We start from the raw sequence: 243793 nt of genomic DNA, 5'->3' as shown, positions 1-243793 counted from the left end.
CGTAAGGGAGGGGATAAAAGAGGGAGTGAAAGAAGAGAGGTGTCGTAGTGGAGGGCTCCGGAATAATTTCGACCACCTGGGGATCTTTAACGTGCACTGACATCAAACAGCACACCATTCGCATGTGCAAAACTTTTTCGCACCTCCTTCGCGGCTGGTGCCGTGGTTCCTTGCACCGAAGCGGCACCAAGGCTGCACCCAAATCAATTGCGGACGGCGGTGCAGAGGGCGCTGGGAATCGAGGGCTTTGGTGCAGTGTACCATGAACCGGTGCAGTTGACTACAGGTGAATTCGTACAAATTGCAATGGCGGCGTCCACATGTTTGTTGTTTTCGCCGATAGTTGTTCGTTTGTGAGCCCTACAAAGCTTATCTCCTGCTCCTGATTCGGCGTTTAGCCGTTTTTGTGTGAACATGGAGACCGCGAGGAATGTGAGACACGATCGAACGTTCGGTCAAGTGGTGATCGGACCGCCTGGATCGGGTAAGAGCACATACTGCAAAGCAATGCGAGAGCTGTGTACCGCAATTGGACGCCAAGTGGCTGTCGTGAACTTGGATCCGGCAAACGACCTGCTGCCGTACGAGGCAGCCGTGAACATAAGTGACCTTATTGAACTTCGTGACGTGATGGACTCTCTCAAACTGGGACCCAACGGCGGCCTCGTTTACTGCATGGAGTACCTGGAGACCAACCTAGCATGGCTTTGCGGGCAGCTGGCGAAAGTGCGCGGCTGCTACCTCTTTATTGACTGTCCTGGCCAGGTATGCGGCGTGCAGTGCTGCGTTGACTGAGCTTTACGCGATTTCAGTGCATAACTTTGGTGACGACGTGCAGGTGGAGCTCTACACGCACCACTCAAGCGTACGCAACGTTGTGTGTCAGCTGCAAGCTCTGGGCTACCGCCTCTCGGCCACCCACCTTGTCGATTCTCACTATTGCAGCGACCCGGGAAAGTTCATATCCGTCTTGCTTACGTCGTTATCTACTATGATGCACCGTGAGAACCGTTGTATTTTTTTTTCTCCTTCCAGCGTTTTTGAATAACTGCATCACAATGAATAAAAAACGCAACAGCCTTCATTAGTGGCTTAACTTACAATACATGCATAATGCAGTGGAGCTGCCACACATCAACGTGCTGTCAAAGGTGGACCTGGTGGAGAAGTATGGGAAGCTTCACTTCGGTTTAGACTTTTACATGGAGGTCATGGACCTGTCTTTCCTGGCCGATGTCCTCTCTGTAAGTTGAATGCAAACCTGGGTGATCACTCAATACTTTTTAAAGCAAGGTGCAGCGCATATTAATGCCCCCCAATGCACTCATTCAAGAGGACTATGTGGCACATAGTTGCCTAGGCTATGTATGAGGCACTGTGAGGCACTCGGGCACCGTAGTGGAGGGCTCTGATTAATTTCGACCACCTGGGGTTCTTTAACTTGCATTGACACTGCACAGTACACGGGCCTCTAGCATTTCACCTCCGTCAAAATGCAACTGCTGCAGCCGGGATCGAAGCTGCGTCTTTCCAGTCTGCAGCTGAGCATTATAACCATTGAGCCACCGTGGTGACTGCAAGAGCTTTTCATACAAATTTTATCAGATCTAACCAGTGAAGGGGCTGCATACGAGCTACATTATTTGGAAACCTCCTGTTTGTCAGGATCTCAAAGACATGATCATCAAATTATATGCAATGCGGAAAATTTTCTGGGTGGCGGCTGCCACCCCACGCCTCCTTTTGGCGTTGTCACTGGCTTGAGCATTTGATTTACAAATAATTAATGCATAAATGGTTTTATTCAGAGCTGTGCTTGTTCAGTAAATATGTTATCCAAATTACTGAAAGGAATGGAAGTTAAGACGATTCAACTGTACGACTTCCTAAAGATGGGTGTCATATTAGCGTTGCAATGTTGCACTGGGCTGAGCAAGAGGACAACGGGGCATCACATAGGCCTGTGTGTTAACTGCAGCAATGGAATTGCCACTTAACATTCTTGGTAGCCAGAACACACTTTTTCGTGATATTTATGCATGGATCTGTGTCGGTGACCTTATGTGCAGTGGAGTAATCTACTTAATGAAGTAACTTGCCTAAGGGGGGTAATGACAGTGAGTGGTGCTACACTAGCATACGACATTTGGCAAGGAAGTGCATGGAGCCTCTCGGTATAGTGGAGCAATGCATCAAAACGCATGATTGCACTGCTTAATCCAAAGGTACTACCATGCCCCGTCTGGTGTATATGATTAATTTCCTCTTTTGATTACGTAATACCTAGTTAACAGCAAGCTAGCTGTGGCATCCATGCCATGGATAGAAAATTCGTTTAAAACCGAATTTTGGAAATGGAGATAGGCATATATTTTTGAGTTCATACCAAAAAGTACAATCTCTAGTCATAATTTGCCACATGGGCACCTTTTGTATGTCTGCACAGTGTGTGTACATGATCTGTGTGAACATGCAGGAGGATCCATTTCTCAAGAAGTACAAGAAACTCAACGAAGCCCTGGCTGGAGTCATTGAAGATTACAGCCTTGTATCCTTCCTGCCACTCAATGTGCAGGTCAGCAATTTACCAGCTGGGAATACTGTAGCACTGTCTTCAGCAATGCAGCGTAGGTTGCCGATGAAATGCTGTAAAGCTTCAGCAAATGTCCAATTCAACTGGAAGAGTCTTGTGCCCAAACAGTACTTTTGTTTGGCCTAGTTGGTTCATAGCTCGAGTTGATACTAAGGACGATGCAAAAGAGGCAGGAGGAACATGGAAGGCACAAGAAAATGACGGGACAGGCGCCAACGTACAACTGAGGTTTAATCGCCCTAATCATCCCATTTTTATGATGCAACCAAGCCATATCACAGAAGCCTTTCACAAAACCATAAAAACTGCCTATATCTATCAGCATACACATTCTTGGCACAACGGCTGATGTGCAAAAAGACCATTCAGAGAGCACACCACTCGAGGCAGAAAAAAGCCAATTATCGAACAAAGCCCCATGATTATCCAAATGCACCAACACAAAATAATCTTGGGACTAGTCCGTTAATTTGCTTTTTTCTACCGAGTAGTGTGCTCTCTTGTGCTGAATGTTTTTTTCGCCCTACAGCAGGCACGCCAAGGATCTGTGTGTTGATAGTTGTTGCCAGTTTTTGTTTTCATGACGGGGTTCTGTGGTATGGCTCTGTTGCATCATAAAAACAGGATCGTTTTGGTGATTAAACCTCAGTTGCAAGCTGGTGTCTGTCTTGTTTCCATGTACCTTCCTTGTCCCAGTCTCTTTTTCACCGGCTGTAGAATGAACTCTTAACAGTGCCCAGCTTTTGTTAGCAAAATTTAGGTTTCAGGGTTTGAAATGTATCATTTTTATTTGGCTGCTCCACCTATCTGAAGCGCAGATTTGTTGACACCACCACAGTTTTTCTCGCAAAACCTAACACCTTCACGTAGTGACTATTACTCATGAACATAACCTTCAAGGTCATGAAACATTAGAGAGCAGCACAAAAGAACGGCACAGAAAACAGCAGAAACAGAAGCACAAGACGGGCGCTTTTGCGCTGCTCTCTAATGTTTCAAGTATGAACCAACTAGCCCAAACTCAGATTTTAGTCTTCAAGGTCAGCCAAGTATTCTGTAGGCAGTTGATTCACTTCCGGTGCAGAATCGTTCCAAATCACCCAGTGGGATCTGGTGTTTTCTATTGCCCCACAGGAAAAGGAGTCCATGTGGAGTGTGCTAAAGGCTTGTGATAGGAGCAATGGCTACATCTTCAACCAGTCCGAAGAGCAGCACATGATGAACCTCTCCATGGGTTCAGACATCCAGTCTCAAGACACCATTGCCCGACTGCGTGAACGGTTGGAGACATCTGGAACTGCACTTATAGTCGAGGATGAAGAAGAAATGGATGAAGTAGACTGAGAAGTGCTTCCAGAAGTTTATTGTACATAAAACAGATTTAAAGCATTACAAATAAAGCAGCTTGTATTTCTCTTTTTACCATTAATGTAAAGATAATGTGATGCACAATAATAAAAAAAGTTCATGATGCTGGTGAGTAATTTTACGATCCCTGTAACCAGCACGTAATAACTGACACACAGTTCAGTGAGTTACACTAAAGACAAACTGATGCAGTGGCTGGCCATACTGCCGCTTTTCAGTGTGTAGTTAAATCTGTTTAGCTACACAATCAGGTGAAGGGGCAGCAAAGCAAAAGCTTGTCCCTGTAAAGTTAGACTGAACAAAAAAAATAACCTGCTGCTTATGAAAAGCAGGGAAAAGAGCTACTAATGCCACAGAACTTATAAACAAGGTCAGTGACAAGTCAGGCCATCAAAATGAAAGTAGTACTGGCACAGTTACTGGCTACACACTCTTTATTTAAATTTTCTTACATGATATTACTTTTATGTTGCTCTCATAATGTGAAACCAGGAAGAGCATATCATATTGATCAAAGAAAAAGAAAAGTACAATTTGTAAGCGTAACACTTTTCTCGTGCTTCTGCTCGTTGCTTGCTTGTGTGCATTTAATGCAACCTGTAGCAGCCTCATGGCAAGATTCACAAGAGCACAACTTCTTTTGGCTAAACAATGAGCAGGAGTGATGAAGATGGGCAAGTACATACAGCAACAAAAAAGTAGTATATAAGTAGTAGGAGTCGTTCCTATGCAGAGTCGGTGGCTTTGTAATGTTCATCATCCATGGTCGTGAAGATATGGCCTTCATTGGCAAGAAACTCTACAACTTCCCTGCAAAGTTAAAAAGAAAAAGACTGTTGACTTACGTAGTTCAGCCGAATGCAAACTAGGTGCGCTAGCATTTTGGTTTCATTTCGGTCCCAGTGTTCGCATCAATTGTTCACGGACAGAAGTTGTTTGGACAGCGATAATGAGTTAATGCTGACATATGCAGACTTAATCATTCTTTACTTGACATTCATAGATCCCTGGAAGCCCTCGTACTACTCCTGGCGCAGTGGTGTAGCGGTTAAGTGGTAGCCGCTCCCCTGCAATGGCAGGGGCTGCCACTGATGGGGCTCGTGAGAGCTCGGTTGCGATTCCCAAGCAACCTGTTGCGACAAATCATGAATGGAACTGCCACTTGCAGAGGTGGGCAGTGGCAAGTGGGCAACCTGCCACAAGGCAGGCTTCAGACACACAGCAGCTAAGCGCAGGGGATAGCCACTAAAGTACTGACATCTAGACACAGGACTTCTTAAAAGAAAAAAAAAACATCAAAGTCTTTGTATGGTTGTGTTCCTTGTTTGCACGAGGCCTTTCAAAAAGGTTTAGCAAGCAAAGGAAACGGCCGGGCCTCCTTTTATGACTCGATGAACAATGTGCTGCAAGATTTCTCCCATCGAAGGCGCAACGAAGTGAAACCTGAATATAATGATTTCGGACATTACAAATTATTGGCTATATCGAACTTTCTGCAATTACTTTTAACAAACATGCAATTTCTAATTTATATATCGAACACCAGACAGACATATCAAATCCCCCAGCGCTAAGTGATGCCTGATCGGATAGCAGGCCGCGGTACACAAGTGACTGGTGCTAGGGCGTCAAGCGTTCGCGCTTTTTTCTCGCACAAGTGTTCTTACCTCGCCTTCAATAGTGCTATGGAAAGTACAGCAGCATGAATGGTTATAGCCTTGCAGTAACCATCCTATGCAGGCATGTGCAAATAGCGCTTTTTTTTTTGTTCGAAGCGAATTCGTTACGAATAGTAATTTTCTTTGAATAGTTTTGAGGCAAACATTTCGAATACTTCTGGCTCACAAAAATAAAAAGGGTTGAACAGCACAATAAGCATTTTCAAAATCGTGAATTTTTCTAACATACAAGGCCATTACATAGACAAAAAAAAATTCATTAAAGCTTTGTCACACCGTATTTGCGGGGTGTGAGACCTATCTGTGAGATATCCAGACTCCTGGCCTTAATTGCAATTGCGACTCTATGGATGCCTGCATGGCGTACAGTGATGGTGATATTGTGGCATAATCCTTTGTATCGGGCGGTCACAAAACTTAGTCCTAGCTGGATTATTATTGAGAAAAAAAGGAAACACACGAGCACGCACGCACACTCACAAAAGAGAGACGACACAGGTGCAGCGCAACCATGTTTGTGTCTGTTCTGTATTACAATTGATCCCGGATACATTGCATTACTGCCTATATCGAATAGTTGTAAAATTCCCTTAGGAATCCCATGCAAAAGTATTGCAAATCTGTTTGCGCTTATCGAACTTCCGTCCACCCCATATTTGATATATTAAACTCCGTGCCATGTCGCGCCCTCGCAAGTGCGCTTCTCCCAATATGCCCCACCCTGGAAGTTGGCTTCTCCCATTGCTGCTCACTCCTGCAAATGGTCTTCTCATAACGGAGTTCATGATCTTCCCGAAATATCATCTCGTGCACGGCGCTGGCCTTGGACACCGTGCGGAGCTGCACAAGTAAGAGTCACGGGATGAGAACGTTGTGTGGTGTGAATGGAAATGGGAATGGCTGGGAAGAGAGAAACCGTGCTGGCCGCAGGCCCACAGGTGCCTGATTTCTGCATGCTGGCTGGCTGACTCTGGTGGCGTAGCCAAAATGAGCGATGTCAGCTAGCTGTCGCCAACGTTTTGGCCATTTTGGCTGTCGCTGCTGTCGGTGCTGCTTGGGCATGTGACCAGTGTGGTACAGTGCGGTGGTCACTCTTTTCACTTTGTTTGCGAGGCCAGTGTGAGTTCACTTGTGCGGTGCCGTGCATTTTCTTTTCGCTTTGTTGCGTGATCAGCAGGCATGAACGCGAAAAAAAGCAAGTCTGGACTTCGCAACAAAAGCAGATATAATTCGGCGTTGGAGGCCGGCAAGAAAAAGTTGTTGGTCGCCAATGGGTTCGGAATTCCTCGCAACACGCCGAGTACAATCCTGAAAAATAACGCCGACGTGAAGCTGAAGGCAGCGCAATCCAGCCGCCCTGGAGTATGTTGTATGCGTGCTCCGACCTAGGACAAGGCCGAGAAAGCTTTGTACGCCTGGTTTTTAGAGACACATGGCAGGAGCATCCCTATCGACGGCTCGATGCTCATGAAGAAAGCGAAATGGTTTGCTGTAGCCTTCGGAGAAGAGATCTTCACTGGTGGCACTGGTTGGCAGCAGCGTTTTAAGAGTCGCTACAGGATCGTTGGAAAGACCCTCTCGGGTGAGAGCGAGGCAACCTGCAGCATTGACACGGAGAAGTGGCTGTCCGATGAGTGGCCAGAGATTTGCGATAGCTTTTCGCCGTCACAAATTTTCGACGACGCAGACGAGACAGCATTGTTTTGGCAAATGATGCTAAATAAGACTCTGCACCTGAAGGACAGTGCATGTCATGATGGAAAGAACAGCAAACTGCGCGTCTCGATTTTGTACGCTGCAAATGTGGATGGGTCATGCAAACTGCAGCCACTGGTCATCGGCAAAAGCAGGTCACCACGCTGTTTCAAAAACATGAAAGGCCTCCCAGTTCAATACGCATTTAATAAGAAGGTCTTTTCACCAAGTGGCTCCCAATGTGAGATGCCGAACTGGAGAAGTCGGACCACAAGGTTTGTCTTCTCGACAACTGTTCTGCCCATCATGTCGTATGCCAGTTGAAGCAGATCACCATCAAATTTCTGCCGCCAAATACAAAGGTAAATCTTCAACCTCTCGATCAGGGCATAGTGAAAACGTTTCAAGGTTGGTTACAAACAGCGACTGGTGCGAAGGCTCCTAATCAACCTTCGGGTGAGAATCGAACTCAAAATGGACCTCCTCAGAGTCGTACAGATGCTGGCTGGTGCCTGGAATGACATGAAGCAAAGCATAATAGTGAACTGCTTTCGCAAAGCAGGGTTTGTGCTGGCTTAAAGACGACAGGTGTCTAGGCACAGAAGACGACGGCGCTGGATGCCCTGGACAGCGAGTTTCACGACCTCTCAGCGTTCGCAGGCGCCGTCCCAGATGGTGTAACAGCACAAGATTTTTGTCAGTGCTGACAACGATGCGCAAGCCATTGCGGATCGTGCTGATGCTGAGATTGTGGCTGACATCATAGATACCGAGGAAGCGCACCTGAGCAGTGGCGAAGGTTCAGACGAAAAGACCCAGCAACCATGCACTGCGGCTGAACTTGCATCCACATTCGTCGCTGTAGTGACGCAATGGAAGGCACTGGACTTTCTCATTTGGATACCATCAACAAGGTTGAGGACAGCTTAATGAACTTTATGGTGCAGAAGAAGAGGCAAGCTAAGCTCACAGACTCTTTTCTTGCGAAACAAAGTGCGGTGGTCGCGGAGCTGTGCTTTCGTTTTTTGTGGACTTTGGAGGAGCAAATCGGTAATTTCCCACTTGCCACGATCCCAGGGAAATTGTCCGAGATGTGTGTAATTTTGAAATAAGCATCTAATAGGTGTATTTTGTATTTTGATTGATCGATATATCAACTTTTTCGCAATCCCCTTCGAGTTCGATATATCCCGGATTAACAAGACCGCCCCTGCATCCGACTATCAATGGAGCACCGTTGGTTGCCCCACACACCATCTGCTTCCACTGCAAGTCGGTGCGTTCAACAGCTTCAAGCACCAAGACGATGTCTACTCCTGTAGCGGTGCCTTTCAACAGGACAATGTTTAAGCTCTGCTGCTTATAGCATGTAGACTACCAACGACATTGAGCAACCTTGCTTCAGGCCTCTCTACACCATGAGTGGCTCGGAGTGTGCGTCGGCAAAGGACACCACAACCGTGCTGTTGCTGTAGAGCTGGCAGAGCAGTCTGGTCCACTCTGTTGGCATCCCGATGGAGCAGTGGCTCATGAGAGACAATATCATAAGCGCTGCGGACATCCATGAAGCACACCGACAGACCCTGTGACTCTTTGCTTGCGATTTCGACGCACAGCGTCGACACGAAACTGTTGTCGTCGAGATGATGCCCCCGCCGGAATTCATTGTGCAGCTCCATTACCAGCCCCTCCACCTCAGCTCATGCAACTATCCATCTCTTTAACTATCCACCTCAGCTCATGCAACTATCCATCTCTTTAACTACTTGTGCAAACATGCGATACAGTACACTGGAGACAGTATGGGGCCGGTAGTCCATGATGCAACTCCGATCACAGCCCTTTTTTGGGACGAGGCATACCCTGCTCTGTAACCAGACCATGGGAATAGGGTTGCCGGCAATTATGTCGGTAAAGAGAAGCCAGCTGCTCCCACGCCTCTCCAAGGCACTTCACCAGGCCTGGGGGGATGACGTCCAAGCCCCGTGCAGAGCTGATTCCCAAACAATGGTATGTTTCAGTGCCATCTGGGTCACTGACCAAGCCAGGCAGGACATTGAGACATGCCTCCGTTGAGGCATCGGATTCTTCCAGCCTAATAGGGTGCTCATATATCTCATGTAGATGCTCCTTGAGGTGCTTTTTCATGTCCGTGACTGCTATACCTGTGTTTGTGTCCCATAGTACCTGCAGTGGTGGCTTCCGGTCTAAGGATGTCACTCAAAACCTGAGTTTGCATGGACCATTGTGTCCCACCCTTGTGAGCTCCTGTAGTTCGTGACTGTATTTTGCCATTTTCACCTGAACAAGGAGTTTCATCTCTCTCTTGTGAAAGAGGTAGTCCTCCCAGGCCAGGTGGCAATCTTCAGTGGAAAGATATTTAACCGCGCTGCAGTGTAGTCGGTTTGCTCTGTGCTGTGCCTTGAGGGCAGTTTTCACCTCATCATCCCACCACTTCATGCGACGCTTTCCTCCTCAGGAAATTTTGCGTACTTCGTGATGGTGCAATATACGCCGCAACTCTTCCACGTACACTGTGTATGCGGTAGCCTCCATATATTCCGTGCTGTTTTCGAAGGCTTCATATGCAGCCACTGGGAGGTACCGTGACACTGGACAACAGTTCTGTGTTACTGGTGTGCATTGTTTAGAGGCTGCTAGTGGCAGGTGGACGCGTGTGTGGTCACTTCTGACGCTGCAGCAACCGGCCTCATCGAAGTGCACATTAATAACGTGGGCTGACAGTCGGGACGACACAAGCGCACAGTCAATAGTCGACTTGCTATTCCGAGCACTCCATGTGAACTGACCCTCGCTTTCAGACAAGTTCGCGATTTGTAGGCTGTGACTATGGGCCCAGTTGAGCAAGATGTCACTATTGTGATCTTGGTAGCCATCAAGCGACTAAATGTGCACACTGAAATCAGTCACCCAAGAGCACCATCTCTCTTTTTGGCACCCATTTTTGTACATCTTTGGACAAGCACTGAGTCTTCTGGTCATTCCCATCGTGTTGTCCGCTTGCAGCAGCAAGGTACACCACGCCGACAATGGGAATGCCCAGCATGCTGCCGACAACCCACATGTGATCACAACAAATGCCTGTCAATCTTTCCCACTCGGAGTCATTTCGCCAAAGCATGCCCACGCTGCCTCCTCTCCGAGACCCAAGTTGACGGTTACTTCCAGCCTAAGCTAATTCTAGCGTTCGTGAACTGGGGGGTGTTCTAGGTCGCGCAGGCGAGTATCGACAACCGTGAACAGGGCGAAGGCTTCTTGGTGTAGAGTCTGATTTACAGTTTATTCCACTTTTAACGATGCCAGATATAATGATATATCACAATGATCAACTTCTTTAGATTTATCAATTTTCACACTGCCTCTATGTAAAAATAGACCATATATGGTGATAAAATTATCAGCGAAATAAAGATACGATAGGATTCTGGCAACCTGGAAGGTGTTCACCATGAAAATTTCTCTGAAAGTTTGATAAAAACTAGAATACTTTGAAATGCTTGATGTAAAATCTCCACAAACAGACCGGCGTGGCGAAATCCGTGAGGGGGCATCGCGTAAGGCCTTGGGAACCAAGAGCTATGACCGCCACAATTGCTGGAGGGAGAAAGGAACAGCTTCGCTTGGCCATCGCCCCCGCAACACTTTCTCACACGAACATAGTTTCCGCTGTTTCCGCCCATCTGTGCGTTCGTGAACTGAGCAAAAATGGCAGCGCCAAAGTGCAAGGTGATATCTCTGAACCCACTCCCCACTTTTGTCGTTGAGAATTTACTTTTTATTAAAAGCGTTTGCTTTTCTTAGCGTGTTCCTCTGTTTCGCGCTATCCACAGCTCAGACCCTGGCAGCGCGTCGAGATGGTGTGCGCCGATAATATCACGGCATGTTTATCTTTTGATGGGAGACTGAGGGTGGGGGGGTGGGGCCTCGCCTGGCGAACTTGGCAGTGCACCAAGATGATGTGCACCCTTGACAGCAGCACCAGTCGCGGTGGCTATATGCATGGGGGAATATGTGGGTGCGTTCATTTTGCTTTTTTTTTGTCAGTCCAGTTATAACGATAATTGGTTATAATGATCAGATTTTTCATTTTCCTCAATATTGTTATGGGTGGATTGGACTGTAGCTCCTCCCACTTTGCCTCCTTTCGTGTGCTATGGAGATTCAGGAAGCCTATATTAATTCCGACAGGGTGCTGATGCGGGCAGCGTTGGGTGGGGCCACCGGTGCCTTAATGGGGAAGTCACTGGGCCAGCATCAAATAGTGTCTTACTAGTTCCCCCACAGCGCCGTACATTGCTGGTATGGTGATTTGAGGGCCCTACATGGGGACTGGTGGAGCACCCCAGTGCAGGGGGGGGTGGGGACTGCAGTTGGCAGCTGCTGTGCATGCTGGCATTGACATATAGGTGCTGCTCTTCTGGTGTAATCGAGCTCCTTGGCTCCGTCTGTGTCACTGGCAGCGTCAAGGCCTGCAGCAGTTGTCGCTGTCAGAGGCGTTTCTTTTTGTTGTCTTAGTGAGGGTGCTGATCTAAAAAAGATCCTATGATCTCGCTCATTTTGCCCGCAACAAACTGAGCACCCTGAGGGGTATAGCGAAGGCCATTGTCGAACATGGTGGAAGTCCAGCCCTTGCCAACGTCGAGGAAGCGATGGTGATTTCGTTTGAACCATCTTTTGAGTTGTGCATTAGCTGTCATCATGGCTGCATCCATCTCTCCTCCCCGGGTGGTAACATCCAGTATAGAGCACACACTGAGGCCTGCTGGTCGATCCACCCTGGCAGATTCCAGTGACTGTGTGACAAGGTCTGACTTTTGTCGAAGAGCCTCCGTAAGGCCTATATGTGCTACATAGCGGCACGGGATATGCTGAGTATGGTGCCCATGGCAATTAACGAGTTCCACTGCCTTTCTGATTGATGCATGCTTGGCGCATAATAACCCAATTGCTTTGGGCTCATCGACAGTTTCCCGCAAGGCTGTTTACAGTTTGCTCACGTTCTCATCGCCAACGAGGATTGCTTCCCGTATCACATCCGGTGCAGGGCAGCGCATCTTTTTGCTCTTCTGTTTGTTTGGGAGCCTACGGCGCAGCGTGGTGGCCTGGTGGCGTGATCTTGGACAGTTGCATGCGATGTCTTCCCAACTCCCTGCGTATCGACCTTTGACCCCACAGAGCGCGATCATTGTGCTGAGCCCATCAGACAGCTCATAGTTGCTGATGGCCTCTGTAGTGATTGCACACACTTTGTGGGTGGCTGAACTAATGCACCCAGCGCCACCCCGCGTCAGGCGTTTGAAAGGGGCACCCACCATGTGCCTTGTGCTAGCCTCCTCTCGCACTTGGCCGTCGCGTTTGATTAGCGAATTTTATGCGCAGAAGAGCAGCTGCAGCACCTGCAGTCAGCTCAGACTCATTCCGCAGAAGTCAGAGAAGCCAGTCGTCCTCTTATTAGAGAGATTTAGCATAGTGCAATCCGCTTCCACGGGGAGCCACTGCACATGCGCAGGCCAGCTGTTTGCATGCCTGCACCGTCGGGACCAATCAGTAAGTGCGCACTGGCGGCATGCGGAAGCAGATCATGCTATGCTAAATCCATGCCGGTTACGGCCCATGCGCACTGTGAGTAGCGCTGCCGCAGACATCTGGCACGTACTGATCTGGGTGCCATGCGAGCATGCGCAGACCGGCTCCGGGATACATGTGGGAGCACAGGCACGCGGTATGGAGTCTAGGCTTTGGTAGTGCGGCGTGGTGTCATCCCGGAGGAAATGCATTGTAACGAAACCACACAAAGCAAGGGTTCCAGAAATATTCGTTTGTGATGAATACTTCGAATTTTGAATGCATCTCTATTTGACCGAATATTTTAAATTATATATTTGCACAGGCCTAATCTTGTGCCTATGTTAGTTGTCATGAAGACGGTGAAAACGGCGATAGCTTTCGCTCTGAGGTATCGCTTTCCCAAGACACGGCTGTAATACGGGGAAGCCACACTAGCTGGCGCCTTTAACCTGCCGCTGTTGCGCGCTTGAGGTGCTGTGACGGAAAGTCAATCTAACTGGCGCTCGTTTTTTACATTTTTGCAGCCTTTGGAATTGCCACGGGCACCTTAGAAAGGTCTCTTTGTTTCTTGAGTAAGGGTCGCCTGTTTCCGCCTCTTTAATGACTAAATTGTGCTGCTCTTACGTCTGCTTCTGATGAAATTTTGTACTGTAGAATCTCGCTGATACGAACACGGTTTATAAAAATTTCACAACGATACGAATTCGTAAAATTCCCCGGCCGAAGTGCATTGTGCACAACGTGTGGAATTCCGGATGTTCCGAACTCTCTCCCGTGCCACATCAGATGATACGAACGCGCGAGCCGCAATCGCACCCTCGAGCACTAAGCGCTGCCCGCACATTGCCGATGTCGCGATCACATCGCCAGTGAATGGCGGTGCACAGCCCTCACATTGCCGAAATCGCGATCGCTAATCGCGCGGTACGCACCGCAAGCAGTGAGCATCGGTGCGCAGTCCTCACATTGCCGAAATCGCGATCGCTTATTGTGCGGTACGCACCGCGAGTAGCGTGGCCGCACGGCTGTGAATAAATCGCGTCAGCCGTGAAGAGATCTACGTGCATGCATTTTCTATGCTTCAGCGTGAATTTTGTTCGTTTGGGTGATATAAAATTTCGGATTTATACGAATTTTCGCGACCCCATGAGGTTCGTATCAACCAAGGTTCTACTGTATTGTGAATTTCAGCTATATCAAACTAAACTACCTACAATTTTATAACGAGCTTTGACTGCATATGCCACAGATCTCATAACTTTATACGGTCGTCTGTCTCGGAACATATTTCTGGTAATAAGAATTTACTTTCTCAGACCTACATTGTACACATATGCTAATGTTTAATTTCGTTTTGGGAGAAAAAATGTACCTTATTGATGTCTTATTGAGTGACTTCAACTTGGAGCAAATTTCATCAAAGCTGATCCCAAAGTTTGTGGTGCATTCACGGATTGCTTCATACACCTGCAAGGTGAAAAACCAGTGTTATGCACATTGCCAAAGCAACTGGCATCAGAAGCCTCAAACTGCCCAAAGCATGCTGCCCTAACTCCGCAAGGTTGTGACAAAAAATTTGGCTCAAACTGACAACTGTTGTTCTGTTCAGTCCCATCTCTGCTCCTCTCTCTCTCTCTCCTGCTCAAGGGCAGAAGTCACCTATGGCAGCTGAATAATTCACAACTAAATTTTTTCTCGTGTCGTTTCAGTTTTGGTTTCAGTCTTGAAAGTTGAACGGCAGCTGAGATATACAAAACGCATTCAGGTCAAATGAGGTACGCAGAAACCGTGATATAACTGCTGCTTATTAATTTTTGTGTCATTCCAACCTTTGAGCAGGCTTGCATAACAGTTGATGTGAATTAAAACAATGAAAGCAGTGACCAAGTGACTATACTGCAGTTTTTGTACGGCTCATGTGACCTGAATGCATCTTGTACATCACAGCTGTCGCTTGGCTGTTGAAATCAAAACCGAAACAGCATGAGAGAAAAAATTTCAATTATGTATAAGTTATTTACCTCTTGTTGGTGCAATCTACGTGGCTGACTACATTTTTTTCTGATGTGCTGCATTATCATTCTAACCAGAGGAAACAAATACAATTTGGTGTGTCGCTCAGCCCAAAGCCACTCTAAAGGAAAAGAAAGTGCAGGCTATCACAGTTGCATACCTACACTTGTAAAGCTTGAAGAGCTTTGCCTTGACTGACCGAAATGAGCCGCCAATGCGGTTAAGGTACGGAGTTCTGATATGTGCATTCTTTGCCAAAAGTCACAAGGCAATGGGGTTTGCTCTCAGCTGCATAATGGGGCAGGTACGGCACTCCTAAAGACGAAAATGCACTGGAAGGTGAGGACAAGGGTTCTCCTTACCTTACACAGATTGATGCGTAAGAAATGCCACAAATGCCCTGCTACACGGCTATGAAACAAACCCCGTTGTCTGGTTACTTCATGCAAAGACTGTACATGTTATTGTTGAGGTGCCTTCAATGTGTTGAGTAAACACCAAAAGCAGACGGCAAAGACTTTTTTGATGGCACTATACACACTGATTCTGACCCTGTGCAGCATTTGTTTACCTCCTTGAGCTTCGCGGCACCTTTGTCAAAAAATATCTTAATTGAAAGAAGCCTGCGAGATGATTTCAACTGCTTTAACAGGTGCACGCTTAGGTAAGTCAATGTACACTGATAAAAAAAAAAAAAGTCACTTGCCAGTTTCTGCTGCTGATTCAAGCCAAGGTTGCTGGCAGCACCCCCGAGGAATGCACTGCTGCTAGTGTCCATTGCCTCATGTTTCGCTGATGTGGGAGTAAACTTCTGCTGAGAAAAAGGCATGCAGGGCCATGAATTAAGAACACAATACAAAAAAGGAAAGGGACTCCCTGATTTTTCTACTGCCCATGATGCAAGATGCAAAGTGGCACTGCAACTGCATAGGCAGGATGATTTTTGTGCGCTACGCTTTCTCTGACCCGTATTTTTTTTCTGCTTTCAGCTGATCATGCAGAAAACACCTGCAACGTCCAGCAGTCCTTTAATCTGTAAAACATTTCACCTTTTGCAGCACGTGGTGATCACAAGTTAAGGCTTGTGGCATGAAATGACATCAAACTCGCAACAGGTGTGTCACTGTTTCACTCTGAAGTGCCAGGCTACCAGAAAAATAGAAAGAATCATCCATCGCTCTGCACAAACTAGGGCCACAACATGTTCCACCTCAAAATTACACCGTGCGCATCATTTCTTGTACATCCTAATTTAGGCTGCCTTTGCCTGCACATCATGCCTGTTTACCAAACTGTCCATTAAAGGTAACGGCTAGACTGATCGACCGGGTCTGCATTGCCAAAACAGATGCAGGGGCCCTGGACTAGGGGCTCTACCCACCAAGCTTGCTAAGACCTCCGTTGAACAGTAAAAGATTTTCATTCATTCATTCATTCATTCATTCATTCATTCATTCATTCAAAGAAGTGGCATGCACGGTCAGGAAATAAAGAAAAAAATGTAATGCATCACAGATCTTCACACAGGAAGAAAAGCACACAGCTGCTACACTGACAGCCAAAGTTTTTAAAAAGAAAGACAATTTGAAGTCTTAAGTCTTAACCAAGCACAGTACAGTAGAATCTCAAGGATATGTCATGATGAATTCGCAAAATTTTACGAACACGCTAGCCGCAACCACACCCTCAAGCACTAAGTGCTGCCTGCACATCGCTAATGGCACAATCGCCAGTGCTGTGGTACAGTAACGAGTATAAGAGATCAGCACAAGTGACTGACGACCGCAGTGGCAGAATCACGCCGATAGAAAGAGTGCAGAGCCGTTGAGGCCGGCACAAAGCAACCTTTGTCAACCGTGCCGCTTCCCAAGTGTCTGTGAGCCACTGTGTTGATTCAGGCATTGGCCGGCTATGCGTCTGTTGAACTCCCCCTAGACTGAAAATCAGGAACGGCCTGGCACTCTCGTTATTTTCATGTTTGTGAACCGCAGCGCTGCATGTTGCCATTCCGCTACTCCGGCAGTCTGTCACTTGCGCCAATCTTTTTTACTCACTGCTGTACACATCGCAAGCAGCGAGTGGTGTTGCGCAGGCATAAATAAATCCCATCAGCCGTAAATAGATCTTTGCGAATAAATTTCCCTGCACTTCTGCACATGAATTTTATTAATTCTGGATGATACGAACATTTTTCGCGACCCTGTCAGATTCGTATCATGGAGATTCTAAAAACAGTGCTGCCACTGCCCAGCTACGATTTGGTCCAATTTCTGAAGCATCAAAAAACACACTTTGCAGCAGCGTTATAGAGCAATTTGGAGCAGTTTGGAGCAGCTGCGCACTATTTTTGTGGTGCACTGCCTATGAAACAGCCATTTTTAAAGCATAATTAAACTAAACAAATCAAACTATGGCTAACATAGTAGTTAGTAATAATAATAATAATAATATAATGAGTTTATTTTTCCTATTTTACAAGGAAAGGAGCAGCCATGAAAAAGCAGCTTTGGAGAGCAACTTGACGGGGCGACTGCCCCCTTACTGACGGCATTTGGCAGCACAGGATAAATCAACCGATTGAATTATTTACGTCAATAAATAAAAATTGAAAGGAATTTAAGTCAAAGCACAAAAAAAAATCAAGGTAAATCATGTAAAAAGCACTGAGGAAGACATGGTCAAACTGTTGATAAAAACATTTGACAGATTTGTTGTACAGGAATAACTGTAAAATCTTTTCCATTATTGTGTGAGTGTTGAATAAGTAGAAGAGGAAGCCTGTTGCGAAGCATCTGCTTGCCATAGTTTGTGGCAGCCAGTAATATGCCAATGTTCTGGGTTTTGCCACTAATAATGTCAGTGTGTTGTCCTTCTTGGTGATGCCTTGTCTATGGACCTCCTTCACCCCGCGACGTCAGGAAGATGCGGTGGCGCTGATGTTAGCAGCGACTTTCGCATGGTAGGCAAAACAGGTTTCGCTTGCCCGTGCCTACCGCAGCTGCCGCAGCTACCGGCGGCTGATTCAAGCCTGTGCACTGCAGAAGCAGCATGTATTGACCAGCTGCGTCACTGCTGGATCCGCGTAGTAACATAAAAATATTAAATTAGCCTCGATAGGTTTCTCGCGCATAAATGCCGCATTCGGAAACTGGCTAACAGGCATTGGGCCACGGTAGTAAAGCGCGAAGTCTGGGAGTCGATAGGCACTGCCACTCAATGCACTTAATAGCATGCAAGTTACTGCGTTCATTCACCTGAACTTCAGGATAGTAGGCTGATAATTGCTCAAGGAAAAAAAAAGACATGCAGCTGCACACGCACTTATCACCTTGAGCCGGAGTGCACGGGGCGCCGACAGGTTCGCTCGCCCCCAAGGAATGCGTTTTTTTGTTAATAGCACACCATATTTTAATGGCGCGTTTTATGACATTTAATATTTACTTGAAACTGTTTCTTGATATGAAGACTTAATTATTTCATTCGAGTAGAAAGGTCTGGTAAGTTGTGTCAATCTTGCGCGGTCGCGTTGGTGTGCTTAGAATAGCGTACCTTAAGTGTGCTAAACGCCATATGCTTTTTCATTGCATCATGAATGTGTCATGTTTCATGAGGTAGTACATGATCGCGAAGCTTGTTTGGAAAGAAGCAGCCGCAGGCGTGCTACTAACAGACACGTGGCGAGAGAGAGGGGACGCGGCAATGAAAAGTGTTTTCGTTATTCATGCATGCGATACGTAACTAAACTTGATGCAAATATCAAATTCCTACGCTAGTTTAATTGCTTTTATTTATAGCTATACCTGGTGCAGTTCTGGGTAATTATAATTAACACCGTCGTCAAGTCCCCCCGAGGTCTCAAATAATTGAGTACATACATAGTGCACAGTTTTTTTATGCCAGCATGTACATAAAGCCCTGTTCTGTACGATGACGCGATTAGTTCTTTTTCTATATGATCAATACGTGTGCATGCATAGTTACATGAAAACGTTTCATACAAGAAATAACTAACACAGTACTGCACGTGTAGGGAAAAAAATCGAGAGATTTATTACACTCCTCAACGTCTCAGGAATAGTTTGCGACAAATGAAATCATTTGATTTTCATGCGAATTACGAAGGTGAGTGATCCAGTCGCAGAAAATGTGAGAGGTCACAAAACGAACCTTAAAGTTCATTCCCTCGTTTATGGCATCTTCGCTTTCGCTTTGGTCAAAGAAATGCGGCACTGAAATCAAAGAAATTACCTCACAATTTTTGACGACCACACTTCTAAAAAGCGTAATTTATAAATTTGTACTCAATATTTTGCTATAATTTTTCGTCACGAAACTAGACTTTAGGGCTTAGGAAAGAAAATAATTCTAGAAATCAAAAATTTTCACCAAATCGACTAGCTTAACAAGAGGACAAGTCGGCCTGGCTGGTGCGTGGTCATGCGGCTAAAAATAGCACTAAGCGAGACAGGAGATCAGGGACACGACGCTGTCCCCACTTTTCGCACAGCGCGACATGTACGTATGTCAGCAGACGATGAGCGCATGTCTGCTCCGACGAAACAAGGCCAGCGCTTCCCCTCACTATTGTCCTAGTGCAGAGTGCTAAACTAGTGCAGTGACATTAGTGCAGAGTGTCAAAACTTGTTTTATTCAATGCCTAGCGCATAAATAAACGGCAGGAACGCTTTCTACATGTTTACTACTAACCATATATACAATACAGTGGCAAACTATTTCTCTTTGTAGGCCGCACGTGGCCAACGCGAGCTCGTGTACTTCAACAAATTACTAAGTTCGAAGCATCGACCATTGCTATAATTCGCAGAAACTGGAAACGAGCCTACAAGCCTTGAAAACCCGCGCTCAACACCTATCCGCGACGCCACTCCCCGACCTTTTGCCTACCACGAGCTCGCTAGCGACTGCAGCGCCACCTCGTTTGTTTACAAACATGCAGGAGGTCTATATAGTAGGGAAAGCCTGTAGTTATACAAAGATGTCATTTTGACGATTTTTAGCTGCTTAAATAATGACCCTGTGTGCACGAGGAAAGGAGCTTTAGAAGTAGAACGTTCTTGCGGGCTAGTTGGTTCATTGCAGAGAAAAGGTTAGAACTGCGCGAATTAGACACGACAGGAGAACAGGAACAGGGTGTTGTCGTGTTTGTTCCTGTTCTCCTGTTGTGTCTAATTCACGCAGATCTAACCTTTTTTCTGAGCTTTAAAAATTAGTCTGATGGCTTTTTTTTGGAGTATTAACTTAGTGATAATTTCTCCAGTTGCGGTTGCCCACACTAGCGAGCAATAGTTTAAAATAGAGGAAAAGAGTGCATTGTATAGCAGAATATTAATTGAGGGGAAATACTGAAATATGTGGACGTATGGAACCTATAGTGCATGAGAGCTTTGTGACTAAGTATTCTACATGTGCATCCCATGTCATAATCTCTGAAAAATAGACGCCTAGCGTTTTGACATATTTGTTGCTGTTGGCTTCTCTGACCATTATTTGGAGCTGTTTTAAACAAGAAGTAAATACAAAATATTATTTATACCAGTGATTCTCAAGTATCCACCCAATCAATGATACAATGAGCTTCTACAAATACCATGATGCACTTTATTAGCAATGACAACAAATAGCCTAGCTTTTTGTTATGGTTTACCAAAAGGCATTGTCCAGCCTTCACATGTTTTGCAGCTGTTCGTTTACGTCTGCAAGCTTTTTGATGTCTGCAAGGCTTATATTTGCTTCAGCCAATAGTATGTGGCTGGATTCAACGTCCACGTTTCTTCCAGCCACTCCTGCTTTGATAAGGCTCTGCGCTCGCCCCAGCATACCTTTCTTCATTGCGTCGCCACAAGCAGCGGATAGCAATGGGGGCACAATTTCACTCAACAGGTGCTGATAGGGCACTTTTCTGTCACAAACAGCACAATTCAACATTGCACAACGCACAACGGGAGCCAATAGAGCCACTGTGCACACCAGAGCCAACACTGCCTTGGCCAAAACAAGGTGACAAAATTGTTCACATGAACTTCATGGAGAGAGCAAAGCTGTCGCTTCTTGATGTGAAGGCTAGCAGCACCGTTTCAGCGGCAGCACTCAGCCTCTTTTTACTAAAACAGCTCCATAGGATATTTGCATTTGGTAGCGATAGGTGACGCCAGACGCATCTCCAGTGAATACCATATATACTCGTATATAAGCTGCCCTCGTGTATAGCCCGCATCCCCCACTTTTGGGCGCAAAAAAGAAAAAGAAAAACTAAAACGTGCCAAAAACGTGCCCAGTCTCGCAGAGTGCTACAAGATGGCACAAGTTAGTTTTTTCCACACCGCATCCATTATCATCACTGTTGCACAACACGACGTTTCTGCGGATTTCTGTTTAAGGTTTTCACGGTGCCTTGCCCAGCGCCATTTTGCTCTTTGTTATCCGGTGCTTCGTTCAGAAGAGTATGGACTGCTTGTGGATTCTTTGTGTTGCGTGTGCCGTCGTGTGGCAGGCTGCGTGATTTTGAATGCTAACAAAAGGCAACGAGCAAGCGCGGACTGCCCTACACTGCAGGCTTCAAACTTTAAGTGGCAAAACACGCTGAGGAACACGGTAAACAGGAGGCCAAGCGCAAGTTTGATGTTGACGAAAAGTGTATTCACTGCTGGTGTATGCAAATGCAAGACCTTGCTGAGACTACCCAAACGCGGAAGGCTTTCCGTAGAAAACAGTGCAAATTCCCAAAACTTGAAGAGGACCTCATCAAGTATGTTTGCACTACTAGGAGCAACGGCTTCGCGGTGTCTCAAAAATTATCCGCATGAAAGCAATCGCTATCGCTCAGCATATGAACATTAGACCTGCACACTTTAAACGCAGTCAAGGGTGGCTTCAATGTTTTATGAAATGGCACCAACTCTTCATACGCCATCGAACGACGTGCCAGAAGCTGCCAGCCGAATACGAGGACCAAATAATGAAGTTTCATCACTCTGTCAACACACTTCAGCGGGGGCATGAGTACAACCTCTCACAGATAGGCTATGCTGATAAGACCCATTGCATCACTGCTGATGGAAGGAGTTCCACCCTACGTTGCCTTTAAGAGAAAGACTCTGCCAAGAGAAGTTCAAGTTCCCCTGGGGTATCGCAGTCCAGGTGCAAGAAAAAGGTTGGATGTCCGACGAATTGGTCATGCATTGGTTGAAAACAGTGTGGCAGAACCGACCAGGAGGACTACTATGCCGCAAAGCCCTTCTCGTGCTCGACAGCTTTACAGTGCACCTTACAGACTGAGTGAAGACTCGGCTGGCAGACTACCGAACAGACTTGGTCGTAATTCCTGGTGGCCTGGTAAGCGTGCTACAACTGCTCGATATTTGCGTCAACCGGCCATTCAAGACGGAATTTCGGCGCTGCTACTGTGAGTGGATGACCGCGGGCAACCACAGAGCAACTCCGACGGGGCAGCTGAAGCGCGCGTCCCTCCAGCAAGTGTGCGCTTGGATTCTGCACGCGTGGTGTTCGTCGTCAGCGAACACCATCTGAAAGAGTTTTAGAGTCATGGGGCTGTCAAACGCCATGGACGGCACAGAGGAAGACCAACTTTGGGAGCACGCCAATGAGGCGAGCCCGTGCGACGGTGATTAGCGCGAAAGTGGTGATGAATGGTGAAATAAAATGTTCGTATCTGTCGCCAGCGCTTTAAGGGGGGAAGATGGGATTAAAGGTAAACTTTTCTATTTTTTTACTTAGAGAAATGAAATTTGGCAGACTGACTTGAAATAACATCAGTCAGATTTAAAGTTTCACACTGACATCTTCAGTAGATTCCATTTTAACACTGTTTACATGTTGTTCACATGTTGATTGCGCGTGGAAAGCTTAGCATGACAACAAAACAAGCTACAGGTCTGTAAATGCTTTTAATATTTGTTAATAAGAAGTGTGGTGTAAATGAAGACTAATTTCTTTTTTCATTCCTCTGCTCTTTTTTTAAAGCTCACAATATGCACCTTCTCTTTATGTGTAGAATGTATCATGCTCTAACTATGATGTAATAAAAACATATGAGCCTGAATAGTAAATCTGAGACTGTCTCGATGCAAGCCACATTTCAGTGATTACAACAAAACAAATGGAGTAAAAATCCATGCACCCACTGCTGTGCCATTCTTTCCACAAGCAAGGTATTAAGCTCAAAACGTTTCGAGAAAACAAGCCTGAAAGTTCTAAACTAGCACACACTGTCTATGCATAGATACCGACAAATATATTTATTTGGAGCGCTTAAGAGTTTACTTTTGGGTGAAATATTCCAGTACAACATAGAAGGAGTGTTGTAGATACCAAAAGTGTACTTTTCAAAAATCGATTTTTTTCGTGATTTTTGCAATCTGATCCCCACATCACCCCTTAATTATCTAACACAGTAGTCGCAGTGGCACCACAGTGTGTTAATATGTAGCTATGGGCCTGATTTGTGCATAACCTACACCTCAGAAAATATGAAAAAAAAAGTGCAGCTCATTCACAAGTATAAAAGGTAGGTTCCACTATGACTTAAATCAATCCAGAGCTAATTCATAGTCTCTACTTCGGCTGCTCTGACCCCTTTAGAGGCCTGGTATCACTGTCATTTATTTATTTACTTATTTACAAATACTGCTGTTTCTTGTTAGAGACATAGCAGAGGTGGGTTACAAAGCATGATACAACAATGTCAAGTAACATGGGTAGGCAGTTCTAGCTTAAACTGACTAGTTGGCAGTGAACGCAAAGAGCCATCTAAGTTATTCCACAATTCAACAGTGTGTGGAAAAACGAAAACTTAAAACAATTTATGGACGGGATGAAAGGAACTATGGTCAGTGGGTGAGTCCGTCGGGTAACTTGGGCAGCAGGAGTGATCAGTGAGGTTGTGGGTTTCTCAGTAGGCACAGGCCACTACCCACCGCGAGTTCGAGCTTCGCGCGAGCCAAGGGCCCCGATCAGCCGTCACCACACGCACCCTGGGGCACCGCTGCGGCGGCGCTCAACCTCTGCAGAGAGGAGAGCGGCTCGCCGCAAGAAACAGGCCTCCAAGTTCACAAAGGAGACGTTTATTGACGCCGTCCTCCAGCGGTACATACACACACTCAACAGTCACCCCGTCCCGGGGCGCGCTCAGAGCAAGGCTCCGGTGCGCGCTCGGGGCAACAAGAGAAATGCGCGCCGCTAGCACGCCGCTGCAGGAGATTGTCCCCGCGGCAGTGCTGTGATCTCTCTCGTGTCGGCCGTTGGGCCGTTTGCGAGAGAGAGTGGGCAGTCAACGCAAGGTGCGCCTGTCAGAGGTCGTTGGACCCCTGGACAGGCTCGAGCCGCGGCGGATCGAGGACCCACGCTGGCGAGCTCGAGTATGAACTGGTCCGAACGGCAGAGGCCGGCCCGGACGAACAGTAACGTACGCACCTTACGCTGTCTCGGAGGGGTCTCTCTCTCTGGGCCCCGCTCGGACGGTCGCGCGCCGCGCGACCACCCCAAACGGGTCCCGAATTCCCGCCAAAAGTCACCAATGGCAAAGGCCCTTGGGAAGCCGGGGGCGGAGCTGCGGCCGAATGACAGCGATTAGCCCCCAGCCGTCTCTCCGCCGCCCGAGGCGGGAGAAAGGGAAAGAGAGCGACGCAGGATGCCGCGCAGACGCCACGGCGGGAATCTAGCAGGCTTCCCACATCCTCCTCTCCTTAAATGCCCTCCTACCCATCGGCGTAAGCGTGCGGCAAAATAAAAAAAAATAAAAAATTAATCCATATAAAACTACCACACTTCAGTTCGAGCCATAACTCAAACGACAAAAAAATCAGAACAGAAAACAAACAACACTCGCAACACAAAACTAACTACACTGTACACTGTACACAAGGCCAGCTGACAGGTGGCCTGCAGCCTCATAATGTTCGGTGGCGCGGCCCATTGGGCCTGTCGGCGGCCAACTCACGCTTTTGCTGCCTTCAGGGTCCCTGTGGACGATTTATTGACGGCGGTCCCATGTCCTCCACAAGGTCATCAAAGTTGAGCATGACGACGTCGACGACACTCGACGATCCCGAAGAGGACCCGCAGCCCGACACCTCCTCGCCTAGAGTTTCCGATCCCGGTGGACCACTTGCCTGGCCGCCGCTAGGCGCCGGCACTCCGGGGGCCAACAGCGCGGCGAACGCCGGGCTGGCCTCCCTCTCAGCGTTGCCTTTGATCTTGGGAACACGCACATGATCCCAGGCACGCACCGGCACTGAAGCGGACATTCATCAGTGACAACGACCCGCTTGTCGGAATCGTCCCGAGGCGCCGTGGCAGGGGTCAAAGGACACACAGACGCACTCTTCACGCTCCCCATAGCCACACAAAAAACCATGCCGCGAGACACTCGCTCCTTAACGAGCAAACCACTCCCCAGCCGGAAGGGGAGACTTTCGCCGACCCCTCCGCGAACCAGCCGGTCCCATGTTCGCGAGGCAGGCCGCACCCGTGGGGTCAGAACGTAAATGAAAACAAGGCGCTCTGTATAAAAGAAGGCCATCTCTGCGCTAAAGTGCAATCGCGAGTAGGTTGAACTTTACATATGTACAAGTCTGGTTTAAGAAACTGAACGCCAATGCAAACGTATATTACATATGTACAGATCTCGGAACACTAGAAGAAACAACGAATAAACTGGAAACAAAAACATGCTACAGACTGACTAAAACAAACAAACGACTAAATAACTGCACAAGGCTGGAACTGAGCATGCGGCAAACAAAAAAAAAAGAAACCGCCGTGCTTCACCTGGAGTAGGGCCCGACGAGAAAGCTCGCCAGCTAGCTGAGGCTGCGTGCCTTCGGTTGCGGAAGAGTCCGCCATCCGGCATCAATCACATCGGTGACCGTCGCCTCAGATTGTACCGGTGCTCGGTATGGTTGCGTTCCGCAGCACCAGTTGTGCCTTTGCGTTTGCTTGTGATACCAATGGGTACCGACGCAAACTCGTCAGACCGTGACGCATAGGCCTTCAGGTCTGCGATGTGGGCACGGCTGGTTTTCCCCATAAGGGGATCCTCCAGCAGGTACGCGAGCGGCGACCAGACTCTGACCACTCGGTACGGACCAAGCCACTTAGGAGCGAGCAAGGCTGAGAACCCCTTGCTCGCATCACTAAGAACGTGGTTGCGCTTCAGGACAAGATCGCCCGCCTGAAACGTCAGGCTGCGGTGCTTGCGGTCATACTGAGCCTTCTGTTGGGCTCTGGCTGCCGCCAAACTCTGCCTTGCTCTGTTGAGAGCCCGACCAAGCCGGTCCCGAAGCGTCGACGCATAAGCAGAGCAGTCTGCCCGCGTCTGCTCATCCCCGAGCTGGCTCTGCACGACGTTTGACATCGGATTCGCCAGCTCCCTCTCGAAATTGAGGAAGGCGGGAGAGAAACCAGTTGAGCGATTCTGAGCTGTTCGAATGGCGAACACAAATTCGCACAAATGGTCTGCCCAGTCCTTTTGACACTCGGCAAAGACCGCCAGCATTGGCTTGAGCGTTCGGTTGATTCGCTCGGTCAAGTTGGACTGGGGATGGTAGGGTGAAGTGGTGTAGTGCTCAATTCCGAGGGAACGGCACGTGTTACCGAACACCCGAGCGGTGAAATAGGACGCATTGTCCATGATCAGTCTTTCCGGAAAGCCGAACCGACAGAACACTTCCTGGAGTTTATCCAGCACCGCTCGTGCTGACACTTTCCGAAGCGGGTACAACTCGACCCATTTGGAAAAATGGTCAGCTACTACCATCAGGTGAACGAACCCCTGCTTACTCCTGGGGAAAGGCCCCATCAGATCGCAGGTGGCCATCTGCCACGGACGCACACTGTCAATTGGTTTCATCATTCCGGGCGGCTTGACAGACATGGCAGGAACGGCAATAGCGGAAAATGTCACGCTTCATGCCGGGCCACGTCACCGATTGACTCAGTTTTGCAAAAACTTTGGAGCCACTCAGGTGACCGGCCAGTGGTTCGTCATGAGAAAATCGCAACAGTGCGCCTCTCAGAATTTTGGGGATAACCACCTTGAACGGGTTAATGGACTCATCATCGGTGGCTATGTATTTCAGCACGAGCCCGTCATGGTCCAGCAAATATGAATCCCCCGGGGCTCGCCGCGACACACGCTGGCTTTTACCCCCTGCGCCCGCTACAATACAAGTAGCGTCCCGGCGCTCCGTCTCCCTGAGACCGTCGCTCATTTCGCAACACATGGGGTCATTTTGCTGGGCTTTCAGCAGCTCTTTCCAGCTGAAAACGATTCCAGTTACCCCAGAGGGAGGCCTGGTCTCGTCCCCCTTCAGGTTTGCAGGCAAAATTTCCGCTCGCGACGGCGTCTCCGAGGCGCTCACGCGGAGCTCTGCCTTTCGCCCGCTTTGCGAAGCGCTGCTTGCCTGGTTAGCGGAATGGGTTAGCCCGTTTGCGGGCTCCCCCTCCTTGCCGCCCGGCGGTTCGTCCGCTTTTTCGCCCGCTCCGCCTGCTGGCGTCAAGGCGCCGATGGCGAGTGGGGCACGGGATAGCGCGTCAGCTACCACGTTCGTGCTTACCTTTCGATACTGCACCGAAAAGTCGTAATGCTGTATCAGGAGAGCCCAGCGCGCCAGCCGACCCGCAGGCTCGCGGAGCCGCATCAGCCAACTGAGCGCACTGTGGTCTGTCTGCACCACGAATTGCGTTCCGTCAAGGTACACGTCGAATTTCCGCAGTGCAAACACAATAGCGAGGCACTCCTTCTCGGTCACGGAATAATTCCTCTTCGAGGGCAGTAAGGAGCGGCTGGCAAAGGCCAGCGGCTGCAGCACGCCATCGAAATCCTGTAGGAGAACTGCTCCTAAACCCAGATCGCTCGCATCAGTCTGGACTACGAACTGTCTGGTCAGGTCGGGTAGCCTGAGCTGCGCTGTCTCGGCAATGGCACTAGACAGGAGGCGAAATGATCGCTCTTGCTCGGGCCCCCATCGCCACGCGGCAGTCTTTCCCAAGAGCTTGGTCAAGGGTGCCTGCACGCGGGCACAGGACGGGATGAACGACCGATAGAAATTGGCTATTCCCAGAAAACGGCGGAGGCCGCGTACGTCCTTGGGCACGGGAAACTCGAGTATGGCTCGGAGTTTGTCCGCATCGGGCTCAATGGAGCCCTCACCCAGCGTGAACCCTAGCAACTGAACTCGGGTCCGCGCTATTTGGGCTTTCGCAGGATTCAAAGTCATCCCAGCAGCCCGTACCCTCGCGAGCACGTCGGCAATGTGGCCTAAGTGCTCATCGAAGGTTCGTGAATAAATCACGATATCGTCCAGGTAGCACATGGCGTGAGACCATTTAGCTTCCCCTAGGACGCGGTCCATGAGCCTCTGAAAAGTCGCAGGACCATTGCAGAGACCGAAGGGCATGCGAGTGAACTCAAACAGCCCTCTGTGGCACGTGAACGCGGTCTTAGACCGGTCAGCGTCCGCCATCTGGACCTGCAGGTAACCTTTGGAGGCATCTAGCGTGGAAAAGTACCGCGCACTGCCCAGGTTTCCTACGATTGAGCTGATCGTCGGGAGCGGATAGGCATCCTTTCGAGTCAGCGCATTCAGACGGCGATAATCCACACACAACCGGTGGCTGCCATCTTTCTTAGGCACCAACACAACCGGAGACGCCCAGGCGCTGGACGAGCGACGGATAATGTCCGCCGACAGCATCTCATCCAGCAACCCATCGATCAGCTGCCTTTTCGCAAGGCTGACGGGTCTGGGGTTAAACTTCAAAGGAAGCGCATCTCGGGTATGGATCTTGTGGCTCACTAAATTAGTACAGCCAGGTTGATCCGTGAAGAGCTCATCGTACTGACACAACAGTGCTGTCAAACGAGCCTTCTGAGTGTCATCCAACGTTACCGCAAAGGCGGCCAGCGGATGTGGTGCCTGGTCGTGCCGCGCCACTCGGTCCCAAAGGGGAGCGTGAACGACGGAACGCTCGACACAAGGGCTTGGCCCTGGTCGCTGAGCGTGGCACTCTCCGAACGCCTTCACTGCGCAGGCAGTTATTGACGCCGGTGGGCAGATGAACGGCTTCAGCTGGGAAAATGGTCCGTCGCGATAGCCGCCATTCGCAATGTCCACCACGATCCCGGTTTTCAGGAGAAAGTCCCTTCCGAGAATCACGGGCACACTGAGGCCGGGGAGGTGGATGAAACGCGTGCGTCTCGTCCGCTCTCCCCACCTGACAGTCAGCCTCGCGGCGCCAGCCGAATGGGCTACGCCTTTCGCAAGGTTGAATGTCGTACGGCAGTCCCGCAAGCGCACCGAGTGCTTTTGCAAGTGGGACAACACCTCTTCACCGAACAAGGAGGCAGTGGCTCCCGTATCCAGTAACGCCAAAAATTCGCGGCCAGCAATGGTGACCGGAATAAACGGCGCGTGCGCATTAGCAAGGCAGCTTGCTCTGTACGCTGAGGGGATTAGCAAGGATTGGGCCGGTCGTCCCTTTACGACCGACCCGCGCCGCCATTTCCCTGCCTCAAAGGAGGCCTGGTTACGGGGCATTCTCTCGCTAAGTGCCCCGTCTCTTGACAGCGGAAACAGCGCGCACCGCCGCGAGCTTGGTCGCGGAACAATGGCGCCTCTCCCTGCCTGGTTCCGCCCGTTGCACGGCCAAAAGGCCGGCTGATTCGGGTTTCCCCCTCCGCTGTGCGTCGGGGCGCTTGGCGTCCCTCGGCAGGCGATCCAGAAAATGGTGCAGCGCAGGCTGTCCGTCTCCTGTAGGATTAGGGATCGAGAGCTCGTTCGCTCAACTCCCATACTTCGTTTTGCCCGCTAATGGCTGCAGAGGCAGCGTGTGCGGGTGGTCGCCGGTTGGGTAGGGGCATGGCCCCTCTCCATGCACAGCGTGGCTCGAGGGCCTCGCTTGCCGGCGGTGGCGGACGATAGGCGCGCGCGGCGAGAATGTCGCCTTGAATGCGCTTTGCCTCGGCGGCCAGCTCCTCAAAATCTCGGAACCGGCCTCCGCACAGGTATGCCGAAAAAGTCGGATGTGTCTGCCTGATCGTCCTTTCCACACGTTCCTCGTTCGAGGCTCTGGGCTCGGCGATTGAGAAAAGGTCCTCCATCGCACGTACGTACTCCAGGAGTGACTCATCCGGAGCCTGTGTACGGAGCTCCAACTCTCGCCGCATCCTACGCTCATAGTCAGCGGGCAGGAATTCGCGCAAGAATGCTGCACGGAACTCCTCGAGAAGTCGCTGCCCGGTGGCCGGAAAGCCGATGCCACCTAGCTGCGGTGTCAGTCAGTGCTGCGGGGATGATGTGTGCAAGCACAACCTGATCAGTGAGACCCATAGCTCTCCGGTAATAGGTGAGGGACTCAAGGAAATCCCGGGCACTGAGGAGGTCATCATACCCGCGGTATGTTGGCATGGGCAACTTGACCGCGGGGTGAGACACCTTCGGCGCGGCCAAAAGCGTCTCAGCCGCTCCTGACAGCGACTGAATCATCTGGGTAGCACTTCTTAGCAGCGACTGCGCCCCGGCCTCAGAGGAGGCTTGGGCGGGCTGCACGAACGCAGGAGGCAAGGCGCCCAGTTCGATGAGCGGCGCAGTTTCCACAGGGAGCCGGGCCAGCGCCTCACCGTTCCCAGAGCAGAATTGACTGCTCGCGGGGCACGGCTGCTGCTGTGCAGGACGGCCGGTTGCGGCAGCGTCGCACGCACCGCTTTCGCACGGGGTGCAAAGCACGCACAGCGGAGGCATGTGATTGATGGGTGCACCGCGGGGTGCTCCCGATACAGCTCCAATGGGAGCTGCGTGATCGACGTTGGGGGTTGTACTGCCGTATGCCCCAATGGGGGCCGCGGCCAACCACGGAGTTTGGCTATTTGAAGAAACAGCAGCCAACGGATCAAAGGACGCTACGACTCCTAAGGGAGCCGACACGTAGCTGCCGAGTGCCCCGATGGGGGTGGCAGACATGGTGCGCAAGCGTGATCGTCAAGGCGACCTGCTCGGCAAATGTGCTATCAAAGGCTAAGAGCCAGTGACTTAGCACGTTGGGCGCCAGTTGTGGGTTTCTCAGTAGGCACAGGCCACTACCCACCGCGGGTTCGAGCTTCGCGCGAGCCAAGGGCCCCGATCAGCCGTCACCACACGCACCCTGGGGCACCGCTGCGGCGGCGTTCAACCTCTGCAGAGAGGAGAGCGGCTCGCCGCAAGAAACAGGCCTCCAAGTTCACAAAGGAGACGTTTATTGACGCCGTCCTCCAGCGGTACATACACACACTCAACAGTCACCCCGTCACGGGGCGCGCTCAGAGCAAGGCTCCGGTGCGCGCTCGGGGCAACAAGAGAAATGCGCGCCGCTAGCACGCCACTGCAGGAGATTGTCCCCGCGGCAGTGCTGTGATCTCTCTCGTGTCGGCCGTTGGGCCGTTTGCGAGAGAGAGTGGGCAGTCAACGCAAGTTGCGCCTGTCAGAGGTCGTTGGACCCCTGGACAGGCTCGAGCCGCGGCGGATCGAGGACCCATGCTGGCGAGCTCGAGTATGAACTGGTCCGAACGGCAGAGGCCGGCCCGGACGAACAGTAACGTACGCACCTTACGCTGTCTCGGAGGGGTCTCTCTCTCTGGGCCCCGCTCGGACGGTCGCGCGCCGCGCAACCACCCCAAACGGGTCCCGAATTCCCGCCAAAAGTCACCAATGGCAAAGGCCCTTGGGAAGCCGGGGGCGGAGCTGCGGCCGAATGACAGCGATTAGCCACCAGCCGTCTCTCCGCCGCCCGAGGCGGGAGAAAGGGAAAGAGAGCGACGCGGAATGCCACGCAGACGCCACGGCGGGAATTTAGCAGGCTTCCCACAAGGTAGGCTCCTGAATGTTGGTCGATCCATGTACGATTTTGTGCAGCATGATTAGACGGTCACACGTGTGTCGATACAACAATGGTTCAAGTGAAAAAGCGTGTGTATGAGAAGATGATGAAAACCCACGGTCATAGCGGCTGTAGATATATATACCAGACTGCTTTTCTTTGGACAGACTAATTTGGAGATAGCGCTTACGAAATGAGGTGACCCCACTACAGACACATACTCGAGAAGAGGTCTAATTAGTGTTTTGTAAAAGCTATTAACTTGCATTGCTTAGTGCTGCCTTTTTTAGAGTACGTTTTAGGCATCCAAGTCACAAATTGGCTTGTTACGACCATATGAAGACATCGTACTCCAATCAATGCAAGGGGTATTGAAATCACCAGCAAGGATCAGTTTACATTTACGAAGCTTGTGTTTTATTATGTAATCACAACAGTCGGGACAATTATTTTTTATACAGTTTGGAGGCTGGTACAAAACGCCAATAGCCACCACAAGGCCACCCATAACTAATTTTGCACCAAACCGACTCAGTGTCAGATAGACCCAGCAACAGTATGAAATCAATGCCTTTCTTTATTAACAAAGCCACTCCCCCCACTACCAAAAGACCTGTCACATCATAAGACAGAGTAATTAGGAGGCATGAACTTGCCTTCCCTAACCGAGTTGTTTAACCAGGTATCAGTGACGCAAATCAATGATGGTTGATAACATTCAATTAGCCAATTAAAGTGACCTAACTTGTTCATTAGGCTGCATGCATTTGCATTTTGCATTCAGAAGTGTAAGGCTGTGCTCATTATGAAGCCACTCTACTTCTGGTAGGTGTGTTACCTATAATTTTAACAACAGACTTACTGATGTCATCCCATGAGTAATGGACGTTGTTTGCTATCAGAGTGTCGAAGCTCAGTCGCACCTTGTTTGCATCTTCCTGATCTCAACTGAATTGTCCCACAGCACAGTATCTGTCGACCCGAAAAGAAAAATCTTCACTGACATAGGTTTTTTACCCCCTAAGTTTATAAGCACTCTTTTGTATCAGGATCTCTGCTCTGAAATCAAGCAACTTCAGAATGACAGGCCTAACTTTGTCCATTTTTCTTTTTGTTCTCCTAACCTGTGACAGCGCTCAACATAGTCGCATTCAGTGTTCAAGTCAGTTTAAAACAGCTACATCACGGAGTCAAAAAGTAGCTCAGGGGTTTCAGCCGAAGTCTCAGGCAGGCAATGAATTATTAAGTTGTTCCAACGTGATCAGTTTTCTAAGTCCTAATTATTTCTGTCAAGTTGCTTGATTGCTTTCCTGAGGGCGGCGACTTTCTTCTAAGTATTTACGCACTGATAAACATTATCGGTGGCTGACACCCAACTTTCAATTTTAGATATCCTAGCGCTTTCTTCTAAGTATTTACGCACTGATAAACATTATCGGTGGCTGACACCCAACTTTCAATTTTAGATATCCTATCCTTGAATGAATCAATTTTTGCTGTCAGCTTTCCTATATCTTTGCTTAGTCGTGTTTGCCCTGCTAGTTCCGCCAGCATTTGTTTCGTTTCTGTATCTGGGCCAGGGTTTGTCTCGAAGTCACCACACAGTGTCAACAAGGCTTTCAAGGAATGCAGCAAGGAGAAAATGGCACAGAAAAAGCGCTCTGGGTCCGGCAGCAGTAGCAAACAATGATCGTCACTTCTGAAGCAATGTACACTGTGCTTGCTGCTTGCCTGCAAGACAAAGTAAGCAAATTTGAGACAGCCATTGGCCATGCCGCTACCGGACCCACTGAAGAGCAGACGCTGGGAGTCAGGATTTATATCTTGCCGTGGCCACGTAGATGTCACTGACATTGCCCGCCATGCGCTCCTTGTCAAGTTGGGCGTTGACCGGGATTGATGAAGATCGTCGTCATCAACAGGCTGATTCCTATGTGACGCGAAATCACACGCAGCACTGAATATGGAATCTGCGTTCAGTTGTACTCGGTTGCCACGCAGTTGACACACGGAAACGGCATAGTCCTCCGGGTAATGATCATCGATGCAAGCAGCAATCTGCAAGACGAAGTAAGCAAATTTGAGACAGCCGTTGGCCATGCCGCTACCGGGCCCACTGAAGAGAAGACGTCGGAAATCGGGATTTATATCTTGCTGTGACTATGCAGATTCTGCTGACGTTGCTCGCCACGCGCTCCTTGGCAAGTGGGGCATTGACCGGGATTGATGAAAATCGTCGTCATCGACGGGCTGATTCCCATGTGATGCAAAATCACACGTAGCATCGAATATGGAATCTGCGTTCAGCTGTACTCGATCGCCACGCTTGACACACGGAAATGGCATAGTCCTCCAGGTAGTGAAGGACTATGCCTATCATTGCCCACAACATTCATTTTGGAGCTGTTTGGAGCAATTTAGCACAATTTTTTTGGCTATATGTATTAGGATGGAGCAGCAAATCTCATTTAGAGCAAATTGGAGCAATTGGAGAGTGACAGCCCTGAAAGAAGAAATGTGGGGTTAAACGTCCTGAAGCGACCTGTGGGCTATGAGGGATGCCGTAGTGGAGGGCTCCAGAGTAATAAAGGCCTCTTGGGGCTCTCCAACGTGGACTTATATCACACAGTGCATGGGCGCCTATTGCATTTTGCGTCCATCAAAATGCAGCAGTCATGGTCCGGATTGACCTCGGGTCCTTAGGCTTGGTAGCCGAGCGCCCTAACCACTGAGCCACTGGTGCAGGTGAATCGTGATTCTACTATATTAACATGGCACTGGAACACCATGAAAGAAACATAAGCAGTCTTTTTTCTCAGTTGCAATTCATTCAGATCATCCTGGTGGCCTGTGTTAAGTGTACATGACTGATGCTTTTTTTTTTTTCATGAAGAATTCAATTGTAAGAGTAAAAATCATTCAGTTGGTCATTTTTATGTGTACTACTTCCAAGCTATGGTACATTACATCTCCTTTCTTATTCTCTTTGAATATGCTAGTGTTCTTTTGTCTGGAGTGCATACACAAGAGAAGGCAGCAGAACAACAAACCACACGTGAAAAAATCATGCAAGTGTACCGCTCGGAGAGCCATGTTGGCGTGCACCACTTCAGCAAGATGGAGGGTCAACTCGTTTAGGTCAGTCACGGGGAAGACCTTAAAGGCCTTGAGCTGGCGCTTGCCCTCGACGGAGCGTACGGGACCAACCACACGAACGTAGCTGCCCTCGACCAGGTGGCTCATGACACGCATCTGCTCCTGCAGAAAGGAGGTGAACACAGTACACAACTATTTTAAGTACAAAACATTTAAAGGGACTCGAATGGTTATGGTGCAGTTAAAGATGCTTGTTTTTAAAGGGACACTGCGGACAACGCAATCAAATCCGATAGTTCGGCATTTTGTGGCTTTGATGCCGCTTGTCGAGCAGCGAAAGGTGCATTTATTGCTAAGAAATTTGGATTCGAAGTTGAAAAACTTTTTACCACCGCTACGAATCAAACTTGTGACTGTCTGACGATGAAAAAGGAGAAGAGTGACGTAAAGGGGCAGGAACGGAAACGAGGACTACATGACTGCTGGCGGCGAGCACTGCGTTCTGTTAGGACTGGGGCATCTCAGTCTGTTGCCACTGTTCAGAAGAGGTAAGCGACAAAACGGAAAGGCGACGGTGAGTCAACGAAACATTTATGTACAGTAAAACAAGGGCATTACATTATCGGCACTATGGCCGAGAGCACAACGGCTCACACAAAGGGACACGGCGATGCGTCGGGAGAGCGGCTCTCTCGCTTGATGTCTCCGTATGCTTGTCTGCTGTTCCCGTCCGGCGCGACTCAGTTTATATAGCCTCCGGTGACCGTTGGAGCAGCCAGCCGTTCAAGCGCTCCAATCAGGTCACTGCACTGGTCACAGTTCGAATTTGGCGAATGGACGAGAGGAGCTCGGCTGTTTGAAGTTTGCGACCGGGATAGGGCTGCCGTCGAAGGGTCGCTTGCGGATTGAGCCAGCGCTTAATAGTGGGGAGAGGGAAAGGATTCCGTCAAGCAAGCCTGGATGAATCATGCTGCAAGCCGCGATGTGCCCGAGAGTCCGGGCTTGCATTGCGCAATGGCGGGCGCACGGCGCTCGCTTCCACGGATGCCAGTGGAATGCGTGCTCGGGCACAACAGCTCCCGCCTACCAGCAGCCGAAATGAAAACTATTGCCGGCCAGACGCTGAAAGTCTATCAGCCGTCGTCACTTAGTTTATGTTTGCACCAAAATTACGATGGATCCCGTTCCAGATTCTGACAATGAAGTTCTCGCGGCCTGCATTCAGCGACCTCTACCCCAAACAGTGCGCGATGCTTTTGAGGGCTTGGGCGACAAGTTTGGCAAGAAAGTCTTAGCGCCGAGGACTTGGCAGCATCGCTGCCACCGCCGAGCCACCGTTACAACAGATGTGTAGCGAGTGGTATGTGCGGGCATATTTAAATTCTGTAATAATAGTCCTCATAGGGGCTGGTTATGCAGCCCAGAGTCTCGTTACATTGACGAAGTGGACCCGCCAACCGGTGCATTTGCTAACGTGGAGGTGCGTTGAACATTGGCTCTACACCGCTCTTTTTCCTTGTCGCAGTTGCGTGCCGCTGCACGAACTTCGTTCAAGGAGCACTCAGAGAGGCACTTGGAGGTCCTCTGCTGCTCCGCCCTTGTAAACAGAGGCGCATAACGAAACCATGTGGGCATGCAGAATGCACAGCCGCAAAGCACCCCAAAACACACTGAAACTCAGCTGGCCGCCTGTTGCGTCACCAACTGCAGGTTTTCTTTTGACTTCCAACATTCAGGTTGTCTTTTTTCAGTTTTCCTCGTGTGATAAAAGTGCGCTGGAGGTATCAAAACAAAACTTATATACTTCAATGTCGGTCAAACATGCAACTTTCATGCATGTTTGTCGTCCTCAGAGATCTGTGAAGTATGTTCTCCTATTTCATCATCGCGCTTGTACTTGCGAGATTGGCCTGTGGCGGCAATGCCTATATTTTAGTTCTTGCTCTTTTATACTTTACAAGAGCTTTGTTTTTAGAAATAGTGGTGTTTTTGTGTTTAGGAGCTGGTATTCTATCTATACAAGCCAACTTCAAGTTCACCTCAGTGCCCCTTTAAAGTGTTCAGTCCTGCAACTCTTGGGTTAAAAATGGTGTGAAACAATTTCAGAAAGGATCCAATCATAGTGGCAATCAGTAACACATGCAATGTTGAAAGCAACGACGAGTAAGGATGTTGGCAAAATTTAGGAACAAAAAACAAACGGGGTATCAGCTGCAAGAAAATAGTAGTACTATTGCATTGACCACACATGTCTTCAGCACTGCTGCATTACTTCTACACTAATCTGCACAAGTTTAAATGCTGTTTGACACAGACATGCTTACAAAAGAACTGATCTGTGCCAGCATGAGACGAAAGCTGCTCAGCTCCACAAATCCACTTGTCAATGCAATGACGAGTGGATTCCTTTTTGCCAAAGGATGTTCTAGAGAGTGCACAACCACACACACAAAAAAATAAACACCCTCTAAAAAAAAATGCATTTCATATAACGGGGGCGGTACAGCACCAAAAAACTTAATTGCAGATTATCGGTTCATCTTGTTTTACGTCATTTGCAGTGCCAAGCTAAAATTAGAATTCAACTAACTACTGATACCATGCCTGACTCTACCAGCATGAAGCAAGATCTTTTCACTTCCACCACAAGAGCTCACTTTGTGGTCCCCTTATTACACCAAAATATGGCAATGAAAAATAGTGGCACGTTATAGGTAGTACATTATGCTGCTCACTTTTATAGCCCAATATAATTATATATCTGGGCAAAAGACAGCCAGGTGATCATGAGCAGACTGTGAAAACTGAAGCAGAGGGCTGCTTTTGTGATGCTTGCCCAAAGCCTTCACTATGCCATGCTGTGATGCAAAACCAACCTATGCAATGTCATTTTTCTGCTTCTGTTTGTGTACTGTGAACAGTGACAGGGCGCTAGTCTAGCCAGACATAGGAACTGTAACAGTAAAAAATAAGAATTTATAGTAGGTAATTTTTATTAATGGCAAGTGAAGCAGTAGATCATAAAATGTGTGCCTGCCATCACCCCAGCCTGCAAACAAAGATTGGCATGCACGTGCAATTACGACTTGCCTCCTCTTGAGCAAAAATCAATCCCTCAATGGGGGGCCCTGTCCGGTCATCCAAGGTGAAGTTGACCCGAGTGCTCTGCTGGTCAACGCTTAGTACAAGGCCCACAAGTGACACCTGCCGCAGAGCAGAAACAAAAATCACAAGAAATGCAGCTACTGCAGTACCATTGGGGTTGTGACGTGGGCAAACACTTTTACACTAAGTAATGAAAATGACAGCCACAATGATACAGAAAATGCTGTTCAGAACACACTTACATACTGCACCTCAAGTGATCCAATAGTCAGTGTGTCCTGGCCCATCATGTGGATCTGAGCTATTGTGCATGGCACCACATTGTCATGACGAGTAGCCTTGAATAAAATGGGGGAAACAAAAGACACCTGTTCACATCAAAAGTAAATGCCACAAACGCAGCAGTAAATATTGATCTGTTGCCGGCAATCAAAGTAAGAGAACCGGCTGCTTGACAAAATGATAACACAGCAGTTGTGCCAACAGTGACTACAAATGCTCACTGTAGCAAGTGAAAGAAGAGCGCTTACTATGCGCACCACCTTTTACGATTAGCTGAGAAATTCAGAAATAAGAGTCATCTAATTTTTTGCTCCTCTTGGTGGCTACGCCCTAGAAGTAGCAAAGATGACAGAACTGTAGTCACCTCCACAGTTTCGAAAGGTTAGCTGACATGCTATTTGCTAAAGCAAACTTGGGAAAGTGACTTTCATACTATACTCCGTTTCATACATCAGGTGCAATGCTGTCAAAGCTAGCGCACTTGTTTGCACTGCCAGCATCCGTGACCATAAAGTAGTGCGTTCCTTGTGGTGATCGAAACATAGTGAATCCTTTTTCTGCAGGCTTACTACTTGACACATTTGTCATGAACTTGATCAAATGGACTCTTATTGCTGACGTCACGCTGTACCTTTCTCGTGCCTTAGACCACTCGGCCAAAGAACAAGCGCGGAGTAACACGCCTCCCTTTATTTTCCCGTCGGACTACTACCGTACCTTTCACAGCGTTGCACCTGATGTATGAAATGGAGTATAGTGGCTATATGCTCATGTAATGATTCTCATTATATGTGATAAACTATGGTTGTTTTGCTGGTTAGACCTCTGCGATAGCTAACACACTGGATGAAGATACAAACAATATGACAAAAAAAAAGTTCTTAAAATTCGTTTGTGCAACAGGGACAGAAATTTTGCATTCTGAGACTGATCACTCTGTGGTATGCTACAGACCTGAAAAGGCCATGCCACATACTTTTAGCTGAAATGCAGGTCAAATTGCTAGTTCTGGAAAAAATACAGATGTGTAGACTGCCGAGAAAATAACTACACCAGCTGCTGCAAGTGCATAGACACCGTTTATCAGGAAAATTTTAGGTAGCAGGAATTCACTGACATGTTAGAAATGCAAACCGCAGCAGTATTCTTTTCCATACCCTTCCGGAAACGCATGATGCAGTTAAAGTTGGATCTCTAGTTATGATTGAGACCTTCGCGCGTATGACTGCCGCAACGCATTTATTTTATTTATTTATTCATTGTATGGGCAATACATTCTATTGCCCGTGGGGCAGGACAAAAGAAGATAGACTCCTGACGAGGCGCTGGCCCCACGGGGCAAAACAGCAGCGGTTTTGAGATCTTATCTGTGCAACATTAAACAAAAAAAAAAAAACAACAAGAAACCATATTTAAGCTACTTAAACGCGTCAAGGAAACCACAGGCTGGCGCCAGCCATTCCGTCATGGGTGAATGCTTATGCTGGTGCACCGTTTTCCTGTCCCCTCTCGCTAGCAGCGGTGAGCGGCCAGGGTCGCTCCATAGTATCAAACACTGCGCACATGCCTATGAGCAAAATTGAGACTAGTCTGCTCTCCCAGCTGAGAAAGGCACGCTCCGTTCGACACTCACGAACTTGCGTTGTGGAGTGTCCTGAGAGTCCGGTGGCATAAAACCTCCACCTGCGAAGCATGCGAATGCAAACAGTTTGCGTTAATCACAACAGATGCATTACTGCTCAACAAAATAACTTGAGCTGGCGTGATTCGACCATAGCTTACCATCGCCCCACGCTGCCATTACCGCGAGAAAGCACAAACACGGTCACCAGAAATTAATGACTGAGGGATTACGGTCACCTGAACAGAAAAACGGTGGTAATGTCTAATTAACAAGAAATGCTCGCACTTTGCTAGATAATTCCGCGCACGCCCGCTCTGTCCGGATCTACAAGTTCGAGCGCGCCAGAATGTCCTAAACTGATGGAGACATACAGCCAGCAGAGTCTAGCAGATGCGAATAGCAAATTCCCTTTTTTGCTCCCGGGACAGTTCTGCATCACGTCAAAGCCGACACCAAACAATAATTGTAGCGCATAAAAGACATCAAAATAATTAAAAAATGATACTTATTTGTTAGCTAAAGGACATAAAATTGAGCGAATCTCTCAAAACCACTTACACAAAATAAAAAGTTTTCTTTTTGTCCGCTAGATGACAACACTAGACACTCAATGCAAGCCTATTATGACTTGTGTGCTATTAACTTCTCTACAGCATGATCGCCCATTGAAAAATGGCGCTGTAGGCCGTGTTCGTTCGTGAGTTCTTGTCAACAACTGTAGGCCTTTCCTCGAAGGTGCCGCAGAGACTCGCCCCCGGTGGTCGTGGTGGGCTCGTAGGGCGCCTTCGAGGAAACCCCCCACAATGCCAAAAGTCGTCGAGAACATGCAGCTGGGCTTTGCCGGTTGTCGCACCGCTTTCCGAAGGGTCAGTGCTTCTTCGGACAAACAGCTCTCGAGCAAAACATCAAACCCGAATGTGGGAAGAAAGCTGAGCGTTTCCGGACTCCCGAGAGTAACTTCCTACCGTTATATACTTGATGTGAAGCATTAGAACACTAATAATACCTTGCTTTGTCGCTACTTTTGCGCGCGGTTTTGTGACCGTCAAAGGTCGCGGCCGTCGACCTTTCGCTGTTGCAGTGAGAATGTTTATATATTGTCGGCCTGATGTGCTTCCGTGTTGTGGCTTCCGGATTTGTGCGGCTGCAGCATTCTAGGGCTGTTTACTGTAAAGGCGATAGATTTACCTCTTTATTTGCAATGCGGTGGCGCTTTTTTTTTTTTATCCTGCTTTGTAAGCTTGTTTACATTGCTAACAGAGTACCACGCATGCTGCATGCAGTCAAGTAATGGTAGTAAAACAGCTCGGTGAATTTGTCCTGTTGTTTTTTATTTTTGACTTCTTACTCTCCAAGAGCGTAGCACTTTTCTTCATCTTCTTTTCGGAAATTGGTACATGCAAGATATCAAATCTAGCGCCTCCGAGCATTCCGCCTTTTAATGCGCTCTGTGCAATCATTGGCGTTCAAAATGCAGTCGGCGATACGGAGAAAAATGTAGAAATGGTGACTACTGGCTCTGAGCTGCGCATTGTTTTAAAGCTTCAGGCATCACAGTACAAACAAGTTGAAGTATGCGCAAAGGTTGCCATTATCGTTGCCAGCTTTCTGTTCTCTTGTGATATCGCACTTAACTGCGCATATTATTGTGCTCAACTTTACTCTGTGCCACCCTTACAGATGTTGATGTCGTGATGCCCTTTTGCTAACAGATGTGGTCATTCTTCGTCTGTTGCTTTCTAAGGGGGTGTCTATAAGGTTTAAAGTTGTTGGGCGAGGTGGTGATGGTATCCCATAATTACAGCGCGACGAGCAGGACATGGCAGAAAGGAACATGTGTAGTGTCCCTGTATGTTCATTTCTTCTATCCCGTTCGTTGCACTGCAGTTATGGAATACTGAAAATTTTATTCATCAGAATGAAACTGCACAACATATGCAGTATGCAGCTTAAAACAGTGCAGTGACTGAGAAAATCTCCTCTCTTGCCTTGTTTTCAGTCACTGAGCTTTTATGTGTATAGAGTTACTGGTCCATCAAAAAAAAAAAAATGGTGCTTGTTCACGATAAATGGGTGATAATGGCATTACCCTTTGTATCGGGCAGCAGCTTGCGCCACTTAGCCTATATGTTCCCCCTTGTTAATTTTTTTCTTTTTCCTCCTATTTCGCTTTTAAGATGTCTAGTTTGACTCTTTTTTTCCTCACCAAATTCACCCTTCCCTAGATTTCCTTCACCAATCTTCTAACCTTCCCTTCGTCAGTGTCTCGTTTCTCATCCACTCGCCCGTCCTCCTCATCAAATCCCACCGTTCTCTCCATGTCTGTTGCTGTTCCCTCGGGGAGGGCTGGGCAAAGTTCTGCGCACCTCAGAACCAAGTGCTCTATGCTCTCAGTTTCAGTTCTACAGGCAGAGCACAAAATATCCGCTCTTCATATTTGGGCCCATATGTTTTTGTTGTCAGAGCCTCTGTCCTAGCTTCCAAAAGTAATGAACTGCCCCACGAGTTATCAAATAACCATTCTTTCTTGATGTCCTGTTTTCGTGTCTCATTATACCTAGCGCCGATTTTTCCTGCATTCTTCCTTTCCACATCTTTCTTTCTGTCTCCTTTACCTCCGCTTTCACATTAGTATTTTGCTGAGCCCCATCCCTTACCTGTAGGTACTTCGTTCTTCGCTTTCGGGTTCTCTTCGTCCATTTTGTGTTCACATCTTTGTGCCATGCAGTGTTGCCGGTGGCTGACGTGCAGCGGCAGTGTCCCTGGGCAGGAGCCTCGTGATCAATATGAGGTGCTTTGTTTGGGACTCACGGGTGCGGGCAAGTCAACAGCCCTGGCCACATTGGTGGGGGAGCCCAGTGATTCTCTCGAGCCCACCACAGGCTTCAATATCAAGACACTGCCTGTGAACGACACTGTGCTCAATATCAAGGAACTGGGTGGTAGGTAACATTGCCCTCACTTTTTTTTTGTGTGTGGGATCCCCTTGTTTACACATGATGACAGATGATGTTGCTTGAAAACGATGCTTTTGAGAGTGTCGGCTGAGACATCGTCAGGTGAAAGCACAGCACAACTTAGACGGGATGAAGAAGTAGATAGACACGGCGCTAACTCTCGGTTGATGATCTTTATTGCTGTCACGCAATAAATAGGTGAAAAACGAGCAGGACCAACATGTGGCACTGCATCAAAGATTGACTACGTAGGACAAAAACATTTGTGAATAAAAACAAGCAGGAAATGTGCAAGAAATATAGAAAAAAAAACACTCTCTGTCATCTTAGCTGCTGAGACAGTCTAGTTCTTTTCGTCTGAGCACAGCAGGTTTGATGAACATGAGCGCTCCTTGAAACCACCTCCCAAAGAGAAGTCTTGGCATGCATTGGTTGTCGTGCAAAAACCGCATCCCTGCTTCCAGCCAGACAACCATACCGTACAAGCATAAGAACCAGCGCATGCTGGAAATAGTTGAAGCGTTTGATTCGTCGGTAGCAATACAGGTGCTTTAGCTAACCTTTTGTTGCGCTCGCACAAAAAGAACTGGACTATCTCTGCAACTAGGATGACAAAGTGGTGGTTTTTCTCTAAATTTTTTGCCAGTTTTTTGCATGTTTTTGTCCTATGCAGTCAATCTTTGATGCACTGCCACGTGTTCGTTATGCTCGTTTTTCACTTATTTATTGTGAGACAGCAATAGAGGTCATTAGTCGTGAGTCAGCACAGAGTCTGTCTATTTGTTTCATCCCATCTCAGCCGTGTTGTGCCTTTACGTGATGAACGCGTACCGACTAGCTCAAGAAAGTACCCTTTTGAGACATCGTGTTGTGCATTCTGCCACATGCGAGAGGAAGATGTGAACCTACCAGATGGTCCAGCTAAACTGCAGGAGCAGATCTTCCAGCTGTAATACTGCATGGCTCATGTTGACAGAGTTTATCATAACTGTAGTAGAATGTGACCTCTTGTCATTGGCCATCTTGTTAATATTGAAAAGTGGGTGCTGTGGTCTTTTTCATGTGGAAAAAGGCCTTTTCTTTAATGATGATAGCAAACATGACATCAATGGTGATTGATGTGACTGTTGCTTTTGCCATTGTTGTGCAGGCTCAGTGCGTCCTTTTTGGCAGGAGTACTTCAGGGATGCACATGGAGTGTTGTTCATGCTGGATGCGGCTGGCGGTGAGGCCTCCTTACAGGCAGCCCGGCAGACATTGGCAGAACTGCTGCCCCAGCTGAAAGGGCGCCCGTGTGTTGTGTTGGCCACCCACTCCGATGTGTCAGGCTGCGCTACTCAATCACAGGTGGGGATCTACCCAGCCCGTGCCCTATTATGTTAGAATGCTAAATAAACTGGGGTGAGACGCAGTCACCATTGGAGGTGCCATGGTATCGTCTAATTTCCCACTATGATGCTATGAATGGTTCTTGTAAAACAGCGCAATGGCTCGAAGCCATACAAAGAAGGGACAAAACACAGCAAATGAAGAACTATGTCTGACCAACTCGCCCACCAGTTCATGTTGTACAGCTATGAATGGGTTCTTATCAGTGTTGTAGGCGTTACCGGAAAAAAGTAACTAAATACGTTAATCGTTATGTTAACAACAAAGGAACGCGTTACCGCCCTACGTTACCTACAAAAAAAGGTAACGCGTTATCGTTACCGAAAAAAAGTACTGCACGTTACTTTGCCGTTACTTCATGGATATAAAATTTAAGTTTTCGTCACCTTAACTTACGATAACAAATTTATAAAGCTCACATTTCACATATAACATCTAGCCCAAACAACGATTTTACGCGATATCCTGATTTAACGAGAATAGTTTGCACAAATGTGCAGGAGCTTAGCAATGTTATAGTGGCGTAAAGTTGCCTGTAGAGTTACAAGTGTTGGATTCTAACTCTGTTGCACATGGTGAAGCCATCTTCTGAATGTGGCATTAAACACAAAATGACACTCCATCATCAATTCTAACTTCACAAAGAAAACATCGCTGAACTCTCAACAAATTTATAGTAATTCTGAAAAATGTGATGTTCCAAAATGCTCGGCATGCTTCCACTCTGTAGAGTTGTATGTGTGAGTGGTTTGGGAAGGGGAGGTAGGTGAAGGAAAGTGTGTGAATGCGTGTTCGTGCACGTGTTTCGTGCTTTATGGCTATTGTCTTTTTTTTAGTTGTTTGCGTTGTCAAGGGCAGCTGTTTTCTGGCATGCATGCGAGCCCCAACTAGGGTTGTCGGGAGCAGCTGTACATTTTGTTTATTTACATCACTTTAGGTGCTCTGCGCTTTTTATTTCTAAAAAAAGGGGCGGAGTGCGTCGCAACTGGAACAAAAAGTAACTAGTAACTTGACTCCTCACGTTACCGAAAAATGTTAACGTAAGTATGTTACCCGTTACAGTTCTGAATTGGTAACGAGTATGTTACTAAGTTACCAAAAAAAGTAACGCGTTACCGGTAACGCCGTTACTTGTAACGCGTTACCGACAACACTGGTTCTTATGAGGTGACAAACAGTTGGTGTTCAACACCATGGCTGAACATGTTTTAAAAGTTGGGGGTTGATGGCGGCACACGCGGAGAAAGGATGATGTCCATTTGTAGCCATTAAGGCCAGCCACAGTATTAATGCGAGCAGTGTGCAATAGAGAGCCTTGATATTTTATAGATTTTGATGTTGGCTGTGAGTTCTTGATATATGCAATTGTGCTGGTTACACGAAAACACTGACATGAGGCATAGGAATCGCTATTCATTGTGGCATATAAGCAATTAACAGCTTTCTACAACATCTTCACAAAGCTGTACAGGGCTCTTGTCTACAGCAATGCATGAACATATTGAAGAGCGGTTTATTGTAGGGCTGAAAGGGCTAGCAGCGTAACTGTTGCACAAACTGACCCAGCAGAAGCGGCACCAGAACAGACTTCCAGAGCAAGCTCGAGCTCTCCCATGCGCGCGGCCGCCGGCCGCCGAGGCAGGCCGAACCTCTTCGTCGTCGATGGTGGCGCATTGTCGTTTTCTTCATTGCAATATAATTAACGATACCTGCCACGCTATCTTGTGGCAGAAGCATCAATATAGGTTACATGTAGGTATGTATGTGGTAATGTGGCAGTGAACCATTCCTGCCGTCTGATACTGTCATCACGAAGATTGTGTCTTTTCCCTTTGTCTGGACTATCTATGCAGCATTGCTGCCTTTTAGAACAAAAGCAGAAAATGCTGACATGGTCAGCTCCTTGTGTTAAATGCGTCATGGCGTTGCGAAGTTTTTGTTGACTTGGTTTGTAGCTTTGTCATTGCATGCTGTCATGTAGTAGTAGTGGTGTGACACTTTTTTCAGGCAGCAAATTAAGCATTCAGCAGTTTGGCAGCTTGCTGTCATGTGCTGCGATTAGATTCACGATTGGATTGTGTGAAATGGGCAAGGCAGTAGACTTTTTGCAAAGCTCAGAATAGAGGATGGTAAAGCTATAGTTCATGCTGCCTAATCGGTGCAGTCTCCCTAATAATTATCTTCAGCAGTTATTGGTGTGTTTTTAGAACATGCAGTCCTGCTATGTCAAACTAATGTAAGTGTCCCTTCACCGTTTTCACCAATAGGTGGAGCAACTACTCGAGGGCCTGATGCATGGTCGGAAGTCAGCCGTGCTGTCCTGTTCACGGGGCCAGCGCCAGGAAGTGCTCAAGGCACTCGAAATGCTCACCGGTTACATGACTGCATCCATAAAATAGCACCAAGCCGCCGCAGATGCACTGCATGAAATGCTCAAGGGCAGCGCTTGCCCCCCCACCCCTTTTCCTCAACCAACAGTTTGCAGACAGAAGTGTTCCCCGCCCCGATCATCCCTCCGGCATAGTTGTGTTCTTTACGGTGAAACTTGCTGGTAGTTTGTTTCACGACTTTACCTGTCAGGCACCATGACTTTCACCAGACATTTGGGGCACCAGCCTGCTTTGTGGAGACACTACAGTCATTTTGTGGACAGACCTTGCATGCCTAGTGCTGCCAACACTTCGCATTACATTTGCCTGTCAAAACACATGCAAGTGTTGACAAACCATATGCAATGAGACTAACAGGGTGCACATGGTAAACTATTGTTGAGAAGCTGCTACATCGCACTTGTGGCTGTTGTTACGGTGCACAGACGACATGATTCTGGTGCACCAATAGCCGGTGCTTTGACAGAATCAGCCGTTTATATAGGGTTGAGGATGAGAGCCTTGCGTAGCAGTACTCTTGGCATTTGAGGCACTTTAACACTACTTGCTGCATGGAGATCTCGCCATTGCATTGGACATCTGTGCATTGACAATGATGTGCACGGAACAGGATTTTCCACTTTTAACTCTGTTTTTACCAGACTGACTTGCAGTGAGATTTTTCCTCACATTCCCTTTCCCGAAGTTGTCACCCCAGCTACAACATTAGCTCATCACTTGTGCCTGTTATGAGCTGAATGTGTTTAGAACTCTGAAAGCGAGTCCCTTCCCTGCCAACCTTCGTTTAAATTATTGTATGTCATGTTTCAGTGGAATCACTGGATTTGATTTTCGCTGTGGTCTTTTGTTGCGACAGTTCCATTTAAAATAAGCATAGATGGTTGTGCCAGCAGAACTGGCATTGTGATGTGTGGGCCGGTGTATCTGCCCCCCTGTTTACACCTTGGCCCACGCCAATAGTGTGCGGCAGTGCATTGTTATGAATCAGCAAAAAAAAAAAACAGAAACAATGCATGTCACCTCACTGTAGAAAGGGCGTTTGCATGCCCCAAAACAATTCCATATTTGCAGCCTCCACAACTTCTCAAATGGCATGGTTTGCATTTGGTTGCTCATTGATCTTTGCTGTATGTATTTGTGCTGCTGTACAAATTACGTTTAGCATACATGTACTACTTGTGTGCAAACACGATGTCGCAGCGCACCAAAGATGGCATATATGCATTTTTGTTGCCGACACAAACCAAGCAACGCCATCTGTTTTCCATGCAGTTTTTGCATTCTTGTGCTTTCGAGTTGAAAATTTGCACTGGTTGATGGAACACCCCAGTAGCTTCTGAATTTTTAAGTTCATGCATTTGTGTTAGGGTTTGAGTGGCGATTACAAACCAGAATACTCCTTGGTGAGATGTTCTATGCGATTCCCAGAAATAGGGACTAGCAGTAGACAACTTACCAGTACTGCTGCCTTGTTGCAGCCATGTCTCTGTTCATTGCCAAAGTTGAGGTGCATGAAGCCAAAGTGAATGTGTTATACCCTCAGCACTTGTTAAGAGCTGTCAGTGTTTAAAAAAAAAGAGCAGAATAGTGCGACAGGCGTGGTCAGAGAAGAGACACCAGCTGCATGCAGCCTCTCCTATCGCAGCCGATCTGTGGTAGGGAACTTACTGGCAGAGACATGCTTCCTTTGGTGACATGATTTGTTGCATGTGTTTTGTGCTGGAGATTGTCTGTTGTTCACCGGGCAACACAGTGTTTCAGTGCACACTGATGCTCCTTTCAGCTGCCAAATTTACATTTGCATGTGATGGGGAAAGTGTTGCTTTTCATGTGGTTTTGCCCATTGTGTTCGCATATGTGGCAGTGTTGTGCTAAGAGTAAATACAGCCTTTTTTTTTTCTTCAGCAGTTGCACACCAGAATGCTCATTTGCAATTGCTAAAGCTTAGATGATCACAAATGAAAAGACCTTAGCTTGAGCAGCCTCACCAAGCACAATTTAGCTGTTTTTCTGGCCTCTGTGGCCTTAACTAGGTGAATATATTTACATATGCATATGTATTGTAATGAGATAAATTGCGCCTGGTGCACTTTTCTTGTGCACCTTTGCCTGTGGAATTCCTTTTCAAATTCCAAAAACATTTGCATCGTGGAAAGTTTCACGACAATTAGTTTGATGCAATCTGCAGTCAACTAGTTGTATTGCACAATGAATAAGGAAAGTCTCTTTGAGCATGCACATGCAAGCACAAGCTGTAGTCTGAAAGCTGTAGCCTTTCTTGTTCACTGGAGAAAAGTTCATTTGATTGACAAATCTGTATCTGAGCAAAGGCACCTGCTGCTGCCTTCCTTCAAACCAAAAGTATTTTCTTTCCCAAAGTACTGTGCATTCAGAGACCAGCACATGCTACAGCACAACTGCATCACATTTGCAAGACAATTGGTTTTGGTTGGCTAAATGTTTTGTGGCCAAGGGGTAACTGTGTTGCATGCACTGCACTGCTTTAGAAGGTGGCAAGTTACTACAAATGGCAGTGTCAATTCTAGTCTTTTTTATACTCTACAGCCACAACTGGTCTTTTTGTTGGCTTCTTTTATCAGCGTTCATTTATAGGTTTTTATATCTTTGCATCATTGTGCTGATCTACACTGTAGCCATAACTGAGCTATGCTGCACAAATATTTCATGCTATCTGCACTCGAAAGAAGCAGGTTATTGAGACTTAGCAAAGGCTGGGTCTTACTCATCGCCAGCGAGGCTGCATTTGCATGCTGCTGGAAAAGGTGCTGCCGACATCTCAAATGAAACAGCCTACCATTTTGTAGCAAACCATCATTTAGTTCTTTGTAACAAACTCGGCACAATTGCTGGACAGGAATGTGACCCACATTTGTGGCTTAGTTTGTGAAGGTTTGTAATGAAAGCAAGTGTTAAACTCTTGCAACGCAATTCAGATGACTGAAGATTATACTATGTTGCTTCTTTGAGTGTCTTATGAGAAGCCCAAATCATGTGCGAGGTTTTAACAGTGGCGACATGTTTTTGTGATCTGAAAGGTTACTTTCTAGCCATGGAGCCAGGCTTGGTTTAGTTTGGTAGATATGGCTCCAATATATCTGCATTATAATGAGGCAGCCACAACTTTCAGGTTTCGACTGGTGTTCTCCCCCCTTTTCCCACTTAACTGATGTTAAGCTGTGTGCAGGGAGGCTGTCAGCCACAGCTTACTTTTATGTGGACATTCAGGAGAAAGTTCCTGAATAGCATATTCTGCATTTGTGTCTTTTACAGCCAGGACTTGTACAGAACTCTGTATGTCAGGCGCAATGTGTACTGTGTTCTTTCTTTTGTCCTGCTACACATGAGACTTGTCAGTGTGTTGCATTGAAACAAGGTGTTCCTAGCTTCAGCTGCTGGGATCGTTTTGCATTTCTTCTGGTTTAATTTTGAGTTTTACAGAATTTCCATGCTTCACATCAAATTAAACCAATAAAACTCTGGCCATTACGATGCCCTGCCTATAAGATATTGCACAGAGGGCTTGAAACGCAAAACTCTAGCTATCGGAGGATAAATTGCACTGTTGTATGGCTAGCACTGCCAATAATTTCACTAAAATGAATGCACTTTGAATTTGATTTTGGAGATTTCGTAAATGACTTCCAATGTTCAGCCTTGTTCTGGACAAATTTCTAATCTGAAAACCTAAGGAGGCTGGAGCTGTAGAAATACTCTCAAGATTCTGAGGCACCTGGATGCAAACATAAGTGCTGCGTGTCTTGTCTCTGAGCTGGTTTTCGACCACGAACATCTTCAAACTCTCCTAGCTTGCCATCATCCTGAACACTCAAATGATCAATCAGCAATGCTTTTCTCATGACATCCCATGCAAAACTTAACTTCACCTCTCTTGCTTAGAGTGCCTAAACAACCAAAAGTATAAAATCACCTGCTCCAGTGTGCTACAATTTATTCCATCACCTTTCATTACCAGATTCAGTTTTGGTCACGGAGGGTATCAAGTACATTATGCTTAAGGACCTACATTTTTTGCGGCGGAAAATACAAACCCACAATATTCTGCCAACTTCATTTTTGAAACATGCCTGGCATACTCCAGAGGTACCTTCATTAAAATGTGATTTGGCTGTTGAAATTTAGTGTCTGGCAGTGCTTGGCACTCCCTTCAAGATTGATGCTTAATACGATGGCCTGATGTACTGCACCTGCAGTTGTCACCATGCATCTCTACTAAAGTCTTGGCACCCACCTGGTGCTTGCTTTCACTTTTGCATGGCCTGGCACCGCAACTAGAAGCCCCCAGAATGGATGTAGGGAGCTCTCAAAACTAGGAACGTCTTTTGCCACTACTACTGATGTTTCTTTCAGAAGACCCCAGTATAGAGAATATTGAGACAGAAGAGTTTGGCCACACTGTCACCAGGGCCACATTTTATGAGCTTGCTCGAAGGGATAGGATAGCATGCATGTGAAGACATAAGAAGAACTTCATTTGCTACCAGATCTAGCTTTCAAGAGATTTCAGATTACTCAAGTTCCCATTATTCTGTCATTCCTACCAGTGTCTGCAACCAGAACCTAAAAAAAAAAATGTGGCTGCTAGCACACAATTGCATAAAAGACGCTCAAATCTGAAATTGTCTGCAGAATCGCAGGAAACCAGGAACCCTAGTTATGGTGTTGCCAGGTGCCCAGGCAAGTGAAGCTGGTGACCACAAGCTTGCAAACACCTGGCATACCACACATGTGCGCAATCCACATGACAGGATCTTGGACAAGCCATCAGATGCTTAAATAACCTTGCTCCACCACGACATTCAGCAAGGAGCTATTCTTTTAAGTTGGCCAGCCGCGTTGCATTTTAAATCTACGTTCCAAGCTACATTTCCTATTGTAAATACTGCAGTTTTGGCATAGGACCTTTGCGCAGTTCTGTACCAAGGGTACTTATCGTACTGTGTAGTCACTTGCGCTATCACGGGCTTCCAAGACTACCATTAATTACCATTCAGCCACTTTGTTTGATGTCAGCAACAGGTCAGCCTATATACAAAAGAAGAAGCCTCATATGTTTTTTTTTCTTTTGCTCAGTCGCCTGTATCATCATCTGTTGTGTCGTAGAAGATGTCGGTGAGGTCCGTCGATGTCTCGGCTGGCTTTGGCTGTTGGCGCTTGACGACATAGTCATCCACAGTCACTGGTATCCGCACGCCATCCTTCTCTGCCTCTAACCGGCTGTCGGCCACACACTTCCTGTGGCAGCGAAAAATGTTCACAGTGTCTAGAGCTTTTCGGTGAGAGCCAAATGCTAGTCTACAACAGGTAGAATACAAGCATCGATTGCTAAGGTGTGGAAGTCGTTAAGAGCATCACACACTCAAAAAAAATATATACTAACTACCGATGTGGCATGATACAGTGTGTGCAGTTCCTTAATTCACAACCACACCATGTTGATGTTTGGACTAGCAAGCGCGACTGAGGCTTCTCACAAATCATAGGGCATAATACGACCTCCAGAGTTCTGTGCTGGCCAGCCGTCGCAGACAGAACGGCACACTTGAAGACAAATGTATGCCCAGATTAATCGTGTGTATTATTTCAGCATTATATCTGTGGTATGCATTAGCAAATCAAATTTAGGATGACATACTATTCCTGCATTTATTTCAAAGGGTACCAACAAAACAGCAGGACAAAGTTTACTTTGTGTGAATAATTCGTATGCTCAGTGAGGTAGTCGCTTCAACAGCTTGTTTCATTCTAATGAAAACAAAATTATACAGTTACCAACATTAAAGCTTCAAACCAATGCAGTGCATATTATGGGTCAACAAAAATGACAAGCTGGAACACTAAAAACCCTCAAATTCTGCAGCTACTGCCAGCAGGCAAGTACATATGCTAAACTTTTAACATCTATCCAATTATGATATTCAGATAGCACTTAAGCTCAGCCTGGTTCAATGTCTAGCTTTAAGTGAAGAGTATTGGCAACGCACCTAGTTTCACAAAACAGAGGACCGCAGAAACAAGAGTACCACCGTGAAAAAGTGTCCTCGGTAGACTGTTCTAGTTGAGACCATTGACAAAGTTAAGGTACATGTATGCTTTCAGTGCATCCCAATGCCTTATCACAACATTACGTTGCTGCAGCTGTCACATTCATAACTATTTCGAACAGACAGGCTTTACTCGTGAGGAATGTGGTCCTGGAGAACGGTGGTAACTGCAGCTCTTTACAAATATTTAAATGAAGGAAGTATCCCATTCACTTTGTCTGCTGACCTCCCTCAGCAATCATGCTATGTTGCATGTCTTTCTGATAAAAAGCAAGTTAAGAGTCAAGTCTTCACTCCCAGTCTGAAGGCATATTTAATTACCCTTCTCTGGTAAAGAGGTGTCTCCTGCGAGAAGCCCAAGGTGGACACCCAGTGCCACAAATTGCATCCTCAGATGCAATACAGTCGCCTTGAGCTAGCTATGCAGCAAATTGCTGCAACCAGTGTCTGAACACCCATTTCCCTTGTTTTCCATCATCACTTGCCAAGTGCACATCACTGACCTACGACAATGAGAATTCGTCCCACGCATGACGTACACATTTTCTAAAGAGCTTCCAGGTATGAATGGCCTTATTCAATGCGAGCCACTATACCGTAAAAACCCATATGCGTTTTCTTTCCAGGTTTTAAAATGTCTAATTTCCGCACCGTATTTCGTGCATATCCAAACAATTTGCAGCCCAAATTCGCAGTTCCAGACTTGTTTTCATTCAGCACTGTCGCCATCAGGTTTCCAGCGAGAAGATGCGCTATGTAATATTCTAGTACACTGTAGCTATATAGTGGCAGCATCGGCTGACTGTTTCGATTTTGACGCCATTTCACTATGCTGACCTTGCGACGCCCACGCTATCAGAATCGGGACGATCACACCTCGCATTATGTCCTGTCAATGAAAACAGCGTGCTTTTAAGGGCAAGTAATTGTAGCGGCCGAAAGCACCACAACAAAGCATCAAGCGCTGCTTCATGGACCGGATTAGGTGGGAGAGCATGCAGTTAGTGCCGCCGAACAGCTGAAACTGGCCTTTCCAGGCACGATCTGCAGCTGATCACGGACACTCGCCAGCATTTCAGAGGAACACGCCGGTCACTCATTCAAAAAATGTGGTGATATCAAATGCGCTTAATGGTGCTGAAGACAAGTTTATATGAAAAGATATCTCTGACAAGGAACTCTAAGAAGACGGTACACCCGAAAACAATGATCGCTAAAGTCCACACTCCCAGGACACTTCCATAGTGCAACTACACGCCCCTGTGCATGCGTGTAGGTCGAAGGCAGTCCGCAGATGCCAGAGCCACCCGCACACGCGCCTGAAGTGACGCACCGGTTCAAAATGACTGAACCCGCAAGTCTGAGCTTCGAGACATACGTCAGTGCAACACGGGGGTGCGGGTCACCGCCAGACACATTGGCACATGAAGATTTGAGCCCCTTCCGACACCTGGCACGGGATGGCACAGCACGTACACATTGCGAGTGTCCATCGAGCCACCGAGTCAAGTGCAAAAGGCAGTGCAAATAAATGCTTCGGTGAGCTTTCCTCACATTTTATGCGGATGAAAATTTTTTTTTCTGGTTCTGCCATCCCCAAATTACACTCGATATTATATGCCGGTGTGCATTACATGCGTTTTTACTACACTTTTGCACACTTCAGAATTCCCGAATAAGACCTTCTGGGAACCATCTCATTTTGTTAACATTAAAGCAGTAAACAGAGGCTTGCTAGGACAATTTAACTAGAAACAAACCCACTGAAATCCAAATGGGGTTACGAACATCCTATATTTCTCTGCTGTTCTTGTTTCACGTCTTGTTCAATTTCATAATGGTCACTGCAGTAATAACGCTAGAAAAAAAGTGATTTCAGAAGAGCTGTTTCTATAATATCAGCCTAACAAGTGTGATGAGGTCAGCTAGAATCGTTTTTCACGAAGTAATGTAACCCTGACACCTAACGTACTGATTCCCTGTGCACACCGCTCATTACCACAAGATGAAGAATTTCATCACATGGAAAATCTGTTTTGCTGAATAATGAGTTAGGGTATGCTAGAATACAAAGAAAGATGAGTATAGACTGAACAGTCGTACTGCCAGGCGATGTGAGCACTTCACTTCACTACAGTATTTTTCAATGCTAGAAGGACCCAAGTCGGATGCAGTATGTTAATACGCCTGCAACTAATTGTCACAGCAGCAGAATGGGTGTAAAAAAAGAAAAACAGACGCACCAGCATGTCTCTCACCAGTTTATTCCTTAAGTCACTGCCTTCATCCGTGTCTTCATGAAACTTGCAGCCAGCTAGCACGTCTTAACACTTCTTGCATCACGCGCACCAACAGTGCTATGTGCGCAAAAAAAAAAAAAATGTCCAAAAACATTCAGAGAAGGTTTCACTCGGAAACAGAACAGATGTAGAAAAACTAACTGGAACACGCTAGCCAGGACTTGCACACACAGGCGTGGCATCACATCATCTATAAATAGTTGCTCAGAACTGATGCAAAGGGGAAAAAAAGTAAAAGACTAAAAGAGAATGGTTTGAAAAATCTGCAGTCTCGCCAACACGTGATCATCAATGGACGTTGTGGCCCGCAGCGGTCAACAGCAGTATGGGTCAGGCTGGCCAGACTGACCACCGAAGGTCAAAGTGATGACACCACAGCCTTTGCAGCAAACACTGTGTACCACAAGTATTGAAGAACTGAAATTAAAAGCAGACAACACAGGAGACAGGCGCTGACACAGCAATGAGCGACCGCCACCCACGCTTTTGGGGGACGAGGGGACAATGCCCATGGTGAGCGCAACCCAAGTCCCGAGAAACGAAACATCCATCCCTGAACGGAAACACAATCCCCCGGTGGCTGCACTGGCGACCGCTCTCGAGGCAGTTGGACACCTCTTGAAGCCCCGGCAGCAACAGCGGCGCCTTCAGGTCGTTGTTGTTGTCGTTGCTCGGGGGCAGGCGATCAGGACTCGCCGTTGCCCGAATCGTCGTCATCTTTGTAATGGGGTGGTCCCGTGCTGCGCCGCCCCACCTGCACACCATCACCACGTCCAGCATCTTCTTCTTCGTCCACCTCCTCATCTTCATCGTCATCCTCAAGGTCATCATCGTAGTCGTCATCGTAAAAGTCGGTCATGTCTGCTTCAGCTGATGTCGCTGAGTCATCAGCCACTTTCTGCCTGTGCTTGACACAGTACTCGTCGATGGTTGTTGGCACAGTCACATTGTCACGGTCAGCTTCGAGCCGGGTGGCTGACACTTGCTTCCTGTGGGTGAACAACCAGCAGAAATAATGGGGCAACAAGAGGGAGATTGGGGGAAAGGGGGAGGGGCAGGAGTTTTCGGAGGGAGGAGACAGCAGGGCCATTAGAAACTTCCACACACAGTGAGCATGCCACCTGCCAAGGCACAGCTGAAAACCACATGCTCTAAGCACACAAGAGCCTTTGCAGGATGGCAATGAATGTGTAAACATAGGACGGGAATACTATAGCCCAGACAAAAATGGCAAATTCAACGAGAACGCTAGGTATATGGAAAAAATGAAAGAAAGATTCAAAGCAGCCAATCAAATGAATCAAGAAAAGTGGTTTTGCCTCAGTGACAAATGATGCACTAAAGCAAAGGCTACCTTTGTCTGTAGCTGAGTTGTGGCTTGCTCTAAAAGCCCTTCTCGCCTTCCGAAGAGGTGCTTCTACATCCAAATGGAATTAACTGCGAAACTAGACAATAACAATGCATGCCTGGAACATGTGATAATGAAATACAACCTTTGTCCGTAAAGTTTCGAGACATTTATTTTCTTCTCTAGAAATGATTTCCCAAAACAAATGGTGCGTACGTGTAGCGCCATCTTTTCGGGCCAACCTGAGCTATTTATATTAACTGCATTGGCAGCCGCTAGATCGCACTTTGTGTAGAAAAATACGTTGTGAGTACTCGGCTGCACATTCGACTGTGAGTGAATGTGGAGAGATGGACGTCCACCTTGAACAGCGTGTAAACATAACATTCTGTGTGAAGCTTGGGAAGACAGCCACGCAGACGTACGAGCTCCTTCGTGACGCTTACGGCAACGAGACATTATCGTGGGCACGAGTTTTCAAGCGGTACAAAAGGTTCGTTTCCGGAAGAACGTCGGTGGAAGACTACACAAGGCAGAGGCGCCCTTCAACCTCACGGAATGAAAACAACGTGGCTCGGATCAGGGAAATCGTACAGCAAGACCGCACCATTACAGTCTGCGTGCTATCAGATGCTCTCGACATTAGTAAGACAACATGCCAGCGAATTTTGCGTGAGAACTTGGGGAAACGAAACCTGAATGCCAGACTTGTGCCACACTCCCTCACACAGAACCAGAAGGACACGCAGGCATCAGTGAGCGCTGATTTGCTCTCCGAGGCAGAGCAGGATGCTGCATTCGTCGACAGCATCATTGCTGAAGACGAAATATCATGTTTTCAATACGATCCTCAAACAAAGAGGCAGAGCGCCGAATGGCGGTCCACAAGCTCTCCTGCGTTGAGAAAAGTGCAGCGATAGTAGACCAAAACAAAGACGATGCTGATAGCTTTTTTCGATGCCAGAGGTGTCATATACCACAAGTTCGTCCCACAAGGGCAGACGGTGAGTCAGGAGTTTTATACCCGCGTGCTCCAACACATGCGCGATGCACTGTGACGCCGTCGCCCTGACTTATGGGCATCTGGACAATGGAGTCTTCTCCACGATAACACAAGGCCGCACACTGCTCTCACCGTGACAAAATTCTCGCCAAGCACAGCATTACTGTACTTCCCCATCTTCCATACTCACCTGACCTCTCCACATGCGATTTTTTCCTGTTTCCTCATGTGAAGAGAGCCCTAAAAGGTCGCTGGATGGGGAGCGTGGAGGCCATTCAAGACGCCACGACAAAGGAGCTGACAGCCCTGCCGAAAGAAGCGTTTTCCAACTGTTTCCAAGACCTCAAGAAGCGTTGGAAGCTGTGTATAGACTGCAAGGGAGACTATTTCGAAGGAGTGCTGCACAAATGATTTCAATGTTAAACGGATCTTTTTAATGGAGTCAGTCTCAGAATGTTACGGACAAAGGCTGTATTATAGGCGCAAAACCTCGTGCAGTCCTTAGTTGACCTAGTACTCCTGAATCCAGCAGCTGAAGTATGCTGCTGTCCAGATTCATCAACACAAAGCTTTGCAATGCTAAGATCACCTCAGCACCAGTCGGGCTATTGTAGGGCAGATGCCCTTTTAACGAAATGCATGGGGCTGCAAATGTCACTCATTACATTAGTCAGTTTACTTTCATCATGCCTCTGCACCCCCAGTGTGGCAGGATAAGTGCCTTGATCACCATCATCAGTCCAGCTCTGCCCACTACAGGTCAAAGGCCTCTCCTATTAGCCCTGCCTGGCACCATACATGCTCAAAGAAACCAAACTTCTTTTAGAGGAGGTGTAAATGCTTATTGGAAACAGTCTGCAATTTCTAAATGCGAACCATTTAAAAACCTTTAGTACCCATGTGGGTTTGTTTTGGTTTGGTTTTAGGGGTTTTAACGTCCCAAAGTGACTCAGGCTATGAGGGACGCCGTAGTGAAGGGCTCCGAAAATTTCGACCACCTGGATTTTTTTAACAAGCAATGATATCACACACTGCAATGGCCTCATTTCGCCTCCATCGAAATGCCACTGCCACACCATGTCAGCCTGTGACTGCACAATGTGGCAGGAGAAAGAAATTCCCAAGATGATGGATGTCAGAGGCACAGGTGAAAATGATGTTTGAAGAGAGCAATGAAAAGCAGTCAGTGGAAAGTGATGGCAGAGTGGCACCAGAAGTTGCTATCTGACACGAAGTGCACGGCATAGAGTCATGCTTCAAGGCAACACAGAGCGAAGTCATCATGTCACAATTATTTCATGCCTGCCAAGTAGCCATGAGCAGAATTGGCAGGATGCTAACAGACGTGCTGCTAAAGCACAGGGAGCTGCTGCTGGAGGAGCAGGTTCTTGAGCCCAAATGTTCCCAAGTGGAGCAATGACAATAAATTAATGAGGCTTTAGACTGACAAGTTTTGAATGCTGAAAAAAAAAAAAGAAATTTGTTCTCGTAAAGAGTGGCTGCTGCATTTGCAATACAAGCGGGGTGTGAAGCAGGCGGAAACAGCTCGACAGATGAAAGGCAGCAGTTTGAGCTACTATCGAATCTCGATATAACCCACTTCAGTCAAGAGAAATTTGTGAAGTAATGCATTTTGTCATTTCTCAATATCTGTCTCACTGAAAGCCATGTTTTCTTTTTTGCAATATAACAAAGTAAGTTTATACCACACTTTTGATTTAATGAAGTAACTGCACATCGCATGCCTGTACCTGGAGCCTTCTTGACAATAGGTTAAAATGAAAAATTTAGCCACGACAGACCGCAATGTGTGTGTTGTGTTGGGTTTTATGGCACATAGGCAACTAAGGTTATCATGTGCCAAGCTTTCTGCTTGGTGCAGAAAAGTTTTCTGCAGAATTTTATCATACCAGTTGTCGGGTGAGTTGGTGTTCATGGTGATCCATAACAGTGCGACAGACGGGAGAGAGAAGAAGGGACACAACACAGAGCGCTCTGTGTCCCTTCTTCTCTGTCCCGTCTGTCGCGAGAATTTTATAGAAATGTGACAAATCGTCAGTGGTGTAGAGGGCCTAAAAGGTTAGTTTGTACTACCTAGTGACGACAAAGGATAGTAATTTCAGAGATTGCTACTAATAAAAGGTTTAAAAAGGGTGGGGTAATCTCAGCGGCCATCCTAGACGGCAAGGATCTCGAGACTCCCAACCAATCAAATAAAAACCTCAGCCACCTTCTCAGGAGCGAGAAAAGTGGGTGAGGTGTATAGGGAAGCACGCGTAAAGTTTGCCCCCACTACACCAGCAGAGCGCATTGAGTCAGCAACGTCTCGACTGGTATGTGTGTTGCTCGCACCGCTGGCGCTCTCTCTTTCATTGTGTGCACACGTCGTACTGCTCGCAGATGAATAAAAGAGGCGTTGCCGCTCATTGTGAGTCATGGCTGGAATTCTGCAGGATTCAAACAGTGGAGAAACTTGTTGTGTCGGGTGCTGTCACAATAGTTCCCCGAACTCCAAAGGCCAGAAGCTGCCGGTGAAATTCTGCCGATTTCCTGGACATTTTCCACACTCTTGGATGAAAATTTTTAATATTAGAAAATTGTCAGGTACTGTTATGGAAATACTGAAGGTAATGGTCCATCCTTCCAAAGTATCCCAAAATCTTTTGGATTTTTTCTATAGCTCGCACTGAGCAGCTAAAGGAGCAATAAAGAGGAATATGAACTCTTATTTTTACCACGGGAACTCGATCTACACGTTTCAAGCATTCCTAGAAACTTCGAGTTATTGTCCTGTGCGGCCGATTTCCCCAATTTAAATCGCATTAAACGTGCTGGCTCCCGCCCTTTTTTCGAACTCAACGCTGAAGGTAGGAGGAGTCAACTAATGCGTGGAGTGCCTTTCAGCCAGTCCCGTGGCAGCTTGCTGCTCTGCCATCGGCGGAGAGATGCGTCAATCAAAGAGTTCACGCATATTTTTATTTCTGTGGGCCTAATTTGCGGCTATGTTGTCTGCAATGTGAATTATTTATTCACAGAAACCTAAAAAACAAAATAAAAGAACACGAATCCACCATGGGACTGGCTGAAAAGCGCTCCACGCAAATCTATTTTTTTTCCAGTAAAGCCCTCCGCCGGTCAGGTAATGGAAAACATTTGGGAGACTGACATCAACTGTGTTATGCAGACGCATGTGAGACAAGTTCAGTGACCGCCTCAGTGTACTGACCTGTGACGCCAGGCTCATTTTCCAAATTTATTAGTCTAAAAAATTTCTAAAAAAAAAAGGTTAAGTCAAAATGTTTCCTTGCATATGAATGAGCATTTGCATATGAGCGATGGATCTGCAAATTGTTTTGGGGATGCAAGTGCATTGTAATTGGCATTAAAATAAATATACCAACCACTTATCTCAATGATAACGATTAACCAAACAAGCATTTTTTCTGTTAACCATGAGAGAACAGGTGGCAGGCGCATTTCGTGCGTGTTTTCATTTTTCCCTCCAGCCTCACGTATTGCCTCAAGGGCACGTCATTATTTTATCCTCAAATTTTATGTTCAAAAGAAAGATTATTTCCATGAGAATTCAGCGAAAAACTAACTAGTACCTAACTATTTGGTCAACAAAACTGCATGCACCGAACTGCTCACCCATCCAACAAAATGAAGCATTTTGCGAAAATGAGCATGCCAAAAAGAAATGCTATTTTTGTAAATGATGTCATTTACTTGCGACACACATTTTGCCGTTATGGTAATGCGTATTCATCAACAATCTGCTCCACGGAGGTGGACATGATTCACTAGCAGTTTCAAGTTTGTGCTGTGAAAAAAAGTTTCACTGTCCACTATTTCTCTGAACCCACATCTTAGAGTGCACATTTTCCTAATCCTGTGAAGCCCGTCAATGCTCAAGCATGAGGGAAAAAGCATGCGACTGCGAAAACATATTTGCAGGCAGGCCAACATGTGCAAAGCATGTGCAAAACTGGCAAGCACGCTACTCGCGCAGCTATTCAATGAGAGGGGTCACTGGTCTGCCCGGTCAATTATGGGGAGTTGGCTGGAGAGGGCGCTTTACAGTGGCGCTTGCAACGGCCCCCTGCGAAGCTGCGGCCCGCATTATAAAATCAAGTGAAGTGCTGGGTATGAATTCACAATTTTTGAAGAAAACCTGCTTTTCTTAAAAAGCTAAAAACAGAAGATATATCAATAATTGCATTATTAGACACATAAGCTTTCCATGATGTTTTCTTGGCAATGCACCGAATATACTGTGCTTGCGCTCTCGCCTTTTTGAAGCCGATCAAGTTCTCGTGTGTTGTGTATCTGCGAAGATTCCCCATGATTTATTTTGTTGTTGTTTTGCCTCCGTATATTCTCGTGTGCACCGCACTTTGTGGTTCTAGCGTACTACTCCTGTGGATTCTAAAATTGATAGGCGTGCAGCAGTAAGAACGCATGCTGTGAACATTTCATTTATTTCATCTATGCGAAGATTTTCTAAAGTTATATTCTCTAAAATGGCTTTTTCTGTAAGCAATGCCCTGTCAGCTAAATCTAGCTTACACCGCCGTGGTTTTGTTGGGATGACTGCTGGCGAGGATGACAGGCAGACAAATCCAAACAGCTCTTCTTCCCGAAGTTGGAGAGCTGTACTATATGGGTTTACCAGAGTTCAGCAAACAAACATTACTACACAGAATAAAATCCTCTAACTGACCTTTTCTTCCCCAAAAAGACGAATATGCACTGAGGTCTCAAACTTGCGTTGTGTTTAGTGACACATGAGCATCTAAGGCTATCATGCGCCAAACACAAGGTATAGAAAATTTTTTTGTGCAGGATTTCAAAAAAAGTAGAACAACAGTGGTGTAAAGGGCCTAAAGAGTTATTTCGTACCACCTAGTGAAGGTAAAGGGAATAAATTTTGTAAATGGCTGATGGTAAAAGCTTTAAAGAAGGTCGGGTAACCTCAGCGGCCATTGTTGGTGAGGCAAGGATGTCGAGGCTCCGAACCAATGAAATGGAAACCTCAGCCTTATTTTCAGGAATGAGAAAGTGGAGGTGTATCAAAGACAAGTAAGATATTCACAGTTTATGAAGAAAACTAGCTTCTTTTAAAAAGTTAAAAACAAAGACATGTCAACAATTGCATTATCACTCAAGAGTAGCACTGGGTGAAACGGAATGCATTCATTACAAAATTGAGTAAAATACTACTTTTTTAGTTTTTTTAGTTTTGAGCATGACAGTAAAATATGGTTTAGTGTGAGCTCGTCTCCACATCTTTTACAAAGAGCTTTGTCTTGACTTGTCAGTTGGAAGCTATGTGTCAGGTGTGTGTGTCCTATCAGGGGACGACATAAAATTACTGCTATAAAATGTTCCTGGTGTGTACAGATCTTCCATTCCCCAAGGGCAGGCTTTACAAAATGCAGTTTGTTGTTTATTTCATCATCCCAAGTTGTCTGCCATATAGCCTTCAAATTACTATGTATTAATTTCATGCAGTCTCTATGGGGCATGCTCACTTTCTTGATTTCATGACTGCGAGCTTCTGCAGCACACAGGTCGGCCCCGTCACAGGCTCACTGCGTGTGGCCTGGACAGATGCCGGATCCTGGTGTGATGCGCCGCGCCCACACACCACATCGACGAAGTTTGTTTTTGCAGTGCAAAACAATGTGTTCATGGTTAGAGCAAATCGCCTTCTTGCTTCCTTGAATGAAATGTTTTCAGAGTGATTATTTCGTTTTCTTTTTTCCAGGACCAACACGCCCTGGAGTAAGCAGCATGGTCTCTCCTTCACAGTTTGCACAGCACAGAGCGGCGTAATATTCACCAGATGGGCGAGCTTTGAAGCGCATTTTGGGCAAGTTCTGTGGCCACAACTACTCTGTGAACCGTAGCCAAACCTCTGGCAATTAAAACATCCGCGCAGGTTGTGTATATATGGTTTTACATTTATTTCCAGGTGGCCCACTTTAATGTTTTCAGGCAATGTGCTAGTGTTGAATGTCAGGATCAGGTGTTTCCTGTCTATTTCCTTGTTATCTTTCCGGATCTTGATTCGGTGAACATCTATTACAAGAATTCAAGCATTTTTTTTTTCTGTGAGGCGGACAAAATCAATTTCTGAGATTACCCCTCGGACGGTGTTTAGAGACTGATGTGAAGTGACAGAGACAGGGATGTCCCTTATGGACACAATGATGGAGAGTCTTGAGTACTGCACAGTGTCATGCAGTTCAAGCAATAGGTCACCACTGGCGATAACTTGCAGCCAAGGCCCAAGGCATCTGTCAAGTACTTTAATACGAGAAACGAGGATAAGATTCTTGCTTGTTTTGGTTCTATTTCACTACGGATCACATGGAATTTGGGGAATGTTGCCTTTCTTTTTTGAAAAAGGTCTCCTGCATTGTTCCGCCCTCTTAAAGAGAACAATCGTGTTTGGAGGGGGGGGGGGAGCCATAAAAAAAATTGTTTTTGGTCACGGTGCCAGCCACCCACCATGGATCCCAACTAGGGGACGGAACAGGAACTTGAAAGCAAGTCCAGCCCAAGCCAGCTGCACACCCTAACTACAACCACATATGGGGCAACTCGGGATAGTTACTCCACACCAGGTTAACCCTACCACCAGGAAAAAAAAGGTAAAACCAAGAAGGGAGGAGAAGAGAGGAAAATTGTTATAAAGAGGATAGGAAAGTGAAAGGTGGAGGGGAGAATAGGAAAAGGAGACTGCCGATTTCCTCTGGTCGGGTCAGGCTGGAGATGGCGTCTATGGGAAGCTGGAGCCAAAGTGGTGTGTTGCCTCCGCCGAGGGGCTTTAAAGGTCCAAACGCTCGGCATCTGCTCAACCACCCAGATCCCCTTTTCCATGAACACGGCGATGCCACGCATGGCTAAGTGTGGGTGCTCGGGTCTGTGGTGGCGCATTGCACACAATCACCCCCCTGTGGGGATGTCCCTGTGGATGTTCGGGGAAACCATGGTGCTTCAATCACCATCACCTGCACGCTGCAGATGCCCCTGCGGGGAGACCGCAATGTGCATGTGCCCTTTTATGCAAAAGTGTTGCCGGTAATCTGCAATCAGTAGAGCAGAACAGAAGTAGAACGTACCTCTGCACCGTCTGTTGTGTACATATGGAACCATAGATGGGTGCACTCCACGACCGGTCATCTGTGTAGTGCGGCAAAGCCTGCCGCCTCTCATTGGCACTGGCACCGCATAGTGTTCGGGACTCGACATATCCTTTTTTTTTTAAATGCGAAAGCATTTCTTGGTTCATGAGTCGCGTCACTGGAAGCTGTGAACAGGTGCTGGGGAGAGAAGTTGTGGACAGAGCATGTCCGCATGAACTGAATAAAGATGCAGTCGTAGTGCCATCATGCGTCACCCGCTGAAACCCCCTCGCAATGTACGGCGCTGGTCCAGCAGATGGCACGTGCGTAGGAGAGATGACGGAGGCGAGATGGCAGATGCGCAGTAAGGGAAATGGTTTCGCATTACTATACCTAAGCAGGCTTCAATGCACCCTTGGAATTTTTTTCTTTTCCTTAGTTATTTCCATCTGGGAAAGTCCATAATGCTCATTTGGACCTTTTTTCCCACAATATGTCACCAAGTAGTTCCTTCTGAACAGCACCATCATCGTCGGGAGCCCAATGGAAGACATCTGGTGGTTCGTGTGCTCGTATCATCTGCCGCAGGTTCTGTAGCTTACTGTATAAAAAGCATTCTGGGCCAGAACATTTTAAAAATCTGTATCACCGCAAAATTTGGATCAACAGTAATCACATCAAGAGATTCTACTGAATATATAAGAAGCCATCTACCAGGAGATTTCAAGAATCTGCAACTTTTGACTGCTGAAACATTGGAAACATAGGTTCAACATTGCAATGTGAGCATGACTCCAATCTTCAACCATTTTGTGTTTTCTTGGAATGGCTGAAGACAAAGCATGGGCTGTGGAAAGCCACTCAGCAGAGAATACAAATTTCAAGCCCACATGTCTCAGTACACCATGGAAGGCTATAAATGCTATTCATTTCAATTAGAATACATGTAGCAATTTCAACAGAAGTACAGGTATTTTTTTCTTCACATAGTTTAGTTCAGAGTAATTTTCTGATGATTTTCAATGGAAACATGAAGCAATGACACGAAGAGCGGCTGCAGAAGTAAAAGAGTACTTTTGTCTTGCAAATTGTAGTCATACCCATATCCGCAGCCAAAGCCTCATCACTGTTTGCTGGGTCATTCTCATCAGCTCCTTCCGATTCTTTAATGACATCCACACTGTCATCTTCATGTGTGTTATTTATAAAACAAATATTCATTAAGAACTAATTGCAAAGGCATAACAAAATAGGTGCAAGTGGCAACGAGGGCTTATCAAGAGAGTGTTTTCAAGCGTATTATTAAAGCAAAATACCGTATATACTCGCGTAATGAACCCACTTTTTTCCAGAAAAGTTGAAAAAGTTTGGGGGGAGGGTTCATTATGCGGAAAAAAAGGTTTCAACAGATTTTTTTGGAAGGGTCGAGATTTCATATACCTCCGTCCGTCCTTCCATCATCAACAAACGCACGCGATCAGACGCGTTCATGCAGCTGGTATTTAGCATCATTCACTTTGACGAGATCAGGCAATTTTGTGGTAGCCGGCAGCGCCGGCCAATCGCGGCGAGATCGCGAACGTGCTTAAGGGGGGAGGGGAATGGTAAATGCACAAGTTATTTTGGCAATAGACAAATTTGTAGTCAAATACTTTCTTTGCTGTGGCAACCTCAGTGCGTGAGACAGTTGCAGTGATCAGTTACCCATTAGTGGTTACAGAAACTAATGTTTTAACTTTGAGTGTTGTGTTGTCACTCTAAGTTGTTTTATCATCGGTCAGCAGAAAACAGAGAAGCAAGCAGACAACAGAAGCATCCTTTTCATTGTTTCATGGCAGCAGAGCAGTTACCGCCCAGTGACGAAATGTATGACAGAAGTAAGCAAGCGCAGGCATAAGCATTTCAACATAGAGTGGCAAGAATGATGTACCGTATTTACATGATCGTAAGTCAACCTATTCTTTAAATTTAAAATCCGAAATGGGGGGGGGGGGGCTTAACTTACAATCGAAATGAAAACATCGCACCATAAGTAAAGGCGAGACAAACGAGATATCAGGCATGCCACAGCGTGGTTGCATTTTTGCTGCGCGGCTCCGTCGCATCGCTCTTGGTGCTGGCCTTGAGCAGCTGCTATGTCAACACGCAAAACTAGCATACCCTGCCCGCGCGCGCGGGTGGCGGCCGATGGCTGCTATCGATAAGCAACAAACTGCCACCCCACACATAGCTGCTGACTGTGGTTGCTGGTAAGTGGCGGCGGCCCGATAATACAATCGCATTCTACGGGAAGCTCAAGCGTACAAGTTTTCTTTTTACTTTCAAATGCGCGCTCGGCGCTCAAGGGAGCGTTGATAGTTGATGGAAGGGCCGCTGTTCCAATCGAGGCGGCACCCCCAGTCGAACAGCAGCGGTGCCGGGGAGTGTCGCTGGCCAACTGAAGAGCCGACGCCATTCACGCGTAGTTTCTCTTTGGCTCTGACGCATTTGACTACTGCCAACCGCGTTTCACAAGCTTTTAATGTAGCACTTCGTCAGTCATCATTTGTGCTCCAGGTCCGACAAGCGACCACCAGAAAAAGAAAAAGCAGTGCAGCGGTGCACAACAGCATAGAATATGCAGTGAGTTATCAGTGGCTCAAACATCGCACATGCCTCATCTGATATGCAATTCACTGCTTCGTTTCTTTGGCTGTGGCAACAAAACAGATATTTAACAATGAGGTCATCTTTCTGCATGCTTCCATTTGCGGCTGATTGATGGGAAAAGTGTACTTATCGGATTCCTTTGCTCATTATGTTCACCAAATGTAGGTAGACGAAGCTCTTTTACCACTGATGCCAGTATTAATGCATCATGTAACTGTTACCCTGTGAGGCTTTTGCTGTACGATGTGGGAGCTGCACTAGCTGCTCTAAACAAGATTTTAGGACTGTGGGGTGTGAGTAACGGCAACATTAATTGAAACATTTTTAACGGGAAGGTAACAATAGAAACAACCTATTTGGTTGTGGTTGTCGAAGTGGAAAGTAGGTGGATGCCAATGAGTAATTACTCCCTTAATACAAATCTACTCAACCTTGGGGGGATTCCCTAAAACGTTTGACCACCACTGTTCCCACTTTGAGTTATTGATCAATTCGCTCTCGCCCTACCATAAGCTGGCCGTCCCGGTTAGCTCAGTTGGTAGAGCGACTGCTTTGGTGAACCGGTGGTCCCAGGTTCGAACCCCGGAGCAGGATGAATTTTTCTAACTACGAAGTTTCTGAGAAAGCTGTATAGCTTTCCTTTGTAGCCGTATGGCTGTGCTCGGATGGATGCCAGTGAACAGAGATGATAAGGTACCCGATGCAGTTTAAAGTTTATAGTGCTAGGGTGACTTTGACAAGTCTTCACTACCTTGGCCGGCTTACTGGAGACGACGACCGAAAAATTCGGACCGCTGATTTATCGGACATGCTTGATTATTCGGACTTTCCTGTGGCACTGCAACATGCCTCATAACACCAATGTGTAAGAGCTCCTGAAATTTTAGATGCACTGCACATGATTGTTCGATTTTTTGGACTCCATTCGCACTCATTGCGGCACAGTCACCAATAGCCAAGCCGCCAAATAATGTGTATAGACTTTTGCAAAAAGGGCTCCCCGGCCATCACCATATTGCTCTTTGGACTGTCGTGCACACTTGACGCTAGCACTGTGGAAGCTGCAGCGAAACCGGTTTGCAAGTCCAAAGAGAAGGCGTTTTGACAATCCAGATGCCCGAAGCAAAGGCCTATAGTGGAACCTCATTAATTGAGATTTAAGGGGGGTTGTAAACATGATCGAATAAAACGGAATCGATACTTTTTGCAGGTCCGCACATCGTGCATTCGCGGTTGCAAGCTGGTACCGTTCTCAGACATCGTCCGCTGGTATAACTTGAAGAGTGATCAAAGTTCACAGTGCAGATTTCTTTCGTTTTGATATGCGAAGATGCAGCAACAAAGTGCACAGGAGGCGTACAGCTTCACGGAGCCGGCAAGAGGAACAAAATGGCACTGTTTTTCATACTGAGGAGTTCGTGCGTGCGACAAAATACACTGCATCCTCAACTGTTTCTACCATAAAATCGTCAAAAGTTGCATTTTGATGACAAGCAATTGCTTAACACCTTCATTATATGCGAGTCACAGCAGAGCGCCTACAATAACATGTATACCGCCAGCTTAGAGATTGGTTTTCAGCTTAGTTGCTAGGCCTAATTACGATGGCCAGTGCCAATGGAACGCTTGTCTCAGCCGTTGGTCGATTCTTTCTTATATCAATTGCTATCTTTGCCTTTCTGTTTAATGCCTTCATGTTTCATGAAGTGGATGGCAGCGTAGCCTTGCTTGATACACTGTCTGTTTGCAAACAATGGCGGCAACATTTGTATTTTGTTGTTTTGGTCTTTTCTGTCTTATAAAAGCTCCGTTATCACTGAAAATAGCGTCGTTAGAAAGTCATCTAGAAATACAGGTCAACTTGAATCTGTCCTCCATACCACATAACAATTATGGACATTTACTCGCTGCCTACATTGAAAATTGGTTTTTTGGGGACAGGAAATGGCAGAGTATGTCTCACATATTGGCGGACAACCGAACCATGCCTGAACCACACCGTAAAAGAAGGGATAAAGGAGGGAGTGAAAGAAGAAAGGAAGAAAGAGGTGCCATGGTGGGCTCTGGAATAATTTCGACCACCTGGGGATCTTTAACGTGCACTGATATTGCACAGTACACGGGCGCCTTTGCATTTCGACTCCATCGAAACGCAGCCGCCACGGTCGGGTTTGAACCCGTGTACTCCAGATCAGTAGCCAAGCGCCCTAACCACTGAGCCACCGCGGTACGTTACATTCCATGCCATCTAGCGCCAATTCCTGAAAGTTACCATGGCCTGTCTTTGATGATGAATTTAACTCTTATGCTTATGGGCCAAGTCCTGTTGAAATCCATCGTTGCCTACAGTAGTCACAATTTGTTTTGTGAAGGTTATGGAATGCATTCTCGGGCTTGTGTGAGCCCAAGACGTTATTTGGACAGCTGCACTGCAGCAGAGAACAGTAAATGTCTCAACTGCAGCCCATAAAAAATAAAGCAGCTGCTTTTACCGCAAAATTTTTATTGTGGTGTCCATAACTGAAGCGGAAGCATGAAGAACGACATCAGTAGAAAAGTAGCAAAAGTCAAGAATCGACCAATGTTTGTGCACAATGGGTGTATGCTAGCTACAAAAACAACTGCACTGCATGCATTCACATCTATCTCCCTTTCCTTACCTGACCTTAGCACAAAATAATTACATCTGCTGTGAAAATATAAAACAAAACAATGACTGGTAAGATTTCCCGGAATTGTCATTGTCAGATTCGTGCACAAGCAAAATACCATTCGCAATGACACAGCTTTTGGAAAAAAGGGCGTCCAATTATATCAGTCATATGCCTATATTTTAGAAAGAACTCAACCATGTTCGATCTCAAAGTGACCAACACAAAAGTAATGCTCCGCTTTTCATGTAGAAAAGACGGCATGAATCACTACACTGCTGGGCATCAAGTGCAAACCATTTAAGACTAGAACTGATAAAGGAAAAAGAAAGCAGAGAGTCCAAATGAACATGCAAAGATTCCCTGCTCTAAAACAAATGTGCCAATGTCATGCCACATCAATAAAGAACCAGGCAAATGTGTCTTGCAAGGAAAGGTGCTGTACGATACTACAACACAAGACTGTGAAGCATAAAAAGATTAAGTACCACATAATTGTAATGTCACTGTCTAAACCGTCCCACCAGAGATGTGACAGCAAAGGCCTCTAGAAAGATGCAAACTGCATTTTTTAAAAGCCTAGGATTTTCCTCACCAGGCTGCGACTTTACAAGGTATAAATAACTGAAATTCTGCCCACAAATGCCAGCACAACATTTTGACCCTGCACAGTGAAAATGCCGGTTTCTCTATACATTTGACATAAGCTCATTTAGAAGCAACAGACTCACCGTATGATGTTCTCATACTCCTTGTCAGCACCCTTAGAGTCTTTCCAGCGGCGGTACATAACGGAAGCATCTACATTGGCTGGAGAGAAAGTGTTGGGCTCGTTCAACAGTGAGATGACGCTGAGTAAGATGGTCCTGGAACATACACAAGACAACTGTGTTACAGTCAAGAAATTTATGATTTAGCAACTTGCTAACTAGCCTCGTTCTGTTAAGCGCTGCATGTGCCTGTGCAAGAGATTTAATTATCTCTTGCAGTATCATTTTCAGTCCCACCACAACCTCAACTGAATCCTAGCCACAGTGGCCACGAGAGAGAGAGAGAGAACAAGTTTTTGAGGAAAGGAAATGACGCAGTATCTGTCTCACATCTTGGTGAACACCCGAGCTGCTCCATAGTGTGTAGGGAAGAAGGTGGGAGTGAAAGAAGAAAGAGGTGCTGTAGCGGAGGGCTCCAGAATAATTTAGACCAACTAGTGATCCTTTACCTGCACTGACATTGCACAGCATACAGGCACCTTTGCATTTCGCCTCCATCAAAACGCGGCCGCTGCAGTTGGGTTTGAACCCAGGAACTCCGGCTCAGTAGCCGAACAATTCGGTGGCAAAATGTTATGATGCCTGCATGTTCCCAGACAACACCAAACATCCTGAGGACGTCCTCAAATGGTCCAAACGTCCTCGGGGCCTCTAAAACATCCTCAATATGTCCTCATAATGTCCCAGATTGGACTGTCCTCAGAACGTTCGCAGAATGATGTTCTCAGGTCATACCAGCGGCTTCGTGGTCCTCAAAATGACATTTTGAGGACATATGTTTGTGAACACGCATGCATGAAAATTATCAGAAAAATAATGCCTGTATATATATATATGTGTGTGTGTGTGTGTGTGTGTGTGTGTGTGTGTGTGTGTGTGTGAAATTTGATTTCTAAGCATTTACTTCCATTAAGTTTTATTTGTGATGCATTACTGCGACGGCGCTCTGAAGTTTTATCCCATTGACAGTATGCATGCAGTTTTTTTCAACGACAGCGCGCTTAGACCGCAAATTGCTGCACGCGGAAACGAGAGAAACCACCGCCTTTAGGTGTCTACCGCGCATGCACGCTGGTTCTAACTGCAGCCCAGAGAACGCTTGCTGCGTGCCAACGACAGAGAAAACAGTTTGAGGTGCGGTTCCGGTAAGGCTCGTGCAACGCCGTATTCAGCCACCCGCATCGCTGCTGGTTCATGTCCTGAGAAAATCGATGAGTTCTGGTCTACTGTAGTTGTGATTGCCGTTTTTTCATGTGACGACGCTATCGCGCACAATTAAAGCTTCTGCAAATCGTTTTCCTTCATGCAAGGCTACGTGTTGTACGCAATGCCGCTAGCTTTTCCTTTGGCGAAGGAGCACGATTTTAGCCCGATCACGGAAAGCGGGCTTGAATCCGGGGGCCCGTCTGTGTGTTGCTGGGTAGGCAAATTACAGTGTTTTTTATTTCAGTAAAAAATGTTCTTTTTCACAAAGTCAATCGTTCAGCAATATTTATTGCCTCTTAACATCGCATCGCACGATCAACATCATCATTACCGTGTGTTGCCGCTTCTCGTTTAAGCCAAGCCAAGCCTGCATCCGCAACGTCGTGATCGATCACTGTGACGGCAAAGCACGCACGCTACTCGCACGTGCGTGTTATTCCGCGATGGATGCCTCTCAGAAAAGTGAGTGACGCCTTTTAGATTTGCACGATGTCAACGGAAAGTCGTGCGCGAAAGTTTCGCCGCACTAGGGAAAGACGGGTTGACGTTAGCCTGCAGCTCCCCACGTGTGCCGAAGCTGGTGCTGATCCATTGTCAGAACAGTGCAGCCAGCTTCAGCGTGATGTGTGTGTGACCGAACGTTTTGTGCCCGATACTGAGGATGTGCCGACCCCAGACCCCACAAGTCAAGATGCTGAAGCTGGGACCTCATCGGTTTTTGTAGATTTAAGCTCCGATCAGGACCTTTGTCCTCAGGTTGACGGCAGGTTTGATTACGAAGCCGATCATGAACGCGCTGACGAGGACGTAGCGACTTTCCGCCACCAGCTTCAAACTTGGGCAGTGGAGTCTAGCTGGGTCGTCGCATGCTGCTGTCACGTCACTTTTGAATGTGCTCCGCAGCCACAAGTGTTCTTCTCTCCCATCATCGGCGAGAGCGCTGCTACAGACACCGAAAAAATCGAATGAACTTTCCGAAATTTCGGAAGGCCAGTACCGCCACTTCGGTGTAGAAGCAGGAATACGGGAAATCCTGGGACAGTGTCGAGACCTGCCGCCGGAACTGAATCTGACTTTTTATATTGATGGCCTACCATTATCGAAAAGTTCTAGAGGCCAGTTTTGGACAATTCTCGGCCGCATAAGCAACCTCAAGCATGCGGCACCATTTGTGAGGAGTGTTTTCTTCGGTGACAGCAAGCCGAGAGATGCAAATGAGTTCCTATACAGCTTTGTTGAAGAGCTAAATGTTCTTTTATCTACAGGAATTGCTGTTGAAGCTTTCACAATACCTGTAAAGCTAAAAGCCATTGTGTGTGATGCGCCTGCAAAGGCATTTGTTTTGTGAGTCAGAAACCACGCGGGCTATTACAGCTGCACGAAGTGCACCGTTAAGGGTGCGTACATTGAAGGAAGAGTCTGTTTTCCAAACATTAGCAGTGAGCTGAGAACTGACTGCAGTTTTAGGCAGAGGTCGCAGGAGCAGTATCATACTGGAATCAGTATTGTAGAGCAGCTGCCAATAGACATTGTGAGGAATGTCCCGCTAGATTATATTCACCTCGTTTGCCTAGGCGTGGTGCACAAATTTCCGTGGCCCGAAAGCTATAAGGCTTGGCAGCAAAGTCCGCATTGAACTGTCAGTGAAAAATGTCAAGGCCGCACCGTTTGTTCCTTGTGAACTTAACCGAAAGCCTCGTAGCCTCACAGATCTGGATCGCTGGAAGGCCACAGAGTTTCGTTTCTTTTTGCTGTATGGGGGACCCGTGCTCCTGTCATCGCTTCTTCCATCACAGATGTATGAGAATTTTCTAGCTTTGCATGTTGCTATTACCATTCTTTCAATGCCTAATGGCACAAAAAGTGAAGTGCAGTATGCAGGGGAGCTTCTGAACCATTTTGTTAAAGGCTTTACAAAGATATATGGCAAGGAGCATGCTTCGCACAATGTGCATGGACTATGCCATCTGGCATCCGATGTTGAGCACCTGGGGCCATTGGATTCATGGAGTGCGTTCCCATTTGAGAACCACATGTTTGCTCTGAAAAGACTGCTCCGAAAACCAGAGCGACCACTTGAGCAGCTCTCTAACAGACTATCACAGCAAGGAGCTGTACTGAAGGAGGCTCAGCAGATGCCAAACTTCCCACTGCTCACTGGACAACATGAGTCTGGGCCCCTTATTGCTCCATGTCAAGGGCCTTAGTTCAAAAAAGTGAAGCTGCCAGGCAGTGTAGTCCTTGCCCCTGGCAAGAGGACAGCTGCTGCATTCTGCAAGATGGATCTATAATTGTCATCGAGAACTTTGCACATCTGCCAACTGGAGCACCTTGCGTTGTAGGAAGAAAGTTCATTCAGCTCGAGGACCTGTACTCCTCTCCATGCCGATCATCAATGCTTGGCATATACAGAGCATCACAACTGTCTAGTCTGCGTGTCTGGCCACTAGAGAATGTTTCATGCAAAGCTTTGAAACTCTTTTTAAAACGCGATGCCATTATTTTTCCCCTCCTTCATTCAGAAATATCAGCATAACTGACTGTATAAACCATGAGTTTATGCCACAGTGGCAGAAGCTGAAGGCTTTTTCTATGGCGGGTGGCATGTTATCTTTTTCCAACTCCAAATGGATGCTTTCAAGCAGTATCTCTCATCATTGCATTTCAACTTGGCCAGTACTATTTATGTGTGCTACAGAATTATCGGCGGGATTTTATTATATTTTACTGAGAGTTTTCTCAGTTTTCTGGTTCATGTCAGTGGGGCATTTGTACACAAAAGACGAGAAATTCTCTATTTATTTTAGGAAATGTGTGAAACAGAAATGTAATGCTTGCTGAGGGGCTAGTTTGTGCATATTTTCGTAAAAGGACCTAGTGCCAAAACAGACAGCATGCAGTAAGAGAGAAGGAACAAGCGCTTGTCTTGTATTGTTTGCTGCCTGTTTTGGTGCGGAGTCCTTTTATGAAAACATAAATGTAAAGAGGAAGGGAGTGAATAGCTTAACGAAATGATCGACTGACCAGTTCACCTATGGCTGTTTTTTTTCCTTTCCTGCGCCTGCGCATTTGTCATTTTTTCCAAGTATTTATTTCGCTCTCGCACTAAATACACTCAGTTGTTAGTCAGCGCTCGAGTTTGTCTGTCTTTCTTGTCCTGTGTGTTTTCTTTTGCACTGTTTTCCCTCTGAATATCTCACCAGCTTGCCCAACAACATACCTTGATATGACTGGATGTTTGTGTGCCTTTTCTTCCCAAATATACACTTTACTTATGTGCAAGTATTTATTATTTGTATGAATTATTTCCTTTTTGGATGCACAACATGCAAAATAATAACATGATTTGCCTGTGCTCCGGTGTTCTACTATGTTTGTTTTGGTTTTGTAAATGTGTGTCCTCATAAATGCATATTCCATCTCTGATTTTCCATCTCTATTTCTGTAGGCACCACAGAAGACAGTCGCAGCTCAGAAGAGCAGTAAAGGAGCCCGTGAAGCACACCGGGATAACACCAAATGGCAGCAAGCAGCTGAGGAATTTAATGAATAAATTATTTGCACAAATTTTTTGCGTTTTTTTATGCAGCTTGACCAGTTATAACCTCCTCAGAATGTACTCAAAACATCAGAAATTGTCCTTTTGAGGCTATTCTGAGGATGTCCTGAGGCCGGACATGAGGACCTTTCTAGTACATTTTGAGGACCATTTGAGGATGTCCTGAGGATAAAGAATGTCCTCAAAAAAACATCCTCAGTAAGTCCTCAGGATATGTCAGTGTTGTCTGGGTTGTGTGATGTCTGTTCACAACCCCAGGTTGTCTCCTGAACCAAAGCATCACCTTACCACGGTGTCCCACTGAGTGCATGAGCAGCTTTAGGACAATCACATACCCCAAATTCTGGCTCTAGATCAGCACCGTGCAGAAGTAACACTGTGAAAAATTTCCAAAAGCCCTGTTCCCAAACTATTATGTGGACTATTACCTCAAACAGACATAAAACTTTTGAGTAAATGCTTTGTTCACTAGAAGTAGCAAACCACCATCTGTCAAACATTGTTTTAAATGATCAAGCCAACAAAAGTGCAACGTATTCTACCTTGCCAGATTCTAAAGCACATCATTTTTTTCTCTTTTATATGAGGAGGAAAACACCTCATATGTGTTACAATAAGGCACGAAATGAAATGCATTACCTACATGCCCATGCTGCTACCAAAACAAAGCTAGTGATGAAAGAAAGAATGCCATATACACAAGGAAAAGCCCAATAAAATACTGTGGGCACCATGAGAGTCGAACTAGCAAGAAGGATAATGAAATGTTGATTTTTGTTTCCCAATACACTGGGACTCCTTTTCACTTCTTGATTTGGGGCAAATTGCGGTCTGCATGAGGCACCAGGGAAATATTAGAACACCTACAGGAAACTTTGCCTTCTTTTTCTTTCGAGTAGTGCGCCATGAGGCATAAGTTGAGAAAGGGGAAAGAATAACTTTGCCTTCTTTCCTACACATTCCTATTCGTGAACCATCACAAGCCTAAACTGAAGCTATGCTGTACCTGTGCACTCAGAATGGCATATGGGCTAAAGAGGGCTCCATAGGGTTCTACGAAATCTCCCAGCTGGACTACAGAAGAAATATCATTCACGATAAAGTAGCCTGTTTCGGCGGTGTGCGTGCGTGCATGTGTGTGTGTGTGAGAGAGAGAGAGAACGTGTGTGCCATAATGTGAACGACTCAACTTTCAAACCATTGGAGAGATGTGAAAAGTTTCAAATAAAATTTGCACCACATGAAAAGAAGTTTTCAACATGCTTGCTACGGGCCCTAATGTTCCCTGTTTCTCCTGGGTTTTACGTGCTTCCTTCAGAGAATAGCTCATATTAAGTGGGGCCCATTACACAGCTGACATTGCGTATAGCGCATGTAACAAAATGACATTTAAGGAAATGGTCCACAGCCTAAATGCATCAGCAGGGCCGAGTGCATGGCATGATTTAGCCTCCTAAGCTAAGAGGTTTCTTTGGAAAAAGAAGAGAAAGAAGAAGCTGTGGCTGCACTGATGCATGCAACATTTCAGTGCCTTGTTCCATGGGTAAAGACAGTGTTCTCGAAATTTCTGAGATGGGAGTGCAATTTTTAAAAAGAACCGTTATGCGACACCTGCCACACGGCAAATTTAATGTCATTCTAACCGAATGTCATTCGATGCATCGAATATCATTTGGTCTCCTTCGGTGCTACACGGTAAAAAATAATTTCATTCTAAAATGATGGCAGTGACGATCAGTAAAAAAAAAAATAGTACAATTGAAAGACATCAGCGCGCATAAAATATGTTTAAAATTGTTATGTGGTGTTTCTAAAGCGGGTGAGAACATTTCTGTACAATATTTCCGGCAATTCTCCAGCACTGTAGCCATAAAAAGCCAAGCCAAGTACAAAGTCAACCACAAATCCGATAAATGCAAACAAACAAAATGGCTGACGGGGCGGCGCGCGGAGCGTGGAAACGACTTCGAAAAGGTGAAGTGCTAAGTTACATCTTTAAGTACCTGCGATTTAAACGAACATAAAACGCCAACCAGCAGGAAACACGCAACCCAAAATGACCGACGGTAGCAGCAAATGCCCTGCTTCACGGTCGGCCGCTGCTGCTGGGACCGAGAGTAACAACTATCCACGACAGCTTCTAGTGTCAAGAGGTTCGCACCAAAATTAATATTTCTTTAGCAGAACTAAATAAATACAATTTCTAACTTTGGCAATTCTACAGCACTGTAGCCATAAAAAGCCAAGCCAAGTACAAAGTCAACCACAAATCCGATAAATGCAAACAAACAAAATGGCTGACGGGGCGGCGCGCGGAGCGTGGAAACGACTTCGAAAAGGTGAAGTGCTCAGTTACATCTTTAAGTACCTGCGATCTAAACGAACATAAAACGCCAAACAGCAAGAAACACGCAACCCAAAATGACCGACGGTAGCAGCAAATGCCCTGCTTCACGGTCGGCCGCTGCTGCTGGGACCGAGAGTAACAACTATCCACGACAGCTTCTAGTGTCAAGAGGTTCGCACCAAAATTAATATTTCTTTAGCAGAACTAAATAAATACAATTTCTAACTTTGGCAGTGCGCATGCTATTTTTTGCGTCGCTTGTTTCTGTAGCGTATCTGGTGTCCAGAGTACACATTCGGTTCGAGATCGAATGCGAATGAGTTCCCCAAACTCATTCGAAGGCGACTGTCATTCGATGGGAATGACATTAAATGCTCCCGTGTAGTAGCAGATTAGTGGCATTAGTTGCGAATGTCATTCGATGGGAATAACATTAAATTTGCTGTGTGGCAGGGGTAACTCGCGCTATTCTTGAAAATGGCACACCAACTCGCCCAAGCATCAGCCCTAATGGGAGTACACCTACAATGCAAGAGGGTTTATTGGTTTATTTCCGCATTTCGAACCTACTAGTTCCACTTTATTTTTTAAGCTTATCACACGGGTAGGTTTTGACCGTAGGCCCTGCACACGCAATATAAATGAGCAAGTCCACTGACTTATCTTTCAGACCATTTCTCAGGTGTGTCTTGGCAAGTTTCACAGCTGAGAAGTCTCTCTCATAGTCTACAGTGTGCAGCGGGAGCACAATTAATTATGAGCCGGAAACAGTGCTTTCATGTCGTTTTCCACAAAAAACACAATGTCTGCTGCTATCAATTTTTGCAAGCGCTCAGATTCAAGCACAAAATTGCCAAAAGCAATCCACTCTTCCAGCATGTCGGGGGCACAGCTTTTCCAGTGCATCAGCAAAACGGAACATTCTGAAAGCATAAATTCGCCACACATGTAGGCGTTGGATACTGAAATCTCGTTAATTTGACCCCTGTTGTGCAATAATGTGTTGTTGTGTTTGGTTTAATGGCACATAGGCAGCTAAAGCCATCATGCGCCAAGCACAAGGTATAGGAAAGTTTACTGCAAAATTTTAGACATGTGAAAAATTATTGGTGGTGTATGCGACATAAAACGCTAGTTTTACTATCTAATGACACCAAAGGAAAGACATTTCAAGAATGGACACTAGTACAAGCTTTAAGAGAAGCCTGGTAACCTATGCAACCATCCTTGCCTGCTCAAGGATATCTAGGCTCCCAACCAATATAATAACGATCTCAGCCTTGTTCTCAGGAATGAGAAATTGGCTGAGGTGTATCAGTGTATCTACAGAAGCTCAGAGTTAGAGTTTTTGAAGAATTCCGGCTTCCTCTAAAAACTAAAAATATATGGCGTACCAACCCATGATCTTCCCCTAAAATCAATGATGGATGAAAACGAATGTATTCTTTGTAAAATGGAGTAAAATATCTCTTCCTCAGTGAAAGTTTTCTGCATGAGATTAATATATGGTTAACTGTAAACTCATCTCCGCACTTCTCACGATCAGGTGTCTTATTTTGTAAGTAGGAAATTGTGTGTGAGGTGTGTGCGTCCAATACGGAGACGGCATAAAATAACTTCGATGAAATGTTCTTAATGTAAGCATGACTTCCATTCTTCTATGATGGGTTTTACTAAGTGTAGCTTATTATTTCTTTTACTGTTCCATTGAGACTGCCATTTATCTCCAATTTTACACTACCAGCTTCATGCCATCTTTGTATGGAATGTTCACTTCATTTCTTTGTTCCGAGCTTTCGCAGCACATGCATCCACCTTCTCATTGCCTGTGATTCCAATATGGCTTGGTACCCAGCAAGATTTTATGTCTTGTCCCTGTGTTGTGGCTCTTCTTACGTTATGAATGATGTCACCAATTAGTGGTGTAACTATTTTTATGGTGAAGTAAGGTGAGTACGCTCAGAGAATCAGTGTAAATGATACTATTCTCAATGTTCTCATTTATAATTTTTTCTACAGACACAAAGACTGCGTAACACTCAGCCATGAAAATGGATGCGCACACAGGCAGCCGTACTATCTTTTCCCAGTTATTTCGAACCACAGCACTTCCAACGTAGTGTGCAGATTTTGATCCATCAGTATAAAATGCTGTGTTTTCTCCGTATTTTTCGTTTAGGGTTAAATATTCTTGTAATATATTCTCATGTGGAGTTTGTTTTTTTCTGAAAATGAGTTAGCAACTATTGGGTAGCATACGTGTTTTGGCATGGAACGAATTTTAAGAATGTATGAGCAAGTGAGCATAGTTCTGTCTTTGAGTGATGGTTTGTTAGTTTCAACATAGACTATTTATGGGCGACGTCCTGCAAGCACCAGTTGAAGGACGTAAACCTAAAGTTGTGCACTGGGTCAAGTCGTTTTAAGTATGATGGCCCTGCTGACCCATACACTATGCAACCATAGTCTAAAATGGAACGTATTACAGAGCGATAAATCTGCAGAAGGCATACCCAATCAGAATCCCAGTGTTTGCGTGAAAGGACTTTCAGTATGTTCAAAGACTGCGATGATTTCATTTCCAGCGCATTTATGCGGGGCAGGAAAGTAAGTTTTTGGTCGAAAGTTATGTCTAGGAATTTGTTTGGTTTATATGTGTTTAACGTCCCAAAGCGACTCAGGCTATGAGGGACGCCGTAGTGAAGGGCTCCGGGAATTTCGACCACCTGGGGTTCTTTAACGTGCACTGAAATCGCACAGTACACGGGTCTCTAGAATGTCGCCTCCATCGAAATTCGACCGCCGCGACCGGGATCGAACCCGCGTCTTTCGGGCCAGCAGCCGAGCGCCATAACCACCCGGCCACCGCTGCAGCCCTAGGAATTTGTGTTCATTCTTAAAAGGTAATTGGGTTTCGTTTATGTGTAGAGTGAGATCTGTCTGTAAGCCTCGTTTGAGTGAAAAAAGTAAGGCCACTGTTTTCTGTAGATGAGAACTGGAAACCATTCTTGTCTGCCCATGTTGTCAGTTTTATTTATTGCAAGCTGTATTTGTCTTTTGCATGTAGATATGTTGGAGTATGTGTATGCTATCTGAAGATCGTCAACACAGACAGAATACATAACAAACTAGGGGATTACTTTTCTAATAGAATTCATTTTTACTATGAAGAGTGTTGTACTTAAGATACATCCTTGAGGCACTTTATTCTCCTGAATAAAGTTCTTTGAAAGGGTTAAGCCTAGGCACACACGGAATGAACGGATGGATAAGAAGTTTTTTAAGCAATTCAACCTTCTACCTCGGGTGCCAAGCTCGGCAAGATCTTGAAGAATCCCGAACCTCCAGGTTGTATCATATGCCTTTTCAAAGTCAAAAAAAGACTGCAAGACTGTTGTTCGTGTATAAAAGCATCTCTGACAGTATTTTCTAGATGAACTAAGTGATCTGTAGTGGAGCATCCCTTTTTAGAACCACACTGACTGATATCACGAAGTTCACAAGATTGAAGGACAAAAGTTATTCTGATATTCAGGACACTTTCAAAAGATTTGGAGAGGCAGCTGGTAAGAGCTAGGGTCTTATAACTGCTGGGGGAGTTTGGTTCTTTCCCGGGTTTAAGAAGTGGTACAGTATGAGCTTTTTTCCAGGCTGTGGATAGTTTCCCCGGTACCTAAATTTTTTTAAAGAATCTTAAAAGTGCCCATACGACAGACTGGGAAAGATGGGCCAGCATTTCATAGTGTATTTGGTCGGGTCATGGAACTGTTTTTTTGCCTGCAGATAGTACTCTACCTATTTCCCGGAGGGTAATTAATGTATTTTATGTCATTAGCACCTCCACTTGTTGGGAGTCTGTTTTTCGGCCATGTTTTTGCATTTTATAAATGACTGGGTGTAATGTAACGAGCTAGAAACTGCAGCGAAATGCTCACCTAGTACTATGTCTACCTGTTCCCTTATATTTGTTTGTGTACCAGGTGTTGTCAAAAGCAGCATTGTGTACGGTGAAAAGCTGCCATATAATTTCTTACCTGTTCCCACATTTTTTTTTATGTGATTTGACTCTTTATGGATGACAAGTAGCTCTGCCATGATGCTTTCTCGGCACTACGACGGAAGTATTGAGCTTTAGCTCTTGCCTTTTTAAAATTTACTAGGCTCTCGTGTGTGGGGGGTACTGGCAAAAAATACCTCAAGCTCTATTTTGTCGTTTTTTTTTGCATCCTTGCAATCTTGTGTCCACCAAACTTTTTGATTTTGTTGTACCATTCCCAAAAACATTGGAATAGCCAAGTGCGCAGCAGCTAAGATACAATCAGTGAACTTTTCATTTATTTTATCGATGTCAATATTATCTAAAACTATTTTTTCTAAACTGGCTTCTGATCTGAAATGTTGCCAGTTAGCTAAAGTAAGCTTCCAGCGTTGCGGTTTTGTCGATCGCTGCCATTTGGGCTGTCTATGACATCCCATTTAAAATCATTAAAAACAGACGGCGAACTAAAAGACAAATCTAAACAGCTCATTTTCCCTGAGGCTGAAGAGCAGTAAGTGGTTTTACCGATGTTCCGCAGGCAAATATTATTGCTCAGACTAAAATCCTCCATAATTTGTCCTCGGGCGTCCATTTTTTCACTCCCCCAGAACGAGGAATGTGCGTTAAAATCGCCAACTACCACATAGGGCTCTGGCAGCTGCTCTAAAAGATCTAATTCATGTATTGTTACTATGAAATGGGGGTCAATATACATGCAACACAATGTTAGTATTTTGTGTGTGAGCAGAGTAGCTGCAACAGCTTCAAATTTAGTCTTCAGTTTAAGCTCACGAGCCGGGACCATTTTTTACTATGATAGCAACGCCACCTGAGAGCCGGCTTGTGTTCTCTCAGTCGCGACGAAATACTTTGTTTCTTGAGTACATTTGTGTTTTTGGGACCTAAGTTTGTTTCTTCAATACATAAGGCCACGGGTGAGAATGTGGCTTAGATGTCTTTTATATCGCTTTAGTTATTAAATAATCCCCCACAATTCCTGTGTATTAGGAATGCCATTATGATTTTTGGGGGATGTATTTTGAAAAATTAGGTCCCTATTTCTTTGGGGCCAGTTATTAGGATTTTTCCTTTTTTTCCGTCAAGAGAGCTCCGCCGCCGCTGCAGTGGAATTGAGCTCAGTGCTACGTCCATTGCCTCGCTAGAGGTTCTGGCACGCTACGGAGAGCCCACGGGTGTACTGTTTGTAGGCCTCTCCCGACTGGGAGAAGCCTTGTGGGCGGCAGACCCAGAGGACGGCGGGCCCTTTTTCAAGAGTGGCAGGGCACCCTTCGCTGCGTCTGCCAGGGGCACGGATGGCCCTGCCTCAGGCTCACTGTGTGTGGGCCTGGGCAGATGCCGAAGCCTGGTGTGGTGCCCCACCCCGTCGCACCACATCGGGAAAAATTGTTTTTGCCGTGAACAAGAAAGTTCCCTGAGTTTGTGCAAATCTTTTCCGTGCTTCCTGGAATGTTACGTTTTCTTTAATTTTGATAGTAACAATTTCCTTTCCTTTCTTCCCGGAGGGGCAAGACCTAGAATACGTGGGGTAGTCCCCTTCACAGTTAACGCACTTTGGCACTGCGTTGCAGACATCGGATTCGTGTTCATTAGATGCATATTTGGCACAGATTTTTGCGGCCACGACAACTCTGCGACCCATGGCCGAACCTTTGCCACTTGAAACACCGGCGAGGATAGGGGATGTATGGTCGGATTGCTATTTTCATGTAACCTACTTCTATGGTATCAGGGAGTTGGCTGGAGGCAAAAGTAAGAAGTAAGTGCTTTGCTAGAATTTCCTTGTGATCTTTTCTGATTTTTATGCACTGTACATCAGTGACATTCCGGTCCTTGAGACCGTCTAGCTAATTTCTGCTTCTGTCAGAGTGAGAAAGTCTTGTTCTGAAATCACGCCTTTGACAGTGTTGAGGGATCTATGTGCACTAATGGAAACAGGTATTTCTCCTAAGGTTACTATGTTTGAGAGCTTGGAATGCTGTGCTTTGTCTATGATCTGGAGGAGTCTATCGACACTGGCCAGCTTCGTCACCTTGTAGCCAAGGCCTAATGATTCTGAGAGATTTAGAAACTGGGAAAGGGGAGATGATTCTGGCTTGTTTTTCAGGTACCTGAGTGTGTGCGACGCGGTATCTGGGGAAGATTTTTTTTTTTTCTTGCAAGAACTACGTAGTGACATCGGTCCGCCCTCGTTTATGAGGGCAATGATTTGTATAAGATAAGGAATCCATAAAAAAAAAAAACATGTTTTTCAGCTGCGGTGGCAGCCACCCACCACAGAGCCCAACAGGGGGACGGGACAGGAAGTTGCAAGCGAATACTGCCCACGTCAGCTGTACACCGCAACTATAACCGAATATGACGAAGCTCAGGGTAGTTCGCCACACAAGGTTAACCCTAGCTGCCAGGAAAAAAGGAAAAACCAAGAAGGGAGGAGGAGACAGGAGAGTTGTAAGAAAGAGATAGGAAAGTGAAAGATGGAGGGGAGGATAGGAAAAGGCGAATGCTGATTTCCCCTGGTCAGGTCAGGCCGGAGGTGCTGTCTACAGGAAGCTGGGGCCAAAGTGGTGTGCTACCTCCGCCGAGGGGCTTAAAGGTCTAAACGCTCGGCATCTGTTCAACCACTAGGATCGATCCCCTTTTCCCTGGACACGGCAATGCCACGCACGGCTAGGCGCGGGTGCTCGGGTCCGTGGTGATGCACTGTTCACCATCATCCCCCTGCGGGGATGTTCCTGCGAATGCTCAGGAACCCGTGGTGTCGCCACTCACCAACGTCTGCACGGCTGCAGACGCCCCCCTGCGGGGTAGTTGGGAAATAAGGATTATTCGGGCTATCAACACTGTCCCGGCCAACACCCATGTAAATCTATGGCATTGGACGCTCGTCAACTCGGATGCACTCCCGACTGGAGGCCTCGTCGCTGTATAGTTGATATACCGAGCGATCATGCTAATATCCTGTATCACGTTAGATGTCACGTCAGAAAGATATCTGCTCTCCTCCTTAGGCAACAGCACGCATGACGACGTTCAGAGGGTCCCGGTGCCAAAAAATTTTGCGGCCGCTTAATTTTAGTTGTCCTCTTCAGAGCTTCACTTTAGACCACGGCGATGGCGACCCGGCCGCGAATTGGCCAGCCAGTCGAGTGGAGTCTTGCACAGTTTGAGACACTGATTGGTGCGTCACCGGTATTTGCATTTTCTCACCAGAAAGCGTCTAGCCATTCTGGCAGGCATGTTTCCCTCAGTTCCGCCAGAGTGATTCTTGTCGTCTTTTATTCAGCCGAAACTGCGTAAATTGTGCGCTCGTCGTGCACTATTCATGGTTAGTGCGATGGCGCCTCTTCATGCATGGCAACCCCGCTTGTGAGGATAGTTAGTTAGTTAGTTATATTGATTTTAATGGCGCAAAAGCAACTTAGGCTATGATGCGCCAAACACACGGTTAGAGCTTTTGTTAAAGGTTACGCTTTTTATATCTAAAGTTTGTATAAAACATTAGCTTCTCTGAGAAATTTAAAAATGCTAGAAAAATCAACCAGTGCTTGATCTCCTAAAAGTAACATGGGGTGTAGTGGGATGTATTCATTGTACAATGTTGTAAAATATTTTTTCCTCAGTTGTTCCAGTTTTTTGCATACAATTAAAATGTGGTTTACCGTGAGTTCATCGCCACACATTTCGCAGAGAGGTTTGCCTTTTTTTGTCAGTAAAAAGTTGTGTGTAAGGTGTGTGTGCCCAATGCGTAGCCGACATAAAATAACTTCAGTAAAACGTTCTTGATGTCTACATGATTTCCATTCTCCTAAAACGGGTTTTATAGTATGTAGTTTGTTGTTTGTTTGTTCGTCCCATGCAATCTGCCACTTATTCCTGAGTTTACTGTGCAGTAATTTAGAAAAATCCCTCTGTGGTATGTTAACTTGTTTTATATGGCCAATTCTAGCTTGTGCTGCGCAAGCATCTGCTCTCTCATTACCTAAAATTCCAACATGGCTAGGGACCCAGCAGAATATAATGTTATGTTTTTGCTTTGTAATTTTAACTATGTTATGTATGATTTTTCCTATTATGGGTTCAGCAGCGTTTGTAGAATGCAGCGCTTTTAGCATACTGAGTGAATCGGTGTAAATGATGCTATTTTTTATGTTTTGTCTTACTATTTGTTCTACAGCTACAAAGATGGCATAACACTCCGCAGTAAATACCGATGCATACTGTGGCAATCGTATCATTTTTTCATTTGTTCCTTGAATTACTGCACTTCCGACATGACTTTCTGTTTTTGAGCCATCAGTGTAAAATTCGGTGTAAGTGTCATATTTTTCTTGTAGTGCAAAGAACTCTTGCAGTATGTGCTCGTGTGGTATTTTCTCTTTGTTTAAGTGTGTCAATGTGAAGTCACACACTGAAGGAAGGCTGTACCATGGTGGTAGATATTCATGTCTTTGTGCAATATTAGGTAGGGCGTCCAGCACTGCTAAGTCTTCACATTTATCTTCAAAGCGCATTATTAGTGGCCTGATAAAATGTGGTTTATTATTGAATAATCTCCTAGATGGGCACTTGGTAACAATGGGATAGCAGAGATGTTTAGGGAGAGAACGGGTTTTTAGGATGTACGTGCATGTTAGTGTGACTCTTCTATCCTCTAGTGTGGGCTCATTAGCTTCAACGTAAAGACTCTTTACCGGGGATGTTCTATAAGCTCCAGTTGATAGGCGCAAACCAAGATTATGAACAGGGTCCAGTCGTTTCAAGTAGGATGTTCTTGCCGAACCATATACCACACACCCGTAGTCCAGCTTGGAGCGCACCAAAGAGCGATATATTTGCAATAGGCATGCTCTATCGGACCCCCACCGTTTTCGCGAGAGTACCTTTAATACATTGAGGGCTTGGGATGCTTTCTTTTTCAGGTTGTTAATGTGTGACAGAAATGTAAGTTTCTTGTCAAAAGTGACGCCTAAAAATTTATGTTCCTGTTTGACTGGCAGTGTGGTTTGATTCAAGCACAGATTGGGATCGACCTGTAGGCCTCGTCGTAATGAGAATAAAACAGCTACTGTTTTTTTAGGGGAGAACTTGAATCCATTTTTCTCTGCCCAAGCAGCCAGTTTATTTAGTGTGATTTGTATTTGTCTCTCGCAGGACAGTATGTTGGAAGAAGTGTATGCTATCTGTATGTCATCTACATAAACTGAATACATTACGGATTTAGGTATTACTTTGGCCAAGGAATTCATTTTTACTATAAAGAGTGTCGTACTTAAAATGCATCCCTGGGGTACGCCATTCTCTTGGGCGAATGTCGTTGATAGAGTTGCTCCCAGACGGACTCTGAATGTGCGGTTAGTCAGGAAGTCGTTCAAGCAGTTCAGCATCCTGCCGCGGATCCCTAGATCTGCTAGGTCATGGAGGATGCCGAACTTCCACGCGGTATCATATGCCTTCTCCAAATCGAAGAAGACACCGATACAGTGCTGTTTGTGGATGAACGCCTCTCGGATGGTGTTTTCTAGGCGGACAAGGTGATCAGTGGTCGAGCATGCTTTCTTAAATCCACATTGATGTAAATCTAAGAGTCGACGAGATTCAAGTGTGAAGGTCAGTCTAATGTTTACTATGCTTTCGAAAGATTTAGCGATGCAGCTGGTGAGGGCTATCGGTCTGTAATTGTTAGGACTTGTTGGTTGTTTTCCGGGTTTCAGAAAAGGTACTATTATTGCTTTCTTCCACTCCTCAGGTATATTCCCAGTTGTCCATATTTTGTTAAAGAAGTTCAACAATGCCTGCACGGCAGCCTCAGAGAGATGGGCGAGCATAGCGTAATGCACATTATCTGGACCTGTTGCTGTCTTTTTACCACAAGATAATGCCCTGATCAATTCCTGGAGTGTGATGGGTTGATTGTAGTCCTCGTGCATACCTGCTGCAAATGGAAGTTTTTGTTTTTCTGCTATTGCTTTGTACTTCTGGAACGTGTTTGTGTAATTGGACGAACTGGAAACTTCAGCAAAATGCTCACCTAGTATGTTGGCCTGTTCTTCTAATGATGTTTGTGTCCCGGGTGTAGTCAACAGAGGAAGTGTGAAAGGGGTATGGTCACTACTGAATCTTCGAACTTTTTCCCACATTTTTTTTGAGGTTATTGAGCTGTTTATAGAGGACACATATTTCTGCCACGAGGATTTCTCGGCATTTCTCCGAACGAATCGCGCTCTGGCCTTGGCCCTCTTAAAGGCAATCAAGTTCTCCGCTGTGGGATACCGACGCAGAGAGCCCCAAGCTTTATTTTGTTGTTTTTTTGCCAATGTGCATTCTTGTGTCCACCATACTTTATGTTTTTTGTGTACGAGTCCTGTTGTTTGTGGTATGGCTAGTGTAGCGGCCGATATTATGCATGTAGTAAATTTTCCATTAATTTCGTCTATGCTGAGATCTTCACAAAATTCTTTTTCTAGTGTGGCACTTGCTGTAAAAAGTGACCAGTCGGCGAGGTGAAGTTTCCAGCGCCGTGGTCTTGTGGGGATGACTGCAGTAGACGATGAGAGGCTGATGATAATAGGTAGGTGATCACTTCCCAGAGGGTCATTTAAAACATCCCATTTAAAATCTGTAAAAAGCGATGGTGATGCGAAAGCTAAATCGAGAAAGCTCATTTTTGCTGAGCTTGGGCAACAATAAGTTGCTTTTCCTGTATTTAAAAGACAGATGTTATTTGAGAGGATAAAATCTTCGATTGTTTGCCCCCTAGAGTCGCAGCGCTCGCTTCCCCAAAAAGGGGAGTGAGCGTTAAAATCCCCAACTACCAGATATGGCTCTGGAAGTTCATCTATCAATTCTTCTAGATCATGGACTGTTAATGTAAAATGTGGAGGAATGTATACGGAACAGATTGTTAGTGTTTTATAGCTGACGATGCTGACTGCAACCGCCTCTAGTTTTGTATTGAGCTTTATTTCTCGAGCAGGGACGCCGCTTTGGACGACAATTGCGACGCCTCCTGAGAGTCGATTTGCCTGCTCGCGATCGCGTCTAAAAGTTTGATAATGTTTCAGGATATGCACATGTTGTGGACCAAGATTGGTCTCCTGAAGACATAAAACTATGGGTAACATTGACCCTAAAATATGTGTTATGTCACTATAATTCCGCATAAGTCCTCTACAATTCCATTGAATTAAAAAAGCCATGCTTGTGTTTTTAAAAGAAAATGAAAGGAGATTTACTTATGAGGTGGGCCCGTTATGAGGGGCCTGTCTTTTTTTCGCTTAAGAGAGCTGTTCCGCCGCTGTAATGGAGGCGGAGTGGGTGTTGTATCCATCACCTCAACAGAGGTGCTGGAGGACCGCGCAGCCGCGGTTGTGTTAGTTTCAGGCCTCTCCCGACGGGGGGAGGTCCTGCGGGATGCCGACCCATGGACCGGCGGTCCCTGCTTTGGCAGTGACAGGGCAGCTTTCGCTGACCCTGCCTGGGGCGTGGATGGCCCTGCCATAGGCTCGGTGGGAGCGGCCTTGGCAGGTGCCGGAGTGCTGTGCGGTGCTACGCCCCTGCGCACCACATCAGCGAAGTTTTGTTTTGCTGTGAAGGAGAATGTGTTTGTAAGCGCAAAACGCCTTCTCGCTTCTTTAAAAGAAATGTTTTCTTTGGTCTTTATGGTGATAATTTCTTTTTCTTTCTTCCAGGACGAACACGCCCTAGAGTATGCAGCATGTTCTCCTTCACAGTTTGGACAGCACAGGGCTGCGTCACATACATCAGACTGGTGATCCTTAGAGGCACATTTTGCGCAAGTTTTACGACCGCGGCAGCTCTGTGAGCCGTGGCCGAACCTTTGGCAGTTGAAACACCTGCGAGGGTTTGGTATGTATGGTCGTACATTGATTTTCAAATATCCCACGTCGATTGTGTTGGGCAGGGTGCTGGTGTTGAACGTCAGGATCATGTGTTTTGTGTCTATTTCCTTGTTGTCCTTCCGGATTTTGATTCGGTGGACATCTATGACGTCTTGGTCGATGAGCCCTTCGAGCATTTCTTTTTCAGTTATGTGAAGAAAATCATTTTCCGATATTACGCCTCGGACAGTGTTTAGTGAGCGATGAGGAGTCACGGAGACCGGGATTTCCCCTATGGACGTTAGGTTGGAGAGCTTAGAATGTTGGACATTGTCACTCAGTTCGAGCAGTAAGTCGCCGCTGGCCATTTTTGACAGCTTATAACCAATGCCTAGGGTTTCAGTCAAGCACTTTGACACAAGGAAGGGGGATATTATTCTTGCCTGTTTATCTTGTTGTTCACTGTGGATCACATGGTATTTGGGGAAAGTTACTTTTCTTTTTTGAAAGAAGTTGTCTGCCTCGTTCCGCCCTCTTTTGAGAGAGCGATCGGGTTTTGAAAGTTGGGGAGCCATAAAAAAAAACTTTGTTTTTCGGTCATGGTGCCAGCCACCCACCACGGAGTCCAACAAGGGGACGGGACAGGAACTTGATAGCAAGTCCTGCCCACGCCAGCTGTACACCTCAACTATAACCAAATATGACGCAACTCAGGGTAGTTGGTCACACAAGGTTAACCCTCGCCGCCAGGGAAAAAGGAAAAACCAAGAAGTGAGTAGGATACAGGAGAGTTGTGAGACAGAGATAGGAAAGTTAAAGATGAAGAGGAGGATAGGAAAAGGCGACTGCCGATTCCCCCCGGTCGGGTCAGGCCGGAGGTGCCGTCTGCAGGAAGCTGGGGCCAAAGTGGTGTGTTGCTTCCGCCAAGGGGCCTTAAGGGTCCAAACGCTCGGCATCGGCTCAACCACCAGGATCCCCTTTTCCCCGGACACGGCGATGCCACGCACGGCGAGGCGCGGGTGCTCGGGTCCGTGGTGATGCACAGTTCACCATCATCCCCTCCCGCTTGTGAGGAGGCTCCACTGCTACCACGTCGCACCAATATATTCGCAAGCAAGATATTTGCTTGACGCTACTTTGGGCAGTGCAGCTGTGTGCAGTGGGCAGAGGCGCAGCATCGGCAAGTCTGCTAGAATAGCATTGGCACATGTAATAACATGGCTCTGCTTAAACGTTTTCCTGCATGCAGCAATAAAGGTGCAGAGATTTCTATCAGTAGCCGCAGCAAACTTAAAACCCTCAGTCTTCACCAAAGGGTAATAAAGAAGTGAGTGGTGGTGCGCAGGGGGTCATAAACGTGGGCAGTCAGCCAGGCTGGTGGGCTTCATAACCACTGCTGCCCAATGCAGGGAGAGCATTGGGTAAGGATGTGCTATTTGTTCACAACAATGCTCAGCCCTATTAAGCTCAGCTTCATAAACAATACACTTTCACAGCACTGCACCCCAAAAGATTGCAAGAGTTGTGCTGCGTAGTATTCTACTGACTGTTGTTTTTGTATTGCTCCTGTGTTTTTCTCTATTACACAGAAAATAACAGCAGGCCATGCACATGCAGGAGATGCATGCATCATAATAGGCAGGGCCACAAAATATGAATTGCATGAGACCATAAGAAGGTTGTTTACGATCCAGGTATTCAAGTCAGTAAAGCATCAGTTTTTGAGACTAAATGGTGCTTGATGGCGTTTGCTTCACATTTTGGCATAAGTTAAAATGCAAGCAATCTTAAATGCAAATGATTCCACGAATACAAAAATGTGCCCGGGAGCTGTTGTCAAAGTTCTTCCAGATCGCCAGAAATGTTCTGATATCAAGGTAAGATGCAGAGGGGTTTGTGAGTATGTGTGTGGAAGTGCTGAAAACACCAACATTATGCTCTTCTAAGTAAAAAATTCTTGCCCCCCCAATAAAGCGCTAGCTGAGACTTGCCTGACATTTTGTGTGGGATTCCAACGCTCGCAGGGCAGCTCCCCACTCTGAGGGTCATCGATGGGTGGATGAAGTATTGAGATGCACAGGTCCCCATTCTGAACAGGTGAAACAACGACATTTGGCACAGGAAAACACAAGTTGCCTTCAATACAATGCTTGAAAACGATGCAGGTGCAAGCACAGTAAATTAAATATCAGATCAAGCAGTGCTCAAGCACTAGTATAACATTTCTCAGTCCAAAAGTAAGTGAACGCATATGAGCAAAAAATAACCATATGAGCTTAAGTGAAAAAAAAAAAAAATTGCTTTGAAAAAAGGAAATGATGCAGTAAATGTCGCGCAGTAAATGTGAAAGAAGAAAGAGGTGCCATAGTGGAGGTCTCCGAAATAATTTCGGACCACCTGGGGATCTTTAACGAGCACTGACATCACACCACATACAAGGCACCTTTCCTGTTTCGCCTTCATCGAAACGCGCCAGCCGCGGTCGGGTTCCAACCCGGGTACTCCGGTGGACATCCGAACCGCGCAGTAAGGGAAGGGATAAAGGAGGGAGTGAAGCAAAGTTATTAAGTGCACAAAGAAATTGCCACATGGGAATCAACACCAGCTAGTCAGAAAACTAGTTTAGCTGGACAGAGCAGGTAAACTGGCTGCCTGATACATGACACTACCGCAATAGAAGCAGACAGCAACTAAAGCAAACATACTGAAAGCATAAAACGAAGTCACCTACAGTTGTGAACAACTCCCATTATTTAATATATATGTAAAGCGAAATGGCAATCCGAACCCAAAACGGGCTCGACAAAATTTTTTCTTGAGCAATGACTGAGAACAAACTTAATACTGCCTGAACGCCTGCACTGACCTAAATTTAATTCTTAACTCGCTGCAAAGGCCATTCAGATGAGGACGGACTAGCAGACCACCAACCAGAAGAAAAAAGAAGTTAATGTGCTCGGCCCCTTAGGACAGACTGGTGGTCTAGTTGGTGGGCTACTTAGCCACAGCAGACGGTGTATTATTCAATTTTCTCAGCGTAAACTCGACGCTTTTTCGTTCGTATAACTTCCATCGACAGAGACTTCGAGGTCAACGAGGCAACTTTCAAGAACGATACAGGCACAAACGTGTAATTTCGGGCGACTTACTTCGTAGACGTTGGGGTGCCAAACTTTGGTGAGGAAGCGCACCGTTGGCGGCGAGTACGGGTAGTCTGGAGGGAACTTCATGTGCGCCTGCAGATGTGAAGACGTTCGCTTTAGTCGCCCTGCGCAGCTAGCAAGGACGCGACCAGTTATGCAGACTGCACCACGCTAGACCCGCAGAGACGCGCAATTACCAGCACCAAACGCAGATACATTAAACAAAGCCTCACAGGCTCCGATGCGTCGCGCGCAAGCATCGTGCTCGGCTACGGCGGCCAGTACGAAAGCCCCGCATCGCCGACTGCTGGGCCCCTCGCAGCTGACAGAAGGAAGGATGCAGCCCAGCGAGGCTTTCGCAAAAGATGCGCTTCCCAAAAATAGAGGCGCGTGATGCGGCGTGGCGTAGGCCTACTGGGCGAGTGCATTTGCTGAGGCAAGAGCTGATGAAGCCCGTTCAAGCTCCGGTCAAGCTCACCTTGAAATATCCACCCTCATAAAGCGTGTCGGGCGGACCGAAGATGGCCACTTCCCATTCGAAGAGATTGTCATCGTTGACCAGTTTTACGCGAAAGCCTTCAACGGGTTCTTCCTGGAGGCTCTTGAATTCTAGACCCAGGGCACGTAGCGCACTACTCGTCGGCTGCTGTGCCATGCTCCTGAGCCTAAGGTCTGCGGCACGAGGAAAAAAAGCACAGGCCGGCAGACCTCCGGATCGCCACCGTTCCTCACAGGAACCACAATGAAAAGCACGAACTTGCTTGCTGCTATGTCAAAACACTACAAAGATGGTCGCTCGTGACGTCAACAACCGGAACAACAGCTGGGAACTTCGAGCAATCGGAGCAATCACGCGCTTAGATGTGACCGGATGTGACAATTATGTGACGCAGAAAAATCTCTTAAATGTAAAAAAAAATCAATCCGCTGAGTAGTTAAATTTTGTTGGGCAGTAAAATTTAAAAAGCGTTTGCGTATTGCTCTACATGAAAAAAAAAACTGTCTTGTTTCAAAGACGTAATCACAACTGATCATAACCGATCACAATCATGATCACAACGATCTTACCATGGTTCTTACCAACGTTACTAGCATAGAGCTACTGTTACTAGAACTAAAACCTACTGAACTAGAGACCTGCACATATGGCACTGCTCCAGCGCGCATTTTCTAGTTCATGCCTTTCGCCGCAGGGGGAGGGCAGCTACGGTCGACGGTTTCAAGTTTAGTAAGGAAAAATCTGCAGTCATGATGAGGGTGGCGAGCATAGAATACAGGAGTTCACGCTAGAGGTAGAGGATAAATAACGATGTTGAGTATCTGACAGAGCATGAAAAATATGTAACGAATAAAGCTAGTAGGAATGCAGCTGTCATGAAAAATAGGGCACTGTGGAAGTATGAAGTGGTAAGGGGGATCTGGAAAGGGGTGATGGTTCCTAGCCTGACTTTCGGTAATGCGGTCCTGTGCATGAGACCAGATGTTCAAGCAAGGTTAGAAATTAAACAATTAACGTGGCGTAGGAAGGCTAGCTTTGGGAGCACATGGCAATACACCAAATCAGGGGGTTCAGGGTGATATGGGATGGGCGAGGGCAGAGAAGCTAGCCGTAACATAGCATTTGAGGAGCGAATGAGAAACATTGGGGGAAAAGCAGTGTTTTCAGAAAAGTTTTCAGATACCTATATATAAGGAATGTTGACACGAAATGGAAAAAGCGAAATATAAAATTGACAAGCAAATATCTGGACAGCAGTAAGGGGGGGGGGGGGGGGCAAATCAGCAGTTATCGGTTAAGAAAAAGGTTAAAGAAACAGAGAGAGCTCTGTGGAAAAAAAAAAAAATATGCTGACGAAATCGGCACTGGGAACATACAGGATCTTTAAGCAGGAAATTGCCAAAGAAAATATCTATGAGAATTGTAGGGGAAGCTCTTTGTTGTTTGAGGCCAGGACGGGAGTTTTGCAGAGTAAGACATACAGTATTGTGCGTTTTTATCGCTGACACTTTCAAAAATTTCCCCGCCTCAACCGCTGGCTCGTTTGCGGTGAAACTGCACACAGGGCTTGCGTATTATGGTAACTTTTGTATCGTAGCAAGTTTGACAATGGTACTTACTTAGTTCAGGTGCACATGATGCGAAAACGTAAGCGTCTACGAGAGATCGGCGAGCCAAAACCCGCAAACGACGCTTTTTCGCTGAAGGGCGGCAGTGGCGCCATCTGTTTTGGGCAGTGGAAACCGTCACTACAAGGCCGCCGAGGCGAGCATTGCAAACAATATTCTTTAAAAGGTAAAGCCTCGTTAAATCATTTGTTCTGATATTTTCCGCTTAATTAGTCGAAAATGTTGTAAGCGCTTCAGTAGAAGCAGACGAAACGACAGGAACGGCATATTCAAAGGGCCCGCGCTCCTTGCAACGCTCGCCTCGGCGACCTAGTCTCGACGCTTTCCGCTGCCCAAAACAGATGGCGCCACTGCCGGTTCTCAGCGAAAAAGCGTCGTATGCGGGTTTTGGCTCGCTGATCTCTCGTAGACGCTTACGTTTTCGCATCATGTGCGCCTGAACTAAGTAAGTACCATTGTCAAACTTGCTACGATACAAAAGTTACCATAATACGCAAGCTCTGTGTGCAGTTTCACCGCAAACGAGCAAGCGGTTGAGGCGGGGAAATTTTTGAAAGTGTCAGCGATAAAAACGCACAATACTGTATGGAGTCAGGTACCACAAGATAGACACGTACAGTGGGCCAATTCTTTAACAGTACCGCGCGAGCGCCGACCAAACTGTTTGTCAGCGCCTTATCGCGGCGCGGAGCGGCGAAGCCAGCGAGAATAATCGCGCGCGCACAAGTTTGCCCACACAGCGATTGTCGTCTGCTAGGCTCTTCCCGCGATGGCGACACAACCCCGGCCGTGTTGTTCTCCTCCCCCCGGTTGATGACAGCGGCGTGATGAAGCAGTAAACGACAGGCTGGGCAAATCTTTGTTAACGTTTTAGGCATGCCGCTAGCTTTTACTCAGCCGCAAAATGCACTACGAAGGCGTCCTTGGTGACAACGCAACTACGGTTGTGCATAAAGTGTGGTCGCCCCGTCGAATGTTTTTTACTCGCTGTCTAGGAGCAAAAAGAATGCCCCCACGCATCCCGGAAGAAACGCGGCTGCGTATTGTTGCACTGGCGACAGCGGAAAAATCTCAAAGGGAAATAGCTAGGGGAAGTTGGTGTTAGGAAGGCATCAGGCCTTCCGTGATGAAGGCCGCATTGGAGACGCACCCAGATGTTTAAACCGGAAGACAACACGAGAGCAAGATATGGCCATCGTTGCTGTAGCTGCTGCGGATCCTTTCATGACGGCGGGCCAGATAAAGGACATTGTCGGCTTGGACACAAGTGACGAGCTTGTGCGAAAACGGCTACGTGAAGCAGGCCTCACGAACAGATGTGCGGCCCAAAAACCATTGCTTTCGGCCACCAGCAAGGCAGAAAGGCTGCGGTTTGCGCACTAGCATCTGCAGTGGACAGTGGACGACTGGGGTAAAGTAGCATTCACTGACGAGTCGACGTTCTGCACTCAGTGGAACCAAAAGCAGAGAGTCTACCGTCCAGCCCTGTCAAGGTATGCAGAGCTCAGTTTGTGTGTGATTGTAAACGATGCCCATGGTGGACCTTCTACTCAGTTTCATGTTACCGTCAAATGCGCAAAAACGCTTACTGCCTTTGCCACAAATGAATTGAGCAGCTTTGTTTCTCCGATGTAGCCTACGTTATGCCTTGAAATTGCACCGGCAATATGGTATTGCATTCAGATATTAAAACTGGCTGTTTTTGTAGGTATGACCCGTGCTACACCCAAGCCGTAAAATCCAGCGGTCGCACGAGTGTCAACGTCTGGGGAGTCGTTACCAAGAGCGGACTAGGGCCCATTTGTCGGATTCCCGGTCGTTTCTGCTCGGAGGCATATATTGAAATTATTGACAACAAACTCCTTCCCCACGTGCTTGATGGACCTTTTAAGGACGGATGTTTTTAATTTCAACAAGACCTTTCTCCTATCCACACTTCCCGGTCTGTGAAAGGCTCACCTAGAGCAAGTTGGTGTCATGACACTGCCATGGCCGCCGCAAGGGGCCGACCTCAACATAATTGAGAATGTGTGGGGAATAATGAAAAGAAACTTGTCAAGAATGGGCCTACACCATGCGACTTCCGACGAGCTCTGGGAAGCCGTCAAGGGGGAATGGGAATTGCTTGAAGCCGACACGGACCTCGATCGTACCAGCTCTATATGAGTCCCTACCTCGACGCATGGCTGGGGTTGTTCAGTCGGATGGAGCGTGCCTGGCTTACTGACCACGCACGAGTGCGCACATGAGCGCTGGAACACACGCGGCAGCCATCACATGGATGATGATGTGCCTCAATAAACAGTGGTTGTGCGTCAACATCCAACGAGGCGTCTTTATTCTTTATCGTAAAACGAAGCATTTGTCCTGTTTTGCTAGTTTTGTTCATGTTTTTCCAGGGTATGCGCAATCATGCGATAAATTCTGGCAAAAAAAATGCAATATAGTTACTCGTGCCCCTGCTATTTCGGTTCGGTAAAGAATATGCGCACTCAGCAAACCGTGAGAGGGGTTGTGTCCCATTAGTGGGAAGAGCCTAGTCGATGACCGTGGCGACGGAAGAAACGTTGTGCGCAATCGGTTATTCTCGCTGGTTTCGTCGCTCTGTGCCGTGATAAGGTGCTGACAAGCAGTTTGGTCGACGCTCGCGCGGTACTGTTAAAGAATTGGCGAGGTGTACATACGTTGTGCGTTGCGTGAGGAGAGGAGGAAGAAACGGCTGAATATATATAATTGGTTTTGGGGGAAAGGAAATGGCGCAGTATCTAGATGTCCCATATATCGTTGCACACCTGAACCGCGCCGTAAGGGAAGGAATAAAGGAGGGAGTGAAAGAAGAAAGAGGTGCCGTAGTGGAAGGCTCCGGAATAATTTCGACCACCTGGGGATCTTTAACGTGCACTGACATCGCACAGCACACGGGCGCCTTAGCGTTTTGCCTCCATAAAAACGCAGACGCCGCGGTCGGTTCCGAACCCGGGAACTCCGGATCAGTAGCTGAGCGTTTGTCATTATTTTACTCCAAGGGTGTATTATTTTTGTCATTTGTTGACGTCTTAATGATGATAATGATGAGTTTCAGCTAGAGGTACAGTTAACTCGAATATTGGGTAGTGTCATGGAGGAAGAAAAAAATCTTTTTTTTTTCCTCCATGGGTAGTGTGCTCACTGCGCCTAGTCTCCGTGGGAAGCCAGCGCTGGAGCTTTCGCGGACATGCAGCGCCGCACTAGCGGATCAGGCGCGCATCTTCCAGGCACACAGACAGACGAAAATGGCATCTGGCGTGTTGCTGCGGCCGATGGGACTGAAGAAAAGAAAAAAAAAACGCCGAGGCCGTAGATACTGCTGCGTTTTCAAATGCCAAAACCAAGAAGGTTTCGACAGCGCTATTTCATTCTACTGTTTCCCTTAAAACCGTATTAGCAAGAGCGACGGCAGCGTTGGATCCAGGCGGTTAGGCGGGCAGGGTATGCGCGGTTGTTTAAAATTTGATTTTACCGCTGAAATAACGGTGCGAATAATTTTCGAATGCATTTATTTGACAGGCCAGACGGTAAACCGTGGCAGCCATTAGCAAACACGAGAATCTGCAACCAGCATTTTGTCGGGAACGCAAGAAAGCAACATGATGCACCACCCCGCCTATGTGCCAACCATATTTCCATCTGCATACCGCCGTACAACTCCTTGCGATCCGTCAGTACCAACTGAGCGATACGAGAGGTAAGGTCGTTTTATTTTTAATGAAAATTTAGCCAATACGCGAGAGCAGTTTATAATTAGTTAAAATGACAAGACTCGACGCGATCGTACGTCTAATGTTTCGAGGTACGAGTGGCGTAAAACAAGGCTCATTCGAATTCTCTGGCTCTTGTTGAATTCTGTTAGAGATGTTTATTGCTGCAAGTGGTGGTGATGCAATTTATGTCGCATTGAGACCAGTGGTTCAACCGCCGCGGTGGCGCAGCGGCTGAGCGCCCGGCGCCGTCACACGGGCATTTCGAGGGCCCTCGAACCGATAGTCTATCGACTCAAAGGCGATCGAGCGCTGCCACACGGGCAGTTTCAATGGCGATCGAGTCAATAGCCTATCGAGTCAACGGAGTAACGCAGAACTCCATCGAGATTTCGAGGGCCTTCGAGCGCTGCCCAAGGTTGCTAGCGTTGCTTCGAGCGGCGCCAAGCGTACTTTCGTTCACGACACATTCACGATGCAAAAACATGAACAAACATTATTCGCATAAAATTTAATGCAAGCAGTCTGTAAAATTATTTTAAAATTATATTAGACTTGTTTTAAGCGCACTAATTTTGGGTTGCTTGCGTACTTAACGTTGACAACATGGCGGCACCCTGGCCGCCCGCTTCACAGCGATAACAGCTTCGTCGCTAATCCCTCAAAGCAATATCGTGTTCTAAGCTGTTGTAATCGCCTTCGATTTGCCCATTCTTACCCTCGCATAAGGTTTCAAGAGACAAATAGCTCTTGTTTTTCAGATATCATGGCGATTTCCCAGGTCTTAAGCCTGACGAAGCAGCGCTCCGACGCAGTTGGATTGGCTGGGTTTTGGCTCGTCTTGTATTAGAGTGGCTACAGCAGTGTCTGCATATGTCCGTCGCGTACGTGCAATTAAAAGGGTTTTGAACGACTTTCGCGTATGCGTGTATTTCAGCATTTAGTATACATTTATCAAATATTTTTGTTATTTTTGCAAAATCTAAAGTAGCGATTCTGGCGCCACACATCCGTGGCGTAAGACACGAGAACCATTTCAATGGCCATTGAGATTTGCCGTGTAGCAGCGGCGAGTTCGGTGGCGATTGAAAATCTCGAAGACCCTCGACTCGAGGGTGATTGAAACTGGCCGTGTGACAGGGGTCGGCAGCCCGCGAGGCTTCCCCCGTTCGGGAGAAGTCCACAACCCCCCTGCCCGCGGGTTCACCGCGCAACTCCAGCCCCTCCACTGAGTCGATGGATACAAGTCAGAGCTCGGCCAGCTCGGCTCTGCCGCAACAGCGGCGGAGCTCTCTTAACCGAAAAAAAAAAAATAAATCACGACAACAGGCGCTCAACAAGGAGGGACCTAAGGCTCTGAATACATCCCCCTAAAAAAATTATGATGGCGTTTCTTATCCACTGGAACTGCCGTGGAATTTTAAATAACTATAGGGATGCAATAGACCTCTTACATTCTCTGTATCCTGTAGCACTGTGCCTTCAGGAGACCAATTTGGGACATTTACACAAAAATATTTATAAAAGTATGAAGTCTTTCCTCATGACCGTGAGCAGGGGAAGAGGTACTCTGGAGGCGTTCCAGACGAATTAGGAAAGGGCGCCATGAGCAGTGAATTAGCAAAACATTGCACAGAGCATGAATGCGCTCCACAGCTTAGCAACGCAATGGTCATCACGTCATATTTTGATCAACGGACCAGGGAGATTGAAGAAGCCTTCAACAATCGACAAAAGAGCGTATATTCGTCAGCATACTTTCGATAGCGTTTCGTGACAGTGAAATTATCTACGTGCGTTGTCCTAATCTTTTACCACGTGTACATCTTATGCGTTTGTCATGCTTCTGCCCTTTCCTTATTGCACGAGCGAGATGTATATATTCGATCAAACGTGGATTAAAAATCTGGTTGTTAGTCAGCGTCGATTCCCGCCTCTCTCTTTGTTTCGTGCTGCGCTGCTCCCGCCACAAGAACATGAAATGTGCTAGAATTTTACACACAAAGGAAATAATTCCAAAAGTCGCCCGATCGCGCCCATATAACAGGAAATAGCAGCGCAATGCAGATGTTATTTCAGTTTATTAGATGCGCTCTTTGCATTTAAATGAATACAAACAGGAGACGCATATGTATGCACCATTTAACACACAATGTACGAATCACTACGACACCAGCAAATAATAATGGCCAAAATTTTTTCTAGCTCCGAGAAATCTGAAAAAAAAAAATGGAGCAATAAAAACATAATATAGGCTGAAAGTTGATGCACCTTAAGCAAACATTCTAAAGGGTAAAAAAGCATATATGCACACGCAAAAGCAAACGCATGTAAAAAGCAACCTGGGTGCCAAAAGAAAAAACGATATGGGCGTACGATGCGCGGCTTCAGGTTACGGATATTCTGCAGGGTGAAACCTCCCTCTGGCTTTGCCTCTCGCACGAGCCTCGGAGTAATCTTGAGCGTGTTATCAAAACAGGAAAAAAAAAATTAATTCTACGAGGCGAAAATAAAAAAACGAGCATGAACCACATACCTTGACGACGTTGCCAACAGAAACCTGGGGATGAAATAAAATGCTGCAACTATACATATGAGTTAAACGCAGCCTTCTGTCCTGCGCCTTCTCACGGCAGAGCGAATGCTCAAACATACGCGTTACATCCTCGTTACACCCCCGTTTTATTTTCTTGTGACTAAGTGTGGAAATAAGACTGCTTGGAGCCGGATGAAAAGGGGGGACGTCTTGAGGTAGGAGCCCTGGCTCGCCACACCCATGGTACAGCAGACCACGCGTGTGGCACAATACGGCGTGGGAGGCGAGATCAAGGTGATCAAGGCACAAGTAATCCGGTGGGGGTGGTTAGGAGTCAGCGACGCGAACACAACACAAACTATACCGCTGCGACAGGACGGCAATTTAGGTAGAGCAGGTTAATCCATGGGCACTCGCAGCAAGAGTTTGGTAGGCTTCCGAAGATCTCTCCCGCCTATGACCGCAGTGGACGGCCAAGGAATAAAACTGAGCTGAACTCTGTCCATTTTGGTAGGAAGGGGTTGAACACTGAGGGCACCTACCCATATTTCGGGCACTCGTACCCTTTCCTCAATGTGATGGTCATGCTGCATAAGTAGCCGGTTCAAAAGGCGACGACCGGACACTTTCCGGGCAAGTCGTAGCTGGCCGCACTTCGCTTTGCGTCAAACGGATGTGTTAAAGGTCCCCTGTGCTTCGCTGCTCAGCCCACGGTCTAAAGTGCAGCAACGAATACATGAAACGTTCCTCGGCTCGAATTATATCCTGAAAGTTTGATGAAACTATGGCATAATTCAGACAGTTCTTGTGATAAAGATTACACAAGAATGCTACTCACTATATTACATCATACAGTAAGGTGCAAGCTTTACTGCCCCGTTGAGCGAAAACTCGACTGCGCGTGTGATGTGCTGGCGTCATGTATGGGAGCCTTTTAGTAGACTAGTCCCAACATTTCAACGATAACACTCGATGGTGCGTACCCATAAAATATGGCGTCTTTATTCAGCCTGGCAAGTGGCGGTTAAATTAATCATTGGCCACGCGAGGTTGTTTCGGCAACCTGGTAAACTACTCCCACCGGTGGCAGCGCCTTACACGGCAGTGGCACACCCATGGGCGCACCACTAAACCGCAGCACCACTGCGCCAGGAGAGGAACGAGGACTTCCAGGTATCATTGAAGACCATTTCTGCATATTGCAAATTGAGCGGCGCGTCACAGCGAAGAATCTCCAACTATCAACCTCGCCGCTCGAGCCACCGCGAACAGGTTTCCGCGCCGCAGCAGCAGGATTCCCTAGCGTTTTCACTTGTGTCCAAAAACCTGATGAGCGAGGTGGATTCGGCCGCTTTTGATGCTGACCAGGGCAGAAAGCAGAGTGTTGAGGCCAATTAATCCAGGAACGATTTTCGCCGCCGGAAAAATTCCATGGCGCCGTTCGAAGTTACATCCCTCGCTTTGGACTGAATTCATTGCTGCTGCTTCCTTTTTCAGTGCGTTCACTGGCCATAAATGGGCACCAGTCTCGCTTCGTCTCACCTCACCTATAAGAAATCGTATAAGTAATAAATTTGCTGTATTTTTGTTAGAATGACGATTCTGCCCCTTCTAGGCTTAAGAGACAGTAATTGCAGTCCTGACAACCAGATGCCGCCACTAGGCTGGGCTTTTTTTTTCTTTTTCTTTTCAAATGATAAGCTTATCATTGCGCGTGTGCATACAGTAAAGTGGGAATGTTCCTGCGTTTAGTGTACTCTCCGTTATGGTGCATAGACAGCGTCGATTCGTTTTTTTTCTAACCATATCTACCTATGTACGCCGCAAGCGGTGCAGTAGTGGCTGGGGCAGAAAAGCGAGGAACAACAGCGGCGCTTCGGTTCTGCTTCACCCAGCGTCAACAGACAACAGGTGGTTTTTTTCTGGCGATTGAATCCGCTTTGCTCGCCCGATTTTTGGATAAGTGTGAATGGGCCCTTAAGAGCTGCGGCAGCAGCTATGCAGAGCCATGCAGAGGTAGAATTGCCAGCTGCAATTCCATCATGTCGCAGCGCACGGCGACTGCGTTCACAAAGTGAGCGGACGGACTTGCGCCTTCTCACAAGCAAGCAGTCATGCGTCTGCAGACTCATTCCAGCACACAATCCGTAGTTGCAGTGCAATCATTACCGGCCTCAGGTTATCTCCAAAAAGCACTGTCCTGTACAAGCTGCAGTTGCTATGCTTTCCGTCCCTTACTAACAAAATGACCATCTGCTCTACAAATCACCAGTCCTGCCCAAACCCATTTCTCGTCTGTACTTTCGAGAGCTAGGTGCACTGCTTCCAATTTAATTTCTTGAGCTTTTTCATTAGCCTATGTGATGCTTCTGCAGCAATAATAGCTAACTCAGGTATATGTGTATATACCACTGTTAGCGACCGGCAGCCTTGCAACCCAACAATAGCCGCATGAAGAGGGAAAACTCAACAGTGTCCAAAACATATTTAAAGAGCTTTTATTCTCTTAGTCTTTTTGTACAGAGCATCAAATATAACTGCAGCACCTTTGAAACAACTAAAATATTCTGGTAAAATAAAAAAAAAAGTTATTTGCACTGAAAAGGTGCCACGCTGCAACAAGTGGGCGGATGAAGTTTGAAGACGGCTTCAATTCACTCTGAATGGTGTGAAGAATCTGCAGATTAACTTGTCAATTCAAACAACTTCATTCCTAGTCTTTCTGTACTTATGGGGGTGTGCAATGAAGAAGACAGAAGAAAAAAAAGTCAATGATGAGCCCTCCAGCTGCCAGCCAATACCCTCTCTGTGAACAGTGTAAGTCAGCTCCTTTAAGTGAATGACACAGCGAAACAACAGGTAGGCGGGCAGGCATCTTCAGGTGGAAATATTTTCAGTGCCAAAACCTGCAAGAAAAAACAAAAACAGAGGGAAAAAAAAGAAAACAGGACTTTAGCTTAAGGTCTCACTCAATGACCTGTCATGTGCTGGCCATTAATTGAACAATTAATTTGCTCTCGCAGGTACCTCTACAACTTGAATAACTACCTAAAAAAAAGTTAAGCGGTCAAAGTGGCAACATCCCTTGCAATGCAACAGGCCTTAAATCAGGACAGAGTAAGTGGAAAAGGACAGTAATGCATCTGGGGTAGTCAGCATGGTGGCCACAATAATGGCTCACCCCTTGCTGTCCAAGCTAAGCAGCTCTCTAGACCAGCTTATACAGCTGGTGAATTAGCATGAAAGCAACCTTGGGAATGAGAAAGCTCCTGCGTCCAGGCGCCAGTGGACGGCCTCCTCCCCTAACACACAATTATGCGCTCACACCCAAAACGAGCCTCTCAACTACCGGACTCTCGTACAGTGTTACAGGCAAAGCTGCATCACATGCCCTCCTCCACACTAGAATCACTCACCCATCCCGACCTCCTGCGAGACCGCCACTCTGGCCACACGAGCCGGTGAACAGCTCAAGCTGATCGACCAGGCCAGGCTCAAGGCGAAGGCTAGAGGGCTCCTGGACCGAGGAGCCCTCCCGGGAAAGCTTGTTTTAACTTTGTTTTCAAATAAGGGTGTGCGAATATTCAAAATTTCAAAAACGAATTGAATATGTTTGATATTTGATTCGTATTCAAGAAATTGATATTCGAGAATTTCCTAATATTCAAAAATTCCCGAATACTCGCCAGTGATCGTATACTGTGCAGACTTTCATAAATTCGAGCGTGGCAAAACCACAATATCTGGGCAAAATAGCTGATGACCGAATTAAAAATTCTAGGAAAAAAATACAGAAGTCCTATTCCCTTACTTCTCCGTCATTTATCACGTGGACTGATCGTATTCCGAGGCCGCTAGGCTTGACCTCATGAGAATTTCAGCAAGTGGGCTTTCCCACATATCACACGTGCTGCGAACAAGATGGCCGACTGCCCGCATCGTACAATCACATCGCGAAATCGCGCTTTTTTAATCCTTCCATAATACCTAACATATTTAATGCCCACACCCGAAGAATGCACCCTGTCGGCTTCATAACTCTCCGAGCGTGACCTCCGCCATCCCGTTTTGTAAACTGCGCTATGCGGGAAAGCCTCCTTGCGGAATGTCGCGGGAGCCTCCTGAAGGGGCGCATCGAGTTGTCACAATAGGGCATGCGATCCTGTAAAAATCTCGCCTATTGCATGGCGCATTGTAACCCGCGCACCTCTTTAGCGGGCGCAACGGCAGGCGTGACAACGATTGGAAGGCCCCTGTTGCTAGGTCAAAAAAAATAGGCCGGCCGCATAGTTTCGGTTTCTGAGCTTAGCCGCTCCCCGCAGCAACTGCAACTGTAGGCCCGCGCATTCGCCGGTAGCCCAATCCCAGCTCCGCGCGGCTTTCGGACGCCAACTGGCACGTCGCAGGTTATTTTTCCTTTTTAGAAACCGTTTCGCCGTTCTGACGCCAGTGTGTGTTCCCCGGCGGCCCTTTGCTTGCATGTGTGTTGTTCTTCTAGCACACTAAAACGGGCGGCTTGTCACGGGCTTGCAGGTGTTAGCGCGATGAAGCCGCCTCATAAAGCCTTACTGGATCTTCGCATTTTCGGCAGGTTGTTATTTTTTCGGGGGGCATGGTTAATTTTATAAACCGAGGCCTTCGGATGAACCGGGCATTTCTTCCGGTACCTTGAATTCCAAATGAATGAGGTTTTACTAGTCATCACGTTATTTCATGTTGCCAGTCTTGTAATTTTATGGATTTTGTTTTGCGTGACCTCATTATAGTTTGAATACTGTTATGCTGTCTAATCAAGTAGTATACATTTCTGTGCATATCATTTTTTTTTTATACGGTACTGAGGCAGTCTAGTTTTGTTTTAGTTGCAAAGACCATAAACTATTCTGAAAAAAAAAAAAGGGGGCAACAACATTTGCTTATCATTTTCTGAAAAAATCTGTTTTGTACTGAAGAGATGATAATAATTGGCTTTTGTGGAAAGGAAATGGCCAATTCTTATTACTGTTATCTCTTCAGTACAAAAAAAATTTTTTCCAGAAAATAATAAAAAAGCAAACGTTGTTGCCTCCCCCCCTTTCAAAATAGTCTATGGTCTTTGCAACTAAAACAAAACTAGACAGCCTCAGTACCGTATGAAGAGAGATTAGATTCGATATTCGAAGCCAATTTTTCTTCACATTCGTATTCGAAAATTTCAATATTCGCACACCCCTAAAAAGAAGTTTATTCTGTCTTACCAAGGCATATAAGTGATGTGAATTGCATGGATGGAGTAGTAGGTTGTGAGAAGGGAAGGCAGCAAGGCATCAAGTGAGAACATGCACTAAGTAGCATAGGTGCTCTACATGCAAAGGCTTTAGGGCTGCATTTCAGCACTAAAAAGTGCCTATTTTCTAAGAAGTTGTGATTTCTACTAGTCTTCTTTTGCAAGCCATGCTCGTGTTTACATCATGGTGTAAGGTCTTGTGACCAATAGTGCAACCATGCCAATGCCGATAGTTATTAGGGCGGGAATGAGCAAACTGCTGCGCCGAACAAATGTAGGATGAATTACCTCGGATACTTGCTGAGAAAACCATTTTCTCTCCTAATTAAGTTGTGGTTTTGGCTAACCCACACATACAACATTCCAGGGGTTGTACTATGCGGTTTTTATTTTAGAGAATGTGGTGAATTTATTGCTGCTTATTTCAGAAAGCTGTTTTCAGTTTATTTCAGTGAATATTTTTGACGGATGCATTCCCGTGAAATAATGTGGTACTCCTGGACGGTCAAACGTCACTAATAGTTTATCTTGCCCTTTTGTCACGCAGAACATTCAATTTACAATTAATGCACAAATGGTTATATTTATAGCTAGAGTCATCAGATATAAACTAAGGAGGAATATGACTGCCAGCAGGTTGGTTGAACGAGAGGACAAGGCTTCATGTAATATGATGGTTTGGTTTTATGGTTTATGGGGGTTTAACGTCCCAAAGTAACTCAGGCTATGAGAGACGCTGTAGTGAAGGGCTCCGGAAATTTCGACCACCTGGGGTTCTTTAACGTGCACTGTCATCGCACAGCACGCGTGCCTCTAGAATTTCGCCTCCATCGAAATTCGACCGCCGCAGCCGGGATCGAACCCGCGTCTTTCGGGCCAGCAGCCGAGCGCCATAACCACTCAGCCACCGCGGCGGCTCATGTAATATGAGTGTTGATGGCAGGGATAGAACTGTCCCTTGACAGACACAGTAGCAAGAATATGACATGAGTTTTGAATGCAATTGCGTGCTCTATGTAGGCCGTCTCGATGGCAACGAAGATCGCGACAATATCTCAATGGCTGCAATGAAGAACATAGCCAAGCCTATCCAAGCCAGCACGTTCGATTGACTCCGTTTAAATCCAAGATTCCTTTCACAGCGGCAAAGAACCGGCTGGCTGTGACAGCAATGCCTGCTCGAGTCTACTTACATTAGGCTGGAACAAAAAAACAACTAACTTTCGGTTGAAAAATGATCTCCACATGCTAGCTTCTATTCTAGCCCGAAAAATCTATCTTTCTTACTCCGCAGAGCCCAAAATATCGGTTGTGAAAAATGTGTACATTCCTACGAGGCGTGTGACAGTTCTTTAGCAAAGTCTGCATTATCGCGAAAGCCCGGATTATTGGAGTCCAAAATATCAGTTAGCTACTGTATCATGGATACTAACTTTTTTTTGGCTAAAATCAAATTTTGAAAATTGAATTCAGTGTACATCCATTTTTTTTTTCTACAGATAATCCATCAATGTAGGCCACCTTCACGTGGAGTATAAGGTCCCTCCTGAAGCAGGCAAGCAATGTTTGCATGTAGAGTGACTGCATATCATCCAAAATGAACATGCCAGCTGCACAGCGTTACCATTAGAGAGGCTTGTTGCTGGGGCTGCCCACCGTCCGAAGATAGTGATTTCTTGTTTCCCACATGACAGAACAACAAAATCACTAGTCTTCCAGACAGGAGGTGCCAGAGAAGAGGATGTGGCCAGAGCTGTTGCGATGACAGAAACCTGGGCATGCCTCTTGCATGCAACAGATTATGGGAACTGAGTCAAGGTACAGCAAGCACACCATGAAAGGTCAAGAGAGACATCCGACTGACATACCTATGCCAGTTTGGCTGCGTTTCTTACCTTAGCATACCCACAACACCAGCCCCCATTAGCCCAGTTCCTTCCATGGCAGCCTTTATCTCCCTGCGAAGACAATATAAAAAGAAAGAAAAGTTGACATTCACAACAAGTTGAATTCCAAAAAAAAAAAAAACTCAGGAACGAGTGCCAAGAGCTCAGCTGTCCTGAACACCTAGCCACAGTTGGGCAATACGCCTTTCTTTGTCGTCGGCGGCAGCTCTACAGCATCCACTTTCACAGCTGTACCACCGAAATAAAGGTTTCAGTAAAAAGTCGTTATGTCTCTACCAAGAAGAAAGCTTTGAAACAAAGAATTGAAAAAATTTCAAATGCGAGGAGACCCCACAGCCGTGTGAAGCAGACAGCTAATTTGCCAGAAGCTAGAAGACATGACCCTAAAAAAAGCTTTTAAGATCGTTAGCTCTTACTCATCACGTTTCGAGATTTCGTGGTGTCTCCTTCCACCCTTAGATCAAAGCGCCAGCTGTGGCTGCAACTAGAAAACGGCGCATCTCGCATTGAGACTTGTAGCGCCATCTACAATAGCACTGTAGAAACAATCAACCTGCCACGTGCCAATGATGATGTCACGGTCCAGTATGATGGATAGAGGTGGAGCTATGCGAGTATGACGTCAGGGGACGAAATGGCGGCATAGTTTCGGTTTCTTGAATTCATGATGGCGGCCATTAAAATTGGTTGTGCCCTCTCATCCCTCTCCCCCCCATTCACCAAACAATATCCTGAAACAGGTAGGAAAACTGTCCCATTACAGGACCGCTATACATGTATACATTCGTTCCGATATATATATTCCGACAACAGGCACCCATCCGGGGACAGTTGTATACCGGATTTGGTAGGCAAATAAAACCCTATTGGTTGTGGTGTAGAAATAAAACCACAATTAAATAATAGGTAAACATTGTATACATGCAATTGCTAATTGAAGCGCTACCGTATCGCACCGCAAGCCGAATTCTAGGCCCACCTTGACCCCCCAAATGAAGCAAATTCCATTTGGGACGTATTTTGAGGGGGTGCAATTTGACAATGGGTAGACGTGCATCATAATTTCTCCGATAGATGGCGCTAGGCAGCAATCGTTTCGCTAGGCGGCGTGTGTGCACGCGTAGCCACACATGGTGGCAATCTACCCCGCCTCTAAGGGTATTAAATTCCGTTTCTCGAAGCAAGCGGCACGTTCTTCTTCGCTTCCTTCATCTAGTAAACCAAACAGCTAACGCTCGTTACTTCGTCTTCCAGATGGTGGCAGCCTTTTTCACTAAGGTCTTAAAGTTCACAACTTAGAGACGCATTTTTGGCGTTTTTGAGCTCACTGTGTACACTTTTCCAGCTGTAGTCGTGGTATATTAGTGGAGCGGGGAGTCCTTCCTTCTTTCGGACTCACCTACTTTATGTAGTCTTGCTTATTATGGGCTAATTTGATGGCGCTGCCTTTGCATCTGCCTCTGGGAGATGTATGGCATAGGTGTGTGCACAATCGATAGCAGGTATGTGGCAAGCTCTTCGACAAAAATGTGAAAATCGCCTCAATCAGAGTGAATGCACACTCCACAGCTCTCTGACAATGCAGTAAAAAAAACTGTTGAATCTACAGAGCATTCTCTGCTATGTTAACATAGGCTCTACAACTGTGACACTGGAGTGTAGCATGTCCACCATCATACCACTGAACTTCAAGGGACTGGAAAAAATGTTTGAATTATCCCAAGTTGTAATTATCGAATGATCCCGAAAAAACTGTCAAGAACTGCTGCATGACGGCAAATTTATTTGGTGAAAGACCGGGCAAAGGATGCATGATTTTGAGATGGAAGAGTGTGGCAATGACTTTCCACTTCTGCATCAATGCACTGATCAATAGCATGCATAGTGTCATCAACATGCTCCAGAATCGTGAAGAACTCCCCCCATCCTTCACATTTAGGCAGACTCCAAATATGTTGCCGCATGCTACCCCCTCTCCACAGACGTGATCAGTATGCCTTCCCATAAGTTTGGCTTTGTTGCCGCTTGTCCGGGAGTGAAAGATGCATTTATTTAAAAAAATTTGAATTCGAAGTTGAAAAAGTTTTTCCCGCCGCTCTGATTCAAACTTGGGGCACTCTTATGATGTCATAGGACGGAGTGACATGAAACGTGATGTAAACGCAGATTCAGTGATTTCTGGCAGCTAGCGGTGCGGTCTAGCAGCAGCCGAAATGAAAGCTACTGCCGCCGCACGTTCAAGGCATCTATCGGGGGTCGCTACCGTCGCTTCATTTACGTTTGCACCGGCGTCTTGCCAGCGTTACGATGAATCCCGTTCCAGAACCCGACGACGAAGTTCTCGCAAAAACTCCGGCCTGCATTTCAGCAATCTCAGCCCCACAGAGCGTGCGATGCTTTTGGGGGAGCATGGTTAGGTTAGGCTCAGACGGGTCGTTTCCCCCTTCGGCCGTGAGCAGCTGTTGCAAATTAAATATCATAACCCCAGTGTGGGGAGCCCCGAGGACAATGTTGGGGCGTCGTGCCCATCAGAGTCTGGCCGGGGCTATGGAGCTAATGGATTGTGATTCCTTGAACAGCGCTGTTGCACGGTGCAGCAGGCGGCGTCGAGGTCTTCCACAGTTGCAAGGGCCAAGTTATTTATTTATATTTTTTGCCACAAAAAACGGATGAGTGCTCAAGGGCGCTCGTGTTTAAAGTTGGCGGCTTGAAAGTAAAGCCGACGTACGACGCTTCAACGGGTTCCGCGCGTTTCTGGAGGTACGGGGTCCACTGGATCGGGTTGTCTCGCCCACTTGCATGCACCTTCAGATGTGTAATGTGAATGGATTAAATTAGTCGAGAGCTCGAAAAGAACAGCTCCGCCCAACTGCCGAAGCTATTGAATGACGTCACAACGGGCACCTCGGCGCGGAGCCGAACTGGTCTGGCCGGGCTGGTGGCGGCTGGCGCACTCGGCGCGAAATAGAGACATGCTAGAAGTCTCTGCCAGTGCGGTCAGAGTGCACCGAAGCCGCCGAACGCGTCGGCGGCGGTCAAGTGCAGTTGGACTATAGAGGGTCTCGCTTTGGCCAATGTGATGTCGCCGTGCAGCACGTGCGCGTGCGCTATGCCGAAGTATAAACGCGCCTTAACAGAGCCCGCGCTTAACCGCTACCCAACGTATTCGGTGGCGGCATCTACGGGAGCCATTGAAACCCTCCTCACACTCACTGAATAAAAAAAAAACCTGTGCCGAGGCTCGGAACCGAAACAGGGCCTTCGTCGTTTGAGGCGAAGACGCTACCACTCCGCCACGACGGATCAAGCTTGAATCATGAATAAGGACACATCTAGTGAATGCACTCTTCCGATGCAGAAGTCTCCGCGCTTTCGCTACACACCGTATTTACTCGAATGTAACGCGACCACGATTATAACGCGAGGGTCGACTTTTCGGGTGTGAAACGGGGGAAAAAAAACTACAATTGTAACGCGAGGGTAGACTTCGGGCGTGCGACAGAAAAACCGAAAGAACCCGAATGTGACGCGAGGAACAGACATGGCACAGTTCTGAGGGTCAAAGACAACTTTATTGAAATAAAAGCCAAACAGGCATTCACATACACCCTCATCCTTATGGCAGTTGTTGCTGTCACTGTCATCATCATAGCTTGACTCTTCTTTGTCACTAGCTGCCTCCCACAGCAGGTCGTCCTCTCTTCCGTCTAGAGCATTTGAAATTGAGCATTTCTTAAATGAGCGGGAGCCCAAATCATGAGGCAGCCCGTACCAGGCTGCTGAAACCCAGTGGGCAAAGGTAGACGCGCTTGGGCATTTCAGCCTACCTGCAGGTGTTGTCCGCTTTCAATCCATTCCCAGTATAATTGTCGCAAGCGATCCTTGAAGGGCTTGTTCATGCAAGCGTCCAGAGGCTGGAGAATGGAGGTCATGCCACCCGGTATAACAACGAGATGCGTTCGGTCACGCTGTAGCTTTTGTTTGACGCCGGGTGTCGGGTGACCTCGGAAAGAGTCCAGAACCAATATTGTTTCCGGATGCAGCAATGCGCTTGGCCTTCGGACCCACACGCTTTGAATCCAATCTATGACAAGATTCGAGTCCATCCAACCTTTTTCGTGACAGCGCACGGTAACGTCTTTTGGTAAAGTTTCCTTCGGGATCGTCTTCCCGCGAAAAATGATGAATGGAGGGAGCTTGCGGCCGTCAGCCAAACATGCCAGCATAACGGTAATCCGATTTTTTTCGTTGCCTGTGCTTCTAAGGCGAACTTCATGCTCACCAGACTTCTACACTGTTCTGGACATACACGGGGGTCTGGTCGGCATTGTCGATATGTCCAAGTGGCATGTTGGTAGAGCGATGAAGATCGACGACGTAGCGCTGGAACTCTCGAAGTTTTGATTCGAAGTCCCCAGGCAGCTTCTGGCAAATAAAAGTCGTGCATCGAAGGGAGAACTCAGCCCTTCGCATAAACTTCAGCACCCAGCCTCGTGATGCCTTAAATTGGTTTTGGGTCAAACCCGTGTCCTGCGCAAGCTCCTGTGCTTTGCACTGAAGCTTTTCAATGCTTACTCCAAGTAGTCCGAACGTTGCTCGCTAATGAACTCTGCAAGGCAACGCTCCAACTCCGGGAATCGGCCTTTCTTGGGCCCCCGAAAGCCTTTTCGCAGGCTGTTGCAGTTAAACAATTCCTCGCGATGTTACCTCCATCCCCTGATCGTCGATTTGTTGATGTCCAGACGACTTGCAGCCTCTGAATTTCCCACTTTCTCAGAGAGCAGAATAGCGTTGCGCTTGAAGCCAGCTGTATACTGAGCGCGTGAGCACGCCATTCCGCTTGAAGACAACTCGACCGTTTGATGGGGATAGGCCTAAGACTCGAAGCACGGAACGCACTGGCAACAAACACGAGAAAGAGCGAACAAAGCGCGCTGCTCCATGCCCTGCTGCCTGTTAGTCACGTGGCCACGTTTTTGCATCAGTTGCAAGGATTAACAGACAGATGGCGATGGGATCGCTCGCTCCTTTGCTGGCGTCTTGGCGGCGATTGCGAGCGCTCGGTGCCTCCGAGATGGCTGTTTTATTTTGCGGTCACGGAGGCCACACAACCTCGCTACAGGTTGCGAGCATTCTTCAAGAGGTGGCGCCCTCTCATCGCGCCAGTGACTCTAGCTGGCGTCGACTCTTCTTGGCTTGTTCTCACTTTCGTTTTTTTTTTCTTTGCATTTGCGATTAGGTTGCCGCTTTGTCCTAATAGTTGTGACCTGTGGTTCGCGTACTGGTTGACCGGCTAGTTGGAGTGCGTGATTTCGAATGACCAGTACGATCAACGCACACATTTGACACATGAAATGATTTTAATAGTGTGTGTTTGGTGCTCTTCATAGCGTTTTTAAACCTAGTATTCGATTGTAACGTGGGAGGTGACATTTCCTTTCTACTTTTGGTAAAAAAACTAGTTACATTCGAGTAAATACGGTATATCCTGGCCTAACAGAGCTAGGACATCAGCAATTTTTCTCAACTGCATTGAACCTTGTCTCCCGTCCCTAATAAGTAAGTAGCTAAGTAGTTTGAAGTTGACTGGCGCAGCCGGGAATGTTCCGCCAGGCGAGCATGCGAAGACACAAGTGCTCTTTGTACAGCGAACTGCATTGTACGATCACCGACCATCGTGCCATCATAGTTTTTCATCGACCGTGGCGATCATCTGACCAGCCTTAACAGGCTCCTTCAAAGGTTAACTAGCACTTGAAGCAGCACTTGGAGTTCCTCTGCTGTTCGGCGCTTGTAAATCGAGGCGCGTCAAAAACTAAACCACGGGGCACGCAAAGTTCACAGACTCGAAGCGCCATACAAATCGAAACTCTCCTGGCCGCCTGTAGCGCCGCCAAGCATCGGTTTTCTTTGCTTCCAACATTCAGGTTGTATTTTGTCTGTCTTCCTTGTGTGATAAAAGTGCACTATCGGTTTTAAAACAAAACTTACTTCTATATAGAACCACGCAACCTTTCTTTGTCAACTTCAGAGATTCGTGACATCCATTTAGGAAGGAAAATTCCTCCAAGGTGGCGTCTCTTGTCCTATGACGTCATCACGCTTGTACTTGCGAGATTGGCCTGTGGCGGCGATACCTGTATTTTGGTTCTTGCTATTTTCTACCTTACAAGAGCTTTGTTTTCAGTAAGAGTGGCGTTTCGTGATCAGGAGCTGGTATTCTATCGATACAAGTCTACTTCAATTTCTCCTCAGTGTCCCTTTAGCAGTGACACTGCTAACTGGTGACGTGGCATTTTAATGGAGATAGCATAAACAATTACCATATGCAAAACCCTAGAGCATATTATACAATCATGAATAGTTCTTAACCTCACACGGAGCTATCGTGTCAGGAGAAATAACAAATGCTCTCTCTACTCTTGTTGTAAACACCAGTGTGTTTTGCAGTTTACCGTTGTAGCTTCCCCTGCCATAGCTGCCTCTTGCCATGCCTCCTCCCCGGTACGGGCGCGGCAGGTCCCTGCAAGCATAAAAGCATACACCGAATTGTATCCTTTGGCAATGGGTTATGACAGAAAATGCCACGGGGCATGTAAGTGTACAGTATGTTGAGCCTAATCCTTGGCAGACTAGAAATGCTTCAAAGGCCCATTTGAAACAAAGGCACATTTTTCTACCCTGCTAATGCACTGGAGAGAGGAAAGCAAGACAAGTGACCCTTGTATTAGCAGACAGAGACATGCTGTGACACCACTCCCAGCAGCACATGCACAGCTCACAGAATGCTTATTTCGCTTTCCAAGAACACACATGCTGGTAAACGTGTGTTTAGGAGCCCCCAACACTGAGAGTTTGCCATGTGCAATCCTGTGCTTGTAATGAGTGTGTGTGCAGGAAAAAGGTTCCACGATGGAGCAGATGGGTGCATTCAAGCTGGCATCTGTCGGGAATTTCAGGAGGAACTTTTGCGCAGGTAAAGGCTGTACCGATGCTGACTCAAAGGATTGTCTGCACTCATCTCTAAGCCACACAGTGCAAGTGCATGTGTGCAGCTGCACTCCAATATTCCAGCTGCTACTATGCCTCCAACTTTGAAGAAAAAGGAAACCACAAAATGCAATACTCCACAGAAACTCTTACCAGTGCTTTCTCTAAACCGACAAAATCTAACATGCATACTCTCCTTTACCATGCAACCTGGCACAAGCCTGGTTTATACTTCAAGGCAGTAGTTCCGAGTCATAAATGTGAATAGTGGGGTTTAACTATTTACATTTGTGTAGGGACCACTGCTTTCAATTATAAACCCAATGCTTGTTACTACTTCAAAGCAGTGGTTCTCAGACGTAAATGAACTGAGGACTACCTGATTGACAGCAAAGGTCAAGCAACTAACTGCCCATGAGTTGAGCTCATTTTGGTGGATTATGAAGAAGACAATTCTTAAAGAAGTGCTTCACTTAGTACATTTCTGCACATTCATACAGTGTTCCATATTTATCTGTCCAGGTTGTAAAAAATTCTCCTGCGCAAACTACTGGCCTATTTGGCCTCAAGCACCGACCACAGGGTAGCTTATGAGTTTGATTTTTTTGATAAATAATTTAACATTGGAAGTTGCTTGGACTGTTAGGAATCAGTGAAAAACTGCAGAAAAACTGAGTGCAGAATTTTTGTTGAGGCGAGTCAAATACCAATCTGAGAGGCTGCGCCCTTTGGTGAACTGCAAGGCAACCAATGTCCCCGCTCGGAGCTGGAGTAGGTATCGCAGTACCCAAGATGGTGCAGTCTGTCAAATCTGCTGCTCCACTCGCCTCTACGAAAATTCTGCATGCAGGCAACTGCAGTTATTCGCAGATTCCGGACAATCTAGGCAAGTTCCGATGTTAAATTACTTATATATAAAAAAAGCACTATCACAAGCTACCCTGCGGTCAATGCTTGAGCCCAAATAGGTCAGCAGTTTGCGCAGGAGAATTTTTTTACAACCCGCACAGACACTATTCACTCGTGGATAACCCGCCCCTGCTTATAATCCGCACCCTCAATGTTGAACACCACGAAAAAAAAATAAAACTTCACATATAACCTGCACGTTTACCTAAAAAAAAAAAGCACTAGAAAGATACATATATTAGGTTGGGGCAACCTAAAAAGATTGAAAAATAATAAGCCCTGATACAACTGCACGCTCAGTGATCATTTTGTTTTCAGAACATTTATTAAAATGACCACCACCCCGTCACTGGTTATCCGATACTCAATCGTCGCCGGTCTCACTGCTGCTATTCGAGGCTTCATCGCCACTATCAAAGACGTAGTCGTCCTCGGAACCATCCAAGCTGTTACTGATGGCACACTTTTTAAAGCTTTTACGCACCAACTCTGCCGGTATCACTTTCTATGCATCCACGATCCACTGGCACAGCAATGAAATATCGGGCCTTCGCACGTGTCCCATTGGTGTGAGGGCGTAAAGGCAGTCGGCCGTCCACTGGGCATACAGCCGCTTCAAGTGTGCCTTGAATGGCTTGTTCAGGCACACGTTGAGTGGCTGTAGCACGGACATCATGCCATCAGGTATTATAACGAGGTCGGTGCCGGTCTCGGTGAGGCGAGCCTTCACCGCATCAGTGCAGTGGCCTCGAAAAGAATCCAGTACGAGCATCGACCAGCATGGCGTGGGGAATAATAAACAGACTATGAATGTGGATCTGGCTATGCCTTTCATTGGCCCCTCATTTGCTTGAGAAGCATCGATGACGATGGCGGACTACACGGGGGAGGCCAGCGCGCACTGCCGTGAAGCCGAACCCCCACCCCCAAAGAAAAATTTCGCAGATAACCCACACACCCACTTTTTAAACGCGCTCTTTCAATATTTGGTGCGGGTTATATACGAGTAAATACGGAACACATGGTAGATGCGCTGCGCCTTTACATCCCACCAATGATCCCATTTTAACAGATTGCCCTCAAAGCACCCAGACTCTAAAAAAGTTGGAGATTCCTGCAACCAGACGAAGACTTTTGGCATCGGGGCTGGCCTATAACTTTTCCTCACAATAGTACTCGATGAGAATAAACACACATGCCTGTCTAGTACCTTTTCACTCAAGCAAGAAATGCAGGGAGCTTCTTTGAATAGGAGCATCAGGGACCCAAGAACCACACAATGAACATGACAGAACTGCAAATGGCCAAACTCCTCCTCCCCGTTGCTTAATGCAAGCGCATTTTCCAAAATCAAGCATTCATTCCACTGCCACTGCCATGCATCCATCCCAGGCGTTGCAAGCAGGTGAAAGCGGTTGGGGTCGTGCCAGGGAAGCTTCATTTCGCTGTGCCTGTCCTCTGCGAAAGGGAGGGCGTAACAGCATACCTGTGCATACCACCAGCACTAAGCGGCGGCGGCGAGTGCCAGGGGCGCGGAGCCGGTTCGTCCGCAAACGGATGAGGCGGAACATGGGGCTCTCCCCAAGGTCCCCGCTTGGGTGCTCGACCCCGGGTAAAGGCATCCAAAGGCTCATCTCGCCAGAAGGCCACATTGCTGCCACCACTCCTTCTGACAGTGGCAGAGGCATTGTTGGAGAAAGGAGGGTGTGGAACAAAAGGAAAACAATAATAATAAATTTTTAAAATCACCCTTCCTTGTAGGGGAAGGGCCGCACTCTTCTCTGTTGTTAAAATATTGCCAGATAAGTTTTCCCATGGTGCATTTGTAAGCCTAAACAAAGCGCAAGAACTATCATCCCGCCAAAGGAAAAAAAAAAAAAGCTCAACGCATCAACTCACCCACGGATTTGTCCCATGGTCATCCCAGCAAGTGACCCACTGCTACCAGAAGCCCCACCTGTGGCACCTTCAGCAAAACCGCCGTACTCCTGGGCAAACTCTGGGTCAAAGTTGTGCGGGTCGTAAGGCTTGTTCAGGCCTTTGATGGGTGCCTGCAGACAAAATTACGTCATCCAAACTTGGTCAGAGGCAAAGAAATGCACAGGGTGGCCAACTTTTGCAGGCCGCACCAAGTTTCGAAGCCACACCAAAGGCACCCAAAGCACAGACTCTCCACAGCTTCCAGTGGAGCTGGAGTGAAGTGTGAAGCGATGGCTTCCAAAACTGTGCTCTTTTCATGTGCTGGCAGCCACACAAGTCTAGAAGCTGTCACCTTATTCCCTGAGGTTACCCTTAGAGTCCCAAGAGAAGGTGTAGACATGCGTCAAAAGGCTTAGTTGGGCCACATGAAAGACTTGTTGCTGTTACCTGTGCTTCACGCACCATCATGAGCAGACCCAAGCCCACTGTACGACAAGAGCCTCTCCCGGAGATCTAGCGTACACGCCTTGTGCCAAAATGCAAATCTTCCTTCCCAACCAGATTTTGAGTTGCCCTCAAACAAGCTGCCCTTTCCTTGTTATCCACCCTATCCCTAATAAATATTGCAAGTGGTCAGTACGAACTGAATAGCAATATGAAAAAAACAAAACAAAGATCTGTTGTTTTAAAAAAATTTCGGAAAAAGATAAATAGGCAAACATTCCTGCCTCTATTTTTCTTTCAAGACAGCTTATGGTTTTGCAACTGAAATAAAACTGATTCAGCACCGTACAAAAAAGGAGCACGAAGTGTAAACTGCTTGATTAAACAGCATAAGAGTATAGAACCTGCAATAAATCATTCCAAATGATTCCTCGTGCCAAGTATGCTCGCTCACCACTCCAATGATGTCACAAATTTGCTTGATGCAGTCCACCACGACAGCAGGTGAGCCAGTGACCTTGACTATGCGCTCGGTGGATCCTGGGCAGCAGCTGCCATGGACTTTGATGTTGGCACCTGTAGACTGCACCACACAAAAGTAGACAGTATTCCGTGAAGAAGGCTAACATTAAAAATTTAGAATCGCAATAATAAAATCATGGTGGATACAACTACGTTAAGTTCCCTGGCCAGACTGCACTATGCTAACGTGCAAAGTTTCGGGTGATTCGAACGATCTACCGCGCCACTACAGATGATAAGAACGTGGGAGAGATGACTGCACCCTTTAAGGACTAAGCGCTGCACCTTCATGGCTGACGCGCGGTCACCAGTCCTGTGGTACGTGCAACCGAGCAGTGAGCGGCAATATGTGGCTGTTAAGTTAGAAGCCAATGGCGTCGGTGGGTCGTTCCCTCCTATCGCGAGGATCTGCCGTCTCCTTGGGAAGTTGAGGGGGTTTACTGAGCGGCGCGACGCCCGCGCGAATTCTTTCGGCTCTAGCGCTGACTCGCTGCGGTGCACTAGCCGCCACCACGTGCAGATGGCTCCTCACCGTCTCGTCTCCTGGTGACCGGCTGTGCACGAGGGGTTAGAACAATTATAACGCGTTGCGCGCTTCGGACGCTGCCCAAGGCCGTGGGAAATGGGGAGTGGGACCACAAACAGCCTTGTCGGGGTCACAAGGGGCCGACAACCTTTTCCCACTGAGGAGGTTCCTTTTACTATCAACGGAGACGGCAAAGCCGATGCGTGGCTGCCTCATTAAACTGTGTATTAAGCTGTGTATGCGAAACTGCGCACCCTGCACATTTGAGGAGGTTTGGGGCTCCACAGAGTCGGGCTCTGGCAAGCCCTGGGCTCCACCCATTTGTATGTGCTGTGCCATTGTACTGCTAACTGATACTGGGCGAGAGCTGGAATAGCAAAGCTCCGCCCAATTATCGAAGGGTTTAAAACCTACTGCAAACAAAGAGCTTAGAGAAGCGCGCCGAGTTTCAGCCTCGGCCGCTTTTAAACAGCCTTTTTCTCGCCTGCGTTGTATTTCGATCCCGTCTTTAAGAAATAAGTTTTGCTGTTAAATTGGAGTTGCTGCCCCAACCGGCAACGTGTTGCCGGACGAGCGGATGAAGACCCGAAGGCTCTTCGTACTGTTAACCGCCGTGTATACGATCATCGGCCAACGTGCCATCGTCACTCACCGCTCGTGATGAGCATCCAACCCGACTAGCCCAATCCGGCCAGTGAGAAGAGGATTGAGGAAAGTTTAACTGTGGCCATAAATCCACCATTACATAATTGAATAAATGCATTTTCCATGCCTTTGCATGTGGGCTTAGATCATTTTGGATTATATAAATTTTGGACTATATGAATATTTTTTTTGTTACCCGGTGAATCATAGTGTCAAGATTCTACTGCAAAATGTTATGAATGCAGCAGATGGAGAAAATACAGTAAAACCTCGTTACAACGAACATGAATATTACAAATCATTGGGTATATCCAAGTGGTCCAAAATATTTTTAACAAATACCTTCATTTCTTACTTTATATATTGAATGGAGTTTTCCATAAAACGGATACAGTCAAATCTCCTTACTACGAACGCCACGTAAACAAATTTTTTAAAAACCCCAGCAAATTGCCATTATTTTCAATTTAAAAATATTTCATAACTACGAATTTCAATATAACACATATTTCAGAATAATGTACGTATTTATTCTCCCCTGCATAATCAAGGAACATCAGTATTACAAATTTGGCTAAAATTAACAGTGTCGCAACCATCATGTGAATCACAAAACGCAGTTTCTGTGTGTAGGCTCCAAGGGCAGTAGCTATCATCAACACCATGTCTAGAGCCAACTGCTAGCACTACCACAAGGCTGTGGTTCAATGTTCAGTAGCCTAGCAGGCCTAGCCGCCTTTTTCTCTTTTCTGTCTTTGTGCTGGGTGCCGTTGGCCACTCGGTCGCTGGCCATTCGGTGGTGTGTGATCTTACTGCGAAGTTTGTGCGTGATTCAATTATGAATGCAGCTGGCAACGGCGCAGCACTAACCTCGGCTGACCTGAAAACCAAGGAGATCATTCAAAGCGTTCGTGATGCCTCCAGTGACGATGACGACCCGAAGTAAGATGACTGCGGGTCACTGAACACTGAAGAGGAGGTCATATCGAACTCTGACGTTTTAGTGCACACGAACAAAGTCCGCACTTTCATCGCACGCTGCAATGACGTACCCAATGAGGTGCTGTGCAAAGCGGAAGGTGTAGAGGCATTCCTAATTGACTGTGTGTGCTGCACACGCCAGCAGAAAATAACTGATTTCTTCAAATAAAACAGCTCTGAAGTGAATGCAACATATTAGAGAGTTTGCTTGTCTGCACACTTGTCTACTGCCAAAGTAGGTCATTTTTGTTCCTAGGTTTGACCACTGGCTTATAACTGCATCAAAATAGAGAACGATTTTTGGCGGTTCCGCGTGATTTCTTATATCGAGATCTGACTGTATAACAAACTGTCGAATGCTAAGCTCTGCCCATTCGGATGGCAGGCGGCCCGCTTTGCCTCACTGCATGGGTGACTGGTGGTGGAGTGGCAAGCGCTTGCGCCACGGTTCACACTTTATCTCGCATTTGCCAACAGTGCCACAGATGACATAGCGGCGAGAATAGCTGGTAGCCAGGCAGTCAGCACCTGTTCGCGCCTCTTGCACCCATCGATAGTGCCCTGAAACCAGCGACAGGGTAGGTTGTTGTGGCTTTTCAGAAGCAATCTTCTGCTCACGTCGACTGGCACAGAGCGGCAGTGGTGAAAATGGCAGTAGCTTTTGTCCTGGCGTCAGTTTCTTTACTAAAGTTGCAAAAAAAAAGCATTTTGAGCCATAAATGGCCATTCAATTTGGCCCTGAGTTGGTCCAAGTACCAATGCAATTAATAGCGAGTTACATAGAACAGTTTGCTGCCTTTCATTTCTGAAATTTTCATGAAGCTAATTTTTTTTTAAGTGCAAAAATTTTTCAAGTTGAGCTCTCACGGCGCAAGTTGAGTCTCTTAATGCCTCTTGACCGCAAAACACGGCACTTATAACCAGATATCGCGTGACATTCGGTGGGTGGTATGCAATAAACAAGATTGCTTTCGCTTTCGAAGTTCGAACAGACCCGCTCTAGTGCGGGGCAGCCAAGAGAAGAAAAAAGAAGGCATACAGTGTGCTGTCTCGCATAGACCACGAGGAGGGAACGACCAGCCGGCATGGCAGGTGTATCACAAGTGCTTTATTTATATCTGAATAAGACTGCGGAGAGCGCGCGCATCATCGAAGCACACGTGATGGTGTGAACGTGCACACCGCTGTGATAACGTGAGACGTGCTGGCAGTGAACATCGCCCGCTCATGCGTAGGTGCATCACTCTCATTAAAGGGACACTGAAGAGAAATTGAAGTTGGCTTGTAACCATAGAATAGCAGCTCCTGATCACAAAAACACCACTCTTCCTGAAAACAAAGCTCTTGTAATGTAGAAAATAGCAAGAACCAAAATACAGGTATCGCCGCCACAGGCCAATCTCGCAAGTACAAGCATGATGACTTCCTAGGACAAGAGGCGCCACCTTGGAGGAATTTTCTTTACTTCATGGACGTCACGAATCTCTGAGGCTTGCAAAGGAAGGTTGCACACCGCACCGCTAGCCGTCAGAAATCACGGAGTCTGCGCTTACGTCACGATTCACGTCACTCCGTTCTGTGACGTCATAAGAGTTGTTGTGGCGTCATAAGAGTTCCCTGAGTTTGAATCAGAGGGGCGGGAAAAACTTTTTCAACTTCGAATCCAAATTTCTTTGAAATAAATGCATCTTTCGCGCCCGGACAAGCGGCAACAAAACCATGAAATGCCGAACTATCAGATTTTGCTACCAAAAAAAAATTGATAGAGTTCTCAGTGTCCCTTTAAGGTGCTTCGCCAGCATAGTGGCTATCTACAGTTGCCGCTGCAGTATTAATGTAGAAATTGCACTGATTAAATAAAATACAACCAAGGCATCATATCGGAAACAACAGGGTATGAGCAATCCGCCGCAGATTGCTTCAACACCGGACCGTTCTGGTGATTTCCAGATCGGCATCTCACAAGCACTTATGCTGGTGCTTACATCTGTCATGGCGCTAACAAGAATGACTGAGTGTGGCAGGTTCACAACGAAAAACTGCCTCATTGGGGCACGTGCCGCCCCGGCAGCGTTTAGAAAATCTTTTTCCTTCGAATATAGACTATTCAACGTTCCCATGATTGCCTGCAGTGCAAACCTCACTTAAGAAGAAGAACTCTATATTTTGTCTGGCCACAGTGTAGAAAATGTAGTTCTCTGCGGTGAAGAGGCGTTAGGACACGACGCAGCTTGCAGCGTGAGAGTTCCAACTTCCAAAAATTCTTTAGTCTTTTTAAACAAAAATTACCTCGATGACAATTTCGGATATGAAAGGCAATAAACTGTTCTATGTAACCCGCTTTTGTTTGTATTTTTACTTGGACCATCTCAGGATGAAATTAACGAGTATTTTTGGCTCAAAACGCACTTTTTACAACATTATGTTTTTTTACTTCGATGAACGCAGTTTCATCACCTGTAACATAGGTTATACAATTAAAACTCAATTTAACGAAGCGAAGAGCAGCCACAAATTATTTCGTTAAATCGGGAAATTCGTAAAATTGAGGAAGGCATTCCTCCAGCCTTTGGACTCAAATTGTAACGTAGCCGCACCCAAAGGCTACTGCGGCTTCGCATTTGCCGACAAACCGCACCTGTGCATTTGAGAAGTCCACGAAAGTGGCCGAAATCACTTGTGCATGAAAGCGCTGTGCGGTGAAATGGATTCAAGGCCAAAGTGGAAAGCACCGCCGACTGCAGAGACCTTTGTTCCATACAGCGGCGCAGCTTGCAGCCACGTCAGAACAAAACCATGGTCGTGACTTCGCCGCCTAGATGTTACTATTCGCACGCTGCCAACAAGCTGTGAGACATCGTGGGGAAATTAACCGAGAAGTCACTTTTTTTTCCCCTCAATTAATTATTCCAGGAAAAACTTAAATCAGTTTTAGCGGTCGTTTGTTTCGTTATTTCGGGCACTTGCCGGGGAACCAAATTGTTAGCAAAATGTTAGATGTTTTCTCAACTTTCTGTATGAAAGTTTTCTTTTTTGGCCTACACAGATGCGAGCGGGCATCGCTGTCACAACCCACTGGCCCTCCGCTGCCATGAATGACACTATCTCCGATTTAAACGGAGGCAATCGGACGGATTGGCTTAGGTAGCTATTTCGTCTTCATCGTTGCCACTCGAGATAATGACAGATTCGTTGTTGCCTTCGAGGTGACCAGCAAAGAATACGCGACTACGTTGAAAACTGGTCAGCAGCAGCGGAGCGCTGACTATGCCACCTGCAGTGCAGGGCAGCTGGGGAGGGGGCGGTCAATTCAGAGGTGCTCGCTTTGGCTCGCAGGTTATCTGTCTCGGTCTTTGCACGGCACGTGCGTTCATTCACGGCAATGACCTACGGCTATGTCGCACTGTACTGTAGTGTGACAAGAGGCGACTGTAGCTCAAATACTATAAAATAAAGCCGTTGTATCTCTTGTTCACATTAGTAATCCATAGGTCAATGAACATCTACACTTTCTTGATACACAGGACCCCAATTTCCCCTTGAGGATTAAACTAGGCAAACAGAAAACAAGCTCATAAGTGCAAAGCCAGGCAGTTTTATCACCCAGCCAGAATCAGAATGCTCACACCCCTCCATTTGTTGAGCCCGTTGAGAAAGCACAAACCTCGCGCAGCTCCTTGATGCGGCAGCCAGCACGTCCAATAATGCACCCGGCATGGCTCTGGTGCATGAGCAGGCGCATTTCACTCTCTGAGCCTCCATTCTGGCCAGTGTGCTGAGCAAACTGCAATGAACATGAATTCAGGTTGCCACTGAGGCATTTCATATGTTTAAACATTAATCAGATAGCATGATATAATTTACTCCAGGGAATGCAAGATCTGTGGTTCCAGTATCAGGCGACCAAGTTATGGAGCAGTCACAGGTACTCACATCGTCCAACTTGGGAATGATGTTGAGCAGGATATCTCCGAGTGTATCCAGGTCAGCCACGATGGAGAGGATCCTGGGGTCGCGAGGGGCCGCACCCGGAGGAAGAGGGCACAAGACACACAAAGGGATGCAAGGACGAGGGCATAGAGGCAAAGAAAAATAAAAGCACAAAAACGCCAAGAAACGCCACCGGGCCGCTTGCTCTCGTTTTTTAAAAAATTAAATGTTCACTCCAAAGGAGCATGCCTGTGGTCCAATTTCTGCTAAGGTTAAACAACTTTCCATGCAATGTCGCAGACAAGTTTTCTGATGAGATAGTGCTGTTCCCTACTCAAACCGATCTCCTGTCTTGAGGCAACAATTACACCCTATTCTAGAAACAACAACGAAGGTGCACTAAAGAGTGTTCTGGAAAACTATTTTTGCTCTTATTTTTGGGGGGGATTTCAATGAATAAATAGTTTCAGTCGTAGACCACATGGCTGCAAATTAAGCCCATGGAAATAAAAATACCCGAGGACTCCTTGCTTTCATGAGACTGCTGCCACAGGGTGATGCAGCGCACCGCCTGCTCCGGCAGAAGCGCAAGCCTCGCATGTTATTATTTCCGTGGGCTTCATTTGCGGCTATGAAGGTATCGTGCAGGTATCGCTCAGCCGCTGATGCTGGTACTGGCTAGTGCGTCAGCAACAGTATATTTGCCGATCAGCACACCAACCGCTGAGTCGCCGAAGCAGTGCCTGGCCGATGTCGCTATTCACGGTACGTCACATTACTAAGCTGTGATGTCACTACTATTCACTGATATCCTTCCCAAGGCTCTACGTCACCAACTATAGTGCTAGCGATGGGTTTCGAGCGTGAGAAAGAGCATTTAGGGACTCTTTGGAGCTGAATTAAAATATATTGTAAGCATTTATTGCATCCAATAGTTCGCCGTGGGTGACCTTACATACAGAAGAAGCCCATAACAAGCTCTTTATAGTGCCAAAATTTGATGTCTCAACCCCTTTAAGCTTAAAATGTTTCCGACAGGGAGTAAACTTCCGCACAGAATTTCTTTATTCGACATTCATATTTCTTCAGTATAAGTGTGCACTGTTGAGGCCTGCATTGTTGAGCTTATTGGTCTAGCCATTCCTACCGTAAATTACACTGCACAACAATTTATTTTGGATCAATGAATAGTCAATGAGGTAATTGGTCAAGCTACTGATGCACACATTTATACTTCACAACTCAATAAAGGTTCTCTTGAAGCTTGGCAACGAATTCTATCACGTTAGAACTTTCTGGCACATGCACATGTACACAAGAAACAGACCTGAAGAAAATAACAAAATGTAAAAGCACATCATTGTTGATTAATGCAACCTTTTAAAGTCCCAATACGCTAAGGAGCGAGTCCCCATTCTCTGCCCTGTTTTGTTAGTAGCTCGGGGCACATGGAAAAAGGATAAGAAGACAACCCAGTGCTATTTAAGTGGTTAGTCTGTCACCCCTTCCCCATCAATTATACAAAAAATGGCAAGCACTGGCACATAATTCCTAGAAGTGAACTTGAAGGAAAACGTCTGGTTATGTAGGCAACACATTTAGTTGCTCAACCAACAAGTGATGCTATGCTTTCACTGTATCTTAAGGGGATTATAAGAAGGCCATCTTTAAATTAAGGTCACTTGTAGTTTAATTTAAACAAAAGCTAAAAGTGGCCTTCCCTTATATTACGGCTGATGAGACTGACAACTGTGGCACCTACACTTTGGTAAAACCCAAATACAACCAGCAATTCTACTTGGATTGTGCCTCAACAGCTGATCTACAATCTCGCCCTGCTGCTGGCAGAGTGCTGGTCTCAGAGGGGGCACTGCGCACTGAAAGCGTGTGTGCGCGCGCGGTCACCAGCTCCCTCTCACAGACAGAGGAGCCAGCGGGCCCACTGGTGGGATAGCGGCGCAAGAAGGGAAACGGATGAGTTCCTACCGTTCTGGGCCGGGGCAGTCTGGCACGGAAATGCTTGCTTTGAACTGCCCCCCGAGGGCAGGGGAGGACAGAGGACAGATCGGCACAGGGGCACGTTCGGCGTGTTTGATTTGCGGGGTCAGAGGGGCGCAACCGAGAGGGGGTGGTCCGCCATGGAGAAACGGGGAGGGAGAGAACACAACACGTTGCAGGGGAAACGGGGGACTCGGCACCTGCTCATGTCTTTTGGTCTCAACGCGTGCGCTACATCTCACTCTCCTCCTCCTCACATGTCTTTCACGAGTGCTCAACCCTCCCTCTCTTCCCCTGGAGAGCCTTCACCACCACCACAACACACTTGGCACAAACACCACAGAGCTGTCACCTAGCCGAGCCCTAAGCTTGTGAGTGAGCAGCCTAGACTGCCACAATGTACACACAAACCCAACCAGCCAGTCCAGATCCACAGCAAGTAGGTAAATATCAGGAAATGGCACACTGGTTGTTTGTTTAAGGTGCTCCACAAAGGGCCGAGCAACATGGCAGATGACATCTCTGTGGGAGTGTGCCTAACTATACATTTGACTGAAATCCCTCCTACAAAAGTCCCTGCACAAAGTATGCATGCAACTTTAGTCAAGGACTGGCAACAACCAAAACACACCATGGTTAATGGCACAAGACGAGGCTAGTCATGTTACTTGAGTGGAGTGCCCAAGCAGGGTACTAAGAGGCCAGACACAAAGACTTTTGGCTAGCGTTATTATTACATTACACCGAACAGCCTTGTACTATGTGGAGCATGGAGAGCAAGTGCAGAAAAATAAATGCATCACAACAGCCAGTCACAGCCTTGCAACACTAAAAGCGTGCTGTTAGGCACTAGGTTAATTCCCTAGCAGCTGCCAAAAGGCTCACAATCAAAATTTTGTAATCTGTTCTCAAGTAAAGGATAAAATCCTGCTATTAAATCTCATACAAGCTTTCTAGCATGCACATTAAACTTTTGCACAATGATGCAGCAAGAACAATTCACATAGCCAAAGGCCTCAACATTGTGCTCAGTACAGTGGCGTTCAAAATAATTCAAATCATAACACAGTGCACTAGTTTTCCAATACCACTGGTTGCTGTCTGGTTGATCTGGTAAGTAATGTTTACAGCTGTAGACTCATGAACGAAACCTGCTCATAGCATAAGCCAATCTGTGAAATTGTGCAGGCACTAAAAACTTTCAAAGTTGTCCTGCAGCCTTGCCAAGCATGCTACTGCCTATTACTGACATCCATCAGAAATGTCATGCACACAACAGAAGCATAAAAAAACATGCAAACCCAGGAGTGAGCACACTACACAAACGTGCCCTGGAGGATTGAGCCCGAGACAAGCCCCCTTTCACTGACTTTTCTGAGTATCATGATGTTACTTCATACCAAAACGACTCCTTTTGTGAAGCGTTAGCTTTCAGAACCACAGACGAGGAAGTACAAGTTTGCTATTTAAAGTGCTGCACTGACAGACATTAATGCAACCAAATTTAGAAAGCAGAAAAATCAGTTACGCTACCCAATAGATTCCTTTAGCAGCAACCTTCTCAAAATTATCTCAGAAAGGATGCATGAAGGCATTCAAGATATTTATCTGCCAGTTCTTAGCAGGTACCAGAAGTTCTACTCATGTCTTGTGCTCACCAAGATGCCATGAGCAGTAACAGCTAGAGATTGAATGAAAATTAAATTACATATTAGTGCAGTGTCCAAAAAAGGCCATGCAGCACATGCAGCCAAGATGCAGATCAACAGGTGAGCTAGCAAAACCAACCAAGGACCAAAGCAGAGGACACTCACCTCTTTCCTCAGGCTGTTAATGTTCGCACCACCCTTGCCAATGATGGCACCGGCATTCTGCAGAAAAGTCATACAAGAGAATCATCAGAGCACCTACTAGTAATGCCTGCATCACACCCATGTTCAAAAGCATTCACACTAAGCAAATGGAACATTTTACTCCAGGGCTGCTAATTCAATAACAAAAAAGCATCCTAGCCAACTCTGAGCATAGTGCTGGTTTTCACAGGATGCATACAAGCAGCGATGATGAATGAGTTTAAACCGCCTAACCAAGCCCCCACAGCTCTTAACAAATCACACATAATAGGGCACGAAGGATACAACAATATGACACCATGTACTATCACATTCAGCATTAAGGAAGAAGGCTTCAAAGAAAATTAAAGAAAAAAAGACTAAAAAACAAGCCATATTCCAAAAAAGCTTAGACATGCACCCCACTATGCACCCAGGGACTGCCACCACAACAGAGTTCTAGGCTATAAACATGCACACACAAGGTTAAAGATCCACTCACTGGCTAACTATGTACATAGAGGAGGAGACCTGACAGTGCAACAACAGCGGCGCATTACCCTGCTCTGGAGCAGAAAGCGGACATCGACAGCACGGCCTCCACCACTGTTGCGGGGCCGCTTGTTCGGAGCCTCATTGTCGGCCCGGCCATCATCACTCGGTTCCCGCTTGATTCCCCCAGTTCCTGTGTTCCAAGATGGAGATCAATTCCACTGACAAGGCACAAAGCAAAACAAGCACTTTGCAAAAGGTATGTGGCTTTACTTTGCACCACAGTACAGCACTGCAACACGCAGGAAAATCATGTGCGCCTACTACTTGGTGCACTTACAACAGAAACAGGTTCTGCAGGGTATATGACTTTCAGGGCCTCACAGCTGCCATGATACAGCAGCAGTGATTAAGATAAAAATATAAGGCTAGCCAAGCAGGAATCACAACATCCACTGATTTATCCACTTTATAAAGAACGGAATATAAAATTAAAAGCTTATTGCTAAGCAATAGATGTCATGCCTGAGGCACTCCAACTCCCAAGTCAGCCTCCAGAGTTAGGCAGTGTGCCCTAGGACTCTCATCCCGGGTATCACAGTTCATAAAAGAAAAAAGTAGAACTGCAATAAACTACGGATGTGCACACACCACAACCTTGTTTCCCATTGTAGCGAGATGTCTCCTGCAAGGACAAGCCTTATGAACACCGCTAAATTCTCGGTGAGAACATGCAGTCGTACAAGCTGCAACGCTCCGTGCTCTGCCGAAATGCTTCTCACATTTAGAATCCACAACTTGTGACATTAAACAAACAAATGGTAGCGTGCTCAGGCATTTCAGCTTTTTTCAAGCTGATTAATGCAAGCCGTACCTCGAACTCCTAGCTCCCAACTCTGCATTATGATAGGAGTGCTTCAAGCTTCTAATCTGCATGCGTTAAAGGTAAAGAGAACTGCCCAATAATTCTGGAAATCAGGACATGTGTCCGCCAGTTGAAAATGAAAGAATTACAGGAAATGAGGGATTTTCAATACATGGCATGTCCTCAACACGCAGCTATGACTTTGTGAAGAATTTCTGAACGTAGGACTGGGAGAAGAAAGCCACAATATGAAACCAAGGCAACCAACATTGTCTGCCAGTTTGAACTATGTTCTGCACCTGTGTGTTCCATAGAAGTTCCCGGTTTTCTCTACAAGATGCCAACTATGACCAGAGCAAATAAAGATGACATGAAACACAAGCCAACAGTTCCATATATGCCAGCCTGGTGCCAATCCAGCCCTTCCACAACTTGACTGAATTCTCAATTGTTGCAGCAAATGAATCTAAGGAAATTAAGTTAAGTATGGACATAAAAAATGCTGTGGATGCAACTGGTAATGCAAAAAAAATACTGCAATAAATAAAAAGCCAGAAGAAAAAGTGATCTGGTAAACATTACCTTAGTGCAACCAGCCACTAATAACTTATTAGTGAAAATTATATATTTCAGATATATAAAATCTAACATAGTATAAACATTTCAGCCCTGTGACAAAATTGGTAGTTATGCTTAAGTCTTCTAAATGGGTGCAGACAAAGTTTTTGGTTGTCCATTTTTTTTCGCCTTGAAAGAGGCCTATGGGTTTGGTTTTTGGGGAAAGGAAATCGCATAGTATCTGTCTCACATATCAGCCCACACCTGAACAGCACGGTAAGGGAAGGGATAAAGGAGGGAGTGAAAGAAGGAAGGAAGAAAGAGGTGCCATAGTGGAGCCCTCCAGTCTGGAATAATTTTGGACCTGGAAACGCCCGACCAGTAGCCGAGCGCCCTAACCACTGAGCCACCGCAGCGGGTCCTATGGGTCTAGAAATCATGAGAATGAGCTTAAACAGCAGTGTGCAGCGTGATTAATTAAACGATTTTGCACCAGACATCATGGTTGACCAGTTAACATGGACTAACGCTTTCCTGACGACGCTAGTGTCGCCACCAAGTACTGGTTGTTCGTGGCTTCGGCGACAGAATATTTGGGGGAAGTACATGTTGATGTCACTTGATGCGGGAGGAAATGTAGAGCAGTTCTTTGGGCAACATTCAAAATCATATTAAGCTATGTTCCATTCAACACCTGTGATCAAACCTTGCTAGAAAGCGTCTCCTTATGCGCATGAAATAGATAGACAGATTTCACAAAGCTCACTGCGCATGCACACATTACCAAAAGAGGTCAAGTGCCATCTTGGTTGTATTCCTTCGCGGCATCATCTGCACGCCAGCCCGGTCGCAAGAGCTTTCCGCTGTTTCAACTATTCTGTTGGGCTAAAGGAAACAGGCGCCGCTGAGGAGTTTCGAGGGGTGCAGTGCTAACTGCAGCAGACGCAGCGCTGAGAAGGTATTCAGTTGCCGCAGGGAGTGGAATTACCACGGCGGCGATGCTGCGCTTGTTACTTGAACCTTTTGTTCAAAATATTGACTGTCAACAATATTGACTGACAAAATACTTGACTGTCAACTCTGCGCATTTTGCAAGCAGAATATTTCTACACATAGTGACACATGCCTTCAGAGTGTGTTTACATTTCTTGCCGCCTCATTTCGCCATGTTACTTTTCGCGGTAACTATCTAGGCATTCACTACAGCCGCGTAACAATACAGTTGCTGCTTTTATTTTTTCACCATGGTCCTTGTTTAAAACTAACCATATGGTAGTTTCTTTTTATTCATATACACATATATAATTATCTTCACGATGTGCTAGGCGGGTTACCAATAGGAAAGCTAAGCACTACCAGCAAGCAATACCGCTTTTCTGAAAAGAGATGTGACAAATGCTTGTTTGTTGCAAAATGAAAAAAGGAGAAGCCAATCTGGAGGTTTTAAGTGTACTAAATTAAGGTTGAGTGGTTTTTAATATTGTGACCAATGAGTTGACTTTTGAACGCATTGTTGCAACACTACAGTAAAATTTCGAATAAGCGATCCCACCCATGCAAGGGCCCCCACCCCTAACCTCATTGTTAATGTCACATTTCCGTGCCATTCCACTCACAAATCCAGCATTGATGCAGAGAAACATCGTGTGGCAACACAAACAGGACTGCTTCTCGTGCGTATGCCAAGCACCACACCACGCCGCCGGCTGGAGTACCACAACTCCCAAAGTGCATCGCAGCGATGGTGGTGTAGCGCCACGGCTGGTGAAATCAGTCTATTGTATTGTTTGTCTGCATTCGACATAATTGAGTCTGAACCCATCCACTGAATAAAGCCAGAACAAAACTCCAAAGTTTGACCGATTTCTTGGAAAACTATACCCAAATTTCATACTGTATAACAGAGTCCAAATTGTTTTCGTGTGGTGGCCACCTTTGTTTGCACGCGCTCGCAAAACCTAGGCTCACAAATGTAAATAAAAGACATTGTGCTTTCATAAGCAGAAAATTGAATGCAATTTGGTTTACTGTTTTTTTTACATTTAAAACACTGAAGATACAAAAACATTAAATTCTTATATTTTTATCAATTTTCAGGTTCTCATAGGAGTGATTCAACTTTTTTTCTAGGTTGTCCAGAAGGCAAAGAAGCCGATAAAAACGTTTCAGAGATAAAAAAACTTAAGGGGTGTCGGCAAAAAAAATTTCTAAATTTGAGAAAATTTGCTTTTTGAGACATATATTCAGCCGTCAATTGCATAGTGAGGTGGTTCTAGTAAATATATAAAAGACATTAAGTTGCACAGTACCATCAATGGCATTTATTAATGAAAGCTTAATCTGAAAAATTTTTTGTTTTAAGCGAGAAAATTTGCAAGCTCAGTCCCTACGTTCAACCTCGGCATTGGTCCGTGTTAGCTCTTCACTTTAGCACAGACGCCAGCATGAAATTTTTTTTTTGACAAAAACAAGCTTGGATAATGTTTTGCACAGTAACGCAATAAGACACCATTTTTCAAAAAGAAATCAAAGATGGTCGAGCACAAAGTCTGCATCAGGTGGCGTGGAATGACCCATTTCGAGATGCACCTGACGCAAGATATCTTGAGAAAAATATAGAGATTAGTAGTAGTGGAAAAATCTGAACAAGAAAATTGTTGGCTTGCTACTAAGCCCACTGTATCGTTAACTATTTTTTGCTGCGCTCGCTAGTTGGCATAAAAAAAGTATCTTATACGTGAAGGGAAGGATGCTATGCTAAATTTGCCTGAAGCGGAGAAATCAGTGCTAGGAAGAGCACACTGAGAAAAAGCTACGCAGTCGCAGTGAACGCAACTGTGTACAAAGCGCCTCGACTCTTTCCTTATCGTGGGAAAACAGTCAATTTCATCCAGGGTGGTGTGTGCAAAAAATTTATTCCCTGCTAAATTAAGAACTCTAGTTACTGCAGCACATTCTAGTGTAGCTAAAAGAGCGCTCTTTTTAATGACAGAGAAAATGCGACATTATTTGTAAAGAAGAAGAAATTTGGAAAATTTTGAGACTCGCACAAAACGTGACAAAAGAATTACATTGTCGGAAAATAACAGAATAGAAAAATCATGAATATAAGTCTTATGGGTTATTATGTTAGAAATGAGCATTTACAGTTTCAGAACTTTCAATGGTAAACTTTAAAATCAGTAAAAAAAATACCGATTCCGCAGTCCAGTGCCAAAGTTGATCCCGGGCTGTCTTTGAGGACACGCCCGGTACTTGAGAGAGGCTCAGGTAGCAGCGCACCTCCTCGGCAACAGGGAAAACTTAAGTTACTGACACGCACCAGTCGATAGATAGTTCGAGGTGGGCGACCCGATCTTCTCTGTCCTAACTTATATCAGGCGAGTGGACATCACCTTTTCACTTATAGCTATCGCTCGCATCTTAAGAAGTCAAGTGCTGATGCTGAGGAATCGCAAGAATATAGCCGTTGCTGAGCGGCACCAGCGCAAGGTGAGGACACCACCTTGGGCGTAATGCTTGTGACCATTTTGCGTTGACAGGCTTCGATGGAAGTTTAAAAATACTCCCTTGTATGGCTGACAAAACTCTATCTGAAACTGAAGTACAGTTCTTTTGCAACATCCTGGACCAAATTTCTTGTTCATAAATGGTCCGGATCATGCAGAATGGGTCATTTTGTGACACTGTTCTAACTGAACGATTTCAACAGGAGCGGTAAGCAATGAGTTAAAAGGGTGGGCATAAGTATATCATGAAAATTCCAGGCGAGACAACTGCCAAGCGACCAGAGCTACGTAGAACACTTAAAGCAGGCAGCAGCAACAACCTGCGACTAATACATTTCATGAGCAGTATCAGTTAATTATACAGGGTCTATTTGTGCATCAGTTAACTACAACGACCATGACGTGCCAAACATAAGATCTTGCACATCTCAGAAAGTTAATCATCTAGTTAAACACAGATGTCCCAAGGGAAGAGCCAGTAAGGTTTAGTATAAGGTAAGAAAGGTAAGGTTGAGTGAAATAGTGAAATGATCAGATCACTCTTAGTGGCAACCTCTTGCACACCACTAGGGCTTTGTTGCACTGAAATCTAGACTTTTGAGCTCAATAAGCTGAGCGTGCAGACCAAGAAGCAAACTCAGTAAGCAGTCCTGGTTCACTGGCACCTCCAAGCAGCTCTGTGGCGACCACTGCACTCACCGTCTCCAGTGCTCTCCATGACTTGTGATCGCTGCGCTACAGGCCGTTCGAAGGCTCACACGACGACCTCCTGCGCAGGCACACAAAAAAGAACCGGCCAAGGCCCCGTTAGTGTGCGACCAGCAGCGGGTAAATACAGCAGCGTGCATGCGCAGGGCCACATTAACGCCAGCGGAAACCGGGGCTCGGGGAAGCATAGCCTCCCCTCCCTCAGGCGGGCCGGAAGAAACGAGCCAGCGACCGACCACCTGTTGTGCAGGCGTCAAAAAGGGCCGAGAGCCGTTGCCCCGGGCGATGGCGGCCAAAACAAAAAGGGCACCCCGCGTTGCCCAGGGATGGCCGCTCAATAAGCAACAGTGCCACAATCGATGTTCGGCCTGCTGCCGCCAGCACGCTCGGGACGGGTGGGGTGGGGGAGGAGAACGCGCTCCTGGTACGAGCAGCAGCAAAACGACCAAGCGCCTGGCAGCAACGGCGCTGCTCATTGGTCTCCCAGGTACCAACCACTGCCCCACGGCGTGACCAATAGAGACCAGCCCGGGTAGTACCACGAGCAGTCTGCGCGGCCAATGGCCAAGCACGCACAAGACCCGGCACCATTTTAAACCGTTCAAAAAACAATTCCAATCTCTAGAAAAGGGGGCGTCCATATTTGCGCGAAGCGGCGAAGAAAAAAAAACAAACGAGGAAACAAAAACTGACAAACCGCGAAGACTTGAGACTGGCACGCAAGCACGCGCTTGGCGTCGAGACGGAGGAGCCTTTCGGCAGCTAGAGGCGAAACGAACGGGACAGAGACCACTGTCATGACAACCAGGCGAAAACTGAAAAATGAAATTCTTGCAGTTGCCAGGCGCAATCCATAGCTTTGCATTCTGACTTTTCTTTTTGCTGAGTTCCCGCAAAGTCGGGGCGAACGGGATATACGCAGCGGACCGCCGAAGAAAGGCCTCCGTTCTCCCGCGCAGTCCCTTCGAAGCCCTATCGAACGGTGCAGGCGCACACTCCCGACTCCACTACAAACCGGAGCCGCGGCGCGAGTCGCTACCCCCCCTCCCCGTGCAGAGAGAGCCTCGCACCACCACTCACCGACGGCTCCGTCGCGATCAGAAACTGGCGTGACGGCGAATCCGCCACGCGCTGTACACAGCAAACGCATTTTGTGCCGCCGGGATGACGACGAGACCGACTGCTCTGCCAGGGGCGACAGAATCGATCCCGCGACTCCTCGCCCGGTAACCGAGACAGGACACGACGGACTACGCTATCATCGGCTAGATTACACGCGATAAAAGGCGCGAGAATTTCGGCTTCTCCACGCTGAAGAAGCGTAAACCACTCAAGGCGTGGCACGAAAGAACCGAGTTTGCCTCCCATCAGCAAAACGGTGAAGAAAGAACGCGCGAAAAGAGTGCACGACCCGTTCGCCGCCGGCACCGCTCGAGGGAGGCGGCGAAAAAAAAAAAAAAAAACACCGCTGGAACCCTTTGCCTCCGCCCTGGATGGGGGTGACACCGCTTCTTCTGCAGGAAAGGCGGGAAAAGAGAGGGAGGGAGAGACGCGTTGCCTCCCGTCTATTCTACGGAGCCCCCTTGCAAACCGCATGCTCAGCCCCCGACGGAAGGGCGCGACATGCCCGGAGGCGATGCGTCCTTTCCCATGGGAAGGGCAAGAGGCGGGCGCCAATCCACGCCACCTTGGTTCATGGAACAATGCAGTAACAACATTGGGCCAAGCCACCTATAAAACGGTCATCTTCACCACACAACTCCATACCGGCTCTTTCCAGCAGCATTAAAACTTATTCTTGACACTGTTTTCAAGCGAGTGGCAGTGCAGCCCAGCCGGTCGGCGACACCCGCACTGCGTTTTTTTAACCTTTACTAGCGTAGCTTCGCTTCGAGCGGTCGTTAGAAGACGGGTATCATCGATACAGGCCAACTTGAGTTTGTTTTTAAGCCTTACACGCAGGCAAACACGTCAACGGGATGCGTGCCAGCGACCTTGATTTACCTCTTTTGCGGGGTGTTTGTAACGAGAGAGACATCCGATCCCCTCCTGTTCAGGAGCAGAAACACTGCACGACACGCAGCACTCACCCTTTACGAAACCAAAAGTCGGCGGAAGCAAAAAAGTTACCCCGCTAACACCAACGTTACTAAACCAGCAGTTGGCTAAAACTGCAGCCTACAAGCTGAGCGTGAAACACCTTTCCTGGACAACACCACGTGACACGCCTCACACGCCAGTATTGCTGAGGAGATAGCGACGCGACGCCAAAGTAGCAGCTGCGGCCTCGTGATGGAAATGTAGTACAGCGCAAATAATGACGAGGACACAAGGAATGTTGGAGACAGACGCCGCGGGAAGCACTGCCGAACAGCATTTGTACGCGTCAAATGCGAAAGGATGTCGTGCGCGCCTTTAAAGAAAAATTCCGGGCCGGGAATGGTCGCAGAGGAAATACTCGTAAAAACCGCGTTCGAGACATCGAAAGGCGGCCACTAGGGAAGCACTCGACAGGAATCTCGGTTTCTGGGGCGGGACCAGACTTGTACGCAGCGCGTTACGAGTATTTGATTACTTGTAATCAATTACATTTTATATTTTTGTAATTAATCGACTTTTTCCGAATTGTAATTATCCGGATAATTAATTTACTTTTGCTGCAACTGATTACTGATAATGTTTTTTTTTCTCCAAAAAAAAAAAAACGGGTTGTACCCTACGGCCCAACGGTACAGTAGGGCGCCGCTTTCAGGGTGAGGACACCGCTCTGGCACCACATTTATAACGAGTGAACGAATTGAAAAGGCAGTAACAACGACGAATTCAGACCGAAAGGAGGGGTCCTGCTTCGAAGGGCGCCGCCATGTTCGTCGCCGCGGGAATGCAGCTTCCTGCTCGCGTCCTTATTGGCCGACGGGAATCGGCGGAATTTTTCCGGCGGCAGAAATCTGGCCTGGACCGATCGGCGCTCCAGTATATAAGTAATGAATTAAAGAGTTGTGCGAATAACCTTTTTTTTTTTCATTGAATGAGGGCGTTCGCGTAAAGCTTGTGATGGAACCGTCAATCCCAGACGCGCGGCACGCGTTCCTTACTTGAGATGTGAGCAGAGCTTTCAGAGTAAGCTGGCTTCCTCCATCGAAACTGCACGGAAAGGAGGCCTCGCGTCCGGTTATGAAGACTTCGAAGGAAATAAATCTTTCAGAGTTTGGGCCTGAACCTGATTTTGAGAACTGCTTTCGCACTAAAAAAGGAGGCGAGAATGCCCTCCGCGCAGCTCACGGACGTTATTTTTTCTGAATAGTACGCGCACCTGCGGGCCAATTCGGCGCGCCTCTCGCTTCCCCAGTGCGCACACAGCTGGCCATCGATACAACAGCTGTCAGAGCGCTTCCACCGCCAGGACGAGGCCTGCAACGTCACCCAAACGAACCCGTGGTGCCCATATATGCATCATGTACGGTCAATGCCAGCGCGTTGCAAGTGAGCGCGACTGCGTACCAAAAAAAAAAAAAAAACTATTGCAAGCATACAGCTAGGCGCTCCCTGCGCATGCGCAGATTGGTTCTCGCGTAACACTGCTGCGGCAGAGCCAATCCTGCTCGACCCAAAGCCGGTTCCTGATGATTGGCTGGTTTTAATGCGGAGGCCCTATATGGCTCGTAAGCAGCGAAACCCCATGTCCACCAAACAGTGGCGTTCCAAAGCCTCATGACGGCATAAGGTACCACGGGACTTTAGCAGTATAGCATGACATAGAAATGGGCGGTCATAGGCAATGAAGCAGACATTAGACGAGACAGTAGTAGTTGGTGATAGATGAGGGTCATTAATGGCAACGATAAAAGCCTTTATGGTAAACTCCTTTAGACCAAAGGACTTCAGGGTAACGGCTCCCAGCTCGTAACCTTTGACGAAATAAAAGACGCAGTATGTGCCTCACTTCTCGGTGGACACCTCAATCGCGCCGTGAAGGAAGGTGGGAGTGAAAGAAGGTGACATGATGAGGTGCCTCGGGAATAATTTCACCCGCCGCGGTGCCTCAGCGGTTAGGGCGCTTGGCTGCTGAGCCGGGTGCGATGCGAGTGCACGTTAAGGATCCCCAGGTGGCCGAAATTATTCTGCAGCTCTCCACTACGGTACCCCATATCACTCCCACCTTCCTTTCCCTCATGGCGTGCCCACCGAAAAGTGACAGTTACTGCGCTAATTTTATTGCCGGAACATTTTCGATCACCTGGGGATCTTATACGTGCACTTTTACCGCACAGCACACGGGTGCCTTTCTGCGATTCGCCACCATCGAAACGCGGCTGCCGCGTCCGGGTACTCCGGCTCTCGAGATTTCAGAGCGATAGCTTCACTAGCCTAGCGGCGCCGATTTCGCCGTGTCTGCACGAATGACCGTGAAGAACAGCTCGGAGGAGCGGAGTTGCGTAAGTAACCACGTCACAAGTGTCTCGCTATGCATGACGAAGCAAGTCAGCCGACGTCCTCGAGAGTGGGCACTCGCATATAGACGTCGGGCCGAGTCTGATCATCCGTTAGTTAGACATTGCCAGCAGGGAGCGCAAACGGGCGGCCGAAACCGACGAAGAGCGGAAACTTCGCCTGGCTCAACGGCGAGCGAAAGATGACAGCGACGGAAGCAGCCGCGGCGGACACGGGCGAGCCGCCAGATGTGAGTTCTCGCAGTGCGGAACGCACAACGAACCGCGCGGCTTCGCTCGCATAACCAGGGTTAGCTGAGCTAAGCAGCAGCCATCTTTTGATCGCACCGACTAAAAATGAATAGTACAGAAAGATACTGTGCACAAGTTATAAAATTAATTTAATGTTTCATTCAGTGCGGCTTGATTAGCACTCACCACCATGACCTAAAAGGGCAGCCACGTGCGTGAGTTTGGGATGGAAGACTCCGCAAGCGTGTATAACAGGTACGCGCCACGCCGCGCGCTCCTGCGTCCGGGGCCGCTCTTCATGTAGAGGGATACAAGGAAGGCAGCCTCAATTGGTCGCCTTTGCAAGCCGAAATCCGACTTTAGGCAGCAACAGAGGTTACACGACCACGTCGAAGCCTGCCTCATGTTTGTTACGCACTCCCCTCCTAGAGAGCGCAGTTCTCTTTTTGTGCCACGGGGAGAATACGCGAGATGAGGCCGCAAGCCCAGGTGCGCAGCGCACACACGCAGAGAGAGTGGCACAGACTACAGCGCACCGAAATTCCGCACTCTGGCCCAAAACTAGCAGGTCACCGCGGGGAATCCAGACGTTTGGAAATTTCGAACTGCCAAGATCAACGGACTACGCTGAGGTTGCGGCTCTGCGGTCGCCTCCACGCAGAAATGCCATCGTCAAGGGACTTTCAATGAAACAGTCGTACTTGTGCGGTGTCCAATAGCCGTGCTACGCGGGCGTTTCAAATGACACGGAACTGAACCTATGCATTCGACCCAACTGCCGGCCCTGCGCTGTTTTGCTGCGACAGCAGTGATATGCTCATTTCTCCAAATCGCGGAAATGCACCGGGGAGCAGGCAAGCCGCAAATTCTGCTGTTTAACTGGTTCGTCCCGGAGACACGTTGGCGGACATGAATTGCATGTCGCAGTCGCCTATGTTGCCCTTGAGTGTCACAGAAGCTAGTTTTTCCGAATACTCACGACCAAGTATGCTAAATGTCTACTGAGATTTCTTGTCAGTGCGGCGACGTGCCAGATTAATGTATCGAGCTTTTGGAATGTCCTAGCCGCGTGAAGCCAACTGAGGGTTGTTCAGTCGCGTGGCCTAGTCTGCACTATTTTTTATTCTCACAAGTTAATTAGTTAAGCCTAATTAGCTAACATTCTAATTTAGTGATTTGAGGAACAAAGTTTCCATGGAAAAGTTGTAGATCGTCTCGAAAAACAGCTTGAAGCGCTGTTTCCATCAAGGCACGATTTCAGTAGCTTTATCTATTGGCCTTAAAAGAAAGCTATCATGTGACCAGCTGCTCGCTCACATATCTGCCCCAATGCGCACGCAAAGGCTCATCGAGGAGAAAAAAATTAGTTTTTTAGGAAAGGAAATGGCGCAGTATGTCTCACACCTCGGCGGACACCTGAACCGCCCCCACCGTACGGGAGATAATGAGGGACTGAGAGGACAGGAAGAAAGGTACCGTAGTGGAGGGCTCCAGAATAATTTCGACCACCTGGGGATCTTTAGTGCACTGACATCGCACAGCACACGGACGCCTTTGCGTTTCGCCTCCATCGAAACGCGGCCGCCGCGGTCGGGTTCGAACCCGGGTACTCCGGATCAGTAGCCGAGCGCCGTGCCCTAACCACTGAGCCACCGCGGCGGGTGACATCGAAGAGCGCACTTGGACTGTGTTGTCTAAGACGCATCTTGGGACGTTGAAGTGGCACCGTTGTCACGTGGGAGCTTTCTTTTTATTGTGCGAGTTATGGATTAAGGCCGATAAAAAAACTACTTTACGCAAACGGTATCTTGGTGCAAACGCTTCAGTCAATTGCTTTTGAGGTAGGCAGTGGCCTAGCTCGGCTACGCCTGGATAATACGCAGCAAGAGGTACGTTTCCCTGGCTGAGCTTGTTGTGGTCACTATGTTTAGCAATGAGAGATAGGCTCCATCTCGGCCACTATGCGCCATCTATTACGCTCGGCAGTCTGGCATCTCCCTTTGGCAAGCTGCTCCTCTCTCTGTTCGGGTGTCTCCGCTGCTCTCTCCGCCTTCTTACGTCCATTCTCTCTGTTGAGTATCCAAGTGCCAGGCGAAAACCTAAGGATCGGAAGAGTTAATTTTCTTTTGTCTACACCGCCGGTTAGCAGCGTCTGGACTCTCCTCTGCATCCATGTCAAACGTTGTGGCACAGCCGCCCATTACATCTCCGCCTTTTAATACGTAATGCTGCGCATGCGACGCGCGGTTCGAGTGACAGAGCGGCGAGGCGGCGACGAAGCGCGGCCGCGGCGAAGCGCCTTCTGCTCCTCTCCGGTTGCCATGGTAACGGCGCATGCGCACAAATGGTCTCTCCCAGCCACCGTGAAATGCTCGACTGGTAGCCCAGTGTAGCTCTCGTTACAAAAACAAAATAAAAGCGAAAGCGAAGCCGCTACGCGACTGGCTGAAAGGAACTCCACGCGTTGGTTGAGTCCTCCTACCTTCAGCGTTGAGTTCGGCCGCACAGGACAATAATTCGAATTTGCTAAGAATGCTCAGAACGTGTAGACCGAGTTCCCGCGGTAAAAAGACGAGTTCAGATTCCTCTTTAGTGCACCTTTAATGAGTCATTCGAGAGCAAAAATACACCAGGAAAATTCCAGCTTCTCCACCCCTCAACGCTATTGCGTTGAGAATGATAAGGGGCTCTCGATGGGCATCGCCTGAATGTCGTGGGAATAACGTGCTGGCCGCTCATGTTTCAGTGCTTTCTACCCGTAGCTGATGCCGTAGTAATCAAATAGGCGCGAACAAGTGTTCCAGCCGAATCACAACACGGGTTGCTTACATTGCAACCAGATTCAGCGTTTCCTTTTACTATTAATGCGACAAAAATAGGGGTTACCTTTTTTCGAAATTCTCGTTGTAGCGTTCGAAGCTCTCTCCTGCGGCTGCATTTACGCAGATCTGACTTGGTCTATAAGGACAGGGCACTTGGGCGACCATTCTCGTACCGCGACTACCCCTGGGCCACGGCTTCTCATGCAAGGTAACGCAACGCGGGGAGAGGTTCATTGTCGGAGCAGTCTCAAGGTCACACGTATTGCCAACGGTCGTGCAACGAGCGGACGATGGAGGGAGGAGGCTCATCTGCGCATGCCAGTCTGTCGTACTGCGCAACGAGAGACGGCGCTCTCATAATCTTCTATTGCAGGAAACCCTATTCGGGGGGATTCATTACCGAGGCATCACGCCTGCTGCTGCGGTTTGTGCTAAACTGGGCACCAATAAAAGAAAAGCACCGGCTCAATACGCGAACACGTCCCGTGACAGCGAGTCAGGCACAGTCGACAAATATAAGCGCGACTGCAGCGCAATCTCGGAATCCGTGGAGAGGGAAGATAGTTTACCGCCGCGGTTTCCTCGTTTTTGTCGCACTGTCTTCGCCCGGCGTGCAGCTCTATAAGGGACTTCAAAGGGTCGGCTGAGGAGCAAATCAGTAGCTACGACGGGACCTATCGTCTGAGCACTGCACAATCATCGCCACTCCAGAGGCGTGTCTGCCTTAAGGGTATGACGCGATAGCGTCATGGTTTAACATATGCACAAATGGTCGCACTCTGCTTTACATTCATAGATCCCTGAGAGTACCTCTCCTGGCGCAGTGGAGCAGCCGTTAAGCGATGCGCCACTGCCCTGCAATGGCAGGTGCTCCCAGTGGTGGGCCTGAGTGATCTTCCCGAGCGACCAATAATTAATTTAACTGCCACCTTCCACGGTGAGCACTTTGCTCACAATACGGTGGGCAGGTTGTGCTCAGCTTTCCAATATAGATGAGATACAGGATCTGCAACCTGCAATGCTTAAAGATCCCCAGCCAAGTCTTTGGGAGACGTGACATTAGTTCAGAAGTTATAGTTGCTAGATACAAGCCTCACAGCATAATTTTGGATGTTTTCGAGCGTGTCATATGTAAGCAAACTGGGGGTCCCTACAGGGCATGCATATTACAGACTTAGTCTAATGCAAGTGAAATACAGGACTTGACATTGGGCTGTGCTTTATTGACGTTACGTTCTAAGAAATTAAGCATTCTGAAGCCTCTGGATGTAATATACTCAACTTGCCTCGTCCAAGTAAGGCGAGATGGGAAATAAATGCAGACACTCCGATCCTTTTTGCAGGGGAACATTATTTACTGAGTAACGGGTTGGAATCAGGGAATGCTTTCGACTGAAAAACACAAATTGGCATTATGTAGAGTTTAAATACATCTGCCATTTAGAACTTTCCACAACATGGTATATGCTACAGTCATCAGAATAAGGCCAAACTTTGCAGGTAAGATCTAAATATTAATATAAATAAGGAAAAGAACGGGTCCCAAACACACCCTTTGGGTACACCTGAGGAGACATTTACATAAACGGAGTGGCAACCATTAATCAAAACTCACAGTATGTGGCTCTGAAGAAACGAATGAAGCTAGCCATCGACGACGGGTTGCGGACCAAGACAACATAACTTTAGACTAACATTTAGAAATCGCTACACGAGGTTGGAAAGCTAGGCTAGTGTGCCTGACTACACTTTACAAAACAAACTGCTAAACAAAATAGCCTGAAAGAAATGAAGAGTGTTGCCGCCTGCAAGCAAAAAACGATGGGTCGACAGCGAACGGGCTCAAATGACCTCACACTGCCCCAGGTGCCACCAAGCTGGGCGTTTTGCGGACACAGCTTCCTGCTGTCACGCGAAACACGTCACGCCAGTGCATGCCACCACGTCCGAGTGAAGCACTGATGCAAGTGAAGCATTTGAGCTTTCCCCTAGCCTCCAGTTGAGGGAGGCGACCTCTTCTTGGCCACGCCAACATTGCCCGAGGTGTGGCGGCGACTGGGTCCCATTTTAACGCCACAGCGTTAAGAAGCTTCTGTCATCGGCGTCTTTGGCCGTGAGCGAAAAATGGCGCATCTGGGTGGACACCTGAACCGCGCCGTAAGGGAAGAAATTTTCCTTCCCTTACGGCGTGGTACAGGTGTCCAGCGAGAATTGTGACACAGGCGTCATTTCCTTTCCTTAAAACCATTTTTCATTTCAATTCCCTTCCCTTACCGCCCGGTTCGGGTGTCCACCGAGATATGCGAGACAGGCGTCCTTTCCTTAAAAAATTTATTTTCATTTTCCTTGCCTTACGGCGCGGTTAGAGTGTCCACCAAGATGTTTCCTTCCCTTAAATTGTCCGGGCAAGGTGTCGCACCGAAGGGCGATGGCGTTCCTGGATTCCTTGGCAATGCTGCAACACGCTGTCGCGTCCTGCTCTTAAAGGCGAAGCTTAAGTCCTCCAAATTTTTGTAGCGATAGCTACACTACACCAGCCACTTCGCGAGGTCAGTGTGGCTGCGCGCTGTGTGTGGCACCACCGGTCCGCCAGCTGTGCGCATGCGCGGAATGACGTCACAGCCCGCAGCTGGTGTGCGCGGCGCGCGCCTCGCCGCTGAGCAGACGCCGTCCGCCTCGTCAGATGTGCACACGCGCGCAGTGACGTCAGAGCACGCAGCTGGTGCGTGCGGCGCGCGCCTGCATTACGCTAGCATTTCGAGCCTTCAGCGTTGCGGCGCCGTGGCCACCATTGCAGCTGCCGGCGGTGCGGTGCGCCGGCGAAACCGAGTGGCGGAGGAGTGGAGAGAGTGAATCCACGTCCAGGGACGAAGATGAAAGGAACGCCCAGCGAAACGCAGCGGCGGAAGACTGACTTTGCGATTCGACTGATCGAGTTCCACTCGGCCAGCTGTAGCTATGGCGTCATTCCAGGTTTAACCAGAGCTAAACCACAGCCATATTGAAATCCTGGGCAACATAGTGCAGGTGGGCAAAGGCTGATTAAGGCATTCACGCGAAGTGGAGGGGAAGCACGCCCAGTAACACACACAAGCACCTGTTACCAAGCGCGCCCTTTCTCCTATTACACGCACGGAAAGCACTTGTACTGCCCTTCGTGAAAAGCGCACAGCATCAGGTCCAGAAAGGAGCACCTATTATGACGACCGTTCGTGAATGGGCCAGTAATTGGCCAGCGCTGTGTCATTGACTGTCAAGTGCGATGGCCCTTCACACCAAGATTGTACAGTATGACGCACATTGATAGGGAACACATGATGAACTGCAAAGCATGATCAATGAGTTCGACAGGCAGAGCAGAGCAGAACGATGAGTAAAAATTAATATGCAGAAAACCAAAGTAATGTTCAACAGTCTAGCAAAGGAACAGCAATTCACAATTGGTAGTGAGGCGCTGGAAGTGGTCCCAGGTAGCACCGAACATTTAAATAATGTTATAAAATTTTATATCGTAAAAAATTCACATATGTTGTGTGTTATATAGAAAACTATTTTAAACGAAGTGTTTAAATGAAACATTATATAATGTTAGATGCATAACTATAGAACAACATTACAAATATATTTCGAGCACCGATCAGAACTTTTCCCACTGTTTTTACTGTAAAGATGTTCAACTAGCAGTACTTTGCAACCACACCTTTTAGATAGTACTCACCATAGATTGCATGCACAGTCCCAATTTGTCAGAAAACTTTGGTCATTATCCCTTTGCCACTATCATTCATGGGACATCCCTCAGTAAAGGGTATATAAAACTTGACGAGTTCCATGATGTGCTTTGTAGTGGAACTGAAGTGTCGCGCTCATTGCTGGTTCTTGCAAAGCGTTGTAAGTTGTGTGCCAGCCCAACTGGCAGGCCTGCATGCTTGTGCAGGGCAACTTCACCATTTTCGAGAATGTTACATCTGTGTTGTTTCCATGATTAATATTTGGGGAAGGTTATTGTAACATTCTTATTTGACATTACAATAACATTAGAAAAAAGGACATTAAGTACACTGAAATAAAATTTGACCATAACAATGTAACATTTTCGTAATATTTTGGTGCTATCTGAGGTACCTTAGGGCAGGTAGTGACCGCTGATCCGGATCATGAGAGGGAAATAACCAGAACAAGAATGGGGTAGAGTGCATATGGCATGTTCTCTCGGATCATGAATGGCAGTTTTCCAATAACCCTCAAGAGAAAAGTATACAACCGCTGTATCTTACCAGTACTCACCTATGGGCAGAAATGGGGAGGGTAACGAAAAGAGTTCAGCTTAAGTTAAGGACAACACAGGGAGCCATGGAAGGAAAAATGATAGGTGTAACTTCAGAGACCGGAAGCGGGCAGAGTGGGGGAGGGAACAAACGCGGGATATTGACATCCTAGTCGAAATCAATAGGAAGAAAGAAATGGGCTTGGGAAGGGCATGTAGTGCGAAAGTACGATAACCGCTGGTTCTTGAGGGCAATGGAGGAGAAGGTTAGGAGATGAGATTAGGAAGTTTGCAGGCATAGGGTGAGTGCAGCTGACAAAGGACAGGGTAAATTGGAGAGACATCGGAGAGGCCTTTGCCCTGCAGTGGGCATAGGCTGATAATGACATGATTAGCACTCATACACTGATTACAGCTCAGGTCACGCATCAAATCGTGCAGGCTAGGCTTTCTTTTGGATGGATGAAAAAAAAAACTGCAATACCATAGCAGCAGTAATGGGCTCGAATACAAATAAGGGGTTCCGCGTAAACAAGGACCATGCTGTACATCCAGCGGCGTTTCAGATCTTGGGCACTGCCAAAGGACCGAGTTTGCAAACCTGCGTCGCGTCACAGCGGCTCGCGAATACTTTGGCGCCGCCATGCTCGCCAATCAGGTGCCGTCGTACCGTAGGTAGCCTTCCCGACGCTGCACGCTTTTAGGGAGGAGGAGAGCACATAACGCCAGGAACACAGCCAAGGCTCACGCGCTTCTGTTGCCCCGGACGACGACCGGACAACAAGTCGCCGCCGCCAGAGGGAGGGCGCGCGCCACGCAACTCAGCGTCGCTGCATGTGTGCGAGGCGAGTCGCATCGAACGACGCCACTTCATACGTGCATATACCAGCCGCCTCCTTTGAACTTTAGCAGGAGGCTGGCGGGCCGCACTAGCGCAACCGTGGCGTCGAAGGCAAAGCGGCTATTTCTGTCTCAACTGCCACGCCGGATTTTTTTTTTTTTTACGAGCGACGTGAAAGAGCGAACTGTAAATTAACTTAGGACCCGCCGCGGTGGCTCAGTGGTTATGGCGCGCTCGGCTACGAGCCGGGGTACCCGGGTTCGAAACCGACCGCGGCGGCAGGGTTTCGATGGAGGCGAAACGCAAAGGCGCCCGTGTGCTGCGCGATGTCAGTGCAGGTTAAAGATCCTCCTAAATTATTCTGGAGACCTCCGCTACGGCACCTCTTTCTTCTCTGCCCCTCCTTTATTCCTTCCCTTACAGACCGGTTTAGGTGTCAGCCGATATGTGAGACGGTTACTGCGGCACATGCTTTCCACACACAAAAAAAAAATTTTCATTTCGTTTTCACAACTTAAGTGGCACCGAAGAGCAGGAGGTGTCTGCAGATAGGAGGGTGTGGTAATTGGTTTTTTTGGGGAAAGGAAACGGCGCAGTATCTGCCTCATATATCCGCGGACACCTGAACCACGCCATAAGGGAAGGGATAAAGGAGGGAGTGAAAGAAAAACAGAATTAGAGGTGCCGTAGTGGAGGGCTCCGGAATAATTTCGACCACCTGGGGATATTTAACCTGCACTGACATCGCACAGCACACGGGCGCCTTAGCGTTTTGCCTCCATCGAAACGCTGTCGCCGCGGTCGGGTTCGAACCCGGGAACTTCGGATCAGTAGCCCAGCGCCCTAATCACTGAGCCAGCGCGGCGGGTGTGGTTCTTTCATTTTTAACGCGACAGCGTTAAGGAGCTCGTGTCGCAGAAAAGCCGGTGTCGTCGGCGTCTTTGGCCGTGAGCGAAAAATGGCGCATCTCGGTGGACACCTGAACCGCGCCGTAAGGGGAGGGATTTTCCTTCCCTTACGGCGTGGTTCGGGTGTCCACCAAGATATGTTTCCTTTCCTTAAATTGTTCCGGCAAGGGGTCGCACCGAAGGACGATGGCGTTCCGTGGATTCCTTGGCAATGATGCAACACGCTGTCGCGTCCTGCTCTTAAAGGCGAAGCTTATGCGTCCTCCAAATTTTTTCACTCTACATCGATGCGAACGCGGTCATCGTGCCCAGAAAAGCTGCAGGGGAGAAAAAGTTCAGGGATGTTCGGGGTAAAGTAAAAAGGAAATGATGGCTCGGAACGGTGTATGCACTTACATTGGTGCACCCAGTTCCCCAAAGGTGTGGGAAGGGTGTAATTAATGTCGCGAATAGGAGTAACGGAATCAACAGGAACGCGTGGTCGTCCGGCGCTCATTTTTAATATCATACATGCCTTCTAAAAACTGACACGCAGCAAGTCCTGGGCCACGGAACGGATAAAAAAAAACGGAGGGGGGGGGGGGGGGGCCTGATGCCAGGAGCTCCAAAGACAGTCTTCCCCATCCGCCTACACAGCACTTCCGGGAGGACGCATATTTAACACTACGCGGGGCGCCATTAAAACGAAGAGCGACTGACAGTGTTAAATGCGAACGCATGCAGCCAAGAGACTGAGTCAGCGAAGTGACATTAAACCTCCGCGTGGGTAACCTGTGCAGAGCACACATCAGAAAGCAATTGCTGCCGCGGTGGCTCAATGGTTATGGTGCTCGGCTGCTGACCCGAAAGAAGCGGGTACGATCCCGGCCGCGGCGGCAAAATCTCTATGGAGGCGAAACTCTAGAGGCCCGTGTACTGTGCGATATCAGTGCACGTTAAAGAACCCCGGTGGTCGAAATTTCCGGAGCCCTTCACTACGGCGTCCCCATAGCCCGAGCCGCTTTGGGACGTTAAACACCCTAAAGCATAAACCAAACGCCCGAAAGCAAGTGCGCAGCCAACGTCGGTACGCGCCCTTAATACCGCGTCTAAGAAAAACAAAAAAATTCCAGCTTCTGATGCCCACATAGGTCACGAAAAAATAGGAAAAGAATTTATAAAATACGGCCACTAAGCTATACTCCATGGTCCCCCAGGTAACACCCTCGTCGGCTCCGCTGTCGTATCCTGTCAAACGCAAAGACGTGCATCTGAAGGTCTAGCAACTCTGCCGAGCCCTCTCTCCTGAAGACAACTCCCTTCGAGCAATGGAAACGCAAATCTCCAGTGTGACCGGGCGGCAGCCGCCGAGGCTGAGCACGTGGAAGAAACGGGGTGCCAGGCTCAAATGCACGGCAGAGGGGGGCAGACAGATCACGTGTGCACTAGGAATAAATTATGAGAATAAAGACATAAAAAACCAGACAGCCTCTACACCACCTAATTAGCCTAGCACTCCGAAGCAAGATTCAACTGTCGCGTGTCAAGAGGCGTCGCGGCTAGAGAGAGCGAAGAGCCCCGGTGCTGCAACTCGCTCTCCCGTGAAGACGGATACTAACCAAGTACGAAAGGTTAACAGTAAAATAAAAAAAGGCAACAGCTTCCACGCGTCGCAATATGAAAGAAAGCGACACCAGGATCGACCGCCGACAATAAAGCGAAAATAAATACAAGACGGAAGGGGCAGCAAGCACGGCCAGTCACGGACAAGAGAAGATTAAAGGCGGATACTGGGTGCATCGTCACCTGTTTCTTTTGTACCACCGTTGGCGTGCACGACAGCGACGAACGGCGAGCCACAGGCGTCGGCAGCGCGATTTTAATCAGCCCGAGAGCGCGCCGGGTTTTTCGCTCGTCGGTCCAAACGCACACGCGCTGCCGCCGCGACGAGCACAGCCTGCCGGCTGGCTGGTAGGTATATCTATCGACCGACGTGGAGGCGGCAGACGCAGGAAGAAAAAAAAAAACGGGGGGGGGGGGAGGGGAAGACAAAAGAAGCGCGAGGCCAGCAGTGCGTTCGGCATAAAACTTCCCCCTCACCCTTTCTCACACACAGCGCGAGCTCGTGTTTCCGCGCTTGGCACGCACGCCGCGAGCCCAGTAAAAATGTCAGCGCATCGATTAATTTCTTCTCTCCCATTCTTTTCCGGGAGTTTCTGGCTTATTTCCCCCTCGCTTTGCGTCCCCCTTTTCGTGTATGCTTTCCTTCTATTAGGAGGAACAGACGATCGCGTGCACACCGCGACTCTTCGCAGGGCGGCTTTCCCACAAAGCGTGCTTCGCTCAAGGAGAAAGCGCAGTCTCAGATATCGTTGGACCACCCAAAAATCCCCCGCTCTTTTCTCGCTTCGCAGACAACCTGAAAAACGGTTGGCTGCCAGCGGTCTGTACGGACATTGGATCGGTGAGTAAGCACGTCGCCGCACATGCGGAGGGCCGGTTAACAGTGAATGGAAGCAACCGGCTTGTATATAATTATTTTCCACATGAACGAAAACACAACGGCCGAACAACGGCCTCGCTCATGAACTCGAGGTCACAGAAGTGGTCTCGGTTCGTAAAAACGGCAGCCGACCACGCGACAAGAGTCCGTTCACATTCGGGCTTGGGTTTCGTTCTACTACGACACCGCCAGATGACCCCTCCATGCACGGAAGATAAATTTTGGCGACCCAGGTGGGTCAACCTGTTGCAAGCGGCCCTACCCGCTCTAATGCGCTTCCCTATCATGAAATGGGAGTGCCGGGTTGCGCGGCTTTTTTCCAAGTGCCGCACCTAACCCGATGCGCGGGCCACCTCAACGGAACATCATCTACGCTAAAAGCGCCCGGCTAGGCCACGCGCACAGCCTACACGGCAGCTGCAAAATACACGAACATATGTAATATGCAAGAGAATGCCGTGAGCGCACGCCCGCCTCGCGCCGGCAGCTAGGCGAGAGCGCTGGCGAAATTGCCCGCTCGAGACGCATCGGGCTACGAAGCCGCCTCGGGAGCAGCCTCGAAGATTGCCGCCCGAGCGCAACGAGTAGAGAACTTCCTTGTTTCTCTTCACTGACGCGTGCAGCAGCGATAGGCGCGAATCTCGACAGATCGCGGAGTGTGCGGGATGGAACGATCCCAAAAGCAGGACCAGCGGCCACCACTCCGACTGATGATCGCCGCTTTGAGAAGCAATTGAAACGATGCGATCGGTGAGGAACTTGCACGTTATACGTCGTGCTGACCGAAAGCGTGCACTCTGCGCTCGCTAAGCGTCCTGTAAATCGGCCTAGGCAGCAAATCGCTGATGAACGCGAGGAGAAAACAAGCAGCGATGCCGACAGGCCCATCACCACCGCCGTGCTAGGCCTAACCGGTAGATCGGGGCAAAAAAACTCACCTAAAGCACGATGCTTTCGACGCAGTTGTAGGGCTTGCGAAGAAAGTCTCGGTGGGCAGTTGCAGGTCGCACTCAGTTGCAGCTAGCACAGCGGCGAAGAAAATACAGGCCACATAAACCGCGGCGGAAGCACAGGCAGAATCAGACGCAAAATGCAGAACGAACAGTCGAGCGAGAGCAAAGCTATCCCAGCATGCCCAGCGGCGGTACGCGTGGCGACATCTGTGGCCTCTGGGCGAAACACCGTTCGATGGCCGCCTGCGGCCAATGTGCGCTGTACGCGTGCCGGCGCGTTCGGTGGGCGTGTGTTATCAACGTGCGAAGCCTGCGGCTGTGCGGCGACGTGGCACCTTGTGGTTTGCTTCGCGCATTGCGTCTTCCCTCGCTGACATTTAGCGCAGCTGTTGTATTCTCCTAACTGAGCCGACGACACGGCGGCGCCAACTGTGGAGCTCGTAGTCATTGCATCGGACTCAGTGCATGAATTTTCTGTAAAATTCTTACCGGGTCAGCACTTAGACCACGGCTGTGGCCTTCTTGTTCGTGGTTCTCGTGACGTGTACGGAAAAATAAAAGATAATGCCCGTGGTGCTTAAGCGGGGACAGAGCAAAAGAAAATAGGGTGGGGGTCCGCTGATAATCGAATCTGTATATTGTAATTTGTTTATGCACTCATATGCATGAGCGCACAAATTACACTGAAATCTATGCTATGTAACGTGAAATCGTAAAAAAAATGACCTAGAGCTGGCTGCGTAACGTAGTACAGCGAGGATACAAGCAATTAGGTACTCTCGAGCGAGTCAGTATACGCACTTGAGCATTGTGAAGCACCGCGAGGCGCACACATAAGCAGGCATTTCCTCTTGGAATTTCGGATTACGACCACTGTATCAACATCGACGCAATAAAACGTGCAAAAGAGTCTCCCACCCGCTTTAAATCTTGCCTTCTAGCCGACTTTTATTAAACTGTTGACTTTTACTGTTGCATATTCGTGTCAACATCGAAATGCAGGAACTGCCAGGAAATGTTTTCAAACATTGCAAATGCTGATCATTAGTATACTTTATAACCAGCCTATTTAAAATAAGTTGCTTCAAAAATCGAACTGTAAAGCAGAAATTTTTTTCATAGCTGCTTTGGCAATGATAAGTATCGCAGGTTGTGTTTTTTAAGATAATTGTAATTTACAGGCGCCAAAAATCACATCATATATACAGCCAGCCTGTGCAAAAAACATATTTACGCATCAGTCGTACATGATAAGCATCCCTCAAGAAACTTGTTTTTTGCCTTATACAAAGATACCGATGTTTCGCTGATGCACAAACTGCCTTTCTTGTTGATATAGAAGGGTTCAGTCAGTTCTCTGGCTTTCATATTGCTATTCCTGGCAAGAATCCAGTGAACTGATTGAAGCATTCTATATCAACAAGAAAGGCAGTTTGTGCATCAGCGAAACATCAATATCTTAGTATAAGGCAGAAAAAGAGTTTTTTGAGCTTATCAAGTACGACTAATACGTGATTATGTTCCTTGCGCAGGTGCTGGCTGACTGTATATATGTATGTGCTGTCTCCAAAATAAACTAGTTGTGAGTGGTGCTCCGTCCCGTTCTCTTCTCTTGTGTGCGTGGTTCTTGGCGCCTTTAAATTACTATGATCAATGACCAACTAGCCCAAGAAGCAGTTCTCTTAAGTTTAGAAGATAGTTTTCAATCAACTATTCAACTCTTTTATGAATTCTTTGTAATCTGCATATCATTTACTGCCATTAACCTGGCATACAACACTGTCCAGTTGTAATTATTATTCAGCATGATGTGAAGAATTGCCATCTTTTTCAGGCAAGCATGTTAGGCATGACCAAGGCATCTTTACTTGGACCAAGGTAATGTAGTTAATAGAGAATGCACTATGTAGTGTAATAAAATGAGCTTAAGGTAATCGTGATGAGATTAAATGATAGGGCCAAGCTTGGTCACGGACCACCAGGGATGAGTATGTTGAGAGTGGAAATACATAACTTTTTTAGCATTGTTGTTGTTATTAATAAAATAACAATGGAAGAAAAAGATGTTGCTAGCCGCGGCATCTGCCAGGCATCTGCCATCGAAACCTGAGCTGCGGCTAGCAGGAATAAAAGGACAGGGAGAGGAAAAGAAATAGGGGGAGCAATAGTAAGAAAGGATCATTTTACTGTACGTTCATATTCGGTACACTAGTACAGCATTTGTAGAATAGAATAAAAATGTCAGGCCAAAATGTGTTTTGCACACCATACATTTTACTTCGAAAACACGGTACAGACACACACACACACGTTGCGATACAAAAAAGTTACATGTGACAACACTTAATTCGATCATTCCCACACTCATTCTAAAGTACCAGTGGCATCCATTCTTAGAATAAAAGGCAAAGCATTTTCTCTCCTACTTGGGTCACAGGTAATTTCCCCAAGTATCGGTTTCAGTCTTTTTTTTTTTTTTTCAGAGGATATGACAGTATGGGCACCTGTACTTTGCCAAAATAATACAGCTCAAATGCAGGAACCGAAGTGTAATGACTGACATTCAGCAAGTGCTCTTGCAGCCCAGCAAGACGGGCTAGTAAGGATTCAAAAACTGGGACGAAATGACTATAGACTACATGCCAGTTGCACGTAAAGGCATCCTGCTATGGTTTCACAGAAAAAAAGACTACAGTGTTAACGCACCAGCAGATGCTTTTACTTTGCATGTGCAACAGGACAAGTATGGAATTTACTGCTGCTTTCAATGGTTTCCAAGAGCACACCAGTTTTTCATAAACGTTGCAGCGTGATCCACAGGTTGCTATACTTCACAGCCTTGTTCCATATATACTGCAATAAAGAACTTTAAGAACTATGACTCGAATTACGAATTTCCATGGTTCCACATCACACCATAAAAGAAAATTAAAATAACAGTTTTGTTTTTTGAACTGAGTTTGCATCACATGTGATGACTATTGAAGAAATGAGTCATCGCAGCAAGAACAGCAGTGTTAGTTTGAGTGTAAACACAATCCAACATGCATGGTGGGACCTGCTGCTTTTGTTGTTGAGTGTAAACATGGCAAACTGACGTTACAGTCTCTATCTCTGTGATCAAAATGTGGCAGCATCTCAATCAACATGCCAGGGCTTCAGCAGTCAGACTTCCTGAACAATGACGAGTCAAAGACGCATGCATGGTCTGGTGATGTGACCATGCTGCCTGATGAGGGCCCAATGTCCAGGGCATGCAGTGCGGAAGACAACTGTAGACTGAGCTCCCGCAGCCTCTGACCAACCACAGCCAGGTCTGGATCAGGGTGGGTCATGGCGAAGAAGGGCGGCATCCCCACTCGCTGCTGGCTAAGGTGCTGGCAGTAGGCAGCCAAAACGGCCTCGAGGTCTTCATCTTCCCCGGGACTGTGGTGCCTGTGCATAATAACAGTGTGCCCTTGACTTTGTTGTCAGTGCAACTATTTTTCTACCGGGGGGAGTGAAACAATGCTACCATTGTCACCTCCACCATCATTTATTTTTCTTGAGGCAGGTGTTACACAGTGGTGTTACAGATTAATAGATGAAATAAACAAATGCACCAACACAAGACCATGATATATAAAAGCACTTCAATCTAACTCACTAAGTGTGACAAATAATCAAAAAGATAGCACCAAAAATGCAAACTTCGTGTGACGGTTTCTTAATTTTTATTTTGTTAATGATATTCTATTTAACCAGGCTGTTATCCTTAAACTCCTTGGAGCTAATAACAAAAACTTGTAATTAATATAAACTTTGCAAACACTTTTAAATTATACAAATCAATTTAATTAAGTAATTAGCATTCAGCAAACAAATTTCTCTAATTTCAAGATGCACTCACACATTACCGAACACAATTAAACTTTTTCATATATATTTATACAGGACGACAGGATCGTGCTGACAAAATTTGCTGACACGTTCTGCGGACTGACGTGACATAACCATATAATGCTTTTGCATTAATGTACACTCCTGGGCTAAGTTTCCTATGAAATCCATTGTAAAAAATATAGCTAATCAGGCTAATATCAGCCCAATACAAAGGGCATGACCAATACCATCCATCTTTTCATCAATGCGCTGAAGGGTAGTGTACTTGCAATGGGAAGTCAGCTCAACAGACGCTTTCTACGAAGATAATTTTCAAACAATACATTTGCTAAAGAAGGGGGAATGTCAAAATTGCTTTCTTTCCAAGGTGTGGGGTATCCTAAAGGGTGGCGAATGTCGTGTAATTAGTGGTCGGCACCCCTGGCACTGGAAGCAAATATCATTCCAGGAAACCAGTTTCCTGGAATAAATTGGGGCTCAGAAGAAGTTTACAGATGCCCTTTGAATGGGGGGAGCCATGCTACCTCATCTGTAAACGAGGGCGAGCTGTTTCTCCCCGTGCACTCTATGTACCGACACTTCTGTCTGCTGTGCCCATCATGGTGGCCCAGTGGCTTTGGTATTATTCAGCTGTTGAGCACAAAGCCAGAGATTCAACTGCCAGTCGAAGGTGAACTGCAAAAGTGCTTGTTGCATTGCAAAGCACATGGAAAACATGAGGTGGCTGAAACTAATCTGGAGTTCTTTGCTTTGGCTTGCCTCATAGCCTAAAGCTAATGTCCGCACAAAAAAAGGAATATATATGTTAGGCACGTACAAATAGTGAATTTCCAGTTCGAAGCGAATTCAAAGCCAATAGTTATTTTGTTCGAATATTTCTGAATCGAAGCAAACAGTTTGTGATTGGAAATTTAGTAGTAAAAAAAAAAGAGGCAATTCATTAGAGCTTAATCGCATATGCCAAAAGACATGGTTTGCAGAATATACTAAGCTGAAATAAAAAGAATGAAACATAATAAAAATAAATGCTTTCAAACTTGCATTAGGCAATGTTGAAACAGCAGCAATCCAAAGTAAACTAAGCATCATAGTCTCAAACCCTTATCATGCGATATTTTACATGCTGTTGATTTTAAGTATAAATTTAAGTTGCTCAGAGATTTAATGGATGCTGAACTTTTATTGGATGCGTCGCATCTGATGCTGCTATTTCTCGCACCTCATTCATGTGGCATAAGGTCACGTGATTGCACTGCACAAGCGTGATCGTGCATTTGTACCGTTGCCGGAGAAGGCTATGGCCCAAGTCGTTTGTATGGTTACACTAAAGTCGAAAGATATCAGCGAAGGCACTGCGCACGTGCCGGAAATGGATGCGGCACGTTGCCGTACACTAATCAGAGGACGTGATACTCGCGAGTTCTGTGATGGGACCTTGTGCAGACCAACCGTGCAGCATAGCATGTTGTGCTGCTCTGGACAGGGGCACATCGTCGGCATTGGCGAGCACGAAGCGCACTGCAGCAATAGCTAGGCCCCCCCCCCCCGTAAAGGAAGGGATAAAGAAGGAGGGAGGGAAAGAAGAAAGAGAAAACTGAAAATTGAAAGTTGGATTTTGAGGAAAGGTGCAGCGCTGTGCAGTGGTGGAACACGTGTGGCTCAGTGCTACTAGTGGCGCATGTGCAATTAGTAACTAGGGAGCGAGACAGAGAGAAATATCAGCAGCGAGGCGCGCGTTGTGACACCATGTGCCCCCTCTGAGCACCCTCACAGCAAAATCGCAAGTTCGCGGCCAGTAAAGCTTTCGCTTTAACATCTTCCTGAGGTGTGTGCATTCATCTAAACATGCGAAAAGGTACCAGAGAAGTGCAGGGGTGGCATACCCCTAAGCCCAGATCATAAGCTCAAGAAAATAGCGATGCTGTATGAAGCGAACACTGAATAAAGCACTTCGCGGTACCCACTTTCTCATCACGGTAGTCAAAATAACTGGCTGTTCACCTCACTGAGTTTCAATCATCGAAGGGTGTACACAATAAGGTATCACTGGCTTCAAAGTTGGTGTCCTGCGACACACAACACCGCAAATAAGAAAGCTAACACTGACGGAGCGCTCGACTCGATCATATTGTTAGATCTGCATTCTTATCTTTTTGTCAACTTCACCTTCTGGGCCTTCCATGCACCAGCACAACGCAGTTCCCACCGCGGTGTGTTTGCTTTCGCATCTGGGTTGTCTGTCTGGGCTTTTGTCCCATCCAGTGCTTAAAAGTCTGGCTGCATCGAAGAGGGGGTCTATAAGTGATTCGAGCACAGGTGGAAAGGAAATTAGACAGACAGGAAGCGGATGGTGGCCTGTTTTACAGATCGTTTTATACAAAAGGGAGGAATCCATTTTAAAGGTCGTAGTTTGATCAGTTTATGAGACAGACCTGAAACAAGCTATCCTCATGGTCTGCCAGTAAGCTTTTGTTTGTAGTTAGCCTTGGAGCTGAATGGTGAGCTCTGGATTGACTCGTGGTGTGAGGGCACGGGTTTTCGTTTTTCTTCAAGCCTGGCACCGGATGTGTCCGTAAAATGTGTCACCGGATGTGACGTCATCAGTCATGATCCGAAGAGTGGTGTGGTGAAGAATATAAAGTCAATGATTAAATAATATTGAGTCTGAGTCATTAGCCATCGGCCATTAAAATTCGGCAATAATTGATTTACCCTAATTAATGATCCTAATTAACAAGTGCAATTTCTGGCATTAATTAATCATGTCGGTTATCAGCACTGATTAATGATACTTAATGGGAGCAATTAACTAGTTTAATTAATGGTTATTACTAAGTGTGAGTGCCCTTGGTTCAACAGTGGGGTTAACCTGACTGATGACAACGATGGGAGCAAGCTGTTCACCAGATCAGAAGTTCCAACCTGTGCAGGTGCCTGGCCACTTCGGCCCACCGCCGCTCATTCAGAAGCGCAGACAGGGTGTCCTCTGGGTCGGCTGATTCAGCACCCTGGGGAGGTGGCGGCGAGAGCCGTTCACTTTCAGTGTCCTCGATCGAGCGCAGCACTTCAGAGCGCACGGCTGTCAGCTCTTGGGAGAGGTCCGCCAGCTGCCACTGGGGTGCTGCCCAGCCCAGTTGCTCCAGCAGGCGCCGATAGCCTTCCAGTAGCAGCAGAACCTGTGCAAAAGGATAAGTATTCAAGTTTTATAGCTCAGTAAAAATTTACAAATTGATGTACAGCTTTGCCACTAGTAAGCACTAACTAGTAATCAAAAAATAAGAACATGCAATCAAGGCAAATACCATTTTCTTGGCAATCGCTTGGCTGTATACAGATATACAGTCAAAACTTGTTATAACGAACAGGGATATAACAAATCATTGGCTATATCGAACTGTTGCAAAATATTTTAACAAAAACATGAATTTTTATTACCCCTGCTACACAGGCGTTTTGAAAGCCTTCCAACCGAATTTCATGCAACCCGACTACCAAACGTGTGCTGCTACACGAGGTTTTTGAACGGCATTCGGTTGAGATGACGTTAGAGTCGACGGAGCTCCGTGGGGACATTCGAGAGTTTGGAATGGCTTCGAGGCACAAGCGCATGTACTCTCGAATGTAGCGTCTTCGCACCATAGGTTGGAGCACAAGTGCCAGTTTTTTTCACTTTGTGGTGTTGCATTTGCTTTGTTTTGTGTTGTACATTTTGTACTTGTGTGCATGTGCACATGTGCGTGCGTGTGTGTGCGTGTGTTTAGTGCACCTTTTTTTTTGTTCGACAGTGAAGTTTATTGCACTTTTTTGTTTTTATTTTTCATTTTTGATGTGTTTCTATTAATCAAATGCAAATAAGTGAAAGCAACTATGAATCGGAAAACGAGGCACCAGCAAAAAATAAAATGAACACATCCAGCCCCCAGCCCAACTGTAGCAGGTTTGGACAGAGAGAGAAACAAGTGTTCTCCAAGACTGTTCGGAGGAGAGGCTGGCCAACTTGCGTCGCCGAAAACGCAACAGCAGTATATATGAAGAAATTACTGCTGAGCTTCGCGTGGCGGGTTCCAAAGAACAAAGCAGCAAGTCAAAACAAAAATTGAGAATTTGTACAACGAATTTCGGTAAGAACTTGTCTAGACACCACGTGCGGCTGCCGCACAAGCAGCCAATGCCTGCCCTGCACGCCAAGGTCTGCCCTGCACGCAAGTACCTCCTCTCCTCACCTTTATGACACGGCGCTCTCCTCAAAAGGTAAACAAACAAGTGGTGATGTTATGGGCCGTGGGCAGCATCTTGGTGCGCTGCCAAGGTCTGCACTGTGGACCGCGCGAAAACTGAGAAACCCACTACACAAAGTCAAAGGCTGAAAAAAAAAAAGTAAATTATGGCCAACAAAAGTGGGGGGTGGGCTCATAATGCGAGTGAATTCATTATACGAGTATATACTGTAATGAATAAATACAAGAATTTCTTTGAAAAGACATTTTATTGTTGAAAGTAGCAGTTTTCCAGTGGAGTGTAGCTATACAAATTAAATGTTGCCGCTATATGTTTAAAAACAAAACTTGATGGCAGCAGCACCCCTGCAGCATAGCGACAGAATACTGAAGCTTTCGAATGTGTTTGGAAATTGTAGTGTAGCATCGCGCATGTCCATCCAGTCTGAATGCCATTCAAAGTTTCATATATCGAACTGCCAAGTGCCAAGCTGTACCAGCTCAGATGGTAGGCTTTGCCTCACTACAGGGGTGACTAGTGGTGATACGGCAAGCGTTCACACCACGAATCACAGTTTAGCTCGCAACTGCCAACAAAGGAGAACGCATAGCAGCTGCGACCATACCAGCAAAAGAGCTGGAAGAAGCAGAAGAAGCAGCAATAGCATATGCCATGTGCTTAAATGTTTCGCAGGAAAAGACCATAATAAGCGACTCAAAAACCGCTATAAATAACTTCATAAAAGGCAGAGTACACCCCCCGGCCGCAAAACAAATTAGCAAATACCGCCCAGAAACTCGAATCAATCTAATATGGGCCCCCGCACACTCAGGTCTCCCGGGAAACGAAAAGGTCAACAACATAACCCGAGAACTAACTATCCGGGCAGGACCAGGTGCGTTCCCAAACCACGGGGCCAGATCAGCGAGGGACCATCTTCTAACCTTAAGTGAAATCACGACTTTCTATCAAAGGAGCAGAATGGAATATTCCCGTCCCAGCCCCACGCTCATGCAAGAGCAAGCAACCACTCTCAGGCAGCTCCAAACACACACATTCCCCTGCCCCGCAATACTAGCCAAAATTCACCCAGATATATACTCTGCAGAATGCAAAAGCTACGGAGAGTATGCTAACCTCAACCACATCATGTGGGCCTGCGGTAAGAACCCTTTAAGCCGAATAACAACAGAGGAGCAGTGGGAGACCGCGCTGCGCAGCTCGGACCTGTGGCAACAAAAGTTGCTCACAGAGAGAGCTGACCAGGTCGCCGAGATCCAAGAGATCCAGGCCACCAAGCGACAGTAGCCCACCTGCGCCAGAAGGGAGCCTTCCTCTTCAAAGACTGAAATAAGTTTATTCTCTCTCTCTGCCAACAGCGAAACAGATGATGCAGCAGCGAGAACAGCTGGCCTCTCTCGCACCAGTTGATAGTGCCCCGGAACCAGCGACATTGTCGGTGGTTGTAGCTTTCCAGTAGCCATCCTCTGCTCATGTCGCCTGTCACGAAGCGGAGGTGGTAGAAACGGCGATAGCTTTTGTCCTGGCATCCAATTTTTTTACCCAACACTGCTGTAATGCAAGCACGGCATCTTGGCTGGTGTCTAACCTGTGCCGCCACATTCTGCAGTGCAGTGCGGGGAAGTCAACCTGACTGACGTTTGGAGCTAGTTTTTCTTGCAGCCTTCGTAATCACCACGAGTGGCTTCGAAACGGTGTTAAAACTATGGAAAAGATCTGTCCCAGTTGCTGTTTTTCGTAAACTTAAATTTCGCTTCTCCTGTGTGAGTATTTGGCGAAATTTTATATTCGAATTTCAGATATATCGAACTATTTTACAATTTTCTCCCTATTCGCTATAACGAGGTTTCACTGTATCACATTACTTACCATATTTACACGATTGTAAGTTGACCTATTTTTGACTAATACATTTTCGTTTTGGAATGCACTCTTATTAAGCCTCATGCATTTGCTACCCATTTACAACACAGTGGCTTATCGTGAACATCTTGGTTAATGTGTAGCTATCATCGTGTATGGGGATAAAGCAGTCTCTCGTAAAGCAGCCATGAATTATGCTGCGCATTAGAAGGAAACATTAAAACTGATTCAGTGGAGCATGCGACTAGAACGCTTGCAGCTGCTGCTGACATTTACGGAGAGAGAGCACTCCCTTGCCGTCACAGGGGAACATCCAGCCAGCGTCTTCTCCCCCACTCCACCACTCCGTCTGCAGGCCCAAGCTGTCATAGTCCGAGGTGAAAGGAGCTATCGCTTATTGTTGTAGGGTGACTCAGCTTCTCTGCAGCATAGAGGCTCTGGAGTGCTCTACAGCCTAGGCTGACAGTAGCAAAATGTACCGTAGCCACCATGGCCTTGCTGCTTGCTGATCGGAGTCACTGCACAGCTGTAATCTTGCCCCATCTCAATGCAATGTCACATTATTGGTGTTGCCATGGCTCGCATGCTTTCCCTTTGTAGTGCTTCCAAAGTGACATCACTCCCTAGCGTGTCTCACTTCGAGGAGAAGCTCTGAGTGCTGATCAGCGCCACCTGTGGAGAGCTCTTTTCAGAAGTTCTACATTTGGAAAGCACTGTGGGAACTGTCGTCTTTAGCACGTTTAGAGACATGGACAGTCCAGTTGAGACTTCTCTTGCGTGGTCCGATGTGGCACTGTTGCCTTTTATTACTGGTGAGACGCCATCCAATGCAAGTGGTGCCTTCGAGAAAGATGCAGGCAGAAAGGCACTGCTTATGCGCAGGACATGCTTCGCCCATTGGCCCACAATATAGGGTCTGATAGAGCAGTTGGGACCCAGTTTAACTGCCTGCCAGGATGCACTAGTAGCTGCCGTCTACCTGAATAAAAGCTTCCGCATGTGCATGGAATGTCTCAGGCATCATCCTTTCAGTGGATATATTTAAGATGTTATCAGTTAGGTCGTACTGCCACTTCGTGTACAGTTTTTCGCATTCTCGAGAAGTATGCTTTAACAAGGCTTCACTGTATACGCCTTCGCTCTTGAGGTTAAACAAATAAGCCAACAAAACAAGAACAAGAAAACGTGAGGAGAAAATGAGTAAAATGTGGGAGACAGCATTTCACACGGCAGTGAAAGCACCACAGAGAATAGTTTGTTATGAGAAGAGTGCAAGTGTGTTTGGATACCTGGAAGTGTAGCCGGTACAGAGCGCGGCAGAGGTCAAGGCGCTGCTCCAGGAGCAGCTCCTGTGAGAGCGCCTCCCCGAGGGCCTCTAGTTTGGCACCTGACCGCACAGCATCTGCAGCCTCGGCCAAGTGCTCTCGCTTCTCGAGGAACGTCTCCCAGTGCTCCTGCTCCTCCAGCACCAGGCAGCGCAGCCGTTCAGTCACTGCACCTCCGCGACACTGGAAGCAGTGACAGACAACAAAACATTTCCGTTAATACTTCATGTCGGAAAAAACTGTCTGACATCGGTGGCCATTTAAAGCCTCGCAGCTGGAGCGGCCGGAAAAGCAACGTAGGTGGCGCACGTAAGTCACGTGACCTTGTGGCGCCATCACAACCTGCCCACCAAATTGTGAGCAAATTGACCACTGTGGCAAGTGGCAGTTAAATTTATGACTGGTTGCAATAGGTTGTTTGGGAAGAGCAGCCTGAGTCACACAAGCCCCACTGGTCGCAACACCTGCTACAGGCACAGTAGCGCATCACTTAACCACTGCACTACTGTGCCAGGAGTGGTTTGAGGACTCCCAAGGATTATGAATGTAAAGTCAAGAATGGCCAATTACATATATATAGGCATTAACCCATTAACCCTATCGCATCATACCCTGGAGGCGAAGCTTAAGTGTTCCCCCTTCCCCTCCCCCAAGTTTTTCTTTGCTTAAAGGGGCTATGAAGGGGGCTCTAATAAAGTTGCGGCAAGCATGGGATATTGAAGCACGCCACTTCACGAATAGTGTCCAGCAAGGATTTTTTAAAATGTGCTTTGTAGAAGCTGAGTTATCTGTAGTTAAAATTTGAATTTCAGCGTCTTCGCGCCTTTCCCTCTCCTCTCGTCACTTTTTGCACGCTGGAAGGTAGGCACTCCTTTGCCGGCCCACCTCTGGGAGCGAAACTTCCCGACCCGCCGGAGATAAATGGCTTATTGGCCGCGGCCACGGTAGCTGCCTGACATCTGAAAGAATCTAACCAATGGCCACCTCTCACCTTGTCTATGCAGATGCGGGGGACGGAGGAGGGTGCAAGCATAAAAAAGTCGCCAGGAAGGGCTCGCCAACTTTGACGCGTGATTGTGGGTCGTCTGCTGCGCGTAGAAGAGTATTATTTGGCTCTGGTTTTCATGGCAACACAGTGCAGTGATTAAGTAAGTTAATGTGCTCTCCTCGGAAGGCGTTTCAGAGGCCCTTTAATGGTGCCAGTTTTTCTATCAAGCTACACCTTTTTAGAATATGTTTGTGTGCGCTGCAGTTGCCAGTAACATGATCCCTTGGCTGCAGTTTTTTTAACGCAAAAACGTTAAGGCTCCCGTTCTGCAGAATATCTGACATCATCGGTGTTATCATCAGCGCTGTGAGCGGAAAATACGGATTGTGCCACCTGCTCGCCGAGACAGGTGGCAGTTCAATTAACGATTGGTCACAAGAGGTTGCTTGGAGAGAGCAACCTGGATGTCACAAGCCCCACCGGTGGCTGTGTTTGAAACGACCACTTCTCAGAGCAGTTGCGAATCACTTAACTGCTGTACTACTGTGCCAGATGTGGTATGAGAACTCCCCGTGATATATGAATGTAATGTAGAGAATGGCCAATTCTGTATATACGGGCCTGTAGGCAAAACCTACGCTGGACACAAGGTGAGAGCTCAATGGATTGTATGTTGTTTGTTATCTATGACTGTACGCTCTTTCTTCCTTTTTCTTACATGCAATTTTTTCAGACACTCATGCGTATATAAAATGCTTTTCAAGTCAAATAAAGTTAGTTGAGAGTCAGTGCTCGTTGTGTCGTCTTTACTTTCGTCCCAGTCCTTATTCGCGCTGTTGTTTCATAATTTACTCTTTAGAATAGGTTAAGCATTTTGCAATGGTGAAAGAAAGAACAGTGTCCATGTCTGCAAAGTGGTATGCAAAGATTACCCCAGACTGCTGAAGGCACCCATTAATGCTATCACATCAAAACTTCAAAACTCAGTCTTGACCCACGGCTGAGGGTGGCAACACTTGTATTTCATTTTTCGAACTCTTCCAGCTCCACTTTTAGAATAGGTCATTAGAACGCAGTAATAAAGGCCAACTTCAATTGGTCCCCAGAGCCCCTTTAATTTTTCGCCTTCCAAAGTTAACAACATGATTGTGAGCCACACTGTTGTAGAGTTTCCAAGATTAACTTCTACACTCAAGTCTTCTTAAATGCCCAACAAATTCCCAGCATCTTAGAGTCATTGGATTTGCACTGAAATGTGGCCACGACAGTTGGGAGTCAGACCAGCACATTTGCCCTCAGCATCACAGTGCCATAGCTGCTAATCCAGTGCAGTAGGTCAAAAATCTCAAGTACTACATAGTAGTCATCTGATCATTCACTTTGAATTCAAAGCATAAATATTAGCACCCTTCTGCTCTTAGTTATGCTTGGAGCCACTCACAATAGATGTCACTTGTGGGTCCACGTAGACAAAGGGCAGCTCGGCTTGAGTGGCCAGCACGTCAAGCACGTTGAGGAACAGTGCGGTCACGCGGCGGAGGCAGTCAGTGCCAGAGAGCAGCTGGCAGGACTCCCGTGTCATGCGGGAGACCTTGCGAAAGGATTCCCGCAGAAGGCGCCCCAGCGTATGGTAGATAGAGCTAGTGTCTTCTGGAGTAGCGGCCATGAGGCGGTGTAAACTGGCTCTCCAGGCATCCTCCGCATCATCCAGGGGCGGTACAGTTGCTGTCAGGGGTGAGAAGCTCGGTGAAGTGTTGCTGAGGGTGAGGTCACCATCACTGACAAAGCTCTGCGAAGACCCCGACACAGGGCTTCCAGGTCTGCGGAAGCTTCCTTTAAGAGGCAGTGAAATGGCAGGGAACACTAAGCTGCTGGTGCAGCTTGGAAGCTCCGAGTGGTCATAAAGCGGAGACACACTGCCGGCATCATCGTCTGACGATTCTTCCCGCCGCGGTGTGGTGATGCTGCAGCGCACGGTGATGCTGGAGTCTGATCCGGAAGGCTGAACCACACTAGCGCCCTGGGCCTCGAAGTTGGGGGGCGACCTGCGCCGTACTCCCCAGTTGAAGTTGTCCATGCTCTCGCCTTCCTGACTTTCCAACTCGTATTCAAGGAAATCAAAGTCCTTGAAGATGCCAAACTGCTGGTCACTGTGTGTGCCATCGTCCAGCTTGCTGTCGGCCGAGACGTCATTGTTGGTGGCCGACACCTCCTCCGTGCTGCTGCACATGGAGGATTGCCGCTCAGCAACATCGCTGGTCTGGCTGAAGATGACTGAGGGGCTCTTGGGCAGCCCGACGCGTTGTCCGCAGGCTGTCAACAAACTGATGAGGTGCTCACGCGTGCGCCCCTGTGAAAGCCATGGGCGCCTCCAGCCACCCAGGGAGCCATTTTCACTGAAAGAGTGGTTGTGCGACAAGCTACGTCTCGGCGAGCTCTTTTCCTCTTTGGTTTCATTAGTGTCTTCTTTGGCATCTGGGTTTAGACCCACGACAGGGGTTACAGAGAGATCAAATGTAAATTCGATCGTGCGACCTGGGAGCTCTCGCTTGGCAGAAAACTCCGATTCAGCAAAAGAAGTGCTGGAGGCAATGCTGATGCAGTCAGCAGTGGTCACACCTGAAAGGGATGCAGGTACTGATGAAGGTGGTGCAGCCAAACTGGATGACCGAGCCACGACATGCTTCAAGATTTTCAACACGTCTTTCCAATGTGAGCCTTCCACATGGCGAGCAATGGCTCGTAGAAGGTCAGCATTGATCGTCTGCGCCGCACTCTGGATGTCCATGTAGAGAAGGATGCAATAAAGGACATTAAGCATGTGTTGCATCAGAGACGGGGGCCCTTTTTCCACCATCTCCACAAGGAAGGAGACAATGCTGATGAATACATGAGAGTAGGCATCATAGAGATACTTGACCACACACTTGGTCCACTGCAGGTTTTCTTTGCTGAAAGAGTGCTGGCTGTAGAGCGTCATCACTGTGGCGAGATTCTCCAGCTTTTGCGATCGCTCCATGCACACCTGCGCAATGGCCTTAGCAGCACGCACGCACATTGGTGCAGGGTCATCAAAGTTCAAGAGCAGGTATGGCAGCAATGCCATTACGTGAAACGGGAAAGCCAGTGACTCGGTAGGGTCCACAACTGGCACGTCTAGATGATGGGTCAGCTGGCAGAGAATGCCAATGGTCTGATCAAACGCAGCAGGGCTGGTGCAGCCCTTGAGCAGCAGAGCATGGAGGCCGGGAAAGCCTGGCCATTTCATCTGGTGCTGGATCTTGTCCACTTTTTCCAAGAAGTCCACATTCTCTAGTGGCTGCTTGCTGAGCACTTTTTCCAACAAGCGTAAAGCAAGCAGGAACTCATGCTCGTAATCTGAGTCAAGGAGCGACACAGCAATCCAAAAGAACTGTGCCAACAGGGTCGTTTTGTCCTCCTGGGTGTACTGCTCGTCAGCCATCTTGAGTGAAAGGGCACTGCGTGAACGTCCCAGGCTGTTGCCTCGTAACCTTGCCTCATCGTCAGTGTAAGCACGCGATCTTGATTCACGGCACTCGGATGTCGGACTTTCTGGTAGCTTTTTGCCAGAGTAGGAGACTGAGTACGAAGTGCTGCGCATGTGAGACACAAAGGGGGTGCCGACTGGCGAGTCGAGAGGTGGAGGAGCGCTCCTTCGGTTATCTTTTCCAACAATATTAGGAGCTGACTGAAAGATCTCCCGCATCAGGTCATCAATTCTGAGGTTTGAGTCTAAGGAATCGACTCCTTCCTCCAGTGTGAGCATCAACTCCGTCACGTAGCCCTGCATGTCCTCTCCTTGTTCAGCGACTGTTTCAACAAGGCGTGACAAAATGTCAACCAGCATACGTGTCGTTATTGGTACACGCAGTGCACGGAAGATCTGGAGCGAGCGTCCCGCGTAGTGACGTGATGAACATGAGAGTGCCAGCTGGAGGGCCACCTGTGCCCAGCGCTGCTCAACGTGAGCCTGTGGAAGTGAGTCCTTGAATACTGTCACCACGTGGTGGACGAACATGCTCAGCTGCTCAGCACTTTTCACTGACCACACCTTGGCAGTTATGTCCTCGTAAGCCCACAGGGGCGACTCCTTTTTGGAAGCGAGAAAGTCAACGAGGGCCTTAATCGTCGCTTCAATGGGTCTTAAAGCAATGTCTGGCTCTACGCTGCCCAACTTGATAAGCACTGTGGATTCTGTGTTTGGCTGGTTATTGCTAGACGGTGCAGTGTTCCCCTGGCTTCCTGTGGTTGTCGTTGTCGTTATGGTCACTGTTGACGAGGCAGCCGTGTTGCAATGGCCTGGTGGCTGCTCCTGTGCCAAGGGTGCTGGCACGGGGTGAGTGGGCGGGGCATCAGTGAAGTTGATGGTGGGCACGATGCGTGGCTGGGTATTAAGGCCATAGCCGAGCTGCCGGACGCGGTTGTCGAGGAGGATGCGTGCAATGCCCAGGTGGTCTCGGTGCTGCGCCACCACAACGAGCAGGTTGAGCAGCAGACGAGTGCAGTGTTCATGCACGAGTGGCCGGACGTGGTCGAGCCCCAGGAATAGCACGTGCAGCAGCATGGGCAGGTGAGGACCCCAATCTATGGGCACGCCACTGACAACCACATCTGTGAGCAGCATCACCGCCAGGTTACACCTAGGTGATGGAAAAGACACCCACATTTATTGTGATTAGAGGCTCAGTGAACACTACAATCCAGTACTCAGTACAAGGCTATGGCAATGTTATGCACAATTTTAAATCATATTATCATCATTTATTATCCCTTAAAGGCCCCAAGTGAGGAATTACATAAAGTGTGGGGGGGGGGGGGGGGGGGATTGATAAAAGATATATATCAATGGTCAGTAATATAAAAACGAGAACAGGCACTACAACACAATAACACAATAACAATACAAGGATACCATAAATTTAACAAAGCAAAATTCAAAAACTCCTAAAACAGACTATAAGCAGCATAAGTGCAATATTATCAAAAATGCAATATGGACCACAATCACATAAACTCGAAAGAATAAACATTACACCAAAAGGAAATCGTTGCAGTTATTTGTTGTGATGGGCAGCTAGTTTAGTCCTAATAGAGGACTGGCGCACACCGTTTTTTCACAAAATTTAGGGGCTCAGTAACAAGACAGGTAAAGTGAACCTGACATTTAAAGGAGTATAGACACCTAATTTTGGTGGCATGTTTTCTTCTCTACAATGATGCGGAAGACACTGCTATGAATAAATTGACATGTGGTATCCACCTATGACTGCCAAGTAATTTATAATCGACTTTTTCTGTCAAGCTGTTTCGGTTTCTGCTTCAACAGCCGAACAATGGCTATGACGTCAAAGTGTCGTTATATGTCACGTGAGGCATGGAAAAACTGCGATATAATCGCTGCTTCATCGTTTTAATTCACTACAGTGCTGAAGCCTGCCTTCCTCAAGAGCCGGAATGACAACGAATGTAGAAGGAGCGATTATATTGCTTGACATCACAGTCATCGTTCAGCTGTTGGAACTGAAACCAAAACAGCACGAGAAAGAAATCTGATTATAAATTAATTAACGGTTGTAGCAGAATACCACGTGTTAACCCATGTACGATAATGTCTTACACCTCATTACAAAGAAGAAAACACGAATCCAAAAGTTAATTGTTTGTACTTCTTTAAGGCCTGAAAAACCCAAAGTTTAGGAATTGCAAGTACCTACGATGTGCAGGTTTTCCAAAAAGATCTGGACTGAAAAATATTGGACTGTTGCAGGGGTTCTCAAACTGAGTTCCACAGAGCACTTGGGTTCCTCAAGGAACTTTGTGAGTTCCCCCGAGCACCTAAATCCATGCACACCTCAAACTCCATGCTTCATTGCCCATTTTATTTTTGGGACTAATCGTATTGTAATTGGTCACAGTTAACAGTTTCACTGTACAGGAAGTCATTACCAACTGAATTTCGTCATTTTTCTGAGGAGCTGTGTGTCTGTGTGCTCTCCTTTTTGTATGGCCATAGGCAGAAAGGGACAGAAGTCAGGACATCAGGATACCTCAGTACCTTCTGAAAGCAGCTGGAGTTTCCTAAGGCTGAAAAGATTGAGAACCTCTGCGGTAATGATAAGCTGGTGTGCCAAATGAGAACAGGCATTGTATTACAATTAGGGGTGTGCGAATATTGAAATTTTTGAATACGAATTGAATACGATAATGAAGAAAAAATGGCTTCGAATATCAAATCGAATATCTGTTCAGTACAAAAAAAATTTCAGAATATGATGAGCAAGCAAACATTGTTGCCCTTATTTTTTTCAAAAAGTGCACGGTCTCTGCAACTAAAATAAAACTAGACTGCCTCAGTATCATATAAAAAAACATGATGTGCACAGAAATGTATACTACTTGATTAGACAGCATAACAGTATCCAAACTATAATGAGGTCATGCAAAACAAAATCCATAAAATGACAAGACTGGCAACAAAAAATAACATGACGACTATTAAACCTAATTCATTCGGAGTTCAAGGGACTGGAAGAAATGCCCAGTTCATCCGAAGGCCTCGGTTAATAAAAAATTGACCCCCCCCTGAAAAAAAAAAATGCAGCCGAAAATGCTGAAGACGCAGTAAGGCCTTATGAGGTGGCTCCATCGTGCTAACACCTGTAAGCCCGTGACAAGCCACCCGTTTTGGAGTGCTGGAAGAACAACACAAATGCAAGCAAGGGGCCGGGGAACGCACACTGGCGTCGGAGCGGTGAGGCGGTTTCTAAAAAGGAAAAGGAAATAAGCCGCGCGCAGCTGGGATTGGACTTTCGGCGAATGTGCGGGCCGACATTTTAAGTTGTCGCAGGACAGCGGTGAAGCTCAGAAACCGAAACTACGCAGCCAGGCTATTTTTTTGCCCTAGCGACAGAGGCCTTCGGATTGTTGCCACGCCTGCCGTACGCCTGCTAAGAGGTGTGCAGGTTACAATGCACCATGCAATAGGCGAGATTTTAACAGGATCCCTTGCCCTATTGTGACTACTCGACGCGACCCTTCAGGAGGCTCCCGCGGGATTCCGCAAGGAGGCTTTCTCGCATAGTGTAGTTTACAAAACAGGATGGCGGAAGTCACACTCGGAGAGTTATGAAGGCGACAGGACGCATTCTTCGTGTGTGGGCATTAAATATGTAACATATTACCGAAGGATTAAAAAAAAGTGCGATTTCGCGTTGCGATTGCTCGAAGCGGGCCGTCGGCCATCTTGTTCGCAGCACGGGTGATGAGTGGGAGAGCCCACTTGGGGAAATTCTCACGAGGTGAAGCTTTGCGGCGTCGGGATGTGGTCGGTCCGCGTGATAAACGGAGGAGAAGGAAGCGGATAGGACCTCTGTATTGTTTTTCTGGAATTTTTACCTCGATTGTCGGCTAATTTGCCCAGATATTGTGGTTTTTCCACGGTCGAATTTATGAAAGTATGTGCAGTATACGATCGCTGGCGAGTATTCGGGAATTTTCGAATACTCGGAAATTCAAGAATATCAATTTTCGAATACGAATACGAATCCAATATCAAACATATTCCATTCGTATTCGAGATTTCGAATATTCGCACACCCCTTATTACAATATGACAACACTGTCAGGTCTTGGTAGACTCGAGTTTCCTTGCAAGGGAATATACTTGGCTGGTCCAAAACAGAGACCAGAGGCAGCTACATACCTGTGAAAACCAACCACAGGCAGCGAGCTTTCAGGCAGGAACTCGGACAGCGGTGCATAGTAACCACCATACTCTGGCATTGGTAATGGGTGTGGCTGAGGCGTCTCCGGCTTGGCCTCTGATTCAGCTGCTCGTCGAAGCAAGGCGAAGTTGTCCAGGCCTTCTGGCTCTTCATCCTGCTGGGACTCCTGCTGCTGTCAATGGAGAAACAAACCAGACAAAAGCCTTTTTGTTTTACTTCACATCCAATGCAGCACAGTACATCCCCCAAAGGGAAACTTATGTTCGTGTTTTTCCCAAATAAAAAATAATAGCAAAGCATGACGTCCTCCAACTTCAGGCCTAAGATAAAAGATGCAAAAATGCTTACTACAGCTCCTTTAGAAGCCCGCTCATTACAAAGCTCTTTAATAACAAATTTTTAGGCAAGTTATCCGAGCTAGTGCTTTCACTTGGCATGAAGTGGATAGTCTGAAACGTACAGCAAGTGCATAAAACTTAAGGCTCCTAGTTTTCAGTGATTTGGCGATACCCCCCCAAAAATTACGGATTTTAGCATTTTTTGATGCTACTGCTGTTACAAATGTAAGAACCACAGTATGAGGGAAAAAATTACTAATTTATCTTATTAGCACAAATATAACGCTATAGGAGGAGTTTGATAATGCATGACAATTCTAAAAGAAATAATATTACAATTACAGTAGTAATGCGATCTCAAACTATGCGTGCCAACTACAGCCGAGAGCCCCCTTAAAAAATGCTATTGGCATAGTACTAGAGCATTACCATTTTATTATTTAAGAAGCAATGCTTCAGATGTACTATGGCACACAGTCAAGCAAAGCCAAGCCTTCGATACTTTAATCCACACACCCTTCCACTGAGCAGTAGCTACCATCACCACTGTGCTGCCACTGTTTTGAGCTGCCCAGTCCTGTACCTGTTTGCATCTCTTTGTTTTCCCTATTCCACTCAATTCTTTCTCTTTCTCACTGACCTGCACCCTCTTGTTTCAAGATCCGTAGCCACCTTCTCCTGTGCCCTTGCGCGCCACGCGCTTTGCTCCCTAGGTCACTAAAAGCTGGCTTCTCCTAGTGGCACTCAAGCCTGACAGCAAAGGTAGCTTTAGCTACCTTCAGGAGCTCTCGAAAAAAAAAAAAATTCACACTAATTCACATCCCAGTTCTAAATATAATGCGAGCATTCTGAAGCATTATTCGATCCGTCTCACACCATTTCCTGCCAATTCAAAATTTTCCGCCACAGGAAGTTAGGGACCTCACTTATATTTGCATCAAAAACTATCATGAACTGATGCATTTCTAGCGCAAAGCTACTTGGACCAAGGAAAACAAAGAGTGCAATGTGTTAAACAAATGACAGAGGTTTTAGCTGTGTGTGTAGGCCGCAATATCCTTGACATGTATCATGCATAAGCCTCACAAGTAAAAAGCTATTCAGTTCAAAGTCCTCATTCATTTTATCATAGGAAAGGGCAAACTCACAGAGAGGTGCCTTGTCCTTGGCTCATCTGCGGACAGCAACACTGATCGGTCCGGGCGTGATCGCTCACTGGAGTTGCTCCTCAGAGAACCACCTCGACATTCGTTTGAGCCGTCCTCTGTGCTGCGTCGCTTGGTGTGTAGTGTACCTCGTTCTTGAGCCACATCCGGAGCCTGACCATAGATGGAACATCAAAAATGCAATTTTTAATTGTCTTTCAGCCTGAGCACTTGCGCTGTGAGGGACAACTCGCTGCTTAGACAAGCCCTTCACTACTTTTTATGTAAATCTTGGTTCAAACATTGTCAGATGCAATTAAAGCTTGCTGTCACCTCTCTGCAAGCACTGCAGCACAGCCCTATGCATTACATGACACCTTAATATGTGCCTTCTCTTGACTTAAAAAATTATAGACCGATAGGCTTACTGTCCAATGCCTACAATGTATTTACTATGGTAATGCTAATAGAAACCGGACAAACGTAAACTTCACTCAACCAAATGATCAGGCAGGCTTTCGTAAAGGGTACTCGACAATAGACCATATTCACACTATCAATCAGGTGATAGAGAAATGTGCAGAATATAACCAATGCCTATATACAGCCTTCATTGAATACGAGAAAGCATTTGACTCAGTGGAAACCTCAGAAGTCAGGCATTGCAGAATCAGGGTGCAGAAGAGTCTTATGAGAAAATACTGGAAGATATCTAAAATGACTACACAGCTACCATAGTCCTCCATAAAGTCAGCAATAAAATTCCAATATTCAGGGCATCAGGCAGGTAGACGCAATCTCGCCAATGCTATTCCCCACTTGTTTACAAGAGGTATTCCGAGGCCTGAATTGGGAACAATTGGGGATAAGAGTTAGCAGAGAATACCTAAGTAATCTGTGATTCGCTGATGACACTGACATGCTAAGTCGCTCAGGAGATGAACTGCAAAGCATTATCATTGAGTTCTACAGGCAAAGAATGATGGGTCTAAAAATGAACATGCAGAAAACCAAAGTAATGTTCAACAGTCTCGCAAGAGAGCAGCAGTTCACAATTGGTAGCAAGGTGCTGGAAGTGGTAAAGGAATATGTCTACTTAGGGCAGGTAGTGACTCCTGATCCGGATCACGAGAGGGAAATAACAAGAAGAATAAGAATGGGGTGGAGCGCATATGGCAGGTTCTCTCAGATCATGAATGGCAGTTTACCAATATCCCTCAAGAGAAAAGTGTACAACAGCTGTATCTTACCGGTACTCACCTGTGGGGCAGAAACGTGGAAGCTAACAAAAAGGGTTCAGCTTAAGTTAAGCTGAACTGCTGGTCCTTAAGGGTAACGGAGTGGATTCCAAGAGAAGAAAAGCATAGCAGGGGTTGGTAGAAAGTTGGGTGGGTGGATGAGATTAAGAAGTCTGCGGGGATACGGTGGCCGCAGCTGGCAAAGGATAGGGTTAATTGGAGAGACATGGGAGAGGCCTTTGTCCTGCAGTGGGCATAGTCAGGCTGATGATGATGATGAATATGCAAGTGCATTACAATATGAGACACTACTGCTTTGAAAGGCAAAAAATTAAAACAACGCCTGTCCTGTACGGTGCAGCAACCTGAAATTTTATCGTTTATAACATTGCAGATGAGGATGGCGCAGCATGAAAACGATTAATGTGTAGGCAAGGATCACAATAAGCAAAGGCCGCCGTGGTGGCTCAGTACCTAGTTATGACACTCCGCTGCTGACCTGAAAGACGCAAGTTCGATCCTAGCCACAGCGGGTTGCATTTTGATGGAGGCGAAATGTTGGAGACCCATGTACTGTGCGATGTCAGTGCACGTCAAGGAACCCCTGGTGGTTGAAATTTCTGCAGCCCTTCACTGCGGCTTCCCTCGTAGCCTGAGTCGCTTTGGGACGTTAAATAAAGCCTATAAACCCATAAAACATTAAGCAAAGATTCAAGACCAAGTATATGAAGTATACATAAAACTCAACCACATGTGCACGTATGAAACCACAAAAGAAAAGAGAAGCTGGGAATGAAAGCTAATCACCTGTCTCCATTACCTTTCTTTATAAATTAACCTCTCTAATATACAACTTACAAACACCTCTTAACCGAATAATTGTTGAGAGAAAAACCTTAAAAAAAATTGACACCTTTGTTTTAGAAAAGAGGCCAAGAGAGGCAGAAGACAAAGCTGAAAGCGCTTCATGACTAGAATTTTCAGTCAGCTCAGCCTCTCTGAAAAACATGAAAGAGAGGGACACAACAAACAAGGGAAAAATAAGGGGTGGGTTGAGCATGTAAAATGCTCCAAATTATATTGCATAAAAACCGAGGTGAGATTCTAACAGACGATATGATTAAAACAAGAAGCTGATGAATGGTTAGTTCAGTTGGTTGATTCATGACCGCAAGTCCATAAATAGCACAATGAACATGCATGTGGACAGACAGTGCTGTTACTTGTCTATCTGCACATCTTGTCTTTGCATTGTAAGGCAAGCAAAGGAGTGCAAAGGCAGTGAAAGAGGCACCTGATTGCCATCGTCTGAGTGGCTACTGCTGCCCTTGCGGGCACTGGTGAGGCGGAAGAAGGGTGGTGTCTCAGTGCGCTCGACTGAGAAGCCCAATGTCTCAGCCAGCTGCATCTCCGCCAGGAGGGCGTCCAGCAGCCGGTCGGGACAGGCGCGGCCCATATGCAGGGCCACACGCTTTGCCGATGGCAGCAGCTCCCCTGGGGACAGCCCCGCCACGATGAGCAGATAGCGCACCACCACCCGCAGATTGGAGGCCCCGCAGCAACACAGCAGGGCCCAGAGTTCCTCCATCTCCTGAGCACAGAGCATGGCAGAATCAGTACGAGGGGACATGTTGCAATGGGTAGCAACGTATGAGCATTCGAGACACCAAACACAAATTTCTCTCTCTCTTGTCTGAGTATATAACGGCGTGTTACAACCGATTAACATAACTGAATGTTTCTTGTTATTCAGTAGTCAACAAAAGTTAGAAAATTCAATTAGAGTTGAATATGTGGGCACAATACGATGATTATTCCTGAAATCGGCCTCTTTCTTTGTGAAGCTGACCATCCTTAAAGCTAGCATGATATACAGTGTTCTGCTTATATAACTCTTTCTTTTCTTGGATGCTATTTACTGCCATTTCTCTGTTCCTGGCTTGTTTGCACAAGATATTTTGATTGGAATGGAGTGCAGTGTAGTTCTCCTGTGAAACTATTTTACTCAGAGAGGAACCCTTTGCCACTACTTGAATCCACCCATGGGTGTGGTTCAAAAGCCCACCTACCTGGAGTGAGAAAGTTACCACACCTTTCCTTTCCTCATAAACTTTCCTCTGCCCCATTATGCAAGGAAGCTCTGTTATTTGTCGTAATACATATGCCTACAAATGCGTGGCTTACCTTGGGGTGCTGGTCGCCAAACTTTGCTGTCAGGTAGAAGAGGTTGTTCAGCACCATCTCCGTGGCCTCAGCTGATCCCCAGCCCTCTCGACGTTCGCCTGGTGCTGGAGCCCTGCATCAAGATGTGGCAATGAACATGCTGCTTGGCTGTATTTAGTGTGTATGATAAATGGCAGTAATGTAAACTGTAGTGCAGGCCTCCGGATTTATTTTATACCATATGGAGTTCTTTAATGTGTGCTGACATCGCAGCACACACGGGTGTTTTCGCCTCCACCGAAATATGGCTGCCGCAGCCGGGATCGAACCTGCAACCTTGGGATCAGCAGCCAAATGCCAAAGCTACTGTGACACTGATGTGCAAATCACATACAACCATGAAACACACTTTCAGGTTCTTTCGAGAACAGTGACCTGCAAAACCAAAATACAACAACATACCATACTGATTAAAATACAGGTCAATCTTTTCTTTCCAGAATTATTGTCTAATGCTACAAGGGTCAACCAATACCAACCATGTACAAATAAGGCAGGCTCATAACTCCTGCTAGGGTCCTAAGGGACTGCAGTAAATTGCAGACAACTAAAATCAAGAAGACAAGGGAAGGGAAAAGAGGGGTTCGTTACGACATAAATGACTGAAGCCCACAGTCGACGAAACCAAGGAGCATAGGGTCAGATCTTTTTTTTTTGATATGTGGTTTTCATAAATGGGAGGTTAATACGGTAAATATTTAAATATAATTGATAAGAAAAGCAGAAGAAAAAAACAAACACATGTCGCCGGTAGGATCCGAACCCATGACCTCCTAATTTCGTGTCCGGTGCTCTACCAACTGAGCTATAACAAAGGTTGTCTAATCGTCTGCTTTCAGGGGTATTTATGAGTAGTGTAATTGAACCTTGAGTGTTCACCAGCGCCACTCTCGTCCATAGCGGTGGATGCAGTATGTCCTGTACTACGAGTGCCACACGAAACGAAACGTGATCGAATGGTGAGGTGGAAGCTGTGCAAGAACCCCCTTATGCTACCTATGGTGTCAAGACTGCCAGTTTCTCCTTTTCTAATCAATTATCTTTAAATATTTTACCCTATTAATCCCCTATTATTGAGCACTATATATTTAAAGAAAAAAAACCTTCCTTATACTCCCCGGTTTCGTTGACTCCTTGCAAAATCAAGGAAGGTTGATCTGCAGTAGTGACTAAACACAAACCAGCAGACCAACTGCCCTCACCACCTCACTGCCCTCACTGTTCAGTGAGGTGGTGAGCAGAGGTAGGCAAATGCCCTCATTTTTACTTTTCCTCCCTCACTTTCACTTTTGAATCCAAGGCCCTTCCTCACCCTCATTTTGAAAAGTTATGGGGCCCTCCCTCACCCTCATCCTGTTCATAAAATTTGCTGGCCCTCCCTCACCCTCACGTCCTGGGCCCTCCCTCACCCTCACAAACAGTTGTTTTAAAACTCGAGTTATTTGAGTTATACCCCTGTCACACGGGCACTCTAAAGGCACTTTGAACTAATGCTCCCAAAGGAGCACTACTTCAAGGGAGTTCGTCCGTGCTACACGGTCGCGGAACGACCTTCGAAAGAAGTTTTTAGCGCCCTCATCGGCGAAAAGCGTTATTAAAATTGCAAACCTCACTGCACATGTAAATACAGAAATGTCACATTTTTTTAGTAAATTAATTTTATAACTGTATTATGTTAAAGCAACAAACAACATGGCCGACATGGCGGCATATTTACCGTGGCTACCGTGACGCTCGTATATCTGGAACGAGAGTATGACATGGTGAGACTGCCACAAAACAAATGATCTTTCTCAATTTATTTATGCTGTTAACTCGCTGGGAGAGAGAGTACTCCCTTGAAGCCTCAAAGGACGAACTCAAGCTGCCTTGTTTCGAAGCTCCTTTGAGCTAGGTGTCCTTTGGTGCGTCCGTGTGGCAGCGCGCGTTCGTCCTTAGAGTAATGGAGCATTAGTTCAATGTACCTTTACAGTGTCCGTGTGACAGGGGTATTACTTTTTGTAGTCGGCTTTCTTCTGGAGATATTACTGATTAATAAACATATAAGACAAGCTCTCAAGGCACTACTGGACGAGAGGCTAGCTGCTTACATTGTTGTGTGTGTGCGTGTACACGTGTGTGTGTTGTTTCAGGTAATCATGAGACAAAACTGAGACAGCTACGAGTTGAGCCCCAAAATATCACTCTCCCTTTAGTTCTGGCACACTCTGTCCTGCACTTATAACGTTTCATTGTTATCTATATGCACTCCTAAAATGAGTCAGCACGTTGTTGTGTTTGTCTGCAAAACCTATGTACGCCAAGAATGTTTACAAAACAATGCAGCAGCATTTACCACGACAATTACAATAAGTGCTAAGCACAGAATAGACTCAGAACAAGGAAAGTTTCTAGGTCACTTAGTTACTATTATTCGATGAGATTGTGATAGCACTAGGTCTTATGAATTTCACTGCTTCTAATCTCCCGGCATTTTGTGCGGTTTGCTGCAAGCTCGTCTGATGATGCTTCCACGTGCACGGATAGAAGATGATGAAGAACATGCTTTCAAACTACAGTGTGAGCGACTGTCTGTCAAAATTCGTTATTCGTTTTCCCAGATTCCTCAATTTTTATTTATGAGCCACTTGAGATAAGCCCGGATGACTTTTTCTCCAGTTTTGATCTGCACCAAACCCTGGCCAATCCTTCACCGTGTTTATGTGCCATCGCTTCTGAGCCAACAACAACAAAAACTGGCAGTAACACGCATGAATGCGGGTACATGACGAAGACGACGACACTGCAAGTACAGCTCGAGAGCTTGGCAATTCGTACAGGCAGGATATTAAGATTTCTCCCAGATGATTGTTCATCTGAGGGAAGTGTATGAACCGACCGACTTCAATACGGAGTGACACTCCTTCTTGGTGATGTGCTCAGCCTTACCTAGTGCTTTGTTGCTCTGTCTCTTCGCAATGTGTTTCGTGGCATTTCCTAAAAGCTTTGCAAATAATTTAGTCAATGCAAATATAATATATTTTCAATGTAATAAATATCATGCTTAAAAAAAGCTGCAGCAATTGCATAGTGGTCTAAAGCAACGGCCAGCAGAACTGGTTTTTTAACGCCGCCACAGGTTCAGATCCCGCTCCCCCAGCTATGAAGTTCTCTATTTCTTTAGTGTCTTACCCCAGCGCGATGCCGGCTTTCCACTGCAGTGAGGCTCTTATGCTGTTGCTTATAACAAAACATTATTCAGGCCACTTGAAAATCAAACGGGTCGCTAAAATGCAGCATTTGGGCTGAATAATGGTAATCATTAACTCCCCGAGCCTGGAGTGAATGATTCCTTTGGTTGCCATTTTAGTGTCCTAGCGCTTCCACTCCTCCGAAAAGCAGTTGTCTGTCCGTCCAAAGCCTGTTTCTAGCACGTGGGCCACTTTGGTCACGGGACGTGACGTCATCACAAGTTGCCCACCAGATTATGACCAAACTGCCCACCGTGGCAGTGTGACGTGTAAAGTTTTAGAACACGTGTTTTTACTAACATTATGGATCATCATAATACACACTCATTATTAAATACCCATCAGCATGGCTTTCGCAGTGGTTACCTATGTGTCACCCAGCTTACCGAATTTGTACATGACCTGTCAAGTGCATTGGACAAGAGAAATTCTGTCGACTATATATTTCTAGATGTTAGGAAGGCTTTTGACGTTGTATCACGTTCCTTATTAATACAAAAATTATCCTGGTGCAACATAAATAAGAATGTTATTAGGAAGATAAAGGAATATTTGAGCATTAGGCGTCAATGTGTTGTTTTCAACGGTAAGCAGTCGCATGAGGTTGCTGTAACATCATGCGTGCCTCAGGGATCCGTCTCAGGCCCTTTATTGTTCATAATTTACATGAATGACATCTTTTCAGGCATTTCTTCATGCATGCGTCTTTTTGCGGATGATTGTGTATTGTATAGAATTAATAACGATCAGAGTGGCTGCAATGCATTACAACAGGACTTGTGTAAAGTAGCCCAGTGGTGTGAGAATTGGGGAATGCATGTTAATTTACAAAAATCTGTACATATGTGTTTCACTAAAAGGAAGGTTCCTCACAATTTCACTTATAATATTAATAATAGTAGAATGCTTTCAGTATTGGAATTTAAATATCTTGGTGTATACATAACCAGTGCAATGTCTTGGCGCTGTCACGTGGATTTTGTTACTGCCAAAGCCTGCCGCGTTTTGGGTTTCTTGCGACGTAACGCAAAGCTTTTCCCTTTAAAGAGAAAAGAACTGCTGTATAATACAAATGTTAGAAGCATACTTGAGTACGCTTGCACAGTCTGGGACCCGAAATCCTTGCTTGACATTCAAAAGCTAGAAAGAATTCAGAATTTGGCCGTTCGTTTTGTTTTTAATAACTATGGGTGCTATTTCAGTGTAACGAGCGCTAAAAAAGATTTGAGTTGGGACACACTTTAGAAACGTAGGAAAGTTCTGCATTTAAAATTATTTCATAATATATTTCATTCAAGAACTGGGATAGACAGAACCAAATATATAGTCAATTCTGATTATGTGTCTTTACGGATAGATCATTCACTTAAAGTTAAAGAATACAGATGCCGGACTGACCTTCTTAAAATCCATTTTTTCCCAAAACAATTTCGAAATGGAACAAGCTGCCCGAGGAAGTAGTGTCCATACTATCAAATGATTCATTTTCTTCCATGCTGTGAGTGTTTTTTCTTTATTTTTTATGTATAATAATTTTGTGTTCTTTCTATCTGAATGTTATCTTTTTTTTCTAACCGCCTGCACACGGTGGTATTTGTGTACTTTTTCTTTTTCAACCCCCCCACTGTAATGCCAGACAATGGCGCTGTGGGTATGATAATAAATAAATAGATAAATAAATAAATTTATTAATGATTAGTCACGAGAGATTCCTCAGGAAAAACAACATAGGTCTCACAAGCCCCTCCGATGGCAGCACCTGCCATCGCAGGGTAGCGGCGTGTAGCTTAACCGCTGAATCTTTGCGCCAGGAGCAGAATCGGGACTCCCAGGTGTCTGTGAATGTAGAGAATGACCAATTCTACCGCAGTACAAGTCTAAAATGATGCAATATCACGCAAACTTGCATCATATGATATATCAACCAAAGTAAGCCAGTTCAGGCCAAGCAAAAGCATAGAAAGTCACGATAAACCATGCAAAACCAGGGCTAATGGTGCTCCATAATTCGTGGTTAGCCCCAAGCTAAACCGTGATTTTTTTCCTTGTGCATCTACGCATTACCCAATCACTGAGTGTCAATTCCCTACCATGCCTGCAAGAAATTTGGCTCATAAAATCAGGCGCGCGATTAAGCGGTCACACGTATCACCAGGGTCAGAAATAAACCAAGAGGTGTTCCTGTTATTTGGAGAGCAGTACAACTTTTTCTTTTTTCAAATTGTACAATGAAAGTTGGAGCGAGCGATGATTCAGAGCAAGGTGGTTAAGCTGCTGCTTTATTTCCATGGGAACACTACAGTGGCTGGCTTTGCCCACCACATTGTGGCACCGCTTTCCTATACCGCAATTTCAACAAACATAAAAAACAGAAAGAAGATACGGCTGTACTGAACTACTGACAGTGTGACTGAAAAAATTCCACATAAAAGCAGCCAACAGGCTTTGATTTGACAGTGTAATTTTGTAATAGCCTTTTTTACGCTGCAGCAAGTTCTTTGAAACCTCACTGAGCTGAAACCGGACACCGGACTTCGTTCCGGCAATCAAGGCTTAGAACTTAGGAATTCAACAGCCTTACTAGGTATAATTTTTATATGTTTTACTCTACACTCTGATCATCTGACAGACTCGGGGCTGATAATGAAAACGTCGACTGCGGTACCACGGTTTCCGTGCTCTGAGCATTTTTTCGGCATAGCATTATCAGCGGTGCAGTACACTGTGGTACAGAGAAGGCATGCGGAACACTGCCTTTCGTGTTCGCCTCGTGTACCTCTAGACTGCAGAAACTAAGTCGTCCCTGGGAACCTTCATCCTAAAAACTAGCGCTATAAGACGGGAATCCATAACGGGCTGCACAGACAAAAAACGTTAGCCCTGAGTACGGTTCCGGCCACTACCCTCGCTCTCAGACAGTGCATCTTGCCCTCCCTCACTCTCATCTCATCATATCTTCCCTCTCTCGCCTCCACATCATCATGTCTTCCCTCCCTTGCCCTCCCCTCATCATGCCTTTCCTCCCTCACCCTCGTTCTCACAAATTTTCAAACGCCCATCCTCCCTCATCCTCACCTCACCGAGTGAAATCCTCATGAGGTAAGGGTGAAGACGCCCTCATCAGGGCTCGCCCTCATGAGGATGCCCACCTTTGGTGGTGAGTGCTTTGGCTTTGAACAGTGTACAAACGTTAGCGCAATATAAGAGACAATCACAAGAAAGGTGGACAAGACAACGTGCTATTTTGCGCTAACGTTTGTATATAGAACTATGCACCAACTAGCCCAGCAACAAGTGTTACTTTGAACAGTGCTCTGGCACTGCGTTAGGCTACTGCTAACTCCTCCGTCTCAATTCTTCGTATAGCGAACACTAGAGGTGATAAACTGATAAGCATGGGCTCATTTAATCAAAGTGAGGGGCCATGCCAATGTTAAATGCCAGCTTTCAGAGTTATGCATGAACAAAGTGCAGCTCTCCTTTGCCAATGATCTGGTGATGAGCAAATTCAGATGAAGGTGTTGCCTCCTAGCCTCCTAATCTTCTTCACCCAATACAGGCCCTAAGTAAGAGTTTGTCAACATCTTGCATCAACTTATAATTAAACAGATTTCATGGCCCAGCGGGATTGCCTAACTTTTGACACAGACCTACACTGGTGGCTGACCTCAACTTGAACAAATGCAGACAGGTTATCATAGCAGTCATGCAAAGTTGCTACTGACTCGTGTTCCTGTGGGTGACCAGGGGTCAGGTGCGGATCAACGAGGTGCATGTTCCCCAGCCAGGGCAGCAGGCATCGCAGCAGGTTCTGGCGCACTTCTGGGCGTGCTGTTTGAAACCGTCCTGTCACCTCCGAGAAGAGCCGCATTGTCAGCTCTGGATGCACCTGGGCCATCTGACGGCACAGCTCTTCCTGTAAATATAATGCACCACCTAAATTAGGTGCCTTGTTTCAAGTCAACAACCTCGAACAGCAACAGTTTCTATGGCCCCGCCGTATGCATTACATTTTTTCAGTTCCATTCCATGTAAACACGCAGTTTTATCACACATGCAGCACCTGATAATGCATGCACCATTAAGTTTGCAGCATTTTCTCAAAGCATTCCTTTGGCAATAACGTTTTTCAGATGAGTTTTGTAAATGGTGGCTAATGGCTGCTTTCTGTTAATTTACTTTTTTTAGATCTTAGAAGTTTGTTCTTTATTAAGCGTTACAATAGCTTTCTGTAAACTACTGAGAGTAAGTATAAGGCTGGGCAGGCCGTTTTCTGTACCAGAAAGCATGGGGAAATCAAAAATAAGAAAATACTCTGATGAAACAGCTGAACTCATCTTCAGTTGTGATGCCCAAACAACAATGAAAACTGATGGTTTATTCTGAAAATGTGGCACAATGCAAACAGCAACACATGGTGTTCAGTGAACATATATTTACAGAATAAATTTAGTACATAAATTTACAGGATAAATTTAGTTTGTGCTGGACAAACTAATGCTTTCCTTTCATGAAACATTCTTTGTACTATAAAATCAGGAAAAAATACCAACACAACACGTGAATGTTGGAGTTTATGCTACTCAAATCAGCAGCATAATGAAGACAATGTCACACTGTGAGAGCAAATATGATTTCACAAGCTTTCATTTTTATTAGCTGAATAGCTAGACAAGGATACATTTAACCTCATGACAATGCTTTACAGATAAGGGTTTTGGCTGGACCTCATGCATGTGTTTTGTCAGGAAAATGAAACCATTGTTCTTGTCCATGCACAACACAACAGTATCAGTCAGTGGGCTGACACTGGTTGACACCAGCTTTGTTTTCCTTGGCTTTTTTTTACATCAGGAAACTCACTGTAAGTGCTCGACAAGACATCACAGTTTTATGCGCTTTCCCAATGAACTCACTTGACCAATTCGTTTTACGAGACTGCGGCACTTTCAATACCACATAAGAGAGAGAAAAACAAAACAGCCTCCTGAAATTTCTCCAGCTATGTTTCCAAGAAGCACCTCTTGCTGCACGCAACTAGTGCACACCTTATGCAGGTGCGGTTTGCGACAGCCGAGATGGTTTTTAAGGTTCCTGCTGCTTTTGTGCTCCCTACTCTAATGCCCTCATATGGAATGTGGGAAGTTAGCAAACACATTAGTGTACACACCTGGGAGCAAGGGTAGCCAGCAATGATGAGGCCGTCGCCAGCAAGGAAGCCATGGCGCAGTTGTATGCTGTCCTGCTGATCCTCTTCAATGGTGAGGGCTGACTTTGAATGAAAAAAGCGGTGGTCCAGGATATGCAGCAGCTGCAGCGCCATCTCCTGAATGTGTGCTCTCGGACAGCCGGCATTCAGCAGCGTCACACAGATGATCGACATGTAATGGTCACACGGGTATTCACGCACACTGAACACTGTCGCAAGTGCTGTGAAGCAGCCATCTGCAAGCTGAGGCGTCCCGGTGTAGCAGCGGTCCACAAGCCAGTCCAACAGCATCCCTGCATCCTGGTTGAAGTCGAGAAGAAGGACGACAGTCTCTTGTGCTAAGTGGTACAGCCTCTCGTCCTTGGAGCTGAGCAGGCTGTCCAGCCAGTGGTAAATGACGCTCTCTTCGTTCAGACCGGGTGGGTCCATACAGGGCCCACAACAAAGAACTGAAGACATTGCCTGCAATGCTGAAAATTCCAGTTCCGTCAGGGTCTCATCAGCCGAGTTTCTCTTCTCAACGCCGCCAAAGGGCACCCCAAGGTTTCCACTCCATGTGGCAAAAAGATAAAAGAGGTTGCGCCTCAGGTCATGGCCCAAGAGGTGAGTGTGATTTTCAAGCGAGAAGCTCTTGATGAGCTTGTGAACAAAGTTGCAGAAATGAAGCTTTATCTCTTGCACGATCTCGGGCACGTCCTTGTCATTCTCGCTTTCAAGAAAGAGCCGTGCCCCGTCGATATATTCCACAAATGATGTGTTGAGTGTGCCAGCATCACGGTCCAAAATGCAGGAACTTACTCCAAAAGTGCCATGCTCTGCTACTGACTCCATCAATCGAGTAAGCTGGAGACGAAGTATGTCACGTCGTCTTCTGCGCCGCACATTTTCTTGCTTTCTGTCAATGGCTTCGCGAATGTAGCCAACTAGTTCTTCCATCAGGTCTTTAAGTGCAAGGCTATTGACATGAGACAATCCAAGGACAACAGCACCCCTTAGGTCCATCTGCTCGCTTCTCAAGAGGGGCACAATTTGTTTGAACAATGTTGAAGCACTGATTCCACTGTTGCTGATGCCTGTAAACCTGTGTTCAGCCTTGTCAGAAGACACATTCTCTGGTGAGGAGCTGAAGCTCAAATCCGGTGAGAGGTAGCGAACCGTGATGTTGCTGTTGGAAGGTGCAACACGGCAAGCATAGAGAAGATAGTTTCTCCACAAGCTGAGATACATGTCTCTTTCTGTTGGTGCCTTTTTGACAGTTGCTGTACGAAGAAGCGAAGCTCGGTTGTCGTTTACTGGGTTGAGCTCAATGTTGGTGAAGAGACAAGTGATTCGTGATGTCACAATAGGCCACGACTGAGTCACAGCTGTAGGACAATGCTTTAGAACATAGTTGTGATGGATGAAACTCATAAGACAGGCACACCAGGCATCCATCCGTGACAAGTCCAAAACATCAAGTGGACTTCTGTTGGAGCCTTCTGCACTGCCTTCAGGGCTGCCAGTGGTCCATGCTGAGCTGGACCGCTCAGCAAGCCACTGCAGATCTACAACTGGAGCTGACAACAGAGCTGACTTCTCTGAAGCCGGTAGGTAGGGGAGGCATTTTTCAATGGCGGCTGGGCAAGCTCGGTCAATGACGTCCACCACAGGTTCCTCCATACGTGGCGGCAGCTGAAGCTTCATTACCACCTTGGTCTCCTTGAGGATGTGAGCAGCCAGGCGCCTTGTAGACAACCTGCAGTTGCACAGCATTACCAAGGCCACACCCTCAACAAGATGCAAGGCACTGGTCATCTGCTCAATACGTATCTCTGGCACCTCTTTCTTAACACCAGTTCCATTCAGGGCATTCTTCCATGTGGTCAAAAACTGTAGCAGCACACGTAGGGCATTGTCCAGCAGCTGTGGAAATGTATCATTTACTTCTTGAAGAATAAACTGAATGAACCCTTGGATGACATCTTCTCTCCAATCAGGGAAATCCAGCACCATGTTCTGGAGGGCTTGGAATGCCAAGCCCCGCAGTTCCTCATCCATATGAACGGTCAACCTTGACAGCATCTCTACTAACTCTTGTCTTCTCATTCCATCGGGGATCAGCCGTGGCACTGCAGCCACACAAGTGCGAAAAAGATCGATCTTGGGCTTTCGTTCACCAGTGATCATATCATCTGGCTCCTTGTTGGCATTTTGCATTGTGGTCATCATTAAAGGTCGACCAAACTGAACATCAAGTGCCTTGAGGATGTCGTCAAATGCTTTTCGAACATAATAGTAATACTGAGACATACCAATACTCTTGGCTGTGTCTTCAGTGAGCACCTTGTTAATGAAAGTTTTTTTCACTCTGAGAGTGTTCCCCGATGGAAGGACGCCGACAGTTCGAGGCATTGGAGGACACCCCTCTTTCTGCTGCAGACTGTCAGCTACAACCAGGAAAGCTCGCAAGCCAATGCTCATTCTTTCTGGAGTAAGAATGATCTTGATGGGTCTGCCAACAGAAATAAGATCAAAGACAATTTCCTTCATGGCAAAGTCAAGTCGCTCCTGAGCAATGAACTGAATGATTTTGACAAAGATGTTCAGTGGAGTGTCCCGTGGCACAACGGCTTTGGAACCCTTGGGGAAAAGCGAGTTCACAATGCTCTGAAGCCTTGTCTGTGTTGCTGTGTTGCTCTCGCACTTTACACGAATCATATACACCCAAAGCAGTCGGTAGAGAGACTCAAGTGCCACACGGCACATTTTTGGATCCCGATGCTTGAGATGGGAAAGGCACATTGCTAGAAAGCAGTGCCAGTTTTGAAGGAAAAACAGTTTCTGACTCACACAAAGCAGGCAAGTTACAAGTGGAAACAGCGCCAGGCTGTGTTTTTTCTTGGTGCACAGGTCAAGTGTTTGTGAGTACAGCATTTCGACAAAGTTTTTCAGACATGGTACATTCACTTCCGTCTTGACTGTTGCTGCAACAGGCACAAGAATCTCAACAAAAAGACCAGCCAGGGCATGCTTGACGTCCTTGTCCTTAGCCTCGAGAAAATAAGTGGCGCATTCTTGCATGAACTGGAAAGAAGCCTCAAACTCTTCTATGGGCGCCATTTTGACGCGGAAGAACTTCATGCCCATAAGCAGGCTGATGATGCTCTGTGTGGTGTGAGGACTCGGCTCCTTGGCCCGAAGCTCTTTCAACTCGGCCATGAAACGTTTACGCACTGACTGGAATCGTGACTGCGCCAGCACAGCCACCACCTCCGCGTACAAGTCAGCTACTATGTTGAAGTTCTGGGCGTTGGGGCCAGTCTGCGAACTTTCGCGGTAGCGAAAGTGCTTGAAGGCCAGTGCCTCGATGTGGCCGACCAAGTCTTCGTGTCCCGGGTGCAGGGGCAGCTGCTTGAGCACCTCGATGAGCACGAGACAGAAGATGAACTCAATCGCCAGATCTCGACGTTCGTGCAGGTAGTCACGGTCGCTGCGGGGTTCTGACTCGCTCTTGGCTCTCGAGTCCGCGCGCGATCGCTGCATGTCGACAGTCTCCACCGTCTGCCGGTCGTACCACGCAAACAGGGTGCGCAGCAGCGACGGCAGGCTATGCTCAGCCACCGAACCGAACGCAGACAACAGCTGATCGAACACGGCATCTTCGCCCCGCTGCAACGACTTAGAAACGGGTCTCTCCAGCGGCTCAGCGAGCACTGCCCGAATTTTTTTCTCAGCCTGCAGCGTAAACTCCGCAAAGAGCACGCGCAACACAAATTCGCCGGGTTTGACATCTGTGTCGAAGTGTATTCCCGGAGGAAATGGCTGTCGCTCCTTGCGGGCGCCCCACGGGAGAACTAATGCAGACTGACTCGGGTAGTTGCCGGTGCCGCCACCAGCAGGGTTCGACCAAGTCTTGCCTTCAGAATTGTTCTGCGATGCCATGACTGCAGCACGCTTCGGGAGGCTACATCACTCACAGGGCTGAGCAGTCCGTAAGCACTGCGGTACCATATCAACGCAAACAGGGGCTCCGTCCGGACGATCAGACAACGGTTCCGGCGTTATCGCGCGATGTCGAACGCAGCTGCAGCCATTTAGAAGGCGCCCGAAATATTTCAGTAAGTCAAAGAAGGAATCTGCAAAACCAGCCACAAAGAACAGCGAAATCGCCCACAAACGAGCTACAAACCAAAACCTCCCAAACCCCCAAAACCGAAGATGCAAACCAACAAACGATACAAAACATTAGACTATACCGGAAGTAAAGTAATAGAGGGCGAGTCGCTTCGTGGTCACTGCATTGACTTCACTAGCATCGTTAGCGTGAGCAAAGTGTTTATTATTGGGACAAAAATGTTTTGCGCGTACACTGCCATAAGTTATTGCATGTAATCTACTATAGACAAATTGACAGAGAATCATGGGTAAGTCGTCTGCTACCGCTACCTCCGGTTCCAAATTTCTCCCCCTACTCGTTTGCTTCATGGCAGTCGCTGTATTAATATCGCTTCTTGCGCTAATTTGTTTGCACTACAATACCGCTGATTATATTGAATCATCGCAACATCAACGCGACGTCGACTCTTCTCTGCATCGTGGTGTGCTTTCGCACGAAGGCAACCAAAATGATGGTGGTAGCAGGGTTTCTATGTGTACGCAGTGCGATGTTGAGACGCGCTGTGCGCAGTGGTATGTATGGATAGTTTGCGAGCCCACTGGAAGCTATTACATGCTGTGAGAAAAATACATCTATCGTCTGCTAAACTGTGCACGTTTCAGCCCTTTATTGCCTTGGTAGTGCGGCGATAAAAATAGAGGAGGCGCTGGTAATGACTGACGCGTTAAACTAGTTCAAACGCGCGTGAAACCGATTGCCGTGAATTCACAGAACAGCCAGCCTACGTAGGCATATTAAATAACGACGGCACGCTCTTACCTTTCGGCATTGTCAGTTTCTGCGCTCAGCTACGCGTTCACACGCACCACGCGGTGATCTTACGGTGATGTTGTGCAATAAGCGATGTCGCATCGCAGATAAATGAGTGAATGAAAGATGCACGCATGCACGGCAGTTGCTGTGCAAAAGGTAGTGGAAAATTTGTTTTTGGAGGAAGGAAATGGCGCTGTATCTGTCTCCACCTCGGCGAACACCTGGACCGCGCCGTAAGCGAAGGAATAAAGGATCGGACTGAGAGAATAAAGGCAGAAAGAGGTGCCGTATGTAGTGGGCTCCGGAATAATTTTGGCCACGTGGGGATCTTTAACGTGCACTGAGATCGCACAGCATACGGGCGCTTTTGCGTTTCGCCTCCATCTAAACCCTGCCGCCGCGGTCGGTTTCGAACCCGGGTACCCCGGCTCAGTAGCCGAGCGCGCTAACCACTGAGCCACCGCGGCGGGCTGGGAGCAATTTGGAACCGGAAGTAGCTGGCAGACGATTTTCCCATGGCTCTTTGCGTTCACTTCGAAACCTTCTTCCTCTCTATGACGTCCCATGGCAATCGACATGACCTTTTGTTTACGCTTGTTCATATCTACTACCTTGCTTGTTCTTCCTATTCCCGCCATGTGCTTACGTGCTTACGCTTTTTACGCACAGCTGCGCCAGGCGTTGGCTTTGTGATATCGCAAAAAATGAACAAGAACGTGTTCGGTTCAAGAATTTGCGTACTCAAGTGTCTTCTCCAGCCGTATTCATTGGAATTATGGCAAGATGGTGAGCAGTGAGCAGTTTCGGCTTCAGAAAATGAGCATGCGTCAATTTTGAAGAATGTCCCATGCTTTGGGCGTCTGCAGACAAGGCGGTGTAAACAAAACCATGCGTCACTCTCCCTTAATAAAAGAATCTTGTATTAACGTTACTGTGTTGATGGAAAATGCGGTCACTGCCGCACATGACAGCAGTTTTATCTGCGATTCTTGTTGAGTACGTTGAAGCGGTGACATAGGGGACAACCATGTCTAATCACGAGAAGCTCGTCGTGCGGCACAGAAGCTCTCAAGACGGGCAGTCCTGTGGATGTGGGAGACCAGCATTTCCAATCAATGCGGCGGCTCAGGTGTCTCTGAACTGTAACGCTTGCAAGGTTGGAGACGATGAGGACTCACCAAAACTTCCCAAGATTCCTATACAAAACATAGTCCTGAGACTACAGTATCGAGAAATCTACGCCGCAAAGCAGAACGTGTCGCCGTTACATGTTTCGCGGCGTCTGCACCAAAACGCCTGCCCGAACTTCACGGTGGTGAACGTGGAAAAGCCGCCGTGCTTCCTGCGAAAGTTTTCGCCTGATGGCAAGCACCTCGTCGCGTTTTCGTCGGACCAGACCTCGATCGAGATCTACTGGTACCGGGGGCCTTGTGCAGCTGCACATCTTTTAAGAGGATATAGCGGTGACCACCTGGGATCAGGAGCCGAGTCAGCCCAAGTGCGGAGCACAATCTTCAATGAGTTCTTCCGGCTGCGTCACATTGTGAACGTTTCGGGCAACGGTGGCGAGCAACTGAACCGAGAGTGCAGCTTGTTTACTGATGACTGCCGTCATGTCATCGTTGGGTCTGCCATGTATGTGCCTGAAGAACCGCACCCTTTTTTCTGGGACATGCACCGCAACAATGAGTCAGTGTCTCCAAACCCCCGCTCCCCTCTGGAAGACTACTCGTTGCACCTTGTGGATATGATTACAGGAACCTTGAAAGACAAACGCACATTCAAGACAGACAAGATATTTCTCTCTCACAACCAGGGGCTCTACCTTTACCGAGACACTCTAGCAGTCCTCTCAGTGCAGCATCAGACAGTTCACATTTTTAAGGTCAGTTATGTCTGTGCTCGATGTGCAAAAAGTAACGCGATATCTACGCCACTTACATTCTTTAGTAGTATGGTGTTGCATATCCTGACTTGATTACAAAACATAAAACTGGGCAGGGGACAAGACACAGGAGAAAAGTAAACAGGACAAGCTCAGTCCTGTTTGCTTCTCTCCTGTGTCTTCTCCCCTGCTGAGTTTTGTTTTCACTCTTGGAATATCCTGACTATGCCTCAGAAGGCAAAAATTGGTTGTGTGCTTCAAGATCAGGCTTTGTTTTAAGTGATAATTTTATAGCTTACATATTGGGACTTGGATACATTGTTGCACCAATTTTTGGCACTTGCCTCTTTTTCTGTGTCCAAGTTGCTGTTGCCTTAGTGACATGGCACATACCCACGATCGGGGATAAGCCAGGGTTATGTGCGGAGAGCCAAAATAAGAGGGTAAACAGGTGCCAAGCTAAATGTTGTGCCTTGGGTGCTATATTAGAATAACTAAAAAGGAAAGAAAACAACAACAAAATAATGGGAGAGAAGAGCAGAGAATTGAATGCATGAAAATTACTAAAAGATCTTTTAAATGCGGAAATCTCGGATACGATTAGCAAGGGAATCTGCTGGTAGCTGTTATGCAATTGTGGAGGTGTTCGCAAACTTGATGCAATGCAAAACCTCTGGCGCTCGCATTGATGGGGAGGAGAAGCAGGACCGACAAGGTGAGTCCAAACTTTGTAATGGGAATTTCTAGGTGCGTCCTTCTCTCATGATGTGCAAACCTTTGGCAAGAGAGTAGGAAATGCCCCAATGTTTCTACCTCTCCACAAGCTGCGCAAAGGTTTTTGGGACTGATCCCGCATCTACATAAGTAAAGATTTAAGCCGGGGATCCTGCACCGCATGAGAGTCATCACTACCTCACATTGCCGGTATTTACACTCACGAGCCTTCCATGGGTACATGAGATGTTGGCAGTCAATGGTAGAAAGTAAGGGACTGCTGCACATGGCGGTTATATACTGATAACACTGAAAACGAGACATTTCAAAAAGAATGAGATTAGGGACGCTACAGGTGACAGGTGCATTGAGAGCTGATTTTGCCAAAAAGTCTGCTGCATCATTTTGTAAAATACCGCAGTGACATGGAATCCAAACGAAGCGTACCTCTTTCGCACATTCAGGAATAAAAGACTTTAGTGAGCGGCTCAAAAGAGCGTCTCGTGGGGACTACAGCGCCAACAAAACAGAGAGGCAATCTGAGAGGAACATCACCTGTGGAACATTTGTGGGAATTTTCAAAGCAGCCAGCCCAAGAACCAAAAGCTATATAGCCTGTGTTTGTTAGTTGCAACTAAGGATGATGCATGACAGGTGCTTAAATGGCACTGGCATGATGAATAGACATTATACACTGATGTCTGCTGTTCAAGTTATTTCGGGGTCACTTGAATATGATTTGATTTATCTTCAGGCATGCAGATTGACTCAAAAGTGCAATTATTTTGCATTGCCTCATTTATTACAAAATTCTACACAGTAACTAAAACCCTTGGCATTGTTGCTGCCCTCAAATTCATTAAAATCGTCATGGTATTTTTAAATCCAGTGCAGATTTTAGAACGCACTGCTGCCTGTGGACATCCTCTGAAGCGGACGTTTGGAAATGCAGATAACCAAGACTGCTGAAAGTTTTGCATCATTGCACTCAATTCAGTATGGGCAGTGAAGAGTTGCTTTGCTCAATGTATAAGCCAACACAAGTTACAAAACTATTTTGAGCTTGTGATTCATTTTAATTCCAGAAGTCGGAAAGAGAACTTCTTGACATAAGGCAGAGCATCGTACAAAATATACATAGCCTGTGTTTGTTTGTTGCAACTAAATATGATGCATGATGGGTGCTTAAATGGCTCTAATTTCATCTGGCATGTTGCTCTCATGCATTTTTCTTGCAGAACTTTGTTAGGCCATTTATCAGACTTTGCACCTCATCATTTCATATGCTACATCATTTCTCGCCGATGCCCCTTAGTAGGCATTTAATGGCCGCATTTTACGTTCTCCCCCCCCCTTTTCTTTCTCTAATTTAACCTTTCTCACACTCCTCTCCTTGTCTTTACCTCTCAAATTCCCTTCCCCACGCAGAGTAGCATGCCAGCAATTTTTAAACCTGGGCTAAATTCTCTGCTTTTTCATTAAAGGGATTCTCTCTCTCTCTCTTTCATGATGAACAGACACTACACTGATGTCTGCTGTGCAGCTGCTAAAAAAAAACCAAAGCTTCTACAGTTGATGTTACACCACTGATTACCACCAAAGCTTGCTGGTACTAATGGTGACAAGGCAAAATTTTTCTTGGCCTATGATGTTAGATCAGCTTGCCTTATTACTTCCCAGGGTGGTCCAGGGCTGAAACGACCTTGAGAGTTTTGGTTTAGGTGACTTCCTGGTTTGTTTACAGCAGCCAATTCTGCGATGTAACGTGCAGCAAAGGGCCGATAATACATGTATATTGTGAGTCGCTGTACTTTTGTGCACTTGAGGTGCCATGAAATTGGTGTGAACGTGATGATCAGTGGCAGGTGTGATCTTGTCTTTCATTTACCTTTCATTGTTGCCAGTTTTAGCATCTCATAACTTCAACAGCTAGATAGTGTCTGCTTATGTTCAGAATAAGATTCGAGACTATAGGTGCATGAATGAGCTTCATCATGTTTGTTTTTCTGTGCTTTATTTTTTTTCAGTTCAGTTCAGTTTTATTTCTTAAAGGCTCCCATTCAAAGGCATGTTGCATAAGGGGTCACATTATAACCTTGATGGCGACTGTGGTATACAAACTCAAATTACCACAACTGTTCTTGTGCATTTCAAGTGGCAGTCGCTCGTTAAGGACCAAGACATGCCATCTGATTGCAGTGGTAGATGTGACAAGTGACAGGGATAGCAGTGTGCTGCTGAAAGTAACACCCAGAAATGTTGGCGTGTTGAAATGCTGTACACATTGGAAAGCAGTAGTCGTACGAAATTTCACAGCAACATAAAAACATCATTTTTGTTTTGGAGGTGCAACCAAAATTTCAGTAGAAGTTGTAATACACGTCCTGTTTCTCATGTCACACAGGTAACAAAAGATGGCCAATTTGTTGATGTTCGCACTGTGGGGCGCTTCTGCTACGAGGATGACGAGCTGCTGGTGTCATCAGCATTCCTGGCTGGTGGGCGAAGTGACAACCGACCTTACTGTGAGCCCACACTCAACTCATTGAAGCATCGCCTGCTGGTTCACCTGTATCGTCAGGTAATGAGCACTCAACAGTTTGACGGCTGTAATGGCCACTCATGCCACGGCTCAGACCAAATGTCATTTTTACTCTGGGCCTAGGAGGTCTTTAGTATGTTTATTCTTTTGGAAGCCAGCTTATTCTTATTCTGAACATCAAAAAACGCATACATTGCTTTTTGTGTAATGGCCAGACAAGCTTTGAAATTTAATGATGACAGAGCCAGCTATTGTAACCTCACTCAGTTTGTCAGCTTGTCAGGCTGACTTAGTGGATTCATTGCATCTTTGTACTCTGTGATCTGAACCCCACGTCTCATTTTCTTGTTACCAAGCACAGGTAGCAAATGTACTTCTCAGCTTACTGTGGAATAGTTCATGTCACTGGGTGCACCTTTGAGGGTTTAAGAGTCTGCAGGACTACTTTGCATTCCATGTGCTCCTGCATTTGCCTTCCTGTAAACATGTTTCCCTTCATAGCAAGTGTCATTGTACCATTCAAGAATGGCACATTTGATCTTTGATACCCTCATAACCAACTCCTTATCATTTCATTTCTTATAGATTGGTTACAATAAACTTCTTATTTTTTGGTAGTTAAATCACATGATTGTGCAGCAGTGAGCAACGGAAAGTCAAACAGGAGTGACAGATTTGGCTGCCCAAGTATTGCACCGTGCCCATTACCACACCTCAAAAATAAGAAAGGAAATGAGCTTGGCATCAAGTTGGAACACAAGTGGTTAAACATATGCTATTGCCTTCCTGCTGCTTTATGCATTTTTTTAAAGCGAAAGGTTTACTACTCCCCTCCGCAGCTTTGCCGTGTGCGCGAGTTTGTCCTTGAACCAAGGAGAAACCACGTGAGGGCTATGAAGTCACTCCGCCGCCACTGCCGAAACCGAGTGCTTGCCTCTGTTTCTATAGGCCGTGGACATTCATTGTGTTAATTGGCTGGCGTTGGCGTTGACAGCAACCTTGTAGACTCCAATGATTTTGAGGAAAGGAAGGGTGCATAACTGGCTCCCTGGGTCAGTGGACACCTCAGTTGTGCTTTGAGGTACGTGGTGGTGGTGAGAGAGATGTGGGCTGCATGCAATAGCGCTGACAACGTTGGGGCAGACATGGGGCACTGCAGCAATAGGCCGCAGCGTTCACTGGGTGACCAACCTCTCGCGATCAATCATTAATTTAATTGCCACCTGCCAGGGTGGCAGGGTGGGCGTGCTGCCTATCCAGTGTGCAGAACGCAAGCAAAGCAAGTGCGTGACATTACAGACGCCAAACCGCGTCTAATTGCCTGATACACCACGGAATTTGCTCTCTAACCAGGTTTAGCAGTTGTTAAGCCGCAGCTAATTTTCTTTTTTTCCCAATACTCTGCTAGGCTGAGTCTGAAAGGAACCCGACAGCCCTGCGCCAGTTCTTCCAGCACTTTGACCAGCTCTGCGAGCTTCGCCTATGGAAGATGCAGCTGCTGGATGAACGACACCTGCTGCTCAAATACGCCGGTGAAGATGTGGTCTCATTCCGGCTCTCAGACCCCAATTCCCAGCCTTCATTTTTCGTGGTCTACAACCTGGTCACCACTGAGGTGCTGGCTGTCTACGAGAACACCTCCGAGGAGCTGCTGGAGCTTCTTGAAAACTTCAGCGACCTGCTGCGCAACGCAGCACTCCATGCTGATGCCCAGCTCACATGCTCACCCTCTAACAACATTCATGCAAGGCTGGTGCAGCAGAGGTGAGGCTTTCACACAGTGTGCAGTGGGTACAGTGCACCCATAAAAGAATGCAGTGCATATTTATTTTGGCACAGCTAGATTCATGTGGTGTGGATGATGGACTATTACTGCTTTCGAAAGTGCGATATGCTTATTGTGTGACGACAGCAACCTGAATGTTGCATAAAGGTTGTTGTTTAAATAAAAAGTGTTTTAATTAAAAGGAATTGTCGGGCATTTAAATACAAAAAATACGTGCTGTGAAAAAAAAAAGAGAAAAAGGAGGAAATGTGCCCTCAACACCTGGTGCTTACATAGTGCACTTGCTTACTGCACACTGCCGGGTGAAATATTTTCGACTGGTGCAAGGCTTGAGCTAGTAACAAATAAGGCAACTTGTGGTTGCATGGCATGCACTGTAAGCACTTTTCTTCTTTAGTGAGGAAACTAATTCTGTTTGCTCTTTGTAGCATGCCTTTTTGAACAAAACTTGGCTGCACTGGAGTCAGGTATAGTAAGAGAGCTTCTTTGACCAAATCTGGGCCGTATTATAACCATCTTTTAAAGAGAAAGTTCAGTGGTGTCAGGGAGATGCTGCCCATAAGCACATTATTCCTTGTCCAAGGTTCTTGGACATCATGAAGTGAGTTGAGCTTTTTGTTCTTGTAATTTGTGCATTGTTTTTCACGCAACATATGTGCTTGTTTTTCACGCAACATATGTGAAAGAAATGTGGCTTTATGATTCATCGGCAAAAGTTGGACTCTTCGGATTAAACAGCAATATGCCGATAAACGTATGCCTAATTCAATTTTCGAAATTCAGTTTTAACTGAGAAAGGTCAGTTTCCTTGACGTGAGCAACACAGCTTGCTGGGCACTGAGTAGGAGTCACATTCTATCAAAGGAGAAAATAACAAGGTACAAAAGCCAGGGGTGTGGAGTTGCATAATTGAGGCCTTGCTCTGTCACATTACATGCCTCTGCAGGCCGGGAGGCTCCACTCCTCACCAGAAGTCGGTCTTCTAGCATAGTGCTGTTCAGTCATCAGCATCACTAAAATGTTGTGTTGTGTTGGTTTTAGTGGCGCATAAACATCTAAGCCTATCATGCGCCAAACACAGGGTATGAAAAAAATTGCTTTTTGCAGGATTATACTAAAAAGTGCCATGTTCTGTTACTGCAACGGTTCAGCTGTAGTTCTATTACTGCAGTCAGCACGCAGACCATGTGATTCCCCACCCCCTTACTCAACACAATGCAACAACTTATCAATAATATGACAACCAAGGTTTTAGAAGTGAACTTCAGTTGGCATTTTTGTCTGACGGTTTCCTCATTCAGCTTCTGCTGCTTTTAAATGGCGATAGCATTTCCTTCTACGACTGCAGCTGTATTACAGTAAAATCTTGATGATACTGTCCCGGTTGATACGAAGTTCGGCATGATACAAATTTGTAAAATGTTCTCGCGAGAGTGCATTGTGCGCAATGGGCAATAATTTGGATGTTACGAACCTGCCTGAGAATAATTTGCTGAGTGGCCTGTGGGTCAAGAAAGCTGCCGCCCAGGTGTCACAGCATATCCTCTCTCCGATGCAGGTTTAAACAGACCATTGTCAATGCACGCTATGGCGGTCAGACGGAGGCGGTGAAGCGCCTCCTGGCCCAGCTGCCGATCAGCTCACAGTCGTACAGCAACAGCCCCTACCTGGACCTGGCTCTCTTCAGTTACGATGATAAGTGGGTCTCTGTTCTGGAGAGGCCCAAGGCCTGTGGGGACTATCCCATCCGGTGGGTGACTCTAGCATGACGTTTTCATTTATGGAGTGTCATGTCCTAAGACAGCTGAAGGCCACTAAATGCCATTAAATAATGTTTCTGCCAAGAAAATAAAGTTTCGCTATATTGTCAACTGTAAGGCATAAACACCTATGGGTTTTCCGCTACAAGGATTGATGAATGATACAAAACAATGAGACTGTGCACCTGAGCTTGAAAGAAAAAACGAACAGTAAGAGCAAGACTTTTGAATATTGCTATAAGATTGTAAGTCACTCAAACGTGGAGAGAGTAAGTCACTGCTGCTACTCTTACCTCGTCTGTGCTCCTGACTTTTCTTCACTATGCTTATGGTAAGGCACTCTGTTCGAAGCAACCGAGGGTGACACAGTCAAACTTTAACACTTAACACGTTATCTGGAGGTAACATAAACTGCTGGTTCGGCCCACGCAGGTGCTGGTTGCAGCAGCATAAGCATAATGTCATTGTGCAGCTGTCTTACCAGCAAGACACTGTAAGAAGCTTAAAATGTGTATAGTGATTAGAGGCATTTCTAGCAGCAAGCCTGATTAATGGTTGTAGATTCATCTAGCATCCAGACATGTAGCTTGTTTCAGTAGGTGGTTTTTTTTTTTGCAACTGTACATCTCAAGTGTGAAAATGATGACTACGTCAACACAACCACCACCTGTGTGCAGACACTACACTGTCAAAGCAGACTGGTGGCAAATGGTACATGGTTCTATGCACTGCCAAGGAAGCACTGGTGACAGGCGCCATTCCAGCATGTCCTTGCATCCATACACGAGGTTGCATGTGCTTCTCACACATGCATCTTGTGGACACTGGTTAAGATCCTTTGCCTCGTGGTTACAAATGGTATTTCGTACAATTATGCATTATGCATACTTGACTGTAGGTACATGCACCAAAGGCAGCGCAGAACCGTGGGTCTAAAAATTAATATGCAGAAAACCAAAGTAATGTTCAACAGTTATGGGGTCACTCTGCATCCAGCCGGCCGGGAAGGCGAGCTTCCGTGCCAGCTACACGCAGGCGTTATTCAAGCACGCAACACGTTTCCCCAACCCGTGGTGCAGAGTTGCAGCCACAGCAGATCGGGACGAAATAGGCAACGGCGGGGCACGCTAGGAAATAGTTTATTATCCTAACGCGAGGCAAACTATACTGCGGAAGAATGTTCTATCCGTAAAATAGATGTTCACTAGCTCACCAAGCCGTTGACGTCGACCGGCGTTGGGTTCGGGGGCCGGCGGGCAGCGAAAGGGTTCCTCGGGGCACTCAGGTCAGGTCCGGCAGCGAGAGCGTTTCCCGCCGCGAGTTCCTCCTTTTATCTCCTTGGACAGCAGCAAATCATTGCCGTCATGCTCAGGCATGCAACCCTCTCCGCAGTAGGCAGCGCGCTGCCGTGACGTCACGTCAGTGCTGGGGCGGAAATGAGCAGAGTCGCAGGGGTGCCTTCTCTCCATATTCCTGTCATCGCGCACGTGTGGAAGTCACGATCGCCGCTGGCGCGGGGGACGAGGGGGATACCAGTGTATCCCACACAGTTTAGCAAGGGAACAGCAGTTCATAATTGGTAGCGAGGTGCTGGAAGTGGTAAAGGGATATGTCTACTTAGGGCACGTACTAACTGCTGATCCAGATCATGCGATGGAAATAACTAGAATAATAAGAATGGGGTGGAGTGTATATGGCAGGTTCTCTCAGATCATAAATGGCAGTTTACTAATATCCCTCAAGAGAAAAGTGTACAACAGCTGTATCTTGCCGGTACTCACCTACGGGTCAGAAACGTGGAGGCTAACGAAAAGCGTTACACTTAAGTTAAGGACAACGCAGCGAGCCATGGAAAGAAAAATGATAGGTGTAATGTTAAGAGACCGGAAGCGGGCGAAGTGGGTGAGGGAACAAACGCGGGTTAATGACATCCTAGTTGAAATCAAGAGGAAGAAATGGGCTTGGGCAGGGCATGTAATGCGAAGGCAAGATAACCGCTGGTCCTTAAGGGTAACGGAGTGGGTTCCAAGAGAAAGCAAGCGTAGCAGGGAGCGGCAGAAAGTTAGGTGGGCGGATGAGATTAAGAAGTTTGTGGGCATACGGTGGTCACAGCTGGTAAAGGACAGGGCTAATTAGAGAAACATGGGAGAGGCCTTTGCCCTGCAGTGGGCATAGCCAGGCTGATGATGATGATGACATGCACCTGTGTTTCTTATTACACCACGATCGGGATCACAGATGCAGTATCTCATTGCTGTACTTTGCAGGATGCATGCTCGCTGCTTCTTGAGCTGGCATGCTTTCTGTGGCTTTCTCTGAATCTTTTTTTTTTGTCACTATGGACACAAGGTGGACTGGGTGCAACATATGCTGGCTCACTGCAGGATTAGAAAATTTATTTCTCCTCTTCTGCATTTTCTCTACCAGTTTGAGCTGCTGCTATGGTGGCTCAGTGGCTATGATGCTCAGCTTGCTGACTTGAAAGACACGGGTTGGATCCCCGCCTTGGCGGTCTCATTTCGATGGAAGCGAAATGCTAGAGGCCCCTGTACAGTGTGATTTCAGTGGTTGAAATTATCCGGAGCCCTCCACTTCAATGTCCCTCATAGCCCGAGTAGCTTTGGGATGTTAAACCTTTTAAACCAAATCATCTACTACTGTAGTTCATGCTCCAGACATGTTTTCAGCAAATTTGCCTGATGCGTAGAAATTGCCTGCAGGTTTTATGCACGTGACTCTGGACTGCTGAAGTTCAAGATTTATGCTGGACTGCAGGGGCGTAATGCTCCTCTTGCAGCACGACGGCTTGTTGCCTTCACGTTCCACCCGTACGACCCCTTTGCCATCAGCGTCCAGCGGACCAACGCGGAGTATGTGGTTAACTTTCACATCCACAATTCAGGTGCATCCTAGGCATGTTTCTAATCAGTCTGCTCTGAGGAATGCTTTGCGATGCAAAACCAAAGCACACTACACTTCCTGTGTGCTAATTCAGCACATGAAACAATAATGCATATTCAGGCACGTTATTTCAATACGTATCCAGAAGGGTGCTTTTTACAAGTGGCATCTGGCATTTTCAGTGCGGAAACTATTTCCTTGTAAGTATTCAGTTGTGACTGAAAATATTACATAAATAAGACTATGATAGTTTCTTAAAAGAAAACATTTTTTTAAAGGAAATGAGTATTATGTACATGTGGCAGAAGCTGACCCACAATATCATTGTGTTAACAAAATATTCTGTTCAAAGGTGACTGCAACACCTGATAAATCTTTCAATGTGACATAGTCATGTTGGCCACTAATGCTTGCAGATTTCACAGTTTTTAGTCTTGGCTACTGGTGATAATCATGATGCTCAATTAGGGCCCAATTGTTGGCCACTGTCAGTGATGTTGTAATGCTATAAAAATAAATCAAGACTATCTTAAGTTATATGCAAGATCACTGTGTGCATATCAAATCATTACTTTTTATTTCTTGCCTTGTCAGAGAAGACAGTGCATTGAGTGAGATTTTGAAGGCCACTGAACATTAGGCCATTAAAGATTTGCATCAGTGGCTTATTAATTGAGGTTAGGCACAGACCAACCTGCAGTTCCATAACTGTGCGGCACATTCACCGTGCACACACCTATTATATTCACAAAATAAGGTTTCTGCTTGGTGTTGTAAATGCAGCAAACGTCCAGAATTTTGTTGTATGTTTTTAATCATATGAATCTTGTAGCTGTGATGAAATTGAGCGTATGAATTGGTGGCGTGTACATTTTGCTGTAAATATTTTTTTTCTGTGTCTATGTATAAAGAGGGACTTTTTTGAGAAATTAGCATCGTGTAAAGGCATTGTAGCCTACAAGGCCACAGTGTTATGTTGCTTTCCGTGAGTAGGAGCCCTTTGATAATGCAATACCCATTGCAATATATTAATTTACCCGAGTGGTTGCCATAGTGTGTAATTTGCCAGGAGTGCATTTTTGCCGTAGTGGATTTTTAAATGCTCACAGATGTCCAGATTGTGGCTTCATGTTGATATAAGTGGTTGCTTTTCACAGTTGCTATTAGCAGCATCAGTGGTTTTGTTATCTAGTTGCCAACACTGCTTTCTTCAGTGCTAGTTTCAGTGCTTGTAGAATAAAACATTGCAATTGTGCTCTGAGTATGTGTATTGTACAGTTGCCTTACACAGAGCATTTTATGCTAGGTCTTTTCACTGCAAGCTGATGCACAAGTGGGCTGCACACTCTGTTTACCTCTGCTTCTGTGCGTGCTTGCTTATGCTTATTGAAATGCTGACTTTCATTTTATAACTCACGTAATGATCTCTCTACTTTTATATTCATATCATACGACTTTTGTACACAATCAAGCGTGTATGGATCAAAAGAGCACATCGTTCCAAAGCAGCTGCTGCTGGTGGTCATGTCAATAGCACGGTAGACACGGTAGCGCTTGTTCGTGTTGTTCTTTCTGTCGTTTGTGTTTTCCTTTTGCGCTTCACCAGCCATGCATCTCAACCAACTTGCCCAACTTTCTATTATTCTAAGTAGTGGTGAGAAGTGCAATCTTGTAGGTCACGCCACTAAGCTAGGCAAAAACGACATAAGGCCCATCATAGTGCGCCAACAGTTTCTGGTTGCCAAGGCTAGACCTCATTGCCCGGAGCGTGGTTACATGCCGACAGCGCTCATTGTGCGTGTCTTGGAACGCTCTTGCAAAGCTATTGTCCGCAGGCGGATGATATGTCAAGCTTTTTCGGCGAGGCAGAGGGTCTCGGCGATGCAGGGGTTGTCATTGGTGGAAAAGGGCAAGATGGTGTTCAGGGTGTAGTGTGGTGCCCGGGCATACAGAAGAAAGACAGTGTTCCAGTTCTTGTGATCCGAGGCCACATACAATGAAAGCATATTGTGTGGCAGAAGGTTGTGCACAGATGCAGGAATACCTCCACGACATCTGCAGTGAACTGATTGCTTCTGTCACCTAATATAACGTGTGGTAGTCTATGGCGTAAGATCACAGTATGGAGTAGAAACAGTGACACTTGGTTTGCAGTAGCTGATGGGAGATCTAGTAAAAGGTTATATCACAAACACAGACAACCACATACATAAGTAGTTGTGTATGTGTGCAGTCTCCCTGTCATTGTCTTTGTTTGTGCTACAACTCTTTACTACATATATCACTATGCACCAACTCGCCCAAAAAGTTTTAATGAAGCTGATGGGAGGGCAGTCGTATCACAGTAACGGGTCATATAGTCGGCACAGACAACGATCCAGCGATTGCCATTAGAAGACTTCGGGAATGGATGGACCCAGCAGATCTATGCTGACAATGATCCAGTGATTGCCATTAGAAGACTTCGGGAATGGACCCAGCAGATCTATGCCGGCTTGCTCGAATGGAGTGTTGGGAGACGTCAAAGGGTGCAGCAGACCAGCTGGAGCAGTCGCAGGGCGTCTGTGGCGCTGACATTGTGTGCAACTAGCCCCGTACTGTACAGTCGTAGGTCACATGTAAAACTGTTCTTGTGTACGGAAGAGTGCTCAAGCTGATTTGAGAAGACCAGACATGGGGCTGTCTTGCAGTACACGTAAAAATTGTCGAGCTGATCTGAGATGACTAGACGTGGAGTCATCGTGCAGTAAGTGTAAAACAGACGGGCAAAGGCTTTTTTTTTTAACCATGAGCAGGAAGTGTGCGTCCACAGGAGTGTAGGTAGTTCTTTTTCCTTAGGAGACCCTTGCGTACACAAAAACAGCCAGTAGCCCTGTGACGTTGCGTGATGGGGAGAGGGGGCTTGAGGTCCAGATACTTTTGTTGCTCGGCTTGAAAGACGTGAACGTCTGGAAATCCCAGCACGAGGGCTGAAATGTAATTGTCGAAATTGTCAGCGCCACTCTCAGTGGTAGCGAACGGAAGCGACGATAGACAATCTGCATCCATGTGTAATCGACCACTCTTGTAGACAACATTGAAGTTATACTCTTGTAGGCGAAGGGCCCAGTATGCATGACCACAAGGATCTCGAAGGTTGACCAGCCAGCAGAGAGAGTGACAGTCAGTGATGATGGTGAATCCGTTAAAGTACATATGAGCATAACCGCTGAATGGCGAAGGTCACTGCAAGACATTCTTTTTCGGTGATTGTGTAGTTCTGCTCTGGCTTGCTTAGAGATTGGCTCGCATATGCAATGACATGCTCTTGCTTGTCGCAGCGTTGCACAAGAATAGCACCACTGCCAACACCACTTACATCCATGTAAACTTTGGTTGGCGTGGAAGGATATAACTGGTGGAGGATAGGTTCTTACGTCAAAAGGAATTTCAGCTGACGAAAGGAGGCGTCGCACTCTGCGGTCCAGCCAAAGGGAGCGCCTTTGCGTAAAAGACGCGTCAACGGGTAGGCTATGTCAATGAAACGGTGTATAAAGCGTTGGAAATAGGAGCCTAATTCCAGGAAACACTGCGGAGCTCTTTGACGTTGTGTTGCGGTTTAAGGGACTCAAAAAACTGCAGTTTTCTGGTGATCAGGCCACGCACCATGTTCTTCCACGAGATGTTCGAGCACCAACGCTTGATGCTTGCCAAACTGGCACTTCTTCAAATTGAGAACTAGACCGGCATTAGGCAAGCAGTCCAAGACAACAGCTAAGCGTTCTTTGTGCTCATCGAAGGTCTTCCCAAAAATGACATCAAGGTAGCACATACAAAAGTCTAATTTTAAACTGCACAAGACTGTATCCATAAATTGTTCGAAGGTCACAGGTGCATTGCAAGGCCAGAGGGCATAACATTGAATTCAAGAAGGCCGTGTGAAGTAACAAAGACCATTTTTTCTTTATCCTCACGATGCACAGGGATCTGCCAGTAACTTCAATATTTTGTACTTAAGCTGGAGACTGGGAATGCGGCTCTTCGCCTTTAGTACGAGCCATTCTGCGACCTCCTTCAGAGTGCGGATGAAATTTCGCTCTTGCCTTGATTTTAGTTGCCAATCAGATAAAAAGTCAGCAGTGCCACCTTACAGAAAATAGAATAACATTTGTGAGAACAGGCACGGGAACAATTAAAAGCACTTATTGTCATTGCTGCCACGGCACACTGGACTAGCACTCCATTTTTTGAATGTGTATCAAAGCAGTTCAAACCCCCTTTTTACTAATTTAGACTTTTACTCATTTTTTTTTTTTTTAGCCGCCGCAGTGGCTGAGTGGTTATGGCGCTCGGCTGCTGGCCCGAAAGACGCGGGTTCGATCCCGGCCGCGTCGAATTTCGATGGAGGCAAAATTCTAGAGGCCCTTGTACTGTGCGATGTCAGTGCACGTTAAAGAACCCCAGGTGGTCGAAATTTCCGGAGCCCTTCACTACGGCGTCCCTCATAGCCTGAGTTGCTTTGGGACGTTAAACCCCCATAAACCATAAACCATCATTTTTTTTAACTAAGCATTAACAGCACTTGTCATTTTTATTTCTCCCCTGGGTATATGTTGCCTTTTGGGTTGAATTCGAATGTTCTTTTGAGCTAAAATTTTTTAAAACCCTCTCCAGAAATCAATTTTTTCTTAGCTTTTCCTTTTCCCAACCAACAATTATCAGCAAGCAAATCATTTACAGTCGTGCCTCATTAACATGCACACTTTGGTTCCTGAGTAAACGTGTCCAAAAGCGAGTATCCGTCATAACGAACCACAAAGAAAATCAAAACGAAATATTCTGGGAAAAAAGAACACTATCATTACGTACTACTACTCTGCATAGCGGCAAGCAGTGAAGCAGAATTCAGGCGGTCTTGGAAGCTCCAGGTGCATTATTCAGGTCACCGCTAGCTCAGTTAGTGGCCCCTCACATCATCTGCCAATTTGGACCTGCATGAAAAGTTTTATTACTGTGTCTGTCCTGCACAGAGGGATTTCTTGGTCACTTGAAATGAGTTGTGAAGTGGAGGCCCAAATTGGGGCCAGAACCATTTGCCACAGCCTAGAGCGAATAGAGTGAGACTAGAAAGTGGGGGCCGAACAGCAAACTGAAAAATTATTAAACAAAAATGTTATTTAAACAGAATAGAACTTTAAAATACTCTTTTATTCGTAACAAAACGTTAGAGCCACATCAAAAATGATACTGTTTTCATCTCAATTATTGCAATTTTCTTTTGTGTCGCGATGGCCTTTTTATTGATACCATGAGTTTGCAGGCCTTGTTCCAGTTGTGGTGTCCGATTGCAGTGCTTATCAGCTCAAGAAAAGTATAAATCCAATTTGTGCATGATGAAGTGCGCTGGTTGCAAATCTTTGTCTTGCACTCTGGAAGTCATTGCAGCCGTTTTAACCTCTTCAGACTCAAATTAGACCTGCTGAAAGGAAATTTTTTTTTTGCATAAATCATGATCAGTAGACCAAGCAGAAGTGATGTACAAAAAATTACCCAAAAATATACATATCTGAGTATATTTTATTCGTGTCAACGTATGTGGACATAGTGCCTCAAAGCTGCTGCATGAACGTAAACACTATAACATTAGCTTACCATTTCTAACTGATCGATAGACATGAATAAATGTTTAGCTATGAGAATATATGCTTCAGAGAAGTATTCTATAGTTTATGGCTTCTGAACCAGATAAAACAGTCATTCTGTGATGACAGGCAGAGGAAAATTTGTCATTTCTGGCACCGAACGCGCCTTTAGGTGTGCAGCCTTCACATTGGCACCGTTGTGCAATTGACATGTTCAGAAGTTGGGGCCAATGGTTGCTTTCATCATAGACAGTGCTTAAAGTCTGGCTCCATCGAAGGAGTCTCGAGTGATCTGAGCACAGGTGGAGAGAGAGAAAGCTGCCTGCAGCCAGTTTTACGCATGGTTTATACAAAGAGGAGAAATCATTTTTAAAGTCGTTCTTTGCTCAGTTTGTGTCTGAGGCCTGAAACAAACTATCCCCACGCTCTACCAGTGTGCTGATTGTTGCTTTGTAGCCTGGAAGCTGAGCGGCCAGCTCTGAACAGACTCTTGGTGTGAGGGCACGGGTTCCCCTTTTTCATCCCCCCTTGTGTAATGCAGCCACTTTGCATTTTACTCTGTCTCGAGTTTCATACAACATGCTAATGATTCTTGCTAAAAACCACAGCAAAATTTTCAAAATGAGAGGAGAAATGTTCAGACCACCACTGAAAAGAAGCATAAAAAATGGTTTCTTGCTTCGGATTCATGCAGTCTACATTTTAGCATGAAGGGGCTCTCAGCTCCATTTTCAGTCTTGGTAGGGGGTCTAGGACCCTCCGACTTTAAGCACTGATCATAGAACGTAGTGTTTGTTGTCAGTGGCTCAGTACAGTTTCAGTTCCTTGCAACGATCTGCGGGTCTTCACTGATAAGTCGGCCACACTCCTTTGGAGGTGCTTCTCGATCGACTATTTTTATGAAGAATGCTTCAGCATTGGAGTCGTCGAACGCTCTCTTTATGGAAACATAACTTTCAACACCTGTAAGCATAAGACCCATTTCGTACCACACTTGCCCAAAAAAACTGTGCACAGTGGTTAGAAAACGCCACTTCGATATTTTTGGCATCAAGGCGCCCTGTCCACGTTTGTGGACGCACCACTCTAACGTTCACCGCAGTACTTTTTCTGCGTCTATCACAATGAAAATTGTTGTGCCGTTTCTACATTAACCTACTGACACATTCCGAATGGTAAATTGCATCATTCACGACCATTTGAAAAGATAGCATGCAAAAATAAAACCTATTTACTCGTCCTACTAAAAAAACAGCGTGACGGCCATCTTTTTTTTTTTTTTTTACAAACACATTTCGCTGTAGCTGCATGAAATGCCGCCAAGAACTTGACAGAGAGGGTCAATATGGTAAGAGCACGGAATTCAAAGGTGGAAATTCGCCTTGTACACAAAAATTAATGCAGGCTTGGGTCGTGTCCACATAAGTGGACATAGCGCCTGTTTATCGCTGTGTGGCTTTACTTTGAATCTAATCCTGTTTGCTGGCCCTCTGTAACAGGTGTGAATTATGGTTAGACTTCATACATCTCAAAAGGGGTGGAAGCTGGGTTCAGTCAACAAGTCATTCAGAAGCAGGTTTAATCGAGAAAGAAGGCTGGCATGTGCTGAAAGACTACGACTTATGAGAGGAAGTTTTTGGAGGAATGCGACTATATAAGAAAAGCACTTCATAACCCTCGTTGGAAATGTATTTTTTTATGTTTTTGTGATGCCACGTTTTACCTATATCATTCCCAGGAAAAATAACTTGCCCCCCCCCCCCCCCCCCTCCACCCCCCCCCCCCCCCCACCACCACCACCACCATCAATCACCCAAGGGATGCCAATGCACTCCATGTTTTGCCATCTTTTGGGCACATGGGCTCCACCTGCTTGTGCCATTCGCTTAGCCTAAGATGATCCTATACCTAACCACTTGCCCTCACTGGTCATTCCTCAGCAAGTAGTGAAGAAACCAGTAGGACCTTGCAATAGTAAACTCGCATTTTTCAATTATAGTGAAGCCATTGTTAATAAAGAAACTGTTATATTAAAGAACCCGCAAGTTCAGCATGTCTTGCTTCGGGACAGACACCAAGTCATTTTGCTGCAGAGGCCGTCAGAACCAACCACCGCCGTTCATCTACCCGAATACTCTTCCTTCAGAAGTGAGCTCGCCTCCGAGCAAAGAACAACTTGAAGGTATGGAGATGCAGTTCACCATGGCCGAGTTTCTTGCAGCTATAGATCAATAGAAACTGCGTAAAGCTCCTGGGCCGGATGGACTTGCGTATGAGGTTTTCAAAAATATCAAAGGCCCGGCATTGGAGTGGTTACCTAAAGCTCTGAACACAATTTGGATATCCGGAGACGTCCCAACTTCATAGAAACATGCTCAAATGGTGCAGATTCTTAAGCCCGGAAAAGATCCTAGCAGCTTAAGCAACCTTCGCCCGATAGCGCTTACGTCCACTCTTTGTAAGCTCCTAGAACGAATGATAGCTATGCGGCTCTCACGGTGGCTGGAATGGTACCAATGGTACCATCCGGCTCAGACTGGCTTTCGCCCTCACTTGGGCACAGAGGACGGACTGGACCACCTATCAAGCATGGTGCTGCTCGGATGCAGATCTCGCAAAATCCGCACACTTCTAACCATGGACGTTCACAGGGCGTATGACGTCAGCCACTCAGCGACCTTGGCCATTCTACACTGGCTACATCTACCTCCTCGAGTACGCAACTTTGTGGCTTCATTCTTGGAAGACCATTCCATTGCCATACGCATCGGCAAGGAATGCATTGGCCACTTCGCCATAATTAGGGGTTACCTCAAGGATCCGTGTTGGCCCCAGTATTATTTAACATCGCCCTGCTTCCTCTGGCATGGAAACTGGCTGCTATTCCGTATATATTTTATTTGATGTATGCGGATGTAATAACGGTTTGGTCAGTGCACACAGACCTTACCCGCCAAGAAGTAGGCCTTCAGACCACTCTGGACAAGACCTCTCAGTGGTGCACCAAGATTAGCCTGGCATTGTCGGTTGAAAAGACAAAGTTTGACTGAAGAAAAAGGAACGCCGACCAAAAGGTTGTTGTTTAAAACGAAAACGTTTCGGCTTCCATACGGAAGCCGAAAGCGTCTACCCCACAAACCAGTGGGGTAGACGCCGCCTTCTGCTTACCCCTATACAGCTGTCCTTGAACAGCCAACTTCTTAATACAGCCTCGTCGATGCGGGTGCTAGGTGTTGACCTGGACAGCTCTGTATCTGCAGCACCGTGGGTTTGATCTGACCAACAGAAGGCCACCAGTACGCTGCACCTATTTCGCCGAATTTCTCAGAAAACAGGTGGTGCATGCTTTGATATGGCCTGAACGTTAGCCCACTCTGTGTTGCAATATCGGCTCGTTTATCAAGCACAGTTCCAACGCCTTACCCTAAGAGATAGGGAACGATTAGAAACAGTCAACAGAGAGGCCATGCAAGTTATCAATGGCCTTCCTCGCTTGAACCCTATTTCTACACTAGAAGCGGAAGCTCAGCTGAATACCATTGATGAGCTCGTGGAGCAGCGCCGTAATGTGCGCAACCTGAAAATATCAGCAACCCCTGTAGCATCTGCCCTAGCAAATTATTTTGATCACACTCCTCCTCTACTTCACACAACACCTTTGGAACCGACAACCGACCACTATGTGTCATGCGCAACGCTCACCGTGCAGTGCGAGAAACAGAACCTTCTCTCCCAGCAGAATCCATAGGCGCACTTCAAGCTTACGTGGACGCAAGCACCAAAGCTAATATGCTGCACACCAGCCTTCTCTGTCCAACTCTACCTGCTGCACGCCAGACATATTCCTACTTCACTGAGGTGCCGATTCCCTCTGTGATAGCAGAGCTCATTGCAATTTGCAACGGCTTGTCCACTTTACAGGACCTCGTCTGTACTCCACCGACCTGTCTTATCCTCTATATTGACTCAACACAAGCAGTAGGAGCTCTACAGCGCATAGCCTGTCCACTGGGCATTGTTGTTGATGTGTACTCCATCGTGGATTCGTATCCATGCCCTGTCCGAGTTATATGGGCTCGACGAAATAGGCACTATCTCAGGGAAGCAGACAGTGCGCCCCATCCACTGCAAGTGCCATACCCACTTCCTCTACTGAAATTGTCTGCAGGAGACGCCATACTACCTAAAAAGGAACTTCTCTGCCGCTCCATGCGTGCTTTAATTCCACCGCATGGATCCAACCTTCCCGGCGGTTTAACTCGCCGTGAGGAGGTGGCGTTGAGAACACGGGTGGATGCTGCGCTGACGCCTGTGGTCAGGGCCTCCTGGACATCCCAGACCCCGCTTCTCAACTGCCCCTTCTGCCCTGCTTCTGCTAGTGAGGCGACATTACCTCATTTTCTGTTGATTTGCTCTCGACTTCGGGAGCCACGCAAGCGACACCTTGGCATTCAGGGTTACCACCCCAGCCGATCACCGGACAATCGAACCTGGACACGTGGGCCCCAATACCGGGCCTTGTTGGCATTCATAGCCGACACCGGCCTGCACATGTACATATAACTACCTTATGCTGAAGGGCATATTTACGCAATTAAAAGAAAACTAAATGTGACAAAGGGCGCTAGTACAACTGCACCTTCGTTGCCACACTACACTAGCTACATTCCACGCATCCCACTGTCTGCTCCAATTTGAACATGCGACTAGAATTGGCGTGACGAAGATTTTCTCTTTTCTTCTTAGGGTGATGCAGGTTTCCTCCTTTCTGCTGAGCTGTAGCTACCATGTAATCGGTTTCATCCTTGGAGCAATTATTGCAATACGATTTCCTTCTTTTGCACATTGCAGCTGAATGGACACTTGGCTGCAGCTGTTGCGAATCCAGTTTTCCTCCTCCTCACTTGTCATCCTCAGGATGGCTTTTTCGCTAGCAAGGCTTCAAGTGCTTTTGCACTGAAAAAGAAAAGGAACGCTGGCTCTGAGCATTGAAACCGAGAAAGGGAAGGCAGTAAGAGCAGTGAGGAGCAGGGAAGAGAAAAAAATGGTTGGGTGGCAAGAAATGGAGGCACTGCATGGGGGAATTTTTGCGCGTGCTCTGCTCCACACCGACTGTGCGCAGGGAAGTTTTGTAGCAGACAACGGCGCAGTCTATTTATGACGTCGCTCAGGCTGCTTCAATATGGCCCTTGTTACCAGGGGGAAGGGCTTAGAGCTGCTAACTTCAAACTGCAATTTCTAGCTCAAATGTGCGTGTAGAGCCCTACTTGTTTTTTCCATTTGTGACAACTAATTTCAAGATCGCCGTTCAAAGTGCCTTATAGCTTTGTTTTGTTCTGTACTGCAAACTATGTTATAAATTCACCACTCCATTCTATTGTACCTATGGGCCTTGAAAGTATGTAAAATAAATACCTAAATAAGTGCACATAACGTCGTCGTGGCTAGTACCTGCAACATAAAACCACGATTGGTGGTAGACCATGTCATGACCCCTTTAACTATTGGCTCTTAAATGACTCTGGGGCCGTGGAAGATGACGCAGTGTTCATGCAAGGCTTCCTTTTTCATGTGGCCTCAAACTCCTACTCACATTATATTATTGGCCACCTTATATGTGTGCAAATACGGTACTCCCGTAAGACTTGGACGAAATCGATAACGTGGTAACATGAAATGCTGTAGCTCAAAATATATCATTAGCGCATGAAAAAAATTGGGTGATTTGGCAGCATGGAAGGGATTTCTGAGCGCTTCTTTTGAAACCAACACTAAGTGATTAGCAAGTAGCCAAATCACCAGACAGTATCCATCCTCGCATCCACGCCATCGCCAACAACTGATACAGTAAAGACACTTACACTGATATAGTAAACATTTTTGCTGGTCCGAGAAACTTTACTATAGAAGGGGTTCTGTTAGGACCTTAAGACTACAAGAGTTGCTTCATCCAGTTTAAACCAATTCCTATGAAGACAAACACACACCGTTTTAACCTTGCAGCGTGCTTCAGTGAGTATTGTGGAGACGGTGAAGAGAGGGTTCTTTAGGAAAGAGGACATATAGTGCTGGGTGGGTTTTAAAGCGATAGCTTTAAAGGCCTAGTTATGTAGAAAATCCAGTGTCGCCGGCATTGGCTATGCAATGACTGTGCGTCGGCCCTGAGAGAAACATCCTGGATTGGTTTGCAGGTGTGACAGCTTGGCGTAACTGATGTGTAGTGGTGCCGGCATGCGGTGGCCGCCATAATTAAGACTTGCCGCAGAGCGCTGGTGCGCCGAGATGGCGCATGAGATGTGGCCTGCGCTGCTAAGTTCTTCTGTCTCGTAAGTGATATGCAGAGGACTCCAGGCCACTGACGGAAGCCATTAAAGCGATCGCATCATACTGTTAAGGTGGAGTCCCCCAAAATTTTTTATGCTTACCTGAACTGCAGCAAAGCCAATTGCTGTAAAGCAAAAGCAGTATCAAAATATTGACTGTCTACTGTTCTTTTCACTGGTTTGTCAACAGTGAAGTGCGGAAATATTCACTGTCAGGCACACTGTGTTGCATATAAAATCAACACGAAATGCAGGTGACTGGAAATGCCTAACTGGCACCACTGAATTTCAGCTTTTGGTGACATGCTTAGCTTGTTGATGCAATATCTATAAATTTTACTTGACTGAAACAGATATCAAGTTCAAGGAAACCAGAAGCACAAAATCGTGGTCTGGTCGAACATCCAATGCATGCTTGCATTCTTGAGTGCCTCATGTTCAAGATTATTTCATTTATTTATTTTACTTATTTGCTTTATTTATAGCCAAGTTTTTGACCGCAACTAACTGCGCCACAAACAGGGTTTTCCAGCAGTCACACTCACTTCCAAATTCCTCTCTTTTGCTTCTGCTGCAGACACTATGTACAGTTACTACTGCAAAAGCATGCTCATGTTCTTGAGGAAAGAACGATTCAGGTATCTGGAACAACAAAAACAGCCTTTATTTGGGATAAATGTCTCTTGTTCGCATGACATTTAACAAGATTTTACAACAGCGAAAAAAGAACCACAGCTGGAGAGAGTTCCCATGGTGATTAGCGGGGGACTGACAGAGAGAGAGAAAAAGGTACAGGCCTACAGAGGACAACACCAAGATCACAGCGGTTACGGTTGCTACGAGTTATGCTGGTGGCTGGCCGGGCTAGGGCTCGGCACATGGCAATGTGGTACAGCATTTGGGGCTAAAGAAACCAGGGGTTCGACTTCTATAACTATGGCGGGCTACTACTACTACTACTACTACAGAGGAGGCCTTTTGAGGTTGGAATGTAAGATTCCATTTCTTGAATTTGCTGCAGGTGCCGTATTGCCATCAGACAGGGACGGTGTGAGGGTTCTCTCTAAAACCAAATAGGCAAGAATATTGCCCTTGAGACTGACAGTAGTCTCATGCAAGATGGGATGCTGGCATATTCCATGGATCGAATGAAAAGCAAACTCGAATGCTTGAGGTTGGGGCAAAGGGCCTTGTATTGCTGACTAGGGCATATTGCTGGAAGGGACACACTGGCCTAGCTGGTTGAAACACACAGGGTTAAAGAAGACATGAATGCCCTCTGCATGACAATTGTTTCATATGCAGTGAACAACGTTCACTGTACCGCGACGCTAAAATATGATTCGTACACACCGGCATCTAATGGCACATTGTCCATGTCTAGCTAGCGTGGCATCTGGCTGCAATGCTTGAAAATGAAATCGAGGCACCAAGAAAGATGCAGATGAAAACGCGCCCCCCCCCCTCCCGTCCAAGACAGGACCCTTCGCCGGACTAGATGTGCCGGCTCCTCCAGCAACAAACACACTGACCACAGCCGAACAAGACGTGCAGATGTGAGCTCACACTGTTTCACTGGATATGTCAGAACACAAGCACTGCACACCACGTGAGAAACATTAAAGTGCTAGCGACGTGCATTCCTCCAGCAGGAGGCCCGCATCATTCCACAAGAGCCACAGTGAGCATTCGCTTCATTATCGCTTAAGAAAAAAAAGTGCCGACAAACCAAGCACACGGAAGGGAATAACCTGAAGACTTGCACAGTATGATTAAAATAAAGAATGGTGCCCCAGCCTCTCAAGCCCAAGAGCCTAGGGACCAGGCAACTCAATTCAAGGTAGAGATCTGCATGTGTGAACCCTTCAGGAAGCTTCCTTTCAAAGGAGTCAGTAATGTGTCCCTTACTAATCAAAAGGGGGCACAAACATTTATTACACAAGCAAACCACTATTGGCAACTCCAAAATGCAAGAGCTCAACTTTACAATTCCTTGCTATCTACACTGATTTGCCTCTTGCCTACTATTGTGCGCTGTTCTCAAAGAAAGGGGCCTTTGACTTCAATGATACTGTGCCGCAGCGATGAGAACTGGCATAAATTACGCCTAGTAATATCTGTTGAAATGATGTGGTCAGCAGTTCTGCTCGTACAAACCTGTAAAGGTCACCATCAAAAATGTGTGTTCAAAGCAGGCATGAGAATCGCTGCATTGCAGCCTGACAAATGGCAATCACTGTCATTTCCTCTGAACTAAATACTGAAAATTAACTTGGCTTCTATGCTAACAGAGTGAAAATAGTTGCTGTAGCGCTTGATTAAAACCCTTGCAGGCTTCGATGTATTTGTAGTTACATTTTTTTTTCTCGTAATTTTACTGCACACATCTGTAAAGCGCACTGCTTTAGCATTACTCAACCATTGAAATAGACACAGTGGAAGGCTTGATAGGCTTGATCGTAGGTCTATGCTCACAACCAAAACAATGAGAGCACTTTACGCTGTTGGTACAATGAGAACAAAGGTGCTGGGGCATGTATGCAGGAAAGGAATGGGTGGGAAAAACGGCAGGCGTTAAATTGTCTTCCACCCGTTTCCACTGCTACTCTTTTAAATTTGTATTCAGCTGAAAAAATAAAAACAAGCTGACCAGTAACTGGGAGTGGCTGTTTCCCAGACCGCCATATCGTCCCTCGACCAAACTTGAACAGAAACAGCCTCTTCAGATACTGCCCTTTATGAAAGGTTCTCTTTAGTTGTCTCTCCATTCTTCAAAAGGCCTCGTAAGAAGCCAGCGAGCAGTCATGTGGCGCCAGGACGAGTGCCAGCTCAAGGAGCGCACAAAAAAGTGCCTGCAAGCCAAACGAGGCACGCACCCATCATTCTTTTTCACTGCAGTACAGGCACGGATAGCACCAGCTGGACATCGGAGGGAAGCGTTTCACAACCGTGCTCTTGCAAACAACAGATGTGAGGGGAAAAAAAGTGAACAGGGCTGAAAACTCGCATCATTAAAGCAGTGCAAATTTACTACGGGTACACTGCCACTCTAGTAAACGCAGGCGATGAGGCAGGAGAGGGGACACTAAGCCTCTGGATAAGTAGAATCTTCACTGTTGTGAGCTTATAACAACTTCCACATTGTAAATGTAGTAGCAGCTTTGAAACAACGGGACATAGTTATAAAGTCACGATCAATAAAGCTTACTACAGACATTTCGAGAGATGGTACATGATTGAAGCCATGAAAGACATAGTCCAAGGCAGAAACTTCTCAAGAAAAAAATAGAAATAAAAGGTAAGAGAAGATGTGATAAAAAAAAACAATACATGCTTTTCTTTAAGTGGTTAGTAAGACCTTGTGTCTTACTCTGGTCTCGACAAAAGAAAGTCATCTCTGAGTACTGCTTCGCAACACAAACTTTGGTTCAGTACAAGACAAGAAAGAAAATACTTAAAAACAGTACCTGTAACCAACACAACCTTCTGATTTGTGCCAAGACAGAGAGAGCACTTTGGCTTTCTTCATTCTACCGTCATTCTTTGTTATCCCACGTGAACATAACTCATCAAGAGCAGGGGCACAGAGTCCAACATAAATAAACAACGGCCTTAGAAATGTCCGTGGCACTAAACAATAAATATTTACATTTTAACACTCAACACTGGGTGATAGCCATTGTGATTGAAAGCATGGCTTTAAGGAAAAAAAAAAGCTTATAAACAACCCAACATGACTAAGTTCACATGTGAACTGTTCGCAGATTAGCACAAAATCAACAGACGGGACTTGTTGAATTCAGAGCTAACACAGGCAGGAAGCTGGTAGAGCCCTTGTTTCCACACAGCAGGCAACTGCACAGCCAGTTGCAACTGGAAAGAAAAAAAAATTGACATGATGGTTACCACTGGTTAATGAAAGATTCAGCGACAGCTGTTAAGGTATTTGTATTTTACGGTACGTTGTGGTAGAAAATATGAGAGCGGCCTCACATCTGTATAGTTGTAGGGCACTCTTTAGTTTTCCGCACAGTTGTTTTTTGTCAAGGTCTGTTCTCCAGTCCGCCATTCTAGAACCACAGTGCCACCGATGATCCTCTCCTTAGGTAGTGCAGTTCGGAGCAGCTGTCGTAGACAGACTGTTCCAAATTTCTCCACTCTTGCCATACCCTTCTTCCACGGCAACCACGGTACCATAGTGCGCCTTCCTAGACTCTCGCCGTACCCTCCTTCTCCTTCTAGGGTAACTACCCTCCAGCTGGTTCACACGACAACCATGTACGAGGTGCGCCTTCTCATACTCTCGCCATACCTTCCTCTTTCCATGGTAACCACCCTTTGGATGGTTACCGTTGTAACCATCCTCTGGTTACACCTTCCTACGCTCTCCCCATAAAGCCCCCTTTCATGGTAACCCTCCTTGTCCTTCCAGGGTAACTACCTTCAGGGTGGTTTCCGTGGCAACCACTGACCAGTCGCGCCTTTTTACTCTCTTGCCTCCTTCCAGGGTAACCAGCCTCCGGTTGGGGGTTCCGCCGCTCTCCCGATACCCTCCTCCTTCTACGGTAACCACCCTCCAGATGGTTCTTGTGGTAAACTGCCCACTGGTTACGCATTTCTCTGCTCATGTCATACCTTCCTCCTTGCACGGTAACCACCCTCCAAGTAGTTCCCATGGCAACGCACCTACCGGTTACGCCGACTACAAGAGGCAATGACAGATTACTATGATGCAAAACCCAGGAACGAGTGCTTAACAGCTGTCGCTATAAGAGGAACTGATGCAAGTAAGCATATCCCTTCACCACTAAACTGTTCACATGTCTTGTAACGTGCAGAAAATACTGCAGAAATGCAAGCTTTGGCACTAATGTATAGTAGAGGCATTAAAATGCACTGCAATGTCTGTATCCTTTAGAAATATTGTGCAAACATGACAACTGTGGTTAATTCATGCAGCACTGTTAAAAATGTTCGAATGTACAGCCTTCCATTAATGCCAAGATGGTAGACTGCTTGGGTGTGCAACACATGTCCACACATTTTGAGAAACCTTGCCACAACAACACAGCCTCCAAGAAATGTGGGAATAAACTCGTGATTGTTATGGCCAGCAGAGCCATTACTCCAATGGCCCTCTTTTGTGACAGGGCATGATACAGAGGCCTTTGCGACTCTGGGCCCGTCCGCAGATTTTGGGCCTGTCCAAGTTCGAATGTGCTGCTAATGACTGCTTCTAGAAGGTGCAGCAAGTATAGTTAGCAGCCAATGCAACTGTGCCAACGGCTACAAAATAAAGTTAACGCGGGAGTTAAGTACAAGTCACCTGACAATAGAGGATGAGTTAAATATGCTTAACAACAAGTTCTAGGAACCCCAAGCTTTCTGTACCTTGCTGCACACTCCGGCACCAGAGCCATTCAGAAAGGAATATAAGCACTGTAAAAATGGTGTAGCGAGAGCACTTCAAGACAAGGAAAATATTGGTGGTAGGCAGCTGCTGTAATTGTGCACAAGAAAAGGAAGGGGTGCAGAGGCATGAAGGCTGTGGCCACCCTGGTCTGCTTAGAGGAGGTACGAACTGGGTCCACTCAAGGCAAATGTAAAGACGATCAATGTGATTCCTGTAGTGGATTCCTGTAGCATTAGAGTCTGCCAGCCATTTGCATCTCCTGTACAAGGCTTCAGCTGCTAGACAACCCACTTGTGTCTAAGTTTGCTTTCATCATGGGTTTGTAGGATTGGGAGGCTTCTGGAAGTGCCTGGGTGGGTGGAGCTTTCTGGAGGTTGGACGGACGCTGGTATGTGAGCAGCAGATGAAAGCTCATAGGTGGGCGATGCACCTTCAGGGCCCAAAAGGTGGAGGCTTCACACACCTCTTGCGATAATGGGCTTTCTAATGCTGATGTATTAAAAGAACAAATGTGCATGGTCAGAAACTTTGCCCGACCCACAATGACAAGCATTTGCGCATGCTTGCAGCCAGGCTAGCCGCAGACAAGAAGGATGCGAACGAAGATGGAAACTAAGGGTGAATTTGATAATCTCGTCCACACCTGGGGCCGAATTATGGAACGATCAAATCACAAACTTGTCAAAAACGGATCAATTAGCCTCGCTCCTATTGGTCGGCCGTGGCCGGCAGCCATATTGCTTTTTTGCATCATGGGCGGCTGCAGATTACGTCACGGACGTGGCAGCAGTGATGACGTTGCACATCTAATTATGGAGGCGGAAATTGATTGTTCTTTGTGATCGCCTTGAGGCGGTCAATTTGACCGTTGCATTTGTAACAGAAAATGGCGGCGGTGTAAGTGGCGATACGACTGAGGCGGCTGCACCGTCGTGAGCAATTGTGAAGGCGGGCGCACGAAGATGCATTTGACTTGCTGGACAAGCTGTTTCAACGCTTTTTTTCAACTGGTGAAGCATACTATGGAGTGGCTGTGCAAAGTCGCCGATGAACTGGGAGGTGTGCGTGCGAGTGCGCTGTTGGTGCGGCGGCAGGTGGTGTGTGCACTGCGGTTCTTTGCCACCTGTGACTGGTAATGAGGCACGCGTGAGCATTGCACAACTGATGGTGAGCAAATGGGTGCGGCGGGTGTCGAAGGCAATCTGTAAAGTTAGCGCGCAGAAGGAGTGGGTTCCCGCGGTTACCTCTGTGCCACAGCTACATATGAACAAAACACGCTTATGCTGGCTAAGAACTTTATTTTTCCCCACAAATTGCACTTTGTGGTCATTTTCTGTTTCCCAAGGAAAAAGAAGCAGACAGCCATGCATCACATACTGCAGCACTTCATCCTTTGACACTTTCGTCATCATTCGTAAGCGTCGAACAAACCGACTTCAAATTGTCTTCGTCGATTTCGTATTAAACGCTCCTTGCAAGTTTGCTGGGCAGACTTGTAGCCTTCACTGCCTTTGTTCAGATTTTTCTGCGAACTTAGATCAACGGCACAGTGCCTAGACTTAAATCAACTGCACAGTGCCTTGATTTGAGAGGCCACGTAAAAAGCAATAACTTATAGGTGCAGAACCAGCTGTTTTCGCGCAGAGCAGCGCACCCCCCAAGGAAGCGATAGTTACCCACCAGCAAATTTAATAGCAAAACTTTGTACACTCCTTGTTTTCCTGAATATTGAATTTAGGCACAGCTTTTTAGCAAAATAAAACATTGCTTATTTTATTGCTGCATTTTTCTTGAATCTTTCTACAAAAAATTAGCAGATGGCCCCTCGCCGTGCAAATGAATGATCTTGGGGCGCCACCGTGCTGTGAGTGGCTGATTCACCGTTGCGTTAAAAAGCGACATCTTATAGTTTCATCATTTTGACGTCACTGTCAATAACTTTTCGTCGGATTTGTGATCACTGCGTAATATGGCCCCTGCCCTCTGAAAAAAAGAAAAACGGCTTTGTCTCTCTTGGCAACTAAAAACTCCCTTTTCAAGATGAAGATTTCCCAAACATTGCCAAGTGCTCATGAATGTTTTAGTTGGGGCAATACAGCACAACACATCACTTGCCAGTGGCTCAGGAGCACTGAACAAGAAGCTGCTCCCCGCGCATGGATATTCCACTTGTGCAATACGAGGAGCTGCAGCAAGATGCACCAACTTACGTGGCATCAGCCAGCAGCACCTGCCGGTGGCTCGACCATGACAGCAGCTCAGGGCAAGGGCACCACCACTTCGACGTAGTTGACGGGAAACATGCCCGTGCGGCCGTCGAAGCTCCCCTCGTACCAGTTGTCGTCGACGCGACGCACCAGCGAGATGATGTCCCCTTCGTGGAAGCCCAGCTCGCCTTCATTCTCCGGGTCGAAGTCGTACAGCGCTCGGCAGGACGGGGCACGCGGGGCCCGGGCTGGCGACCGCACCGGCGATGGAAGTGGAGATGCTGAGCCGCACCCGCCCCCCACCCGCTATAAGTGGGCATGCACTCATATGCCCCCAACTCCCCTGCAACACAGACTCTAGCACCACCAAAGGGACAGACACCTGACAACAAACACATGGCTGACAAGGGCAATCAGAACGAAATGCAGAAGTTTTTCAGGTGCTGTTATTCCTGCTCACACTGCGACACTGACGCACACCTAGCTGCTTAACATGCATTAGGCAGGCCTTCACGCCAATACACAAATCATGCCAGATGCAAAAGAGTACGCGTCGTTTCTGGTCCACGTCAATTGTATTTTATTCCGGCTAGTGTGAAGCTTATTTCAGCTTGTCTATCTTGACAAAGAGGCAGGCTCCCTGTCTATCAATGCAGTGCTAAACTGTAGGATAAGAGTTCACACAGATAAAAAAAAAATTCCAGCCTTTTGCCATTGGAGTGCATGTCCGGTGGCTACAATTTATAACACATACATATGCAAGCATGATTAACACCTGTAGGGTGATGCACCAAAGCTAATGCGAGCCACTTTAGTTTTGTAAATAAGCACTAACACATTTTGCTTGTGTCATGACACACTAAATGCTACATTCCATAACAAACACATTCTGGTTGTGTCACACACTTACTGCTACACTCCATATTTTGCAGCTTTGCATAACGATCTCATCACTACTTGCAATCAGTGTTGACGGTACCCCACCTAATTCTCTGCTACACTTGAACACTTAACTTTAAAGCATTCTGTCGTTCTCATACCACTCCAAAATGATGTGCATGATAGCATGATGTTATACAGTAAAACCTCGTTGATACTTTTCCAGCTCACAACTTCCAAAATCACAGGCAATAAAAATTTCAGGTAGTTTCCTGTATTATTTCCTGTATTTTTCTTCCAGTTGATATGTTCCCGGATAACGCGATTTCCCAGCTACAGCGTTCTAAGTCTCGACAAGTTCTGGTCGCACAATATGTTCAGCGACCAACTGCACATGTGCAAACATACTAGTAGGTCAAATGTGAGGGCACCCGATGTGAAACGGTAGCTTCTTGGCAATTCTTAGGTGTAAATGGGCAAAGCATTAAAAGAGCAAGCCGTTCCCGCGAGGACACGACATTCCGCGAAGAAACGCAGCAACTGCTTCACAGTACCTAAAGGCAAGTGAGCAAAGCATCTTAGGGCTCCAACGACGCGCCTGCTTATGAGCGGCCCAGGTCTGGGAGACGCAGCATGAAGAGCAAAGGTGCTGCAACAGTCAGCCACCACAGCAGCTTCCTTGCAAAAAGGGGTGAAGCATCCGAAAACAAAGCATCCCAGCTAGTTTCGCTATTGCAATTGATGGACTTGATGTGTTGTCAAGTTCCTTCCGTGCTAAGGATAATGAAAATGAGGAACGAATGTTACAATCATTATTAAAGGAGCTGTTCAGACCTTGTGCCAAGAAAAGCTAATCAACATTTTTATGAAATGAAATCGACAATAAATGCCATTGTACCTCATTCAGTAGTTATTTTTCAAAATTAGGTGCTATGGATTACGTATAATTTTCCTGGATAATATGTTTATTTTCAGAGGAAAAAAAAGTTGCATCAACGAGGTTCCACTGCACACATGCATGATGTTCCATCTAACATAAACAAATGCTAAAAATACCGATTTATTCAGCGAGAGTGATACCCCTGTAAAATTTCTGATGGTCCCCTCTACACCCAGCAGTATTTCTTGTTTAGCAATTATAATGTTCCCCCGGCCGCAGCGCGGCGGTCCCTGGACCCCGGCTGCAACAGTCGAATTTTGATGGAGGCGAAATTCTAGAGGCCCGTGCACTATGCGATGTCAGTGCACGCTAAAGAACCCCAGGTGGTCGAAATTTCCGGAGCCCTTCACTACGGCGTCCCTCAGAGCCCGAGTTGCTTTGGCATGTTAAACCCCTATAAACCAGGTATAATTTGTTTTTTTTTTTAGGATCAAGTTACTTCCAAACCACTGGAGATCTGCATGAAATTTCTATTAGAAAGCTGTAGATAGTCAATAGCTACCAAACAACACAAGTTCTGGAAAGGTGGTTTCATGCTGGACATTTTTTTCCATCTGCTTATAAAACAACAGAGGGGCCCACAACTGTGGCTGCTTGCATGTGTTGATAGCAACTGCGGCTGTGCATTCATGTATGCTACGTGGCAGGAACCGGTAGCAGTATATGTCACCAGGTGCGGAATTTTCCAAGTAGGTCCTCGTGCAGACCAGACAGGACATCAAGCATATTGCCTAGAAATTTTGTTTTACGCTGAGCCAGAACTGTCACTGAAAGAATGATGTCACTGGGAGGTTTCTTGTACATGAAAGAAGCCAACAGCCATTCAAACCAGGGATTAGAGGGGTAAATCGTGTAATCATTAAGACAGGTGATAATTTTACTGGAAGTACACAGAAAAAAAAAATATGACCCTAATAGAAACTTCACATTTCTCAATAGGTACAAATATTACTAAGTAGCCTTAACAATTACCTGCCTGTTCTCTGTATGCGTCACACTAGGCATACTATTTCCCAAGTGTGTCAGGTAGTAACCAACAGTGCTGCTTCAGCTGTATTTAGGCAAAAACTTCTCTCTCCTCTATAAAACTTGAGTACACGTAACCTGTATGATAATATTCTGTTGCAAAACGACACATAGCAAATTCTTTCTTAATTCTTTCAAACCTTTAATTAGAGATTCAGTCAATGAAGGCCAAGCATGTGCCTCATTGGGAGAGATAAAATGCATGCCAGGTGCTTGAAAGGAACCCTAGAAAGCTGTCAGTAGAAGCCGCGAGTTCCTCAGAGCCAGGTTTGATATCCTCGACCTTAGAAAATGAGAAGAGTCACTTTTCCAATTCTCCGGATATCCATGAGAGCTACAAGAGTTTTACAAAACAACTTTACATCATTTCCTGCTCTTTACTTTTAGCAAAGGCTGCATGTGCTACAACTTCCTTCTTCAAGTTACCAGTGGTCACAAGGCATCCAAACTGCACTTGCATTTGCGAGCCTCCAAACAATCTAAAAATTTAATGGGCGCCTCTAAACATACCTACTACTATCAAAATATATCAGCCTGTGATATGTATATGCTCACAGCTCCAAGTTCCCAACTGCAGCTCAAAACCAACTTTCTTGTGCCTTGTGTGCCCAAGGCAAAATAAAGTAAGTGTATTTGCATATTTCTCACAAGCATGTAAGTTTTACATGGAAAAAGAAAGGCACACAGTTGGATGTTGCACCTGGAAAACAAGCCAGTGCTGGTACCATCATCTAAGTCTTCTAGTATATTGTGAAGATCATGGCACCTGCGGCAGAAATGAGCTGCAAACATGTTAAGATTCACGAGCTCATCTTTGCCTCTAATGCATACCTTAATTAGCCAACATTCCAATGCCTTTCGGAGGAATCCCCAACGGCCGAGCAGAAGCTAGATCCTTTGGGGGATTTTCCAAGGTACAATGGACTAACACACACTCATTTCAAGTTGTTAATCAAGCCGGCTTTTTTGCCTTACCATTTACTAGCCATCCTGGTTAGCTTAGTTGGTAGAGTGACTGCCAGGAAAGGTGGTGGCGGCCCCGGGTTTAAACCCCATGGGCCAGGAAGAATTTTTCTCCAACTACATAGCCTCATAGAGGATGACACAACAAACAAGAACGCATTCTGCTTTGCTGTGCCGTCCTCTCATCCTGTGATCTTCCTTATAGTGCTACCTTCATTTTCAAAGAATGAGTTTCCAACTAGCCTGTCACAAAGTTTTATTGAAGTACATTTCTAGTACAGCGTTCCATCTCTCATCTTAAGCGTTCTTCTTTGTTGTGTCGTCCTCTTGCCCTGTGGTCTTCCTTATAGCGCTACCTTCACTTCCAAAGAATGAGTCAACTAGCCCAGCATCAAGTTCTACTGCAGTATGGCTTTGTCTGGGTGAATGCTATATGATTAGTGCTTTTTTGAAATGAGCCGGTATACGTTTTTCCAATGCTATCCGACTTAAAAACACGGTGCTCTCAGGACTACTATAGTTCACAAACAAAAAAAACCCAGGACGCCAGTATAGTCCAGAGTTTTGTTAACGTCGTTGCAGGTTTCCTGCCTAGGTAATAAATTACATTGCTAAACTGGGCACGGTAGTCGTGTACCCTCAACAATTAGGTACGGCTCACCTAACTGTGCTTGCAAAGAGCTGCACCGTGTTTGGCGCTTGGCTCTGTAGAATTAGCTAAATGCAGCCAGAATTAGAGCGCCTCATATTCAGCAGCCCACAGAGAAACTATGCAAGTAGAACCACAACAACACAGCAAGGACACACGAAGGTAGCAGACAACACCCACCCTCCTTTGGTGTCAACGCGTACCAACAGTAGCACCCAGAAAGTTGTCAGATGCACACAATGACAGAAGCACAGAAGAGCAGCCAGAAAGCATGTCAGTGAGACATTTGAAACTCCGGCTCGTGAACCACTTACACACAAAGGCCACACCATTAGAATGTAAAACACAGAATAGACAAGGAATAACACATACACTCAGCACCATTGCAGTTAATCAAGCTTAGAAGGTCACCACATTTACTGCAACCGTGACAGTGAGAGACAGAAAGTGAACAACAAGAGAGGCAAAAGGGAAAAAGTTAGCAGGCAAAGAGTAGAAAGAGCGCCACGTTTCAGCTGCCACACAGCATGCAGCACCAGGCCATCTTATGCTAGCATCGGCTGGAGCAAAGAAACAAAACAAATGCTTGCCGCAAACAACAGAACCGATAAGAATAGAAAGAGGCGCCTAATATATGTAGTAGAATGCCTGCAACAAGAAACAAAACTTTCAAAATAAACTTAGCAAAGTCTCACCTACATGAAGAAGTATACAGCATTTCCTGCCATATCTCAGGCAACAAATTTTAAAAACTCGGCAAAGTATGGATCCCAGCATGCCTCGTCACAATCGACCAATAATGGGCAGCACAGATGAACTGGTTAACTGACTACTTGAGTTACATGACGGTCAATGAAATGCAATAGTAAGAAACAAATCTAAAAACTGCTTCAGCTGGTAGCTGGCACAGAAGGGAACTCCACAGAAAAGGACCACCACAGGCATGTGCTACTTGACTTTCTGCAAAAGACAGCCCTATTTTATAAGAAACACATTCTTAACCTGTGGTGCACTTTATGCAAAGAAGGCTCATGAGAAATTCTCTGTGCACGAGAGCACAGGAAAAAGTGGAATCGAGAGCGCAAAATGCATTTCAATGACTTTCTCTCAGCAACATTTCGGACATGTATGATGCAACAGCTAGGTACAAACCGAAAGTGCATTAGTTTACTCGACTGCACGTAAAAGCAATAGCAAATGTAACTATATGGTCATGCTTTGCTGTTGCAAAGAACTGCCCCAACAAGTGCAGGCCAAAGACAATAAAAAAGGAAAAAACAGTGCAGAAACACAGGACGAAGTAGCAACTTGCCCAAGTGTCCACCTTAACAAAGACAATATACCAGCAATTTTCTGGCAGGTTCTAAGGCCTCACCACACAACGTGTTCTGTACCTCTTTATTCACCTAGCTCAGTTTCAGTGGCAACAAACTGAGAGTCGCTATTCTAGTGTCATCATGCTTCAGAGAGGCTGCAAAGCTGCGTCCTACACCATCACACAATCAAGAGGAGCAACCTTTCGAGGCACTGGTGGAGAAGAGAAAAGAAGGCCAGAGGGGCAACAAAGTAGAGAACCAAAGAAGGAAGTGGTGGCAGCAGCGTGGCGCCCTTGGAAAGAGGAACACGAGTACCATTGGGAGACCTGGAGCCAGGCGAGGCCCCCGTGCCATGCGGATTGGGGAAGCTGCCCAGGAAGAGGTTATTGGCGGGCCGTGGGTTCACAGGCGAGCTCAGGGGAGAGCGGGCAGGAGACGCTGCAAAGGGGACAACCCCGCCAGGTCTATGTCACCGCTGGTACCCACGCAAGTGAGCGGGGCTTGCCTGCATCCCTCTTCCTCCGACACCGTTTCAGGATACATCTAACTATAGCAAAATTTCTGCCCCGTGCAGCAGCCAGTTTGAATCGATGGTGTCTGTTATAGCCAGTCACCATTGTGAATGCTTCTCTTGGGGATACCTCAACAACAAAGTAGTAGCTAAGTGATCCAAGTGAGCCACAAAAGGTAAGGCTTGAAAGTGGGGTCACTTGGTATATCTTGGTGAGCTGTCTTTCACAAGCCAACAATGCAGCCGCATGTCTCTGTTACACATCCCACCCTGAAGTCAATGCAGATACTATTTAACAAGGCAATGCATCTCTCCAGTAAATTGGTTTAGCAGTGAAACCAGATGTGGCATATTTTTCCTCTAACGATAACTAGCTATGGTTCAATGCCCTGCAATTTTGGAATTTAAACTAAACAGACCTAAATCAGTAATTTAACATTTCAAAGTGCCTAAAAATGAAAATAAACAGTGCTTGGATCAATTCAAGGTTATTAAGATTTTCCAACGAATTTCTCCATGTCTCCATGCATGCAGGAATGTTTTTGCATCTGCTCCTGTATAAAAAAAGTGAATAATTTGGGTGAAATATATGATGCCATGATAAAATTGATCTGACAAAAACATACGCTCGCCCAAAAGATGCAAAAAAAAAAAAAATGATTGATGTTTCGGTGCCCATACGGGTGCCTTGATAATAATGAAGTGAAGGATGTGACGGTGCATTATGTAGGGGCGATTTTTCTAAAGGAACGGTTGTTTATTTCTGGGAAATTTCCTTGTGTCCTATTAACTGCATGTGGCATTGACTGAATGTACAGAGGTACCATGAGCAAGCGTTTTGGCAGCGATTTTTCTTGCCAATCACACGACCCGTGCCTCAATCGATGGCATGGCCGATGTCTTTTTGGCCTCTGCAAATGCATGAGAGTGAACATTGCCTTGGATGATGTCATTTTGGTGTTACCCGATTCTTTTCTCGAATTTTCCTCTTTCACCTATGTAGGCAATGTCACAATCATCACAGTGTATCTTATAGAGACTCCTGCGTATATAGCAGACAAGGAAAGGGAAAAGAGCGGCTCATTATGACATACATGACAGAAGCCAACAGTCACGGAAACCAAGGAGCAGAGGGAATTTTTAAGGCGAAAGCCTTTAATGGCTCATACTTGCGGTGACCGTCCGTTACATCCAAAGCCTGGAACAGTGCCAGCTGTGACCCACCCCCACACACCCTCCTCGCCCCTCAGCTATAGGTGGCGGCGCCAAAGCGCATGCGCAGCTGTGCATAGAAACAGTGATGCCACCTGCACCGGCAGACGGAGCGAGTACGTGCTGCGACGGCGTTCCTTCGCCAGACGTGTCACTGCAGTCGAGTGAGTGAGTCAGATGGCTCCCAAACGGCAGAAGATCAATGAACAAATGAAAAATTAGGAGGACACTTTGAAAATTCTAAAGTGTGTTTGATGAAAGCCTGTGGCCATTCGACGGTGGGCGCCACGCACAAACAGTCATGGAAATAGGTGGTAGTGGAGTGGCCACAGGCTTTCGCCGAACATACTTCAGCATTTCCAAAGCGTCCTCCTAATTTAATTATTTATTTAAATTTACACATGTTCATGAATGACAGATTAAAAGGGTAATTATTTAAATATAACTGACTAGAAAACAGAAGAAAAAACAACCACATGCTGCCGGTAGCATCCGAACCCACAACCTCCGAATTTCGCATCCGGTGCTCTACGAACTGACTCTTGTCTGCCCAGTAGCTAACGAAGGCTTTGATTCTGGCAGTCTGAATGCCACGGGTAGCATAAGATTGTTATCTCACAGCTTCCACCCTTTCTAGTCGATCACGTTTCGCTTTGCACTCGCGGTAATACAGGATGTACTATGTACTACGCTGCTATGGACGAGGGTGGCACCGGTGAACGCTCTTAATGTTAGTTTACACTACAAATAAATACCCCTGAAAGCAGAAGATTGGGCAGCCGTTGCTTCAGCTCAGTTGATACAGCACCGGTCGCGAAATTCGGAGGTCGTGGGTTTGGATCCCACCGGTGGCATGTGGTTATTTTTTCTTCTGTTTTCTAATCAACTATGTTTAAATAATTACCCTATAAATCTCCCATTCATGAAACCACAAATTCATATAAATAAATAAAAACATCCCCTATGCTCCTTGGTTTCCGTGACTGTTGGCTTCCGTCATACTGGGTATATAGCTTGCTCAATGGGGTCCTTGGCATGTTGACCAAGCTATCTACCCAGGAGTCATATGATACCCTGTCATGATTGTGATGCTGCCTACATAGATGAAACAGGAAAATTCATGAGAAAAACCAAGCAACAGCAAAATGACGTAGTCCAAGGCAGTGCTCGCTCAAACACTTTAGTGGAACACCATAGAGAGGCCGGCCATGCCACAGATTGGAATTGCCAAGAAAAAATCACTACCAAAATGCTTGCTCATGGTACCCTGTGCATTCATTCAACACCGCATACAACTAACTGGGCACGAGGCAATCTCTGGGAGATAAACATCTGCTCCTTTAGAAAACTAACCCCAATATAATGCCCTGTCCTGTCCTTCACTTCATTATGATCAACGCACCTGCATGGGTGCTGAAACATCAATCATTTTTCGTTTTTCTTGCACTTTTTTGGCAAGTGTATATTTCTGCAAAACTGCTATGAATTTCCCTCGCCAGACGGCATTCCGTTGAACCTAGGATTTCAAAAAAATCAATGCTATTTTAGTGCTTCAGCTGCTGCACTTCATGCAGAAAAGTGTATATATTAGTATTTAAATCCTTTGAACAAGAATAAATCAGACTGGGTGCTTAGCTTTTATCACATCTTAGGTGCATCTGAAATGGATGCATTAAGGAGTCCACAAAAGATCAAGGAACATAATTTTAAGTCAGGCCCAACCAAAAGTCTCATACTACCACACCAAACATTAAGGTCTGCAAAAGGTACTGAGCTGACAGTGCCAAAGGTTACTGCCTTCCCAGTTAGGTGGATGAAAGACAAAGTCAGTGGCTCAACTGGTATCACAACATGAATACGACTGCGCAGGTAATGGATGACAGAAATGTAGATGAGACGTGCAAGCACACAGGCGTTAAATGAACGTTAATTACACAAGCACACACGACAGTGGATAAAGAGAAACAACAGTGAGTAGAGGAAAGAGCTTTCTACCAACACACACACACACTGAAGCATAATGAACACAGAGGATGCCACCATATCTTAAAATGTAAGTGGTACCGTTTGCAACTTGCACTGCAAAGCAATGGTCTAAGCTGCCAGCCATGCAATATGATTAAGGCCCTTCATTTTCAGGTCTTACATCTTCATGGAATGGAGGGGGTAAGAAAAAATTTTTTTAATGCACAATAAAATTTTTTTTTGAAAGCGTTCCATAATTTGGCCTCTTTTGGATAATTTTTTACAGTGAAAAGAAATAACCATAGACATTACTCTGTAAAAGGCCATGAAATACTTTATTTTTATGAACACTTCATAAAAGCTACAGATGGAAATGTTCACGACATCACGTGCTTGCTCCTTCTTTCCTCCTCCAATAACTGCTCTAAACCTTCATTACCGTCTGCGTTTGTACCATTTCTGTGTCTATTCCAGACTTGCTGGTCCCTTGTGCGTGCACACTCTGTGAATAAAATCTGCCAGTATCATTGATGCTGTGCGGCAAGACTTTACAGCTTTGGAGCAGCAGTCCATGAAATTTTACTGAAAGGTAGAACCGAAAGGTAAAATGTGACAAGGAAATGTAAGCCTATGTTCTAGAGCATAACTTTCAATGCATGTTATCTGACCTCATCCAGAAGTGATGTCTTCAGTGACAAGAGCTAAGGGAGTCAACAAAGGCCAGAGGTGACAATCAGCTGTGGAATCGGCCTTTCTCGTATAAGCACAGGGTAGCTGCTAGTTTCAGTAAGGTATCTCAGTTCAGCTGCTTCCAGTGTCAGAACACGTTTTGGGCGTGCAGTTTCTGGGTAGGAAGCGGACTTGACCCAATGGGCAGAAAATTATCTCGGGGTGCAGAAATCAGAAACAATCAAGTTTTTACCCAAAAACTAAGGAACCATATTATGACAGAGCACAATTGATCAGCCTTTTGCCAGTGCTTTATGAATCAGGAACACAATTACTGCCAGTGATGGCTAGCGACACATTCCGTCACGCTGCACAGTAATTTGTTGTTGCATAGTAAAAGGACTTGTAGCTCATACTCAGAGATGGTGCCGCTTACATGTTCAGATATCGCAAAGACGTGCTCTAGTCCAGACCCTTTGAACAAGCTAGTCAATTGAGCTGTTACTGACTAGATGAACGAATGAGAAGTTAGTGCTGCTGATAAGCTTGAGCAGCTGCGTACATTCCATTATGCCCCCTCTTGCAACCACACATCTGGGGGTCTCCTAACACAGCAACTGTGGGTGCAGGTATTTTAAAGGCACACACACTAGGACACAGGCAAGCCCCAAGTTCACCCATGCCACCTGCATGAGCAAAGAGAAAAGGCATGCGGGAATCTTCATCACACACAGAGAACTGCACACACACTGTGGAAAGGAAGAGGAAAGTAAGGCTGGTGGTGGTGGAGATGACTGCCCCATTACCTGTGCAGCTGCATTAGCAGTTATCCTTCTGACATAGCGGCTGACACGCAGTATGCTCCCTTTTGTTCCTCATCAGCTGTTCCCCATCACAATTCCAATATGCACACAAAAACAGTAAATATTATGTGATGAGCTAACCATCATAACAGCAACTGCAGAAAGAAATTACCTGCCTCTAAACAGAAACACTCTGCAAACAGCTACAGACTGTTAGAAACTCAACCATCAGTGACGCTGACAAGATATGAAGCAAGCTTTCTTTACAGTTGACCCTGCCCAGGTTTACAAAGTACACCAAACTTGCGCAAAGCACACTGGTGCAAATGTATCACAACACTTGACCGTAACTACTGAGTTTAGGAACAAATGCTTGTGTGTAACTGCAGTCACGCATGCAAGAGGTAGAGGCAAGAGGATCATATCTTGTGTACAGCAGCCTTTGTGCGATTTCACCTTGTTTCTTGTTTGTTCTGCACCATACCATTTGCATACTTTGGACAAGCCTAATGAATACTGTACACTAGTAGCAGTATGAGGATGCATTAACCCCCTAGCGGACTTGGACGAGCCCTGCAGGCTCGTCATAAGCCAACCGTCATTTTTGGCTCATGACGAGTCCAGCTCGTCCTGTGCTTTCTGGCACTCCGATTACAGTTTAAGATGAGTAGGGCTCGTCCAAAGCATTTTTTGGGTTCCTGAGAGATAGCAGCACGGATGCTGAAGGGCTGACTGCTTCTTGCATAGCCTGAATGGAGAAACTTGTCACTGCACAAATGAACATGGCGGAGTGCGAGAGCAGCGATGCGACCTACTCAAGTGATGCTGAAGGTTACAATTTGTTTTGTTCCTCAAGTGAGGATGACGATAGCGAGGACCTTCCTTGCAGTGAAACAGAAGATGGAGAGGACGCAATTGCAAGCAGCCGTGAGTGGTGCAAAATTTATTTGAAAAGCTCCCTGCCCGCACCTCCCAGGTTAGTCTCCAAAGGATTGCCTGGGGTCACTTTTGACGTCGGCTCTCGGCCAGAACCATTAGAAATTTTTAGTGCTTTGACAAGGACATCAATGACTTGGTTGTCAGAGACAAACCGCTATGCAGACCAGTTTCTGATGGAGCACAACTTGAAAAAGTTTTCTCGCTTCAACAAGTGGACGCCAGTCACGTGGGAAGAAATGCAAATGTTTTTGGCGGTCATTTTGCTTCAGGCTATAGTAAAAAAGCCAACTGAAAGAATGTACTGGTCGCACTGTGCACTAATTGAAATGCCAGCATTTGGACAGATAATGAGTGGGAGGCACTACGAGATCATTATGCGCATGCTGCACTTTGTCGACACTGACACCATTGTGAACATTGAAGACCACCCGCAACCAAGACTGCGCAAAATACGGCTTTTCTACAAGGAGGTTCTGAAGAGGTACCAGACATTGTACATGCCTGAATGCAACATAAGTGTTGATGAAAGCCTCCTGTTGTACAAAGGGCGTCTTGGCTGGAAACAGAACATTCCTTCCAAGCAAGAAAGATTTGGCATAAAAGCCTACCTTCTCTGTGAGTCAGGAAGTGGATATGTTTGGAACACAGTACTGTACGCTGGGAAAGACACAAATCTTGATGCTGCGTGCCATTGTCAGCCGATGTTGGAATGGTGAGCAAGGTTGTCATAAAATTGGTAGAGCGACTCCTGGACCAAGGCTATAGTCTCACAACAGACAATTTCTACACCTCACCACAGCTTGTAGATCTACTGATAACGAGGCAGACAGACTTCTAAAAAACAAGAGCTATGAGAAAAGACCTTCCACCTTCATTTCGTTCAGTTAAGCTCAAGAAAGGTGAAGCGCAAGCTTTTGAAAGAGGCAAACGCTTGGCATTTCAATGGAAAGATAAGAGAGTTGTGATGATTCTCTCATAGTGCAGAAATGGCAAAATACACAGACTGTTTGGGAAAAGATGTGACAAAGCCAGCAGCATTCTTCGACTATAACCATGGAATGAGAAGAGTGGAATGAGTAGACTAAATGTTGTCAAGTTATTCTGTTCCCAGAAAGCAAAAGAACATATAGTACAAAAATATATTTCAGCATCTGCTTGATGAGGCAAGGCCTATAACTCCTTTGCCCTCTATCAGAAAAAAGGTGGTAAAGCGTCACACCTTGAGTTCTGCCTGTCGCTGATAGAATTCATAACAAGGAAGTGCTTTGAGTCAGGAATGGCACAAAAGAAAGGGTGACCACGGAGCATCTTGGCTATGAAGAGGCTGACTGAGCGACACTTTTCCACCAACACTTCCGCCAACAGAAAAAGGCAGAAACCAATATGGCGATGTGTCATATGCTGTTTGAAAAGGGACAGTAGCGGGAAGCACGTTCGCAAGGAAACGTGCACCTGGCGCAGCTCGTGCAAGAAAGCACTGTGTGCGATTCCGTGCTTTGAGCGTTGGCACACCTGTGAAAGGCTGGAATAGGAAGATTAAGTGGTGTTGTGAATGTGACAAACCTTTCGTGACTTTTACAGCTATTGTTTTGGAAGTTCTTCCTGTATGCTTTGTTACCCTTATATAGCCAATTTCCACAATGCAAATATGAGTAATAAATATTGCTACATGACGTAAAAGTTTTTTATGCTTTACAGCAACCAACTTACCAGTTCCTTCAATAAAAAAAAAAAATTACCATTTTGGTGCCGTTTCTTGAAAAAAAGTGTGTCCGCAAGGGGTTCATACATTTTCTCCAGCAACATAATGTTTAGCATTTGTGATTTATACAAAGCTGCTGGTGCATTATGAGCATGCTAATTCCATTAACAAGAAAACAACTTTAATAGAAAAACACAGGAAAAGGGTCATCAAAACTTCCTTCAAATGTTTTTAGCTGATGTGTATGACCTTTGTAATAAAGCGAAGATCAAAATATTAATTTGTAACACAGCTGGATAAGATAAATGAAGGTCTAAGCACAGTTAAGCGGAATAGCACAGAATATGTTTGGTTCGGTATGGTATGTGGAGCCTAACATTCCAAAGCTGCAGACGGAAGAGAATAGTCCAAGTCGTACATGCAAATTTCAGAACATTCTGTACAAAAACGAGCCAGAAACAAGAATGAAATGAACGAAAATAAAGAAGAAAGTAATAAAACAAAAGCACTTACACACATTTGCAAACTAGGAAAGAAGAAACTTGCATCTAACCTTCCTTCAAGAAGTTTAGCACAGGAAACGGGTGCTACAACTGGCGCAGAAAAAATGAATAACCTGAGACTTGTGCAGTCACCACAGGTATCACCAAATCACTCCTGGTAACTTCTGTGCTGTGCATATGTCTCTGGAATATTTAGTGTGTGCACCTGCTATTTATTCTGTAGGCAATTAGCATTTGGGAGTTATGCCATATGAAAGAAGCTCTTAGTCGCTCTGACAGAACATAATGCCCTGCCCAAGCTAACACAACCAATGAAATGCTGAAACCTGTGCAAAGCACACAAGAGCCAAACACTAATGCATGCAACTTTCTGAGATCCAGGCTAAAAATTATCATGCTTTGAGATGACCGTATCAAACAAACACAACATACATTCTCCCTTTTATCTGCAGGATACACATTTGTGGGTCTCCTCCCAGATGTTTACAGTCAACCTTTACTAAGCCAAGACCTGTGAAGCTTTGAATATATGAGTGTTCTTTTAGCCTAGCACAATAAAAACCACAGGCGCAGTAGCGTGTCCATGTAATGAGGCACAAGAAAAAAAAAAGCCGCTCTTCCAACTCACAAAAAAGGGAAAACACAAATATAAAACCCAAAGTAGTACACGATACACACTGACTCTCCTCTAGAACCTGCGTGTATAAATACAGCCTTTCAGAAAGACTGGATACGTACCGTAACACTTACGCGGTTCCTCTAACAAAGGTGATAACAGCCTATCTGTTTCAAGAAAACAGGAAGGAAGAGAGAGTATTTACGATATTTACGAGCAAAACGCAAAGGAATAACTTAAAAATTACGGTTTCAGATATTCACGCTTATGTGCCTGTGCATGCTTAAATAGCAACAAAAGTAAAAAACCTGCTGCTTGCCTATCAAAGACTCTTAGTTTGCAGATTAACATGTGATGAACCAAGCAGTGAGAGAACAAAATAGAAAAGCAACTAGTTAAATCATTAACTGAAAGCAATGTGACGTTAAAGCATACAACCACACAAAAAATGGCACTTCGTACAGTCTAAATGCAAAGCTGCATAATATTTGACTCTGAACCATGGAATGTCACCACATTCAACTACTGCACATATGACGCACTTATCTATAGCATGTTATCTATCTGCCCATTCAAAGTTTGCTTAAAAGCCACTGCAAATTATGCACACATCTGACTGCAGGAGACATCCAGAGTGCGGTGTGAGCACAAAATGTTAACACTGCTAACAGTGAGCAACGATATGGGTATGAAAGTGAGCTCAGATGTAAGACTGGCCACATCAACAGTTTTTCTGTACATGCAATGCTGGCTGAGGCCAGGAATAGCAAGTAGTGCACCTAAAGTAGAGCTACCTTGCAAGTGATGAGAAAAGTTGCCACTCTGAGCAGCAAGACCCCGGCAGCATTCCTGGTAGCGTGTGTATATTTGAAAAAGATATACTTACTGTCCTAGAAGTCTATTGGACTTGGTCAATTTTAAGTAAAATGAATTAATTTGAAAGAGTTTTCTAAGAGACCAAACAACTATAATGTATAGGAACTGGAAATTTCCAGCTGGCTAGGCACCCTACACAATGAGGAGGACAATTTTTGCAACCGCCTAAAGCTTTCAGAGTCCTGAAGTCTCAATGCACAACTCAGCAGCAATTGTAGTCGCATGTGAAGTGATCAGAAATGCATGACTGTAGTAAGAACAAGGAAATGCCACAGTCTACACTGGTGTTCAAGGAGCAAGTGAGGAGGTAAGATGTGGCTATCTTTAGAGTACTACACATCTCCTGTGATCCGAGCAGCAAAAAGGCAGGAAGCGAAGAGCAGCGGGGCAGGCGGCAAGCTACCCCTTGAGCTCTGAGTGCTGCTGTTTCAGCTGCGCCTAGCTGCCACCACCAGTCTTACCAGTTGGGGCCGAGGAGAAGAAGAGGGAGTTTTGATGGGGCTCGCCATTGAAGATGCTCCCACCTGACTCGACCATGGGCGAGACGTCGTCGTGGATCGCCGTCAGGTTGAGGTCAGACAACTTCTTTGGCTCGTACGGCTCATGTTCATGCGCTGCCGCCTCCGCTTTTCTGCGCGGAAGGGCTTGAGATGTTGTTGGAAGCTCAACAAAGGAAAGATAGAAGCTATAGATGTCACACTTGAAGCAAGGTGGCCTGTACCATATGTGACATTGCTCTTCCCAAGGTGTTTGCAAAAGACTTTAGTGCTTTGTTATTGCATCAAAGTATGCAGTCCGACGTAGTCTGAAGATGACATTTTATGCTTAACCTATTCAAAAAAATGGTGCTCTAATGCAGTATATTTTGCAAGAAGCCTGAATGAATAAATGCACGTAGCTAGCTATTTCTTTCCCCTCTCCTGCAATGCCAACTCGCTGTTTAAAAGTTCATCATCATCATCAGGCTGACTATGCCCACTGCAGGGCAAAAGCCTCTCCCATGTCTCCCTAATTAAACCTATCCTGTGCCAGCTGCGCCCACCTTATGCCCGTAAACTTTTTAATCTCATCCACCCACCTAACTTCCTGCCGCCCCTGCTATGCTTGCCTTCTCTTGGAATCCACTCCATTACCCTTAAGGACCAGTGGTTATCTTGCCTTCGTATTACATGCCCTGCCCAAGCCCATTTCTTTCTCTTGACTTCGACTAGAATGCCATCAACCCGCGTTTATTCCTTCAACCACTCTGCCCGCTTCCGGTCTCTTAACGTTACACCTATCATTTTTCTTTCCATGGCTCGCTGTGGTGTCCTTAACTTAAGCTGAACCCTTTTCGTCAGCCTCCACGTTTCTGCCCCGTAGGTGAGTACTGGTAAGATACAGCTGTTGTACACTTTTCTCTTGAGGGATATTAATAAACTGCCATTCATGATCTGAGAGGAGCTTCCATATGCGCTCCACCCCATTCTTATCCTTCTAGTTATTTCCCTTTCATGATCCGGATCAGCGGTCACTACCTTCCCTAAGTAAACATATTACTTTACCACTTCCAGCACCTTGCTACCAATTGCGAACTGCTGTTCCCTTGCTAGACTGTTGAACATTACTTTGGTTTTTCTGTGTGTTTATTTTTAGAACCACTGTTCTAGAAATTAACATTAAAAGTTGTACCTTGCCAATTAAGAGTTTTATATCACAACATATTCAACAGAATTAAGCTTAGAGACTTGCAGTTTCCGAGTGAAAGCTCAAAAATCGACAAATAAACCTTTTTTGTGTTAAGCATGGAACCTAAATGAAAAGTTATGAGATAAGGTGCTTAGCACCTTAAGCAGAGCCATTATGTGCAGCTGAGCACAAGTTTTACAACCACCACAAGTATAAACATAATGAGAACGTTGCTTAGAACAATGTAACTTACATTAAAAAGAAGAGCAAGAAATTCTTGTAGCAACTGTATATCTGACACTGTCACACAATTTAATGCCACCTGATCAAATAAGAAAGGCTTGCACTCATCTTATTATAGGCTTCAGGCTCTACAGAGTGACAAAAAGAGAAATACTACCAGTGGCTTTGGAATTGGCAGCAAATCAGATAATGAATTTGAAAGCTAGGCTCCTGCAAACAGAACTCACTGTTCGAGCAACCGCTCTGTTAGCCCTTGGAGGACCTCTGCACACTGCTGGTGGTATTCACAAAAGGCTTCAGCCAAGGCATGCAGCTGGGAAATCTGTTCTACCTGCGTAGCAAAAAGAACAAAAATTTATGGGCGATCAACTGGACCGATGCGGAGCAAATGTGAGACATTTTTCTTTCACTCGCCAATCTATTGTAATTCTGCTTCTATTCTGATACCAATTCTGATCCAATTCTAATTCTATTATCAGGGGTGGGACTGCACAAAGTCATTCTGGAGCAATTTTTAGAGCAAGTAAAATTGTGTTTTGGAACAACATGGCTCAGGCAAATTTGCATATTGGAGCAGTTTGGTGCAGCCAAAATCGCACTTTGGAGCTTCTTCGAGCAAACTAAATTTCATTTTCAAGATTTCATTTTGAAGCAGGTTGTATAATAATTGCCGGAGTTTTATGTGTCAAAACAACCTTATGGTTATTAGGCATGCCGCAGTTTAATATGTGAACTGATATAGCAAAATACACGCGCCTCTACTGCACTTCACCTGTATAAAAATGCGACCACCTCGACCGGAATTGAACCCGCGTCTTTGGGTCAGCACGTGAGCACCGTAAGCACTGTACCATCGTGGCGGCTCTGCAGCTTGGAGCAGGCCTATCTAAATTTCAGTACAATAATCGAACATAGATGCACACTTTGAACCCACCAAAAAAATAAGCCAATATGAACACTGTACATAGCCCCAATTTTGAAGCAGATATACTCCATACTGAAACCGCCTAATGAATGCAAATTTTAGTAATAGGCACTGTAGATTTTTTAACAGCAGTACGTAGCAGAAAAAGTATATAGTCTGCAACATTGAATCCGAAATTTCGAAATGGTGGCTAAGACATTTGTTTATCGATTCATATTCCTTTTATCACTCAACAGTGTTGGTGAAATGCCTGGATGGCAGCACGGCGCAAGCTTTCACGTAAAACCGAAAACATTGGTGGTGCTACCATCGAACTATACATTGCTGCGCTGACATCTATGATGGGCGAAAATGCTCCCAAACGTGCGGTCCAATTGACGCGGTAACATAATTTGAGTTACCACAGAACCAGAGATCCGGCATTCGACCACGAACTGGTAAACGTAAAACTGTTCCAATCCATCTTTATTCTAAATCCGCCATGCCCTCAGAATCAATATGGCTCAGCGCCCCACTAACATCAAGTTTGCTCGCAGCGCTTTCAGCCTCCCTTTCAATGTTTTGTACGTAAGTTATGAAACGCCGCGCACTTGGCCGCGCTGCCCTACTCAACCCCATTCAGTTCCTTGGCGTCAGCAGCAATGACAGCCTGGACTCTGGAGTGGCGCGCACACGCCACCACTTGCTCGAACCGCCTAAAAGAGCATGAAAAATATTAGAAACTGTGCGGGAGGCGCCCACTGAACGGAATATAATGGCTGCATTTTCTTTTTGAAAAACGAATGATCCCGCTGTTCGAGACCACTGCCGGAGCACAGATGCCGAAGTCGTTCTGGCTGTTCTGGCACAAAGTGGCGCAATTTTTGTCTCTTCTCTGTGGCTGGTGCAGTTTGGAGCAAGAAAAAAGTTGTGTTTGAATCAAAATGGCACAACTGGAGCAGGAGTCCCACTCCTGTATTGTGATTGTGATTCTAGTGTTATTACATTTACATTCGTAACTGCTTCTTTCATTAATCTTCGCCAAGTCGTTCTCAGTCCGGCGTCTCCCTCCTCTTTCCTACAAGTGGAGAGGGGGATAATGGGCAGGTGGCAAGTGGAGAAAGGGAAATCACCCAAACACCACCTGCCATGGTTGCTAGGTGGAGGCTTTACACAGACGCCACCGACGCGGGACATGGCACCCCTAATGCTTTCGCATCGAAATAAAGATATCACAATTTTACCTGCCATACTTTGTAGTATTCCATTCATTTGGCACTTGAGCTCTCCTCCCAAAATAAGCAACTATACTGATTATACTATAGTATAGTTCTACTATGCTGATCTTTCAGTTTTGTGCTTGTGAAAGTGGATGTACTTCTGCATTCAGACAGTTGATGCAGGATATTAAAACAGTAACATGTGGTGATGTCCTTAGGTCATCGATAAAAGCTGCCCTCCTAGCATGCAGGCCTTCGATAAGTGAGCTTTGCCCGCAACAATTCACAGTCAGAGAAAATGCAGTGACACTGTGCTTACGTCATTTTGTAAAAGGTTGAACATGCCCATGGAAGCCAAGTTGAAAGACTCTTCAAACTTGTCTTCGGCAAGCTTAATCTCTTCCTCAGTCAAGTGACCACCTAAAATAAAAAGAAAGACTAATAATGTAAGAGTGCACGAAGCATGATAGCTTGCAAGAAGGAAGCTTTTTTAAAACGCTACTCTTTAGAATGCCTGTACACATTTACATAAAAGCAGTGAGGTCCACAAGCGTAAGAAGAGATTCCAAGCACATAAGGAAATCAACACAAAACAAGAGAGGCTTCATGTTTTACAAGATCATCATCCTGCTGATGCACCATTCTTCATTTTGAACACCAAAAAGCAAAGTGAAATCACCTTTGAGCTGTTTCCGTTTCTTGCAGTCATAGTCCAGACGTCGGCCCTGCAATTTCTTGCGATGATGCTGGAAAATTAAACATGGAAGAACCTCTGCTCCTATTTTGTTATTTCACTCCTCAGTTATGCCAGCAGATACAAAACAAAATGCTATGCAGCAAAAGGGCACTGAACACACTGCTATGCTTTTCAAGTCAAATTTCAGACACTTTTGCTAAAAAACATAGATTACAATTACAATTAGGGATGGCCGCAAGTATACAGATGAAAAAAATGCCTTACAGTTTTTTTCTGTAGCAGTGGCCCCCCTAAAAAATAAACATATACGGTTATGTGCCCACAGGTCACACTTCAATATTGGTGTTCTGAAACATAAATTATACTGGTTTCAACATAAGCAAACAAAGATAAGGAGATAAAGGAATTGTTAAAATTAAATGGCTTTCTCTCTCTTGTATGTGTGTGTGTGTGTGTGTGCGTGCACGCGTATGTGTGTGTGCATGCATGTGCGTGTGTATGTGTGTGCGCACGTTTTGTACACCCGGCGCCAGAATTTTACAGGGAATGCGAGTCTCAGAAAGATACTATTCCCATGTATCCTGGGCACACAGCCTGGAAATGGCAAGCACTTGAAACCGTTCCTGCACTAATGCACAAGCTGCAGGTTTTGGTTTTAGGTTACATGCTATAGCTTGGACAAAATACACCTTTTCCTTGCCTGGCTCCTGCGCCCTATAAACTTTTGATGCTGGGTGTACATACTGCTAGGCTTCTTTACCTGGCTCCCATGCAGTTTTGCAGAAACCTGTGAAAGCTGTTTTCCATACCCCACACCATTACCATACCATATGACTAGTAGCTGGTTTCAGCAATACTGGTGTCAACATGTATGGCACCATACAAATGGAGCTATGGCGGCATTCAAGTGGGAGGTAGAACTACTATAAATATTTCTTTGTTAGAAAATACCCGATACTGAAGGATTTCTGAGCCCACACTGGAGCAATCTAGGGCTACAGAAAACCAGAAAGGGTGCCTGCCTGCACCAGGACAACCTAGCATTCAAGCTTGAATACACACAAGTAACCCAGTGCAAGGTATCTACAAGGAATACCTGAAGCTGCATGTACTGACATAACAAGGCAGGACGCACCAAAACATCCTTAAGATCCTTGTTCTGGAGTTGGGTCAGGGGCTCAAGAAAGTTCTGTTTTACGTTATCCTCCAGGGCATACTTGATGTCTGCCAGCTGCTTCAGCGCCTCTCCAGCCTCCACCAAGCTCTGCCCTGGATGGGAGATCGGGGAAAAAATAATAACAATGAGTGGTACTGACCCAATCACACTGCCAAAAAAACAGGCCATGGTTGACGTGAGCAGACAAAAAAAATACAGGGCAGGCTAATGTGAATCCGCTGTGTTTTCAAGCTGTGTGTACATGTCAAGAAACAGGCAGGCACTACAGTGTCAGAGTTCTGTCAACGTGAGTGCCATAGTGGATAGCACGCCCTGGCCGCCACAGTAGCTGCAGTTCCCCTCAATAAGACCTGGTAGTGCGTTCACCAACTGCAGCCTGTACAGCCACAAGGCCTCAAACCATACTGACAATGTACAATCACACGATTCTCAGGGACTGACCTAAGGGAGAAAAACAGATGTGAGAAAGGATAAAAAGTAGTATCACCATGGTTTTTCAATACCTTCAAACTTAAAACTTATTTTAAACTGTATGACCAATTTCAAAAGAAAAACAACAGAAAAAGTTTCGCCTCATTTCCACACTATGTTGTAAGCTCGTAAGCATATTAGTATTTGACCTAAAAGGTAAAACACCCCAAGGAAAGATAGCCACCGCTGGCTATGCAGGATGCATTTGGCAAACGGGCGACTTGGAACGTGGCGCAAAGCC

General features: G+C 46.4%; 8 protein-coding genes, 2 long non-coding RNA genes and 1 pseudogene across 27 annotated transcripts in view; 6 read left to right on the top strand and 5 right to left on the bottom strand.

Moving 5' to 3' along the window:
• Window positions 1-264: 264 nt before the first annotated feature.
• Window positions 265-4007, top strand: LOC144125657 (GPN-loop GTPase 2). The gene is made up of 5 exons (XM_077659247.1): window positions 265-765; window positions 839-1001; window positions 1120-1244; window positions 2477-2575; window positions 3728-4007. Exons 1-5 carry the CDS (start codon window positions 415-417, stop codon window positions 3935-3937), a joined length of 948 nt encoding a protein of 315 aa, XP_077515373.1. The 5' UTR covers window positions 265-414; the 3' UTR covers window positions 3938-4007.
• On the bottom strand, window positions 3935-40311 carry RPA2 (Replication protein A2). Of its 3 annotated transcripts, none has more exons than XM_077659250.1 (8): window positions 40093-40311; window positions 39944-39993; window positions 38271-38366; window positions 38014-38127; window positions 34906-35085; window positions 15644-15751; window positions 14297-14391; window positions 3935-4771 (listed from the first exon to the last, which is right to left on the bottom strand). In XM_077659250.1, exons 1-8 carry the CDS (start codon window positions 40109-40111, stop codon window positions 4687-4689), a joined length of 747 nt encoding a protein of 248 aa, XP_077515376.1. In that variant the 5' UTR covers window positions 40112-40311; the 3' UTR covers window positions 3935-4686. The 3 variants fall into 3 exon arrangements, 2 of the variants coding, with proteins under 2 accessions (XP_077515376.1, XP_077515377.1); XM_077659251.1 differs by having other exon boundaries at window positions 15644-15748; window positions 40093-40310; XR_013313402.1 differs by lacking the exon at window positions 3935-4771 and adding an exon at window positions 4781-9029 and having other exon boundaries at window positions 9068-14391; window positions 15644-15748.
• A 273-nt stretch (window positions 40312-40584) lies between these two features.
• Window positions 40585-50180, top strand: LOC144125660 (ADP-ribosylation factor-like protein 15). The gene is made up of 4 exons (XM_077659252.1): window positions 40585-40800; window positions 42663-42876; window positions 44042-44238; window positions 46548-50180. Exons 1-4 carry the CDS (start codon window positions 40738-40740, stop codon window positions 46677-46679), a joined length of 606 nt encoding a protein of 201 aa, XP_077515378.1. The 5' UTR covers window positions 40585-40737; the 3' UTR covers window positions 46680-50180.
• LOC144125658 (ubiquitin-conjugating enzyme E2 R2) lies at window positions 48772-93590 on the bottom strand. Of its 2 annotated transcripts, none has more exons than XM_077659249.1 (5): window positions 93239-93590; window positions 92767-92853; window positions 91609-91706; window positions 70569-70703; window positions 48772-51944 (listed from the first exon to the last, which is right to left on the bottom strand). In XM_077659249.1, exons 1-5 carry the CDS (start codon window positions 93413-93415, stop codon window positions 51779-51781), a joined length of 663 nt encoding a protein of 220 aa, XP_077515375.1. In that variant the 5' UTR covers window positions 93416-93590; the 3' UTR covers window positions 48772-51778. The 2 variants fall into 2 exon arrangements, with proteins under 2 accessions (XP_077515375.1, XP_077515374.1); XM_077659248.1 differs by lacking the exon at window positions 48772-51944 and adding an exon at window positions 55000-56042 and having other exon boundaries at window positions 93239-93584.
• On the top strand, window positions 71845-75383 carry LOC144125661 (uncharacterized). The gene is made up of 2 exons (XR_013313403.1): window positions 71845-72275; window positions 75262-75383. It is a non-coding gene; the product is annotated as an uncharacterized LOC144125661 (long non-coding RNA).
• On the top strand, window positions 72287-75383 carry LOC144125656 (uncharacterized; annotated as a pseudogene).
• Window positions 93591-98154: 4564 nt separating the features above from the next.
• On the top strand, window positions 98155-99595 carry LOC144125664 (uncharacterized). Its single transcript, XR_013313404.1, has 3 exons — window positions 98155-98355; window positions 98434-98611; window positions 99386-99595. It is a non-coding gene; the product is annotated as an uncharacterized LOC144125664 (long non-coding RNA).
• Window positions 99596-103635: 4040 nt separating this feature from the next.
• LOC144125655 (heterogeneous nuclear ribonucleoprotein K-like) lies at window positions 103636-152429 on the bottom strand. 3 transcript variants are annotated; one of them, XM_077659243.1, is made up of 13 exons: window positions 152103-152429; window positions 135154-135223; window positions 129591-129715; window positions 129013-129069; window positions 127187-127230; window positions 125204-125276; window positions 124935-125054; window positions 119051-119179; window positions 118132-118283; window positions 117719-117901; window positions 114789-114856; window positions 108322-108384; window positions 103636-104066 (listed from the first exon to the last, which is right to left on the bottom strand). In XM_077659243.1, the coding sequence occupies exons 2-12, from the start codon at window positions 135170-135172 to the stop codon at window positions 108377-108379; spliced, it is 978 nt and encodes a 325-aa protein (XP_077515369.1). In that variant the 5' UTR covers window positions 135173-135223; window positions 152103-152429; the 3' UTR covers window positions 103636-104066; window positions 108322-108376. The 3 variants fall into 3 exon arrangements, with proteins under 3 accessions (XP_077515369.1, XP_077515371.1, XP_077515370.1); XM_077659244.1 differs by having other exon boundaries at window positions 103979-104066; window positions 117719-117898; window positions 152103-152287; XM_077659245.1 differs by lacking the exon at window positions 117719-117901 and having other exon boundaries at window positions 152103-152287.
• Window positions 152430-154369: 1940 nt separating this feature from the next.
• Window positions 154370-189772, bottom strand: fry (microtubule binding protein furry). Of its 4 annotated transcripts, none has more exons than XM_077659239.1 (10): window positions 185504-189772; window positions 184059-184249; window positions 177065-177176; window positions 176175-176471; window positions 173646-173816; window positions 172138-172331; window positions 165856-169075; window positions 163391-163609; window positions 158904-159175; window positions 154370-155552 (listed from the first exon to the last, which is right to left on the bottom strand). In XM_077659239.1, exons 1-10 carry the CDS (start codon window positions 189461-189463, stop codon window positions 155276-155278), a joined length of 8913 nt encoding a protein of 2970 aa, XP_077515365.1. In that variant the 5' UTR covers window positions 189464-189772; the 3' UTR covers window positions 154370-155275. The 4 variants fall into 4 exon arrangements, with proteins under 4 accessions (XP_077515365.1, XP_077515367.1, XP_077515366.1 ...); XM_077659241.1 differs by having other exon boundaries at window positions 158922-159175; XM_077659240.1 differs by having other exon boundaries at window positions 172138-172328.
• Window positions 189773-191047: 1275 nt separating this feature from the next.
• abo (de-etiolated protein 1 abo) lies at window positions 191048-203300 on the top strand. Its single transcript, XM_077659238.1, has 5 exons — window positions 191048-192336; window positions 195455-195631; window positions 197001-197356; window positions 198937-199128; window positions 201859-203300. Exons 1-5 carry the CDS (start codon window positions 191479-191481, stop codon window positions 202049-202051), a joined length of 1776 nt encoding a protein of 591 aa, XP_077515364.1. The 5' UTR covers window positions 191048-191478; the 3' UTR covers window positions 202052-203300.
• An 11324-nt stretch (window positions 203301-214624) lies between these two features.
• EndoA (SH3 domain containing GRB2 like, endophilin-A) overlaps window positions 214625-243793 on the bottom strand; it is an 88379-nt gene continuing 59210 nt past the window's right edge. For 2 of the 10 annotated variants that reach the window (XM_077659227.1, XM_077659228.1), the window contains exons 7-14: window positions 243040-243173; window positions 241887-241953; window positions 241527-241627; window positions 239311-239414; window positions 237634-237803; window positions 227692-227814; window positions 221607-221884; window positions 214625-217856 (exon numbers count right to left, since the gene is read on the bottom strand). In XM_077659227.1, the coding sequence (XP_077515353.1) occupies window positions 221655-221884; window positions 227692-227814; window positions 237634-237803; window positions 239311-239414; window positions 241527-241627; window positions 241887-241953; window positions 243040-243173 (929 nt within the window). In that variant the 3' untranslated portion in view covers window positions 214625-217856; window positions 221607-221654. Of the gene's footprint in view, window positions 217857-221606; window positions 221885-227691; window positions 227815-236418; window positions 236464-237633; window positions 237804-239310; window positions 239415-241526; window positions 241628-241886; window positions 241954-243039; window positions 243174-243793 lie in introns of all 10 variants that reach the window. The other 8 variants (XM_077659233.1, XM_077659229.1, XM_077659230.1 and 5 more) reach the window with 8 other exon arrangements.

Source organism: Amblyomma americanum, chromosome 3, assembly GCF_052857255.1.
Source record: "Amblyomma americanum isolate KBUSLIRL-KWMA chromosome 3, ASM5285725v1, whole genome shotgun sequence".
In the NCBI taxonomy this organism is placed as follows: Eukaryota; Metazoa; Arthropoda; class Arachnida; order Ixodida; family Ixodidae; genus Amblyomma; species Amblyomma americanum.
Note: the sequence above shows the minus strand (reverse complement) of the source record. Positions and strands in the feature narration are given on the sequence as shown.

Excerpts from the sequence above, each read along its gene's own strand:
- LOC144125657 (XM_077659247.1), top strand. The coding sequence starts at position 415 with ATGGAGACCGCGAGGAATGTGAGACACGATCGAACGTTCGGTCAAGTG. Across the intron at positions 766-838 it reads TTATTGACTGTCCTGGCCAG|GTGGAGCTCTACACGCACCA; the intron begins GTATGCGGCGTG and ends GACGACGTGCAG. Across the intron at positions 2,576-3,727 it reads TCCTGCCACTCAATGTGCAG|GAAAAGGAGTCCATGTGGAG; the intron begins GTCAGCAATTTA and ends ATTGCCCCACAG.
- RPA2 (XM_077659250.1), bottom strand. Across the intron at positions 35,086-38,013 it reads TGATTTTTGCTCAAGAGGAG|GAGCAGATGCGTGTCATGAG; the intron begins GCAAGTCGTAAT and ends TCCTTTCTGCAG. Across the intron at positions 4,772-14,296 it reads CTCAATAAGACATCAATAAG|GGAAGTTGTAGAGTTTCTTG; the intron begins GTACATTTTTTC and ends TTAACTTTGCAG.
- LOC144125660 (XM_077659252.1), top strand. The coding sequence starts at position 40,738 with ATGCCAAAAGTCGTCGAGAACATGCAGCTGGGCTTTGCCGGTTGTCGC. Across the intron at positions 40,801-42,662 it reads GTCGCACCGCTTTCCGAAGG|TGTTGCCGGTGGCTGACGTG; the intron begins GTCAGTGCTTCT and ends TGTGCCATGCAG. Across the intron at positions 42,877-44,041 it reads CAATATCAAGGAACTGGGTG|GCTCAGTGCGTCCTTTTTGG; the intron begins GTAGGTAACATT and ends ATTGTTGTGCAG.
- LOC144125658 (XM_077659248.1), bottom strand. The coding sequence starts at position 93,415 with ATGGCACAGCAGCCGACGAGTAGTGCGCTACGTGCCCTGGGTCTAGAA. Across the intron at positions 91,707-92,766 it reads GGCACCCCAACGTCTACGAA|AATGGGGACCTGTGCATCTC; the intron begins GTAAGTCGCCCG and ends TCACCTGTTCAG. Across the intron at positions 56,043-70,568 it reads GAGTATGAGAACATCATACG|GAAGCAAGTGTCAGCCACCC; the intron begins GTGAGTCTGTTG and ends GTTCACCCACAG.
- LOC144125655 (XM_077659243.1), bottom strand. Across the intron at positions 117,902-118,131 it reads ACCATGGGACAAATCCGTGG|AAGGAGTGGTGGCAGCAATG; the intron begins GTGAGTTGATGC and ends TGCCACTGTCAG. Across the intron at positions 114,857-117,718 it reads AGTGCTGGTGGTATGCACAG|GGACCTGCCGCGCCCGTACC; the intron begins GTATGCTGTTAC and ends TTATGCTTGCAG.
- fry (XM_077659239.1), bottom strand. The coding sequence starts at position 189,463 with ATGGCATCGCAGAACAATTCTGAAGGCAAGACTTGGTCGAACCCTGCT. Across the intron at positions 177,177-184,058 it reads GGTCACCCACAGGAACACGA|GGCTCCAGCACCAGGCGAAC; the intron begins GTCAGTAGCAAC and ends ATCTTGATGCAG. Across the intron at positions 173,817-176,174 it reads ACTCAGACGATGGCAATCAG|GCTCCGGATGTGGCTCAAGA; the intron begins GTGCCTCTTTCA and ends ATCTATGGTCAG.
- abo (XM_077659238.1), top strand. The coding sequence starts at position 191,479 with ATGTCTAATCACGAGAAGCTCGTCGTGCGGCACAGAAGCTCTCAAGAC. Across the intron at positions 197,357-198,936 it reads GCAAGGCTGGTGCAGCAGAG|GTTTAAACAGACCATTGTCA; the intron begins GTGAGGCTTTCA and ends TCTCCGATGCAG. Across the intron at positions 199,129-201,858 it reads TGTGGGGACTATCCCATCCG|GTTTTATGCACGTGACTCTG; the intron begins GTGGGTGACTCT and ends AATTGCCTGCAG.